A 243,793-nucleotide genomic window follows, 5' to 3' on the forward strand; every position below is an offset into this window, starting at 1 on the left:
AAGGAGTAATCTCCGAGGATGACCTACTAGACACATCTGACACAGAGCTGGTGGGGGGCCTCTCTAGCCAAAGAGTTGTCGCTGCACGACGAATCACAATTCGTCGTGATGGCACAGAACACAAGACAAAGCACATAGTCCTAACATTTGAGTCCACCACACTTCCAGAGGCCGTGAAAGCTGGCTATCTCCACTGCAAGGTTCGGCCCTATGTGCCTAATCCTCGAATGTGTTTCAAATGCCAGAGGTTTGGTTATAGTTCCCAGCAATGCCGTGGAAAAGCCACTTGTCCAAAATGTGCCAAGAATGACCACCTCACAGACACTTGCACCAACGACGTACACTGTATGAACTGCGGTGATCCCCACCCTGCATATTCTCGATCCTGCAGAACGTGGAAGGAGGAGAAGGAGATACACTCAAAGTTAAGGAAAACCTTTTCTACCCAAAGGCACGCCGTCGCTTTGGATTCCTACGTACAGGCAGTTTTGCGCAGGTGGTGCAGTGGGGACCTGCACCACTGATGGTAGCAGCGGCCACCCAGACATCCTTTCTGGACTATGGGAGGCCACGGCAGTCCCCAACGCCCCAGCCGAAGATTCAGCTTCCGGGGCATGCAATTTCGGCTGGGCGGTCCACCGACCCTCCTAGCCAGAGTGCGGACCTTCGCACTCCAACGGGCCAACAGCCTTAATTCTCTCAGGTTGTTTCCCAGACCCAGGTGGGCCGGTGGCTACCGCAACCGTCCCTCCTCCGCAGTCTCCTTCCAGGGAGAAGGGTCGACGCTCTCGCACACATTCCCTGGAGAGAGCATCATCAAAGGAGCGGCATGGCTCTCGTGCCGCTCCTGCAGCGCCTAAGGGGCAGGAACGGGTGAACCTGGGTGACGCCTAGCCCAGCACTTCCTCTGCCCCTTTGGCTGGTCGTGGGCGGGGCATGGCGCCCCGTTCCCCAAATCCAAACAAACCTAGCGGAAAAGCCTCGCCTCGGGAAACTGAGGCCATGGATGAGTGTAGAAAAGTCTCCACTCATGCGCCTGACCAGGACGACATGGAGTGGCAGATTTCTAGGAGTAAACACAAAAGCAAAAAACGTGTGATTCCTCCAACGTGACATTGTAAATTAATCTTTGCCACGTGCGGCAGCTTTAGAGCTCTTATTTATTTTCCCAGTGTTTATTCTTTATTCATATTTTAACTCCTTTTTAAAACGATGACCAATTTCCATTTTATGCAGTGGAACTGCCGGGGCCTAATCAGAAATATAGATGATGTAAATTATTTTATGGACGAGCTGAGACCCATTGCACTCAGCCTGCAAGAAACACATTTAAATAACACACATACACAGATTTTACGTCGGCACCTAGTTTTTAGAAAAGATAGACTTTCCCCTAATATATCTGGAGGATTGGCACTAGTGGTGCAGAGTGGTGTTGCTTGCTCGGAGGTCCCCCTTTCTACCAGTCTTGGGTAGGTAACGCGTTACTAGTAACGCGTTACTGTAACTTTGTTACTTTTTGGTAACTTGTAACTGCAACGAGTTATTTTTTAAAAATGTAACTTGTAACTGTAGTTCTATTACTTTTTCTGAAGTAACGATGAGAGTAATGACGTTACTTTTGTCGTTACTTTCCAGTATTTTATAAATAATATATCACTGAACGAGGGGGGGGGGGGTACAATTGAGCCATTCTTTGCGCTTACCAAATTGTCCATTCCGACATTTTGAGAATCAAGTTATTTTTTGCACAAACTTGTGACTACGTTCTTTCTCGCCAGTCACGACCCGAATATAGCCACGTGTAGATTTGGTGAAAAAAAAAAAAAACAAACCATGTAGTGATTTTTAGCACGCGCTGGTACTTTGTGACTGAACACTTGCATCTTAGTATATTGAAGAACTATCTCTTTTGCGGTTTTTCTTTTTTCTGCGCAAACGCTTTTTAATCGGGTGAATCAAACGTGAAACAACAATACACGCGGAGGGCACTGCGAATGTTTCGTATCTTGATTAGCGCCCCCACTCCGCACTGCGCATGTTTCGTATTTTGATTTGCGCTACTACTCCGGTGTAGCGTCAACAGTCGAGGCAAAATTTACTGCTGTTTGCGCGACGTTTGTTTCTGGCTTGCCGGGTACGAAATGAAATATGTCCAAGGACTCTATGAATCCAGCGCAACCGTCTACGAGCCAGCAATGTGCTAGTGCTACCAAGAATATGAATGTTGATAAGAACATAGGAGAGCTACCATGGCCGGCGTACATAGAGTATTTTACTGTGGTGAAGGTGGTTACTAATAACTTGACCGCAGAAAATGGCACTCTGTTGCCTCAACGCCTACCCGGCAATCAAAAACCTGTTCCGGCGAAACAACACAGCCATCCCATCCAGCGCGTTAGGCGAGCGCCTGTTCAGCAAGGGCAGGGACGTGTTCGATATCAACCAAGGGAAACTTCCAGACTCTAATTTCGAGAAGCAACTGCTGCTAAGTTACAATATGAAGTAAAAAGCGCACTTTTTAATTTTATGCAAATAAACTTTCTGAAAAGCGTTTTCTAGTTTTTCCTACATTTTTTTTTGTTACAGAAAAGTAACTCAAAAGGAACGCCGTTACTTTTTAAAAGTAACTGTAACTGTAACTTGTTACTTTTTTGTTTCGGTAACTGTAACGGTAAGTTCCCTACTTTTTTCTGAAAGTAACTGTAACTGTAACGAATTACTTTTTAAAAGTTACTTACCCAAGGCTGCTTTCTACGCCTTTAGAGGCTGTAGCGGTGCGCCCTCTTGTTGACCGTTTGATCACTGTAGTTTCTTTTTATTTGCCACCTAACTCTCCACTGCATAGCAGTGAACTTGAGTTACTTGTAAAACAATTACCTCAAACTTTTTTTTAATTTTAGGCGATTTTAATGCCCACCATCCTTTGTGGCGTAGTTCTCGCCAGGATTCACGCGGAGGTGTCATAGAGTGGTTTTTATCATCATCTGGATTGTGTCTTTTTAATGGGAGGGAACCCACACTTTTTTAGTGCAGGTCATCAATCATTTACATCTACTGACCTTTCTATATCATCACCAATTTTACTTCCATGCCTTTCATGGAAGGTTTTAAATAACCCTTTTGGGAGTGATCATTTCCCTATTGTTATAGAAACCACAATGCCAATTCCTTCTATTCTGACACGACTTCCAAGGTGGAAATTGAAAAAGGCTGATTGGTCTCTTTTTTTGTTTGGAGGCTTTTATTGATTCATCCGTTCTTGTAAATATGAGCCCCGAAGATGCCACGCAGTATGTTACTGAACCGATTATAGATTCCGCATCACGTAGCATTCCCCAGATCTCTGGACGACTCCCCAAAAAGTGCAAGCCATGGTGGAACAATGTCTGCACCACAACACGGAAATCACAAAACAAGGCGTGGTGCACCTTTAGACGATATCCCACTCGACAGAATCTGTTTGAATTCAAGAAAAGCAGAGCCAAAGCTCGCTGGGTGCGAGGGCAAGCTAAAGGCAGTTCTTGGAAAAAGTATGTCACATCTCTGAGTAGTTTTGTTTCATCAAAGGAAGTGTGGGATCGTCTTAGGAAGATCAGGGGAGACTAGCGGTCTTTCAGGATACCCCTTTTCCCATCAGCAACATCCCTTAAGGAACAAGCAAATGTTCTTGGTGAACACTTCCAGGAAGTCTCTAACTCAGCCAACTACAGTGAATCCTTTAAGAGGCATAGAGCAACAGCAGAAAAACAAGCCATTTGTTTTTCTGCTGTTGCTGTTTTCTACAAGGCACACATAATCCCTCTACTAAAATCTGCCAAAGACCCCTCCTTACCGACAAGCTACCGCCCAATTGCACTGACAAGATGCCTGGAAAAGAACTACGAGAGACTCATTAATCGCCGTCTTGTACATTTTTAAGAGGCAGAGGGTGTATTTGATAGAAATCAGTGCGGATTCCAGCGGGCCGCTCCACGATAGATCACCTTGTCCGCTTGGAAACTTCTATTCGGGAAGCATTCGTCCATCGCCAGCACTCTGTTTCTGTCTTCTTTGATCTACAAAAGGCTTATGATACGACTTGGAAATATGGAATCCTTCGAGACTTGTATTCATATGGTGTTCGAGGTCGCATGCTTCGTTGTATTCAAAGTTTCTTGACGGGTTGGACCTTCCAAGTGCGATTCGCTCCATCCTTTCGGATGTTTTTCTCCAGGAGAACGGCGTCCCTCAGGGTGGAGTACTAAGCGTTACACCTTTTGCCGCGAAGATTAATAGTTTGGCTTAGGTTATATTACCATCTGTATCCTATTCAATATATGTGGACGATGCGCAGATATAATTTTCCTCTTGTAACCTGTCCAGCTGTGAACGGCAATTGTAGTTCACAATCAATAAGATGAGCAAGTGGGCTGATCAAAATGGCTTCAGATTCTCTCCTGAAAAGGTTCCCTTTTCACTTTGCCGTGGCCTGTCTCCAGATCCAGTGTTGCACTTAAATGATGTGGCTATTTATGTAAAGGAGGCGCATAAGTTTCTAGGAATAATATTTGATAAAAGGCTCACTTTTATACCCTACTTGAAAGAGTTAAAACATAAATGCCTACATTCATCAAACATCCTCAAAGTATTGTCGCACACGTCTTTGGCGTCTGACAGACGGTGCCTCCTGCGACTTTATAACTCCTTAGTGCGGTCCCGCCTAGACTATGGCGCGATTGTTTATGGTTCGGCGCGTCCGTCTGCCCTAAAAATGTTGGACCCCATCCATCATCTGGGGCTCAGACTTGCCACGGGAGCGTTTCGAACATCACCTGTACTTAGCTTGTATGCTGATACACATCAAATGTCCTTGGAAAGACGAAGGCAATATTTGAGTCTTTGTTATGCTTACAAGATATACAGCTATCCTCAACATCCCACTTCCGACGCCCTTCAACCTTCTACATCGTTCCGACTATATAAAAAAGAGCCAAGTATTGTTCGGCCCCTGAGTTTCAGAGTAAAGAGCATGGCAACATCGCTCCATCTCCCCTTTAGTGAGGCTGCTTTGCTGAGGAGCAATGAGAGAGTTTCGCCTTGGGACCTTCTGCCAGTCTCTTGTGACTGGTCACTGTCCAAGTACAGAAAGAGAGCTACTTCTTCACTCGTTCTTCAGCGGGAGTTTGCCGAATTGGAACAGAAATACAAGGACTACTCACACTTTTACACTAATGGATCAAAAACATCAACTTTCGTCGGGTGTGCGGTTTACTCCACTACCTTCAGGAAAGTTCGACAACTCCACACTTATGCAAATATTTTTACTGCTAAATTGTACGGTATTTTAATGGCTGTTGAATACTTATTAGAGATCAATATTATGAAAGCAATTCTGTTTGTCGACTACCAGAGCGTTCTTCTAGCCGTTTCGTCCTTAGCAGACAGCAAGAACCTTCTCGTGCAAAGTCTTCCGGTACGACTAAACCGAGCACTTCAACTAGGACACCAGATCAAATTCTGCTGGGTCCCGAGCCACGTGGGCATTTCTGGCAATGAGAAGGCAGACTTGCTTGCTGCCTCTGCAAAGGAACCCCCAAAACTGCCTATTGGCCGGCAGTGCCGCACCAATACCTGAAACCGATCATACAGAAATCGATTATCAACTCATGGCAGTTGGATTGTCATTTGGAAAAAGAGAACAAGCTTCACAATATCAAGCCCTAACTGGGAGTATGGGAGAGTTCGTTCCATAAAGTCCGTCGGGTTGAGGTTCTTCTTCGCCGCTAAGAATTGGTCATACCCGTTTGACTCATTTGCACCTGCTCTGTAGTGAGGATATTAAATTTTGCGACAACTGTGGGAAAGCTATGACTGTTTTGCACAACCTGTGGCATTGCAAAGCTTTAAACCAGGAGCGCTGATCATGTTTTCCAGAACTCTTTCGGGATCACCTTCCCTTTACTCCATATTTTCTGCTTGGCGATCAACTATTTATACCATTCGATCGAGTTTTAAAGTTCCTTCATAACACTGGCCTTTTACACCAGCTGTAGCGTGCAGTTATTTTAGGTTACACCTCTAAGCCCCTTGGAGAAACCTTTGTTTGGCGCAATATGGCCTTAGTTGCTCTTGCGCCATAAAACCCCATTCATCATCATCACCCTAATATTTTGCTCCATTCGTCATGCAGTGTCACTACCAAAATGGCGTCTACTCCTTTTGCCATTGGTACCGCATGTTCATGGAGCTAGACTGCAAATGCCTTTCTTATTGGTTAAACTGATGAAAAATAAACAAATCATTATACTTTTTTGACGATATCACGGTATGGTATACATGTAGACGGTTCTATGAACAGAAAAGCGATTCACCGAAACAGTGCTTCCCAAACTGTAATACCCTGCGACACACCAATAATATAAGTATTGTGTCGCGACCCCAAGAGGATTTTCAATTAAATGGCGCACGCAAAATAGGTGCTGATTTTTTTTACGGCTAATTGACTACGAGTGTAGGAACATGTGCTAGAAAAACCACCACAAAAAAAAAAAGAAAACAACAAAGACGCAGGCCAGCAAGTACGAATTTCCCAAAAACACTAAAAGATTATTTGTTGGGTCTATTCCTAATGGTTAAGGTGAGCTGGTTTGCTGGAGCATACTTCGTCAAAACGAAGGTGGAATTTTAACAGCGCAAAATTTAGGTTTTGGCTAGAACTTGAGTTGCGACATGTAGTGTTTTCGTCGATGCAACCGCAAAGATGACAGGTTGAATTAATTTTTGTCACGTTCCCTAGGCGCCCCCTCCCCTCCCCTCCCCCGGCCTCCCACACACATCTCCCTGCTGAAACTGTCGCGTGACTCACAGTTTGTGAAACGCTGCACAAAAATTATTTTTAAAACCTTGCTAACATCATTTCAGCCAAGTGTTATCTGCAAATGTAGTGTTTCGTTAGTACGACTTTGGAGCACGACTAGACATAGGCCACTCGCATCTGGGATCGGAGAACAACATCCGCTGGTTTCGACATTGAAACGGTCTTTATATCGTTTTATGTGAGCTGAGCCACAAATAACATCCGGTAAAACTACAGCCCCTGTCGAGCAGCTGTCGAGAACAGAAAACAAATATTTATGAGGCTAGGGTCGTTCATTAAAGCGAAACGGGCCGATTTCTTTTTATTTGATCCTCAAAGTTTTGTACTGCATTTCTGTGTTTTGTTAAAACACAAAAATTCCCTTAATAATATTTCAGATTGTTGGCCGGGAATAGGAAGAAGCGTCAGGAAAATTTTCATATAGGGCTTAAAAATGATTAAAGAATGCGTGATTATTGCATGATTATATATATCAACACTATGTGCATAAAAAGGTGTTTGTGTAGATAATCTGCACAGAAATAATACAGAGTTTCTTAGTATTTGTTTAACAAGGATTGACATCGTCTGCGGTCATTTTCGTATGTTCCGTTTTTCTGTGTTTGTTTTGTGTTATTGTTGTTGTTGCGGGGATTCAGTTTCCAACAAAATTTTTTTGTCAGTCAGCGGTGGTACTGTTACTCTTGTTTATTCTTTTACTGTGTTTATGCGTTGTTCTGCTATCGTTAGTCATTAAAAATATGGCACCCTTACGGTAAATCAATTGTTTTTTTTTTGTCTGACGTCTATAGCTTGTTTCATCCGTAATTTCTCTTTTTATGTGTTTTGAGTGTGCGCTTTGCCCGACCTGAGCGGCATAATCGCTTTGATACGGGAGGCAGCAAAGATGTGCGTGGCAACGGATCCGAACCGTCCTTCGGAGGGCAGCAATAGCTACGCTGCTCTGCTCTCTGTGGTGCGCCGTTTCACAATAAGTGCATCGAGGTCGTGGGAGGCAACTGGGAGCATTTTATTGTAAACGACTCAAGTACGTAGACTCTCCAAGAACATTGAAGCGTTATTTGATGACGCGGTTTAGGCGGTGGCGCTAAACACATTCTGCCCAGAAGCACTTTATTTTTTAGAGAGAGAATAGAACAAATGTTCCTGTTTTTCCTTAAATCGGGAAAGTTAGGTTCGGTCAAAGCGTATTTTGCACGGCCGCCCAAGTCTGCCTCGTCAAATGGGTCTTTCGTGTTGTTGGAGAATGTACAAGCATAGGAATTGCACGAAAGGTAATGGCGCTCAAGGCCTTACCGTTTAAATTATATGTCGAGGATATCTTTCCTCTCTGCGTGACAGCGTAAATCAAAGTTCTCCTGTGGTCGTAAACTACGACGGTTGTTAATGAGTTGAGAGAGTCTCGAATGTTGCGCAAAAGTTTACCCCGCCATGAAAGACGTTACGTCTGTCAAAGCCGGTACTACATCTTTTTAGAGTCCCTAACACACGGCGATGCTGCGTCGTCTAGCTACTCAAAATGTGACGCAAGTGCAAACACCGTCGCGGGATTCCCACCACAACCGTGGACCGGCAATTTCCTATTGTCACGGATGACAAGGTGAAAGAAAGAATGACTGGGGAAACTGAAACGTTTAATGGGGCGAACTTGTGCCCAAAAATAAAAAGGAACAAAAGAAAGCAGAGTCGAACGCTGGGCAAAACTGACTCGGCTTGCCAGGTGGAGCCACTTTTGTACACGAGTGGGGTTCTGGAACATTCGGCGTAGAAGGTTCGGGGCGTAGAACATTCTAAATTCGAATTAGCCCAAGACAGTTCTCAAATTTACCAGAACATCACATTACAGCGTCAACAAAAATATGCAGACGCGGCCAGGAATCGAACCCTGGCCTTTTGCGTAAAAGGCAGGCGCGATAATTGCTAGGCCGCGGGCGCGCCGCCTACTTGGTCAGCTGCGCGCGCGGTATTATTCCCCCCTTTAAAAAAATGCATCGTCCCGATGCAGCACAAAACGAAAAAAAGACACACAAATCTACAACCAAAAGGACAGCAGAATCGCGAGCCACAGTTCACAATTCACAGTTCACAGATCACAGATCACAGATTACAGTTCACAGTTCACTCGTTGACGAGAGTGCAAAGCTCTATCGTTCGTAATACGGCTTCAGCCGGACGACCTGCACCACCCCGGATCGCGGCTGACGTCTTGTCGATGGTCGTGTTTCGTCGGGAAGAACTTCGTAGTTTAGATCTCCGAGGCGTCGAATGATTTTGTAAGGCCCAAGGTAGCGCTTCAGCAGTTTTTCGCTGAGACCGCGGCGACGAATGGGCGTCCACACCCACACTCTGTCTCCGGGCTGCAAGTGGACGGTGCGGCGACGAATATCGTACCGGTGAGCGTCGACACGCTGTTGATCGTGGATTCTATAGCGGGCTAGCTGGCGAGCCTCTTCTGCTCTCTGACTGACCGCATGGACATGGTGGCATCCGTCATCCACTGGCTCATAAGGCAGCATCGCGTCCAGCATGGTCGTCACTTTTCTGCCATTCACCAGCTCGAATGGTGTAAACCCGGTTGTTTCCTCAGCTGCAGTGTTGTAGGCAAACGTGACGTATGGTAATACCTCGTCCCGCGTCTTGTGCTCTACGTCGACGTACATGGAGATCATGTCCGCGATCGTCTTGCTGAGCCGCTCCGTTAGCCCGTTGGTCTGCGGATTGTACGCGGTGGTCCGACGATGGCTGGTGTGGCTGAGTCGAGGGATCTCTTGCGTGAGCTGAGCCAAGAACGATGACCCTCCGTTGGTTGTCAAGACTTCGGGCGCGCCATATCGAAAGAGAATAGATTGTACGAAAAACTTCGCGACTTCCACCGCTGTTCCCGACGGAAGCGCCTTCGTCTCGGCGTATCGTGTAAGATAATCGGTCGCGACGATAATCCAACGGTTTCCTTGCGTCGATGTTGGGAACGGCCCAAGTAAATCCATTCCGACCTGCTGGAAGGGCGTAGTCGGGGCGGAAATCGGCTGCAGGAGTCCTGCTGACTTCGTCGGAGGCTTGTCATTGGCACTCATGGCACGACCTTGTATACAAATGGACGGCTTTCGGGAGTCTCTCCAATAGTGCTTCTCACGAATCCGGGTGAGCGTCCTGCTGTAGCCAAGGTGTCTAGCCGTCGGGTTGTCGTGGCATGCATGAAAGATTTCTTCTCGCAGGCTGGCAGGAACAACCAGCAGCAAGGCAGGGTTGCTGGTTCCGAAGTTCTTTTTAAAGAGCGTGCCTCGCCGCAGAACGAAGCTTGACAAGTCTCGGGACAAGAATCGCGGAACGGAACTTCCCTGACCTTCGAAGTGGTCAATCACGGTGCGAAGTCCGGGGTCGTCTCGTTTATGTACTCCCATGTCGGTATCTGCAATTGCTCCGAGAAAACGGGCGTCATCGTCGTTGTCGGTACTGTCGAGAGGAGATTCGACTGGGGCCTTAGACAAACAATCGGCGTCATTACGCTTTCGGCCAGACTTGTGCACAATGGTCGCATCGAATTCTTGCAGTCGAAGGCTCCAGCGAGCGAGGCGTCCTGACGGGTCCTGGTCCGTGACAACGCGGAACGGGATCCCTTACAGGTGCGGGCGGAACTTGGTGCGGGCGGAACCTAACCCAGACGACAGCGAGACATTCCTTGTCGGTTGTTGAGTAATTTTCCTGTGCCTTGGACAGTGCCCGGCTTGCGGAAGCGATCACCCTCTTTGCTCCGTCTTGTCTTTGTACGGGCACCGCGCCTAGCCCGGCGTTGCTTTACTGGCGTCTGTGTGAAGTTGCGTTTCCGCTGATGGATCGAAGTGTCCGAGAATAGGGGGCGACTGAAGTCTTTTCTTCAGTTCGTTGAACGCTTTTATTTCTCTCCCCCCCCCCCCCTCCCTGGGAAAGCATGAGTGGTGCAGAAATCTTGGCAAAATCGCGAACGAAATGTCTGTAGTAAGCGCACAGCTCAAGAAATCTTAGTACGGCTTTCTTGTCTGATGGCTTCGGAAATTCAGCGACAACGGATGTCTTTGCGGGGTCAGGACTTAAACCTTGAGCACTCACGACATGGCCCAGGAATTTGAGCTCGCCGTAAGCGAACCGACATTTTGACGGTTTCAATGGGAGTCCGTCATTCTGGATAGCCTGTAGCACGGCTTGCAAACGTGTCAGGTGCTCGTCGAAGTCGCTTGCGGATACCACGACGTCGTCAAAATAGACGTGACAGCTTTTCCATTTGAAGCCGGAAAGAACGGTGTCCATTACGCGCTGGAACGTCGCCGGTGCTGTGCACAGTCCGAACGGCATCCCTTTAAATTCGTTCAGCCCGTCCGGCGTGACGAAGGCAGTCCTTTCACGATCTCGTTCGTCGACCTCGATCTGCCAGTACCCACTCTTCAGGTCCATCGACGAAAAGTATCGGGCGTGGCGCAGCCGGTCTAGGGTGTCGTCGATGCGTCGCAGCGGGTAGACGTCCTTTTTGTTACGGCGTTCAGTCGGCGATAGTCCACGCAGAACTGAAGAGTCCCGCCTTCCTTTTTCACCAGGAATACCGGTGAAGCGCACGGACTGCTTGAGGGCTGGAGAATGTCGTCATCGAGCATTTCTTGGACCTGCTTCTGGATGACTTCTCTCTCTTTCACAGAGACACGATACGGCGACCGATGAACAGGAAGCGCGTTGTCTTCAGTGACAATTCGATGTTTTGCAACGGTCGTTTGGCGTACCTTTGACGACGTGGAGAAGCACTCATTGAACTCGGCGAGAAGGTCACCGAGTTGTCGTCGTTGTGGGTTAGGCAGGGTTGGGTCGATGTCAAGCTGCGAAGGCGGCCTACTCCACACTCCGCCGGAACCCCTGGTTGCGCTAAAACGTGCGATGGTAACCGCTCGACTGCGCGGTGTACATTTGCAATCCATGGCCCCGTCGCGTCCGTGCGCGTGCGCAGACATTTGTCAAATTTTCGCCGAATCTTTGCCGAACTTTCTTTCAAATTTTCGGCATGTGCGGAATTTCGCCATATCTGAAGGTCGGCAGATTCGGTTTATCACTAACTTTTACGGCGGGTGTGTGTGTATAGGTGTTTTAAAATAGGGATGGGGGAGGAGAAAAAAATTGCGCTATGGGGATATTTATACAGCGCGTAGTTGGTCAGCCGTTAAAGTTGCGACACGCTGTAGATGAGCAATTTGGCCAGTGCAGTACAACCGCTAGCCTGGGGTCTTTAACGTGCACCACGCAGTAGTGATACACGACCGCACACCGGTACGATGCTCATCCAGATCGAAACGGGCAGGGGTGGGCTCGAGCCCAGGATCCCTGGGTTCTGCACCGCGAGCTTTCGCTCCACGCGCGTCGAGCTGGGTGTGCGCTTTAGCCCACTCGGCCACCGATCCCCCCCGGGGAAGGAGAGGGCCAGCTGGTGTATGCGCACCGGGCGCTTTGGTCACTGGTCCTTTTACGGCTCAAGCGATAGACCCCCCGCAACGACGCTCACGCCGGATTGGCTGCTCGGCAACGCGCGGGAACTTAAACTTCGAATTCGGACGGCGCGTGTATCACTCGAAGCGCGCTAACCCACGCCCGCGCGTGCGTTCACGCTGCTTCGCGGCGACAGTGTGCGCCTGCTAATTACAAAACTATTAACCCACTTAGCTGCCCCCCTCCCCCTCCCCTCCCCCCCCCCCCCCCCCCCCCCCGTACACGCCGCTTTGCGGCGTCCAGTCGGCAACCCAAGCCCCACTGTCCCCCATGCACTTCCGTAAATAGATTCCCATACGATTTAGTTCAGCGATGTTTCATCAACCACATTAGTTTTTTTTTTTCAGTGTTAATCGTAAAAAAAAGAAATGTCGTAAATATCGCCGATTGCCTCGACAAAACAAAATGTTCGAGGAAAAAAAAACAGAAGTAAGCCCACACCATGGATAGAATCCGGGTCTGATACGTATGAGGCAGACAACTTACCACTAAGTTACGCTTCCGCTTTGGAAACTCGCATTATATCCGCTGCCTATGTTGACGGCGGCAGCTCCTATCTCCAGGAACCACCCAATCCGGCGTGAGCGCCGTTGCTAGGGTATGTATCGCCTGCGCGCTAAAAATATGCCCGCGCGGGTCGGGGGGCGGTGCCCTTGGTATTCCTTGCGCGTCGCCGCTCAGTGTTTGCCCTGCCCAGTGGCGGCCGTTTCTGGGGGGGGGGGGGGGGGGGGGGGGGGAGGGCAAAACACATTCCTTGCCCCCCCACTCTAAGGACTGGTACACCCATGGCTGGTTGACAAATGTCGTCTTCAGCTGGCTCTTGAAGACGTCCCACGATGTAAAAGAAGACTCGTGATTTTTGTACCAGTACCTGGCAATCCCCTCGAGCGACAAATACATGTTTTGCAGCCGTTGCTCGTTGGTGCAGCCATTGTGGCGGGCGATGCGTTCCTACTGGCCGATCCGATCTTCGACGTCTTCCTGGAGTACACCGTGGAAAGCAGTCTAAGAAAAAATTAACGAAAAAGGTAGCAACAGGCGTGTCTTCCTCCCTTCTAGTGACGCGCCCCAAGCGGACACGAGAAGGGGGGAGGAACGAGACGTTTTCCTCCTTCTCCAGGCAGACGGGAGAAAGCTTTCGCCCTCCCGACTCATCTTCTTTCGGTTTCGTTTTTCGAGCACGTCGCGCACGTCCTTTAATAAATGTTGTTGAGTTGATTGAGCTTCAGTGTCAGCGAAGGCCGCTTGTAATTCCGTCTTCTAGTCCAGATGTGCAGAACAATTTGGTTGCATAGATGTTTTTACCAATAATTTTATCAAACGAGTAAACGAGGCCGCTAGAAACAGTGAAGCTGCGGAGCAGTGCCAGCAGCGCTACGTACACTGGGTAAGATGGCCGCCTCTGGATTGTGGGGATTGCGGGACCAACAGTAGCGGAACCACGCGGAACTGCGTCGACGTTTTCGACGTTATGGAAATCGCAGGAACTGCGTCCAAGGCAGGCAGGTTTTCCTGCCGGCTGCGTGGGTGCCTTCCGTGCTGAGTTCGGTTCTGTTTTCCCGTGCCGAGTGCCAACCGGCGTTCAACGTGGTTCTGTATTTCTGCGTGTCAGCAACATAGGAGCAACATCGTGATGGCAGTGTTGTGCATAGTGAACAGAAGGCTGGAATTGTCGCCGATGTGACCGTGTGTTCGCGTATCAGTGGTGTAACAACAAGATGAGGCGACGTAAACTGGTCGGCCATTGATGCCGCTGGTCGGGCCGTGATCGGAGGGGGCGGGGGGTCGCAGGTTGACATTCCGCTTTACATTAAAGAGTTTAAGACCACTTGAGGGAATAGGTGCAGTCGATCGACGTGCGGAAAGTCATGTTGAAACTCTGGTGTGAACGGTAAGCTCCTATCGTACAGTGGTCAATGTGACTGTCGGTCCCCGAGAGCGATTGCGCTATGGGGAAAAGACTGAACAGTGCGAAATTATGACGGAAAGTACGTATATTTACAATAGAATTTTAGCATTAAAAGAAAACAGGTAAAATGAAAAAAAAAAACGCTATCCTTTATTTTTCTGTTCAAAGATACTACGGTTCCTGAAGAAACTGCTCTCCAAGTGGCGCGCTGGAATGAGCACTAGACGTTTTTGAACTCGCCACGGCCTACCTCCGTACACTTAACACCTGCCGCAAGGCCAGTTTCACGGCCTTCAAGTTGATCGAAAAACGATTTCTCTGCCCGTGAAGCATCACTTCTTGCTGTGTGAATATCCCCTCTACATAGATTAATTCAAGACCGCAATTGCAGCCGCGCGAACAGCACAAATAGAAAGAAGAAACACTACAATAAAAATACAGGCTACGACGTGCCGTGTCGGGAAACAAATTCATGGCTTCGAACCGCATTGGAGCAACTTGATTTATTGGCTTTCAGATAGTTACGGGATGATCAAGCGTTTTCTTTTTAATAATAGGTTTATCCCCTGAGCCCTTAAAAATACTCTCAGATGTATGACATTGCTGAAAAAAATCAGCATCCTGGGAATATTTTTTATTGCTTAGGGAGACACCGAGAAATTCCGTACATTCAAGACGCCCAGTATAAAAGACGGAAGCGCAGAGCTCGGGAATAGTGATCGGGTTAGTGTGCTGTTGAATTGATGTGTGTACGTGCGATGCATGTGAAGGCACTCAATGTCTGTTCAGGTGATGCTTGTAGTATGCGGAATGTGTCTACATGTGTGCATAATGGAGGTTCCCGAAAATCCCGAAGCGCAATGGTGGCGTCAGAAAGTAAAAATATTTTTTGTAGAATGAATTGGGCGGTACCTAGCGCCACCTAGCCTAGCTACTTGCGATTACCCTGCTTGTCCCTGCCATCTGGTGGCAAGCGATTTAACATCTTTTTACGCTATGCGGCTACGCCATAATTTCGTGTTACCGTGCTGAAATGAGCCAATAGGCTGCTTCGGATTTGCTTTTTTGAGAGCGGTTTTTGGTCTTGCGGGCGAATGGTTCTCCGCTCCTCCGGGATGTGCGGTTGACGCAACAGTTGACGAAGGAATTGTGGCTCGAGGAATAGCAAAGGTAAGATATAAAGTGCGCAAACTGGGTGCCGGTTGTCTCCGTTTAACATCGAAGTGCTGACGATGAGAACACTGAGTGACTGCATGCTTTCGAAACGTAAGTTTCTTTACCTGCATGGGGAAGCCGGCTTCGGGAAGAAATACAGTTCGCGGAAAGCTCGTTTTACGTTTTATTTGCTGGTCCTCTCGCTCCGTATATCACACTAAACTTTTTTACACCCCTTAGGGGTGTAAAGCACTTGTCCCGGGACGAGCACCCTTTGAGGGTGCAAACTAGCACCCCTGTGCCAAAGCACCCTATACACGAACTCAACTCTCCTACGTCACTCCGCGGTGGTGGCGCGTCGGGCGCACTTCCGGTCTGGGGTGGTGGGCAGAAGTCACGGTGCGAGACATGCATTCCTGCGTTCTTCTGGGAGAAACCAGACAAAAAACTTGCCTTCTCGTCAACATGCAGCGACGGGGCTGTACCAAGAGAGTCTGGAAAGGTTTGAAGATCAGTTTTCATGTGTTTCTGCACCTCGGTTCGTCCGAGAACGTGGATAGTAGCCGTGACAAGGGCAAACCAGACGCTGTCGAACTACGATTGCTTGTGCGGGCAACACTTTGTGCTCGACAGATGTAGTTGTGTTCCAACATGAACGAGAGAAAACCGCCAAGTTGTCCGGACCACCCGCGGGTTCAGTGAGTCTTTAAATTCACACGGCCGCCTGATCGTTCGAACTTTCGCCTGCTCTTTCGAACTTGTCTGCTTTTTGTCGTCTGCTCGTTCAAACAAAAGCGGCCCGTAGACCCAACTTTGACCCGGAGATTGCCGAAAGAAGTAATCGCAGGCCTCAAAAGGCTTAAGTTGGCTCGGTGAAAACAGTAGATACAAGATGTTGATCATTGGCACCAGTGGCCAACACCGACTAGTTACGCTTGGTGTGTTCCAGCTTCCGATTTTCAGTTTCGACGTCGATCATCGCCGCTACCTTCTACACTTTGGCAGCTCGAACGACGTTGCGACCGAAAATAGCTAGAAGAATCTCACATGGTTTTGGCGTGCATTCTGCGGCGTTCATGCGAATGAATCGCCGCACGTCAAATTATTTATGCAAAGTTTAGCGGCGTAACGAACCTTGATAATTTCGCTCAGGCGATTGAAGTGGTAAGACGTTGCTATGAGGACGTATAATCGACAATTCCAACGCGAAAAAGATTATGCAGACTCACGCAGACGCCGACAACGTGACATTCCAATGGTTTGTTAAAGCGGGACGCGGTGCTTCTTGCCCGCACTCCATTCCGCATCCGTTCGAACTGTCGTCTGCTCTTTCAAACTTGTCTGCTTTTTGTCGTCAGCGCGTTGAAACGACAGCGGCCCGTAAACCAAATGTCGACCCGGTAATTACGATAAGGCCTCAAAACACTTTTGAAGTTTGGTTGGGGTAAGTAGGCTAAGTGTAAACAATAGATACAAGAAAATGTTGATCATTGCTACCAGTGGCCGTCAACGACTTGTAATGCCCGATTCTACTTGCTGTTTTCAGTATCGACGTCCACTATCTCAGCTACGGTCCACCCTTTTGCAGCCCGAGCGACGCCTCGACTGACAATAGCGAGGTGAATCTCATCGTGGGAGTCAGGCTTTGGCGCCCATTTTGCGGCGTCCACGTGAAATGAATCGCCGCACGTCACATGATTCACGCAACGTTTTGCGGTATAACGAGCCTCGTTAATGTTGATGAAGCCGCTCAAGTAGTTAGACATTGTTAGGAGGACGTAAAATAAACAATTCCAACGCGAAAAAGAGCACGGGGACTCACACCGACGCCGACAACAACGCAATTCAATGGCTTGTTTATGGAAGACGGCGAGCTTCTTGCCCACCGTCCACCGCGCATGCGCGGCGCCGGTGGCGTCCGCTAGGGGCGCTCCGTTTTTTTGTAAACATGAGTTGGTGTATAGGGGTGTGAAGTAGTATAGGGTGCACTGTGCAATGCACCCGAATCCAAGGGAGCTGATGCTGATTTTAATGGGTGCTCGAGGGTGATTCATTCTAATCGAAATAGACTTTTATAAAACAAAACTTATCTTATTTACACAGATGATCTCGTAACAGATGAGCACTTAGCCAAGCCGACACTTTGTACTGGCAGGCTGGCACTAAAAGTGGACTATTCTATAAAATTAGTTGATTAAATTTTTCAATTACTGGTTCAACAGCTGTTGGGATATTGAAGACAATCACCTCCTTAAACAAGTCAATTTTTTTATAAATCCTAAAATAAGCACACAGGCGAAAAAAAAAAAAAAAGAGAAAATGTCATTCCACCAAAGGCAGCGGTATTGTAGCAGTCCAGAAAGTTTTGTATCCCACAACCAGTGTTGTACGGAACGGCGTTCCAAGGAACGGCGTTCCTGGAACGCATTCCTTTTAGGAGGAACGAAGGAACGCCGCCGTTCCATTTTGCATCTCTGGAACTGGAACGCGTTACATTTTTACTGGAACGGAAAGAGTAACGGCGTTCCTTTTTTCGCCCAGTGGGGTAATTTTTATTTTATTTCTAACGAAAATTTTGAAAGTACAAGAACAATATCTTTACGAAGTGCCGCATCTCATCAAAGTTTTGGCTACTAATATTATGAATTATTTTGTGTGGTCATCGCTTGCTAACAGTTTCGGATGCAAAAGAGCTGGGGGACATTGATTCTTTTTTGAGTGCCCGAAACTGCGGTAGAAAAAGCAAAACTTTTAGTCATAGGAAAAAACAAAGAGGGTCTTTTCAAACTCAGCTACTTTCTTTGGTTCCACGAATCCTCATACACCCAAAAATCTAAGGCCGACTTCAACCATTTCTGAACTTCATAACGAGACTTACAGTTACAACAAAAACACATGTTGCTAGATATCGAACGCACCCTTGTATCCCGAACATTGGTCACTTAAAAAACACACACACACACAAAAAAAAACTTTATTCCTCCTCTTGTCCCCCACCTTTAAACTGAACAAGTTCCACCTTCACAAAGAAGTATTTGTAGTTTTCAAGACTGACCTTCCAAAAGCTTCACACTCTCCTTCACTCGCACGTCTTGCGGACAGCAACATCGAGAAGAAACTCTCGTTAAGTTCTATCAAGGGACTTTGTTAAATTGAAACATTTGAGGTTGTTGTAAAATGCTCGTGCCATGCGGTGTAAAGGTACATTCGGCTCGTCTGAATCGTCCCCTACAAACATGAATATGGTTAAGAGCTGAGATCTTGAACTTAAATATATCAAGAAATGAAACCCTGCTTCAGCTTGTTTTCTTCTTCTGGTGCCTTTCCATCACGACGTACAAACTCGTATGAACAGGATAGATTAAAAAAGAAAAACTGCTTGATTTGAATAAATATGGTAATCAGCAAAATACAAATGTAACGTATATGTAACGTTACGTTCCATTCTTTTAACTGTAACGGGAACGAGTTCCTTTTTCAGCGATGGAACTTGTAACGGGGACGCGTTCCAAAAATCAGAAGGAACGAGGTACGAGCTTTCGTTCCTTTTTTTGAGAAACGTGTACAACACTGCCCACAACCCGTTTTCTGCGTAAGAATCTTTCTCAATCGTTTTCTTCTGAGGTTAGTGCTCATTTCACGAAAAATAAGCTGGTCTAAGAAGATGACTGCCTCCATTTTCACAATATATGCTGGTGCCATCAAACCAGTAACTAAAAAGCTAATTCGTGGATTTTATGCAATAAGTCCACTTTTAGCTGCCTCTTGTCTGTATAAAGTGTCTGTGAGGACAACTCTAACTCAGCTGTAAAAAGATAATTTGCATAAAACAGAAGTTTTATTTTAGAAGAATTTGTTCCAATGAGAATGAATCACCCTGTATCTCAGCATCTGTCGAACTGGGTTCAGTATACCAGGTATGGCAACCAGAAAACTACAAAGTATGCAGCCCAGATAAGTGAAGAAATAAGGGGATGCAAAAGTACAGTGCCAGCATAGGACCTTGTTACAAAAATTGGATTCATTATTTGTTATGTGTGCAATGCATCGGCACACGTGCTACTTGAAGCAGCTGTGCATAGAGGCATTGTCCGATAATGAAGGCAAAATGTGCATGGCAGAAAAGGTAATATTTCAATGTGTAGCTTAACTTATGTGCAAACGGAAGTTACAGGAAAAGCTTGCGTGATTTTAAATTTTACCACCCACAAAATATGTAAGGAAAAAAATATATCGCGGAATTTGTTCTATGCCTAAAGCTTCTGAATTCATTAATTGATCGATGGTCTTAATACTGGTATACTAGAATAGATTAGTGGGAGACATTCTTAAACATCATTTTAAAGGAGTCTGTCACCAATCTCAATCTGTCATTAAAAGTGTCCAATTGTCAAAACGCCAATAATGAGTACTTGTTCATGCAAACATACGGTATGCCGTAGTACCTTTACACTTTCGCCCAAGGCATGGCCAGTGGCATCAGCTGCATACAAACAGCATGCATTTAAGCTGCAAGTAAATAAAGTTGTTATAAAATGAAAAAAAAAACTCAAAGGAAAACTAAATTAATAACTACTTATTGAGCTATTATGTGACCACAAAAAATAATGAGGTATGTCCTCCACAGACATATCAAAATACAATACTTGACGCATTCTATTAAGTATCACAGCATATATAGGCCTAGATGCAACTAAAAATTGAGAAACAAAGGGGGGGGGGGGGTTGAGTCAATAAAAGCCAAACAATCTGAATAACCAGGTATTGAACTATTATGTGAGCACGACAAAATAACCAGGTATGTCCTCCATAAATATAACAAAATATTTTTTTTAATATCACAGCGTAAGCTTAAGATGCCAGTAAAAATAAGAAAAAAACAAAAATCAATACAGATTACCTCAGTACATCACAATGGCTCTTGATAAAATGACCAGAACAGAAGAACAATTTAGATGCCTTCCATTTCGACTGAATACTTTTAGTTCCATTGCACATGCGACTTTCATTTAGGACCCTAAAGTTGCATGAAAATCAAGCTACGCTTCTTTTAGTCTAGGGCTTAAAACATTAAAACAAGCTACCATATTTTCCACACTATAGTCCACAATCCGGTTTATAATGCGCAAGGGTAAATTTCGACTATAAATAGAAAGTATTTGCCTAGACAGTTCGCACTCGGTGTATAGTCCTCAGGGAAAACTTCAGGCTGAAGAACTCCACAAAAGGGATATTTGCCGATGAATGTCCGGGGGCTTTCTGTGATCCGCTTGTCAGCCAATCGCGGAGCTCCTCAAGATTAAGCTTGACCCAAGTTGGTTGCTTGCGGGCTCCCAAGCAAACATGTCAGATGCGAGGTATCGAAAGCCTGGGAAACAGACTGACGGTAATAGGTTGTCTTGGTTATTTATCCCAGCGTAAAATATCCAAAACACGGCACTCTGGCCTAACCAGTTTTGTAATAATGAACAATCTTGAAACAAAAATTGTAGAGTCCACACCTGCAGATAGTCCGCACGGTGTAAAATATCAGCTTTTAGACATGTATACTTCGTGCACTATAGTCTGGAAAGTATGGTACATTCATTTCAGTTTAGAGTTAGAAAGTTAAAAGTTAAATGGGTGCTGGTACTGAAATTTGACTTCACAAAACAAGGCACCAGAAGCACACAGAGGGATGCTACAGACCACAAAACATCACTCATGTAGCAGCATCTCAACTGGATGGCCATATTTTCGGAAAAGAAGGGAAGAGGAGAATACAGATGTCGCAAGCTTTGTTCAATCATGCTCATATTTTCCAAAAAGTACTGCCATCCGTAAAAGATACCGTCATATGAGTTATGTTCTAAGGTTTGCAGCATCCCACCTAGTGCTCCTGCCTGGTTTCGTGCCATCCAAATCTTGGTTCAGCATCCCTTTGGTACTAGAACGGTTGTTTGTCGGCCTCATTGATTTTACTCTCTTGCGACCTTGTTCAGGAATTTCGTCACAACTGGCCTCTTAGTAGTGCTGCTGAGGCCGACAAACAACCGTTCTAGTACAGCAATTGTGTTTGTCGCCTTTTTCGAGTACTTTATATTAAAAAGCCAGTAAGCCACCATGGTGACAGCGATGCCGTCCTCTGCATCCTTCATGGACAGAAACCGCTGCCTATCGACAGCGAGGTACAAAAAGAGAGCCCCCTCGGTGTCATTGCCAGAGTACACGACGCACGGCATGCCCGGGATGTCTTGCTCCTGTGTTAGCAAACAAAATCAATGTAATGTAATGTAGAAACCATGTGTGATAGTCTTCTATAAATCATCACAGTTAACATATCACTATTCTACCAGCGAGCTGGTCCAGTGTTATTTGCTATAGTTACTTGATCTATGTGAAATGTGTAATGCCCCCACCCCCTGCAGCCCTGATTATAATTGTACAGAATGCAACTTAGACAAATGGCAGTAAATAATGCTTTGCCAGCACTGAAAAATATGCAAGATCATCAGTGTAACAGGCGTTATCTCTGCGATTAGTGAAATTTCGGCAATGCTAGCCAGAAGTCTGGTTCCACAAAGAGACGTAAACATTGCTTTGGCTTGCTCATTGCAAATAAGGCCAGAATCAGTCAAAAGGAGGCCACATTCTCCCTGTGTGATCTCCTGATCTGCAATTACATCACCTCCTATGTACATATGGGCCGAAATATTTTGCTTTAGATGGTTAGAAATCTTGTGGAAACTACTTTTGGCCATGATATTCCCAACCATCAGTCTGTCAGGAAAGACAGCCAATGGGTCTTTTGTACCTTTCTAGAAAAGTGTGCCATGGAGTGAATAGAAAGCTTGCTAGTCGAAGTTGTAGTCAACCATGTGAAGCAGTGCCATCGGCACCGTAGTGGCTCTCTTGAGACTATGCGACTCCTAAACATCACCTCCAATTGCATAACTTTGCTAAAATCTGATCTAGATGTAGGTTAAACTAGGTACAAGCATGGAACATGGCTCTATCTGTTGTGCAAGAAAGGTGCTAGTTTGTAATTTACCACATGCTTGGCTGCCATTAAACAAAAAGAAAATGAAAAAATGCAATAAGATGGATACATTCACAATTGCATATGTCCACCAATGTTGCCTAAACATATGGTTAGAAAGATTGTGTGCAAGAGAATTCATAAAAGTGTTAGGTTACATTCTGCAACCTATGCTAGGAAAGATAGTTGAGAGCTTACCTAATCTCCAACAAACAGATGTGACAGTGCCATGGTTTTCTTGACATTGTAAACAACGATCATCGTGGCCGCTACTGCCAAGATGTCTGCAAAATGGTAGCACCGTTCCAGTATAAGGTTAGTACAAATTCTCTGCAGTTTTCATGCCCTTGGCGCCGTGGAGGGCTCGCCCTCCACTGCGTTTGTCAACATGATTTGGCAAGGTTCATCAAAGTTGGAGCTTCGGGTACTAAAATGAGTGTGGAGCTGATTGTAGTGCCGTACAAGCATACTTCTTGTAAGCGCCTAAAATGCACTGGCAAAGCCTCTTGGCTCCAACCGGTATCTGGGGCAGCAGAAGACGACCAAGACCACGCTAGTGTTCCGAGCACGCCTACTGACAGCGCCCGGCGATCGAAGGCACAGATTGCCGAGCATTTGTTGCAGTTAGTCCCATAACCACCTGTTGCACAAAATTAAGGAGCTTGGTTCTAAGCAATGTTTCCTGCAATCATACAGGTGTAATTGCAGCCACTACACAGCTGTGACAACTGCTCAAGAGTGCTTTTACTGCTGAGAGCTACTGCCACCAGCCGTGCACTGGTGCGCCCCCTGTTCCACCGCTTCATGGCGGGTGTGTTGATGATGTGATGTTTTCGTTGCTTAATGATTCCATACTTTATAATTATAACTTCAGATGTTCCTTGTTTATCTGCGATATTAAATAAAAACTACCTTAATAAATAACTGGTGCAGCTCCCTGATTATAATATTCATTTTGCTTTAAAAAAGACTTAGCGGGTCTGACCCATCGCAGTTGCTTCATGAGGCATCGCCAATGCGTCGCAAGTGACGTGCATTCGGCATCATGTGACGCCACTGCGCAGCACAAGCTGTTTCTGCCTTGTTCAATTAAAACATAATGCACTAGTAACATAATTCTCTCCTTATTGCCTAGGTTTCCCAAACCACCAATAAAGGAATTCTAAGGGTTTCTTTTATGTGAAGCTAAAATGAAAGGTCATAAAATGCAAAAAAAAGGCTCCTTCATTGTCTTTTACCCAGTACAATCTGACATCTCTAGCTAATTGCTTCAGGGAGCTCAACGAAGTCACGATGCACAAAATGAAGGCAACTGCATAGCAACTCGATGGGTAGTGGATTATTCTGTCCGTCCTGCTTTTCTGTATTATTCTGCTGTGTGTGCATTCAATTTTGTTATCCTCAGCCTGCATTCCTCCAGGGCAGTTTCTTGGCCACTAATACATATTATAGCTTTTTGGATCCAATTAATTTGAAGGATATGAACGTCAGCTTTACCGGTGGCACAGAGACATTGCCAGAGCCTGTCCTACTCAAAAGATAACGAAAGCCCATCCCCCTCGCCGCTTCCCCCCCCCCCCCCCAAAGTCTTCCATTTTGCTGGGGCCTCCTCTCCCCCTCTCCCTCATACAGCATTTTGTCATGGGAGCGCCGAATCAAACTTTTTGGCTACGTGCCTGGCTTGCACCCATTTTTTTTTGTATGTTCATTACTGTAGGATTCAACTGCAAGCACAGTGTTAATGCAGAGTAAAAAATAGCAGCATACTCTTGTTGGCTACTGCTGATGATTGGACCAGTTGATAGACAATTATTAAAAAGAAATTGTGAAGAATATGGGAACAGAGCATACGGACACGACACAGCACTGTGTTCATCCCCTCCTCCTTGTCTGTGCGACTCCCATTCTTTGTTTTTAATAATAATTCATTTTTAATGATTTTCTGTTTGGTATCATCTGTATGGGGGTTCACCCTAACGACCCACCAGCCATTGCGTTCACTTTGGGGGCAGCTCCCCCTTCCTTATGGTGCCATCGTTGATAAAGTGCAGGATGGGCGTCACTCTCACTCTTGTGGTGCAGTTCCCCACGCTCCCATAGGTTGAAAGCTGTCAGACAAACTGAGTCAGGCCTGCCAGCCCTGCGGGAAATGTCAATTCCACTCCTTTAGATGTAGACATCCACGCTTTGCGTGTAGCTGAAAAAAAAAACTCTAACAGAGATGAAACGCAATAATTGGCCATTTTTTTAATGCATATTTTTCTTTTGCCGGAAAGATACACAAATGTCACAAGCTATTGTGAGCATTTTTTTATATAACTTCAACCATTTAGAGAAAATAGTCCTAGACAATATAATGCGTCGGACATAAATTGTTCTTGTGAACTATCCTAGACATTTACACATTACCTGATATCGTGAAAGCAACAGAGCATGGAAGGCTGTACTGCACGAATTACAAATTTATAACCAATTGAAAGTTGGCATTTATTTCGTTTATTACTATTCGCTATTATTTTTTGACAGAAAGAATAACTAGGTGAGTCGGTACGTTGGTAGTCTTTCAACACCATCGAATATTCAGGATCTTTTCGCATTTTTTCATAGTTTTGCTTTTTCTAGCTGCTCTGCTGTTTGTAGGGCCTTTCGCTGCCACTAAAAAACGTGACATTCTTTATTTACATCACACAATCGTAGACTTCGAGAGGGTGCCGCTTCGGCATACGCGAAGAGACCGCGCTTCTCTGCGGCACAGGCATAAGCATAGGCAAGAAATCATGCTGCTCGCTCTTGGAACGTTTTTTCTCGCTCCCGCTTTACGAAACAAATGGGTGGCGAGCGGCTGTTGAGACCACACGGCAGAACTAGCATGACCTGTGATTACTTGAACTGCCGTCAGACTGCACTTGAACGCTCCGCAAAAGCGTCGTCGGACGAACGTCGTAGAACGGCGCCCAGAACAGTCACTCGGCTCCGCCGCACACGAATCTTTCTCGCCATGCGCTGCGAGCCATAGGTTTTGAACAACGTACGCTCTTTTCAAATAACGAAATATCACCGGCCAGAAGCATTGTTAGAATCAAGCATAGTTTAGCAAGCACATGGTACACGACAAAGTTTGAAACAGCGACGCACGTCGCAGAAACAAAATAGCTCACCGGCGCTTGTAGCAGTGTTGATGGACTGTCCGCAACTTGTGTTGGTAAGACGCAGCGTCTCCCAGCTCTCAGTCGTCGCTTGCTATTCCTGAACATGGCATTCGTAAGGAAGATATCTAAAACGTAAAAAAGGAAGCGATTCTCGAAGCCGGCGTAACCCCTACGGTCAGTGCCAACGGCAAACGGAAGCCGATTGCAATAGCGATGGTCGTTGCGCAATCTTTAAAAGGCTACAATAGTTGGGGTGCAGGCGAGCTGGTGGATGTTAACCGTGCTGAATATACCTGAGACTGGGGTAAAAAAGAACATAAAAGTCGAAATTTGAAAAGTTTTTATTTGAAAAGTCGTCGTCCTGTCCCGTTCTGTTTCTTCGACTTTTATGTTCTTTTCTACGCCAGTCTCAGGTATATTCAACATGTTTAAAAGACTCTTCTTTTTTTAACAATATATAGCGAATTAATGTTATATTACTATTAATAGTGTCACTATAATGTTGTAAAAGTTAACAACAATTTAGTCTATTTTAGGTTTTATCTAAAGTTTTTTTTTTTTGTTTCTTTTTCAATACGAAACCGAAACTATGGCTCAAGCACGTTTCGTTCTTCGTTTTCGTTTCCGTGCGCGTGTGCGTGCATGCGCCCGTGTTCGTGTGCGCGTGCGGATACGTCCGCGTGGTTTTTTGCGCGTGCGTCTACGTCTGCGTGCGTTTGCGCGTGTGCATGCTTGCGTTTGTGCGCGCGTGTATGTGTGTGTCTGCGCGCGTGCAAGCATATCTGTTTATGCGTTCTATTGAACTACGCCAGCAAGAAGACCTATTGAATGTCCCTGGACACTAAAAAAACACTAAATGATTTTATTATTATTGTTATTATTGAAGTTTACCAGCGCGAAGTCCAGTGGTTCTTCCTTAACTCTGCAGTAAACACTAGTTGATTGATTGATTGAGCTTTATTTTTGCTGGTCGTAATTTGAGACAGATGCCAATCGGCCACTTCCGCGAATCGGGCGAAAATCCGTGGCCCTTCTGAATATTGCGCTTCAAACGTACCTCGATAAGTCTGACGCCTTGATTGCCGCCCTTTCAGCAGTTTGATTACCAATATGATCAGTTCACTTACTCTGTGTACAGTTCAAATTCTGCTACAACCAGATAATTTTTTTTTAAATAGGGTATGACGACGATTTGCGCCCGTATAGCAGGCGACATACAACTTATGTGATTTTCGATAAAAAATCTTTTGCACTTAAAGTGGAAAGCTGAAGTACTGTTTTAGACAGAGGAGGGACCCGTACATGAGTCCAAATCTTTAGCAAATTGGTACATATTGAAAAACAAACGCTTACTTCTTTTCTGGAGTGTTTCTCCGTAACTCACCATATAGGTAAAGCAAAGTCGCATATTTATAAAAAAAAAAAAAAAGACTGCGAAACGTTTAAGTGGAACAGGCTTTTAGTAATTGGAACAAATTTAGGCGGAACAGGTGATCAGCCGGCTCTGAATGCACGTGTTCCATTAAAAAAAAATGAATCGTAAAAAAAAAAGCGTTCCACTTAAAACCCTTTGATTCGCTAAAGATTTGCCAGGACTTAGTAAAAATTAGTGGAACGCCAGCCTGATGCAAAATTTAACTGAAACTTAAGTGGAACAAGATTAAAAATGTATAGATGCGCCTCACGCTTTGAAGGAGCGTTGAATACACTTCCGTGTAACCGGGAGTGCGCCTCTTCTATAATCCTACATAATACTAATGGCGCGCCTAAATTATACTTGAAGTGTCTACGGTTGCTTAAAGCGTGCTTAGAGTAGGCTCGTAGTTATATGATCTAAACATTCTTGGGAAGTATACTTGGATCATGGAACGGCTCCCGCATGCCATATACTGCTACTCTACTATTTGCAATATTCTATTACACTCCCTGCCATACAGTGCGCTACAAGTATGTCGAGTATACTTTTATTCCGCTGTTTTTCACTAAGAGGGTGACGGTAAGACAGAAACGACTACGTAACATATATAAGCACAACATCAGACGCTCCACTTTTTAAATTGTGATGGAAAGGCCGATGGCTATCTCAAAACTTGTTGCATTTTCACGCAGTGTTTGAAATGAGTTAGACTTTAAGAATGGCTCCATTTGAAGCTGCAATTGCAATATCGGCCATTAAACTAATAAAAAATAACAAATTTGGGTTAATTAGTCATAAATAAAAATAAAATAAAATAAAAATATAATAAAAAAAATATACTGTAACGTTTATCAATTCATCTAATGTACGCTGAGCGCACTTATATACACTGAAGACGACATACAGATATCTATCGCTTCCTTTTTTTCCAAATTATGCTGTAAATAATAAAGAACACCCTTGTCCGAATAACTGAGCACCCCTCCAACACCCTTCCAGCACTCAGCACCCCTTGCAATGTATCGGAAGGGTGCTCGCGCCCATGCACCCTCGCGCTCGTCGTGAGGGGTGCTAACCCTGCATAAAAAAGGTTGCTGGACGGCTAAGTGAAGGGTGCAAACCCCCTGCAGCACCCCTAAAGGGTGCTGTAGCACCCTTAAAGGGTGTAAAAAAGTTTAGTGTGTACAATAGACTTCGTGTTCTCGTTAAGCCTTATTGAGCTCGATTTGCTCGATTCGTGGCCGCCAAAATGAGGTGCAGGCGACGGAAAGGGAGGACTATACTGACCTTTTTTTCTAAGAGTGCGGAACAGCCGTCCGTGGTGCGACGGGCAGGTAGATGACGGCAGAAGCGGCCTGCGTCTCCGACTGGTTGGCCATCGTCGTCTTCTTCGGCTTGGGCTTGTCCGGCAGCAAACCCAATTCAGGAGACTGACCTCTAATACGACGGCTTCTCCAGGCTTCGGTGTCTTCGGCGAAAGGCAGCCTTCCGGGACTGAGCACGTCGCTTGGCCGGGATGTCTTTAGAGAAGTACGCTCCACGGGCATAGAATGCGATACCCAGTACCTCCCCCAAAATATCACGAATGACAAGGTGAAACAAAGAATAACTGGGGAAACTGAGACGTTTAATAGGGTGAAATTCTGCCCTAAAATGAAAAGGAGCAGACGAAAGCAGACCGTCGCGGGCGTCGAAGTCGGTGTGACAGCAGAGTCGAACGCCGAGGCGAAACTGACTTGGCTTGCCAGGCGGAGCCCCTTTTTGTACAGCCGTGGGCTTCTGGAACATTCGGCGTAGAAGGTTCGGTGCGTAGGACATTCTAACCTTGAATTAGCCAAGACGGTTCTCGAATTCACCAGAACATCACATTACAGCGTCAACAAAAATGCGCAGACGTGGTCAGGAATCGAACCCTGGTCTTCTGCGTGGAAGCCAAGCGCGATAACCGTTAGGCCGCGGGCGCTTTATTTTTTCTTTATTGCCTGTTTTGACAATCGCACTAATTACACTCATGATAATGTTAAAAGAGAAACCGACAAACCTCCGCTAGACCAGCGCGGTTACATCTAAAATCGTTTAAGGCACACCAGCTTTTTTCAGAAGCGGCAATCAGTCAGGGGGTTCAGGCTGTGCCGTAAGAACTGTTCGAATGTATGCCACGCTCTCTATGAAGTTTTCTCGCACTGACCGTACATCCACGTCCGCATGGCACCACAGCCATTCTCGTTTTCCAAATACTATGAAGACCGAGTACCATAATCATGTCGTACGGTACCCCACCTCCATTTTCGATGGGCAAAAACCGAATACCAAACGGAGTTAAAGGAAGGTCCTTTTTTAGTGTGCGCTGGAGAATATACCAGTAGAAAACCGCGTCCCAGCATTCGATGAAGACATGTTCTATGGTCTCTGGTCTTTTACGCAGCAGGCAGTTGGTTGTCCATGGAACAAATATCCCCCACTCTCGAACCACGACTTCACAGGGAGTGTGCCGCTGTGTAGTCCAAAGAAAAAGGATTTAACCGCTGGTTTTATCGGCATTCTTTTAACTCTTTTTAGTACATCCTGACTCGTTACCTGCGAATACAGAGATCTGTAAAGTGGTACGGGCAATAAGACATCAACTAAATCTTCATACAACCTCTTTCGCGTAACATTACTCAGGTATTCTAAAGAAAAGCGCACCTTCAACATCTTAAGTTAGGCCGCAGGCACGCGGCCTACTTGGTCAGCTGCACTCGCGGCAATATAGCAGCTTAACAAAGGCGGTGCGTGACTAATTATCTTTACGCTTCCTGCTTACTGGTTTGTTCTTCGACGTTCTTATTGCACCATGCCTCAATCTCTTTGTTTGCATATCGATAATGAAATGACTTATCACGCCGTGCGTTTCTCAGGCTGGCAGTGACAACCCAGACAGCACAAATGGACCGGCTCAAGTTTGAGTTAGTTCAACTTTGAGCTAGGTTGGCCAGCGGGGGATGCCGGGCTGGGATGCCCAACCCGGCATCCCAGTCTGGCAGTTCACTGGAGTTCCTTGTATAGCCAACAATTGGCTCTCAACTGTAAACACAACCTTAGTCAAGATGGCATCGGAGTGGTCAACCAAGCTGGGCTGTACGGCGGAATACAACCCGGACCAGCGGGGAACTTCACTGTTCATCCAAGCTTGACCATACGGTCAAATGCCATCCACTGCCATGGATGCGCCTTTTTACACCCTTTGTCACATATATTACACCCCAAAACTTCAATTCGACGTACAGCGCCCTGCAGTCGAACAGACGGCCCCACATTTTACGAGAGGCTTGATAGCCGTGTGGTACAACTTATTAAAATAGCTCATGTACGTGTTACTGACTACAGAAAAAAAAAATAATAATCAAGGTTTTTTGGCACTGTTGTAAAAACTCAGTGTTTCCTTTATTTGGTCTTTTATACGTACTTTAGCTATATAAAAAGTTATATCGCACCGTTATCAAGCCCCTCGTAAAATTTGGAGCCGTCTGTTCAACTGTAGGGCGCTGTGCGTCGAATTGAGGCTTTTGGTGTATTATATGGGACAAAGGGTGTAACGATACACCCTTCTTTTAGAGTGTAGGCTATGGCGCCATACTCCCTCTCATCCGCTTCACAGCATGCATGACAATGTAACGTCACCAGAGTCGGATCGCGCTAACTCGGCTATTGGGCCCGAGCCCGACCTTTGACGCGCAGATTGGACACAAGCCCGAGACGAACACTGACACAGAACTCGTGCCCAGTCTCGGGCCTTGACCGACCTGACTGCGATGACGGTGCGGATTCCTTCTGTCTAGGTGGTGTTGGCTTAGCCCGGATTGTAAACTAGTGCTGCGTCCGCGTTCGGCGAGGATTCAGATTAAATCACAAACTTCGTGTCCAAGCAACGGCGACTGTCTATGCTGCTTGATGCGCTTTTAAAAAGTGTTTTGTAAGGCTGCAGAGGCTTTGTCAAATCAACCATCTTGACTTTTTGCTTCTGCAACCCACATCCGTGTCTTATGCCTGATATGTAATGCATCTCGAATTACGGTTTAAAAGTAATATAACCGCATTCGATTGATTTGTTTTTTCTTTATATTCACGCACATCTGCTCTCCTCCAACCCTTTTTAGAACACGATACTGTCTGTACGTTGTAGAAGAAACTTCTCTTTAATTGTGTCTTTTCTTTAGTTTTATTCAGCTTGGGATATTTCGTGAGCTCAGCATCAGACTGAGCACGCGTCGGGACCCTACCGAAAAATCCGGTATAACTTTTCGCTATCTGGATTATGAAACCCGAAATCTATCTGGATTCTATCTGGACTCTATCTGGAATTTAGGTTTTCAGAAATTATTCCTTTGTCTGCAATCTGGATTTCGGGTTTCCAGTACCAAATTTCCGGTTCCATAATCCGGATAGTGAAAAGTTATACCGGATTTTTCGGTAGGGGAGCTTTTCTTCATGGCCAATCAGAAACTTCTTATGTGTTGAATGGAATATGGTTGTAATTGTACAATAGTCGTTGGGCAATAAATGTTCATTCGCTCGATATTACACCTTCACCTTGTTTTTTGGGCCCACATTTAGCCCCCCCCCCCCCCCCCCAAGGTCGAATAGGCCCAATTGGAAAGCCTTAATCGGGAAGCCGAAAGGATTATTACCGTCCTTCCCCCAGCTAACACCGATACCTACACTTCAGGCTGATACGCTTTTGAACGCATCGGACGAACCGATACCTGACCGACGTCAAGCCCTGACCCTGAAGCCTGGTGTAGTTCCAGCGGTGGATGCGTTGGCACATTATAAAAAATAATCTTTACCTTTAGTCGACTTCCTCGATACACCGCTACACGCTTGGCGCCACTTTCAAGCGATTGAAAACAAGCCATGGCTTCCGGTAGACTCATCAAAGTTTTCTTTCTACTGGCGCCACTATGCTTCGTCCTGCCTCATCAGTGTCCGAGATCCTGAAATGGTAGCGTTTGTGTTCTGAACTGAATGAATCACTGCTTCATATCCATACGAGCCACGCTTGCCCCTCAGCGAAAAGTCGTTCAAAATCAGTACACTCGAAGTGTACTGAAGTATACTAAAAGTATACTTTGAGTGTGGTCTTCGTACTGAACGTATACTTTAAGTGCACTTAAAGTCCACGTACAGTAAAAGTGGCAGTGGACTAAAAGTATACTTGTTCGTACAAAACTAGTACATGTAGTAGAATTGTAGTGCCCGCGGTAAAAAGTAGTTCAAAACCAGTATACAGGAAGTGCACTTAAGTATACTAAAGGTGTACTTTCAGTGCTTGCAGTCGGCGTACTCAAATTTTAATAACGGGTATATATATACATATATAAATATATATATATATATATATATATATATAGTGCGATTTTTTTAACATTAACACATTAAAACGCAATCGATAGGCCGATGTCGTTTTCGCAAAATATTTGTGGGGCTCGGCGGACATTAGATGAGTAAATAAACGTCACAGTACGTTGTCTAATTAGCTTTCGTAATTGACAGTGTAATTGATCATGTTAAATTTTCAATTTTAAAGGGGCTATGAATAAACTCTAGCCCAACTGAAACAATTTGCGAAAAGGTGACGAGTTTTGGGTTATTCATAGCTAAAACTCTGCCTTTCGTCGCCTGATTAAAAACAGCGCGCTGGACAGAGCTTGTGTTTCATGGTGTTTTTATGGTGTAGACTTATATTTCAAAACTCTCACACATCTCAATTCACGTGAAAAGAGATTGACAATTGCAACAACGAACAACACCGTCGATCGAGAGTTCCACGCTGTAAAAAATCGCTGTAAATTTAACGTGTCTTTCCGTCGTCAAAAAAGACGGGCACGCTCATTGTTTCAAAACACGAGGCTGCCCTCATTATTTATGTGCCGCTAAAGCCGATCCTTCCAGATAAGCCGAAATACCAGCGGTGCAAGCATGCGCAGATGAATCAAAATAACCTTGACGACAAGGGTGAAATTGCTTGAGATAGTTTCGGTTTTACACTGAAAAAGAAAACTGGGAGTTTAGATAAAACCTCAGATAGACAAAACGTTTTGTTAATTTTTTACGAATATAATAAAGTAACATTATTATTATTAATATATTGATTTACTTAGTTTTGTCTTCAAAAAAACAAAGAACAAAAAGAAGAAACTTTTGAAAACTGCGCAAGACCATCGCTATTGCTATCAGCTTCCGTTCGGCCGCCGTTGGAGTTCCGGAGGGTATGAGCGTCGCTTCCTTTTTACGTTTTAGCCGTTTTAGCGGAGATTTTAGATAGCTTACTTACGAATACCGTGTTCAATAATAGCAAGCGATCACTGCGAGCTGTGAGACGCAGCGTCGCAAGTGGCGGACAGTCATGGCCGAATGGTGCAAGCGAAGGTGAGGAAGTTTCTTCTGTTCTGCGAAGTGCGCCGCAGTTTCAAACTTTGTCTTGTACCGTGTGCTTGCTAAGCTATGCTTGACTCTCACTATGCTCTATCCGGTTTTATTTTGTTATTTGAGAAGAACGTATTTTCAAAATTTATGGCTCTCTCCGCAGAGTGAGAAAGATTCGCGTGCGGCGGAACCGAGGGCCAGCCGGGGGCCTGTCCTGGGCGCCGTCCCTACGACGGTTGCCCGACGATGCTTTTGTGGAGCGATCAAGTACAGTCTGGCGGCAGTTCAAGCAATCACAGGTCATGCTAGTTCTGACTTGTGGTCCCAACAGTCTCTCGCCAACGATTTGTTTCATAAAGCGGGAGCGAGAAAAACGTTACAAGAGCGAGCAGCATGATTTCTTGCCCGTGCTGATGCCTGTGCCGTAGAGACGGACGATCTCTTTGCGTATGCCGAAGCGGCACGCTTTCCAAGTTTGCGATTGTGTGTTTTGAATAAAGTGAGTTTGGATGTCACGTTTTTTAGTGGTGGCGAAAGCAGCTACAAAAGGCAGAGCAGTTAGAAAAAGCAAAAGCATGAAAAAAATGTTAAAAGGACCTGAATATTCGATGGAGTTGAAAGACCACCAACGTATCAACTCGCCCAGTTATTCTTTGTCAAAGAATAACTGGGCGACTAATACTAATAAATTAAATAAATGCCAACTTTTAAATGGTTAGAAATTTATAATTGATGCAGTACAGCCCTAAACTTCTCTAGTGCTTTTTATGATATCAGATAATGTGTAAATATCTAGGATAGTTCATAGCAACCATTTATGTCCGACCCATTATATTGAATCTTTTCTCCAAAAGCTCGAAGTTATATAAAAAAAGTGCTTATCATAAATTAAGCCGCACCACTGAATGTGTAATAGCGTATGACTTGTATGTGTGTTCTCAGCAAAAGAAAAGGAGGCATTAAAAAAAGGCCAATCATTTTGATTGGTCTGTGTTAGAGCTTCTTTCAGGTACACGCAAAATATGGATGTCTACATCTAAAAAAGTGTAATTGACATTCCCCGCAGGGCTACAGGCCTGACCCAGTTGGGCTAGCAGGTTGTATGTAACCTAAAGGAACCTGCAGGGACCTGCATCACAAGAGTAAAAGTGGCGTCCGCCCACTGATCTCTATTATGGGTGGCTGGATGATGCATCGAGCAGACAGGTACGAAGCCACCATAAGTAAGCGGCCTGTCCCGATAGCGAGCGCTTGACAGACTTTTCAACTCTCCCGAGTGCTGGTTCGAACAGCGTTCAGGGCGCTGGGTTTTTTCTTGTCATCCCAAGAGAGCCTGCTTGTTGCGGAGTAACAGTGCTTCCGGAATCGAGAAGTCTCCTGGGAAGCCATTTGACGTGAACATTTTTAGATTCTATTTCATTAAAAAGTGTGTATGCCCCCCATTCTTGGGATTTCGTCCAGAACTAATTTCTGCAGCGCACTGGCACATGCGGAGAAGCGCACTGAATAAAGCAAATCTATCGCAATGGTGACTCTGCGAGCGCTTTGAAAGGTTTGAATGGCATAAACGACTTTGTTTGCGCGAGCTCAATATTTCATTCATTTTATGAAGTGTTAGTGTTGAGAATACTTTCCAGGTACAAAATTTTGCAATCAGGAGTAATGTTCAATGCATTCGTATCCATGGGGTTACTTTTTTGCATGACCAATTTTGAGCAATTTCGATAAACTCGCAAAAACTAAGCCTTCGCGAAAATTAGGTCGTTTACAGTAGTACAATTATTCATGAAACCAATATCGAATACCGTATTATACTAAACTTCTAAAATACAATTTTATTATTGACACACACAGCCGTGAAATTGGCCATTCTCAGATGTTTTCGTTGTGGCCTTCATCAATCCATGTGCTTAAAATGTAGAAGCTGCAACCTTGAATCTTTTTTTTTTTATGGTGCCTAAGATTGGAGGTAATAAATGTTGTGCCCTGCAATGAACATTATTACCTGTAGCATAGCCCTGGGCATGCAAAGAAGGCACACCACCAATGTCTGACATATCAGGCTTTCAGAAACGATATTGTCCGATTTTCCTCACCCTTTTGTCAGGATGAAGTTGTTACTATCTTGTCTTCCTCACACAGTGGTCCTTTGAGCGAATTATGTGATGTTATATCATAGAGTGGCACAGGGTAATTTTCTCTTCTCTTTTTACGCAGGATATAATGGCATACCATCATCACAAAGGAGAGTGTACAGTGAGGCAGGCTCGGAAACTTGAATAAAGTGATAAGTAGGATTTCAATTTCTGTCTTATCAATTACGCGAATAACACTGATCATAATGTTTGTATGCTGCACATACATAATTTCAGCTGAAAAATGCGATGCACCTCTTCTTTATGGCTTTTCTAATACAGTTTCAGAAGACGCCAGTACGTCATTCTCACGAGGAATAGAGCTGCCAAAGATTTCCTCATTAATTTCCTGACTTATTTTTAAGAGTGCATCTCCCGATGGTGGCGCCTCTGCATTATCATCATCAATTGAGTTGTCAACGGCGTTTCTTAACATTTCACGAGAATGGAGCTATATGACATGAAATTTCACAGGTTGGAATACAGCCGTATAAAGAAAAACCTTTGAAAAGTCAGCTTTTTAAATGCAGGCGCCCATTTTTCTTGCCAATTTGAGACCGTTCTTTTCATTCAGAACGCCCGACATATACGGCGTCCCAGATAACTTGCACTATACTTAAAAAAACACCGGAGGGCTCTGCAGGAGTGAAATCTACTGTCGTTAGCAAGCGTCTTGAGAAAGTGCACAGATTTTTTTAATGCGCCTGGTTATGTAAATAACTAAGATTAATAATCGAACCTTTCAAATATTCTTTTAAGGGCCAAGATGTCAATTGTAAAGTTGAAAAGCGCATTGAGAAACACCCAATTAAAGTGTTTGAAATATAATACGTTTTCGTGCTTTTTTTCGGCCTTCAAAGAACGCACATTCGTGGCGCGCTCGCATGCCGTGATTGGGGAAGCGAGTTGTCACGCGGTATTTTTTTTTTGTATTTCGCGGGCGTTTTTTTGAAGGAGCGTGCAAAGTGCACCTTGTTGAAAATGGTTTAATTGGGTGTTTCTTAATGCGCTCTACAACTTTCCATTTCACACCTCGGCTTTTAAACGAAGATTTCAAAAGTTAGCTTGTTACTCTTAATTAAATAAATAGGCGCACTAAAACAATTTCGTGCACTTTCGCAAGAGACTTTCTTACAGCGTACAGTTGGTTCCACTCCCACAAAACGCTGAGTTTTTTTTTGTTTTCTTTAAGTTTGGTGCAAGTTATCTGGGACACTCCGCATAGTGTACATTTAGTACACTAAAAGCATACATGTACTGCGCTAAACGTGCACTTATAGTATGCTAAAAGTACGCTCGAGGTGCACTTAAGGTATACTACATATCTACTTGGAGTGTACTAAAGGTATACTATTTTGTTTCATAAAAGTGTGAAACTAGTACGATTTCAGTACATACCCTAAGTTCACTATTAGTATACTTTCAGTATACTGATTTTGAACGACTTTTCGCTAATTAAAGGATCGATCAGACCAAGGGCCATAAACTCTGCCAGCATCGAGGCTTTCCAGGAGGTACAATCACAACCGACTCACTGTCGAGATGGGGGCCTCCATCTCGACAGTGAGTCGGTCGTGATTGTACCTCCTGGAAAGCCTCGATGCTGGCAGAGTTTATGGCCCTTGGTCTGATCGATCCTTCAATTAGCGAAAAGTCGTTCAAAATCAGTATACTGAAAGTATACTAATAGTGAACTTGGGGTATGTACTGAAATCGTAATAGTTTCACACTTTTATGAAACAAAGTACACCCCAAGTACATATGTAGTATACCATAAGTACTCTACATGTATGCTTTTAGTGCGCTAAATGTACACTACCAGTATATATATGCGGAGTGTCCCAGATAACTTGCACCAAACTTTAAAAAAAAAACAAAAAAACTGAGCGTTCTAAGGGAGTGAAACCAACTGTACGCTGTTAGAAAGTCTCTTGCGAAAGTGCACGAAATTGTTTTAGTGCGCCTATTTATTTAATTAAGAGTAACAAGCTCACTTTTGAAATCTTCGTTTAAAAGCCGAGGTGTGAAATGGGGAGTTGTAGAGTACATTAAGAAACACCCAATTAAACCATTTTCAACAAGGTGCACTTTGCATGCTCCTTTTTCCTAGCCTTCAAAAAAACGCCGCGAAATACAAAAAAATACCGCGTGACAACTCGCTTTTCCAATCACGGCGTGCGAGCGCGCCGTGAATGTGCGTTCTTTGAAGGCCGGAAAAAAGGACGAAAACGTATTATGTTTCAAACACTTTAATTGGGCGTTTCTCAACGCGCCCTGCAACTTTACAATTGATATCTTGGCCTTTAAAATAATATTTAAAAGGTTAGTTTATTAGTCTTAGTTATTTACAAAACCGGGCGCATTAAAAAAATCTGTGCACTTTCTCAAGACGCTTTCTAACGAGTTAATTTCACTCCTGCAGAGCCCTCCGGTGTTTTTATAAGTATGGTGCAAGTTATCTTAGACGCCGTGTATGTCGGGCGTTCTGAAAGGAAAGAACGGTCCCAAATAGGCCACAAAAATCGGCGCCTGCATTTAAAAAGCTGACTTTTCAAAGGTGTTTTTTTGAACCGCTGTATTCCAATCTGTGAAATTTCATGTCATATAGCTCCATTCTCGTGAAATGTTAAGAAACGCCGTTGACAACTCAATTGATGATGATAATGCAGAGGCCCCACCATCGGGAGATGCACTCTTAAAAATGAGTCAGGAAATTAACGAGGAAATCTTTGGCAGCTCCATTTCTCATGAGAATGACGTACCGGCGTCTTCTGAAAATCTGTGAGAAAAGCCGTAAAGAGGTGCATTGCATTTTTCAACTGAAAGTATGTATGTGTAGCATACAAACATTATGACCAGTGTTCTTCGCGTAATTGATAAGACAGAAATTGAAATCCTACCTATCACTTTATTCAAGTTTCCGAGCCTGCCTCACTGTACACACTTCTTTGTGATGATGGGGTACGTGTGCCATTACATCCTGCGTAAAAAGAGAAGAGAAAATTACCCTATGCCACTCTATGATATAACACCACATAATTCGCTCAAAGGATCCCTATGTGAGGAAGGCCAGATAGTAACAACTTCATCCTGACAAAAGGGTGAGGAAAATAGGACAATATCGTTTCTGCAAGCCTGATATGTCAGACATTGGTGGTGTGCCTTCTTTGCATGCCCAGGGCTATGCTACAGGTAATAGTGTTCATTGCAGGGCACAACATTTATTACCTCAAATCCTATAGGCACCATGAAGAAAAAAAGAAAAGATTCAAGGTTGCAGCTTCTACATTTAAAGCACATGGATTGATGAAGGCCACAACGAAAACATCTGGGAATGGCCAATTTCAGGGCTGTGTGTGCTAATAATAAAATTGTATTTTAGAAGTTTAGTGTAATACGGTATTCGATATTGGTTTCAAGTTTAATTGTACTACTGTAAACGACCTAAATTTCGCAAAGGCTTAGTTTTTGCGACTTTATCGAAATTAGTCAAAATTGGTCATGCAAAAAAGTAACCCCATGGATACGAATGCATTGAACATTACTCCTGATTGCAAAATGTTGTACCTGGAAAGTATTCTCAACACTAACACTTCATAAAACGAATGAAATATTGAGCTCGCACAAACAAAGTCGTTTATGCCATTCAAACCTTTCAAAGCGCTCGCAGAGTCACCATTGCGATAGATTTGCTTTGTTCAGTGCGCTTCTCCGCATGCGCCAGTGCGCTGCAGAAATTAGTTCGGGATGAAATCCCAAGAATAGGGGGACATACACACTTTTTGATAAAATAGACTCTAAAAATGTTCACGTCGAATGGCTTCCCATGAGACTTCTCGGGTCCGGATGCAGTGTTACTCCGCAACAAGCAGGCTCTCTTGGGATGACAAGAAAAAACCCAGCGCCCTGAACGCTGTTCGAACCAGCACTCGGGAGAGTTGAAAAGTCTGTCAAGCGCTCGCTATCGGGACAGGCCGCTTACTTATGGTGGCTTCGTACCTGTCTGCTCGATGTTTTATCCAGCCACCCATAATAGAGATCAGTGGGCGGACGTCACTTTTACTCTTGTGATGCAGGTCCCTGCAGGTTTGCATAGGCTGCAACCTGCTCGCCCAACTAAGTCAGGCCTGCAGCCCTGCGGGGAATGACAGTTACACTTTTTTAGAAGTAGACACCCACATTTTGCGTGTACCTGAAAGAAGCTCTAACACAGAGCAAACAAAATGATTGGCCTTTTTTTAATGCCTCCTCCTTTTTTGCTGAGAACACACATACAAGTCATACGCTATTACACATTCAGTGGTGCGGCTTAATTTATGATAAGCACTTTTTTTTATATAACTTCGAGCTTTTAGAGAAAAGATAATTGGTCGGACATAAATGGTTGCTATGAACTATCCTATATATTTACACATTATCTGATATCATAAAAGCACTAGAGTAGGATAGGGCTGTACTGCATCAATTATAAATTTCTAACCAAATAAAAGTTGGAATTTATATAACTTAATAGTATTGGCTATTATTCTTTGACAAAGAATAACTGGGCGAGTTGGTACGTTGGTAGTCTTTCACCTCCATCGAATATTCAGGTCCTTTTATCATTTCCTCATGCTTTTGCTTTTTCTAACTGCTCTGCCTTTTGTAGCGGCTTTCGCCACCACTAAAAAACGTGACATCCAAACTCACTTTATTCACAACACACAATCGCAAAATTGGAAAGCGTGCCGCTTCGGCATACGCTAAGAGATCGTCCGTCTCTACGGCACAGGCATCAGCACGGGCAAGAAATCATGCTGCTCGCTCTTGTAACGTTTCTCTCGCTCCCGCTTTATGAAACTAATCGTTGGCGAGAGACTGTTGGGACCACAAGTCAGAACTAGCATGACCTGTGATTGCTTGAACTGCCGTCAGTCTGTACTTGAACGCTCCGCAAAAGCGTCGTCGGGCGACCGTCGTAGGAACGGCGCCCAGGACAGGCCCTCAGCTGGCCCTCGGTTCCGCCGCACGCGAATCTTTCTCACCCTGCGGAGAGAGCCATAAATTTTGAAAATACGCTCTTCTCAAATAACGAAATAAAACCGGGTAGAGCATAGTGAGAGTCAAGCATAGCTTAGCAAGCACACGGTACAAGACAAAGTTTGAAACAGCGGCGCACTTCGCAGAAACAAAAGAAACTTCCTCACCTTCGCTTGCGCCAGTCGGCCATTACTGTCGGCCACTTGCTACGCTGTGTCTCACAGCTCTCAGTAATCGCTTGCTATTATTGAGCACGGTATTCATAAGTAAGCTATCTAAAATAACCGCTAAAACGGCTAAAACATAGAAGGAAGCGATGCTCGAACCCTCCGGAGCTCCAACGGCGGCCGAACGGAAGCTGATTGCTACAGCGACGGTCTTGCGCAGTTTTCAAAAGTCTCTACTTTTTGTTCTTTGTTTTTATTTGTTTTTTTTTAAGACTAAACTAAGCAAATCAATATCTTAATAATAATAATGCCACTTTATTATATTGGTAAAAAAATTAAGAAAACGTTCAGTCTATCTTTGGTTTTATCTAAACTTTCGGTTTTCTTTTTCAGTGTAAAACCGAAACTATCTCAAGCAATTTCTCCCTTGTCGCCAAGGCTATTTTGATTCATCAGCGCATGCTTGCACCGCTGAGATTTCGGCTTTTCTGGAAGGATCGGCTCTCGCGGCACATAAGTAATGAGGGCAACCTCGTGTTTTGAAACAATGAGCGTGCCCGTCTTTTTTGACGAGGGAAAGACACGTTAAATTTCCGTCGATTTTTTACAGCGTGGAGCTCTCGATCGACGGTGTTGTTCGTTGTTGCAATTGTCAATCTCTTTTCACGTGAATTGAGATGTCTTAGAGTTTTGCAAGATAAAGCTACACCATGAAACACTTTCGGTAAAAGCTTGAGGTTGTCACATGAAGGCGCCGATTTCTCCAGCCAATTTCAGAGCGAGCTTCCATTCATAACAGCACTTCGCTTACGTTGTTCAGAAGTTGATTTGCGCTGCATGCGACTATGCAAGGTGGAGCATCTTATGTCCTCATTACTAGCCGTGGTTTCTTTTGCCTCCTGTCCTTTTGATTACTGTGGATGCAGATATCTGAAACAGGGTGTATTGCGCTGAGACCTGCATTACAAAAACACCGGATTATCCTGCAAACGTAATTTGTCTACTAGCCTATGAGGCAGCACGCATGTGGCGGTGCACTTTGAAAACAAAGTCATGTGCATGCTTTTTCATCACCAGCATTAAACACTTGGTGCGATTGCCCTCGATCGCCTAGCTTCCGAACAGTGCTAACAGTTTTTTTATAGTAAAATTTTATTCTTCAATCAAGGTAAGAAATACAGCCCAGGGAAAATAAAAGCTATCTTTGCAGTAAAAGTAGACTTTTCAATTGCTAAATTTATAGAAATGACTAGCTAAAATAATTATTGACAAGTTAGATAACGCTACTTTCCGTGGCGCACAATGTAGCTAATTTTTCTATTTGTGCTTTTTTTAGGCGTAAGTCCATGATGCATTTGCGACGTAAGTATGCTATGACAGTGCCGGTCGTTTCCCCGGAGAATTTTTGGACCACGTGGTCTGCAGTGAAATAAAAAATGAAGCATCGCTTTGCCACATTATGTGAGCTATACCTGGTGATATTTTTAATCAGCTGGTCTCAGGAAAATTGGGGACTCACTGTCATGTTGATGCACTCTTCAGGTGTGTCGTGCGACTCGGCGGACATTGCATGGGTGAATAACCGTGGCAACATTTTTTTTAAAGTAATTAAAATCCGTAAAGTTACTTTTTTTATTATTTCTGTTTTAGAGGCAGTAGTTATTAGAGCCTAACCCAATCAAAACTATTCACAAAACAGCAAGGGGCTTTGAGATATTTATTTATCAAATTTCGCACTTTTTGCCTCGATTTAAGAACCACGCGCGGCAGGGGCGGGCCAAGTGGAGAGTGACTTAGCGGTTTTGACATGGCATATCGGTGATGGCATGTTTGTTTGTCTCAGCGAGAACTTCTCATACTGGAGTTATATGCATTATTTAATTTTCTAGTGAAGTTACAACCCTCATGAAGTGCTGTCGCATTCAGCATGAACGAAGTTGCACACTTTTGACAGCCTGCCCTTGGTGGATGCTCCAGCATCATACTTCCAACGGTTCGACTGAAGGGAATACGTAAGAATAGCATCCTGCGCTCTGTCCAGCGCGCTGTTTTTAATCAGCCGACGAAAGGCAGAGTTTTAGCTATGAATAACCCAAAACTCGTCACCTTTTCGCAAATTGTTTCAGTTGGGCTAGAGTTTTTTCATAGCCCCTTTAAAGTTGAAAATTCAACATGGTCAATTACACTGTCAACTAAAAAAGCTAATTGGACAGCGTACTGTGACGTTTATTTACTCATATAATGTCCGCCGAGCCCCACAAATATTCTGCGAAAACGGCATCGGCCTATCTATCGCGTTTTTAGTGTGCTGATGTTAAAAATCGCACTATATATATATATATATATATATATATATATATATATATATATATATATATATATATATATATATATATATATATATATATATTTATATATATATATATATACCCGTTATTATAATTTGAGTACACCAACTGCAAGCACTGAAAGTAGACCTTTAGTATACTTAAGCGCACTTTCTGTATGCTGATTTTGAACTACTTTTTACCGCGGGCACTACGATTCTACTACATGTACTAGTTTTGTACGGACGAGTATACTTTCAGTCCACCGCCATTTTTACTGGAAGTATTCTTTAAGTACACTTAAAGTATACAATCAGTACAAAGACCGCGTTGAAAGTATACTTTTAGTATACTTCAGTACACTTCGAGTGTACTGATTTTGAACGACTTTTCGCTAAGGGTTGGCCTCTTATTGCAATTCCCCCCCTCTTCCCCCTCTTGCCCTCTTCGAGTTATTTTTAAAAACGAATCGATGCAGGCTGTCTAAGCCCCATGTGTTCACCGCCACTTCAGTGTGGCGACGGACTTTCACCTGGTTTTGGCAAAGTGCCTCTGCCTAGTCCGAGCCTGGAGGATTCGCGCTCTAATGTTCCCACTCATGCAGCGCAGACGCTGCCTGTCACCCCCAAACGGTATAGTCAACTCGTTACCTCTTCTTAAGTTGCCTGCCACTGATAGTGTGTCAATCACAAGACTCTGCGGTGCACCACCCGAGCTCTTCTTCCTTTATCTATTTTTTCACCTTCCTGGCGGTCTTACCGGCCTAGAAGTTTCACTCCGAAAAGTTCATGCGAATAAGGCGATCACGCTGGCTGTTCGCACCAGATGAGGTCACACCATTGCATCTACCTACCGTCCCTTCTGTCCCACCCCAGCCCTGGCGGCGGATCTCGAGCACCTTCTCCGGACGTGCTCGGGTTTTCAAGCGACCCGCTGGCGTCATCTTAGCAGAATGGTCTTTCACCGTAACCGGAAGCCAGACTTTCAACGTTGGACACATGCCCACCCTGCTCCCCTCTGGACTTCTTTCAGAAAACACTAATGGATTTTACCTTTGAATGCATGCCGCATGGCAGACTGAAGTAATTACAAAAAAGTGCGCTGCAGTGTATTAGGGGGCAGTCTAGATAAGGACATTTATGACATTATGCCGGAAACAAAGATTTCCCAGGAATACTACTTTTTAACTGCGTACCAGTGTCGCGAAGAAAGGCTCAATTAACCCAACAGCTGCCGATATCCACAAAGGGCCGTACATCAATGGCAGCGTCCAGGCGTTTCGTCGTAGCCTCGCCTAGATTCAGTCGTAATATTTTGTCAAGTTCGGAGGTATGGCGGTTGAGCCCAATTTTGTTTTTTATTTACTATGGACGTTCGGATGTCACGGACTGTGCTAAGAATGACTTCTTACTTTTAGTACATCTTCGGTCCACTCATTTGAGAGACATATTTTATACATATCTTTATCGTCCAAAAGCGCCCGCTGTTTTGCGCCCAGAAGTTTGAAAATAACATTTTTGTTTTTGCTACGTGTGATCTATTTTAGGTTCTACCCATAATTCTAAAAGCGTAGATGCGTTTCATTTTTTTTCTTTAGTTCGCGAACATATATTTTTAGCGACAGCTGGTGTGCAAAAGAGTACGGTTAAGGAAAACCTCTATGTATGCTTTTTTTCTTCTAACGTCGGTTAATTGCTGGTGCGCGCTCGCGATGTCAGTGTAGGTATGGTGACCTCGACTCGGTTCAGGCGAAAATACGCCAACACCTCTACTGGATTCAAGTTGTAATATTCTAGCATTTATGGTACGGTACAGCCTAGAAACTGTAGGGGAACCTCCGCCACTGAATTTTCAAAACAAAACGGCGTCACTACGCCACTCAGTGCGATTGCGCACATTTGTTTCTAAAAGTAATGAAAGGTCGGCCAAATCATCCCTGCACAAAACGCTCATCACAAAAAAAAAAAATGTTGTGGCATGCTAGAAAAGGCCTATTGAAACAAATTATTATTGACCGCGATTTTCAGCTCATTAATTAAAATAGGGTGACTTACATCTTAGTTTTTATATTTAAGGAAATATGAAATCATTTTTGGGCTCCGATTTCTTATTTTAGATTGGGACTTTACTAATCGCCAATAAGCCAATAAATAAACAGTACAGGAGTGTAGATATCCTAAATTCCGCTTTTCGACACGAAAATCTGAACATAACGCGGATTATTTCCTGCCTATTTTTCTTCGGAACCTCTCCGCTTTTTCGAGAATTTGCGACTCCCAAGCATGTCAGCCAAATCCAGATCACGCTTCAAACATGAGGTACCGCGTCATTCGGACGATTGCGCTCGTCAACAATGAATACCACTACGAATATTCAAATTCACGTTCGTGGCCAATTAGTGCCGTGACGGCACTTATGATCCCTTGCGAATGACGCTTGCTCCATGGTGTGCTTAAAAAGGAACCTTGGAAGCTTGGAGTAATCGCATCCGGTACCCAGGCCTGTCACAAACACCTCATTTTCGGTCAGAACTTCAGCTTGGGCGAGATCTGGGTGAAGCATTATCACCTCATTTTCATTTCGCTTTGAAGTTGAGGAGGAAAACTAAGGAGGAGGAAGTTGGAAAATAATTTTTTGTTCTTTTCAAGGTGTGGGTTTAGCTGCCAACTTACCAGGCATGTGCGAAAATAAAGAAATTATTTTAGAAAGATTAAAGGCATATCTAAGCATGTTACGGCGTTCAAAAAAAATATTTCTTTTTTTACGCGTTTCTAGGTTTCAGTTTCCTATCAAATGGCATCGTTCCTTTAGCAGTGCCCATATTTTTGGTGGTCGTTTCAACGGTCACTTAAGTTCGAGAAATACCAAATTAACAAAATCCGCAAGTAGTTTCCCGAGCCAACGAATATTGACAGGATTGACGAGAACATTAAGGATAATAAACTTTCTATGAGGCGAAATTCATCCCTCTAAGTATTGAATTACCGGAATGTGTGACGAAATGCATATTTGAGCAATTTGTCGCAACTTTGTGCGCCTCAAAAAGGGTCTATAAGTTCAATTTCCTGTATAACATAAAGACATCTAGTTACGGCAAACATTAAAAAGATCACAACGAATGAACGAATGACAAAGCTCAAAATACAAGTACACTCACGCCTACAAAAAAGCACACACACACGCACACACGCACATACGCACACACAAAATTGTTATTTTTCACTTTGTTTTTTTATCTCTAAGTACGTTCTAAGCTCTGTCATTTTCTAGCATCCTTCTATGCTTTGCTATGTATTATTTTCAACCTAAGTAGTGTCCCTGTGCACACCAGACTTATTTAGGTCTTATGATATTCTAAGTGTTGCCATTCTCTAGCATCCCACTATTCTTCGTTCTGTAGAAAAGTAAACCCACAGACCTTAGCGTGAAAGTAGAAACGTTTCGTGACTCAGAACTTTGGTGCTCAACGCCGGTCATTTCAAAAGTCATTGAAGACATTACGTAACAATGTCTTGTGCGCCTTGCTCGATTTTTGCGTATGAAGTGTGCGCCTCTCATAGGGTCTCCTGGGCTATAAAAAAAATCAGATATCCCGAACCTGTAGGATTTCATAGTTAGGAGGGGCATGTTGTTCTAGTTTCAAGGCAGACAAGTATCGAAGAAAAACGGTGATTCATAGATAATAAAACAAGTGCGCCCTGTTTCCCTTAGGGCTTAGGCGTTCTCAAGAATTGAACAACCGTCATAACGCGAGCGTAATGCAATATACGCGCGCGCGATAGTTGTCGCCTGCTTGAGTGCGAAGTGGGCTTATCGTCTTTATTTCAGGTGTGGTGATATTCGCATCTTAACGAAGGTTCAGATCAGTATTCACCGGACTAAAATGTTCTTAAAAACAATTCAATCACGGCACACGCGAATGCCTGAGATGAACAAAGGGACTGCTTCCGCTAAAGTGTTACAAATAATTGCCCTTTGTAGGGATCTATCTGTTGCGCATGACAAACCACACACCCTGAAGGGCGTACTTTGACTCATAGAAAAATTTCGTGCTTTTCGATTATTTTTTCATCCAGGTAACGTCATGTTCTTAAAATTCACGTTCTAGCCCATCCGCCAGCGTAACATTTACACAGAGTTCGAGCTTTCTACGAAGCAGTATTCATTTTCTCTGGTCGACAAGCACGGTTTTCTTTTCTATGGAACGCCCCGTACATCTAGCGTGCATTCACCTTACAAAATCGTGCAGTATGTCGAGTAAATGATATATTTAAAAAGGAAAAATTCTCTCCTCACTTCAATTTATTATTTTACTTTTGAATCGCTGTTTTTTGCAAAGTACAGCAGGCACCTGTTATGTACGGCCAATTAAAGCGAGTTTTAAAGCACTGAAAGGAACAACCTTTTTAATGATAGTTGCTCTGACGTTTCCTCGTACTGATGAGCAGGTGTTTGTCTGCTCAGCAACAGTACGAGGAAGAAACGAACCGCAGTACAATTTAAGTATTGGAAAAGACGTACGCTTCGTTTCGACAAAGGAAAATGTGGCAAGTTGCAGAATGGCTTTGCTAAATGACGTGCATAGGAACGCCAATGAGAGGGCTGCTCTGCAAATGTCCCATATTTCCGAATCAGCCGAGATCAGAGTAGATAGGAATGCAATTGCAGTTAACAGTTACCACTGGCTTGCTAGGCTCAAAGCGTACGCCTGGGTTTTACTTTTGCTCTACAGTTACTTCTGGATCATAGCGGCATATTCGCTGCTTCAACCGTTCTTTCCGGCACTGGTAAGTTGCTTGACGACCCCTCTCTTTCTCGGTGTCAACATTGTTATGTTTCCTTAATATGAACTTTGTTAAAGTTGACCCTCCGCAGTATGAGCAACATGATGGGGGTGCACTGGATAAATGCATGCGTTTTTGTCTCGTTATTATAAACGGCTCGCACTATGGACGATTGGGGGGAGGGGGGGGGGGGGGGGGGAGGGAAGGCTCATATTAACGGAACATTACGCTGCACGCTTATAGTGTTGTTTTTCATATGAGCCAGACTCTGCGACCCTCACACCCCGCGTACGTAAAGACAACTTAAATCTACTTATCCAGAGGATCCTCAGTGTGTATCGATTTCTTTGTGGAGTGTAACAACTGTACTTTCTTGACTTTAAGGGCTCAGTCAACCAGATTGTTCTAAGCCAAAAAGCCGGTGTAGGAAGGGTAGATTGGGAGAGGATTATTACGATATACGCGCTGAACAGTCAACAATCAGTGCGGCGCTCTAAAGTATATATTGCCCCGCGCAGACTTGCAGAAGTTTCTCGTTTATTCTTGCTGCGAACATAACTTCTATCGTTTATCCATGCTTTTGTTGTTCTAGAAAGTGCGTGTTCATTCTCGCCCCGAGTGCGCTACGCTCAAACCTTCCCCGCCGAATCTTCGAGATAGTGACTCACTCTAGATAAGAGGCCGCCCGCGACCTTGTCGAGTCAGTCTCGCCTTAGCGTTCGATCCTGCTGTTTCGCCGCCATCGACGCCTGCGACGCTATCCTTTTTCTGTTCTGTTATATGGGCATAAGTTCCCCTCATTAAACGTTTAGTTCCTTGAGTTATTCTTCGCCTCATCATTTGTCATTCGTGAAATTTTTGTGGAGGTGCGGGGTACCGCATGTCCGTGCAGCGTAGCCCCCCGAGTTCCCGCAGTACAAGTCCGACCCCAAGCTCCCGAGGACCCGACGCACACCAGATCGAGACTGGATCAAGTCGCCGCACCCAGGGGCTACACCCGGAATACGGACTTCTACCACCCAGGACCAGGCAGCCGACGATGGCCAACCAGGCGCAGGCCCCGGCCGCTTCTGCCGTCAAATACCTGCCCGTTGCACCCAAAACTCCGACGTCTTTCCACGGAGATGCACACGAGGACATCGAGGACTGGCTGCAACACTATGAGCGTGTGGCCCGCCGTAACGGGTGGTCAGCTGAACACTGCTTGCAGAACCTTTACTTTTCGCTGGAAGGAACTGCGAGGCACTGGTTGGAAAACCACGAGGCTTTTTTGACGTCGTGAGAGGTGTGCAAGCAAGAATTGAAGAAGACGTTTGCCTGCCAACACCGACGTGAGAGGGCTGAAGATCTCCTGCGAACAAGAACCCAAGGCCTAAATGAGAGCATCACCAGCTTCGTCGAGGATGTTCTCCGCCTGAGCGCCCGCGGTATGAGCCCTCGCAAACCACGTGAACCTACCGCCGCGGTGAAGTGTTTTCGTACCCGTCGGGGTCGATGAGACTTTCTGCGGCGACGCTTTGCTCAAAGGAAGCCTCCAGTTGCTTCTAGGAAGAGGGATCGGCATCGCAAGAGGCGCCGCGGAGCTCCAAGACGGACACACTGTCGCACTCGTAACGAACTTCCGACAGGAGGCCCAGCACCTTACGAAAGGCACCGCCGTGGGTCACGCCGAGGAACTCCCGGACTCAGCCGCAATCGCCGGAATATCAGAAAACCTCTCTTCGTGGCCACCCAGGACAACGCCGCCTTCGCAGTTTGACATCGACCCAACCCTGCCTAACCCACAACGACGACAACTCAGTGACCTTCTCGCCGGGTTCAATGAGTGCTTCTCCACGTCGTCAAAGGTGCGCCAAACAACTGTTGCGAAACACCGAATTGTCACTGAAGACAACGCGCTTCCTGTACATCGGTCGCCGTACCGTGTCTCAATCAAAGAAAGAGAAGTCATTCAGAAGCAGGTCCAAGAAATGCTCGATGACGACATTGTTCAGCCCTCAAGCAGTCCGTGGGCTTCACCGGTAGTCCTGGTGAAAAAGAAAGACGGGACTCTTCGGTTCCGCGTGGATTTTCGCCGACTAAATGCCGTAACGAAAAAGGACGTCTACCCACTGCCACGCATCGACGACACTCTGGACCGGCTACGCCACGCCCGATACTTTTCTTCGATGGACTTGAAGAGTGGGTACTGGCAGATAGAGGTTGACGAACGGGATCGTGAGAAAACTGCGTTCGTCACGCCGGACGGACTGTACGAATTTAAAGTGATGTCGTTCGGACTCTGCACTGCACCGGCGACGTTCCAGCGCGTAATGGACACCGTTCTTTCCGGCTTGAAATGGCAAAGCTGCCTCGTCTATCTCGACGACGTCGTGGTATTCGCTAGCGACTTCGACGAGCATCTGAGACGTTTGCGAGCCGTGCTACAGGCTATCCAGAACGCTGGACTGACACTAAAGCCGTCAAAATGTCGGTTCGCTTACGGCGAGCTCAAATTCCTGGTCCATGTCGTGAGGGCTCGGGGTGTAAGCCCTGATCCTGCCAAGACATCCGCTGTTGCCGAATTTCCGAAGCCATCAGACAAGAAAGCCGTAAAAAGATTTCTTGGACTGTGCGCTTACTACAGACGTTTCGTTCGCGATTTTGAAAAGATTTCGGCACCGCTCACGCATCTGACCAGGGACGACGTGAACTTCCATTGGGGGGAGGAACAAGAACAAGCGTTCAACGAACAGAAGGAAAGACTCCAGTCGCCACCCCATCCTCGGACACTTCGATCCATCAGCGGAAACGGAAGTTCCCACGGATGCCAGCAACGCCGGGCTCGGCGCGGTACTCGTCCAAAGACAAGACGGAGCAGAGAGGGTGATCGCTTACGCAAGCCGGGCACTGTCCAAGGCAGAGAAAAATTACTCGACGACCGACAAGGAATGTCTCGGTCATCTGGGCGCTAACAAAGTTCCACCCGTACCTGTACGGGATCCCGTTTCGCGTTGTCAAGGACCACCAAGCTCTCTGTTGGCTCGCCAACCTCAAGGACCCGTCAAGACGCCTCGCTCGCTGAAGTCTGCGACTGCAAGAATTCGACGTGACCATTGTCCATACGTCTGGCCGCAAGCATAACGACGCCGACTGTTTTTCTAGGGCCCCAGTTGAATCTCCTCCCGAAAGCACTGACGACGACGATGACGCCCGTTTCCTCGGCCCAGTGACAGATGCCAACATGGGAGCACTTCAACGAGACGACCCGGAACTTTGCGCCGTGATCGAACACTTCGAAGGTCAAGGAAGTTTAGTTCCGCGAGTCCTGGCCCGAGACTTGTCAAGCTTCATTCTGCGGCGAAGCGTACTCTTCGAAGCGTACTCTTCAAGAGAACTTTGGAACGAGTAACCCTGCCTGGCTGCTGGTTGTTCCGGCCAGCCTGCGAGAAGAAATCTTTCAAGCATGCCACGACGACCCGTCGGCTGGACACCTTGGCTACAGCAGGACGCTCGCCCGGATTTGTGACAAGTACTACTGGCCGAGACTCCCGAAAACCGTCCATCTTTACACACCGTCGTGCCATGAGTGCCAACGACGTAAAAAGCCTCCGACAAAGCCAGCAGGACTCCTGCATCCGATATCTGCCCCGACTATGCCCTTCCAGCAGGTCGGAATGGATTTGCTTGGGCCGTTTCCAACATCGACGCAAGGAAACCGGTGGATTATTGTCGCGACCGATTATGTTACACGATACGCCGAGACGAAAGCCCTACCATCGAGAACAGCGCTGGAAGTCGCCAAGCTTTTCGTCGAGTCCATCCTCCTTCGACACGGCGCACCTGAAGTGCTGATCACAGATCTAAGGTCATCTTTCCTGGCACAGCTGACTCAGGAGGTACTTCGGCTCAGTCACACCAGCCTTCGACGAACCACCGCTTATCACCCGCAGACCAACGGGCTAACAGAGCGGCTGAACAAGACCATCGCCGACATGGTCTCCGTGTACGTCGACGTGGAGCACAAGGCGTGGTACGAGGTGTTGCCGTACGTTACATTTGCGTACAACACAGCGGTACGAGAAGCCACAGGAATGACGCCGTTCCAACTGGTACACCACGGCGTTCCAACTGGTACACCACGGTTACATTTGCGTACAACACAGCGGTACGAGAAGCCACAGGAATGACGACGTTCCAACTGGTACGTGCCAACCGATGATGGCTACGACGACGCTCAACTGATCTCTCAACGCGAGGAGGAAGCTCGTCAACTGGCAAGAATCAAGATTCAAGAGCAACAGCGAGTCGACGCACGCCGGTATAACCTTCGTCGCCGAGACATCCACTTTCAAACCGGAGACCGGGTGTGGGTGTGGACACCGATCCGCCGCTGTGGTCTCAGCGAGAAACTACTGAAGCGCTACTTTGGACCCTACAAAGTGCTTCGTCGACTCGGGGATCTGAACTACGAGGTGATGCCCGATGGAACACGGACTTCATCACGCCGCCCTCCACGACCAGAAGTCGTCCACGTCGTGCGCGTGAAGCCGTACTACGCTCGATAGGACTGTGGACCTCATGTGTTCCAAATGACTCTTTACCATTATTTCTGTTTGCATTGTTTTCGGTTTGTGCTGCATCGGGACGATGCGCTTTTAAAGGGGGGGGATAATGCTGCGCGCAGACTTGCAGAAGGTTCACGTTTATTCTTGCTGCGAACATAACTTCTAACGTTTATCCCTGTTTTTGTTGTTCTAGAACGTGCGTGTTCATTCTCGCCCCGAGCGCGCTACGCTCGAACCTTCACCGCAGAATCTTCGATATAGTGACTCACTCTAGATAAGAGGCCGCCCGCGACCTTGTCGAGTCAGTCTCGCCTTAGCGTTTGATCCTGCTGTTCGCCATCGACGCCTGCGACGCTATCCTTTTTCTGTTCTGTTATTTGGGCACAAGTTCGCCTCAATAAACGTTTAGTTTCTTTAGTTATTCTTCGCCTCAACATTTGTCATTCGTGACAATATAGCGTAGCGTCAGCATTACTGTTCACGCATCACTTCAAACATTTAAAAGAAAAAACTGCATTGAGGGCGTCTTCTTTAAAAAGATGTCGCACCTAGTTGACGACTGGTACAAAAGCGTCCGTAGGGACTTCAGCAAGATCGTATCAGTCAAGAAGGAGTTAGATGAGAAAGAAGTAGTACTCTTAGAAACCGATAAGTCGGGTGTGTTTTCAGTGTTACCAGTGTTGGAGTTCCGAAGGAAATCAGACGAAGCCATGGCGGGGTTGTTTAGACCTTTTGACGGTTGTTTGAAAAAGTCCAAAAAAGAAATTGTGAGGGTTTGTAAGGACGCCGATCTAGCCGCTTTGACCACCAGAATTAATAATGTCTCTAAAGACACGTTTGACATTAACTTTTTTCTTAAAGACCATAAGGTGGATCTTCCTCTTAGAGTAGTCATAAACGAGAATGGCACATGGCAGAAAATAGTGTCCTCATTTCTTCAGAAGACTCTCACGGTCTTAAATACAAGATCCCCGTTGTCGCTGCGATGTTCCGATGATTTAGTAGCTGACTTGCAACCTTTCCACGGAAAGAGGTGCACGATTTTTTTCGCTTGAGATAAAAGATCTGTACTATTCTTTAGAACCTAAGACTTTATTGGCTAGGGTGAACAGCTTTTTGGAAGAACATTTGGTCAGTGTCCAGTCGCAGTCGGGGATATCTGTTAAGGATGTTCTTAGGATTTTAGAGGTGTACCCAGGTTCTACGGTGGTGCCATATAACGGTCAAAGATACATCCAGCAACAGGGTGTGTGTATTGGATCGGCGGTAGCCCCAGCTCTTTCTGATATGTATCTAAGAGACCTAGAGCTGCGCCTTCTAGAGTCTTTTAGACATAAGTCCCCTAAGGAAATTCTGGTGAGGAAGTACGTAGAGGATATTTTGGTTTGTTCTACAGATGTCTCCTTAGCGGATTCTTTGGAGAAAGTAGTGTTCGAAGCAGCGCCCGAATTAAAGTTCTCGCTAGAGAGACCGAATGACGACCGTTTACAATATCTCGATCTTCAACTTAGGACTAGTTCAGGCTTATGCTGGGAGTACGGAAAGTTCGTAGCAAAACCTCTTCTTCCCTATGGAAAAAAACACCAGGGATTTCAAGCTGGGCAAGCTAGTTTAGCTGGTTTTTAAGCTGGTTCGAGCTGGTTCGTGCTGGTTCAAGCTGGTTCGAGCTGGTCTAGGTAGTAATCAAGCTGGTTCAAGCTGGTTCAAGCTGGTTCGAGCTGGCACTGTAGCTGGGCAAGCTGGTTCGAGCTGGTACTGAAGCTGGTTCAAGCTTGTCAAGCTGGTTTAAGCTGGTTCGAGCTGACACCGCGGATGGGCAAGCTGGTACTTGAGCAGGTTCAAGCCTGTCATGCTGGTTTAAAATGGTTCTGAACCTGGCTCAAGCTGGTTCAAGCCGGTCTTGCTGGGAGCGCGCACGCCAAGGTCGGCGAGAGTTTGTCGAACTGGCATTGTCGGGAGCGCGTGCGCCAAGGTCTCCAGGGGTGTGGACGATGCCACGTCCTGTTCTTTGTCCTCTCGTTTTTGGTGGACGACCGGGCGCTTCAGGCACGCTGCGAGCTTCCTTTGTGTGCGAGAAAAGAGAGAGAGTGAGTGGTAGGAACGGAGAATTCGAGACACGTTTGGCTATCTTGGACAGATTTTCGAAAGGACGGCTGTGTGCGCGTTGTTTGGCGACTACTTGAACGGCGGCGCAAGCGAAGCATTATTTAGGGAGGCGGCGAGAGCAGTCCGTTCAGCGCGGGAAGAAATCGGATGCCCCGACGGAGGCGTCGTTTCGTGTCTTCGAACATCCGCGTGCTCGTGAATACGGTGGTGCCGAGGAGTTTCGCCAATGCCATCCAAGCCGCACGGATTTCCTCGCCTCTGCCGACTACGCAAGAGAACGCTTCGCACCCATTACGGGCGGGACCCAGGTTCGCTTTTCTCATCCGTGTAGTATTTTTTATTGTTATTGCCTGTTTTTGGCGTGTGTCTAGTATTTTTCGCGTTGAGAGATAAGCAATCTAGTTTTAATTGCAATGTTTGTTTTGCACCAAGAACCGCTATCTGTGCGCCAGTTAGTACTGTGTCAGCGCAGTGGCTGTATAGCATCTGAGCTCATGTGCAGACCGCAAATACGAAAATAATAAATGGGATGCCGAGCTGGCTTTTCTGAAGAGTTTGGCTTGTTTATCGTGTGTATTCATTTAAACTGGTTAAAATGGGGGGGGGGGGGGCAAGTACGGCAGCCTAACCAGCATGGGCAGTTCACCCAGCATGACCCAGCATGACCCAGCATTTGCCCAGCATTCACGCAGCACGACCCAGCATCCAACCAGCTCGACCAGCACGGCAAGCTGGGCATGCTGAAGCAATAACCCAGCATGAAGCTGGGATGCTAGGACCAGCATGAGGCAGGGATGCTGGGACCAGCTTGTGCTGGAACCAGCACGAAAAGCTGGGCATGCTGGGGCAATAACCCAGCATGAAGCTGGGATGCTGGGACCACCATGAGGCTTGGATGCTGGGACCAGCACGACAAGCTGGGCATGCTGGGGCAATAACCCAGCCTGAAGCTGGGATGCTGGGACCAGCTTGTGCTGGTTTTTTCAATAGGGTTCCTTTCAATAGCTGCCATTCTAAACATGTCAAACTGGGGATAATTCGGAATCTCGTCGATTCAACAGTACATAAGTCATGCTCAAATTTTATTGGCTCTTCTCTTCATCGTCTAACAGAACGTTTCGAGGTTGCTGGATATCCTCAGGAACATATTTTAGGGCAGTTGGTGTATATGATATTTCCAAAGAAGTCAATTCAGAAAAATCCTAGACCCTCAAAGCGAGTAGTCCTTCCATATTTTCATAAAATTTCTCACAGCATCAAAGCGTTAGCCAGCAGGTTGAATGTAGGCACTGCCTTTCCTACAGATTATAGATTGAGCCGTTTGACACCTTTTGCCTCTACTGTTTCAGCTTGCGCTATCAAACACAGGGAAAGGGATGTGGAATGTTCGTCTGGTGTCATTTACAAGATACCCTTTGATTGTGGCCTTTGTTATATCGGGCAAACTAAACGGTGTATAAATGAGCGGTTGGCTGAACACAAACGTTGTATATAGAAAAAAGACCCGTACTCCGAAGTGTCAAAACATCTGATCGAATGTAGGAACTGTGCACCGTTGTGGCGTATAACTTCAGTAGAGTTGCGGGGAAAAGATGACCATAAGCGGTTGATAAAGAGTCATTAACAATATTAGGTCATGGGAACGCAGTTAATGAGCCCTCGTTTGGGTTGGACAATGAACTGCGGCGTTTTCTTAGGCTGTGAAAAGTTCTGACCTTCAAGGTTCATGTCCGTAGGTTTTCGGGTAGAGGGAACGATGGGACGTTCTTTTCTTTTTGTATATGTGTTACTGGGCTTGGAGTTACCAGTGTGTTTGGCGGTCGGGAAGCGTGGGGTCAAAATATAAGAGAAGGGCATGACGCAGTCTGTTGTTCTTGTTGTTTAGTCAGAGGTTACATTGGTGGAAAGTGGCATTCTTTGGTGTACTCACCCTCTCCCTTTTTTTCTTTTGTATCGAAGTGCCTCTATAACCAGGTTTGGAAATAAAAATTTCAGCTGTGTTAGAGACTTTGTAGTGTTGTGTCCTTTACCCGCAGTTTCGGGTTTTTTTCAACCATAAGCAATCTTGTTGCAAATTGAAAACAAAAATTCTAAGGTGATTCACGAAGATCTCATGTTTGTTAAAAGTGAGAAACACACTAAACTTGATACAAAATAATATTTGATTTGTGAGCGGGCTCACCGCTAGCGTCACTAACCGGCGCCTAGTTTTGTTGCTTAAGGCTAAGTGACTTTTTTTTTTTTTTTGCTCTCGCGCGGTGCCCACGCTGATTTGGTGTCGTAGGAACCTCAGTCAAAAGTATCGTGTTACTTACTCAGATAATTTATTTTTGATTGTTAAATCGCCCGTCTCTCCGCCCTTAAGGCGCTGAGGGTCAGCGCCCGACTCCGAGAGCTCAAAGCTGTCAGTTCGCGAAGGAGCAATAATAGTTGAAGTTTATTGTGAATAGTGGTGGGGACGGATTTGTTAAAAGAATAATTACCGGTTTTACCCCATTCTTTTGTATTTTCAGTCCTCTTCAAAATGTCTGAGTGCTTGGAAATATGGCTTCGTGTTTTCGACGTACGAAATTTTTATGCTACTTGGTAGTGTGTTCACGGACAGACTGGTGAGATGCTTGAAAATTTTCTGTTTTTCTAACAATCATTTATGGCTTAAATATGCGAAGAAGTGTTGCACTAAATCCAACTCTGGCTATGGATGATTTCAGCAAAGATCGACGAAAGGGTAACTGGTCGACACTTTTAAATCAACTGACGTTTTTGTATGCCATTGTCTAGTGTCTGGTATAAACTAATGCGCACATAGTTTTGAGCAGAAAAAATACATTGGGGACAGGAAACGTCATAAGGCATGAAGAGGTGGACAGGACAGGGGCACGTTTGAAAGGGAAAAATGAAACGATAAACTCAGAAGAATTCTAATACTTCTTCGAAACAAACTATGGGTACAGCTTGCTTGTTACACGTGGCTAATATTTAATATATATATTAAATATCTTAGTGATACGGTAGCCGTAATATATTTTGGGAAAGCACGGGGAAAAGATTAAACAATGAAAAATTGCGATGCGAATAAAAATAATAAAAAAACCTTAGATTTTTTTAAATGTGGCTACCCTGTTATACTCTATTTCGGCATTCACTTTTATCAAAACATGTCGTATTATATGATTGAGAAAGAGGACATAACTTAACAAGGTAGGGTCCTTTTTCAAAGCCTACACTTTGTAGTGCCCTATACGAGAAGTGGCTCTGAGTTCCAGTTTCATGAAACTATCACGCATCTTTTATACCTTTTGTTCTGATGAGGTCATTGATAGCTATAGCTATCGCTCACACAATAAAAGTGAGGAGAAATCACTGCGCGCAAAGAGGTATCATATTACGGACTGATGATCCGAGGAAATATCATGAAGTCATCGGCCACTGACAACTTTTTTTTTTTTACTTTATTGTCCTGCGACACTCTATGCTCCTCTCTCTCTCTCTTCTCTTATATCTCTCTCTCTCTCTCCATATGATCCCTGACCTATATCTATAATAAAAACATATTCATGAAAACAAATTCTGCGCGATAGTCTTCTGTGGCTAGCAACAATCATTTCGTCTTGATCACGATTATGGCGCAATAGTTGCCGGAAGTAGCAGACGACACTCCTCGCTACTTTTCACAAAACGGCCGATACAATTGTTTTTTTTTTCGCATTTTCCCACTGGCTGTCAAGGATAAGAATGCACGTTTCAACCAGCAACGTATGGCCGCCGATGCCCGTTTACTCAGCAGTCATGCCTGTCGCGATCCCACTCGCTGGTGTCACAGCGATAATATCAGGCACAAAGGGGCACACCGAGAGACAGCAGAATTTCGAAATAATCGAGCGCGCGTAAATACAATAGAGCGTAAACACTGTCGCCGTGTTAACCTAGTAAGTGCCCCCCTCCCCCCCCCCCCCCCTTCACCCCTACGGGGAACTGCAGTGTGCGACAGCGTACTAATATAACGGCGACGATATCGACATTTCGCCTGGCATGTTCGCAACAGGGTAAAGGGTTGTCGTGTGCTTGAAAGCGGCCAATTCTCATGGTTCTACTCGATGGTGAGCCAGTGACAATCCGCGCTGTGCGCGCACGCTGTTGGCTGTCATTTTCCCTATAATCTTCTTCACAACGCCTACACACACACGCATTTCTCCTTACGCTTCCCGGTATTGCGTATGCCCGTCTGGAAGGATTTCAGACGCGTATTCAAGATAAGACGGTTCTCCGCGGCAAAAGAAAGCCATGTCATTAAAGGCGGCGGCGACGCGCGTGCAATGAACGCTTGTAGTTTTGGTGTTGACAGGGTGGGTGTGTTTTTGTTGTTGACACCAGCCGGCGATAAGGCATTACAGCTGGTAGCTCAGGACAGCAAAAGCTAATCCGAGGGTCCATCAACATAATCCCACAGCCAACCCTCCGGGAACCAGGTGACGGCATGGCTGAGGGTGTGGCATGAACCACGTAGTAGAAGCTAGGGTGCCTTTATATGAGAGCGTCGATAGGTGTGGTGGTAAAATTGAGGAAAGCCATTTCCAAAGGATGCTGACAAGCATATTCTGTCTAGAGACTTTCCCTTTTTCGTCCTTTGACGTGGATCGAGCTCTGCTGACTGCCTCAGTTGTGACCTCTCTTTTGAAATGTATGTTTGTAGTGAGTGAGCTCGTCAGCCTCGGACAATTGTCACTTGTGCACCCTATTCAGTAATTGTTTTACTTGGCAATTATATGCGATCACTTCGAGTTTAAATTATATTATTTATGGGTCCGTTATAGCTCCGAAACAGCGTTTTGTGCAGATTACTTTTGCAAGCACAGAAACAGTATACCAAGGAAGCGTAATGTTTGAAGTTTTGGTGAGCTGTACCTAAACTCTTTGAAGCAAATTCCTCCACCCGACCGTTTCACCAAGTGAGTGCGACGGACTACCTGTGCTACAATTGTTTCATCACATCACTAAGAAGATCTCGATGCAAACTTCAGAGCCGTGCTCTGATATGGTTGTGCCAGCTAAAGAGGCAATTGAAGCTCTAAATCGCAGCATATTACCTATAGATGAGTCGCCACTCAGACAACCAAGCGTCGTAAGAAAGCGGCACAAGCCTGCATATGTCGAAAGAAAGCAGACAGAACTGGAGTAGGTTGCTGTCCTGAAAGTACATTCAATGCTACGTACTGCGTACCACAGAGACGCACAATCGGGGTCGTCCGAACCAACAGGCTTCACATGCACTGAGTGGGTGGACAACTTTTGGCATGCCTTTGAAACCACCACATCTCCCCGGGAACGTTTTCGACTGCTTACGCTCCTGCCGCCAACACTGACGAAGATTGAACTCCAGAAGATGATTGCACAGGCATCAACGTAGCTCATTAGTAAATCCCACAAACTCAAGAGAAAGCTAGGCGTGAGGTATGAGCCGGATCCTTACACAAGGTGCAAGGTGAGCCCTGAGACTGTGTCCTCTGCCCTAGAGTGCTTCACGAAAGACACAGTGTTTGTGCCAAAGTCCTAACCAGAAGGACGTCACCTCTAATGTGCTCGACGGGGAGAAAACGTTGGTGCCAAAACGCTTCATGCCACGCTAAGTCCGAGAGGCCATTCATGTATACAAACACAAGCATCCTGTCACCGGCGTCGGGCTAACGAAATTTTATTAGCCCCTACTTGGGTCAAATATCACCAGGAAATGTGCGTTTGTGTGAGCTCCGCCATGTATTCCCTTTTATTAGAACTCTAGAGAACGTAGTAGGCTCAACATTAAAAACTGGTGAAAGGAACTTCGCGTTTTTGTGTTACCCACTAACAGGTCTGTGTCTTCGAGGAGACTGTGATCACTGCCAGAAAAGCCAGCCTCTTACACTCGATGAACTTCATATCCCAGAGGATGAAGAGATTGTGCTTGCAACATGGGGGTCCGGTGACCTTGTGAAAAAAAAAAAAAAAATTTGATCCTGAGATTTTCTTAAAAGTCATTCAAGTGACGGTTGGACGTTGGATATTTCCCAACCATATCCGGCAAAGGCAAGGTAAAGAGATCTACGAAGAAAAACAGTGCATGCTACGCGGGAGCATTGTCTTTCATTTGGACTTTGCTGAAAACTGGGCCGTCGTGCTTCCTGACAAAGTTCAAGCATACGACTAGAAATAAAAACAAGTTTCGATATTTATATGTGAAGTGACGACAAGAAAATCCACTAACAGCTTTGCCATCATCAGTGAGGACCTGTGTCACGACGCCGCTGACGTATGCTGGGCTCTAGGAAAACTGAAATGGTGCGTTGAAGACAACGTTGCAGTATACTCGCACGTGACCTACATAAGTGACGGGGCCGCCAGTCACTTTAAGAATCGCCTACCAGCTTCACCAGTTTGCACAAAACGATTGCCCACAAGCCCAGTGCATATTTTCTGCATCTGACATGGGAATAATGCATGTGACGGAGTTGGCGGCGGGTGAGGCACTAGGCCACGCTGAACAACCTAAGAGAACGTTCAATAAACGTAATTCAGACAGCCTCGATAATTGTGAGCGTTCTATCCGAGGAACTGAAAGGCGTGCATCTTGTGTATCTGGACAAAAATGAGGTTGTTCAGTATCGTGAAAAACCAAAAGAAGAGTGGATGACGGTGCGCGCCTTCCCTGGCATTCAGTCTGGGCGCGCGTGGCGGCTGTACAAGTCATCAGCAGAAGGGACCTGTGACGTATATGTAGCAGGGACAGTCAGATCCGTTTGGAAGAAACTTTATTAAATGGGTACAGCGAGGAAAGCCTTAGCTTAAAGTGCCGTATTTGATTCCCCAAGGACTGCTCATTTCGAATGCAGGAGCATCTTATTTATTACACTTTTCTTCGCGGGGTATTCAACCTACTGTTTTAGTTGATGATTGCTTATAATCTTTATCTCATCACCATACGAGAATCACGAAACGTTATCTTCGCGCAGGAGAAAATATATTGGCTTGCCACAATCCATTCATACACCGAGAGCATCGTAGCTGCTCCAGTCAGGCACAGTGGCAACCCTCACGTGAAATTGCTCGTACCCGGAAATACATAGCCAACCTAACTATTTTAGTGTTCGATCTTTATTTTGATTGTAGAAGTAAAGTTATTCCTTTCACTCCAAATACGAAATATACCGGAAAGTAAAATTTCACATTGAATCATCTTTTCTCGAAGTCTGTAATATGATATCTCTTCTCAAGTTGTATGTAAAATGCTGTATATAGATTTTCCTCACTTTTACTTTGTGATCAATTGCTCTAGTTATCAGCCGCCTCGGTGGCTCCGAGTCGAGAGCACTTACCTACGGATCCCCATGTGGCGGGTTCAAATCCCGGCCGAGGTGCCCGCAATCTCATGGAGGCTTAGATTCCAAACGAACGTGCCAAACCAACGACGACAAATTAATCCTCAGTCCAACGCCACGGCTCGCCAGATGCCCGTCGTTGGTTTGGCAGTAAAACTCCCAAATTTGATTTTGCTCCAGTTATCAGTGACCTCATCTAAATAAAGTTGTTAAAAAAAAACGTGTGGTAGTTTTATGAACATGGAACTTGCAGTCACTACTTTGGGGAATTATGTCTTATTTCTCAATGATATAATGCAACATGCTTTTAATACAAATGAATGCCGAAATAAAATATGAGAGGCTACCCAAATAAAAACAAAAATTGAAGGGAGTGTTTTTGTTCGCATCGGAATATTTCGTTGTTTGATTTTTTTCCTATGTTTCCCTAAATATATAAATGACTACCCTGTTCCTGAGATAGCAAGTATATATATTAAATGATAGCGATTTATAATTAAATTAGTCTCTGAAAAGTATGTGATGGCGATTAAATTATTTCATGAGATACAGGTCTCCGAATGTTGTCATTTGTCGTTCGAGCTGGCATGTTTGGCAATTTAAAAAAAAAAGAAATGTAACGTAAAAAAATAAAATAGCTATATAGTATAAGCAAGCTAGACCCGTACTTTGTTTTTAAATCTATTATAATTCTCCTAAATGTATCGTTTTAGTTATTCGCTTTCTAACGTGCCCCCTCCATCAGTGCGCGTTAAAGCAACCGTCTATCTCTTCAGGCCTTACGACTTTTCGTGTCACCGTATATTTTTTCTGGTCAAAACGAAGTATGGATTTGTTTATATTAGACACTAGACAATGACATATATAAACATCAGATGATTTCAAAATGTCGACCAGCCACCCTTCGGTCGACCTTTTCTAAAATAAACCAGCTTTTTTGAACCGTGGCATAGATGGGTTGTTCCCTAAACAACGTGAGATATCATAATGTAAATTCCGGCAGGTCGTCATCACTAGGCGCAGCACCACTGACTTACACGGAGCATGTCGTTGCCTTTCTGTGATGCCACGGTACTCCCGAGTCAATATAGATGATTATTACTATTGCTAGTATGATGAACTTTCAAGAACAAACAAGCAACCCCCGAAACCCGCGCACACGCACACGTATAGGTCTAATGTCAATTTGGAGGCTTGCAGTTCACTCAGTAGTACTTTGCCTTTGTGCTTTATGGAAAACACATCATGCCTGATGAAGAAAACACCATCTTGCGTGGGGAAAAATAAAAATATCAAGTCAGCAGTAAAACTGAGCTGTCTAAATTTCTTCTCCGCTACGATAATTAAATACCAACGCAGATTATCAAAACAGATTGATCTCTAGCAATAAAAATCAATCAAAGGAAATGGAGTTGTTTATGAACGGGCTATCTTACAGTCCATATATGCCGCAGCTTTGCTGTCATACGTGTTTCGCTTTTGTGCTTATTTGTTCTGCCGCGTGAACTCTTGAAAAAATACGAGTGAAGTCCCGACATGTGCGTCATAGATGAAAGCAGCACACCACCTCCGTCAGTTCTAATACAGAAGGTCTTGTAACACCTTCTTAATAGGGTATAGTACCTCCAAACGCAATAGAGAATACATGACGATTTTTGCCGTTTTCAAAATATTCCTGCATGAGAACCGCTCATGTTATTTGCTTGAAGCCTTTACGATTAATAGATTAACACTTAATTGGTGCATTAGTTCAAATTATATTTTTCAGTATTTAGTTCATATAATTTTTGTAATCGTAAAATCGACTGAAAATGGTTGTTTTGACACTTTTGGGTTCAATGACGTTTTACATAATCTACTAATTAAAAAAAAAATATTTGTGTACCCTCCAATGCCTTTAAAAATAATACAGAATCGATTTGTATAAAAATAATTAGTGTAGGTTAATCCGTTTCGGTACCAGAGCGATTTTCCTGAAAGCAAGAGCTCAACTGTTTTTGATGTGTTTTGTGTATTTTGTTCTCTTCCCGCTAGATTTTTATTTAATTTATTTACATATACTGCAGGCAGCGGCGCTGCCCAAGCACGGTAGGGTTACAAAGGGAGTTTAGTCAATAAATGTTCGAATTGGTTGACATCAGTACATTCCACAAGCAATGACGGCAAACAGTTTCATTGTTTAATTGTGTTAGGGAAAAATGACTTCTGAAAAAGGTTAGTTCTGGCATAGTATGGGCATATCACTTTGGAGTGATTTAGTCGAGCTGACCTTTGTGGCACAGGGCGAAGATAAGTGTCACTTGATAGACCAGATGAATTGTTATAAAGTAAGTAAAGAAACTTCAGCCTAGAAATTTGTCGGCGAAGGTGGAGCAGTTTGAGGTCAAGCTGCTTTAACAAGTTAGTAACTGATGATGAAGTGCGGTAGTCATATAGGATGAATCTTGCAGCAAGACGTTGGATCCGCTCCACCTCCGCAATGACTTTCACAAAATACGGGTCCCACACAATAGAGGCGTACTCTAGAACTGGGCGAACCAGAGAACGATAAGCTACAAGTTTCACAGCCGAGTGACACCCCTTGAGTTTTCTTTGAAGAAAGCATAGCTTTCTGAACGTTTTGGCAGATATGTTTTTGATGGGCTGGTCCCATTTTAGGTTGTTTTTAATTGTTAGACCTAAGTATTTTACAGAGAAAACTTCTTGAATGCACTGGTTGCCAATATGGTAATTGTAAGAAAGGGGCTTTTTTTTTTGGTAGTCAGTGTCATTGAGACGGTTTTAGAGAAGTTAATTTTCATCTTCTGGAGGTCGCACCAGTCCGCAAGTTTACAAAGGTTTTCATTCAATGTAGTCCGTCAGGAAGAGCTTTTGACAAGGTTATACATTGTGCAGTCATCCGCGAACAATTTTACACTAACACATTCATCAATATTTTTGGAAATGTTTTTAATATAAATAAAAAAAAGTAACGGTGCGAGCATGGAGCCCACTGGTACACCAGACAAGACCTGTAGATTATCAGATTTAGAGCCATCACGTTCAACGAATTGAGAGCGGTTTTGTAGGTAGGCCTGTATCCAACGAACCAGCCTATCAGGAAGTCCTGCCTCTTTCAATCTATCAATGAGCAGATTGTGAGGCACGCGATCGAACGCCTTAGATAGATCTAAAAAATGGAGTCGATTTGGTGACGATTGTCCATCGCGGCTGCAAAATCGTGGACTACAGATATTAGCTGAGTCGTTGTGGAAACGTTTCTACGAAATCCGTGTTCGTTCTTGTCAAAAAAATTGGTCGACTCTAGGTAACGAGATATATGGTGAGCGATTATGTGCTCAAGTAACTTGCAACATGTGCTTATTAAAGAAATAGGCCTGTAATTTCCGGCGTCTAATCTGTCACCTGATTTTAATACTGGAACTACTCTAGCCGTTAGCCAATCTGCTGGTAAGGAACACTGATTAAGTGAGGCACTGAAAAGCACGTAAAGGTACTCGGAGACTATTTCCGAGTAGCGGTGAAGAAAGGAATTGGGTATAGCATCAGCACCGCGTGATTTCTTTACATTGATATTCAACAAAAGCGAAAATATACCCTCATGACTGAGCACCACATCTGGCATATTAACCGAAGCGGATGAAGAGGCATAATTGTCATTCTCATTCAAAAGGGAATCGGGTGTAGTAAACGTTCAATGAAAACTGACATTGAACTCATTTGCAATTTCTTAACCGTAAGTTGACATAATACCGTTAATTCTTAGTTGTTCGACTCGTTCACTAGTATCAGATAGAAGACGCCAAAACTTTTGAGGTGATTCTAATAAAAAGGAAGTAAGAGTTTGCCCATAAAATTTATCACGTGCGATGCGTATTTTACTGAGTAATTCATCATTGAGGACGTTCAGCTCCGAGCTATTTTTAATTTTTGCCTTTCGTTTGCATTTGACACGCCTCTTAAGGTGAATAATCTCACGGTTAATCCATGGATTGTGTCTTCTGATTGATTTTCGACCGATCGGAACAAACTGATTTATGCAGGACGTGACAAGGCTTTTGAACGTTTCCCATAAAAGAGAGACGTCATCAATACGCTCAAAATTCGTAAAAGAAAAATGTAAACAATCAAGAACTGATTCATCGTCTGCAGCTGAAAAATCAATGAAAGTCTTAAGGGGGGGGGGGGGCGTTGTTTTTTTTTGTTTTTTTTTTATAAGCAAATTTAGATTTACCAGTTTGTGATCGGCGATTCCATCTGCGGTAGAGACTGTACAGTCACCGGGAAAATCTTTGATAAAAATAAGGTCTAGGATTGACTGAGTTGTCTCTGTGACTCGAGTGGGAACAGTGACTATCTGTTGAAGACCGTGGAAAATGACAGAATCAAGAAGCAGGCGTGCGCTCTCGACGTCATGATAGCCCGAGATAGCTAGCGCATTCCAGTCAATCCCAGGTAGGTTAAAGTCGCCAGTGAGCACACATTTTTTATTAGGCGTGATCATGCGATTAAGATAGTTTGCCAACAGTTCAATATATAATACAGGAGTATTGGGCGGTCTGTAAACGACGCCAAATAAAGTAGAAATATTTCGATAACGGATTTCGCACCAAATGCTTTCGTGTTCCGGAATGTTTTGAAGCCTAATGATATCACCTTCTTTCTTTGCTATTATAGCTACGCCTCCACCACGTCCCTCATGATCCCGTCTTACTATTTTATGTGAGGGGGGTATAATTTCGAAATCAGTCATATTTGGTGACAGCCATGTCTCTTTAACCGCCAGTAGGTGAGGGTCGTAGAGCAGGAGAACTTCTTCCAATTGTTGGGATTTGTTAGCAATACTTCTTCCGTTCAGCACACTTATCCGAAGCGTTTTAAACTCGTTTCAAGAAGATGCCTGAGCAGAGTTGGATTGGCGAACTTGTTTCGGACGGAAATTGGTAGAGTGAACATGTTTTGGGCACGCGTTAACATCGTCCCAAATATAAACCGTGTCGTCCACCCGAAGGCGGTCGTAGTCCAGAGTCACTTTGCGGCCCTGGGCTTTGAACTATTTGCCATGTTGCCACAAGTTTGACCGCTTGTTAAGTGTAGCTCTGCTGTAATCGTGACTAATTGATATATTTGAACCTTTTAGATTAGGACAACTCTGCAAAACATGCATTTTCTCGTTGTAGTAAAAAAAATGTAGCATGACGGGTCTTGCCTTATCGGCTCTTTTTACGCCGATCCTGTGCACTCTTTCTACTGATTGTACTGTAACACCCAATTTAGTACAAAAAAATATCTTCCAACACATGCTGCTTTAAACGAGCAGGGATTTCGCCTTCCATTTCAGGGAGGCCAAAGATTACTAGGTTTCGGCGGCGATTTCTATCTTCAAAATCTTCTATTTTCTACTTTTGTTCAGTAATTATTTTCTTAAGAGACGAGACTTCTGATTTTAAGTGATTAATTTCTACGGTATGCTGGGTTAAGCCTTTAAGCGAGTCGTTTAACTCAGCAAACCTAGTTTTTATTGTTTCTTCCATTGTGGACTGTTGCAAAGAAACTTTGTCAATTAAAGCCTGTAGAGCTGAACGCATTTCCTGAAGAAGTTGCTTAACCTCAGGACCGGAATTTCGCTCGACGTCACTTGCAAGTAGAATCTGAACACTTAGAGCTTCATCAATCAGCGAAAAACACTTTGCCAGGCACGGCAGGACAATAATACTCCTATTATTACTACGAAAACACTTTCCATAGTTTCTACGAACCTGTGCGAGTAATAAGAAGGGGCTCATTGATGCGTCCGTGGTGGTCCCTCCGTGCCCTCTGAAGCCTTGAAGACCGTGCATGGCTACATGCCCCGTTGAAGATGGCGCTGCTGTCGAAGCTTGGAAGGGTGGATGAGTCACCAAGCCACATCCCACTTCTGTTTCCACGTGGTCTTGCTCGGTGATGAACGCAGCGAACTTGCTTGGCGCATTGCACCGTGATGCACAATCAAGTGCAGTCCACAGCGTGACCTGTGCGAGTAATAAGAAGGGGTTCATTGATGCGTCCGTGGTGGTCCCGTCGTGCCCTCTGTATCTGTCGACAAGCACGAGAAATCAAGCAGTTTCGCCGTGTAGCTCGGTGCACACCTTTTTCTTGTATTAAGACGCGATTGTCTTTCGCGCTGGCGAGAGCGAGAGCGGGTGGCGGGCCAGTTCAACGCAGCTGCGTTTCGCGTTTGGTGCGACCGAATTTGTGTCGCTCGGAAGTGTTGCGTTCGCCTCTGACGTCATGGGTCGAAAGTAGAGCACTGCATGGGCCGAAATTTTTAGGCCAGGCCCGACCCGGCCCTGTAGAGGCACGACCCGGGCCCGGCCCGAGCCCGACAGAATATTTAATTTCTAGGCCCGGCCCGACCGGGCCCGGTAAAGACACTGTCCGGGATCTATGTCACGCAGCGGATAACGCGGGCCTTTTCACACTTCGATTCCGGCGCCATCTAGAAGTCGTGCCAGAAACCACGTAACGAGCCGCGCGCCATCTGGTGTCTGAAATGGACGAATAAATAGAGGTACCGCGCCGTCTTAATGCCCACTTTAAGGTTTTGGGCTTTTTCTTTGTAAAAAACAATTCATATTCGAGGCTTTCCCCATCTCTAAAAACATAATTTCGGGTGTCAATTTTTCGCGGTTTCCTGGTATGAACCGAAGACACACAATCCCAGCTTTAGACCGCTTTTTACAAACGAGCTCGTGTTTTCCCACACAAGGTGTGGGCATGCGCGTGAGCAGAAATAAATTTGCGTGAAGCGCACGCGCATGCGCAGTGCCACCGCACCAACGTGACGTCACAGCTGCGTGTTGGGGTATACAGTATCTAGAATGTTCTACTCCCTTGGTACAGCTTGAAACGTAAACGTTTATAACGTACAAAAGGGCGATAACACTATGAGAGGTTTATGACCTATTTTTAATGATGCTCGAGGCCTTAATTCGCGATTTAATTTATATAGAAATGTATTTATCCATGAAAGTCAAAAATGGAGAAAAGCAACAGCAACCCCATATCGGGCTTTAACTGACATAGCCTCTGGTGCTATTCGGTATTTTCTCCATTATATTTGTACTCAGACGTAAGTAGAGTCAATCATTGTGTCTTTGTTAAGAGCCTTACTAAGGAAGCATTATCAATTCAGGTGAAATTAGGGTCTCCCAGATCATGCTACTTCTTCAGCCAAAGTGGATTTTTTCTCTTCACCGTATGTATGGGGTGAGTATGCACCTCGATAAAAGTTCATTTTAAGTTATTGAACAGCTCACGTTTTGTTTATCATATGGCAGAAGTAAACCAGTGACTCGCGTAAACATCCTGCATAACAATTCCTACGGCCCTTGAAACAGAGCTCAAAGTGTTCTTATCTTCTTTCGGTTTCTGAACTAGCTAGCTCTACAAGCGAAGTTTCGGTTAATAACCAAGGGACTGATTTTTATGACTTCGAATATGACCGTGCCACGTAGACCTCACACAATATTAACCAGGAGGCAGTTGTATTGGTAGTTAAAAACTTGAAAGGGGACCTTATGGAAGCCTGAGGTGGACAGCAAATGTTTCATAAAATGAATTCTCCTGGCCCCTCTCCAGGACAGCCTGCTTATTTGGAGCACCTAATAAGTTTTACATGTGCCTCTATGCGCCACAAAACTCGAAACGATTAATCCCTGTTATTGGGGAGGAGGAGCGACCGTGATCCCCCAAGCGGTTAACTTTAGAACTACACGGATGGGGACAACAAGTACAATGACTCAGCGCTCGGCTGACTTAATGGAACGCGGCGTCAGCGTTCGGCTGCAGTTCGTATTCTCCGGTGAGGGGGAGAAGGGGATCTTTTGTTTCCAGTCCGGACTCCATGAACAATGCAGCATGCACGGTCCCAGCTCAGCACAAAAGCCGAAGTGGGTCAAGCTCGCATTCTCTGAGGATAGATCCGGTACTTAACGTCGCTTCGTCGATTGTTAGTATATTTTACAATAAACGGTGCCCGCGCTCTATTGTAGAAGATAACATGGACTTGCCCATAAGGCGTGTGGCCATGTGCACGCGCCTTCTGTTGAGGAAACACCGAGTGTGGGGAAAACAAACGGGTCAGAGCGCCCCCTATAGTTTGATCTCCTGCCCAATAGTACATAAAACTTGGAAAGCGAAGGGCGAGACCTATATTGTATTAGCGTCTTGCATCATGATTGCTTTCTTGCTTTTCTTATTTGTTATTACAACGATCTCAATGACTGCAGAACAATATTACGATACTCGGAGTTCACCATGCCCTGTGTTTCTCAGGGTGTCGGTGACTGTAACGGGATTTTCGGTGTTTTTTTATGTTACATTTTTTCGGGTTAACGCTCTTTTCAGGAGTGCGTTCTGGATTTCTAGCGGAACCGCCTTCTTTTGGATAAGCATCGTGCTGTCCGCAACCGGAAGCTCCACGGAAGCAATCTTTACGGTTATGTTGTACACCGATGTCACAAATCGTTACAAGGAGGAGAGTGGCCTGACGATTGTGAGTACCATTCTTGTACGGATTCCGCGGGGCTTTCTTCAAAAATTTTATACGAGTAACTTTTAGCTCTCCTGATTATGTTATAGAGGCAAGAACAAACATTGAGACCCGATTGCACATTTTGTGTTTCATTAGCACCGAGCTCTTGGAATCTCTTGTGATTAGAGTTTACAGGGTGCCTGGCGATCGGGAAAACCGGGAAAACCGGGAATTGCCAGGAAAATTTTAAATACCGGGAAAAATAAGGGAATTCTCAGGGGTATTTTCAAAAAGCGAGCCAAGTCAGGGAAAATGAGCCGGAAATGCCATCAAGTGCCCTGAGAAAAAACTTGAGGACATAGGGGCAGAAAAATAGGCAATAAATTCTGCTTAGAGCGGAGCGCAGGCTCTGTTCTCCCGAAGCAGAGTGTGCTACCCGATGCAAAGGGTACAACCGACAAATCCAGTCCAAGCCTTGGATTAGATTAAATTCAAGGCGCGACACTAGGCTAGATCTAGTGAGAGCTACTAGATTTAGTAAGAAATGGAAAAGCCGTAAACCTTAATCCAATCCGAGCCTTAGGCCGAAAGTACCCGTAAGTGTGCATCCGGTGGGCATGCTGCCATTCGGTTATTGCATGACGCCTGTGGTTGAGCGTCGTGTTTTCAACGTGTTTCCGGAATTCGCCCCTTCACTGACAATGTCGGCGGCAAGAAAGTGCTCGTTTAATCCGGACTGAACGAATCCGAATATTTTAGACTATGCAAGTTGGATTAAGCCCCTGCAAAATTATCCTCACAGTGCTCAATGCTCAATGCCTTGTGTAGTAATGGTCTTGCATATTCAACCGCCTCTACAGTGGTCAGGAAATTTCCCCTAAAATTGTCAGGGAAAACTTTGAAGAGTCAGGGAATTTCAAAATAATAATTTGCTAGACACCCTGAAAGAGCACGCTGGCACGCTGGCGCCATCTATAAGGTGACCCTGAGAGTGCTTTAAACTGGAGCCAAGACTGGCGCCTTCTCGAGATGAAATAATCGTACTATCTATAAAATATAATCGTTTATGACATTATAACAAGTTTTTCTTTTTCAAAAAAAAATAATGAGCGAAATGAAAAAAATATATAAGAAAACTGGGAGTGTTCTACACCTAACAGAGAGATATTGTCAGTGTATTCTGACATCGAAGAAACTTTGAGATTTTAAGGCGCAATGTCTTAAGCAGTCAGAAGTTTGTGAACCAGCCTTCAAGGCGCGTTTACTCTTGCGGATTGGCGGGCGAATCCGCGCAGGCGGAAAGTGGATTTTGTAGCCGGGTGGCGAAATCGACTCATTACTGGCGGAAAATCCTGGATATGGGTCCCGGATTAACTAAGATTTCCCACCAGCAACGAGTCGCTTTTGTCACCCGACTCCAAAATCTACTTCCAGCCCACGCGGATCCGCCCGAGAATCTGCAAGAGTAAACTCGCCATGATAAAATGGCGCCTCGAACGCGTCTCCGACTGGTGGGTTCGCTACGTCCGGAAAAGGGATCCCTGGATTTCCGCCTGATGACGTCACAGTAGTGCCATGCTGTCGACGGCCGCGATCCTGGTGGCGTCCCAGCAGGGGTGGTTGATGTGGTAGAAGCTTGTTGTATTGGAGGTCGCTGGAGGTTGTGCAGGCAGCCAGAAGTTGGGACGCCATGACGAAAGCAACAGTCGCGTTCGCTTGTTAGTTTTTACCAGCATTTGTACGACCAACCACCAGGATCCCGACATCCGACTCCACGAAACTCCGACTTCTGTGACGCCATTTGTTGCCACTTCGGGACCCCTTTTGATGTACGGGAAGGACTCTAATCACACCAATCGGAGACGCGCTCCAAGCGTCATATTTATACAACAAGCAAAATGTCGATTCTGATGGATGTTATGCTTTTTACACTCACTTAGAGTTGGTCTTCGTGCGAATTTTTGTTTCAGTGTTTGTAGTGTCACACTTTTCTATATGAAGGCTTTTTTGGGGGGCGTTTGGTTTCAGGTAAGGGCCTATACTCTCCTATATCTGCACCTTGCAGGGGTCTTAGGGAAGTACGCCTTAACATGAGTTCTTACCGAGCACGCGCGCCTTCTTAAATAAAATATTTCGTTCGATCTGTAACGGCTAAAAATTAGATGAGGCTGTTGTGTCGACAGTTTTGCGTCAGTTAGTACTTTTTCTTATTACAACAAACGTCAAGTATTATCGGGGCTCCTTTGGTCGCCACTTCTTCATTAAAACGTATTTGAAAATTACTTATAACTATCCAGATAGACAACGATAATTCTAAAAATTAGACATCAGTTCCCAACCGTTAGCGCTGCACGGGGGCGGATAAGTAGCATATGGAAATGGGTAATTTATATTTGGGGTGAAAAAAAAAGCGTTTTATTTCCTTAACACACCCGGATATACTCCTTATCTAATATCCTTAAAAACGCGTCAGGTAAAATAAATGACAAAAAATAACTAGCGAGGAAGACCAAACTTAGACATAAGCATGTATATTATCTTTGGGACTGGGAAGAGCGTAGCAGCCACACAAATGTTCCTCCAACCAATTGTCTTGATAATATTTAGAAATATCATTTCAACCTCTCAAAATAAATGCTGCGAGTAGTTGACTGCAAACCATTCCCGAGTCAAAACAATTAATTTATTAAAGTAACGTGTAATATTAGATGTAAAAAATGATGACATATAGCTGAGACATCACCAACTCCGACCGTTTTTTTTTTCTATTTACAGAGAAAATTTATTTAGTCTAGCTCTTTAAATAAGGACAGAAACTAATTAAGAGTATCCCCGTGCCTTGGATGCATATCAACCCTAATTTCTAATTTTAGAATCCCAATCATTTATATGCTTCAAACCGGAGACTATGCACTACTAAGGGGACAAGAGAAACACACACAGACGCCTCAATCCATTCGGACTAATGAACTGAATTGTCGTTAGGCAACTTAGTATAAAAGTAGATATATCCGCCACGAGCAATTATGATTAACCGCAACCCTAAGTTGCAAGAAGGCCTTATGATATTTTAGAAAAAAAAACAAAAAAAAAACGTTACCGAAACCTTTACTTCGTTACTTGCCGATCTTTCGGTAAATCTTTTTTTTTTTTTTAAGGTCATACGCCTCTGCTGCACTTAGGGTGGTGGTGAAGGAGAATGGTTTCTGGCAGAAAGTTGTAGCTACCTTTCTCCAAGGTTGCCTGTCGACAATTGTGTTGAATAGTCCGATTAGCTAGAGACATATGTGTTTATACCTTGTTCCCTTTGTCGGCCGCAGCCTCCTGTTAAGATCATGTGCAACGCAAACCAGATCACCTGTTTATTAATCGTGTCTTTCATTTATATGGATTTTTGTCATTTTGCTTCTATCAATTAAGATTTCACGTAGCTCGTTGTTCAACCAGGCATGCCTTCGCTTCTTCTTTGCAGTCTTTTGTAAAATTAGTGGAACATTGCGCAAGCCTGTTTGGGGTCAGCCTGGGCGGGCTTTTGGTTGACGTAAGTATATTTAATTTTCTAGCTGGCATGCTTTCAGTGCAGCTGTAGCTCCGCCAATCATGCATTTGTCTTGTTCCAGTGGTGGGCCTACCCGTTGCCGTTCTACCTCTATGGCGCTGCCCTTGCGCTTTCATTTCCTTTCATCGTGAAATGTTTGCCAAAAGCTGACCCTATAGACGGTAACTACCAGAATACAAAAAGATATTGAATCTTCTAGTTCAATTTAGGTGTTTCTATATTTTGCTCTTGCGCTGATCCTCCGCATCTTAAACATACTTTCGGTTTGAACGCCATTTATAAATTACCTTCTAGCAGGGGTACTAAGCGAGGCTTCTACATTCACCTCAACTTCTTTAGTGAGGAATGGACGCATTTATTTATTTGTGACTAGCTCCTTTTTTATAGCTTTCACAATTACAAATTTAGAGTTGCGTTAACTAATTAGCCTCTTATGTTGGAAGAAAACGATATATATATTACTTATTAAGGGTTTTAAATAATAAAATGGCCATTTCATTGAGTCTCTCGTTGTATGAATTGGTGAGTATATTTATCAATAAAAAAAAAAATTTTTTTTCATATTACTTGAAGGCGGTAGATTTTTCGATTTGTTTCCGATCATTTCCAACCACAAAGTTTCTATATACGAGATGTTGAACTAAAAACATGCAAGACATTACTGCCCGGATCAGGAGGGAGACAAAACAAAAATGGTTAAAACTAGGGCTTGCAATTGATCAATTAACGTTCCCATTAATCGATTAGCACTTAAATCGCGATTAATTTTCTTAATTGGTCGATCTGTGTGCTAGAAATGTCTGGGTGAAGGTAAAAATGTTTTACATGATGTAGAATACAGCTCAGAAAACGTTGACCATGAAGAAGGACAAACACAACAGGAGAATGCTTTGCTACTTTGATCACATTTTTGTGTATTTTAGGAGACAGCACTGTTGAATGCGGCGGTGAACCGCCTTAGCATTCAATATATTCTAAAGCTTTGTTGCTTTTAAATAGTTTTTCTATGTTTTTCTTTCTTTTTTTAAGGGCAGTACAGCGTCAGTTTGAATTGAGGCTGTGCTTTCGCCCGTAAATGGCATTATAATAGCCAAAAAAATGTAGTTTTTACACACGTTTCTAAATATTAGGCATAAAAATCAGCGCAACCGAATAATCAATTAATTAGTCGGTGAAACGGTATCAATTAATTGAATTAAATATTTTAATCGACGTCCAGTGCTAGTTAAAACACGAACCCCATGTAGTGGCGTGGCGTCGGCAAAACAATCTTTTTCCCCATACCAGATGGTATGCGTTCAAGATGGCGGCAGTCATGTAAAAAAAAAGTCTATGATCACTAAGATATTAAGAAACGTATGGCGTGGCTTATTTTGTTCAGGCATCTTACTTCGCGATTCTTTCTTATGCGTTCTTATTGTTAATCTTAGTTGCTGCAGAACGATAATAGGGTGCTCGGGGCGCGTTGCGGCCTGCGTTTGCTAGGCCATCGGTAACTGTCAGTGAAGAAGAGCATGTAGATTTAACGTATTATGTAGAGTTGTGCTGCATTATGACAACAAGGAGAAATTAGTCACAGGCGATACAATAAATTCTGTCGATACGTAGGTAGACTAAAAAAACGGTCATGTCAATAGTTTCAGTAATGTGTGTAGTTCTAATTATTTTCAGATGAAAGCAGCCCAATTATATCTGGAGGAAAAGGGTGCACAACCTGCTGGAAACTTTTGTGTGACCCATTATTCATCGCAGACATGGTGACGCTCATGATGTATTGGTCCATTATGGGTTTCAACGCGACTACTTTGGAGCCCAGTCTTCGTGTGGTTGGGACACTTAACATGTTTAAAACGTTAATGACTAGGGGTGTGCGAATTGTGGTTATGGAAACCGAATCGAATACGAATACAAATCGAAAAATTCTCGAATAATTTTAGAATAGTAAGTAGACTGCTACTAAAGAACACTACAGGATTAAAAAAGATAGTTTATTGTAGAAAAATGTTTCTTAAAATCATTGTGACAACGCGACTAGACGATAATGATTAGAGTTCAACGATATGTAATTAAATATAGACAAAAGCTACTACATTGTTAGCATGCTAACCCTAATATCAAGGTTCCTGCGGAAGCAGAACATAACATCACAGTTTGCGCGGAACTAAAAAAGAGGAATCTTACACCTTATCAGATTTCTTTTCACTAGCCGTATATGAATGAGGTGACACAGTATACTAGACATCTTATTTCCGCAGATCATGAAATGAGAAGGCTTGTTATGTCAGCTTAAAGTACTTATAGTTCCCATGCAAAAAAAAAAGACCGCATCTCCACGTTGTGAATGGTGTTGATTGGGGCGAAGCTCTGGTGGTGCTGATGATACTGATTTTATTGTTTATAGGTAGTGCTGATGGTGCTGATATTTTTTTATTGCTCATATGCAGTGCTGAGTTCCGGGTGGCGTTTCGACTTCATTATTGCTGCTTTATGGTCGGTGAAATGCAGAGCCAGTGGTTCTGCTAGAGGATCAGCTTGGATCCGCTAGATGCCGTGGGAACGCATCTCCATCGCTTAAGTCAACGGTTGATGTCAGAAAGCAAATGTGTGGTATGGAACATGGTTATATAGGCATTTGAGCATTTGACCGCAGCACCCTCTCGTCTATAAACGTTGAGCCAATGCATGCAAAGTTTAAAGCGATTATATACGCATTTGACCGCAGCGCCCTCTCCTGTATAGACGTTGAGCGGCTACATGCAACATTTCATCCATGACAGAAACCCCAGCTCTTGAGTTACTACCACATCTCAGAGCCCCCTACTCGTCCCGCAGTCGTGGCCGAGTGGTTAAGGCGATGGACTAGAAATCCATCGGGGTCTCCCCGCACAGGTTCGAATCCTGTCGACTGCGCAAACATTTGTTTTTATGTGAGCACGGACGCCGGCCGGCTGGACGGACGGACGGAACAAGGCTAGACCCTAAAGAGCTTCACCCCCCCCCCAAAAAAAAAAAAAAAAAAAAAGAAAGAAAGAAAAGCTTTTTTACATGTTTTGCAGCAAGAGATCCTCGTCGGCTTGTCATAGTGTTCGAGCAGGTTGAGAACAGTCTCTCGCTTGCAACCTAGGTTGCGGGAATTGCCAGGTATTGTCGCGCCACACATGCAAGGGACATATACTTTTTTTTCCCTACAGTTTGCCGCCAGTGAAATGGGCTGTCGGTACGTGGCAAAACTGGAGACTGAAGGTAGTCGTAGACCTCTTGCACTAGACAGCTTTGTGCATAATTCTTATTTGAAAATGCCAAGCTGCTCAATATCTTCAACACTGAAGGTTACTCACTGGTTTGATATTGCTGTTCGGCACAACTTTCATCGGGCGTGAGCTGTGTTGAGTGTGGTACATCCTGAAGCATTGCACTTAGTTGGAACTCTACATTCTCTTTGTCTAGATTTTTGTAGCAGATGTCTTTAAATCGAGGCTCAAGGAAGATGGCAAGGGCATAAGGTGCCTGTGTACTTACATCCCGGAACCTTGTTCGCACTGATCTGAAAAGATTCTGGGAAAACGCCTTGTCTTGAGATCCACCTGCGCCCTCAGAAAGCAACATCTTCACACAGTGAACAAGTGGAACAACCATAGAAAGTGTTTGGAAAGACTCGGAACAAGCAGCTGTTGTAGCTTCTTTAATTGGTTGCAGCACTGACACCATGGTCGTTACAAGACACCATTCGTCCGTGGTCAAGTTCACAACGGTATCGGTTTCTGCCAGATCTAAGGCAACAACGGCCTTGAGCTTCAGCAGCCGTGGCAGCATGGCGTACTCACTATTATATCCTCGTGGATACATATCGTACCAGCTCAGGAGGAAGTTCTATGCCCATCCTTTTTTGCATATCTTGCAGTCTTGCCCTTGCACTGCTGCTCCGTTTGTAGTGCCCCAATATGGCTTGAGCTTTGGTGCACACATTTGCGAACTACTTGGTTTTATTCTTGGCATCTTGAACGCAAAGCTGCCAGGTATGTGCAAAACATGCAGTGCACACCCACGGCGTTCGGGCAATTGCAGAAACGAATTTCCGAGCTTTATCAGTGACCACAAAGCAAGAAAGCGTCAGAGCTATGCCCCACTTCTCAAAGACGTCCTCGATCAGAAAACGCAGATTTTCCGCAGTGTGGCGTTCACGCATGCCGTGGCACGCAAGCACTAAACTGTACGGCATGAAGTCCTCTCTCAGCACATGGCACGTCACTGACACATAACTGTCGCCAGCTCGTGACATCCAGCCGTCAGTGGTGATGGCGATGATACACCCCACGTCTTTCCTCAGGACGATGTGCAGCAAAGTGTGGAGACCTTACTTAGCAGCATCGTACATTTCCGGCACGACAGTCCTCGAGAACGTCGTTCGAGAGGGAACGCTGTACTCAGGTACTGCACATGTCATCAGCTCCAGAAAAGCTGTTAATACTGCAGATTGGGCGATTGCCTGCAGATTGCGCTGGTTGGAATGATGCAAGAAAAGCTGGTTCCTCTACGACTGTGTAGCTGTGCAAGTCAGTTGCGATGAAGGAGCCAATTTCCTTTGTTAGTGCCCTGTCGCAAACGCTCTGATATTTCAGTGGGGACTTGAAAGCCGGCATCATATTTGTGTCCTTGGACTGTGGAGCATTACGTTGCTTCGCCGCAGCAGCTGCGCTTCCATGCTCTCTGCGGGCCCCTGGATGACGCTTCAGGTGATTCAACAAAAGTCGTCGTCGTGTTTGTTTGTGTTTTAAGGATGGCGTCACACACAAGGTACCTCGACGAAGCTGCACAGGAGCGATCGAAGAACTTCCAGACTCCACTGCGCTTTCTCTTGGAAGAACTTCCAGGTGCAACCACCTCTACATCGCTCATACTGAGCGGCGGCACCGTTGCAGCCAGTTTTGAAGCGTTTCCACGGCACGCTTTACGAAAGCGTGCACGATCAGCCTCGCGCAAAAGTGGAGGCAACAGCAACTTACGAATAGAGAGGAAAAAAGCAAGTCCGGAGACTTGTGTTTAAACTGATGCTTCTCCTAGGCGATCATTGCCTAGTAGAAGAGTGTGCGTATTGCCATCTTGCGACACGTATGGCAGGCGCGACGCCGGGTTGTGGGACGTCTGGAATAGAATCTTGCTGCGCGACACCATAACCACTATTCGGAAATTATTTGAAAAATATTTAAAACTTTTGAAAATTATTATTCCATTCGATTAACGAATCGAATAGGGTAATATTCGATTTGTTATTCGAAAATTGCGAATATTCGCACACGCCTATTATTGACCAATAGCATTGCTATGTGTGAATATTTGTTTCAGCTCCACTTCAGCAATAGCGATGTTGGCAATGTCTTTGCTCTTCAATATCTATGTTCTATACTTGGGAGCGTCGTCGCTGGCGCCTTCTGCCACTTCCAGGTACTAATTTCTTGCATAGAACGGCGAACCTGAATTATCGTAATAGAGCGTCGTGAAAAATACAAGCAGGCATCTCTCACCACTACTGAACCTCTCGAGCTTGCTTCGATGAGACCGACTAAAATGTTTAACTGCGAAAGTTCACCTATTACGGCTCTAATATATTGAGAGCAATACCGAATGGGCATGACAAAACAATGATAGGTTTTTTTAGTTTTTTTTAGATATGGGTCTAACTTCTGGTCAGATTTCTTCTACGCGAGGTTCAAGTAACGTCTTGGACTAAACACGTAATAGCCAGTTCCACACTTTTTCCTGCAAGGAGTGCACACTTCGGTAGAGGAATATCTTTTTTTTTTTTTATTTGCAGAGTCACAAATATGAGAGGGCGAAAAATGTTCAATCGGTATTTTTTTGTATGACTGAGCTATCATGCCCCTGAGAGTAAAGCAGAGTCAAATGTCGAGAAAAAAAAACATGCAAACAGTGAATGATCATCGTTTTCAAATGAAGGTACTACTAAAAGAACCGATATTTTTTTTTTTTTTTTTTTGCATGAAATATAAACCCGTTAGGGGCAATGGTTTTTTTGCTAGGAAACCAAACTACAGCATTCTGTCATCATGCGCACTAATCTTTCTTGAATGTGAATCGCATTACTTCTTTGTTCGCACATTGGAGATGGAAGCGTTTTATGGCTTCGTCGGACAAATCTTTGCCACGCTTGCATATCTAATTCTGGGACCCGCACCATTCATCCCTCACGAACGGTAAGAAAATATTTGTTACCACTACGTATCGCTGTTTATTACTCTTCTACTCCTAATGTGAAGAAAAAGAAAAAAAAATGTCATGCTTTTTTTTTCATTGCGAAGAACCTTGTGGATGATTTACCTGGCACAAGTCTTCATTGGGCTCGCCATGTCAGCGATGTTTGGTTGCGCATACAGTCACGCACTGAAGGTTGCGAAGTGAGTAGTTCAGAAAAAGAAAGTATTACATTGTCATTTTAAGTGGGCGCCTATACAGCCCGCATCTAACGCTTATGTTTTAACCTGTCTATTGCTATTCGGAATTAAAATATATTTCGCATCTTGCACAAAAAAATATAATTCATTTTATTTAGGTGGCGTGGCTACCCTGACAACGTCCAAACGAAAGTTTTTGTGTCCAGCAGCGTCCAAGCAAGCATGGTCATTGGGTGAGCGCCTTACTTTTGGTAGTTACCTTTGGAGCAAGCACCCTTAGAAAAAAGGATATCTTTAGTCCTTCATTGAGGGAGGAACGCGTTTGTAACCTATGCTTCTTTAGAAAGGGAGAAACTTTCGTCCTGCAAGCAGGGTAGCAAAGTTCATCCGTCGCCTGCATTTCATTATGGCAGCCCCGAATCGAGCAATTCGAGCTCAATAAGGCTTAACGAGGACAATACGTCTATTTTACGGGGTCGAGAGGAGCAGAAAATAAAAGCGGAACACGAGTTTTCCGAGATCTATATTTATTTCCAAGGCCAGCTTCCCCCCGCAGGTAAAACAAACAAACAAAAAAACTTGTTTTTTGAAAGCAGTTACTCAGTCTTCTCGTCGTCAGCACTGCGATGTTAAACAGAGACAACCGACAACCAGTTACTTCGTGCACTCTACGTCTTACCTTTGCTATTCCTCAAGTCACAATTCCTTCGTCAACCACACTTCACAGAGAAGTGGTAAACCATTTGCGAAACCAAATCCGCTCTCAAAAGACCAAATTCGAAGCAGCTGTTGCACGGTAACCCGAAATTATCGCGATAAGTAAAAAAAAGGTTAAATCGCTTGCAACCAGATAACAGGGTCAAGCAGAGTAATTTTAAATGGCTAGTAGGCGGCTCTAGGTACCGCCCGATTAATGTTCTCCAAATTATCTTTATTTGCTCACACCACCATTGCGCTTCGATACCTTCGGAAACCTTTATTATACACACATGTAGATTCATTACGCATACCACTAGCAGCAGCTTAATATATACATAGAGCGAACACACATACACGTCAAATACAAAATCAATACAACAACACATTAACCCGATCACAACAATAGTGCTATGCGTTTACGGCTTTTATATTGGTCGTTTAGAAGGTATGGATTTTCTCGTTGACCGCCTAAGAAATTAAAATATTCCCAGCGTGTTTATTTTCTCAGTAATGTCACACCTCTTAGAGTATTTTGCACAGCACAAGGGATGAATCTCTCAGTAAAACGAAAACGCTCATGCCGTAATCATTTAAAATCCAATAAATCAAGCCGCTGCAATGCGGCTCCAAGCCATGTGTTTGCTTCCCCGCACGCCACGTCGTAGCCAGTAATTCTATTGTAGTGTTTGTTTTCCTCTATGTACTTTTTGCGTGCGGCTGCAATCGTCGTCTTGAATTAATCTGTGTAGAGGGGCATTCATTTAGGCGGAAGCGAATTGCTTCACGGGCAGAGAAATCGCTGTTTACTCAACTTGAATGCAGTCAAAACCGCGACTTGCGGCACGTGTTAAGTGTACGCACCTACGCTGGGGCGAGCTCGAAAATGTCTCGGTCTCATTCCAGCGCGGCACTTGGAAGGCAGTTTCTCCAGGATCCGTAATATATTGAAACAGGAAAAAAAAAGAGCGTTTTTTAAAATCTACCATTCTTTCTTAATGATAAAATTCCATCTTGTAAATATACGTGCATTCCGTCATATTTCCACACTGTTCACTCATTTCCCCAGAGAGCAATCGCTCTCGTGGAGGAGACAACAGGACATCGCAGACGAGTCACACTGGCCACTGTGCGATAGTAGCTACGGTTCAGACCAGCGTTACAACATTGCTACCGGCAGGTTGATAGATTGCATCGTAACCCCTCAAGCAGTCTTAATCTCTTTAACGTAAACCGAAATGTCAACCTGGGACACCTCCCCCCTCCTCCCCCCTCCTCCCCCCCTGATCTCGGCCCGACTGGCGGCATCAATGCCCGACAGTTTACATCATCTCATCTTGTTGTTAAACCACAGATACGCGAACATACGATCACATTGGTGATAATTCCAGTCTTCTGTTCACAACGCACAACACTGCCATCGCGATGTTGCTTCTATGTTGCTGACACGCATAAGTACAGAGCTAGGTTGATTGCCGGCTGGCACTCGGCATCGGAAAACAGAACCGAACTCAGCACTGAAGGCACTTAGGCACCCGGCAGCAAAACCTGCCTATCTTGGACGTTTTTTCCGCGATTTCCATAACGTCATCAACGTCGACACATCCACCGTAGATCGTGCTGTGGACACATCGTTCCGCATGGTCCGCATGGCTCCGCGTGGATTCCGCAATCCCGAGGCTGCCATCTTAGCAAAGTGTACGTAGCGCTGTTGACACTGCTCCGGAACTTCGCTGTCTCTAGCGTCTTCGCTTGCTCGTTCTATAAAAAACGCGGTATAGCGTCAATGCAATCGAAATGTTCTATATGTTTTGACTTGGAGACGAAATGACAGGCGACCTTCGCTGCTGCTTAAGCTCAATCAGCTCAACAACATTCATTAAACAGCGTGCGAGACGTGCACGACGTGCTCGAAAAACGAAACCGAAAGAAGATGAACTGAGTCGGCGGAAGCTTTCTCCCGTCTGCATGGAGAAGCAGAAAAACGTCTCGCTCCTCCCTTCTTCTCGTGTCCGCTTGGGGGCGCGTCACTAGAAAGGAAGAAAACGCGTGCTACCTTTTTTCTCCATTTTTTCTTAGAGTGAGGCATCATTTTAAAGGAGAAGTTGCAACTCGGAGCTAGTTAACACCCGTAAACGTGCTCATAATAAAATTTACTCTTCCTTTGGTTTCCCGAAGGAAAAATTCATCAATTTAACCCTGTTTGGCAGTCAATGTTTTCTAGTGGACCGCTGACTGTGCCTGACTGTACGTCAAGCATGTCTGATAGGCCAACAAGTTACTCTGACCGACAGTCAAACTCCAGTCAGACTCCGCTTGTCGGCTTTCTGATGGTTTTCTGGTGGCAGTCGGCCGCCGCGAAATGCCATTAGGATGTCTTGGTGGCGATTCTGACTGTACATCGATTGTCTCTGACTGTACGTCAAAAAGCTTTGACGTGCAGACAGACGTACGGTCAAAGGACGTAAAGTTCGTTCGGATACCACAATTTCGTCAAATCTATGAATACGAAAAGTAGTCTATGCACGAGAAAACGATTTCGGGACGTGAGCCCATAAAACCGCTGACGTTAGAGATATGACACGCAACCGACCGACAACCTTGATCAGAAGCCCGCCGAAGCGGCGAACACGACACTTCGCTGACTTCGCTTCGCCCATTGAGACTTCGCCGAGCTTTCATGAGCGATCGCTCTCGACTCGTTTTGTTTGCCCGCTTGCTCCAACCTGTCGATCCTGCCCGGGCTCTACAATGTCTTATGTATTAGTAGAAGTTCTACTCGACAAGACCCAGCCTGTTGTGAGTTCCGACGACGTAAGCGACTTTAGCGGTGTAGTTGAAGACGACAAGGTGTACCAGGTCTACTGGGCCGGAGACGCGCGAACAAAAGGATCGTTCTACGGCGCGAAAGTACTCTACATGGCAGGTGAGTAGAACTGAAGTACGGCGAGTGATGTGCGAGTGCTTCGCATAGCATGCTGAAAACTTAACTGCATTTGCAGCCGAAGCCTCTCGAATAAAAGGGATGGTCAAATCGAGTGTCTTAAGCGGTGGCATGGCATAGGGGTTAAGGTGTCTGATTTGTACGCAAATGGTCGCGGGTTCGATCCTGCTTTTTTTTTTTTTTTTTTTTCTCGAACATTGTTTTATTGAGGCATTTGGCGATATTTATGAGTGCGTATAGCTTTACTCTTATAAATGCTGCCCTTGTCGATGAAATTCCCTTGGCAGTGGCAGTCAGACGCCATCTGATGGACCATCAGTTGACGTCTGATGGTCCATCACGTTCCACCAAGGCTGCTGACTGGCAGTCAGTGTCCCAAATTACGTATCTTGATGGAATTTTCAATAGGGTTTGTACGCACTTTACAAGGACGTACGTAGCTGCCACCTAGGGGATGACAAGTCAACTAATGTAAGGGGCAGGTATTACAGGCCTCTCCTTGCAACGGACATGCAATATAATTTCTGGAGGATAAAAAAAGGTTATTCAAACAAATTAACAACAAAAAATGGTTATCAACGTTCTTGCGCGGCTCCATGATCGTACTAAACGGTGAGGAGCATATTGAACTTTTGATATTTTCGTCTGAAAGTCAAACGTTAGGCTACCAGAAAGAGAGGAGCTACAAATGCGTGAGGATAGTCGGTTGACTGTTTCAAGTTTGCGTGCTGTGTGGTCCGCGGAAAAGTTCTTGTTGATTCAATAAAGCCTTTTTTTTTTCTATACACGTGTCGTGTGAGACCGAGTATCGAGACCTTAATAAGCTGGAAATACCGGACATATTGATATAGACTATTCCAATATTTGCCTTCTGCACGCCGTCATCTTTGCCTTACTAGGCTGTGAAGGGCGTTTTGGGCGTGCTCGATATATTTCACCAGCGGAATGTCACACGCCTTTCCTGCGTCAACACACAGCCCAGTAACTCGGCATTTTTTCGTGTCTAGTGACATACAAGAAATATCTTTTAGGTGCAGCCTGGGCTTCACGCCCGTATTTCCGATTATATTACTAACAAAAGAAACTATCGTTTTAGTCAGAACTATTTTTGATGAAGCACAGCGCCCCTGATATTTGATAGGAAGTCTAATAGTTGGTCTAACTCAAGAAGTTCATTCATAAACTCTGGCGTGCCCTATCTACGCACGACACATATGCGACTCTGTGCGCGGCGAATGCTTTTGATATGTGCGAAAGTATTTATAGTGTTCGAGATTACGTGTTAGATTTTGTGTATAAGCTAAAAGAAGGCATAAATAAGTTTCATTTGCTCTCTGGCAAGCCTCACTTCCCATCGTGTAGAAGGGAGGTAATTCTTTTTGAAACCACAGAAAAAACAAAACGAGGCATCCTTACGATATCGCTTGTTTGATGCTAGACGATGCACGCGGAATGCCACTCCTCGAACTTTATTGAGTCGTGTGATAAAATAGGTAGGACCATTGTTATGAAGCTTCAATTTTATCTAGCCTCCCAGTGACAATATCTTCCACCACTTTTAAAGCTGAGCCAACAGGTCTATTGGACTGTATTTAAGAAACATTAATATCAGGTGTTAAGCTTGTAGTCAATTGGATACCCGGAAATATCGCCACACTAGTGTTCAATATCGTTAACATAAGACAGGTAAATTCCTAGTTGTGAAAAAATGGCGAGATTTCTATTTCATATTAGCTGACAAGACTGAAATTTCGTGTAAACGTTTTGGGCCGAAGCGCCTCTTTACAATTAGCAACTAAAACACGTATTTAAAGGTCTCTCTATTTTGTCGACTCAGATGCGCTTAAAGGGTATGTCTTCTTTGGAGTATATATTCGACTGCTGAGTGACCCAGGAAGGCACGTGGAGTGTTGTTCGTGCGCCTTTGTATAATTTGTTTAATAGGGCGACTGGTTCATCTTGCAAAACTAACAGATATTTCAGCACGTTGTGCAAAAATTCAACGGTTGCGGTTTAACGTGTGTTTGATAAAAGAGCAATACAGAAGTGTTTTTTTTTATAGTTACACTGCCCAGCACTGCACATAAAAAAAAACACTCATTCCTTTTCTTTTGTCAGCGCTGCTAATGAGATGGGCGAATTGTGCGGCGGACTCATTCTCACGTATTCTCATTGTCATGAGCATCGCAAAACCGCTTTGCGAGTCAATCTGTTCAATATTTGAGCATTTCATCGATAGTCGTTCTAGTTAGTTAATTTGGTGAAACGTAGGTGAATGAGTGAAGTTCTGAGCGCAGCCCATACTCCAGTATTCCCGATATATTACGCTTCGCAATATTATCGGCATTGAACAACTCGGAACGCATGTTTCACCTCCAATATATTTAACCCCTAACCAAGCTAAAAATACAAGCCAATTTTATTTTTCCCGTTTTATTTTAATCTTATTATCCAGCTTTACAATAGCGTTCGCAAAAGCCTCGCGTACGCAAATAGACAGAGTCGCCGCCAGTTCCCACGCGCCAGGCTTAAAGCGCGTTTTGGATTAGCACATGGGAACGACGTTGTTCCTCTGAGTACGCAAAGCTTTTGCTCGCGTTAATATGAAACTCGCTAATATGAACGATTCAGTACCGCTTTGTCTCTTTCATTCAGCGGCTTAATTACACCACCCTTGGCCGGTTACGTCGTCCAGGAAATGGGTTACAGAAACGGAACAGTGATCATGTTCGGACTATTGGCCGCATGGGTAAGAGTGTTTTTAACTATTTTACGCCCATAAACTTATGTCCGCTTTGAGAGCTATATTTTCCGCCAAATTACGGCGTTAGTTTACGTAGTTAATGCGACTTGATTGTACGATATGCCGCCGGTCTAGCCCATTCGGTTGAGCCCTGTTTAATTGAAAGGTCGGCCTATTTGTAGCCCCTTTATACGGATAAGTAGCAACATCCGTCTAAGAATGCCACCTGCGACCTTGGGCCGATCCAGGCGGCGCTACAGTCCACGCGCGAGCGCGAAAGAGTAAAATATAACCATTAGAGTGTACATGACGGTCGAGGAGGGAGAAGGAATGCCTATGCTGTCGGCGTGCAGTGCATGCTATGAGCTCATATCGCTAATCAAATAACGCCGACTGTGTAACGTCACGGCTTTCATCGTCTTTCTTTGAGCACATCTTTCGCGGCTGGTAGACCGTGACAGTGCGCTTTTAGCCTGTATGTATGTATTTGTGTGTCTTTCAGCCTTTGACTGCGCTCCGACTCAAGTATAGGAAGGCCTTTAGCTATCTTGGGCCGATCCAGGTGGCGCTGCAGTCGACACGTGGGTGTTAAAAAAGCAAAGCATAAAGACAAAAGGTGTGCGCATCAGAGGAGCGGGTAGACGATATCGCTACCTTTCTTATTCAGGAGCGTTGAGGCCTATTAGGTACACTCGCTCAGAGATTAATTGAGAGACACCAGGCGTGGCTTGTCACATTCACGCTCGTTCCTTCATGATTCGGCCTGCGTCGTTCTTATCGGGTAGGGCCTTCAATCCAGGGACTCAAACCGTAACTGTAACCGAAACCAAAAACCGTGTAGGAACGATTTTTTTTTTTTGTAATCGGAACCGGAACGAAACTCTTGTCTGAAATTTATAAAAACCGTAACCGTAACCGTAAATCATTTAGCGGTAACCAATATTGACCGATATTAACCGAAAATTAAAAATAATAGTTTTCCTCAAGAATGACTTCGAGGAGGGATCTTGAAATGGCGTGGACATTTCACAGAGTTACGGTCAGCGAGTGGTGTGTCTGGTAATAGATTTCCGCTGAATCTAACTGTAGGCTTAAAACTACTTAGTTGGAATTAGTGGCCGAGCATATAATAAAACGTCTCTCTTTTTCAATCTGCCACACTCCTACAATCGCTACATGTATTCAGTACGTGACGTCTTTAGGGGTATTAACTTATTAGTTAAAATATTGAGATGTCCATCCAAATCGGTTCTATCTAAACCACCGATGTTCCTAACCTGCAGTAGCCAGTACGAAGAAACAAGGTAAATTGACCATCATGCAGAGCTGGCGGAAAACAAAACCTGGTAATCCTTTCGTCTGAAACGTGTCACGAGTGACGGTTTTAGAAGAACACAGAAAGAAAAAAGATGTCAAATTGTTTTTCATCGATGTTTTGTACAAAGTCACTGTAACCAACCTACTTTTCGCGGAGACCTAACAATTCCGGTAAAATATTAACACATTGAAATCTATATTGAGATATCACCGTGCCAAGAAAATTAGATCCGAATTACTCCAAAATTTCACTTTGACCTAAATCTCGAATTATTAAGCCTGCGAAAATAAGTCGTTTACACCGTAGTTTACGACAAAATATGCGAAAATATGTCGTTTACGACATAAGTCGTGTTGGGCGCAGCATATAGCAAGTGGAGCGGTTGGCAGTGCGGCAAAGTCGGCCGAACGCGCAGAAAAAAAAGGAAGTCAACTGGGTGAAAGAGGAATTTTATTTTCAACTGTGTCAAATAGGGGACGAAGAAGTAAAACGCCAAGTAGCCCGCCGCCCGTATAATAAGCCTGATATAATATAACATATAATATAAAAATATAACATAAATATATAATATAATATAAGCACACTAGACCCGACATTGGAGGCCCAGTGTTCAAATCATGGCTCCGCCATTTTTTTTTTTTTTTAGCTTTTGGCGGTTTTGTAAAACAATGATTTATTCGATCAAGTACAGTTAATTCTTCTGCATATTTTCGATTACACACACACACACACACACACACACACACACACACACACACACACACATATATATATATATAATAAAGTGCATTCTCTTTTTTTTTATTGTTTCTTATATATAAATGCACAATGTTTCTAAATCAAACATTCGAACAGCGGGAGACGTGCTCATCTATAACCACATGGCGTAGGTGGAACATTGCACAACAATGAGGAGTAGGGAAAGAAACGAAGAACACAGGACATATTTTTTGCAGCCATCTGTTTTGTTCGTTCCTCTCATTAGTCTTCCTCGTTTTGCGCTATTGAATTTAAATTGTTGGACTTTAACCAACTACCCCAGCTCTCACTTTTATTACTTTATTCCACTTTGCCGTATCTACTAGAGGAGGGCTATAGTTCTGCTCCTCCCTGCAGTGTGGGCGAAGACTTTTTTGCATATCTTAGGTTTCAATGAACTATAGCGACGAGAACCTGCGAATGGTTCTCCAGTACCCGGTGGGAACTTTCAGAGGGCTGTTTATAAACGCTGCCGAATAACGAAGTAGCGACACTTATTAACATTTTTTCTATATAGAATGCGATAAGATCCCCGAGTAGCGGAAGTAACATTTATGCTCGGGTATCAAACTATATGCGCTCTAAGAAATGCCTGACCTTTTACTTACCCGCAAAACACTCGAAGAGCCAACCTCTGCGATCTACGAAATCGGCTCAGCGAGGGGTGAGGCGGTACATCGGTTTAGACCTCAAAATTAAGTCCGCTCTGTGGCATTACGCAATGCAAAGCAACATGGTTGCATTGCGTAAGGCCACAGCGCAAACTTCATTTTTAGGTCTAAACGGATGTTCCGCCTCATCATTCGCTGAGCCCATTTCGTAGATCGCAGAGATTAGCTCTTTGAGTGTTTTGCGGGTAAGTAGACGCGCAGGGATTTCACAGAGTGTAGTGCCATAGCCTCCCTATGGTAGTGCAAGTATATGTAGTGAACAAGGGTTGGAGCTAGAAACATGTGGAACTTTTGACCAATTTGAAGTACTAAGACGTTTTTGAGCTCCTTGAATTTCTCTTTGTCGTATATCTGGGACTACTTTAAACCGTCTATTATAAAACAGCCTTCTAGCATTTCAATAAAAAAAAATTGTAGGAGAAACCGAAATAAACCGGTTTTTAGGATCGTGTAACCGGTAACCGAAACCGTAAAAATCAAAACCGTAGAAATATCGAAACAAAACCGATGTCATCAGTAGACGATAACCGTAAACGTAACCGAAACAGAATATTTTTCGGTTTGAGTCCCTGCCTCTGTCTCGTTGGGTGCGAAGTGATTATAAGATGTTTGAGGCGTGCCACGACCCGCGTCTCTGAAGCTTTCATTGCCTCTTTACCTTTCCAATAATCGCCTTCTGCTCGCTGCCACCTTTTTCTACCGGGCTGTAGAATGCATACTGGGCATGCGCTGTAGTTTTTATTCATAAAATGCGATACGCCGCGCATACCTTCGCAGCCCAGCGACAAGGTATTGTTCGCCCGAGTGATGCGTGCTGCAAAGGTCTAAAGACACGGTTTTGTTCATCTTTCCAGATACCTGTGACGTTTGCACTGTGGATGCACACTCTGTTCTGGCCTGGAACACCTGGGATTTGTTCAGTCGGATCGCCTTTCTGAATACGCGGCGGTGCCTAATATTCTGGCTAATCTATCTTGAGTTTAGTAAAATTTCCGCGGTTTTTCTATACATAATAAACACTTTCTGTTCTTCTGATTACACGAACAATTTCTGTTCAGGTTAATCTGGCCCTAATAAAGGCTAAGTAATTATTTGAAAAAAAAGATTGATTTTTGTTGCTGCTTTTATGTATAATTCATGTATTCGCAATTATATTTATATTTCACACTGAATTCAATATGTACATTTTGAAAGTGCTTGGAGTTTCTCCGGATAGCATTTTTTTTACAAACAGCGCACGTTGGTTTCTTAATAATTTAACCTATAGGTTATACATAATGAAACGGCTTAAATTAAATATACATTCTTATTTAATAGATTAGGTAACTACCTAAATGAACAAACACTTTACATTGCATTAGATATTTGTTAATACAAAGAACTCAGTTTTTTTTAAGCTAAAAAAACCTCGCCGAAGAAAAAAGTTTATTAGGTTTTCAAGCGTTGTGCTTATTTATTAAGATAAAAGTATATTTTGAAATTTGTTAATGAAAATCGCCAAACATCACATGATCCGCACTTTGCTATTAGTCACAGTAGCTTCGGTAAGTTTTCACGGGATAATAAAGTTTTTGCATTTTTGATTCGCGAAACCAGATTAAAAATTTGTAAACACTTACGCAACCCGTAAGGTGAAACACAGCAATAGCTGAGGTGTAACGTCGGTGCCGCTATGTCGTTTCGGAGCAGATGTACTGAGTGAACGGTAAATATGCGAGGGCGCACCATAGAGTCCGCATACGCGTTTCGTATTAAACCGAGTTACACACTGGACGAAGATTTCAGTGCGTTTTGGAATGAATGGGGGTGTATTAAGTAGAGATCACTTCAGCGGTTTGCGTAAAAGGGGATCCTGTTTTCGTACGTCGCGTCGGTACAAATAGTCACATGTGCTAAACGAAAAGCGCCGAGTAAACAGGTACAATGAAGTAGAGAAGACGAAGCGCACTCTCAAATGAAGCTTTATTGAACCAAACACATACTATTAATACTATCCTTCTGGCTATTCGTCTAGGGAATAAAACTCTGTATCTGTCAGGCGCATTGACGGAGCTCTAACGCACACGCTTTTCACTTGCATTCTGATACATAATGCATCCTAAGGTTCTGAGGCAGTTGTATCTGCATATATTCCGAGAATTGTTGTTTGTGCTGATTCTGGGCCACGTGGGCACCTATCCAAGTGTACTGCAAGATTGCCTGGCGGGGACTGTTTTACTGACCATGGATGTTATCTTGCTACCATAAATGGCCCTGCATGTTATCGTGCTTTCTTGTTATCTTGTTCTGAACGGCAAGCGGAAAGTTGTGGAGGAGTGCCAAAAATGGCCCACGTCGATATGCAGCGCGGTAGACGACGCGAAACCGCGAAGTGTCCCACTATTAGCTATTCCAGTAAAATTCACCTAACGGAAGCAAAAGCACAGTAGCTAGGCACCCGAAATCCAAACAAAGCATGGCTACCCATAATCTCGACAGATATATATTGCCGGCTTGTTATATCTCGTAAACACTCTGAACTAAAATGTATACCCTGTAGCAAATTAAATATCTTGAATTCTTCATATCAATGCAACAAATATGGTATTCGGAAAGGCTTCTCATACACGACTACAGTAAACTGCTTTCTCATTTCGGCGGGCGTACCAAATTCACCTTTTCGGACACCCCCGAGCAGTGTCCGAATATCAACGGGCTCAGCGGCATTTTGAGCCCCAAAATAGGGCTCCCTTATTTCTGAACTTAGTTTGCACTAAAGATTCGGTGTTTATCGACGTAAATTTTCGGGGTCGAACAAAAATAATTTGGCGTTTACCGGGGTTTTAGGATCAAGAATATGCCAAGAGTCAATGAAATTCTCCAGAGAACGTGACCCGTATACTTGGAAAACGTCCCGGTACCAAAGCGAAGCGCAAGTTCGTCTGCTTCTTTTGAAGGGATTATGGTGACGTCAGAATGCCAAGCTCTGGTTGGTACTGAATGAAGGATAATGGGTAGTCCTCAATTCTAGCTGCTTTTAGCTCAAGCCACTGTCAATTCATTCCAAGCCAATCAAAGCTCGGCGTTGTGACGTCAGTGGAAACCCTTCCCGTGAAGAAGACGAACCTGCCCTCCGCGCATAGAAGGAAACATATAAGGGGTGTGGTTTCAAACCAAAAAGCAGGCTTGCGGGCAGTTCAGCGAAACTTCTATCCCGTGATAACACAAGAAAGAAAATTGTAGATGAAAATTTGTTTCCGTAAAACATGAGTGTTCATTCTTCAAGAGCTCTAATTCGGGGATGTTGCGGTTTTCCCCAATTTTGTAAACAACAACAACGTGTTGGAGTTAATTTTCGGAATTTATCAGTATTTACCAAAAACACGGAACCCAAGTCATAAAGAACGAACTTTTGGGAGTGTTAGATTATAAGATCAGGGAAGGTACGATCTCTATTCGCGTCAGGTAAATTTCTTACGTAGATAGTAAAGACGGACAATTATTTTTCTTGTGAAGAATTAGAAACTGGAACAGGGGTCTAAAGAGGGTGATATTGTTGTGGCCAAATAAAATATCGCTGATTCGAGAAAGCTATTCCGATGAACGACAAGTGTAAGGTTAAAGTTTTTGTAGTTACGAAACAAATGGCATGCTAAAGTACATACTAGATGTCAATGATTGACTCTCCGAATATTGAGCGTAAATGTATATATGCGTATGAATTTTAAGAAGTACGATATTATGCAAGCCTAAATTTGAATTGTCGTTCTACTACTTTCACAACCTTTTTTTTTTTCTCGCTGTTTACTTCAAATGTAACTTTTAACCTATTGCTGAAATTTGGTGAAGTTCTGGAAATAAAACTTGATCCAGGAGTGTCACAAATGAATCTACAGGCACACAATTTTGTCAGCAAGGTACTTCACCTCGGTAATTTTCGCCAGCTTTTTCGGGACCAGCCCTGTATCATGACTAATATTCGACCATTAGCAGAGAGACGAGTGGGGGGCTTTAGAAAGACCAGTTGAAAGAAGTGTAGTGATTCGGAAGTGGCTATTTACAAATTCATTTTTTATTGTAAGCACTTATTATTTATTTTGACCTTGTATTATGTTGTATTACACACATTGTGTTATATTACTGTAGATAAATGTGAATTGCTTATTGTTTATTTCCTAAATAGAGTAGCCTACTTCAGCTAAGGGTTACTCTTAAACGAGTAGTAGTACTCTTCTATTTTGGTATTTTATCAGCTTTAACGTTTTTCTATATCTTGAACTTTTTTGACAGCATATTTAATGCTCTACATAGGCCCTTAAGGTAGAATTATAAATTAATGCATGCTCATACACAGTTAATAATTGTGCGCTATATAACTTTGTAGTAATTTTATTCTCATTGGCCTAAAGCTCCCAAAGGACATGGTCGGAGAAGGGTGGTCACCGTACACAATCATATTACAAGAAATCCTTTATGCTTAACTTCAATCATCGTACCAGTGTAGTGATTACCTTTCAGACTAAACAAACCTTAAATATGTGGATTCGTTTAACAAAAAAAAAAAACTTAATGTTACTAATATTTGGAAAGATATGTTTAAAAAAAAATATTAGAGGAAGGGGAACACGTCAGACCCACGTTCCCCTTTTGGTGCCCTTACTGCATTTCATGTTAAATTACACTTTTTTCACCTCGTTCTTGGGGGTTTAATAACATTATTAACTTCCGCGCACTACACACTCATTTTGTACAAATATAAAAATACGACAACGACGCATATTCACGTGGTACGTTTACGGCGCCGGATTGGCTTAGGCGGCTCGTAGCTTCACGTGCGTTCTATACATGGGTTGCACTGACGCCACATCGCATACTTTTGACCACAATGTAAGAGGAGGAGAGGGAAGCTGCTTTTGTAAGAATTTTGAGAGGCGGGTTAATCTTCTATAATCAACTGAGAGGAGAATAGCAACGCCTGTGCAAATCAGGGAGACACGAGAGAGGGTCCCCACAAGAGGGAAGCTCCTTCTTGCCCTAGTCTCTGGTGGTCATCGGAGCCCTCTTTGAATGACGTCACGTGCAACCCATGTATAGACCGACACGCGGAGCGGCTCTGTTTACCAACACGGCCGGAAGGCCGCGCGTGCGCGGAAGCTATGTGGGCAAAAGCGGCGCGGCTCTCCGTGTTTTCGTCATGGCGTTGTGTGGCGTCCGCTCGTTGCTGACGTTGCAGGGACGCTTCTAGCTTTATTTCTGCGTCGTACTTCCTGACAACGTATGTCGTGTGCTATGCCCGACTATTTGAGCTCGCTACCCGAGCCTGAATGGCAGTAGTATCGAGAAAAACTGTCTGTGGACGGCGTTGCCTTCGAGGACCCGTACGCAGCAAACAAGGCCTGCTGGACTTCTGACATGACGTTGCTGCCACCGAAGTCGACGGCTCATGTCGTCGTTTATTTAGCTTTTTCGCCATGCTAGTTCACGGCCGACATGGCGCACAAGCCTCTCGAAGCCTACGATTACTTCGAGTCTGTTTCCGCACTGCCGGCGGGATCAGCAGACTATAAGTCTGCAGAAGTGTATTTATTAATTGATTAAATGCACACAGCATCCCCAAGTCAAGGTGGGATACTTTTTCTACTCTCATGACCACAAAGCGTGACAAGCAATAACGCTTTGTCCGTTCTGCATTCTTGGCGTTAGCATGTTACCAGTAACGGCGTTACCAGGAACGCGTTACTTTTTTCAGTAACGTAGTAACCTACTCGTAAGTTTTTCGATACAGTAACGGGTGTCGTACTTACGTTACTATTTCAAGTAACGTAATTACGTTACTCGTTACTACTTCCCAATTATCAAAAAAAATTACTCTTCAATTTTTTCTGTGTTCTTAGGCGTTAGGTCATGTGAATTTCTAAAAGAGATTAAAAGAGAAAAAGTAATTATGTTGTTTCTGCATGAACATTTTGTTTCTTTATATATGACCTTATGCATACCTGTATCGTCAAAAGAGTAAAACGTGTTGAATCATGATTTAAAAAGTATTGCAGAAAGTAACGTGCGTCACTTTTTATCGGTAGCGGTAACGCGTTTTTTTTTTTCATTTTTAGGTGACGTATCTCGATAACGCGTACGTTTTATATGCAAGTAAGTAACGAGCAAGGTATTTCATCACTCTTTTTCGGTAATGCCTACAACACTGCCGTTCTTTCGACGATCCCCTTCTGCTTGGTTGCACGGGCGTAGCGAGGCACCGACGAGCGCTTAGCCGGTGCTTTGCGCGCGAACACCGTGGGAACGAAATCCCGGTGGTCTCGATCGGACGACGGTTTCCCTGCACATAAGCAGGCCTCGGGACGGAGATCGAAACGGAAGCCGCACTTGCCCTCAAGAAAGCGCTTGCCGCACAAATTTGTTCGAGCGAGGCGACCATTTTTTTCGATCAGCGGATATTATTCACCTTCTGTGCCTCTCAGGGTCTGCCGGGAACTTGTGCAAACTCAATCCGCTACTTTTTTTCTACCTTTCGGTGCAATTAACGGCAACACAGCTCCGCGGCATGCTGAACTGCTATGACGCCAATGCGAAACGTGCGCCCTTTTGCCCACACCACCCGGCTCCGGCGCGATCGCAGCGCCGCCGCAGCTCCGTGACGTCAATCCCGCCTGTCGGTTTATAGTAAGGGGACGCGGATTATAGTAATTGCAAAGAGGAAAGGAGCTTAACGTGTAGCAGTGTTCCGAGAGCCGTTTCAGAGGTGGTTGACAGAGCGAATCGTTGACACGTCTGAACGGCTTCAAGTCCCAACAAAAAGACACGGAGAGCGGCTTTCTCTTTCTCTCTTTCTTTCTCTTACCTAGCAGCGAAGGCAAACTGTTCACCGGTTCGCCACGCCTCTGTTCGGTGCAAGCAGGTCCGCATATCACTACGCTGAATCAGGATATCGGTTTCATTAAACCTGTGAACAGCTTGACCCATTTTTGTGCCAACTACCCAAGAAAAGTATTTTAGATAAGAATGTAAATGCATAAATTAAACGTATTATAGAGTAGTATTAAAGTTACTTTTAGTACAAACTATCTTGAGTCGAGTACAAATACTTTGAAAGGTAATTGAATTACAATCGCAGATACTTGGCAAGTGTTCCAAGCTAGAAATACAAGAATAAAAAGTCAGAAAGGGGTCTTCTATTTGTGAAGACTCCTCCGAAAATCACATTTTTTCCGGGGTAATTTTTATGACCTTTAAGAAGCGGCTTGGCTGCTGCAATTGACGTTTACTCTGGAATATTTCGGAATATGCAACTTGATGCGTGCCCAAACATTTTAGAAACCAACGGGAATCGTGTACTGCAGACATGACGCCTGCCATGCTTTGGTTTCACGGCATGATCGGCTGATTACGCATTCCGCACTCAGTTCTCAATATTGTAACGCGTGTCCGCGAGCGCTCGCGCTCGTGGCCGAGTAATTACCGCGCTTAGCTCTGGTCCGGAGACTCAGGGTTGGATTCCTGGGAGTTACCCGAACTTTATTTATTCTTTCAAATTACTGTCCTGGTGATTTCGAGAACATTGTTGTCTATGCTGTGTCAGAATGTTCTACGCGTCAAACCTTTACGCCGATTATTCTAGAAGCCCATGCGTGTACATGAGGGGCTTCGCGTCGCGAGCCAAAGTCAGTTTCGCCCCAGTGCTCGATCCTGCTGTTTCGCCGACATAGACGCATGCGACGCTAACGTTCTTCTATCTTATTTTGGGCACAAGTTCGCCCCATTAACTTTTGGTTTCTCCAGTTAACTCAACGCCTCATCCTTTGTTATTCGAGGCAACATATAGTCCGGTATTGCACATTCGTAACAGCCGAACTATAAATCAGACAGCCCGGCTTGTTAATCACACGACTGAAGACACATGTGCACGCTCAGGATATAGTCCTTTGTCACTTTAGTCAAAAGCGAGAAGGAGCACTTCATACTTTCAAACTGTAAAAAAAACTATATTAGGAAGGAGAGGAGAAAAACACAGGAAACATAGGAGAATGTCCGCAAAACCACTTATAAGCCCCCTTCACCTGTCAATTTATTCATGAGTTCAAACCATATTCGATACACTGAGGTCAAGATGGTCAAGATTCCACTATCAGAATTCGCTATAAATGACTCCTCCTGGTGAAAAATTGATTTCCAGGATTTTGAGGACCAAACAAAGCGCTCATTTGGAAGGTGATGAAAGAAACGCGTTTGAACGAGCTTCGGAGCAAAAGTTAAGCCGCAATAGGCACACAAGGAGCTTTGGGAAAGCTCAATCAAAGTCTCTGCAGCTCAATAGAGGCAGCAGGGACTAGCTTCTTTGACCGGCGGAGTGCCTGTGCTGGCATGAAACTTGTTCGCACATTTTGATACTGGAAGCCCCTGAACCCGCGATTTGAAAATTTTGTCATTATGATTGTTTTGAGCGTTGGCGCCTCAATCCTCCGCTGACAGAACTATCCCAGCTCCAGACGAAAATTATGGTCCGAGTGTAAAATCCGGATGATGCCATGAGCACTTTGCTAGCTCCAAGCGTGATGTTCCGTCCTAAAATCGCTTTTGTTGGCATTTGGAGAGTGCGTTTGGCTCGTTCATTGTTTCCTGTTCTGTGTTCGGCCGCTTTTCCTGGCAGACAAATAGGGAATTTAAAATCGGGTCACCTTTGCCCTGAAGTCTGACGATTCCTTGTTCTGTACATTGTTCCAGCGAAAATTGTTTTTCAAAGTTGCCAAATGTACATAAGATACCGAGTACAAGAAAGTGACAAATGTAATTAAGGCAGAGTAGCAAATACTCTACACTAAATGTATTTTCTATATATAGAAACACTACCAAAAGTATTTGAAACACAGTATCTAAAGTAGAATATTTAAGATAGGCACAAGACTTATTTGACCAAACTGGTGAACAGTTTGATCGAACCGATTAGTAGTTTGGTTACAGCGGTAAGCTAATGTTCGGACCTGATAGCGGTATGGTTGCACGGGTATCAAAATGGACCTGATAAAAAACTGGCTTCTTTTGTAGGGTAGTGGAATTCGCTTAGCAGTGGAGCAACACTGTCTTGCCTGTAGCGAAGTGGCAACCGAATCGCCGGGGTGGAAATTTATTGAGCTCTCACGGTGGAGCCTGGATATAAGAACGTATGCAATCCATGATGGCGGACCGAATCTGGATACTCGTGCCCTGAGAACCTGATGACCGAACGTTGTCGTCATTTTTCTTTTAGACCCAGTTTATAACATTGCCATGGTGAAGTCACACAGTTTTTGACACTAACGACAGCTCTATATATTGTATAGCTAAAAATGTTTTGGCTTGTTTTTATTAACTAGACAGTCTTCAAAGAACCTTATAAATTCTCGGCCGCATTAATATTTATAAAAATATTTCTATGCTGCCCAAATCGTATGTTCACTAATTCAAATGCTTATTACCTCAACTAAAGTACTGTAGTTTTTTTCTCATTTGAGTTGAACTTTGGCGAAAGATAAGAATATCAAAAAGCTAAAAACACCTTTTTTTGGGGGGCGGGGGGGGGGGCGCGGTTTTTTTTGCGTCAATGACTTTTTAAGTAGCGCAGGAAGTGCCGAATCCTTATAAAAATGTTATACTGTTGCAGGTGATGGGATTCCGTCATCAAGCTTCAAGACCCAAGTACTATAGTACTTGGGCCTTAAATCCCCAAGCCTAGCTTTATGATTATAATCATAAAGCTAGAAGCATGAACATAAGCTAGAAGCATAAAGCTATACTTGGGGCTTAAAGCCCCAGGTCTAGCTTTATGATTATAATCATAAAGCTAGAAACATGAACATACACATCCACGCTCTGTTTTTCTTACGTTGTTATCGTCCATATAATTTTTTTGAGAACGTATAAGCTCTATAAAACAGCTAAGAAAGGGTAAAAGCACAGGCGATCTGGTGAAGAACTTCCATCGTAAACCGGAGACACGGAAAAATAAAAAAACGGACAAAACAACAACACGTCTCAAACACAGCTTCTAGTTTATTTGAACACCTCCGCTCTTATATATACACAACAACCCTCCTCTCCAAAGGTCGACACACCTCCTCTCCACTCCATCAACGACATCTCAAACTGAACCTATGACACATGCTACCTCCCTTCTTTTCATACCAACCAAAAGCTGACCCCTTTCCAATCCAAGAAACAGGCACTCAAACCCTGCTAACAATGAAAACACCCCCCCCCCCCCCACAAAAAAAAAAAAAGATAGGTTTTACGGAACCGACCAGCCACAACTGATAACAGGCCTATCGAACAGACACGGTGTTAGCATTCAACCACCCCTCAAAAAAAAAAAAAAATTAAAGACATAGAAAGCGTTTCAGTTCACTTCCGAAACCCAAGGACGGTGTGCTGACACAATTGCCACGCTCCAAAATACATAAAGTCTCCCTCACAACTCTCCTACCATTTTCTTTCTCTTTATGCAATACCTGGGTATCCCCCCACTCAGGCTGACAGTGATTGCAGTCTACAACATGTTTAGCTATTTCTGAATTCTGCGCATTGTCTTTTACCGCCCTTTTATGTTCCAGCAACCTATCATTCAAACAGCGACCAGTTTGGCCTACATAAGACAATCCACACCGCAACGGAATGTCGTATACAACTCCTACTTGACAAGTTAAATCAGGGTTTTGGTGTTTCTTTAGGCAACCCTGACGACCACCCGAAAAGGGGGTTAAGCTTTCCAATTTATGTTGTGCCTTGAAAACTAAATTTACTCCGAACCTCTTGGCCACTGACTTCAAATTGTGAGATATTCCATGATAGTAAGGCACACAGACCACATTTTTCACAACCGGTTTTTCTACCGGAGCCGAACTGAACTTTCTTAACACCTTGAGCATAACGCTAGAAATCACATCCTGGTGATGGCCCGCTTCCACAAGACGCAACTTTTGCAACCCTATTGCCTCTCCAACGTGATGTACACATGACTTTTTACACGCGTTATCTACCACAGACGCGATTACACCCCTCTTGACTAATTTCGAGTGGCAGCTGTCAGCAGCCAACAAGGGTTTTGCCGATTCCTTACCAAACCTCCAACACAAGCCCTTTTGTGTGTGTAGTAGGATTTAACTTGTCAAGTAGGAGTTGTATACGACATTCCGTTGCGGTGTGGATTGTCTTATGTAGGCCAAACTGGTCGCTGTTTGAATGATAGGTTGCTGGAACATAAAAGGGCGGTAAAAGACAATGCGCAGAATTCAGAAATAGCTAAACATGTTGTAGACTGCAATCACTGTCAGCCTGAGTGGGGGGATACCCAGGTATTGCATAAAGAGAAAGAAAATGGTAGGAGAGTTGTGAGGGAGACTTTATGTATTTTGGAGCGTGGCAATTGTGTCAGCACACCGTCCTTGGGTTTCGGAAGTGAACTGAAACGCTTTCTATGTCTTTATTTTTTTTTTTTTTTTTTGAGGGGTGGTTGAATGCTAACACCGTGTCTGTTCGATAGGCCTGTTATCAGTTGTGGCTGGTCGGTTCCGTAAAACCTATCTCTTTTTTTTTTTTTTTTTGGGGGGGGGGGGTGTTTTCATTGTTAGCAGGGTTTGAGTGCCTGTTTCTTGGATTGGAAAGGGGTCAGTTTTTGGTTGGTATGAAAAGAAGGGAGGTAGCATGTGTCATAGGTTCAGTTTGAGATGTCGTTGATGGAGTGGAGAGGAGGTGTGTCGACCTTTGGAGAGGAGGGTTGTTGTGTATATATAAGAGCGGAGGTGTTCAAATAAACTAGAAGCTGTGTTTGAGACGTGTTGTTGTTTTGTCCGTTTTTTATTTTTCCGTGTCTCTGGTTTACGATGGAAATAAAACAGCTGTTTTCGGTAGCATCGAACCAGTTGCCCCATCGTCGTTGTCATAGCGTGTACATCGTCGCTCTCTTTTTGTTTCAGGCGCCGTGTTGCTTTACTAAACGTCTTTTTTTTACATATGTCCCCACTTATTCGCTAAAACTGAATTGAATTAAATTTTTGTTTATTAAGAGGAGGATAGCGTTCTGGCCTAGAAGTGGGACAAGGTTAAAAAAAAACAAAAGAACAAAAAACGTCACATTCGAAGGTCGATGCTTGCGTCGCGTGACAATTCCTAGAGGGAAATCCGCATGCCAGGGGCCCGATCGTCGTTAGCAGGAGTGGTCCATTCTTGCAGGATTGTAATGTGAGGTAACGATTTCTGGGGTCATGAAAGCTAGGACATGACCATAGCATATGTTAGATGGTCGGCCGAGCCTCTGTCGTGCAAGTCGAGCACGCGACTGTTCAGGTGGCTTCGGCTCGCTCTTCGCTTTGCTGTCGAACGAGGTTCGATGTGTCTTCTGCCCTCTTCGGTGTTTCGCCGGCGTAGCTCATGGCCCTCGTTGCATGCATCGATGAAGGCTTCTCTTCGCTTTCATACGTGACAGAATTGCGAGCGTTGTGCCTCGAAGAATATATAAAATAAATAAAAAAATGATTTTAGAAGGAAATAGTTGCAACTTTTATTCCTAATAGTACTTAAGACATTGACTACCGTAATAACTACCGTGATCAATTAAGTAGCGTATATTTAAAGTTGTTTAGGAGACATTTAGCAGCCATTTTGGGGAAAGAAAGACATAGGGTTTAATCATTTGTTCACTACATTTAGCGGGGAAGTGGATGACACATAAATTTATTGTATAAGGTAACGTCATCGTGACGTGACACTGTGACGTGACGGTTTCATTTGATATGTTGTCTCATTACGTCAGGTAACGTGACTTCAATAGTCTAGCTAAATTTAGCGACGAAATTGATGTCATAGTTTCAAGTTGTGGCGTCATGTTACACCATGACACCACGTGAGCTAGCTGAGGTCAAATTACGTGGTAACCTGAGGTAACGGCATCACGTCACTTGACGCCACATGCAGTCACATCAGGTGACATTGATTTACATGCTAAAGGTAGCGGAATAATGGATGTCACGGTGTCAAGTTCTGGCGCCACGTGGTATCATTTTGTCACGTAACGCCAATTACCTTGCTAAAAATAAAGAGAAAACGCAGGAACGGACAAGTGGACGTACGGACAATACTCGGGGATTAAGGTGTTCCGTCAAAAAGCCTTCCCTGCTTTAAAGCGCATTTCAGCAACATTAAAAGATGGAAGTCATATTCTAAATATACCTCCAGCGTAGATTTCGCTCGTAAAAAAGCGCAGTATGCAGAGCAAATATGATTATGTTTAGAATAAAAGTTTTATAAATAGGACGCGTGCTCTAACTTTTTTTTTTTTTTTTTGCTTTTGACGGCTCTTTTTTGCTTGGGTTAACAGGCACATTTTTTTAAAGGGGAGATAAAAACTGAGCTTTAACACACATTGAAAGGAACAAGCTGTCCATCACAGCTGTTCTGCCGCTGCATCGCGCTGATAAGCATAGTATCAGGTCTTCGTATACTCGGCGACGCCACGAGATGGAATTAAACAGCTGTAAAAGTGAGGTTTTTTTTAAAATGACCCACGCTTCGCATGAACGTCCGTAGTGGAAGGGCAAGTTGCAGAACAGCTTTGCTAAATTAGGCGCACACGAACGCCATTGAGTAGGCATCTCTGAAAATGCCCCAGATTTTCGAATCAGCAGACACCGGAGATGAAAGGAATGAAGTTGCACTTAATAGTTACCACTGGCTGGCTAGGCTCAAAGCGGTCATCTGGGCTTTTCCCTTGCTCTACAGTTACTTCTGGATCACAGCCGTATATTCGCTGCTTCAACCCTTCCTTCCGGCATTGGTGAGTCGCTTGACGATTCCGCTTCTTTTCCGTGTTCGATAAGCAGGCATTCGTAATTATTATGAACTCCGACATAATGGACATCCCGTTATGTACACTACATTTTCGGGGGGTAAGCACAGGCTTTTTTTCCCTCTATCATAAACGGCCTATATTATGGACGTTTTTTTGGGGCAGCGGAGGTATATGACTATACACGATTTTCTTTGGTGTGTCAGATAAGGCAGGCTCCGTGACGCGCATCCCGTTTATGTGAAGGCGACTTCAATCAACTTTTCCAATAGATTCCTGTGTTCACAACAGATTGTGCTTTTTCGATTATCAAGGGTAAACAACCCAAGCCGTTTCGAGCCAAAGAATCGGGTTGTTTCGGGGAAGGGAGTCTGACAGAGGATTATTAGTTTTTACTCGCTTAGACGACAACAATACAGCGCTCTTAAGTCTACTCCGTAGTATCAGCACTGCTGCTCATGCATGGTTTCCAACCTTTAGAAGGGAGAGTGTAGAGGGAAAAAACAATCTTACCCTGTTAATAACTTCTTCTGGAAGCACAATATAAGTTGCCTCTGCATTATCGCAAGCCTCTTGTTCTCCTTTACCACATTCCCCAATCCCTAGTATCGATACGTCGAAATGGTGCAGCATACACAATAGGCCATGGAGAATACTGGACACTTCCTCTTTGCAGGAGACGGAAATATTAGTTAAGCATCACCGAGTAATGTCACAAGCTTCAGCGACATATCCTTGCGGCTTATGCAGCTGGCATTGCTTGTGGTTAATTGTATTTTCTTGATATTGAACAAAATGTGTAAGAAACTATATACGTTTGCCAAGACATATGGGCTCAAAGGCTGTAAGGCTCTAAGCATGTTCATTGGCGCCTTCTCTCGGCGTGGCGTCTGCTAGGTCCACCTATCACGTCCAGAAGCTTTGTGTTCGGGCAGAGTGACCGGTCTTATTCCTGGGAATTTAGACTCGTCAAATACAAAGATAGAGCAGAAGTTTACGGAGCACGGCGATTCGACTCTCAATATGATAACCCAGGGTTTTGTTGCCGAAGTTGAGCCGGCGCACTCCACGAACTTTTGGCTCCAACGTTGTCTTTGTCTAGTCTGGAGCCACTGGTCCGCGAATGACATGTGGTTAAACGCGCGTCGACTTACGACAGAGGCTGTATCTAGTGAATTCTGAGTCAAGTGATATCCCCAAATAGCTAAACTGTATTGTAACCTACAAAAACAAACTCAAACCATCTTTAAAAAAAACTCACATCAAATTGTTTTTTAATGCCAAACGCACGCGGTTGCATATTATGTAGTGATTTGTAACATGAAGTTGCAATAAGTATAGCTTATCTAATTAGCCAGTTGGGCCAGTTGTGAGTTCAAAGAATGTGAGAGTTAATATCAAAAGGGGACTAGAGCCCACAAGTACAAACATGTCCAGGACGGGCATGTATATACAAGCCAGTACATGTCGGTGCTCGGCACGTAAGGCGTTTAGATCATTTCGCGTCTGCCCATGTCAAGCACTGCTTTTATCTTTCGATTCTTTAGCAATTAAGTGAACACGCTTGTCAACATTTTCACGTGATTTACAGATTGTCAGTGTATAAGTGCAAACATTTGATTCACTATATTAGTCGCCGAACATTAGATGTAAAGTGGAAGTATCATTGAACGTGTTGTCTGAGGAAAAAGATAGGCGAAGCTCTCCGAAGCAGCAGAGTGGTTTGTCAAACATAGGAAATAAATAACAAAAGCATAAAAGAGGAGCAAATTAAAAAAAAAAAGCCCCTAAAGATACGGCTAGAAGAGTATGCACAATCTCCGGTCGCAGAATTACTATGCGCACGCCAGTTTATTACGGGACAAGACAAGTCCAGGTTTTGGATATTACAAGCTTCATATTGTCACGAATGACAAGTGATGAGGCGATAATAACTGGAGAAACTAAGCGTTTAATGGGGCGAACTTCTGCCCAAAAATAAAAAGGGAACAGAATAAAGCAGAGCGTCGCGGGCGTCGAAGTCGGCGCGACAGCAGGATCGAACGCTGGGGCGAAACTGACTCCGGTTCGCCACGCGGAGCCCCTTATGCACATGCGTAAGCTTCTGGAATAATCAGCGTAGAATGTTCGACGCGAAGAACATTCGGACCTCAAACACGCCAACAGGATTCTCGAATTTTCCAGAAAACTAAATTGCAGGAATAACAAAAGAGCCGTCGCTCCCGGGAATCGAACCCTGGCTTTTCGCGTAGGAGGCAGGGACGATAACCGTTAGGCCACGCGCGCGCTGCCTACTTGGTCAGCTGCGCGCGCGGCAATATTAAGCATGTCCAGGCGAACTCAGATCTGTAGATTGCCAGGTACTCATGATGTTATGTTTTTATGCCGCCGGCCGCTTAAATCTTTTTTCAAACCAACAGTCAAAGCCTTCATAAAACATTTCTTCAATATATTAGCAAGTCAGCTCGCGATGTCGTGCCCCTTGCTCATGAAATGCTCACGAATTGTCGTTTTGACGGCACCATTGTCTCCATTCACCAATATATACTTTAAAGAAGATTGTTGTGATGCTTTGTATTGCTCTAATAAATGACACATCACAAAGATGTACCAAAGACGACGGACAAAACAACACACAGAGACTTTGTGCGTTGTGTTGTACGTCGTGCTTTCCCCAGTCTCGGAGGTTGGTTTAAAATTGTGTTAAACCCTTTCCCAGCTCGTCTGCACCCTAACGTTTTGTACCTATAACGGTTTTTGTCTAAAGAAGGTCTTGTGAAATCACAAATTCTAAAGCGTAAAGAATGATCTCATGGTTGTCAAGAACGCGAAACAAGATAAATTCTTCCTTTTCTCAGTGCATAAGAAATGCTTATTTGCCGGTCGAAAAACACTAGTACCGCGGTTAAATTTAAACGAATATCGTGGAGATTCATTTGTCAAAAACCTTTCTCTTTTACCGCTTCTTGCTTTACACCTTCCATTTTTATTTGCAGTCTTCTTCAAAAGGTCTGTGCGCCTGGAAGTATGGCTTCGTGTTTTCGACGTACGAGATTTTTACGGTACTTGGTTCTGTGTTCACAGACAGACTGGTAAGAGACCTGAAACTTTCCTGTTTTCTCACGTCATCATTCATTCCAGAAACGTGTGAAGAATTGTTACTCGCTTTTAATCCACTTTTGATCATATTTTTTTCTTAAAAATCTCTCGGACACATTTTGTTTTGGAATTCACGAGCTACATTTTATAAGCCATGGTGGGGATGAGTTCCCCTCAAAACAATGTCAGGTATCAAATACAGTTAGCGGTTTTGCGATAATCAAAAGACCCTGTCTTCATTCTTTAGCTATCATGAAATTATCACCAACATTAATTAATCAATCAGTCATATTTTTATTTGCGTCTGTACACTAATAGAGGCACTGGCTTGACGAGGTTCACGCCCCCTTTTTTAGCAAACGGCAAGCAATCGAAAGAAAAAGAAAAAAAAGTCAGATTCTTAAAAAAAATCACCGTAGCTATAGTCAAAATACACGTTTAAAATTGGGGTATAGATTACAATGTCAAGGAAAAAATACACTTATATGCTACGACATAAATATTCCTAGAAACATCAATTTTAGAAGACATGATTAAAAAAGCGCAAACATGACAAGGACAAAGAAGGCACACGTACAACAGGTCTGGCGCTTACTTCCAACTAAGTTTATTTCATCATCAACCAAGCAATATATACCATCGCCAGCCAGCATAAAAACCCAAAAACGCACAAAAAAATTATACTTTAAGATTATATGCCTACCACGCGCCGTTCTTTAGATAAAACCATCAAGAAAAAATATTTTTTTGTCAATGAGACACACCGAGGGCATGCTGACGCATTTGTCTCCCGCTTTTTGGATAAAAAACGCCTCTATAATTTCTCTCTCTGTCTTGTCCTTTGCTTTCTTTAGGAACTTCGTCATATTCAAAAGTGGTTTACACCCACATCGCCAGTCCTGTTGTACGTGTGCCTTCTTTGTCCTTGTCAAGTTTGCGCTTTTTTAATCATGTCTAGTAAGAACCAACTAGCCCAAACAAAAGTCGTTTTACATCCGTTTTAGGGAATGAGATGTTAAATGTTCGATGATAATGTTATTTTCAATTAAATGGTTTAGTAAAAAAGGGAGGCGATGTTTTAGCATTTGAGTTCCATAGGTGGTTCGACCTGAATGGTATCCTCCATACTTCTTCGTGACGTACGTTATAAGGTCTAATATTTATTGTTATTTCCGCTATGTTACTAATGTCAGGCGTCTTTTGTTTAATACTTGCTATATATCGAATAAGTAAAGTGTACTCGTACAGTTTGTTTTAGGATAGGACGTTCATTGATTTAGGCAATGGTTTTGTATGGGTTGGTTGTGGTACATTGATTATAGCTGGGATTGCCTTCTTTTGAAGGATAGTTAACTTGTCCAAGTTAGTTGTAGTTGATGTGCCCCAGACCAAGTGACAATAATTCAAATGTGACATGAATAAAGAATTGTAAATGAGAAGCTTAATTTTTACTGGCAAACTTGAAGGGAACTCGTTCAGAATGCCAACAACACTTGAATTTTTTTATTACACCTTGAATGTTGGTGTCCCCATGACATGTTTTCATTAAACATTACACCTAAGGTTTTAACTGTCGAGACGACTTCAATGATAGAGGGGCCAAGTTTAAGCTGAAAGTCTATATTTACCAATTTATTATGCGGCTTAAATATAATAGCTTTTGTTTTAGATGGTATTAACTACTAGAGTGTTTGCTTCACTCCATTTATGTCAATATTCCAGCGTGATAGTCGTTTCTGCAAGTGTGTCGATATTTTTAGCTGCAAAAAAGTAGTGTTGCGTCATCAGCATAAATGATAAAAATAGTGTTTGGGGTAATCGTTACAATATCGTTTATATAAATGTTAAACAGAAGTGGGCCTAATGTACTTCCTTGAGGGACACCTGTTTTTAACGCTTGAATGTCTGAAGAATAGTTGTTTATAAAAAACAGATTGTTTACGAAATTCTAAATATGATGTTAACAGGTTTAGGGTTAGTCCACGGAAACCATTAAATTGAAGTTTATTAATTAAGGTGGTATGATTCATGCGATCAAAGGCTTTAGAGAAATCAACAAAGACACCAAGAGTTAAAAGTCTTTGTTCGAATGATTTTAAGATGAATTCTCTTTGATTTAGTAGCGCGAGTTCAGTTGATCTACCCTTTTTGAAACCATAGTGTGATGAGGTTATGAGCGAGAAACTGTCACAAAAAAGAAGTCATACGACGATGAATAATTTTCTCTAGGCACTTTGAAAACACAGAAATAATGGAAATCGGTCTGTAGTTTGAATTATCGTTTTTGTCTCCGCCTTTGAAAATAACTATGACTTTCGTAATTTGCATTTTGTTAGGAAAGATTCTGGGTAATTATGGGTGTTAGTATGTCCAGTACATATTTCACAGGCTTGATTTGAATGTTGTTAATATCAGTACATTTGCTATTTCGAATTGTGTTAAACATATGATAAACCTCGTGTTCTTCAGTGGGGGCGAGGAAAGCGCTGCTCTCATTCGGTGTTCCTAAATAACTTGGTGCATCGATGTTTTGTGTGCCCTGTACTAGGTTTGCAAAATAATCGTTAAATGAATCAGCTAGGGCATTTTCTCGTAAGGTTGATCCTCCGACCTTTATCTCGGTGACATTTTTTAACTGTGCTGACAGGTTCTATAATTTATTAATTGTTTTCCATGTCTGGTTTGGCCGGGACATTGAGTGGCCATTAAATAAGCATAGAAGATAGCTGTCTTCCAACTTTCTCAGAAGCTTTGTTAGCCGATTTCTGTAGGCTTTAAAGCAGCATTAATCATCAGGATCTCTGGTGTATAAAAATTTTCCTCTAACATGTTCTTTTTCCTTATCATTTTTAAGCATTCTCTGATTATCCAAGGTTTGTGTCGTGAACTTTTTGGATGAATTGGCTGGTATTTAAATTCTATATTGTATATAAACGTAAATTTTGTTAAGAAGGTATCGTATGCGTCATCAGGATTACCCAAGTTATAAATTTCACCCCAGTCTGTGGTGCTTACTAAGGAGCTAAATTTTTCGAGGGTGGTTGCGTTTACATTTTGGAACGTTGGTAGATTTTCAATCTTATTTTCTTTGTTCGGAGTGGCGTGGTTTGTAAACATGTACAGTGACAGATGGTCGCTTAGCTGTGCGTTGATAACTCCGCCAGACGTGTTGCGTGTACCAGTGTTAGTAACGAACAAATCTATCAGTGCTGATGAGGAGCTTGTTATGCGGTATCGCGGATTTTTATGGAACAGGATGCTTTCCTTATGTGTGCAGAGACTCTCCTGATCCAGTAGAAATGACGATTACACTTTCTACTATGTCATACTTCAAGGAGAAATCAACTTCCCCCCCCCCTTCACCTCGTAAATACACGCACACATAGAGGCATAACCTTCACCCTGTGTCACTTTGAATTTGTGCCTAGTGAAGAAGAGATCATATTGCGTAGTTTACGTTAAGAGCCCTATGTTTTCAGTCGAACCGAACTGTCTGTAATGCTCATTTGATGTACTGTACAATTATCACCCTTTCCTCCAAGAGCACAACTATACAAATCGACCGAGAAGACGTAGTAATTTATACAGAGTTCATCTTCAAGTTCATAGATTTCGCTGCCTTGCTGCTGCCTTTGTTTAGTTCTTTTTATTTTTTGTTATTAGCTGCGTGACTGTCTGATATATTATGTGTGACGTAATGTTACGCGCTTCATAAAGCAAAGCAGAACTCGACCCTTAGTCACTTCAGCTACTGAAGGTCCTTTAATACCTGCTTGATCCACAATATACAAGTCTTGGTAGGTTTCTCTTCCGAAAACAGCTCTCATTCTGGGTTTTCTCGGTTTTCACCGATCCTGATAAAACTGGCTCGCGGTTTACCGGTATGCATAGTAAACACGTAGGCCTAGCTACAAACCAATATTGTCTATTCACTTGCTGAGTCATCACCCACAAACATGGCCGCCGAGCGATAAAGCGGAACTTTTATTGGTGAGCTTGGTGAAAAATAAAAGAAGGCAAAGCAAACTCGCCTATCGGCAAACCGCTATGGCCTTCGGCGGCCATGCTTGTGTGTAGTGACTCGACATTAAAAGGCGGTCTGACGTCATGTGAATAGACTCTATACGATGTTTACAAAGAAGCTGTGTTTAACCCGACCAGCTGTGGGTGTTGCGCGTGAGCAGAAACCAGGTGGCCGTGAGGTTAAGCTCCCACGGATGTCCCGTGAAGCAGCAGCGACACTGCCACGGCACGACGTCAGAGCTACGTGTGGCCTGTAGAAGAGCTAGGATGTTTTACCTTCTTGGTAAACATTAAAACGTAACAGACTCCATCGTACAGGAGGACAGTTAAACTATAGTGTGTTGATAACTTTATTTTGTTATAAGTCTCTGGTCCTTAGTTACTTCGTTAATCTATATACTGTGTAGACCAATCTTCTCCTTAAGAAAAATTAAAAAAAAAAAAATCGCTAATAGCACCAGAGGCTTTAACTGAGATATCCCGTGGTGCTGTTTTGGGTTATCTCCACTACACTTCCTTGTGCTGTAGATAAAGCTCAACCTTTTTTTTATTTTGTTGTGAACCTCACTAAGAAAGTATTATCAATTTAGATGAAATTAGGTTCACCCAGGTTGTGCTACTTCCTCAGCCAAACTGGATTTTTGCTCTTCACCATGTGTATGGGGTAAGTAAAAGACTCAATATAAGTAGGGGGTTTTGTTTTTGGTTTTTATTTTATATTTTCTTGAAGGTGACCTCATTTCCTGGACGCGGGTGTTTTTCCTTTTCATTTTAACGTCTCTCTACCAAAGCATTTTTTTTCTCATCAAACTGTTTTAGTCTTCGACCGTAAAAAGCAAAAAAACACACACACACACACACACACACACACACACACACACACACACACACACACACACACACAAAAGATAATCAAGCCTAAGCCGGGCGGCACAAAAAGGAAATTGAGCGAACACCCATTGAAGACTTCGGGAGCTTTGAACCCCTTAACTACGGCGTCCAAAAGGGGAAGGGCAACCCTGAGCGAGGACACACGGAGGGCAATGGGGACACAACCATCGGAATAAGAGAAAACTTAGTGGAGGTTAAAATAGTCGTTGAGAAAAATAAGACACGAGAACGAAGAATCCCAAATATAAGCCAAAAATGTATTTCAATTAACAGCTTACATTACATTGAACGAAATTTGAAATAAATTCGTGTTCCCTCAAAATATTTATTTTGTAATGCATAGAACCTTTTTATAGAATGTTCACAGTTCCATGTCTCCCTTTCGGTTTTTGAACTATCTCTCGAAAGGCCGCTGCCGTTCGTAACCTAAGTGCTTGTTTCAATATCATCTGATATAGCCGTACGTGTATTCCTCACACAATTTCAGGCAGTCAAAGGGAGGTGAAAGGGAATTGAAGCGGAATCCCCTTCAAGCCCTAGTTAGGCAACCGAAGATTCGCAAAATTAATCCTCCACACTTTTTTTTTATATAAACTGTCATATTCCTCGAGACTGCGAATAATTTTAACTGCCTCTTAGCACCCCAAAGATAGAACGGCTAATCAATGCAAAAGTTACCGACACCTTAAAAAACGCCGGACGTGTTTGATCATCATCTCACTTTTTGCTTTGTGGTTTGATCATTTGTGGCTTTATTATACAGCATGTAAACTAACGCTTCTAAGGCACTTTAGACGACCCGCGAAAATCTATCTCTCATAAATTATAGCGCAGCAATTTATTACAGAGGTGCAAGCTGTTGGGGGTTGTTTGCGGTGAAACAGTAAAAAATAAGTTACCTCATTAAAAAAAGTAAAATAAAACCCGTCTTGGGTAAAATACGCTTCGCAGATAATGCACGTGTAAGGAGAAGTGCAGCCGACAGATGGCGTACGCCGCGTCTAGAGAGCGCCGCGCGATTCGGACGATCACGCAAAAGAACCCGAATCGGCCGGCGCTCCCACGACGCGTCGTGCGCCATCTGTAGGTAGCACATCTCTTGATTCTTTACGCGTGCATTGTGGGCGAAGTGGCAGCGTAAATTGCCAAAAACACGCTTTTTTTCATTTAAGCGTTGCAAGTTTATTTTTGTGATTTTTGTTTATCGTAGACTTCCATCACCAGCCTGCACTTCTGTAGTAAATTGCAGCGTGATACATCAAGAAACCGATTTTTGCGGGTCGTCTTAAATGCTTTCGAAGCGTCAGTTTCTATGCTGTATTATGAGCTAATCTCTTTGGCTCCGGAAAAAAAATGAAAAATGCTGGGAACACACTGTGTGTGTGTGTGTGTTTTTTTTCACTCTGGGGGGAGCTGTTAGTGACAATAACGCCGTTTGACGCTTCTTTTTTCTGAAACATTTTCTCCGGAAAACGGTTTTTGTGTTTCAGAAGTGCGTACTGGAGTTCTAACGGGACCACCTTCTTTTGGATATGTATTGTGTTGTCCGCTGCCGGAAGTTTCACGGAAGCAATATTTACGGTTATGTTGTACGCCGACATCACCAATCGTTTCAAGAAGGAAAGTGGCTTGATGATTGTAAGTGTTTTATTTTATTTTTTTAGATCTTGCAATGTTCTCCTAAGAAATCCTGCTTGAGGCGCGCTTAAAGATTTTGATTATGCTATACGCACTGCATAGAACACACATTATACGACCTACAAAATCTCCGTTTTAGATTATCTGCGTGGGTATTCGTGTTCGAGTGTTTGTAGTGAGTAGTTTCTTTTTTTTTTTTTGTATAGTATACGAGTATATATATATTTTTAGTCGCCGTATATTTCAAGTGCAGCCGGATTTTTTCTTATTTCTGAATTCTGCATGAATTTTATGGAAGTTGGGCTTAAATTTATTTGCGACAGAGTATCCGCCTTGTGAAAAATGCATTTCGTTCAACGTGCGGGGCCTAAAAAGTTTATCAGGGTGGCGTGTCGGCAGTTTAGCCTCAGTGCGTTCTTTGCTGATTACAACACACATCTAGTTGTATTCGCGGGCTCTGATGGTCGCCATTTATTTAATAAAACTACCTGAAAATTGTGTACAACCTTTAGAATAATTAACGATAAGTTCTCAACCTTTGGCATCTGATCCCAAACAGCCAGCACAACTTTTTGACGGAGAGTGAGCATATGGGGATGCGTAAATTATTGTCGTCATGATAATATCACGGCTCTAGTTTTTCCTCAAATACCCAGTATTATACTCCTTATGTAATGTCACTGACGTAACCTTAAATTAAAATAAATTGCAAACATAAAAGTTCCAAGAATAAGCAGCTCGCTACATACATTTCTACAATCTTGGGGACCAGAAAAAACGAAGCTGGCTCAAAAAGGTTCCTACATCTGTGTTCCTCAACAATATTAAAAAAAAGAAATTGTTTCGAGTATTTCACCTATAAATATTCCTGAAGTGCAAACAAACTATTTAATGGAACAACCTTCCATGATCAATGGGGTATATTACCACATAGATTTAAAGTTAACATGTTTGACATAACTCTGTCTGGTTGGGATGAAATTATCCAGCATCTCTACCTTTCGAACGCACCTCGATATTAAAAAAGCCTGCCGAAACTTCCATGTGGTTTTCCGAATCCTTTGTCTCAAACATGTCGTCCAAACACCAGAGGGACACAACATCTTTGAATTGGCAGAGCACGAATTCATGAATGCCATGCCACTGTACGGCAAAAGGAACAGGACCTGTTTTTCACACGTCGACAGCTCGAACACCGCATCCCAAACGTGCTGCCATCTTTGCTATTCTTCACCGAAAGCTTCGCCTCCACTCCTTCAAACACCATGAATCTCAGAAAAATCTTTCGAAGCCGAGGGGCAAATGTGAAGGAAGATACGGCGCCAACAGTAGTGAGGCTTATGTTTTAGCGAAGGTCCACGGCTTCAACGTGACAACAAGGAGGCCAGCTCTATTAAAAATAGTTGCTTCCATAGATGACATCGCGTGCCGGGATCCAAGCAACCAGAAAAGTGATCGGACTACTATATCATTATTTACAACATCAGCGACAAAACCTGTAAAAAGGAGAAGGAACAACACTCGGAGATCTCCAGGGTGGTGCCAGAAATGTGCTTCTGCCAGCGAAAAAGAGGCAACTAGATCATCGTGTTAGATCAAGATGCCTACAAACAGAAAGTCCGGGGTATTCTTAGGAGCTCTGCTTGCGTAAACCGCAATGGGTGCATCCTTCTCCGTTACCATGTTAGTCCTGACGATGAAATGTATCGAACAAAATGCATTGCAATCTTTCGACACAAGCCCCAAATTGTTCTTACGATACGTGGACGACTGCTCCTGGAATCTAGAGAAGTCGGAAGCCGACTAGTTCCTCACGCATTTTAACTCTATCGAGCCCGCGATCCAGCTTACCATGGAACGCGAAGGGGACCTTACCGATTTTCGATGAACTGGTGAAAAGGCCAGAAGAAGATGTGACATTTACAGTACACAGGATGCCAACTAACACTAGAGGCTATCTTCGTCTTGACTCTTAGCAAACTATATGTCACGAAGCGTCGGTGTTTCAGACGCTTCATTCCAAAGTGAAGACGATTGTACATCTGATGCTGACAAACGAACGAAGGAGCAAACTATTAATGCTTATCTTAAGAGTGGATGTGGGGCTTTAGAGTAATGTTCTTAATTATGAAAGAATACTTATATTATACGTTGATATAACACATCTCACACCGAATTCAAATATGCAATCAGATATTGAATATCTTTAGTAAAACCCGAGTTACAGGAGATCGGTCTAATTTGATTAGGTCATTCGTTACGTGTTGTTAAAGAGACAATATTCGTAAATTATCCAAATTTTTAATGCAACTGCATTCACAAAGGTGTAATTTGTGCGGTGATGCTATTTTAGATCCCGCCTGACAGGGTTTTGTTCCTAAACAATATTGAAGTCGTAGTGTAAAACACACGCTTTCTCGTTATATAAAAAAGTCATTAATCGGATAGAACTAAGTTAGAAGACTATAAAGTAGCATCACCGCACAGCTCATTCTTTCGGATTAAAATGGCACCAAACGTGTTAATATTGTCGAAGACAGACTTCATAAAACGCCTGTAAGGAATCGGTACCTATGAAACAAGTGTGAAGAGAGAAGAAAGCACCTGAAGTGTGTGTATTCCTACTGAATGTTCGTAGAAACTTAAGCTTCATTTTCGTCATATCTTAAAATTATATAGATCAATATTATTTGGTACACAGCTTAGTGGGAATGCCTAAATATCGTGCAAAAATGCTCCAAAAGCCGGGTGAATTCATGATTGAAAAGATTTACTCCGACTTACCATAGCAAATTAAATACAAAAAGGTATATTCATCTCAAAGGATCTATCATATATGTATATTTTGCTGTTCTTGTTTAGAATTGAAAATATGTACTGCGCTTTAAACATGTTTCAGTGTAAAATGCTCTGCAAATTCAACCTGCAGCTGAAAAAAAAGAAAAGAAACAAGCTGATTGTTTCGGTAAAGTATACTGCACCACATTGCCGTGCTTTTTATTAAATTGTGTGTTGCTTTAATTTGTCCCATTCGAAAACACAGCGCTTCAAATTGTACTATGTATACCCTTCAGATCAACATTTTTGTCAACAGCTGCCGCGGCCTCCATTACTTCTACGTTCTCTAAAACGTACTTATAATTTTATACTTTAATTTGTGGCCAAGTTCAAGTTTGAGATATATGACTCTATAAACACTTCTATTAAACAGTAGTTCAAAGCTTCAACCGTGTCCTTCCTGTGACGAGCCCGCCCCTCGTGCTTATTTCAAATGTCGCTGCTCAATATATGAGCGAAGTGAAACACAACTCCCCAAAAAGAAACGAACACAACTCCTCGGTTTGCGCCCTCGGGGTAGTATACCGAACGCAATACCTCAGCGCTTCGAGCATGCAGCACCCGGACATTTTCCTTGGCCTCGCTCGAGTCAGCTTTCGCCGCTTGTTGCAAGGCAAGGAGGGTTAGAGGTAAGTAAAGTGCGCAACTCTTCGTTAAACGTTCTCCAAGTTGAAAGAGCGAGTCCCGCGCGATTGGACAACTGGAGGTACATATCATGGAGTGACGAGGTCTGAAATGAGTGCATGCGAAACCCAAAATGCAAACGAGCGTGACGAGCGCAGTTTGGAGGGACTAATCGCTTTTACTCGCTGCTGACGCAGGAAATAGAGATTGACTTTGGTGGCAAAACTAATGCCGTAGATTTTAAAAGCCCTGTGGCAGGTGCACAGAAGCCTTATTGAACGCAAACCCGGGAGACGAAGGCTCCGATGTCTAAACAAAATCTGATGCCCGTGAAGTCGTAGCGTGCGGCGCTGGTCACCGGATAACGCTGTCTTCAGCGACGCCCGTCTGAAGAGCGCCGATAGAACTTTATCTGACGGCGGCTAAGGGCGCACTATCCCTGCATAAATAAATGTTATTCTCTTAGCGCGTGTGTGTGGTCTAGTGTACCAACCTTACACCCTGGCTCAAGTAAAAATAAAAGCAAAGCGTGTAGAATTGTGTGCAACGTGATTCTTGGTTGTGTTTCAACTCCCGCTTCCTTGGGCTCATTGAAAGAGAGAGAGAGGGGGTTGAGTGAGATAAGACGTTCAGCGTTCAGTGCGGACGTAACTTTAGCCACCGCGTAAAGAGAGACATGGTGTGAGTTCTTCAATTTAGAACTGCACCATCCACAAACCTTGTTTAGTTTCATCGTCGCACAACGCTCATCAGCTATCGCAGCGACTTACAGCGTCGACAGAGTTTTTTATGTTGATTACCTCAGTAAACACAATAAAAAATTTACAAAGCAGAGGAATTTCCGCAGCGTGCAAGATCTTGGTGTGAGCCCCCTAAAGAAGATTTTGCACCAGGAGACATCTGCAGATGTAAAGGAAACAGACTGCCTCTGCCAGAACTGTTTCCAGCACTTTAACCGTGAAATAAAGCATGTGCAAGAAACCTTTGACGGTGTGGAGGACGCGTTTCTCCGAGATATTGAGGCCGTCGCGAAGCGGAAATGTTACCTACTGCCCACAGAGGTGTCACCACTGAATCCATGAAGTCAAATAAGAAGCCTTTGCAGAGAATGCTACGGAAAAAGAAACCAAGCCGAAATATAAAATGCCATAATCACCGATGTTCGTACGGGGACTCGAGCGACATATGGCCCATCCGACGTCTCAGGACGATCGCGAGGGCGCTGCAACAGGTGCAGAGAGTGGACGCAGAAATTTCCACTCACATACGCTGCATTTGCTACCCACTAAAACGCTGCCGGCTGCGGACGCTCCTTCCCCCATCTGTGACGAGGAAAGAGATTGAAAGTATTGCGCCGGACACAACTCGGTACATCATCGACAATTCACGGAAACTGAGAGATAACCATGATGTGTGGTCGATACCGGATCCTTACTCAAGAGGAAAGGTGCGCGAAGAAGAGTTTTTCTTGCTCTTGAGTTTTACACTAAGGACGAACCGGGCTGCTGGAAACAAAATCCTAACTTGAAAGACGTCGTTTCTGTGTTGACCCAAGTGTTTAATGACAAGGTCAATTCGTGAGGGGTTTTGTCTGTTTAGAAGCGCACACATTACAAATGGCATCACTGGATGGATGGATGGATGGATGAATACGGCTGAGCCCTTTGGATCGGGCGGTAGCTTACGCCACCTAAGGTTCGCTCCTTGCGACCCTGGCGGGTCAAGTGTGCAACCAAGAAATAAATTTTCGTATATATATATTGCGGAGATTTCAAGCTTTACATTGCAGCTTTTGAAAGCGTCACCAGCAAGAACGTCAACAACGAGGACCTGGACTCCAAGTACATTTCTACTCTGCCAAACAATGAATGCCGACTGGGTAACTGCGTGAGATGTGGTAAGGATCGCCATTTTACGCTTTAATGACTTGACATTACAGAAGAAGCAAAGGTTCTGGCTTCGGTGCGGGAATCTGGCAATCTGATTAAAAAAACGTTGGACTCAGTGGCATTTATAGAAGAACTCCAGACACTGGTAGGTAGGTGGATCCTTCATAATCATATCAGGCAAGTTCAAGGGAAAGCCATATACGTGAAAAAGCGGTGCAAACAAAAAGGAAGCTTCGTGCTACATTTCGATTTCGCGGAGAATCAGACTGTTCTGCTGCCAGATGAAGCCCGGGCCTACCGGTGGCACAAAAACAAGTTTCAGTATTTACATGCGTTGTAACTACTCGAAAATCGCACGAGTCTTCGCCGTCATCAGCGACTATGTCTGTCACAACTCTGCCTACGCCTGCTTTGCATTCATGAAAGTCAGGTTGGCTTGTTGACAACGCTCCTGTTCACTCGCAATTGACTTGAGTCAGCGATGGAGCAGCGAGCAATTTTAAAAACGGATATCAACTGCACGATTTTAGGAAACTAAAATGTCCTCTAGCCCGGTGGCTGTTTTCTGCGAGAGGAGACGGCAAAAAGTCGTGCGATGGTGGAGGAATTGTAAAACATCAAGCCACTCTACACAACCTGCGACAGCCAGCAAGCATGGTGATACGAAACGCCCAAGACATGTCAAGTGTATTGTCTCAGCGGCTCTAGGGAGTCAAGCTGATTTACTCAGAAGCAGGCCAGCTAATGGAGTTTTGAAAACGGAAAAAGGAAGGATGGAGAAACGTGCGCACCGTCGTTGGAATGCCAAAGTGGCATGTATGGCAAAGTCACACAGTGGGGCTGAACTTGGAACTCACTGGCTGTCGCACCGCAGAGAGCATAATGGCGATCATCTTTTTTACAGTGCCCATTACATAGTGTAGGCGTGGTTTCCGGGTTTTTTGTTAACGGAAGTGAAGTGTTAATTGTATGACCCAACCGAAGCGCTATATGTCAGGTTCCGACCTCGACGGCGCCAACCGAGGTTTTGGGCTTGTAATTTGTGTTTTATTTAAAATTGACATGTATTGCAAATTTGCACAACAGGACTGAACTTAAAACTGACTTTTTCTCGGACCGTACAGCACCTAATTAGCGGTGATGTCAAATACTGCTCGAACATGCTGAGTGCTCACCGCGTTTAGTATTGTGCATTTGTTAGGGAGTGAAGTATTGACTTTTGGTTCCAATAAGTTGTTTTCGGTTCCTACCTCTAGAGTGCAAGCCGGGCTGTTGTGTTTCTTTGTTTCTGGGAAGTTGTGTTTGAGGCCACGCGTATACCGAACAGTGACATTTGAAATAAGCACCAGGGGCGGATGAAGTTAAAGCATTGAACTCCTGCTTCGTAGATGTGTTTATAGGGTCATATCTCGCAAAATTGAACTTGGCCACAAATTAAACAAAATATAAAATGATCATAAGTTTTATTTTGCAGAACGCCGGAGTAATTGAGGCCGCGGCAGATATTGAAGAACATGTTGATCTGGAGGGTATACATAGTACAATTCGAAGCTCTGTGTTTTTGACCGGGACAAAATAAAGTAACATGTGTTTAATAAGGAAAAAGGGCGATATAATGTAAAATGCTTCGCCAAAGTTTTAAAAAAATTGAGTTTTTTTTTTAGTAGCACGTTGAACTTGTGGTACTTTTTGTTTTCAGCTATGTTTAGAGCACTGTAAATCATTTTCTTATACGTCAGAGCGACACCTTATATGTGGAAAAAAAAGCTTATGTGAAGAACCTGTGAAAAAAATTTAAACGATATATCTTATAAACTTTGCGAGACAACATATCACAAACATAAGGTAAAAACGTCAATGTAGCCATGTTTGGGCATTCTTTACGCACGAAATAGAATTTTTAGAAAAGTATAAATTGTTTTATGCATTGCCACTTTAGGCTACTATTTGAGCGGACTTCCTGAGTATTTTATTGTTTGTTTTTTGCCTATTGCGTGCCGTCAAACTGGTAGAATTAACAAAACGCAAAAACGGGTTTGCTGCCTGTATGTAGACTTGTTTTGTTTTCTCGAGAAATAAAATGTTTCTCGCAAGACGTCTTGTGATTCCTTTCCCTCCACACATTGGGGAGTAACATATTAAATTCGAAGAAAACAAAAATTTCAACTGGACACACGTGCATGATCTTTTCTAAACACCAATCTGCATGATATGTATGTTTTTTTTCGCTTCTATCAATTGTACATGTAAGTTGTTGGTTGACCGTGTATTCTTTTATTTTTAGTCATTACTGCAATTATTGGATCATTGCGGAAACCTGGTTGGCGTCAGCCTAGGCGGAATTTTGGTTGACGTAAGTGAATTTGCCATTCGTGCGTCTACGCTCCTTAAAAAGCCTGTCGCTATCAAAACTGTGAATTTGTCTTGTTCCAGTTTTGGTCCTACCCAATGCCATTTTACGTCTTTGGGGCTGCCCTCACACTTTCATCTCCTTTCATCGTGAAATTTCTACCTAAAGGTAACAATATGAATGGTGGCTCACAGTGCAAAAAGTATTTTCGCATATTAACACCTGTAACCCCGTCTCTCCATGTTCCCCACATTCCCTGCATCTTCAAGAGCATTGCAGTTCAAAAGTAATTAAAACTGCCACTCGACAGTTGTATTGCACGTGACTTATGCATGTACTACATCAGATGCTTTATTTGAAAAAGAAAGTTGTATCAAAGCATGAAATGCTTTTTCACGGATCCCCCTAATCCCAACATTTTCTCCGACGGTTCATTCTTTCGTTGGTGCGTTGTCCGCTAAATTTAGTTCGGAAATTATCGTAACGTGACCTATACTATACATCGATTTGGTTTCAACGCAAAATTTGACTGGGACATTGATGTCACGTGACCTGACGTCACGTGACCTATTACACCAATTTAGTTTCTTACTAAACTTATTGGGTGAATTGACGTCGCGTGATTTTGTAACTGAGCCAGTTTCCCTCTTAAATATAATGGAAAATTATTAAAAGCCCGGGTTCTTCACTGTTTGTAGGAACTGTCAAATGTCTTCGAAACGAATTCACATGATCACTTCTTTAATATTGCGTTTCATTAATTATACGTAGAACTCTCAAGCTAAAGGTCGCGATGTATTTTTTTTTTTAATTCATAAAATTGTCAGTGTGTTTTTTATAGCTTTCACAATTCCGAGTTCAGTGTTTCGGAAACTAATTAGTTTCTTCATTTCGATGGCCATAAGATAATTAAAACTTCAAGGTACGGTGTTAATAAAGTAGCTGTCTGATTAAGATGGATGTAATTAAGCATATACTAGGATGGACTAGTAAGTATACAAATAAATAAATATATAAATATTATGCGTCAAATTACGGGACGACTGGAGCGAGCTTTTTCACTTACAATCGTTTCCAGCCTTGTAGTTCCTGTATCCAGTGTGTGGGACGAAGCAAAATGACACAATTAATCCCAGGAATATTTTAAATATATAGAGAAGTCAAAACCAAAATGGTTGAAACATGACCACACCCGGTGTGGGCAAACGCAAACTGGTTTGTAAACAGCGTGTCGGTCTATAACGTAATTTTGGATTGTTCCAGAGCAGTAACATGATGCTATATACTACGCCCTGTATGTATTAAGGTGTCGGTTACTGTCACTGAAAAGAAACACGTAGGCTTAACATGTCAAGTAATGTGATTCGGCGTTATGAACAGAAGACGAAAGTAATAACATGCAATACTGTAAATTAGGTAAGTCAATAAGTAAGTCAAGCAAACAAAAAAAAACAATAAAATGTCAATAATTGTGCTTCGGTGTGTGGTTTTAATTACTTTCAGATGCAAGTTCCCCAAGTATAGAGGAAGAAAAATCCAGCACAATCCTTTGGAAACTTTTGTGTGACCCTTTATTCCTTGTAGACATGGTGACGATCACGATGTATTGGTCAATTACCGGTTTCAACTCAACAACACTGGAGCCCAGTCTTCGACTGGTTGGGGCATATAACATATTGAAACTGTAATAACCGTTAAGTTTTGTTTTTGATGATGTTTTCCTTTTTTCAGTTCCACTACAGCAATAGCAAAGTTGGCAATGTCTTCGCTCTTCAGTTTTTATCTTCTATAATTGGAAATATCATTGCCGGTGCCTTCTGCCACTTTAAGGTACATCAGCTTGCTGAATAGAACGAAGAATCTTCATAACCCGCAATATATAATGTCAAATGTGCATGCAGGTATCATTCACTCATAATACCGCGTTTGAGTTTGCCTCGGTGAGAATACTCAAATTTTTCAAGAGCGTGTGAGACCTATAGGGGCTATCATTATTACACGCGCTCTGTCAATTCTGCGTAATAAACCGTTGAGATTTCTCTTTTAACGGATGGGGCTGCATTCTTGTCAGCGTTCTTCTATACAAGATGTATATAATTTCTGCTAAATAAGACTTCATATCTTCCGCGGCACGGCCTGTACATTTCACGAACCAATAATTAATATGAAGCCAGCGGCTTCTAGCGACCTACTGCCCCAAAACCATCCGCATCAGTGAATTTTGGTAACTATGTCCCATTTTGTCTTACGAGAACTGTGTTCTTCGGTTGTGGTATATCAGTTTTGGATGCGCAGGACCAAAAATGCAAGCGAAATGACCAATGTTTAATTATTATTTTAATTGTACTTGAATAGGCACCTGAACTAGCGTAGTTTTTTTTTTTTCAGACAAATAAATTTTATGTACAAGTAGAATCTCAAGTAGAAGTTGAGCAAGATACGGTGAATAATAAACCCCCATACGGTTTTACGTATAAATATTTTCCTTGTGCAGGCGCTATTAAAACTTCCGATTAAAAGCAAACATATTTGTAAGCAAACACTAACTAGTTGGCCAATTAAAATCTGTCTTTGATGTTTGATATGAATCACATAATGTTTTGCTTCGGGCATTTAAGATGGAGGCATTCTATGGCTTCATTGGACAAATCTTTGCCACGCTTGCTTTTCTAATTCTGGGACCCGCGCCATTTATTCCTTACGAACGGTAAGAATGGTTTCTGAACACGCCCGGACCATTGCTTCTTAGTTTCTTACTCGCTATGTAAAAAAAGGAAGCAAAACATAATATTTTTTTTTTATCGTCCAGAGCTCTGTGGATGATCTACCTGGCGCAAATCTTCACTGGACTCGCCACATCGGCGATGTTTGCTTGCGCATACAGTCAAGCACTGAGGGTTGCAAAGTACGTACCACGAAAGAAAGAAGAATTATATGGTTGTGTCACATTGCCGCATATACACACGGTTACTAAATTGTTTCCTTTCATGAGTGTGTTTGGTGTTTTTTTGTTTTTTTTTTTTGCCGGAATATATTCCATACTTTGCAAGGAAACATATTTCGTTTTGTTTAGGTGGCGTGGCTACTCTGACAACATTCAAACAAACGGTTTTGTGTCCATTAGCGTCCAAGCAAGCATGGTCATTGGGTGAGCACCCTAGTGTTTCGAGTTTTCTTTCGAGCAGGGCCTCGTTTTTTACAAAAAGGTTTTTACTTCGACTTAGCATATCAACCAGGGACTCAAACCAAAAAATATAACATTTCGTATTAGGGTTACGGTTAACGTTTCCTGTTTATATCAGTTTCGTTTCGTTTTTTTGCGGTTTTAATTTTTACAGTTTCGGTCACCGGTTACACGCTCCTAAAAACCGGTGTATTTCGGTTTCTCCAATAACTTGCTTTAATGAAATGCTAGACAGCTGTTTTATAACAAACGGGTTAAAGTAGTCCCACATATTCAACGACTGGAAATTCAGGGAACTCAGAAACGTCTTAGTCTTCTATTTGTATAAAAGCGGCAGACGTTTCTAGCTCCAACGCTTGTTCATTACATCTCCTTGCATTATATGGTATGATACCCGAGCATACACGTTACTTCCGCTACTCTGGGATCATCGCACTCCATAGAACTAAAATTAAAATAAACATCGCTACTCTTTTGTTTGGCAGCGTTTGTAAACAACCTTCTAAAAGTCCCCTCTCGGTGCTGGAGAACCATGTGCACCTTCTCGTCGCTATAGCCTATTTGGAACCTAAGATATGCAGAAGAGTCTTCGCCCACACTGAAGGGAGGAGCAGAACTATTCGCGATTCCATTTCACTATAGGTGGCGCCGCTCGTTTTCTAAAATGCGGTTATAGTGATGGTCGCAGATGCCTGCCGGTATACCAGTTGCTGATCCTGACTACTGTGCTGGCTTCATTCAGTGACACAAATTATTCCTGCTTATACGAGGAAGCTAGGGTGTTTTGAGCGCAGGTCAGCTCTTTATCCTGAAAACGAGAAGGGTGTTTAGCGTAATATTTACGCCAGAAGGCACGTTTTAATTCTGGTTGCAAACCGAAACTATCCTCTATTTTTTCTTTCACACGCCCAGATGTGTCTAACAGCGCAAATATTGAGCTAAAAAAGTTGTTGGCGGAAAATTTATTTTGTGGGATACGTGTTTTATCCAGGCATTTCAAAATATTTTGGAGATCTCAGTATCCCTCTAAAGACAGGGTCTTTAATACACCTTAAATATAACAATATATCCTATTTGTTGAAAAAAGCAGTGCTGATATTTGTGTGTTCTTGCTGTCTTTTCTCGCTCAGATAAATGCCACGTGAAAGAATGAACTGTGTGCCTTTTAATGGGTTTTGGGGCAATTATATGATTAATTGCTTTAACATTATCCTCAGCACAACAATAACAGAATCAATCTAAATTTTACAAAAATATCGCCGCGGGTTTTGAGTTTAGAATATGTTCACAAAACATATAAATTAAGAAACGCTGTTCTTACTACAAAAAACACAAGACTGAATCCGAGTCAGGCAGCAGAAGTTCGTGTGTTTTTTATATCATCGTTTGACGGGTATAACTGTCTATTACATCCAGTGTTTGACTCTTTGTCTATCTTGATAACGATCTCAGAGTTTTTCATAAGCTAAAAAGAAAACAAAATGAGACCTTTCTAAAAATATGATGGTTAAATGGCGTATTTTTGTGGTTGTGGAGTTCATTGGGGGTCTACGTTGCCGCAATTTGTATTAATACTAATATTCATACAATTAAAAAATTTTATTACGCGTTTTTTCAAGCTGTAATATAATTGGTTGCTTATGATCTTATGATTATGATCAAATTAGCGACTTTTGACAATTGGCAATCCTTCCAAAGTCGCCGGCCGCCAATCCTTCCGGACCAAACGCCCCGAAATAAAAAGAAAAGGAAAGAAAACAGAATCTGTTCTTAATATTTTTTAATGCCAATCGTTCCGGAACATTTGGTTTCATTAATTTGAAGCGCCGTCGTTTTGCCAATCTCAGCTTTCCAGTTCGAAGAACGCCTACCCGCTTGCACGCCTGCTCAATGCAGCACGTTTCGTTGCCGTCGGAAACCGTTGAAGCAGTAGTGAGTTTTAATATTGCGTATACGAGCGAACGCAACCGTGCACTGTGTATTAGAGTTAGCGTTGCGTGATCGACACCGCGCGTGCGCGAAGCCTGAAATAGCGGTATTGGATTAGAGCTTGGCGACGACACGCAAGCGCAAAGTGGAGCACGCGACTCTAACGCAAACACACAGCGCTTGCGTCTGCTTCTATACGCTATACTAAAAAATACAATCTCATACCGGTTGTAGTAGCACTTCATTGGGACATTGAAGAGTGTTGTTTGCATTCGACAACGACATTTCGCGAGCCACGATCACGAGCAGTCGCTCCGCTCACCAGTGTGCTTCCCGTTTCCGCCGCGGGAGAAGGAGCAGCGAGCTGGAAAAGCAAATACCCCTCTTGTAATAAAATACTGCTCAGTGGAATAAAGTAATAAAATTGAGATCTGGGATTGCTTTTTAAATTCAAACATAATGTAAATGCAATAGCGGAAAACAAGAAAAACTAAGGACACGAACGAACAACACAGAAAGCTGTAAAAATATGTCCCGTGTTTTTCGTTCCTTTCCCTAGCCTTCGTTGTTGTGCGATGTTACACCTACGTCACGTTTGCTATTTCCAAGCAACTGCATGCGGTTACAGATGCGCTCGTCTTTCGCTGTCCGAATCTTGGACGCTAGAAATATTGTGCATATATATATAAGAAAAAAAGTGGGGACGCATTTCATACTATAATAATAATAATAATTCTTTATTTTCTGTGCCCAGAAACAACTTTTCAGTCTCCACTGTGGTGCACAAAATAATAAAATACAAATACCGCAAAAACTAAAATACTTAATACAATACCACAAAAAAAAAAAAATCTCATTCTGGCGAATGACAATCATTCACGAACAAGCAAGGTAAATTCCCGAAGACACATGAAAATATCCAGGTGATGTTCCTTATTCAAGGCCAATTGAATCCGTGACAAATGGGATACAGGGGACAAGCAAGATGGATAAAACGTTAATGCATTCCGGCTGGCTCTTGATGTAATATGGAAGTCAATGGATCGTAGTACATCCATTGACCTGACGTGACCATGAACAACTTTATGAAGAAAAACAAAGTCTCTGGACTGCCTCCTCATGGCAAGTTGATATTATGCAAAACGGTGAAGTAGCGTTTCATAATGATACAAAGACCTCCTTCCAATATAGCTGTCATACACAATTCTTATCAGCCGCTTTTGTACATTTTCGATTTCAGTTGCCTGACCAAGAGATAATGAATTGCAAATTACCGAGCCAAATTCTAACCGTGATCTAACTAGTGACTTAAACAAATGCAACAACCAAGACGGTGATGAGAACCGCCGACATAACCGAGAAATAATGCCTAACACTCTTAACGCAGCATTAACAGTCATAGACACATGTTCTTTGAAAAAAAGTGAGCTGTCAATACGGACTCCAAGATTCCTCACAAAAGGCACCCGGGGTATCAAGGCGCCTTCAATGCTGTAAGAAAAAGAAATGGATTCACGCTTTCTAGATACTGCAATATGTTTAGTTTTCTCGGGATTAAACGACAAGTGGTTTTTGAAGCACCAATTTGAAACATGTCTTATGTCAGGTTGAAGACGAGCGCAATCCAATACTGACCTCACACTTAAAAATAGTTTCACATCATCGGCAAAGAGAAGACTTTTTGCGTCACCAACACATGAAAAAATATCATTTATGAACAAAATAAACGAAAGCGGTCCCAGGATGGACCCCTGGGGCACCCCGGATTTACAAACAAACTTATCGGAGTAGCATTCTTCAACACGATCAGAGTTTCGACGACCTTTTATATAACTAGAAAACCATGTGCACAGATGTGGGCTGAAACCATGCAGAGCTAGTTTTTGTAGAAGTAAATTGACTAACACGGTCGAACGCTTTCGACATGTCAAAATAAATTGCATCCACCTGTCCCCTACTGGACACAATCGGCGTTGAGAAATTTACAAATGAGCATAAGTTCGATTCTACCGATCTCACCTTTAAAAATCCGTGCTGAGCTTCAGTTATCATCGGGCTCAGATAAAAGTAAAGATGCTTATGGACTACTTTTTCAAATAGTTTTGCAAATCCACATAACTGTGGCACCGGCCGGTAATTATTAACCAATGTAGAATTGCCGCATTTAAAAATAGGCACATCTGCGGAGAATTTCCAAAGTTCGGGGAAATAACCCTGTGCAAGAGACAAGTTGAAAATATGCGATAAAACTCGAGCGAAAATAGAACAACAACCTTTTATAATAAAACTGGGTATGCCATCAATGCCGGTTGATAGTTTGGGTTTCAGTTCTTTTATAGGCAACCTGCAATGCTGTTTGGTTTGGCGCCATCTAGCGACTGAAGCAAGAAATATTGGGTACCCCTGGGAGTGGCGCCTGCATTGTTCAAACGTGAGCTATTACTCTGGTGGCGCCGCTGAGCCTAGTGTCTGAAGCAAGAAATACTGGGTATCCCAGGAAGCCGTGATCGCGTAACGTGCCAGTACAGCGGAAGCTACGGCTCTAGCGGGCCAATCGGAACGTGACTGCGTATCACCGGAGCGCGCCTCAACTCCGAAGAAGTATCAGGCTTTTCGCTGCGTCATGCTCCAATATGTGTGCGTTGCGCTCGTATACGTCGCGCATTTCGAAGCCTTCGGCACGCAATGTGGGGCTTATCGTTCGCCGTTTGCCAAGTTACAACGAGATAGGATGTAACCGTGCGCTGTCACCCTGCTGGCGCCGCCTGGCCGTTGCCGGCTGCCTATAGCTTCTAAAATGTCTTCAATGCAAACAGTGAATGTAGACAGATAATCGGAGCACTCAACATCAACACAAATAAAAGAGCAGCTCGCGGGAAAAGAAGAATACCAGGAACTGAAATACTCAGCAAAACGAGTTGCAATATCGGCCCGGGAACACAGATAACCATTATCGTCTCGGAGGCAAATATTTGACTTATTTTCACGGAAATGTTGCTTCATAAAGCGACAAAGTTTTTTGGGATTTTTCTTTAGGTTATACTCGATGTCATGTAGGTACAAGTGGTTATCTTGTTCGTACATTGTTTTGACCAAACCGCGATAAATGCTGAACTTCTGATACCACACATCAAATCCCATTTTCTTTATACAAACGATGACAGTGCAGCTTCTTTCGTAAGGCGATTTTTAACTCTCTTGAAAACCAGCAAGGGTAATGGGAAGAGCGCGTAAACCGTTTCGGTATAAAAATATTCACTGCATTTTTGACAAGAGATGTCAAGGTGTCTGTAGCTGAATCAGCTATATGGTTATTTGACAGATCCGGCCAGTCATACTGCTCGATATATTTGTACAAGCCAAGATAATTACGTCGAGAATGGCAATACGCTGCAGAACTTCTATTAATACGAGGCCTGCATGTCAAGCAGAATTTTGTTTTGAAAGGCGGGTGTTAAGCATCTACTGGCACTAACGGATTTGCAGCCGGAATCGTAGGATCAAGCGGAGCATTTGATCAACATAAATCTAGCACGTTTCCATGACTATTCGCAACTGCATTATACTGATGAAAATAAAAAAAAAGTGTATGAACGAAAGTTACCATGTGGCTTTCTTAGAAATCACACTTGATAAACAAGAAGCAGCACCGGTTGACCAATCCATTCCGGGCAATTTAAAGTCATCGTACATCAGAACACAAAATTTAGAAAAGGTCAACTTTTTTCTGAACGGTTTCAAAATGTTCTACAAATTTTACATCATCAAAAAGAGGACGGAAATAATAGTTACCAACTAAAAAGTTAAAGCCATTACTGGTGGGTATTTCTACCCAGACATACTTGGCATAAGTTTCCAAATCCTTCCTCCGGCTGCACTGAACTGAAGACTTAACGGCCACCAGTACTCTTCCCCCAAATTTCATGCCCGTGTTAGCATAAACCCTGCCTCGTCGAAACACATTATAAGTTGGAGGAAAATAGCTGCTATCGGAAATGCCGGCACATAGCCATGTCTCGGTTAAACATATGACGTCAAAACAACTCAGTAAATTATTCGACATGAACTCACTGGACTTGGAACGGAAGCCCCGTGTTGTGGAAGAAGCGCTAAGTAGATTCACTCACCCTCAAACTCACACTCACACTCACACCAGAAAAACGGTCATTCACGTCGCGCTGACTTTCAACTCAAATTGTATTTTCGTCTTCTTTCGTTTTTCTTTTACCCGTTTTAAAATTGTCATCTCACTTCGTTCTCTTCTGTGCAAAACAATTAGCAATGTTTATCGCACATTACCTTCGAGAATCAAGAAAAAACAATTCTTTTTCCGTTAGCGTTATGGATGGACTGCTAACACAGGTGTCACTTCTTTTTATGATGTGAGCTGCCTCTATTATCTCACGTGTTAACTGATGATGGTTCTTTGCGATTATGGTGCTATTTTCGAAGTCCGCGGCGCACCCACAGTCACGGCAGTGAATGCCCAAAAGTCCTGAGTTAGCTAATCGGGTGTTGTTGTTGTGTTCCCTTAATCTGTCGTTAATACATCTTCCAGTTTGTCCTATGTACTGTTTGCCGCATGATAGGGGAAAAGAATAAATCACTCCTTCTGAGCAAGGTATGTATGGGGTTTTATGCTTTTTAGTGCAGACGGTATTAGTTTTTGGTGTGGCGTTAACTTTTTTACAAAGACCTGATAGTTTGATGGGGGCGGAAAAGACTACGTCGATGTTTGCGCGATTCCCAATCTTCTTCAGGTTATGAGAAATGTTATGAATGTAGGGGATGACTACCGGTCTCTGGTTACTGAATCTTTCGCGTGGCTTGCGGGATGTGATTTGACCTTTTTTAATCTGTTTAAGGAGACTTTCGGCGACTGAAGTTAATATATGCGAAGGATATCCCGCACTTACTATCCTAGATACTTGTCCTGTGAAGCTTGTTAGGCCTGAATGTGGGCAGGACTTGAAAATAGAGTTTTTGAAGCACTGATTAACTATGCCTCTCTTTACCAATTTGGAATGCGCCGAATTATAATTGAGGAGTGGTTGGTAATAGGTAAAATATTGGTAAAATATTTTACCAATATTGGTAAAATTGGTAAAATATTGGTAAAAGGCAAATTGGTAAAATTTATTGGTAAAATTGGTAAATATTGGTAAAAGGCAAATTGGTAAAGAGAGGCATAGTTAATCAGTGCTTCAAAAACTCTATTTTCAAGTCCTGCCCACATTCAGGCCTAACAAGCTTCACAGGACAAGTATCTAGGATAGTAAGTGCGGGATATCCTTCGCATATATTAACTTCAGTCGCCGAAAGTCTCCTTGAACAGATTAAAAAAGGTCAAATCACATCCCGCAAGGCACGCGAAAGATTCAGTAACCAGAGACCGGTTGTCATCCCCTACATTCATAACATTTCTCATAACCTGAAGAAGATTGGGAATCGCGCAAACATCGACGTAGTCTTTTCCGCCCCCATCAAACTATCAGGTCTTTGTAAAAAAGTTAACGCCACACCAAAAACTAATACCGTCTGCACTAAAAAGCATAAAACCCCATACATACCTTGCTCAGAAGGAGTGATTTATTCTTTTCTCCTATCATGCGGCAAACAGTACATAGGACAAACTGGAAGATGTATTAACGACAGATTAAGGGAACACAACAACAACACCCTATTAGCTAACTCAGGACTTTTGGGAATTCACTGCCGTGACTGTGAGTGCGCCGCGGACTTCGAAAATAGCACCATAATCGCAAAGAACCATCATCAGTTAACACGTGAGATAATAGAGGCAGCTCACATCATAAAAAGAAGTGACACCTGTGTTAGCAGTCCATCCATAACGCTAACGGAAAAAGAATTGTTTTTTCTTGATTCTCGAAGGTAATGTGCGATAGACATTGCTAATTGTTTTGCACAGAAGAGAACGAAGTGAGATGACAATTTTAAAACGGGTAAAAGAAAAACGAAAGAAGACGAAAATACAATTTGAGTTGAAAGTCAGCGCGACGTGAATGACCGTTTTTCTGGTGTGAGTGTGAGTGTGAGTTTGAGGGTGAGTGAATCTACTTAGCGCCTCTCCCACAATATGAATTCCCAACTCGCCCGAGCATCCATTCTAAGAAGCCCCGTGTGTTTTGGTAATATGCCTCCAGTGACCTAAGCATTCACAGCAGTTTCAGATTCTACCGCATAAGTTCGCGAACTGTCCAGTTTGCCGAAAATGTGATAGAAGATCGATTCCTCTGGCCAAAGTTCTGATTTGTTAACTATTTCGAAATCAGATTGATTACATGCGATATGGAGCAATGAATAGGAATGGTGTTTTGGCTTTACTTAGTGACGCTAACAGATTTACGTTCAAGAAAAGGGGTTATCAGATCCTCAATATCCGACACAAATGTGTTCGGATGTAACGTGGACACAAAGAGCGCCTTCATGGGCGGTTGGCGAGGCAACGCTTGAACCTTCTCAGACTTGGCTGTGCCGGTCGATGTCGGTGAACGTCCTTTCCGCATCACAGGAATGAAGCCGTCTTCGTCGGGCACAGTAGCAGTAGAACGAGCATCGCGTTGAAGATCAGGAACTTGAAAAGCAGCAGCGGGAACATCGCCATCCGCCAAGCTATCGTTAGGCTCGAGCGTGGCACCCTCACCCAAGGATGGCCCGTTGTACCGCCGCCTCGTTCAGTGGAGGCCGTCTTGCCAATGACTCGGATGAACGCACGGCCGCCGCAAAAGATGCGTGAGGTCTTGCAGCCAGAGGCAGTCGCTCGAGCACCCTCTTGTTCAGCAAGCCAATTTCCGAGCGTAAAAAGGTGTTTTCTGACTTGAGGTTCTTTACCTCAGCCGTCAGGACTTCCCGTTTGTAGACATGTTGTGCAGTAGACGAACCAGGTCAGCCGTTTCCCAAGGAGCCGATCCATTAGCAGTGCTCTCCGAAGGAGCACTCAATCGTGACACATTCGCCCGGTCATGCCGGTCATCGTCGGTGTCCGGACTGTCATTCGACGAAGTTCGGCGCCACCTGGTACACTCGGTGCATTTATAGGCGCTCAAACCGCTTTGCATTAGCACTTCGTATTCTGCTGGCCTACGCCGATACATTTTCAATGATATCGTCGACTGCAAGGACCCCAACAAGCCAAATACTGTTGCTTGGCGTAAAAGCGAACGGAGGACTCACCGCACACGTCCGCCGGCATCGCTGTCATTTGCCAGAATGACAGCGATGTCATCGAAAATATACAGATGAATGACCGTCCTTTAACGGATGAATCAATGTTTTACGAAATCGCCCTAACGGCGGAGCCAAGATTTGAGCTCTAGGCCTCCCAATGTCCGGTCGAGTGTGCTTATATTATGTTATTTTACATATTTATATTATATTTGATATATTATAATATGTTATATTATATTATATTCATTATACGGGCGGCGGGATACTTGGCGTTTCACTTTTCTCTCAATGGCTCCGGGTTTTTGTCTTCTAAGTCCCCTGTTTGAAATAGTTTCAGACCAAATTCCTCTTTCACCCAATTGGCTTTCCTTTCTTCGGCGTGTTTGGACGACATTGCCACACTGCCAACCACCCTAGCTTCTCCCGCTACCCAACAGCGCATGGGAACATGCCACCGGAGGCGGTTTTGGCGTAGTTGCCGGGGAGTGTGTGCAGGCAATCATAGCCCCTCTGCCGAGGTCAACATGCCTCCGGGAAGGACTTGCCGGGTTGTGGTGCGCGTGCATTGGTGAGTAAGACAACAGAGCTTTGGCTCTCGCTCTGCGCCGCGGTCATAGAGGAGCTTTGCCTTGGGCTATTGCCAGTGCCGTTGTTTTCCTTTTAGAGCGCAGCTCTTAGGGGCCCGTTCCCGGCTTGAGCGGCGTCGGCGTCGCCGTCGGCGTCGGCGTAACCAAGGTCACTCCAAGGTCACGTGACCCCCCAAGGTCATCTCAAGGTCACCCCAAGGTCACGTGACCCCCGCCGAAGTCACGTGACCTCCCGATGACGTCATCGTCACTGATGACGTCACCGGCACCCGCATCCGCATCATCATCATCACTGATGACGTCACCACTGACGTCACTGATGACCTCACCCGCATCCGCATCGTCATCGCCATCATCACTGATGACGTCACCGGCATCTGCATCGTCATCGCCATCATCACGGATGACGTCATCAGTGACGTCACTGACATCCGCATCGTCATCATCGCTGATGACGTCATCAGTGACGTCACTGAGGAAGTCATCGGAATCCGCATCGTCATCGTCACTGATGACGTCATCAGTGACGATGACGTCATCAGTGACGATCATCAGTGACGTCACTGATGGCATCATCGGCATCGTCACGTGACCCCCCCAGGTCACTCCACCCCCCCCCCCCCCCCAGTACACTTCCCTCCTCCTCAAGAGGTGCGCTCTAATTCGGTGTTACAGGGAGTTGTAAACGGCTTTCACTTCTTCTTAATGAAGATATGTCAATAAAATGTGTACCAAAAGATATTAACCCCACCGACCTGACGTCGCGCGTTTGACACGCGATGGTGAGCCGGCGGGCCATCGAGTGCTTGCGTTCTCGGCGCGAGACATCTTTTTCTTTTCGTGATGAGAGTGGCGGAAAAAGCGAGTAAACGTCCGAAAGGTTTCCCGAGTTTTTCAATAAATGTAGAAGTATAAATGTCAATAAATAAATAAATGCCAATTATTAGATTTATTTATGCAATACCCACAGTGCCAAATCAGGCATTAGAGTGGGGGGATATACATACAAAAAACAAATAATAAATAAATAATTGTCAATAAATCAATAAGTGAAGAACAACGGCACTGGCAATAGCCCAAGGCAAAGCTCGTCCATGGCCGCGGCGCAGCGATAGAGTCAAAGCTCTGTGCTCCATGTGTAGGAGAGTTCTTTTCTGGGCGATGCACGCGCACCACAACACGGCGAGTCCTTCACGGAAGTATATTAGCCTCGGCAGATGGGCGATGATTGCCTGCGCTCAGTCCCCCACAACTACGCCAAAACCTAAAGCCCCTTCATGTTTTAAAAGTAGCGCAAAGTGCGTCGATGCAAGAGGCACGTGGAACGTGCTGCCCTTAAGAAGATCATGCGGTTTTAGCGCAGCACTGAGCAAGATCAAACCTCATGTTCTTCCCAGAAGTGGCGCGCGGCACGTCTCTCGAGCATTTCCACAACAATGAATGGCGCCACTTTTCCCAGGATATGAGGGTCTTTAGCCAAAACCGAATCCCGAAGCATCTGCCCATGCGTTGTTGGATCGCGGGGGAACGTGGAGCGGTAGGCAGTGCGGCTAAGTCGGTCGAACACGCAGAAGAAACGGAAGCAAATTGAGTGAAAGAGGAATTTGGTCTAAAACTCTGTCAAAAAGGAGACGAAGTAGAAAAAAACTCAGATCCATAGAGAGAAGAGTAAAATGCCAAGTAGCCCGCCGCCCGCTGGAGCGCTTTGAGGGGAAGCGGAAGCTCCAGCGAGCAAAAGCACGAGGAATGGCGCGGAACCGCGCTGGCGTGAGCAAGATGGTGTCATCGGCTGTGTCAAGCCTAAACCCAGGAAAATCCGTGCGTCGCGTGGGCTCTAGGCTCGTGACGCATAGGTTTAAGCGAAATTCCGACCGCAACAAGTCCTTTATGAGGAGGCGCACCGTAGACGCCAACTTGTCTGGGTCATGGATTGGTACCAAAGAAGTCTATGTGAGACCAAGCCCAGGGTCCACGAGCGCGCATTTCCCTGGCAATGGCTGTGGCCAAGAGCTGCATGTAAAAGAGTGCCGGGCGTATCTTGAAGGGCATACGGCAAAAACGGTTGTAACGGCGGCCTACTCTAAATCTGGTCAGGCTGCAGGAGAAGGGATGAGCCGTAATATGGTAAAAGGCATCGCCAAGGTCGAGCTTCACCACATATGCTTGGGCCGGGTGGGGGTTTGCTTTGATGGCCTGAGTTAACGGATTAAGGCGGGACGGAAGTGCCGGGAGGGAAGGAGTAAGTGCGGCGCAGCCTGAAACAAACGGGACTCGGTGGTTTACTTCGGTACAAGAAAAACGGGATTGAGGTACTAACCACGTGAGGGGTGTTAGATGATGGCCGCCGCAACATGTTCGTTACGGCGGCACTGATGGTGGAGACCTTGTCAGGGGGAGAGGGGAAGGCCGTGAAGCAGCAATCCTTCGTGCAGCGATTGCGAGGCGCGCCCATGTCGGTCGGACCATGAAGACTGAATGCCTCACTAAACACTGCCCAGTCGACTCGAGATGCCTGCTGGGTAGGGCGGACTGGCGGCGGGGGTCCCGTCGCTCTCGACTTGTAGGCAGTGCTACCCAGGTCCGACTCGGAGCCTTCGACATAGCTTTGTTTGTTTGTAGTGTGCTCGTTTCTGTTTGTGTGGTTTTCCTTCTCGCCATTGTAGGTGTCGAAGGGGCCGTCATCGGTGTGAAGCTCTATGACACTGTCGGTCCTGCTGAGGCCAGGATTGGCTTGGTGGTGGTGGCCGTTGAGTCCGGATCCAATGGGTCGTTTTCTTCTGTCCAAGGCCAAGCATGGGCAAGGTCGGCCGAGACGCGCAAGCCTCGCAAAATCCTTGACCAAGACGCCAGCCTCGCAAAATACGCGGGCGAGAACGTCCTCGATTGGGAAAACATTCAGGAGCGTTGAGAAGACGACAGTGCCGTCAATGACGACACTGGTCGGCACTGTTGTGTCTAGAAGACCCAGTGTCGCTGCCGGACTCAGTTGGGATTAGGGGGCCTCTTTTACTTGGTACCTTGGTGGTATCTGGTGTTCGCGGGGGCACGATACGTGCCGCGTCCGCGTCGAGGCTGGTTGAGTAGCTGGTAGGGCAGCTCTCTGAAAACCTTGAACTAGAGCATAGACGTCTGGGATTAGATAGCCGTCCTCCAGTCCCTTCTCGCGACTACGTGGAAGAGTTCCAGTCGATTGAAAATGAGGTGCTATTTTTCATGGAGCATGACGTCCCAGTAGAACTGATACGGGTGAAGATTCTTTATTCATTCTTTATTCATGAAAAACCCGCAGCGCCTATACAGGCATTCTTGCAGGGGGGCACAATGCTTTAAGAAAGAGATCCACAGTCTCGCGGCACAGCACTTCCGCCGGATGTTGGATCTCGTGGACGTCTCCCGTGAATTCGGGTGTTCTGGGCGAGGTCGCTCAGAATGTCCTAGGCCTGACGAGCCCTCGCTCCGGGGATGGGCGGTGGGAGCTCCACCGCAGGTAGTTGGATCGCGTTGGTGAATCCGGTAGGAATGATCCCCGTAGAAGCCATATCTCCAGCGGTAGTAGGGAGAGGGCGCCGGCGATGCTGGAAGCGGTCTCGTGGCGTGTCTGCGGATATTCGAGTGCGCCGTGTTTACGTTCAAGTAGCTCGCGTTCCAAGTTTTCCAACAGGGACTGTAGAGATTGCTGGCCGTGTGGGGCGAGACCGGCTAGGGCGTCGGCGATTTGAAGCAGAGCTGCTCCCAAGGTTTCGGCGAAGGAGCCAACAATTGGCTCCGCTGTCCGTTGAACGAGGGGGGCCACGTCATTGGCAACCCAGTGTGTTGGCGCGTTCGACGATGCGGCATCGTTCTCCTTGCCTTTTTCTCTTTTCAAGTTGAGATTCGTGGCAGTGTCGGGTGGCTGCCAATTGCTTCAAAAAAGGGTGTAGTCATCAATGCCTTTAGTTCCTAACCAAATTAACTATTTATTTACATATGTACAAGATTACTTAAGATGAGGGCCAGTTCATGGAGCGCCGGGCCATAGCTGCTGATGCTGTTCGTCATATTCGTTATCTGTGCGCGTGTCGCGCCGCTCGTTCATCGTGGATCCTGCCTCGCTCCTTGATGCACGAGCAACCTCGCGGTCGGGGCGGCGCCCTATGCGCGGACTGTGCGCCTCGCGCTCCCTCTCTCTCTCTCTCTCTCTCTCTATATATATATATATATATATATATATATATATATATATATATATTTATTTATTTATTTATATAAATATATATATATATATATCCTCCTCGGAGACCACGTACGATGGTGTGAAGTGCTCGTGTTGTATACTCAATAACGTGGCTCTTGATTCTCGCAGATGATGATGATACCGTGTCTCTAAAGCTCATAAACAAAGACTACTACATGTACACGGGGCGAGACAAACAGTGGGAGGATTTTTGGAGCACAAACGAGCACGTACCACGTGACACTAAGCGTCGTACCGCGTTCCACGCGGCGGCGCGTGTTTCCAGAACGCCTCCGATTGGATACATTTCGTTTCTTGTGCATTAATAAGGCAGGTAGGAAACGCCAGAAAGCCAAGGTGGAGTGGTGTAGTGAAATAAAGAAAAGAAAAAAAAAAAGGAGTGGTGTAGGGGTTAGCACACCCGACCGGACCTTGGGAGGCCCAGAGTTCAAATCCTGGCTCCGCCAATTTTTGGCTTTCGGCGGGTTCCGGCTTTGATTCATTGGATTAAGTACGGTTCATTCATCTGCACATATTCGTTCATATATATATATTGTAACAGCGCAACTTCATCACCATCAACATCCACACTATCATTACCATCTACAACAGCGCACCGCCTGCACGGGAGCTGTGTGTCTTATGCAGGAGCTCGCGGGGCAGAATTGCTCCAGGGCTCGGCCAGTAAAGCCGGTCTTTTTTATCTCCACTTTGTCTTTCTTACAATATATATATATATATATATATATATATATATATATATATAGGTCAAAGATGCGTACTCTCGGAGTTACTAATTCGAAGTTTATTACGACGTTTCGAGCGGGGAGCGGTCCCCGCTCGTAACGTCGTAATATACTTCGGGTTAGTAACTCCGACAGTACGCATCTTTGACTGATTAACTTTTCCCGGTCCATTGTTTTCATATTTACCTTACTTCACACAGACACACACACACACACACACACAGACATATCTATCTATCTCTCTCTCTCTCTCTCTATATATATATATATATATATATATATTAAATCCGTCAGTGACATTATACAAAACGTCAGTGAAAAACCTTCTACATTTTTTTCTTTCTGTGTTCCACAATCGCCCCTAGCGACACGTTTCAGATAAAACTAATACCGGGTTTGGTTTCCCCCAAGCTCTCTACATGATCGTCAATTTACCTCATTTCTTCATACTGGCTACTGCAGGTCAGGACCGCCGGCGGTTTTGAAAAATCGAGTTGGATGGACATCTCAGAATTCTACCTTATTAGTTAATACCTCGAAGGCGACACGTACTGAATACATGTAGTAATTGTAGGGCTGTGGCAGGTTTAGAAATATAGACTTTTCATTATAAGCTCGACCAGTGATTTCAACGAAGTATTCTTAATCCTAAAGTTAGATTAAACTGAAATGTATTGCCAGAGGCACCACTCGCCGAAGGTAACTCTGTCGAATGGCCACGACATTTCAAGATCCTCCTCGAGGTTAAAGCTAATATTTTTATTTTTCGGGTAATATCGGGTAATATTGGTTGCCGGTAAATAATCTGCGGTTACAGTTTCGGTTTTTATCAATTTCAAATCACGGTTTTGTTCGGGTTACGGTTACTGAACAAATTTCGTTCCTAAACGGTTTTCGGTTTCGGTTACGGTTACGGTTTGAGTCCCCGATGTCATCACGTAAATCCCGTTGATATACATTTGCCCGCTACATCTGTTTTATGCGCACTCTACAAGAACGTACTAAACTGGCGCCTAGCTGATGACAAGTGAACTAATCTCAAGGGAGGGACTGACAGGCGTCTGCTTGCAATGAACGTGCATTTTTTTTTTCAAATAATAAAAATGCTGAATTAAACAAAAAATAAAGTTGACAAACACCTTTGAGCGGCGGATTGATAAAATTGCTCGGGATGAGCGCATTAAAGGAATACTAAACCGAAATTTCGAGCTCACAAGACAGGGCTCGAGCGATAGGCGGGACGCAGCAGTAACCGAAGACACGACTCATGCAGCGATATCTCTAACGGATGGCCGTATTTCAGAAAAAGAAATGCGCGAAAGAATGGCCGTATTTCAGAAAAAGAAATGCGAAAGAAAGGCCGACGAGACATGTGACGTCGCGATTTTCATTCTCTCACCTCCTCGTTTCTTCTTGTCAATCAGTCCACGCGTGATCGCGTCATTCTTTTCCAAAAATACGGCCATCCGTCTTAGACATCGATGTATGAGTGAGGTCTTGGAGTTGCTAGCGTCCCGTCCAATTGTACTGTGGCCTTATCTTGCGAAACCCGAATTTCGGTTCAGTATTCATATAAGCTTCTAGTATTTTTGGAAAGAAAATTAAGGGAAAGAGACGTTACTTTACGATTAGGCGAGTACTTTTCCGCATACTGTTCTAGTTCTGCACATTGTGGGTTGAGGGAAACACCACGAAATCGTTCAATAAAACGCTTTGAATTTCCTTTACACGAGGCGTGTGAAGCCCAGTACAGACATTTACAACGCGTATTACTCGGGGAAAAATGCTCAGCCACTGATCTCTGGGCGCGTGCCCAGCGTCTGATATAACACGAAACAGAACAACAGCGCATTCCCACAAGGCTGGCACAGCCCAGCTGACAATGATGGCAGCGCGCATAAGGCGATTTTTTTAAAGGGTTCATTGGCGAGGAGATCAACCTATAGGCGGCGCTACGTTCAGCTTGTTTTCCCCAGATTTTTCTGTTTACTAACACAAGGCACGTGCAATGGATTCCTTACTTCATCGTTCTAAATTGAGCACGGGGAAAAGATCGGGCCCGGCTTATGCCCAATTTTCTCCCGCGTCCACGTTTGCCTTCACTGATTCAACAAGAGCCCCAGCCAAACGCTGCACCCGCGTTCGGCTTGGTGTGTCAAGCGCTGCGTCAATACACAAATAATATATGTTGTTGTTGTCCTCATCGGCGTAATTTTCCATTTATCCCACTTGGGGCACGGCGGTTGGATCTGCTACCTTTTTTTGCGGTTTCCATGTCTCTTAGGGTTCGGGCAAGCAAGCGGGCACGGAGAGAGTAACTAAATATCAGTGCGTCATATTTTAGCCTGACGACACTGAAACCTCCTCCACCGACGAGGGCGACCCGCAGTACCAAAAGCGAGCAAAATGGGACGTCTTTGGTCCTGGGCTTACTACTGGTCAGAGCCGCTAACACCTTCTTTTTAGTCGAAATACAAAATATAAGCGGCGTGACCGTTTCAATTATTTATAAAAGTAGATTTTGTTCAGTATTTTAGATCAGAAAAGCAACGAATGCAGTTTATAAAGTACGGAAACAAGAAATGACCCGTCGAAATACCAACCACCAAGCGGTGAAAAAGGCGGCGCATACTAGAAATGAGTAGAGGGATCAGGCGCGACGCGGAAAGGTCTCGGATGTACGCGGCGGCGCTGCGGTCGTATGGACAGGAGGATTCGACCGGCTCCGAGCGTTCCGAAGGCCTTCTGCGATTTGGCCGTTTCGCGGTAAGGCAGTGCGAAGTGGCTCCGATTCTGAAGTAATCTTTATCCCGTGTTTGCTGTCGTTTGTGGCCAATGAAGTGTCATGCGGAATTAGTGTTTAATTGCACGCACAGCAAATGCAATGAGAGCCGCTCTTGCCGCCCGCTGCATACAGCCTATCCAGAACATGCTTTAGTGGCGCCCTCTTGCGCCGTCGACAAGGAGTGCGGCAGTCATGAGCGCTCGATGAGCTCACTACCCCTCCTCTAGTTCACGGCCACTCAAGCAACCAAGGACGTCATGAGGGACGTTACTTTTTGGTTGTTTTTGTAATATTAATTTTCCTATAACTTTTAAAACAAAGCGAGTTTCGGGAGAAAAGTTTCATTAGGTTACTACGTTCAGTGCGCTCAGGTTCGGTGCAAATTAAAAACCAGTAAAAAAAGTCTTTGCAGGGCCCCTTTAACAATAAATACCTTAATAAACATGAAATACCGGACCGATTCGTTTAGACTCTTTCAATTATGCACTTCTGTACGCTGCCATCTTTGTCTTACCGGACTGCGAAGGGCGCTTTAAGTATGTTGTCCATAGCTTTCATAAGCGGTATGCCACACGTCGCGCCTGCGTTCGCAGCCCTGTATATTAACATTTCTCGCCTGCATGATAAACGAAAGAAAGGTCTTAAAGGGGTCATGAAACGATTTTCCTACTTCTTCCTCCTTAGCTTTAATCCTCAACTCAAATGCGAATTGTGAAATCATGTGGTCGTGACATTCCTTCGGCACCGGTGCGATGACTCCTAGCTTCCACCGTGCTTTTTATGGACACCATAGAACTTGTCATTCCCTAGTGACAATAAGTTTCGTTAGGGCACTCATTGGCCACGAACGCGAATCCAAATATTCGTCGACGGATTGATTGTTGACGAGCGCATACGTCCGAGTGACGCAGTTCTGGTGTCCAATCCGTGAGCTGGGCTCTGCTGACGTCAGTTTGGCGCCGGTGACGCGCTTTTGGAACCGCGGATGTATCATAGTGAAAAGGCGGAGAGCTTTCGAAGGCAAGAACGTACAAAATAGTCCGCTATATTTTCAAATGTTCGTACCGAAAAGCTGGCTTTTGACTTTCTAGCATCTTTCTTTTGGCCAACTAAACGATATACGATTAGTAAAGTCCCAATTTAAAATCATTCATCTCAATCCAAAATTTGTTTCATGGCCCCTTTAAGCTGCGATCTGGGTTTTATCGCTTGAATTTCTTATTATAAAAAAAGGTCAAAGTCGCATGTTTTGTTTGAAGAACAGCGCGCCTTTAATTCGATGTGTGCTCATATTGGTACCAACTCATAATTTAAACAAACAACCCTATCAATCTGATTGAAAAAAAACTCACCGGGTGTGAGTCAGCGCGTTTTTCAAAAAGAAGAAAAAAGAGCGATTGTATACAACAACACAAGCCTTTTTTTACACTGCTTCGCTATGGACAGGAGATACCAATAGTTCTTTTTTGTTAAGTCAGCTCAGAAAATGAGAGGGGGGTACGTCGTCGCGCCTGATGAAAGGCATCTTGATGGTCACGCATTCTCTGGGTCAAGAAAATCGCCAACCTCTTTTTCCAATGATACTGCGCTATTATTGCAGCCTAAATTTGATCGCCCTTCTAGTGAATTGAACCTATTGATAGCAGTCCCATGATTGAGTTTTGAGCGCACCGTACGGTTCAGTCTGCCTATAATATTGAGCTTGGATATAATGGCGCAAACAAACAAATCGTAACACATGGTTCACCACTAGTATCTTTTACCGTAGGATCCTGATTAATATCGCTTTTTTTTGTTTCGTGTTATTTACCGGTATTAGTGAGTGCTATATTAACGCGCGCAAAAGCCTTGCGTACACATAAGATGCGTCGCCACCACCGTGCATCAGAAAAGCCAGAACCGTATTTCGGATGGCACATTGCGACGACTCTATGTTTTTGCGCAGGCAAAACTTTTGTGTCAGCTGTTCTCAAACTCGCTATTATTAACTATTCTATATTGTTTTGCCTTTTGCGTTTAGCGGCTTAATTACACCACCCTTGGCCGGTTACGTCGTCCAGGAAATTGGATACAGAAATGGAACCGCGATCATGTTCGTACTGTACGCCGCGTGGGTAAGTTTTTTAAAATTATTTTTGTATCTCCTTTGTGCACATTTTTTATGTTCAGTATGAGTGGTGTTTGTTTACGAATTATGGCGTAAGTTTCCATGGTCATTCAAATTTGATTCGACCATATATCGTGTCAATAACCCGTTCGGGTTAACCCTCTTTAATAGACACTTTCAGAAATTCAGTCGGGCCACATCATTACCTATCAACACCTAAGTGCGTATCATTTGTACATGCTGATGGCTGTCTGTTTATGGTTTATAAAGTAAGAGTTTGAAGACAGACACCATGCGGAGCGTGAAATCGCCAGACATTAGACCACTGTATTGTTGTTCAACGTTAGTGTGACTGGACTTGTAAGCTCTTGTGCGCCACCCATCTGAGGATGCATTTTGTGAATCCTTGGAATACCCGGCTTCGGCATGCGCCACAGTCCAGAAAGCCCATGCCAATAAAATGTGAATATTATCAAGAGGTCTACTCAAGTAGGCGCCTCGAGCGGAGTGGTGATTTCTTGACAACATTCAAATTCACACCAATATAGAAAGAATTGTACAGCGAACAATTCCCTAACTTTGGTACGTCTGCTGTTGCCGAAGAAATACTAGATTTTAACCGCCATTTGCGTACACACAATTATAAAGATATCTAAGGCACTCTATGTCACTAAATTTCTTAAACGGTCTCTTGAGAGGACGCACAGACCATATGCAAAACGATGTGCTATCTAGTGTGCTTAGTGTCAATGACGAAGTTTCCGCCATATCAAAGAGTTATCGTACTGATCGTTTCGACCGAGAGACATTAGTCGTGGCAAAACGGAAGTTGTAGGGTCAAAATATTATATCATACTTTCAATCTAGTACGACCTCTTTACACAGAGTATTCCATGAAGACTGTTCACTTACCAGGATGTCCCATTTGATAACTTTGGTGGCGAGTTTTGCCATCTACCTGAAGGTAGATGGCAAAACATGTTTATTTGTTTCACGAGTGTATTAACTGCATGCCATCGTTTAACATAGTCCAGCCATTTTCTCTGTGGCAATTTTTATTTCTGTACCGCATTCTAAAACCTATTTTGTGATTAACTCCAATATTCGCCGCTGTGACCACGGATCCAAATAAGTGTTTTACGTTTGTATTAAATTTTCCGAAAGCATTAATAAACCTGAATCTGAATTTGAATAAGGCGGTTCTAAGTAGCATGATGATCATAGCTGGCATGTATTTGGCATGAGGCCTGTTAGACACCTTGGTTTATATTTTCAGATACCTGTGACATTTGGGCTGTGGATGCACTCTCTATTCTCGCTTGAATCATCTGGAGAGTTTTAAATAATTTTTTTTTTCTGAAAACGCACCAGCTGATATTCACGTTAAGCTATCCTGGTGTTAGTTCGATTTCTGCATTTGTTTTGTAAAAAGCTGCGTGGTTTCGTTTACAATAGCTGTTGTATTCGATCTCGCGCTAATAAAATCTTGCCAATAATAAAAACTTGAACCAATGTTTCGTGTCGATCGTCAATATATATTCGAAATACGAAACTGCATTTGTAAAAGGGATGTGACTTATTGATTGAAACTTTTTTCGCTGCAGATACCAGTCACTGGGAGGTCTGTACATATACATACTTTCTTAATTGATTTCTTCTGGAGCCGGGTACCCTTGCAGAATCTGTGTGGCAGCCCTTCAGTGCCCCGCGGGAACCACGTTTTGGAGGAGCGTCGCACCCACGTCTGGACACCTTCTTCATGCGTATCAATGACCGCGAAATGGCGTCCTGGCAGGGGTTTCTTCATGCCGCTCAAACGAGGATAACCACAGGGGGCCCAGTCAGGCTATACCTATGCACGGCCTAACGTTCGGCTAGTCGTACGACGTGTCAGAAAGACGACCGAACCTTATCAGGTGCCGGTCAATCACAGCGTCGTGTGAATTCACGTGATCCCCCCTATTGGCCGCCGCCAAATCGGACACCGCCGTCTTTCTGACGCACCGTATGACCAGTCGGACGTTTGATTATGCATGGGTGAGCCCTGACTTGGCCCCCAGTGGTCATCATGTGCTAAATGACATTAAAAAAAAAAAATTGAGACCGCCAATTTGAGGTTATTTATAAGCTCAAAGCACCTCTCCAGGCGTGGGTCTGAAGGTCTTCCAAAAAGTAGTTCCAGCACTGCGTCCCAACTTTCCAATCCCTTTGTTTTTGTTTAGGCAAACATCACTGTTTTCAATTCTTTTCTTTTTTTTTTTTGCTTTTGTGATGGATGTACTTTGTATTATTGTATAATTTTTTATTTTTTTTATTTCCTTATCCCTGCTTTTTACTTGAGGGGGCTGAGGACCAGTCAAGGTGCTTGGACAATTTTGTCTCCTCAGCTTTTGCCATCTTTACATGGTAAATAAAATTATTATTAATAATATTATTAACAATATTATCATTATATAAAAAATACTAGTGCAACGTTTTCGGGCAAAGCCCGATAAAATGACTCATCAGCTTCTCCCCTCCCAAACTCAAATATAGCGTCTGCGTCCCCACCAAAATTAACGGTTTGAAACCAATTTGTAAAACTAAATTCGGTTTAAAATCAATCCGGAGGCAGTTCGGAAAAAGACCCTTCTGTTAGCACAAACCGGTATTTTTCGACTCGGTTGTAAAGTCCGAACAGAGAAAATCCGGATAGACAATCTCCGGTTTGCACAAACCGGAATTTTTCGACTCCGGCTTAATGTCAAACCGGAGGAAATCCACTTAGACAATATCCGGCTTTCACGAACCGGGATTTTTTGACTCCGGTTTAAAGTCAAGATCTGCAGAGACGATCTCCGGTTTGTACAAAGCGGACATCGAAATCTCCTGTTAAAGACCAAACCGGAGAAATTCCAGACAGACAATCTCCGGTTTGCACGAACCGGAGTCAACAACTCAAATTCAAAAGCAATCTGGAGATTGTCTGGACTGAAAATCTCCAGTTTCCACAAACGGTACTTTCTCAAATTCAGTTGAAAAAAAAAAATGTTTGGGCAAGTCTGAACAGGTAACCTTCGGTTCGCACAAGCCAAACATTGACAAGTCTGGTTAAAATAAAGTTGGAAATAATCCAACTTGGGGAGAACTGTCTCAGGGTGCAGGTAAGTAATGCAAACTGATAAGCGGTACCGAAGCGGAATATGATGGTGTTATCATCCTTCTTTCGTTCCGCAAGTTATTGGAAAAAAAGTGACTATACTGTATGTTTGCCGCGTTTCGTTCCGATTCCCTAAACGATGCGTGCTAAATGTTTCTTACAGACAGATGAAGCTATACGAACTGCAGATTTAGAAAAATTAGAAGGTCAACACCTTTTTAAATAGGAGGTTGGTGCGCCGTTGAAATATGCCAATACACATATGGTTCATATAGAACATAAGCAAGTTCTGTAGAATTGCTGTTAGCCTGAAACTTTTAATTAATTTACATTAAATTGCCACATGGCACTAATACACTCATTAAATCGAGAGGAAGCAAATTTATTGTCATGTGCTAAATGAACTTCCCTAACAGCATAAAGATTGTCATGTCCTAAATGAACTTCACTAAAATCATAAAGATTGTCATGTCCTAAATAAATTCACAAACAGCATCAACACATTAAAATAATAATGCATTATTGCGTTCGTCACACTTCCTTGATTCATTTTTTACTAACAGGTTAAAAAGCCTTAAAAGAGCCGACATACTTAAGGAAGCATAAATAGAGGGGCTGCAGTATGACCTGAAAAAGCTACCAATTGCAGGCAGCCAGCTCGCATTTTAATCAAGTTTCCAAAGCATGCAGCCGCGTCTGAGAAATTAGAACATTCCTGTGAACTTTAGCCGCCGACAAAGATAACTTGGTGTACCGATCAAAGTGGGACCATGTTTCTTTAGTCTTGGAAAATTATTTTCGGACGAAACTGATATATTTCTCAGACATCCAACTTAGGTAAAAATAGTCAGTGTCGGAAAAACACCAGACCATTTGCTGCATGTGTTGTGTAACCTTGGCTGTGTGATACAATTATCTATTCCACGTCTAAAGGATGTGTCCACACTAGAATTACAACATGTATAAAAGTACAGTACATTATTCAATTTAATTATGCGACAATGTTACGCTTACCGTTTTTTCTCAATATTTTCGGATGGCAGAATGGTTTTAGCCCAGGTTACATAACACATCATCGTTGTACATCAATGGGGTTATGAAAATTTAAAAAAATTTGTAGCTCGAAATTAATGCTATAATCAAAGACTCACATACTGTCACAATTTAGGGGAAAATAGCATAATGCAATGCTTCCTTTTCTGACGGAATTTTAGGACAATACTCTAAATAAAACTTTGGAGCTTGTTCCTTTAAAATAATTTACTAATAAAATACCGTAAGCTGGGTGTAAATTAAAAGTAATCTCCACGAAAAGTAAAGAAAATATCCTGATGGGTTGAAACAGGAAATCCACTCCCTACTCTAGTGCACCCGAAACAGATGGCATGTTTGTTGTAGTTATGATTTACACATTTATTTATTATGCCTATACAGCACGGGTGGCCAGGCTGACCCGGCCTAAGAGTTCCGAACTAAACCACAAAACTTCCAAGAGCCGCGCGGGGGGGGGGGGGGGGGGGGGGGGGGGACTTTTGTTTTGAGCAAGAAACGAAACTCGAGCTACATTCAATACATCCGAGTCAAAAGCAGTCGAACTGTACGTAAGGTACGTTTCATAGTAGCACAAGACAATGAAACAGCAACCTATCTTTCCATTTGAAACTAGTTTCATTTATATCTTTGGGGAAGTGCTCGTGTGACCGGGAGGGAAGCGGCAGTGTGTGTGGCGGGGGGGGGGGGGGGGGGGGGGTTAAGGCCGGGAGCCGCGAGCCGCACTTTAACATGCGAAGAGCCACGTGCGGCTTGCGAGCTGCAGCTTGCCCACCCTTGCTATACACCTTTCCAAGAAACACTCGACCACAGGAACAGCAAACCGTTTTCGAGCGCATTTACTGGGTTCGAGGCTAGACTGTAACCCTAATGGAGTGGACAGTGATTTCGATAAGCGCAACCTCAGTAGGCGCAGTTTCAAACACTGCTGGCGGCTAAATTTTCGTATTTTCCCACTGTATTTTGTGTTTCGTTGTGCATGTATTTTCCCGAGTTCTTTGAGAAAGCAATGTACCACTATTGAAAAGAACAAACAGCACTAAAAAAACCTATAAACTATTTTTGTTGGGTACGCGCGCGACAGACCGAATGCGACTGAAATGTATAGTTCTTTTTTGTTTTTTTTACGATAAGTTTTGACGGCGCCGCGCGATTCGCCGTCAAACGACAAAGCGCTTAGCTGCCGAAAATAATTTACAAAAGAAGTTAGCCGAATGGCATTAGCATTTTTCACGCTCAAAAATAACATGTTTACCGATGGACAGGACACGGACATACAATTTAGCAAGTGTTAACATTCAAACAATTATTGTACGTACCGCACAATGCAGTGTTATCTGAAAAGAATAAATTTGAGAAAGAACTCAAATAACACAGTCACAGTCGACGACGGTCACAACTTGACGATCGGACGGAATCCAAGATGACTTCGTTTTGGGCCACATATTTGGGGAGAGCTTTCTTTTTTCACAACAGCACCGAGGCAAAGGAACGAACGTGACTGACCCGTTTCCCACACCAACCCGGACTACTATTTTTGGAGATGACTGAGGATTCTATGCAGATTATCTCTGGGAAGGGGGAGAACAATGTCCGCAAAATCGCGTCGACGGCCGTTCAACGTCCTTCACCTCCTTCGTTTCCCGTGAATGTCCAACAGAAAAGCTTGAATGGCAGGTACTTACCAGCCTTATTTCTCACAATGGAAGATAACACAGAAAGGGTACGCAGCACACATAAAAATAAAATTAAGTGAAAACTTTGAAGAGGGACCAGAAAACGTCGAATGCAAAGCCGCGAAAACATAGTTAGAGAACCGCGCTGAGCGGGTCTTCACAGCCCGAGAGAGTGGCAGAAACTTTCTAGCTGACAGAGGGCGTGAGAGTCGCAACAGCCGCATCAGCATCAGCAACATGGCGGCGGCCTAGGAGCGTTTTTTTGGAAAGGTGTATAACAAGAATTGTATTCATCCTATTTTATTTCTAAGTTTCTAAAGACATTGTTACGGTACCCCTCTATCGCGATTCGGTCAGTTGCAGTTTCGATTTTATAAAGAGCTCGCAGATCCCCATCTCTAGCGACACCAGTTTCTTCTCCTTTTTCATTTACCGACCTGGTTTCGTCGTGTTTCAGGTGCGTTTGTTTCGAGGGAAGGAAATGCTTTTAGACATGAAAATGTCTAATCCGATAACAAAAAAAGCAAACAGCCTCTTGAGGTTTTTTTGTCGGAATTACCAGCACCGTCCTGAGGACGCCACAGGATTTGGCACGCCGGTCCCATAGGCCTGCTGTGCTGTTTGGTTCGGCGCTATCTAGCGACTGAAGCAAGAAATATTGGGTATCCCTGAGAGTAGCGGGTGCATTGTTCAAACGTGAGCGTTCACTCTGATGGTGCCGCTTAGCCTAGTGTCTAAAGCAAGAAATACTGGGTATCCCAAGAAGCTGTGATCGCGTAACATGCCAGTACAGCGGCCGCTACGGCCCTGACGGGCCAATGGGAACGTGACTGCGTATTACCGGAGCGCGCCTCTAATCCAAAGAAGTATTAGACATTTTTCTGCGTCAAGCTCCAATATGTGTGCGTTGCGCTCGTATACGTCGCGCATTTCGAAGCCGTCGCCACGCAGTGTGGTTCTTATTGTTTACCCTTTGCCAAGTAACACCGCGATGGAGTGTAACCGTCGGCTCTCACTGGAGCTGGCGCCGCCTGGCTGTTGCCGGATGGTTATAGCGAGTATACGCTCGAGCTGAATGATCTGGATTTCTAAGCGTTGCTATGGGCGATGCATTTCGCGTCGCCATTTCTGGGTAAATGTTGAAGTGTGGAGGATAACGTTGCGCAATCCATTGATCAAAAGTTTAAGGATGCGCCCAGAGTTTTTTTTTTCTGATTTGGCTAAGCGTGACCTTTCTACATTTCGGGGTCAGCGCGTAATTCTTTGTAAAAGCCCAGCGAATTTTGTGAATAGGCGCCATCAGGTGTTCAAACTGTGAAAAGGTCCTCGTTAAATTTGTTGGCATCTGGTTTTAAAAGCTTCGACCCGCTAAATGCGGGCGTCATGTGACGGTTCCTTAGCGCCAGCTGGGTCCCGCTAAATTGGGGGTGGGGTGACGGTAAAACTTTGAAGCTCGCGGACCGTGCTAAATCTTTTCCCAGCGTAAAACTTTCAAGCGGCCCTGCTAAATTTGGGGGCCCAACACAAAGTTCTGAAGCTCACAGACCGTGCTGAATTTAGTGATTTTTTCGATAGACGCCATCTAGTGTTTGAACTTCGGAGTGCTCCTCGCTAAATTTGGTAAAATCTGGTGGTTAAAGCTTCTACCCGCTGAATTTCGACGTCATCTGGCGGTCACTTAGCATCAGTTGGGTATCCCTAAATTTTAGCGGGGGAACGGTAAAACTTTGAAGCTCACAGGCCGTACTAAATTTTGGCTCAGTGCTTTGAAGTGGTCCTGCTAAATGAAGTAAACTCTGAAGAAAGGAGCCATGGGCAGCGTGTCTGGTTTGCCAATAGACTGAGCGTTTATTCGACGCTGCCGATTGCTTTCATGGGCTCGTACGATCTTGATAGATCGGCCGTGCAAAGTAAATAAAGAAAACAAAAATGCTTCGCCAGCCGTAGGAGCCGCAGTGCATTCACACCGTGTGCAGCGTTTACTCGCTCCCCAACACTCCTCTACCCTTGTAGAAGAGACGTGTTGGGGGCAGGTGACTTCACGTTGATCGTCGTGGAGTTTGGGGCACTGCAGCCGGTGCATCAGATGCTGGTAAGGCCTCGGCTGGGGCAGCCTCGGAAGCGAGTGCTGGGGCGGACGGCTCAGGAGCTGTGTCACCGGGCTCACGACGGCGGAGATGGTCGGCGTGGCGCCGGTGGTCCATGACATCGTTCGGGGACTGCACATGTACCAGGCGGGAACCACTGGTCGACTTGACGATTCCGGGGCTCCACTTGTCAACAGGACTGTAGTTTCGGAACCACACTGGTTGTCCTGGACGAAAAGGATTAGTTTCCCGTTGACTGCAAGGGGTCGGTAATGGAGGCAAGGCGGCGTCTAGACGAGAACGTATATCGTAGCCGAGTAAGCGCCGAGATGGAGAACGACCGTCTTTGCCAGGCGTGCGACGATACTCATGCAGGAAGCGCGCTAGTCGAGTCACCATGCTGCCCTTGCTCAGCCGTTGGAGCCCTTCTTTTACCGTGCGGACACCACGCTTGGTGAGACCGTTTGATTGGGGAAAATAGGGAGGTGAGGAGAGGTGTCGAATATTGTTCCGCTCGCAGAATCGTTGGAACTCTGCGGTTACGAACTGGGGACCGTGATCCGAAATAATAGTACGTGTTATTCCGAACTGGATGAATACTGACCGTAACGTGGACGTGGTACGTGGCTTCCCCTGACGTGCACTTAAGTGGAACTGCTTCGGTCCACTTGCTGTGGGAGTCTACGACAACCAACAACATGAACCCGTCTACTCGGCCCGCGAAGTCCACGTGTACACTGGACCATTTCTCTTTTGTCTCCGGCCACGGAACAGGATCTCTTGCCGGTGTGACCGGCGCAACTTGAGTACATTTCGGGCATTGCCTGACCATACGCTCCAAATGTTGGTCAATTCCAGAGCACCATAGAATGGACCGAGCTAACGCCTTCAGGGCGGATGCGGCGCGGTGGATTTCATGCAGGAGAGCAAGTACAGTCTTCCGAGCTCTTTGTGGTCTCACAACTCGCAACCCCCAATACACCAACCCGTGCGAGGTGGTTAGTTCGCTTCGCCTTTCCAAGTATAGCCTCAGGGTTACCTCCCCGTCATGATTCTTCGAAGGTCAGAAGCCGCTCTGAATCCATGTCGGGATTTGTCTTAAGTCGTTGTCCTCAGTTGTCAGCTCCTGCAGGTCCGCCATCGAAACGAAGTTTTCTTGAAGCTGCTCCATCAGAAGGACGTACTCTGGCAGCTCCTCGGTTATCAAGTCCTCTTCTGCTGGGCACGGCAGCCGACTGAGAGCGTCCGCATTCAGGTTCTCGGTCCCTTTTCGACACACGAGATCATAAGAAAAAGCTCTTAGTAACAACGACCATCGTTGTATGCGGGCGGCGGCCATTGATGGAATTGGCTGATCTGGACGAAAAAGGCCAATCAACGGCTTGTGATCGGTGACTAAAGTGAAATGGCGCCCCAGCAAGTACTTTCGAAACTTCGTCACCCCAAAAGCAAGAGCCAGCGCATCTCTTTCAAGGTGAGCATAATTCCGCTCGGCTACGGATAAGGTACGCGAACGAAACTCGTTCGGTCGATATTTGCTTCCGACCTTTATTGACAGTACCGCCCCAATGCCGTATGGCGATGCGTCGCACTCTACCCTAAGAGGCTTGCTGGGATCAAAGTGAGCAAGCAAATTCGCGTTTTTCAAAGCTGTTTTCCTACTTTCGAAAGCCTTGTTGGCGGCGCTAGACCAGTCCCACTTCATGCTTTTCACCAGCAATGCATACAGCGGAGCTAACAGGGTCAACATGTTCGGAAGGAACTTGCTGTAATATGTTATGAGACCGAGATAGGAATTAGTTCCGAAACATTTTGTGGTCTAGGAGGTCGCATGACCGCTTCCAGATTCTCTTCCTTCGAATGAAGCCCCGATGCATCTATTTTGTATCCCAGATAGTTGACGTCTTTCTGCCGGAACTTACATTTGCATTTGTTCAGATTGACCCCGTGCTCCCGCAGCGTCTGTAGCACTTGCCGCAGCGTTGAATCTTCTTGCTTCTCGGCCACCAGCACGTCGTCCAGGTAGACTAACCCCCTTAAGATCTTTCAAAATGGACTCAATCCTGCGCTCGAAAACGGCCGGTGCGGATGCATTTCCGAACGGTAATCTATGGTAACAAAACAAGCCTTTGTGCGTGTTAATCACTGCCAAATGTCTTGAGTCTTCGTCAAGGCAAAGCTGATGATACGCGTTTTTCAGATCCAACGTGCTGTAGACCTCACCACCACAAAAAGACGCAAATATGTCCTCAATAACGGGTCACGGGTACTATTCAGTATGGCATGCTGAATTTACTGTGAGCTTAAAATTCCCACAGATTCTGATATCACCACCCTTCTTAGCCACCAGCACTATCGGGGCAGCCCAAGCAGAGTGGTGCACCGCAAACAACACACCCTCGGCCACTAATCGATCCAACTCGCTGGATACGTTATCGAGTAGCGCGTAGGGTACTGGCCTTGCTCTAGCGAACTTGGGTTGAGCGTCTTTGCGTGCGATCAGACTCACCGGTGGGCCGTGCACTGTCCCAAGTCCGGGCTTGAACAAATCACCGAACTCCTCCGAGTAGCTGTTGTAGGTTCTGATCGTCTGTTGGTGTGGCAGTACCTGCGGCTGGAGCCTGGGTTCTGACGGCTGAAAGACTGAAGACAGGAACTCCGCGAGCGTTCATGTCTCTAATCAGGTCCCGGCCACACAAAGCAGGGCCCGTGCAGCCATGAACAAAAAGACTGCCCTCTGTAATCTTGTCTTGGTACTTCACGCGCATGTTCAACTCTCCCAACACGGGCAATGTTCCAAGGAACCACGACAACCGCAACGATATCTTCTGAAGCTTCGGCCACGAGTTTCGGTACTTGTGATAGGTGTCTTGTGGTACTGCGCTCACGGGAGATCCTGTGTCTACCAACATCTTGTGTTCCAAACCCAAACAGACTTCCGCCAAAACAAACTTCCGTATTACCGGTTCCACTAAACCAACCAAAGTGTCTGACCTGGCGTGGGAGCCTTGGAGCGTAAACAAACATCCTTCCTCGGCTGATAAGCTATCGCTTCCTTCGATAACGTTCATCCCAGCTTCATGGTTTTTCTGAAGGTCGCGCCCCTGTTTCTTGCGAGTTATCCGGTCTCGACAGCATCGGGCAATATGCCCAATCCGCCCACAGTGATTACACGCGTCGTGCGACGAGTTCCCACAGCGTGAGCATACGAAAGTAGTGTTCTTGCGGGAGCTTCGAATAAGTGGCGCTCGGCCATGTGGGACATCGGACTCCGGCGTCGCCTTCAATGACATCGGACTCCGGCGTCGGCTCCATGGCCTCGATGTTTACAGTCGCGGCTTCCGTAGCGAGCGCGATGTCTTCGGCCGCTTGTAGGGTTAAGTCTCTTTTAGTGAGCAACAGTTTCCTGACGCCTCGGTTTGTGATGCTGCAGACAATGCGATCACGGAGTAGACATTCGCAAGTGTCGCCGAAGTTGCCGGTTTCTGCTAGGCGGCGAAGCCTAACGCAATATTCCTGTACTGACCCATCCGGATTCTGATCCTTTTTGAAAAACTTCAAGCTCTCGGTGATTTCGTTCAGTTTTGGTGCGTAGGAAATACCCAACTGCTCCACGACTTCGGCATACGTGAGCTTATTGACCGCTGTCGATGAACTGCATGCTTCCAAAACTTCAATTGTCTTAGTGCTCAGTGCTGACACTAGCAACGCTCGTTTCTTCGCCACGTCGGTCACCGCATTTCCATCGAAGAACGCTTCCAAGCGCGTCATATAGGTGGTCCACTTATCTGTACTTTAGTTTAACTGAGGAACGGCTAAGGCCATGGTGCGTGTGGTGCGGGGTGAGTTGACCGGTTTCAGGCGCTGGGTTTGGTCTTCTCGTCGCCATTGAAGTAAACTCTGAAGAAAGGAGCCATGGGCAGCGTGTCTGGTTTGCCAACAGACTGAACGTTTATTCGACGCTGCCGATTGCTTTTATCGGCTCGGATAATCTTGATAAATCGGCCGTGGAAAGTAAATAAGGAAAACAAAAATGCTTCGTCAGCCGCTGGAGCCGCAGTACAGTTGCACCGTGTGCAGCGTCACTCGCTCCCCAACACTAAATATTAAAGCTCAGCGCAAATGTTGAAGCCAAAAACCGTGCTGGACCCAATGAAGTTTGGGATAGGCGCTATCTAGTGTTTGAACTTTGAAGTGTTCCGATTTGTTGACATCTGGTAGCAAAAGCTTAGACCAGCTAAATTTGGGCGTCATGTGACCGGCCCTTAGCACACATGGCTAGGTCGGTCCATCTAAATTTGGGGGGTAGGCTGACGGTAAAACTTTAAGGCTCACAGATTGTGCTAAGTTGTGACCCAGGGTAAAGGTTTGAAGTGGCACTGCCATATTTTGGAGGCTGGACCCAGCGCATAAAGCTCTGAGGTGGCCCTGATAAAATTTCGGGCCCAGAGCGTAAAACTTTGTAGAGGCCCAGTGTTAAAATATTAAAATGGTTCTCAACATATTTGGTGACATCTGATGGTAAAAGCCTCGACCCACTAAATTTGGGTGTCATCTAATGATCCCTTAGCACGGAAGTGCCCTGCGTTTATGTGCATCGCCATCTGCAGGTAAAACGTTCAAATATCCGCCCAGGGATGTGTTTTCGTGGTTGACTAAAAAGGATAAGCTTGGGGTATATGTCAAATATTGTGCTTGACGCCATCCGTTGATAAAACAAAGTTCAAGTATCCGTCCCATGGATAGTTTTTCTTAGCTGACTCCAAAGTACAAAAATGGAGTTGTTTGTGTGTGTACGATTGAGACTGCCACTATCCCTTGATATAAAGTTCGAGTTTCCGCCCAGGGCAGTTTTTTTCTTAGATGACTAGAATGATAAGTGTGGAGGTGATATATTCAGAAAATTTCACGTACGGGGAAAGGATGCATCCATACGTTACTCATATAGTGTCAAAAATGAAGCTTCGATATTTTATTTCAGATATTTTCTACACTCTTATAAACCAAAATATGTCTAAGCAAACCTTCAAAGACATGCGTGTCAATTTCAAATCCAATTTGAAAGACTCGCAAAGCGTTAAATGTTTTGTTGTACAACACACAAGAATAGATATAAAGAGTCGCCAAACAGGGTCAAGAAAAAAGTTGCGTTCAAGATTGATAACATAAAACTGCATATTATCAAATCAATCATATACAAACATCAGAAGATAAGACATTTAGCAACAATAACTTCAAAATTAATTAAATATTTACAAACATGTTGAGAAACTTGTCTGGTATGCAACATGTAACAACATAAATAAAAAGTCCCGAAACAGGGTCAATAAAAAGTTTGGTTCACGCTTAATAACATAGGACTGCATATTAACAAAGCAACTATTTACAAACATCACAACATAAGGCATTTAGCAACACTTAAAAATAAAATTAAATATTTAGAAACCTTTTGAGACATGCGTTTAATTCACGAGGAAAACCACCGCAGGGGGTACATTTTGGTCTAATGATTGGGAATCAAGCTATCTAAGTAGTTCAGCTTATGTTTTACCGTAGTGATCACACAGCGTCCCATCATATAACGTGCTCTTTCCGCGACATAATCGACGAGACTGTCTTAAGTACTCGTAGTAGGAATCTTCCATGGTAAAGACCGTGGAACCATAGTGATATTCCAGCATATACAATAAATCATCCAGTAGATTGCACAGCTCCTCGGGGAAGTGATCATTGTAAGTAGATTTCACTATTTTGATGGATTCTTGCACTTGCTTCAGGCTCCCGATCCCCTTGGAATGCGGTAGCATCGTTATGAAGCTAACCGCAGAGCACTCAAGCTTATCCAAGGGTTCGCGACGGCACTGCGCTAGATTCACGATGCATTGATGATAGGAACCAGGTTTGCAAATATTTTAGAATGGATTAGACAACCTTTTGGTGTCCATAAGGAAGGATTGTTACACCGTCTTAACAAAGGAAAGAAATCATACAAGATTTTAATGAGCTTGAATATAACTTTATGTTCTAATAAATATATAGTGTTTGTGGTTGGGGGTATATTTCCTTGTCCTCATCTAACTTGATGAGCACCAGAATCCATGTTCCCATCCCAGCTAACTCCTTGACAAAGTCCCCTCACAAATATTTTACAAAAAAAGGGACCATAAGATAAAAAGAAAGAAATCCTCTAAATCTCGTACAGGAAGCAATGAAAGACATCTTACCTATTTCTTGTGAAAAACAAGGCGACTACGCAGGTTTCCACTTGTCCTTTTTAGAATAACTTCGTTGGTTTCAACCTCAAAACTTTCAGAAGTCGAGTACAGCCTGTTAGGAACAGGTTGGGCTGCAAGATTTATATTCCAGACTAGTTTCTTTAACTATCTCAGCACTGCAGAAGTGCAGAAATAATGTAGCTACTGTTACAAAAAGTGATTCACGATAGGTCTGCTTTTCTCTTCGGCGTCAACCACAACTACAAAGCCAAAATAGTAATACTCTTTAATTTTTAACACATTTTCGGCAAAGAAAAATCTAGAGTATTAAAAAAAAATATTTTACCCTAGGTACTAATTCGGAAACGAGCCAAGGTATCAATAATTTATAGCTTAGACTGAAATACTTCTTTACTTTTTAATGAACAGGTTCCTAAACTAATTATAATTCAGCATTTTTTCTAAAAATGCCATGCAGTTAAATTCAACAATTATCGTGGCTGTTAACATAAATTATATTATGAGCTTGGAAGAAGTTGCGTTGCTTGGTGAACTTTTCGTGGACCTTTTTCATGCTCGGAGGAATATACTTGCTTCCCAAAAATGTACCCACCGTTCATTGTTTAAGTTTCTGTTATAAAAAGTTCTAAAAAAATTCAGGTTACTAGCTGACAACCTTCGAGGCAGAAAGACGAATTTTTGCCTTGCGAAAACCATGTGTGCGGGAGATAAGCATTTGAAAAATTGTACAAAGGTTGACACAATCGATAGTCCTTTCGAAGAGGCGGGGAATCAACCCTCGGCATTTATACCAAGAAATTTACGAAATGACGACTCGCTGTGAAATCAGCATGTGCGTGTCTAATGTATATATTATAGAAAAAAAAATCAGAAAAAAAAAGCGAGCGAGCGGACTTGACCTTAGTGAAATCGGTATACTTGACGCTCTGCTCCGCTCTGCTCCGCTCTGCTCCGCTCTGCTCCGCTCTGCTCCGCTCGCTTGCTTTTTTTTAGTCTCGTTTCTGTTATTTTTCAGATGTGTACATTAATTAGTGACGCACGTGCTGATGTCACAGCGAGTTCGAGGACGCATACCTGGTAGCTTATGTGGTTGCTGGACTAACTGAATCACGGCTCCATTCAGGTCTCGTTTCCTCGTCCATCTTGAATGTAAATCAAACGTGCTCGAACAGTGGCGTAGCTAGGGGGATGTTTATGGAGCTTTAGCCTCCCTCCCCCTCCCCGAAATCCAGCCAAACCTATAATATGGACATGCATTTTGAGCCCCCGTTCTTTTCTCCGCATCCCTAGTCAGGGACATCCAAGTAACCTCAGCGCCCCCCCCCCCCCCCCCCCCCCCCGAAGAAAAAAGAAAATATTCCTGCTTACGCCACTGCTTCTCGACACCCCTCTGCTTTCGCTGCTGGCAGAGTTGGCGGCCCGTTGGTGGCGACCTGAAGTGAACACACTTTTGCCTCCTATTTTTATGAAATCAAATCAAATCAAACAATTTATTCTTATCTGAAAGTACAGACACCGGAGTCACGGACGAAAAAGGTAATCTTTCTTGGCTTGACTAGGTGCGGGCCACGAGAGCTTGGCAGATGGGGACAGAGATGCAGGAAAAAACAGTCAGGATATCAAATATGCAAAAAAGACGCGTTAGGGGATAGTTTAACATAACTAAATACATATTATACAAAATGTAGATAGAGTGATTTACGATATAAACTATAAATGTTAAGATTACCTATAAAATAATTATCGAGGTATGTGGGTAGGATATAATGAAGGGACTGTAAGCCGTAATTTGTACGATAACGATAGACCCTCCATTCCTCCGAGCAGTAGGTCCGGATGGTGGCTATATTTCTGTTTAAATTTGATGTATGCCTAAAAAAAAAACAATCCCTTCTGGTAATGCAAAACAAAATGACCTAGTCAGAAGGTATGAATACAATCGATATATATATATATATATTCATAATTTTGTAATTTTCAAGTAAAGATTCTTTGTGGAATAAATAATGAACATTTACAAAAAAAAAACCTAACACTCACTTTTGAAGCAATAGTATTTTATATAGATTTGATTCTGTCGTCGCATTCATACAAAATAACAATATGTTATTTAGGATTTCAATAATTCATGATACATTCGTAATTTTATAATTTCTGGGATAATAAAACTACGTAGAGCAATAATACCGACGATTTTGCATAATTTACTAGTAATATGATTTGTATGTTCATCCCAAGACAAGTTTTCTGAAAATTAAACACCCAGTGTTTTATGACTTTTCACTAGACCAACTGGCTTAGAAGGAAACTAGAGAGTTTTGATTAGAGCTGCATGTTTATCGATTAATCTAAAAAAAAATTGCTCTAGTTTCTGTTTCATATATATAAGCCCCTTTGAGCTTGACCACAATGCAAATCTGGAGAGCATGACATTTCCTTTGATTATTAAGTTATCCACATCCGCGTCAGAGAGGAACAGACTGGTGTCGTCGGCATACATTATGAAATGAGTGTCCTCGCCAGTATTCATAATAATATTTATATAAATATTAAAGAGTAAGGGCCCCAATATGGCTACCTTGTGGGGCACCATATCTGATCGCCATAAAATATGATAAATGTCCATCAATGCACACACACTGCATACGATCTTCTAGATATGATCAAAAAGTGAAAGTGAAGAACTACGAATGCCATACTCGTATAATTTGTCAACAGGTTTTTTTGGGATTAATACAATGAAAAGCTTTTCTAACATCTATAAATATGCCTAACGTCAAAAGTTTGTTTTCAGTGTAATGAAGAATAATTTCCTTTTGCAAGAGGAGTGCAGATTTCGTGACTTTTCCTTTCTAAAACTGAACTGAGACTCAGAAAGTACTGATTGTTTGACAAAAACAAAACTATCTGAACGACAAAAGTAATCTTTTCGAGCCCTTTAGGAAAAATAGGCAGGACCGATATAGGTCTAAAATTACCCAAATAATTCTTTTCCCCACCCTTATACAGCAATGAAACATTTGCACGTTTCATCTTCCTAGGGAAATCTCCACATGAGAAGCACAAATTGATGATGTGTACAAGATGTGGCGCAATAATGTGAAGAATATATTTAATGGGTTTAATTTGAGGTCATCAATATCCCATGTTTTACTATTTTTAAAGCCCATAAATGTTTTAAACACTTCATTATAAGTAGTAAGATCAAGAAAGATAGATTCACTGATTTTTCGTAAAATGCCGTCAACAGCTGTTTCGGTGTATGAGCTCAACGCAAGATTTACGAAATGGGAATTAAAACATTCAGCCAGCGTGGTCACGGACACCAATCTGCCATCTATGCTAAGTTCTCCTATTTAACTTTGTGACATACACCAACTCATGCTTACAAACAAACCGGAGCGCCCCTAGCGGACGCCACCGGCGCCGCGCATGCGCGATGGAGTGTGGGCAAAAAGCTCGCTTTCGTGCATAAACAAACCATTGAAATGCGATGTTGTCGGCGTCGGTGTAAGTCCCCCTGCCCTTTTTCGCGTTCGAATTTTTGATTCTACGTCTTCCTGGAAATGTCTGACTACTTCAGCGGCCTCAGCGAAATTACCGAGGCTCGTTACACCGCAAATCTTCGCGTGAATAATGTGACATGCGGTGATTCATTCCGCGTGGACGCTGCAGAATGGACGCTAAAGCCCGGTTCGCATGATGAGATTTCGCTCGCAAATTTCAGTCGCGACGCCACTCGGGCTGCAAAAGCATGAACCGTAGCTGAGATGGTCGACGTCGATACTGAAAATCGCTACCAGAATCGGACGGACCAACTGAATCAGACAAAACAAGTCGGTGCGCATGATGGCCACTGGAAACAATGATTAACATCTCTTTGCATCTCCTGCTTACATCGAGCCTGCTTACCAACCTTAAAATTAAGTCTTTTGAGGCCTGCACATACTTGTTATCGCAAGTGCCGGGCCAACATTTAATATACGGGCCAGTTTCGTCTAAAAGAGCAGACGACAGTTCGAAATATGAGGCGGCCGTCTGAACTTGAAGACGCACTAAACGTAGTCTGCAGGTGGTCCGTACAACTTGACGGTTTTCGTGCGTTCATGTTAAAACAAAGCAAATAAATCTGATTACATAAGTATCTGTGAATTCAACCCTAAGTGCTTCCCGCACAAGCAATAGTGGTCCCACGGCGTCTGGTTTTCCCTTTTCCCGGCACATATCCAGATTTTCGGACGAACCGAGCATATGAAAACTGACCTTCAAACCTTTCTCAACTTTTTTGGTACAGCCCCAATAGTGGCGTTTTGACGAGAATGCAGGTTTTTTTCTGGTTCCTTTCAAAACAACGCACAAATACACGTCTCAAATGGGGACATCCGCCCACAGCCCTAGACCGGAAGTGCGCCCGACGCGCCACCACCGCGCCGTGACGTAACAGAGTTGAGTTCGTGTATACCGCGCTGTAAGATTTCATTTACTGATTTCCAAACGTAATCTGGACGTTTCCTTGAAGGCTCACCGAACAGTTTATTATAGTATTCACGCTTTGCCCTCCTTATATCTGCTGTTAAGGTATTGCGATATTTCTTGAAGACACATCATTTATTTAGGTCTTTCGTAGTGATATAATCTCTGCACAACCAAGTTTTGTGCCTTGTCATTTTGATGTGAAGAGGTGTAATCCAAGGCTTATGACTTTTTTATGAGGTAATTGTCTTATATAGGAAACATCTATTATAGACAGTTTTTAATTTATCAAGAACGTTTTCGTGCGCATCGTTGACGTTAAGCCATGACAGTATCGACGGCCAATATAGATGAAGTTTCATTTCTAAAATCCAATAGGTTTTGATCTGATATATACTGGTAAGAACAAGGCTATCTTTAGACCTTAGTTATTGGGTCTCAGCAATGAAAGGAAATAAAAGTCGAAATATGATCACTAATGGCACAACAAATAGTGCACGCTTCATTAATCTTGGTGCTCATATTTGTAATGAAGGGGTCGATGACACTTGATGAACATTCTGTGTCTCTTGTGGATGACATGATTAGGTTTTGAAAGCCATAGGAAGCGAGGGTATTATTCAATTGCGAAGATAGACTGGTATTGTTTTGCACATTCACGTTAAAATCTTCTCCCCTGATAACTAAATAATTATTTCCAGACGAAAATTTTAAATTGCTGTTCAAAAGAGACAGATAAACAACAGAAAAAAGTGATTTTTGCATCATACGCTCTTTGCCTTCCGAATAATTTTTTACACCGACTTGATGCAGGCTGTCTGCGCCCTACGTCGTGTTTATCGCCTCTTCAATGTGTCGATGGTCTTTCATCGGTTTGTGGCTGAGTGACCCTGCCCAGTCTGAGTCTGCTAGATTCGCCACTCTAGTGTTCCTGCTCGTGACGCGGAATACGCTGTCTGTTATTCTCAAATCGTAGTATACCCGCTTACTATTCTTTAGTCGCCTACCACGAACAGTTTGGTCATTCCGAAGATATGCGGCGAACCACATGAGATCTTATTCCTCCGTGTTTTTTCAACCTCCCTGGCGGTCTTAACTGCCTAGAAGAGGTTTAACTGCGAAGAGTTCGTGCGAATAAGGCGATCACGCGGGCTGCCCACGCAAGGTGGGGTCAAATCAAAACGGCCACCTGCTGTACCTTCTGTCCTGCCCCAGCCCGGAAGGAGGATCTTGATTCTCGAGCACCACTTGCGGACGTTCCCGGGCTTTGAAGCGACCCGTCGGCGTCATTTTAGCAGGGTAAAAAGTCAAATTTGGCGGTTCTACGTGCGAAACCAACGACGGGACTCTGGCACGCCCCAGCGGAGGACTGAGGATTAATTTGGACCACCTGGGGATCTTTTGACGTGCAACCGAAAGCTCGGTTACACGGCGCCTCCTCCGCAATAAGCCTCCGTCAGATTGCGGGCTTAGCAGGGTAGGGTAGACCGTCATCTTAACCGGGTGCCAGAATTTCAACGTTGGACACATGGCCTACCCACCGCTCCTCTCTGGACTTAATTTCGGAAACAATAATGCATTTTTACGTCTGCATGTATGCCGCATGGCAGACTAACGTAATTACAATGAAAACGTGCGTTGCAGTGCATTTTGGGGCAACGTATATAAGTACATTTATGACATAATCACGGGGGAAAAATGCCAGGAATACTACTTCCAGCTGCATACCAGTGTCCGGAAGAAAGGCTGGAGTTAACGCCACATCCGTCGATATTCAAAAATGGCCGTACATCAGTGCCCGCCTCCAGTCGTCGCCCAGAATCCATAGTCAAGATTTTTTTGCCAAGTTAGAAAGTTTTGCGCTTGAGCTCAATTTTGTTTCTTTGTCTACTCTGGACGTTCGGACGTCGCGGCTCCTGTTGATAATGCCTTTGTTGCTTTTACTACATATTCCATCTGCTCGTTTCATAGACAGACTGTACTTGAAACATATTTTTACCCTCAAAAGTCCACGCTGTTTTGCGCCAAAAACTTCTAAAAAAAACTTTTTTTTTTCTTTTTTTTTTTTTTGCCACGTGTGATTTATTTTAGGTTCTACCCGCAAGTCTTCAACCGTTAGACGCGTTTAATTGTTTTCTCTGGTTCGTGACTGCATTTTTTTAGCAACAGCTCTGTGCGAGGGTATGTGGTTAGGAAAACAAGTGTGTATGTTTCTTTTTTCCCTGACGTCACTTAATTGCTGGTGCGCTAACTCTGTTATTGCAGGCGGGTGTGCTCAGATAAGGACGGTCATGGTGGTCTCATGCCTATTTTTTGTTTTCAATAAAATTTTTATATGAAGTAGCGAAACCTGTCCACACAACGGGACAGACCTTAGTTTTGCAAGATACTTCTAGTATTCGTGAAAAAAATTGCATTCGAAAGGAGGTTGAAAAACGATTTTCCCAACTGCGCGATGACGCAACTTTGCAGGCCGGAGGAATAAAGAATACAGCTTTCTACACCGTCAATATTTTTACGTTTAATTCAAGCATACTTTTCGATCAGAATTAGTTAAGGTTAACTTATTTGAGCATATATTAACGAGTACCACTAGTCTTAACGACTAGTGGTACACGAGCTCGACGTATGCCACAGTATTCGTACTTGGTCATATTAATGGCCAGGCGTCATGAAGCACTATAATAATAGCACGTAAACTTGGTTTCATTGCTGATATGGCTGCTATTGCCAATGAAAACCGAACGTTGCGGCGCGTATACGATCCTATTAAGGTGTTATAATACTTGGCTGGTTAGATGTTCATTGTGCTACCATTTAAAGTTAGTACTTTAATATTAGTACCTGACTGACAAAATAATTTGATTCGTGTTTATAGGCACCGCTCGAAAGCTTGCTGTCAAATTTGTTTAAGTCATTTCTCTATATCATTTAAACGAGCGACATTGCGGAAACTTCTGCCCCGACCGATGGCGCGCATGGCTAGGGCGGAACGAAAACAGTATGTCTTTGAAAACAATGGCGAATGAGTGGAAATCAAGGTTGAGTTAGGGTAGATATAGGTAGCGTAAGCGGTTCAATGTCGGAGGCAACAGCCAAGTGTGCGCTCGGGCGCTACTCAAGTCGGTCCAACAGGATCTCCTGCGACGTCTCATCCGCAATCAGAAAAGTCATGATCTGTGACTGGCTTGAGGGGGGCAAGAAGGTTATTGATCTGGGGAAATATTTTTTTAGAAAATTCCGAGAAAGTCATAGAGTGCAAAAACCTGCAGGTGTTTATTCGTAATTTGAACGTTCTTTGTGAGAATCAGCCAGCGCCGCCATTAAGTGCCGTAAGCCGTCACACGCGCACAAGTTCCTGGTCCACTATAAACAGAAAAGGAAGAAAGATCTGCTGGCGACACCGCCGGCCTACAACACGGTGAGGCCTTCCCAATGAAGAGGACGTAACACAAGTTTTTAAACAACGGGAGTTTAATTAAAGCGATCATTTATTTAGAAAGATAAATAATATAATGGGGTTCACAAGTCTCGAAACGTGGCAATAAATAGTATTAGCACTTTACCCAGCCGGTGCGCGGGTGGAAAAATACAAATTTACCTAGCAAATACACAGAAGGAAAACATTTACTAGACAATTGAAAGCTGAACTCCTAAAATCCTGAATTACTACCAACCAGATTGCAATACTGAGGAGCTAGCGGGTGGAGGGAGTGTCTAATCTGTCATTGTCCGGGAGTGACGGCCTCTTCCCTTGCATTGTCCGAAGGGGGTGGTACCGGTGGATTCCACGGTGTGGTAGTGGGCAGCTCGATGAAGCCTACCAAATACTCTCTCACACACACGCACACAAACACACAGACACACACGCACCCACGCACGCACGCACGCGCACACACACACACACGCACACATACAAACACACACACACACACTTCTGTCGAAGGCTTCCCCAGCACAGACCTGGCCATCCACCTCGCTTTTCGCCGGCTCGATCCGCTTTTTCGTAGATCGAATCTCACGGCTCCAAGTCCTGAGCAGACTTCGTGTTCACACAGGTCGCATTTCGTACGAGACGAAAAGAGCGTGGTTGGAAGCGCGATATGTCAAACCAGCTGCAGGGAAGCTTTTGAACCGTTTGTCCCGCGGGGTCTTGTTTATATTGAAGGACATAGGAATTTGAAAACTATGGTGTACGCCTGGGGGTCGGTCTCCGGTAAATTTGACGAGAGGAGTCTCTAATCTATCCGGGCGCAGGCACATTTGGTGAAATAAATAACCTACTAGAACACGTTCAGACTCAAGGCTTCCTCCACTCAAAGTCCGCGCTGCGTGCCACGTGCAAGAAATTCTCCTAATCTGATCTTTCATATTTCCACATGTGAAGCGAATGGATTCTAGGCGCCCTCTTGGCGTCCTTCTACTCCAGTTCTTTCCGCTCTCGAAATGCCTCAAGCTCACCATCCACGTAGAGCAAAGAGACGTTTTTTCATTTTCATTTCAGTGCCCGTACAAACCCACTCGCACCTTTTATGGCGTCGGTGGCAGGCGCCTGCAAATTTTGCAAGGTGACTTGGTGTTTTACAAGTCCCCTTTCCCCGTCGCATGCATTCTTGCTTTGCCCTGCTGCCGAAAAGATCCACTTCGTCGTCTGGAGCTCACTGCACTGCAACTCGTGAAATTGGTACCCGCCTTTAAAATAAGCGGCCGCTTCATCGCTAACATAAGTGAGGCGAAAGTAGATTGATGCGTTGTCCTCGAGGTGTGCCATAATTTTTGACAAGGCTAAGTATGCATGCGCCTTATCATGAGTTAGATTGTCGCAAATTGTTGTTTTGGACAAGAGGCGGAAAATCCTCAATGTGCTCTGGAGCGGACATATCTACAGAGCCATGCATCAAACATGTTTCGGACATGTCTGCTAGCACCGGCAAAACTCTCCAGGAATACTTGCCCCCGCCCCCCCCCCCCCCCCCCCCTCCCCTCTTCCGTTCCCTTTGTTTGTTCTTCCGTGGGGAGGGGCTGCTCTGCCACCGCACGAAGAATGACTTGGGTGTTTCTTTCCCATCGCCACGAGCCCAGCCGGTTACGTTACACCGCGCATGGACGCCGCCGGTGTCGCGTATCGCCGCCAAGAGTCGGAGAGAGGCGATCGCCTTTGCGCGTCGCGTGCGGGTGTAACCTTCGGCCTCCTTTTCTGCCATGGGGGAAGGGGGGGCATTACTTATTTTTTGGCAAGTCTGCCTCAAGAAACACTTGTTTTCCTCCGGCGCCGCCGTCTTCGATTATGCTCCGGCTTGGAGTCCAGTTACGCCATACGTAAAGATGCCCTAATATACCGACGGCTTAACCTTCCGTTCAGGCCACACCCTCCATCGGTCGGGCCAAAAGCTCCTGTAACACCGCTTAGTCCTAACGGTGCCTAGAACGACGAATCAAATTATTTGTGAGCCAAGTACTGATATTATATGACTAATTTGAAAAGGTAGCACAATGAACATCTAACCAGCCATGTATTATAACACCTTAATAAGGGTCATTTACGCGCCGCAACGTTCAGTTTTCATTGGCAATAGCAGCCATATCAGCAATGAAACCAAGTTTACGTGCTATTATCATAGTGCTTCATGACGCCTGGGCATTAATATGACCAAGTACGAATACTGTGACATGCGTCGCTCGTGTACCACTAGTCGTTAAGACAGAAACGCCCCAGCTGTAATTGATGCGACCACGACCTGGTTACACGTTTATTTTATTGTTTTAAAACAAAATAATGCAACATGTTTTTGCAGATCTGTAATTACCGGTCATCAAGGGCCCATCGGGTAAAAATTAAAGAAAATCAAGAATGATCTTTTTTTTTTAATTGCCGCTCAAAAATCGCAAAATTTTGCCTTTTTCCGTTTTGACGAAATTTTCGCGCGCAATGCAGAAAACACTTTCAACTGCATAACGCTAATTAATTTCTTAAAAGTTCACAAAGCATATAACACTCGACACAAAAAGTTTCAGCTTTAGAACATAGATTTAAAGCGACTTAAAAATTCGCCGAAAAATGCCTCATTATGTGAAATTTGTTCCAGAAGCCAAGTTTGACATTTTATTTGGCTTGAAATATATGCTCAAATAAGTTAACTTTAACTAATTCTGATAGACTACTATGCATGAATTAAACGTAAAAATGTTGACGGTGTAGAAAGCTGTATTCTTTATTCCTCCGGCCTTCAAATTTGCGTCATCGCGCAGTTGGGAAAATCGTTTTTTCAACCTCCTTTCGAATGCGATTTTTTTCACGAATACTATGAAGTATCTTGCAAAACTAAGGTCTGTCCTGTTGTGTGGACAGGTTTCGCTACTTCATATAAAAGTTTCATTGAAAACAAAAAATAGGCATAACACCACCATGACCGTCCTTATCTGAACAGGTAGGCTTACCCTGACTCGGCCCAGGTGAAAATACGCCAACGCGTCTAGAGTATTTATATTCTAACATTCCAGCGCCTATGGTACGGTACAGCGTAGAAACCGAAGGCGAAGCTCTGCCACTGAATTTTTAAAGCGAAAAGTCGTCACTAGATCAGTCAGTGCGATTGTGCATAATTTTTTTCCAGAAGGAATAAAACGCCAATCAAACAGGTTTTGAAAAAAAAAAAAAAAACGCATTACACACGAAAAAGAATTTATGTTGTTGTGGCATACGACATAAGGTCTATTCAAAGAAATTATGTTAGCTGATTATCACGATAATCAGCTAACTAATTATTATGGGGTGATTTTGTTTGTTGAGATTTTACATTTAAATTCACTATAAAATTCATTCTAAGCTAAGATAAATATTTTAGATTAGAATTTTACCAATCGCACATCGTTTAATGGTCCAAACGAAATTTAGTATACGTGAGTCCGTAGCCAAAAACCTGATTTTCGGTATCAAAATTTGAAAATGAAGCAGACTCTTTCTTACCTTTGTTTCTTCGGAGGCTATGGTGATGTAACGCATTCGCCGTTCCCAAGCACATCTCCCGAATCCAGCTCCCACATTGGACACGAGCATTGCGTCCCCCGGACCTGTGCGCTCCAAAACATCCCTCAACGAACATTTGAATTCGCGTTCGTCGCGAGAGAGTTCAGTGACGGCACTTATCATCCCTTGGGAATGGCTCGTTTTCCTCTGTGCGTTTAAAACGCTTAGGGGAAGCTTGCGTGTTATCGCATCATGTGCCCAAGCACGTCACGACCATGTGATTTCTCGATTTTCTTTTGCATTAAGGCTGATTGATGAGGATGAAGAAGTTTAAAAATTATTTCATAGTACATTTAAAAGTGTGCTTAAAGTTGCAAAGTTGTGGCATTGACGAACATGACTAAATCGACTCGCTTTAGAGAGATATAAGTCATTTACAGTAATTTACGCACTTCCAAATAAACAGCAAAACATTGTTTCCTCGAACGCGTTTCTAGCTTTCGATTTCCCACCAAAGCGCATGTTGCTCCCGTAGTGCCGATTTCCTTGGTGGATATTTCAAGGGCCACCAAAGTTCAAAATATACCAAATTACCAATATCCAGAAGTAATTTCGCGGGCGAGGCAATATTGACCGGATTGCCGAGAAAACCAACGACAATAGACGTTCTATGAGGCAATCTAGCTTTCTCTAAGTATTGGATAACCGGAATCGTGGTCGAAATACCTATTTGAGTTCTTGCTCGCAACTTCGTGCGCTCTAAAAAGGGTCTTTAAGTTCACTCTCCTGGAGAAAAGAGAGACAGCCAATTACGGCACAGAATTTAAGGGTAGGGATACTACAACGAAATTTCGGCGCTCATTTTTTTGGTCTATATGTGTTCAAAAGAGCAGCATCACATGGAACGTACCAATATCTTGTTAAAAAAGTCTCGAAAAGGAATTTTAAAACGAATTAAACGATTAGCAAAGAGCACCTGGTGGATGTCGCTAACGCGTCATTTGTAATGCTCGTCTAGGAACCTTGACAGCTAGTGACGGAGGTTGTCTCGTCTCCGGCCACGACGAGAGAAGGGGAGAAGGAGGAACTCCCCTCTTCCCGAGAATCCCTTTTGTGTGTCGCAGAAGTCGCTATTGTCCCCCTAGAAGATTATAGAAGATTAACCCGTCACTCAAAATTCGTACAAAAGCAGCCGCTTCGGTGGCTGGAACGAGTAGGCCATCCTCTCGACGTCAGGCTCGCCGTAGCTTTGCTCGTCTTGAGACGACCTACGTCACGATTGCGTTGGATGTCACGTGCTCTAAGCTGGGCCTTCTCCGAGCGCTTGCCAGAGTGGGCCGTTTATAACGAAAAATACAGCCACCAGGACCAAAATACAAACGTGCGATTGTCATTTACGGATATTGTGGATCATATTCAGCCTATTTTTGAACACGACGGGAATATTTCAAATTTCGTTGAAGTATCCCTATAAGGGTCTCAACAAATGACAAAGCTGAAAAAAAGCTTACTCACACTCCTACAAAAAACAAAGACAGCGTCCATGTGTACTTTGTTTTAGAGCGCAGCTCTTAGGCACCCGTTTGTGGGTTAAAGGGGCACTGACACATCAAAATCGTAATTTATTTTATTATCCGAAACGATTGAAAATGATGCCGGGACATTACCCTCGAAATTAGAAACTTGGGAATTTGAAGTTCCCGCGCTATCCGCGCCAACGCAGTGAGTCAAATTTTGCGGTCTCCTGCGTCTCGCCTTTCTATCGGACCTCCGCACCACGCTGTGAAGCAAAGCGCCGTTGCTACCGCGGCCCGAAGAGAGGAGGGAGTGAGCAGTCGGGATAGAAAGGAGCCGACGCGCGGAAAAAACGGTTTCTTCCCCGACTCGGCGATAAGCCTCTGCTCGAGCGCCGCCAAGGTTTCCGAGGGAGAACACAAATTCAGGAAGCGACATCACACCGAAATCTGATTTTTGGCATTTCAAAAAGAGGGGCCGTAGTGCGTTTGCAATTGCGTTAAAAAACATGTTTTACGATTGCCGTTATTAAATGTTATAGAAAGGTCGCCTACAAAGCTTCTAAATTTCCTGATTTTTGACGTCACCGATCAAAAGAAGCAAGGAGGTGAGCGCGGGAAATATAAACGCCAAAAATAAAAAGGCGCGCGCGCGCAAAGGGAAATTTTTTTTCGCGATGCGTTTTTTTTTTTTTTTTTTGCGTGTCTATGACTACAATTTGCATCGTTTTAGACAATAAAAAAGAATACGACCTTTGGGGTGTCAGTGCCCCTTTAAGCGGCGGCGCCGTTGCCGTAACCACGCGTTGGACTATGGGACGTTTCCCATAATGACGTCACGAGAGTAAAACTTTTCTGCTAAATTTTCCGCAGAAATGTCTCGCCAAATTTAGCTGGAAATGTTACACACGTGTCGTCACACGTGATGCCACTCAACCCGTGATAATTTTTCAGCTAAATTTAGCTTGAAAATTTTTCAGCCAAATATACCGGGAAAATTTTGGCCTCGTGACGTCACGTGAATCAATGTGAGGTCACGTGAAATTTAGCAAAAAAACGTCGTCGCTAAATTTAAGGGAAAATTAAAAATTTCCCCCTATATTTATCGGGGAAATTTCCATCACGTGACCTCAACACCAGTTCAATTTCCCCGTTAAATTTAGCGGGAAAGCTTCCCCTTTAAATTTTGCGTAAAAAAATTTCCCGCCAAATTTAGCTGGAAAATTTTACCCCCGTGACGTCACGCGAAATTTAGCAGATTTTTCAAAATCGTGAGTATTCGCGTCTCCAGCTCGACGCTCGCCCTCCCGCGCCGGAAACGGGAAGCGCTCTAGTGAGGGTCCCCCGATTCTCCTGCTCATCGGGCACGGCGGAACTGCTCACGATCATGGCCCGCGGAATGTCATTTCCGGACGCAAACAACGCTCTTCACTGCCCCAACGTAGTGCTGCAGCCGGTATGGGATTGTACCTTACTGGAGAGTTTTAGTATTGCGCATAGAAGCAAACAAAAGCGCTGTGCGTTTGCGTTAGAGTTGCGTGCCCCACGTTGTGCATGCGCCTCATCGCCATCCGCCATCCAAGACCGCAATTTTGGGCTCCGCGCACGCGCAATGTGGAACACGCAAAGCTAACGCAAACACACGGCGCATGCGTTCGCTCGAATACGCAATACTAAAACTCACTACTGTTTCACCGGCTTCCAACGCCAATTAAATGTGCTGTAGTGAGCAGACGTGTATGCAGCTAGACGTTCTTTCTAACTGGAAAGGCTGATACTGGCAAAACGACGGAGCGTAAAAATGAAAGTAACTAAATGTTATGAAAAGATCAATAAATAAAAAGTATATGTTCTTTTTTTTTTTTCTTTTTTTGCTTTTGGGCATTTGGTTTGGAATGATATTGGCAGCGACTTTAGACGTTTTGTCGATTGTGAAATGTCGCGACTTCGATAGCAAAATATACTTCACACACAATTAATGTAACTTTACATGAATTTCTCACATTAGCTAAAATGTTTTTATTGATTTTAGACTTTTTATTTTATTACTTGGTAATTGAAATGCTGCAATTGGCACCAGTGATGATAATTAGCACACTTTTGATTGTCATATTTGTTCGCGCGTTTGAAATTAGATCATAAGCAACAAATTATATTAGAGCTTGAAAAATTACGTATTAAAATATTTGAACTTTGTATTAATATTATTAATACAAGTCGCGGCAATGTAGGCCCCCAATTAACGCCAAGATCACGAAAATACGCTATTTAACCATAATAGTCTTTCCAAGAAGGTATAATTTTGTTTTCGTTTTAGCGTATGAAAAACTCTGACGTCGTTATCAAGATAGACAAAGAGTCACACAGTGGATGTAATATAAAGTCCTATGCGTCACGCGTTTCTATAAAACGCACACACACACACACACTTTAGCTGTCTGACTCGGATTCCGTCTTTGGGTTGTAACAACCAGGGTTGTAAAAGTTACTTCAAAAATGTACTAAGATACAGTTACAGTTACTCATACGAAAAGGTACCTAGGTACGTAACTAGGTACTGGCTTAAAAAAGTACCTAGGTACAGGTACAGTTACTTTAAAAAAAACTTACTTTATTTTCCCCGAATTCGTGAATATATTGGAAGTGAAGCTTTTTATACTAAGGATAAACACAAAAACGAGTTCGATAAAAGTGCTTTATTGGTGTCAATGCGAGAAATCAGGAAAACCGTATTTACATGAGCCAGCGCTGACGTCGAAGGGCCCAGAATACGTCGGCCGCATGAAGAAACGCATGAGTCGAGAGCATATGCACCTAATCTTAGCGACATCGAGCGAAAGGCTTCAAGCTTCCTCGTTTTTTTTTTTTTCTTCTTTCGCTAGCTTGAAGAAAGATAAGCTTTTTTTTTTTTCGTAACTTTCTCCGTTTCGATAACCGCCATATTTGAGTCCGATTTATTGAGTGGAAACTGTATTATATACGCCATGTTACGTTTCTTTACGGTTGTAATTATAATTCATTTTCAATTATATTTTATATTGTATTTCTGGCAGAAGAGAACCACCACCAGGACAAGATACAATGAACAGAATCTGTGCACATCTTTCTAGTTATTTTTTCTCTTGTATAGTTGTCAGAGGAGCTTCAAAAACGCAATCAAGTCGATTTTGGTTTGAGATGAAGGAAGCAGGTCGCTTTTTTCCCTAAAGGTAGTTCCGAAGCGACTCGATAAATTGGTGTCGCTTGAATTAAACAGCATCGCTAATCCACCGTTCGCTCAAATGAACACCGCCATTCGCTAAAGCGTCGTTCGATGAAACATCATGGCCGGGGCTTCGTTCGCTAAAACGTCGTTCGATCAAGTCAGTGCCTCCCAGGTCGTACCCAACTCAACATTTATCACGGCACATGGTAGTGTGTTGGATTTATAGCTTCTACCATTTTGATGAAGTTATAAATCCTGGATTTCAGGATTTATAGCTTCTATCATTTTGATGAAGTGAATAAAAAAGTATATGTAAAAAGTAACTTCACTTAGTTACAAGTTACTGGAAAATGTACCTAAGACACAGTTACAGATACCGAGAAATGAAAGTACCTAGGTTTGTACCCCAGGTACAACAAAAGTACCTAGATACTGATTTCCATTTACTTGTACCTAGGTACATTACAACCCTGGTAACAACCCAAAGACGCAATCCGAGTGAGAACAGCATTTATTATTTATACGTTTCGTGGACATATTGTAAAAATTGGAATTATTCTCTTATGCGTGTGCTGGGAATAATATTAAACCAATTATTCATCTAAATACACAAAAAAACATTAAAGGCTCGCAGTTCATCATTTCCCATGACAATTATCTGAGCGAGAAAAGGCAGCGAGAACGCACAAATATCAGCCTGGATCGAACATGTATGTTACAAAATAAAGTTTCCGAGAGCAACTTCTTAAACTAACTAATTACGATGTGAGACACATCTTGAGTTATGAAAGAATCCGAAGTTAAGACCTATATCGAGAAATTAAATCTAAAATAGAGGTCAGTTTCGGTTTCGCTCCAGAATTAAAACACACATCCCTGCGTAAATATTACGCAAAACACCGTTCTTGTTTTTAGCATAAAGTGGCGAACTGCGCTCATAACACCCTAGCTTCCTCGTATTACCCGAAATAATTTGTGTCGCACAGTGAAGCCAACACACTAGGCAGGCTCAACAGCCGGCACGCATCTCCGACCCTCACTATAACCGCCATTTTGGAAAATAAGTGGCGCCACCTATAGTTAGTTGGAGTCGCGAATATCCTCTCTAAAACGAAAAGAACCGCCAAAAAATAAAGACAGTTTTAATCATATTGAGCAACGTCCCCCCCTCCCCCCTCTTCTTTTTCCCCCCGAAAAAAACAAAGAAAAATTCCAACGTAGGTAGGCAGGAAGGAACGTTTATTTCCCTTTTTTTTTTTGCATTAGGAAATGCTGCGGTGAAAGGGTTTAAGGCACAGGAGCGGGGGACAGGGGGCCTCAATTTTTATTTGTTGGCCCGGTTGGTGCGACCGCGTCAGAGGATAGATGTGCGGTAGGTTTAGGCTTGGTCTTTTGTCTGGGCTCCGTGGTGGAGAGCTGAGTGCCTTGAAGCCGCGTGCCGATAGAAGGAGCCGGAGGGTCCTGGATGTAGGCGAGCAGCGACCGACAGAGCTCGATAGCGGTCACTTTGAAGAAGGAGGGGTCCGGGCAGGCCCAGGCATGCAGCGAGGCTCAAAGGGGGACATATAAAGAAATACCAGTGCAGGGCGCGCTGACTAAAAACCTGCACTGACACCACCGGCATTGTAACTAACGGACTCAAGGCCGCTTGTCAATCATGTTGGGGTTTCATTTTATATCGTGATCTTTTTCTTTTTTTTTTCTTTTTTTTTTCCAGGCTAGAGTTTATGGTCTAGCCGCTTTGGGCTTAGCGGAGCAGGAGTAGGGGACGAGGAGGGAGGGAAAGGAAGAAACAGGCAACTGTGGGAATGGAAGAATTATGGAGAGGAGGAAGCGATGGAAAAGTGGAAAGCGTGAAATGGTCGTCGGCCTTTAAAGGACACGATGATGTGCCTCCATAATTTACAATTGTAGGTTTTCAGTAGCTGCTGATACCACCTGCGAAGTTGCAGCGGTATTTACGGTAGTTCAACTAAATTTCCGAAAACCTCTACATTTGCTTTTGTATGTTGACATGAAATTACAGGAACAGGATTTCTCAGTCTACGAGAGGATTTTCCATTGTTCAATGAAAAATGAAGAACATTTGCCCATATAATCCCTCTTACAGGCAAGTAAAATACCCAGGTTTGTTTAATTGGTTTACATTAGTTGCCGGTATCGCATCAGGATTTTGTTTTATTCCAGTTGTCATTTTGCTTGCTTTGCGCGAGGATACTCAAGGCAGTGCGAATGAGTGGAGGAGCGGGGCCGGAAGACTTCCAGGTTCAAGCATGAGGAGAAAGAAGTTTTACCACATTAGCTGTTTTCCTGTCGTTTCACTGGAGACGTCCTCGTTTTATGGGTGGATGGACTTGTAGCGGTTGTGAGGTTCTGTTAGCCTAATTTCTGGCTGGTGAAAATGTTTTATATATTTTCAAGTATTAAATATAAATAGCCTAAGTCTTGCGTTAAGCATTCGGAAGGAGAAGTGATGCCAATGTAGCGGTAGTAGTGTAGTCTTGCAGGGGGCGAGATTTCTATCGATTTCTCGACTGCTGCACCTGTGGTTTTGTCACGCCGCTAAAATAAAGGCAGTGGCGTCACTAGGAAAGCGTGGGGTGACCGCCCCGGGCGCAGCGTTCAAGAGGTGAAATTGGCCAGTCAAAAGAGGGAGGGGATGGCTGACGCGGTTGGCCACCGCCCGTCCGGGTGCCGCTGACACTTGCGACGTCACTCAATAAAGGTACGAGAGCTCGCAATCACTCGTCAATTAGGCGCAGTGCTGTGTTGCGCCCAGTTCCAGCTAACTGCGTGCAGTTACGTCCAGGTATTCGCGAGACATTTAGCGTGTTGTCGATGTCACGTCTAGCTCTATTGTACAGTCGGTCTTTGTTCCAAACATTCTATACTTCACGACTTGTTGGACAATTCGCTACTTTAGAAGGTAAATAGTTTCATTCACGCTGCTCGCGCCGTGCAAACGAAGTGTTTTGTCTAGCATTACTGTCTACCGTGCATACCGGGAAGCATTTTTGCTAAGTTAATATATGAAAATCTAGGAAAAACGTCGCGCCTCTGTGAAATAATTTATTTGAAAGGTTTCAAAGCGCAGCTCTTAGGCGCCCGTTTCGGCTTAATCGGCGTCGTCCGCGTCGTCGTCGACGTCGGCGTAACCGGGTGTTGCACTATGGGACGTTTCCGATAATGACGCCACATGTGACGTTACCCTCACGAGATTTACGAGGGTTACCCTCACGAGGGTAACGTCACAAAGTTACCTTCGTGACGTCATTATAAAAAGCACGTGATGTATGACATCACGTCTGATGTCACGTGACGTCACACGCATCTACCATTGCCGATAATTCCGTTACTCTTTCCGGGGAAATTTTTCCTCCAATTTTAGGTGGACAAATATTCCCGGTATATTTACCCTAGTTACGTCACGTAATTCAAGGTGCAGGACCATCTACAAGGGGCCGTTAAGCTGTGCATTCCCCCATTCCGCATCGCTGGAGAAAAGCAGGTGAGTCGCAGCGAAGTTGCACGTAAAGTGGCACGGAAAAACGGTATATGTGGAAAAAGAAATACGGCTCATAAAAGAGTTCCGTTATCAAATTTTACAGCTCCCCTCATCCTGGAGAGGTAGTTCAATAACCTCGTAACATCAGCTAGAGTAGTGGGTGTGAGATGTGTGTTTTTTGTATAGGATAAGATAATAAACAAATCGATTGCAGTTTCCTTGTTTGCATTCATGTGTTTGAGAAACTTTCAGGGATAGAACAGAGCGCTAGAAATGTAGTATTTTCAGTCCTCACTTCCGTTTTCTGATGCACAGTTTTAGGGTATCCGGATCACTGCCACACAAGGCACAAAGACTCTGAGCACTCTTTATTAGTACAATTTTAAAATGGAAGAAAAGAAGAGTGCTCGATGAAACTATCAGGGCAAACAATTTTATTCGGCTTAAAGGTAAACGTAAATTGCCGACAGGACCGGAACAACGCAAATATCTATTTTAACGTGATAGTAATTTGAAAGGATGTTATTTAGGCATCGGCTTCGGCAGGAACTCTGGAATGCGAGTTGATAGAGGACGCTTTATGCTTGCCTGGCCAATACAAAGAATGCGCCCACAGTGCAAAGGTCACAGGTATCTGGAAGACGACAAAAATATCTGTATTAAACCCTTTTGTTTTAAATTAAGCGAATTTAATTTGGCAATATCTCGAAATCTGTGTTAAAAGTTGTAAATCTTCTGAAAAATATCTGTATCTACTATAATATTAGCTTAATTAGTTCCCTGGTGTATTAATAGAGCAACAATAGTGAGGATGGGAAATGCAGGGAGATAACTAAACAATACGAGAAATGCAACCAAAGTAGCGCCTCCAAACACTATATTTAAGAAGTGCAGTATTTACAATAGTAAACACTGGACATCACGTACTTATTCAAAATAGATGACCTCATCCTTATTATTCCATGGTGTGAAAAATGGCAGATGTCGCTCAACTCTCAAAATTGCAGGCTCGTTTCCTTTACTTGTCGCTCTAAACGTTATATTTCTTTGTATTCATTTTAATGCAGGCTTAACTGGTTCTTTAAAAAATGACTTAGAGGTAAATTTCACCGTATTTTTTTGTCATCTGAATACGAATATCACAAGCATTTGCCCCAAATGCATCAATCGACGCGAGAAAAAAAAAAACGCTGTGTGCGACGTTATGCGTAGAGGTTTCAGCTGCCCATGCGCGATCAGCGCTTTTGACTGCTAGGGTAAGGCTAGCGGAATGAGCGGGAATGTTGAGATCTCTGTATAATACGTCATGATTCTCTCCTTACGCCGAACTCGAAGGGAAGGAGGGGCTTCAGCCCTCTTTTGAACGTCTCATTGTGGCTACTTGGCGCATTAATCTTAAATATAATTTTATATCTGTAATCTTGGAGGCCGAATAAAACCATATATGTTTTTTTTCTTAAATACATAACTATTTTACTTTGCCTTTATGCTACGTGAAGCGTTCTTGATTTTGCGCTGTTAACCTCCAGGCATTTCTTCTCGAGCTGTGCCTCTGCAGGTTTCCCCACTCATCTCCACCCACTCCCTTCCACCCCATTGACTCCTTTCCATCCCATACACTCAATAGGGAGTTTTTGTATATCGTTTCCGCTCTCCCGCAACGTTCACCCCAACCCGCTACTGAACCGCGACTCCGCAGACAAGGCTAGCGCCGCGCAGGCGCAGTAGTGGTGCCTTCGTCCGGACAGCGTAGCGGAGGTAGAAAAACGGCCCACGAAAACTCCCTAATGACCCACTGACTTTTCCCACAGAATGACGAAATGACGGGTAGTCCGTAAGCTGAATTAAAGTATAGGTTACGTGGCGTCAATTTTATCGTTGAGTCTAGCAGGGAATCTGAATTTACACATAGGCCACGTGACGTCATGACATCTGACGTCAATTTGTTCACTAAATTTAGCGGAGGAACTAAATTTGTGTGTAGGTGACGCGGCATGAAGTCACGTGACATCATTTTCGCCGCTAAATTTCGCGGCGAAAAACTGTTTGTTTTGAGGTCACGTGACGTGACTTTTGCCGTTAAATCTGTCTGGGAAAATGAATTTGTGTATAGCTCACGTGGCACGAGGTCATGTGACGTCATATTCTCGGCTAAATTTAGCGGAAAGACTTGAATGTTGTAGATGTCACGTGACATTAATTTTCTTGCTAAGTCTAGCCGGGAAACTGTTTTTGTGCAAAATAACGTGACCATGTCGCCTTACAACACTTCTTGCGCAAAAGCTATCGGGGAAACTGATTTTTCGTAGAGGTCACGTTACACTAAGCCATGCAATATCATTTTTCTCGCTAAGTTTAGCGGTATTTACGGTTACGCTGTTTTACGCTCCACTTTATTTATTTATTTATTTTCATACTCTCAAGGCTCGGAGGGTCTACTGAGAGGAGCGGGTGATACAGATGAAATCGTTGATAAACTTCTTGAAGAATGTGGTGTCCTGGGGGCACACGATGGAGACCTGAAAAAGTAGCCTGTAAACGTTTCACGTTAAAATTTCTCTAAGTATCGCAGAGTCCACCCCTCATCTGGTCTTTCCTGGGTTTTTCATATCAGCCATATCATCTCTTCTGCTATCGTTGTTTAGGGCTTTTATAGCGCAACTTGAAACTCACCCCACCATACCTAAAACTGCTTGCTTGATCTTTCCTTGACACTTAGAAACTGGAATACGCATTTGCCTTTTGGGAACCAGATGGAGCCTGCCCTATCAACAATACTGAATCACTTCGAAATGTCTGGCATAACGGTTTTGTTTTTGTTTTTGTTTTTTTACGAGTAGTTTTATTTTTTCACCAGCGTCACCTGTTTTCGAATCCGTGCCAATGCCCTCCCCTCCCCCCCTCCCCCGGTTCTGAACGTCACAATCTTTGTAAACCCCCTCAGTTTCACATTGTTTTCTACTGAACATGCTTACGTCATGATATATCGTCTCTTCAGAACGCCGCCAAGATCGTACGCGCTATAACCTCGTAGTGAGACGCCCGAAGGCAAGAACCGTCACGTTGCGGAGCTTCTATTGTCACTTACTGTCACTGATTAAAACCCACAACAGAACTGTCGTCCCCAGAACTGAATTCAAGAAACTATTTTGTAATCTCGCATAATGTAGTAATTTTTTTTTTTACAATTACCATCTTGGTGTTTTTGTTTTATTTCTGAAAGCGTACTTACTTTTGTGGCATTTTTCTTTTTGTTTCTTTGCTACCCACCTAGATGTATTATTAATGTTATTTTTTATAATTCAAAAATGCTGCAAGCCCTACAAAGCCCACACTAAAAGCAGCGGGCGATATTTTTTAAATTTTTTTACATAAAGAATATTGTGGCTCACGCCTGTGAGCAAAGGCAGGGGTGGTTACATAGAACAGTGACATATTTCGCTCAATAACACTAACTCGTGGCAGAAGTATTTGCATTACCAAACACGCCCAATGACGGAAGGGTTACAAATCTTCGTTGGGTAAAGAGTTCCATTCGTTGATTGCCCGAAAAATAGAGGATACATATATCGTCTCTCAAATTATATTGTTTAATAGCCCTTGTATGATTTATTCTAGACGATGTTCTGTTTGAAAAATGTATATATGTTGCACTATTAACATTAAATAACACATTTATCAAAGAGTTTTAAGTTGCGTAATTCTACGTAATCTGTATATTCTCGCTTTAGTCTTCAGTGAGTGGATGACAGCTTGCTCCAGTAAACCTGACGTCGAAACACTATACCTATATTATTGAATAGGAATCTCCCACCCAGTTTTTACGCTCGTTCAATTTTGTTAATTTCACTTGCAGTGTAAGGATATCCAACTGTGTTAGCATATTGTAGAATAGGTCGAAATAGAGTTTGGTATGCAGTTTTTCTTTGTTTCCCAATCAGCGAATTTGAAGGTGCGTCTAAGTGTAAAACGTTTTCCTCTTGCTTTTTAAGAACGTCATCTACGTACTGGTTCTAAAGATGTTTGCTACTTATGGTTACTCCAAGATATTTAGAGTGGCCAACAAAATTAATGCGGTTCGCATTTATTGAATAACCATACTTTAAAGGATTTCTTTTCATGTTAATTATTATCATTGCTACAGTTGTATCGCAGTATATTTCCAAGTGACAAATATTTGTTCATTCTTCAATCCGTATTAAAGCATTGTTAAGAGTTACCTGATCCTGGGCCGATTTTGCTACATAATAAATAACGCAATCTGCAAATAACCTAACGGGTTTTTGAATCTTTTTACTAATGTCATTGATAAAAACCAAGGACCAAAGAGGCCCGCGGACTGAAACCTGCCGTACACTTGACGTTACTGGAAGAGGACTGGAAGGGGAGTAGAAGTGTGACCTTTAAAATATACACACTGCATTTTAATTAAATAAGTAGAACGATATCCGGTTAACAAAGTGATCCTTTTTAAAAATAGTGCAACGTTTTAAGAAAAGCTTATGGTGCGATACTCGGTCGAACGCTTTCGAAAGGTCAAGAAAAATTAAGTCTGTTTGGCCCCTGTCATTGATTATATCCGAAAGTTCATGAACTAGCTGAATTAACTGAGTACTCCGCGATAACTATCTACCAAAACCGTGCTGATGGGGGGAAAATAATACTATGCATGGTCATCAATATATTTCTTCATATGGGAAAGCATCATCTGTTCCAGAAGCTTACACACGTACTAGTTAGACAAGTTTACAGCTAGATGGTTTGTTTCCGTCCCCTGACTTATAAATCGGAAGTATCTTTCCTACTTTCTACGAAGTAGGTACAACCAATTTGTCATTTTCAGTAAGGCCCCTTTTATTGTGTGCACATATTTTGCACCACTGAGTAAAACGCGTAATTCTAGTCTACAAAAGGATTTTCATTCGACTCAGCAAATAACTAGGTACACTACCGACCTGTTGTCGCCCAAACAATAGCGGTGGCTATGGACATCAGACTAGTCGCCCTTACAATTTTTCAAGTTTTTTCACATCTATGTTTTATCCGCTATAATAAAGACTCACCAGGAATGATATTTTAGGGTACTTTAAAGATTTGGGGAGTTTGCACGTCGCTTTACAACCCAGGGACTATCTTTCAGATTTAGCTTACTTAAATGGCTGAACAAACTTAGGACTGAGGAATATTATATAGATAAGGATAAAGGTGCTCACATAGTAGACTTCTGGGAAGGGTCAACGATCTTGTAAAAATGAGCCGCATTGAACTACGCACGCTTGTTTTGCTGGCGGCACGAAAAAAAAAATCTGCAGCGAGCACCTGTTTCTCTGGCGGCTGGCAAAATCCAGCTAATCTAGCTTTCCAATGTTGAGATCGTTATGACGGCGTTTGTCCTTTAGCACCATAGTGGAGCCGTGTGCTCAGCAAGTTGAATATTAATAATGACCGAAGCACACGTTTGTGTCCACCATCTCTTGTTTTGAATGGCAAAATATACCATCTCGTTCTAGTTACTTTGCGCACCTCAAGATTTGGTACTGGGTATAATATTGGTTTTAGTGTTTATGAACAATATTTATGTCACCGTACTGAGTGCTTGCAGATGCTTGTTACGTCTACGAACATATTTAAAAAAAGAGGTTTAGGCTGCTGCGTGCTAACCCAAATGAATTAAAACAGTGGTTCATTGAGTGGGAGATGCCCTCAACGTTAAATATTATTGTTAGCGTGAACTTCAGATTTAATAATATCTCATACTTAGTGTTATTTGCAAAATAAGGTAGTAGCGAGTTCAGCCAAATTAAGATAAATTGGTATTACATTTTTGTTTGATTTAACATTGGGTTCTCAAGTTAACAATGCCGTGATGAGGGCGAGGTCCGCACGCTACGAAGCAAATAAAAAGACTCGAGTACCACGACTGCGTAAGGCTTGTCCCAGATCATGATTGTATTGCATATGACGTTTAAAAAAATTATATTCACAGCATTAGTTTTTTTTTATAAATATTGTGTGTTTTTTCAAAACGCACCGTACAAGCGTCGAGGAATTTTCATGAATAAAAAATAAAGATCTTTTAACAACATATACCAGCCATCCTGTTATAATTGGGTCAGCCTGCGACGAGGAAAAGAAATTCAATGTGTGTGCGTATGTGCGTATGTCTCTGTGTTTATGTGCGTACGCGCGTGTGGATGTGTGTGCTTTGTGGGTGTGCGTGTATGTGTATGTGAGTATGCGTTTGTGTGTATGTAATGTTTGTGCGTTTTGCTTTGATTTTTTGGGTTGGTAGTAATTTTATAATTCAGAAGGGAATGTGACTTCATCTAGCCCATTTAACTTCATTTGTGAGAAGCTGAACAACTTATAGAATAGCTGATCCGGCGGTACCTGTAGCGAGTGATAGTTGCTCTGGCTTTGACTTTGTGACTACTGATTGGATCGCAATGAACATTTAAATAACAAGTTGGACGCTTTCAATAAAGATTCTCATCGGCGTTGGTTTTCGCAAACAAAACTATTGTCAATCTGTTTTTCTAGTAGTGCGATTAGGAATGAAAAGGTACTTCTAATTCTATTTGGCTGGGCGCGACAATTTTGTTTAGTTGTGATGGCTGCTACAGTCCTGAATGTCATCTTAGAATTGAAATCCGAGGGGACCCTTCCGTCATATTTGATCCGTTTCGTTTTTTGAAACGTTAAAAGAAGTAAATGACAAGATACACACTTTGACGACTCTTTGTTAAAAATCGGACGGCGGCGGCATATCGAGTGAAGAGCGTTTATTCCTTATAGTAATTATAAGTAAGCGAAATCAGAAATATTGTAATGGAGTTTGGCGGATTCATGATGGCCGCGATAGCTACAATGGTCACTGACCATTCGCAGTTACCTTCGAGATTGCAAAGTAATGTAGGTGCTTACGTAAACTTTATAAAAAGAAAAACTGGTAACAATGCATTAGAATCACTTTATGAAGAAAGAAGATGTATGCAGAGGCGCAACTTTCCTACCTCCCGTCGTACACAGAGAAACCCTGACTTCCCTGAGAGTCTGCGTTTTGACAGAACAACAGCATCTTACCCAGCCGACAAAAAGACCGAAAAGGGCCATTGTTCCGGTTCTGTACCCCACTTGCTCGACGATGTAACCGGCAAGAGGTGGCAAAACCAAGCCGCTGTTTACACACAAAAAAAAAAAAAAAAAAAACATAAATCTTTTTTGGAAGCTAGACTACTTCACGGTACAAATGTTAACGGGCCATTGATGAACTCGACTTACCGAGATTTGTTCAAATCAGAATTTTACTCCCGGAATTAGTAACGGGTGCTAGACATGTCTGACGATTAAAAAACCGCAGTTAGCACTTTGAGCAATGTGGCGAATTTTTAGCTTCTCTCAGAAGACGGGAACCCTCACTGGAATTCTAACAAGCATCGCATATTATATGCACAAACTTTAGAATATCTAGTTATGCGTCTAACATTCTGACAGAGGTATGAGCAGTAAGGCAGCATATTTGTCACACTAACGTACCTATATAAACAATTGCACGGCACAAAAAATGATCACAACTAGCCGGTGTTTCATCGGCAATTAGACGATACTACTACTCCAAAAAGTCGCCTCCTATGTTTGCTCGTGTACAAAGGAAATATGATTATCTCCTTCTATTGATTCGAAACGCCACCGTCTGCGGTATTGAAAAAAACGTCCTCGGGAACAGCTAGGTTTGTATTCCAACATTGATCGAGTCGAGCTTCCCTTAACGAACACACGGCAAGCGATAGCCCTGAAAGCAGGCTGCCAAACTGCAGGCAGTCGTGGATAGACGGAAGGTATGTATACACTGAACAGAAAAGTGACCGTGTGCCAACTGTACCTCTCAACACTTTCAAGTGGTATCATTAGGATGTACGCAAATAAGCTAAGGAAATAGTTCAAGGCCGAATAGGCTTTAATTCTGACCTAAATAGATTGCATGGGAGTTTTAACACTAAGAGTTATCTACCAAAAAACTCAGTATATATTTTCACTATCTGAATTATGGAACTGAAAACCTAACTGGAATTGTCTCTGGAAAAATGAAGTTCAGACTGCAGTCAAAGAAATCATTCTTGGAAACTTGAAATCCGGATATATTCCAGAAAGTTTTCCAGTTCCATAATCCAGATAGCGAAAAGTTGTACTCTGTTTTTGGGTAGCGGGATGTCTGATAGGGCTTATGAAATGGTTAGTGTCATGGAAAAGACTGTTTCGTGTTAAGAGTATCTCGGGCCTCCAATATGTGAGCAAAAAACTTCTCTTTGCGAAACGCTGAAAGCAATGAAACATACGGCACCATACCCTATCATCATGGCTACCATGAGGCTGCTGCTCACAAATCCCTTGGTTTGAATGGTATCCGGGCAGCCTCGCAACCTAAAGACAAAGTGTGTGTTCAACACTCCGCTTATACCTGCACTGTACATAGAACATATTCGTAGTAATATAAATGTGGCGTTTGCGTGTGCATATCCATACAGCATCTACCTTAAAGTTTTTGTTGTTTCATTTTCACAGTACTCACGTGACTACTTTGCGTGTGTGGCAATACGCGCAAGTCATTATCAGTGACATCGCCAGTCCAATGAAGGCTTGTGCCAGGTAGACCATCCAAAGTGCCCTTTGACAGAAAACAATCCTTACCGGGGTTTAAAAACCAACTCGCGCGATGATTTATACAAGAAAACAAAATAGTGGTTACCGTTCATAGGGGATGAATGGCGCAGGCCCCACCAAAAGGTACGCAAGCGCTGCAAAAATTTGTCCGACGAAACAAAAAAATGTCTCCACCTGAAATTCATAAATTCAAAATAATTGCTTCTTTTACAGCTGCAAAGCACCACCACGATTTTCATACTCTATGTTTTCATACGCAGTCTCAGACGTCCTTCTGTGTGTGCATTGAGTACTGAAAATGAATATTGACCGTCCATGTGGTCACTAGACTATTCAATTTCTGGAAAGTTTACCATCATTATTTTTTGAATAAAACGAAGGCGTAAAATAATGTCACGAGAAAAGGAACTGCACGCTGTCTTTAGGTTACCTAGTAAGTGATCCAACTTACTTTTTACAATATCAGGTCAGTTCGTTACGGGTTGTTTGAAAACAATTCCGAACTAGTATATTTAAAATCTAGCTCATATCATTATTGTAAAATTATCGACCAATAATATATCCACCTATTAAAAGCGTTTGAGGCTACCGTAACAATATATACTGGCACAGGCACAAAAAAAACGTGCTATGTTCGCATTTTCCCGCCTTCTCCTATAGACCGACACGCGGAGCGGCTCTGTTTACCAACACGGCCGGAAGACGCGCATGCGCGGTAGCTGTGTGGGCAAAAGCGGCCCGGCTCTCTGTGTTTTGGCCATTGCGTTCTATGGCGTGCGCTCGTGGTTGACGTTGGAGGGACGCTTCTAGCTTTATTTGTGCGTCGTATTTCCTGACAACGTATGTCGTATGCTAAGCCCGACTATTCGAGCTCGCTACCCGAGCCCGAAGAGCAGCGGTACCGAAACAAACTGTGCGTAGACAGCGTTGCCTACGAGAATCCGTACGCCGTAAACAAGGTCTGCTGGACATCCCACGTGAAGTTGCTGCCACCGAAGTCGACGGCTCACGTCGTCGTCTATTTAGTTTTTTTTCGCCAAGCCAGTACACGGCCGGCACGGTGCAGCCGTACAAGTCTATCGGAGCCTACGATTGCTTCGAGTCGGTTTCCGCACTGCCGGCGGGATCAGCAGAGTTTGGGTCAACGGAAGTGTATTTAATAATTGATTAAATACACACAGCGGCTTGAACTCAAGGTCTGATATTTTTCCTACGCTCATGACCACAAGGCATGACAAGCCGTAACGCTTTGCCCGTTCAGCAGTCTTGGCGGTAACACCTTTCAAGTAACGGCGCTACCAGGAACGCGTTAGTCTTTTCATGAACGTAGTAACCTACTTTTTACTTTCCGAAACAGTAACGGATAACGTAATTACGTTACTCCTTACTACTTCCCAAGTCTTAAAGAAATTACACTTCGATTTTTTTTGTGTTCTAAGCCGTCAAGTCATGTTTTTCTTTTTTCGTTTTTCTCGTGAGTATTTAGGTGAAACCACAAAAAATATGAAGTAATTATGTTCACTTTCTGGATGAACATAAAGTTTCTTGACATATGAGTTTATGCATACCTGTATCGTCGAAACCGTAAGACGTATTAAATCTTAATTTAAAAAGTAACGCAGAAGTAACGTGCGTTACTTTTTATCGGTAGCGGTAACGCGTTTCTTTTATTTTTAGGTAACGTAGCTCGGTAACGCGTACCTTTTCTTTGCAAGTAACGAGAAACTTATTTCGTTACTTTTTTTCGATAACGCCTACCACACAGCCCTTCTGTCGCCGATCCCCTTCTGCTGGGTAGCACGGGTGTAGTGAGCCTCCGACGAGCGCTTGGCCGGTGCTTTGTACACGAACACCGTGGGAACGAAATCCGTGTGGTGTCGATCAGACGACGGTTTCCCTGCACGTAAGCAAGCCTCGGGACGGAGATTGAAATGGAAGCCGCACTTGCCTTCAAGAAAGTGCTTGCTGCACAAACGGTCGTTCGCGCGAGGCGACCATACTTTTCGATCCACGGGTATTATCCACCTTCTATATATGCCTTTCAGAGTCTGCCGGCAACTTGTGGAAACTCTCTCCGCTACTTTTCTTGTACATTTCGGTGCAATTAACGGCAAAACAGATCCGCGCCATTCTGAAAAGCTGTGAAGCCCATGCGCAACGTGCGCCCTTTTGCCTACACCAGCCGGCTCCGGCGCGATCGCAGTGCTGCCGCAGCTCCGTGACATCAATCCCGCGTGTCGGTCTATATACCCGCTGGTCAAGAAACATTTGTTTTGTTTGCTTTTTGTTCCTTTTATTCCCAGTTTGGTTTTCCCTTTTTTGTTATTGATACCATTGTTGACGGCATGAATACAACTTAGATCAATTTCGACTCGGCTGCGCACTTAAACATCCCTCGAGGAAGTAAATATAACACCATACTTTTACTTATGACGCACCCAGAGCGAGGAAGAAACAAAACTACCTGCAGTCCTACACCGAAAAAAGAGTACCTTAAAATAGCAAGAGATTCCAGCCACGACGCTTCTAATCATAGAAGACGCATATTGCACCGCGTACAGCTTTCCAATTTCAGTACGGCTCAACCCAAACTGAAACAATGTATTAAAAAGAATGTATTATCCACACATTTATTATGCATAAAAATATCGTGTTATTCGGATTGTGAACTGAAGGGGATAATTTTATTGAACAGTGGTCACGTGGAACGATCCCCTTGATTATGTCACGGCATCTCACTTACCTTGTGGTGTCACGTGACACACAGTAGTTGCGATTCATATTTAATACTGTGACGTCAATTTACGCGGTTTCATGACACTCTGATGCCAGGATACGTGATAACGTGTCGTCAAATTACGTAGTCAGTGAAACTTTAACATCAAGTTACGGAGTCAAGTTACACCGTGACGTCAGGTAATGTGCTCACGTTCTACTCCGTAGCTAACTTACGTCGTCACGTGAATCGTGACGTCACATCACGAGACACCGTAGTTCATAGTGGCCACAACTCCGTCACTGTCGTAAGCCCATGTTACCATGTTTGTTTTAGAACTCTTCGTTATGCTCTAGATCAGTGGTTCTCCAAGGGGGGTCCGCGGAGTCTTTGTGGTCCGCGAAGGCATCCTAGGGGTCCCCGAAGCCCTACAGTTAAAGTTGTCTTTTTTCAGAGTGAGAGGAAACATTTCAATTATTGGGTGAGTTTTCTCATGTGTAAGTCGATGAGCGAAGTCTGCTTCACACTAGTGCTTATAGTTATATCTGTTTATTAAATCGTTATCATAATGAACCCATACCTTTCCCTTCCCCTCAGCATGAACGGGGTCCTTCATGATCTCCGTCAATCCACAAGGGGCCCGCGAAACATTAATGGTTGAGAACGACTGCTCTAGATCTAGAAATCAAGCAGTAAAAGCACTCGTCCTTAAAATAATAACATTAATAAAATTTCGCATGCAACATCAGGCGCTCAAACCGTTCGAAGACTGGGCTCCAAGGTTGTTTCGCTGAAACCCGTGATAGCCCAACACATCATAATCGTCACCAGATCGGGTAGGAAAAGGCGGTCAAGGAGAAGTTTCCAGCAACTAGTAGACGGACTTTCCTCTGTGTTGGCTACGTTGGAGGTTTCTGCAACAATTGAGACAAGAACAAAAAGTGCGTTATACGAGTTTGGTTTTATATCGAAATATTTATTGCGCTTATTTGGGACACTTTAGACTACTTAATATTGCGCGCTTTTATTCGTTCCTAGAATCTATCTATTTCCGACTAAACAAATGAACAATCAATTTTGTTGAAGTAACTTGAAATGGAGCCTCCTTAACAGCAGGGTGGCAGCCGACATTTTTCTAAAGTATTTGTGGAATTAAACGAGGCTCTTAGTAAAATATCGATCGCCGCTACATGGCCTCAAGAAGGTTTGTTTACAGCTTACGATTCTTGGTCTCATTCGCGTAGAATCAGGAAAGATATGTTGAACTATCCGCAGGATTTCGACGGTGTTATGGCAAACTCCCCTGACTTGTATATGTATTAACGTGCATGCGGTTGCAACCGCTGCACGTGAATACATATAGAACGCACTGGCACACTGGCGCTCTCCAGAAGTTAGTCCCAGTAGCCTCCCGATACGCGTATGACTTGAATGAAAGTTCCAAACTATTTGCGAGATCAAATCTGTGCACGATCTATGAGGAATGGCACCATTTAGTATTGTCATAGTTAGTTTTAAGCACGCGGTAAAATAATGATGCGCAAATCATACGCATATTTGAAGCCTTCAACGGCTGCCCGGAATGCAGTCCCTATTGAAAAAGGCCAATATGAAGTCGGCTTATTAGAAATATTGTATTCCAATGAAGATGGTGGAAACCAATAAAAACGTATTGTTATCCGATTAACCCAATAAGCACGGTGGGAATTCATATCGGAGCACAATATCCCGATATAGTATGCGGTTATTGGTATACAACAGGATATTGGAGCACAATACCCCGATATAATACACGGTTATTGGAATAGAATACGACATCGCGTGCATATTGGTGACCGACATGGACATATTACGGCCACACGATATACAAATATCTGTCGTCGATCATGGGACCAAAGGAGAATACAATATGATATCGCGCGCATAAATCTCAGAACGCGGATACCAAGTTACCAACATGAATTACGTTGGCATATCCACACGGCAATACGCGAGAAATATATTGGGTGTGGATACACACATAGTATAAACGTTCTGCGTTACGAACACATTAACATTCATCGACAGTGCAAGTATGTACAGCTGTTAGTACGGCACACAGTACACACAGCCTCGCGCTTTTGAAACTAGACAACAAACAAACCTTTCAGAATAACTATAGCCGGAACACCCGCCGCGACTACCTTTTAATGACAAAGCCCAATAACGACGTGCTCATTGGCGTGATTGTTTTCCAACAAATGTTTATTGCAGTTGTAATGCAACAAAAGTTGATCGCCAAACGATAAACCCAACGCACCGGGATACAATTCGATGTTGCAACACAACATCGCAATACAACAAGAAACCATCGGTGTTGAGACACAACCACCAGACCGAATACGATATCAATACGAAGTTACCGACGGCGAGAAACAACATCAAACACGATATGCTATTCGAAGTTACCGGTGTTGGGACCGAAATCGAACACGATACGTGGCAATGTCGGTTCGCACGATAAAATAATGAGGGTGAATAGGTTTTGACAGGTCACGTGCATGTAGTTGCTTCTTGAGCGCACATTTATCGATATTGACCCACCTTTCTGGGTAATCCTACGTGGTACACAAAATCCACGACGACATGCGAGCACATTTCACCCACCACTTTTCCTCGCCTGTTTCGCGAGATTCACACACTGTACAAAAAACGACGTGAAAAATACGTGCATTTGCGCCATCAAACGATACGTTACAGCCTCGTTTTTCGAGAAAATAGTTTCCATTGCCAACCCGCGCGCGCGCGCGCAAGCTCGCGCAAGCTCGCGCTTTGGAAGCAGTTTGAACTTCGAACTGTTCGAACTTCGAAGGGAGCGAGCCGGGCGAGCCCGCGATGCCCGCGAGTCGGTGTGCTGCCGAGCCAGCAGAGTGGCCGAGAGAGCTGAGAGAGCCGAGAAGCCGAGCATGCGCAGTGCGCAGCGGGCGGGCGTCGGTTGCGCGACCCGGCTGACCCGGCGACCCAGCCAGCCGGCGCCGTCGCGCTGCCGGCGGGATCGGCGTTGGTCGCACTCTGTGCTCGTGGGCATCGAGCGAAACCTACACACTTTCAATTGCTTCGAAAGGTACATATACACGACTTTATTACTTGCAGCATTGAGTGCTTTGGTGTACGCGGATCAAAGTAAACACCGAAGGACAGAAAGGAGACGAAGTTTTTAAATCGCGGCCTTTCTGAACGCATGCGTCCCCTGTTGAAAACCTCTAGCTGTGCTCTGTTGCAGGCGTCATTCCGACTGCGTGTGCTCCAATGTAACGTCAGTCACTGTTCACACTCGGCTAGCTTTGCCAGTTTGTTATCTCATGTGCGAAATAGACGTAGAAACCAGCGCCGCGTCTCTTTCGGATACTCAGTCTCCAGCCCCCTTCCTTCCGGCGTGCTTTCTGCCGCGACCGTTCGACGCATTGGATTCGCGGGCGCGTCAGGCTCGTTCGAAGCTGGTTCGAAGAGGCGTTGTTTGAAGCTGACGAGTCGCCGAAGTGTTACCGGAGCTTCTCTTTAGGAAAGTCGCAATCGACGCTCGGCGGCTCGGCTCTGAGCTCGTACTTTTCTCCTCCAGGGTAGACCATGAGTGCCGATGAACGAATTTAAAAAACGCTAGCGAGTGACTTTGTGATGCCGCCCAACTGTGCTTCTATCAACGGCGCAAAGCAAATAATGTACAGAAAAAAACCAAAAAAAAAACGCGTTTTTTATATTTTGTTTGCCATGTTTCACCTCAACGCAAAGTGAATAGCGGCTGAACGTCGGGTGACTCATTACTGTGCCTAGATTGTAACGGAACCTTTTTGGTGTGATCTTATTCTGATATCGTTATATCTCGCCTTTTCATCTGGGCTGCACATTTCTAGACGACATTCTACACATTGCACTCCTTGTCGACATGTCGCTGGTGCTTGAGACTAATTGGAAGTCACTGTTTGCTCACTCCTTGGTGCACATATTTTATGTTCAACATCAGTTATCTGAAGGAGGCTCCATGAAACCCTGGAATTTGTTTAGAGGTACCTCTACATACTGTATTAGAGTGCTGTTTTGTGTGTTGTAGGTTCGTACAAAACCAAATTGCACTTTGTAATATACCTTATGACTGTTTACTACACTTAAAGTTGCAATGAAGCATTGGCCACGAGGGGTAACTCGGCCAACGTGGCCGACAAATTCCTCGCATAATTTTCTCCGTGGGTCATTTTGGATGTTGACAAATTTTCTTGTGAATAATGAGTGTTATGCACATATGTTTCTTCTACTTTTCAGACAGGTACATCAGTTAGATAAACCCCAGAAAAGGCAGCAAGAGAGTCTCATAGGGTCACAGCAAGGATAACGGCATTCTTGTCCGAGTCCTGGGTCTTCTCACCGAACTTCACTGAACATAATGGTACATTTCCTTTCCTTAACTTTCTGAAAGCCAAAGGGTGAAAGACTAGGCAGAGGACATGACAGGCGGTCGGCGGAGAAGTCACGAGTTGGCGCGAGACAGTGCGTGCTGAGCGAGGCTGGAGCTGGGCAGGAACATCGGAGCCGGGCTGCCTGGCCTGGCCCATGCCGAACCCCGGAGCGGTCCACCAGCGAGGTTCGAAGTCCGGCCCGTTAGAAACGGCGAGTCCTGGCCATCTAGCCTAGGCCATGACGATCCCGGGGTGATTCCACAGCGAGACTCGGGCAGTGATAGCCCGGGACAGCCTGTCTACGCAGCGCTGGCGTGGCAAGGACGATCCGCAGGCCTGTACACTGACTCCGACTGTGAGCTCTGATCGACGGGCGACAACAAGGGTCGGCGTGCCTGGAGTGCCGGCTCCGAACGACGGGCAACCGTGAGGTACAGTCAACTTATTCGCTGTCTTCTCGTTGCTGTATGTCACTCGCTGGGTGACAGGCGGAGCGCATACCAATTGGGCGGTGATTATTAGTAGCTAAGTGAACTCCATAAAGAAACCAACATTAAAATAGAAAATCCAACGTGGGGCTCGTTTGGTATGCCTCTGCTTCTAGCCGTCCCCAGAAAGTCTCACGGATTCGTTAAGCGGGTTGTTCACTAACGCTAACGATGCCCGTTGAGACAAATATGTTGGAATTTTGGCGACTTGTCTCACGGCAGAGCTCAGCAGGTGTCTCCTCGAATCGAGTACCTAAAGGGCTCAAAGAACGAGGTTGCAGACCCGCTTTCTCGCTTACCCCAGATTAGTGGTTGGCAAGAGACGGGGAGCGCGTTTAAGATGTAAGAAAGTTGTCTTCAGAGGCAGAGGAGAGTCACGGCATGTTCGCTGGATGGCAGGATAACGAGTGGCAGGAGGGGAATTAGCCAGGACTCATTGCAGATTTAGGATTTAGGCTTGGGGTGATGCGGTAGGCAAGTAAGCGCTTGTCGAGGCCTGGAGTACAGATGGGTTTTTGTCAGTGGGTGTTGGAAAGATTGCAGAAATGGCAGTTGACACCGGGAACACTGGCAGACAAGATTCTCAGCGGGTGACGGGTAAACTGGCGGAAATTGCGGTTGGCACCTGGAATGCTGGCAGGCGAGTTAATGAGCACTATTATTTGTAACTGCTGGGCCAAAACGGCTAGTTGCTTTGTGTCAGTCCAAAAATCGACGAACGGCGGAGGGACGACTCTCCCTTGAGGGGGGTCGTTCCAAGACAGCTACGAAATGATTTATATGATTCTTTCTCGACTTTACTCTGGCCGGTCGTGGCAGTGACAGCAAGACTTTTAATAAGTTATGTCGCGTCACGACCTGGCCGGGGATGCGGCGGTAGACATTTAGGTGGCTTGTAGCTGTCCAGCTTGCCTTGAGGTGTGAACGGTTGAAGCAGGCTTGCTCGCTGAGCGTGGACGGTGGAAGCGAGCCTAAGGCCCACTTCAGACGGGGCAATTTCCCCCAGCAACTTAACGTCGCTACACCAGCAACACGGGCCGCCTGCGTTCACACGCTGCAACCGACTTGCCATCATCATGAATTTATATTTTTCTTGCACTATATAGACGCACAACTACGTGCGGAAAACGTGTTTTTATATCTTTGAGTGGCGTTGAGAATACTCACTCATGTTTCTGAAAAAGTTTATTTCCAAAATGATCCATTTCAAACCAGGACCAAGTCTTCAGCTGTCATCCTCACCACCACAGGGGTGTCACGTGAAAATATTGCGTCCCTGATTGGCTGCTGCCGCTTCAAACTTCTCCAGTTTCTTAGAGTTGCTTGTCTGTTTTGAGCCAAACCTGATCTCAGAAATTCGTGCTGATCTGGGAAAAACTAGGGAACAACCCACCAGCAACCTCGAAATTGCTAGAAACGTTGCCCCGTCTGAACCCTATTGAAAAAGGCCAATATGAACTCGGCTTATTGGAAATATTGTATTCCAATGAAGTTGATGGAAACCAATAAAAACTTATTTTTATCCGATTAACCCAATACGCACGATGGGAATTCATATCGGAGCACAATATCCCGATATAGTATGCGGTTATTGGTATACAACAGGATATTGGAGCACAATATCCCGATATAACTTGCGGTTATTGGTATACAACACGATATCGAAGCACAATATCCCGACAGAACTTACGGTTATTGGAATAGAATACGACACCGCGTGCACATTGGTGACCGACATGGACATACTGTGCCGCCACACGATATATAAATATCGGTCGTCGATCACGGGCCCAAAGGAGAATACAATATCGCGTGGATAAATCTCAGAACGAATTCCAAGTTGCCAACATGAATTACGTCGGCATATACCGCGGACTAAGAGGATACGCAACACAGTATTGATCGCCCGTGAAGCAAAGTGGATATCGGCACGCCCACATATACGACATCGCGTGAATGATATCGTAGAACAGCAGGAGTTACCATACGGGAATACGAGAGAGAACGATATTGAAGGTGGATACACACAGAACACAAACGTTCCGCGTTGCAAACACATTCACATTGATCGAAAGCGCAAGTGTACGTACGGCACACAGTACACACAGCCTCGAGCGCTTGAAATGCTAGACAACCACCAAACCATTCAGAATAACTAGCTGGGACACCTGCAACCTACCTTTCAATGAGAAAGCCCAATAACGACCTGCTCATTGGAGTGATCGTTTTCAAACAAATGTTTATTGCAGTTTTAATGCAACAAAAGTTAGGTTACCGATGTTGGAACCCAAATCGAACGCGATACGTGACAATGTCAGTTCACACGATAAAATAATGAGGATTAATGGGCTTGACAGGTCACGTGCTTCTTACCCGCACATTTATCGATATTGACCCGCCTTTCTGGGTAATCCTACGTCGTAAACAAAATCCGCAACCACACACGAGCACATTTCACCCACCACTCTTCGTCGCCTGTTTCGCAAGATTCACACACTGTAAAAAACGACGGGAAAAATACGTGCATTTGCGCCATCAAACGATACGTTACAGACTCGTTTTATGAGAACAATTTCCATCGTCAACCCGCGCGCGCGAAAGCTCGAGCGCTCGAGCTTCGGAGGCAGTTCGAACTCCGAAGGGAGGCGAGCCGAGCGAGCCGCGAGTAGCCCATCGAGCCATCGAGCCAGACGAGCCATAGAGATCATACATAAGACGAGCAGCTGAGCGAGCCGCCGAGTGGCCGAATCCGCCGATCCAGCCAAGCCTAGCCGAGCCGCCGAGATTGCGCGATTGCGCCATTGCGCGGCGACCGCGACCGCGCCAACCCGGCGAGACGGCGGCAATGGCGGGACCGACGGATAACATCTAGTCAAGTTCGTCGCGCACTTTGCTTGTGGGTTACAAGTGAAACCAAAGCATTTTCAATCGCTTCGAAAGGTACGTATATACGACTTTATTACTTGCAGCATTGAGTGCTTTGGTATACACAGATCAAAGTGAGCACTGGAATACAGAAGGGAGACATCATGTTTTGAAATCGCAGCTTATTTGAACGCATGCGTCCCCTGCTGAAAGCGTCTGGCTGTGCTCTGTTGCAGACGTCATTTCGACTGCGTCTACTGCGATGTAACCTCAGTCAGTGTTTACACTCGGATAGCTTCGCTATCTTGTTATCTCATGTGCGAAATAGACGTAGAAACCAGCGCGTCGTCTCTTTCGGATATTCAACCTCCAGCCCCCTGGCTCCCAGCGTGCTTACCGGCGCAAAACGTTCGACGTGTTGGATTCGTGGGCTTGTTCGAAGAGGCGTTCTTTAACGCTCGCGAGTCGCCGAAGTGTTACCGGAGCTTCTCTTTACGAAAGTCGCGATCGACGCTGGGCTCTGAGCTCGTACTTTTTTCTTCCCTGGTAGACTACGAGTGCCGACCATTCATCTGTGGTGCCGACTGGCGCCGTACGAAGTTGAGAAAAGCTAGCGAGTCTGTCAGATTTTCGTGACGCCGGCCAACTGCTCTGCTACCGGCTGCGCTCAACAAATTAAAAAAAACGCGTTTTCTAATTTTTTAATTTTTTTTTTGCCATGTTTTATTTTAGTCGCCACAAAGTAAATCGCGGCCGTACGTCGGTTGACTCCCGATTACTGTCTCTACATCGTAGATTGTCTCACCACAATGGTGCCTCGTTGGTGTGATCTTATTCTGATATCGTTACATCTTGCTTTTTCATCTTGGCACACTTCTAGACGACCTTCTACACGTTGCACTCCTTGTCGACATGTCGCTGGTGTTAGAGACAAATCTGAAGTCGCTGTTTGCTCACTCCTTGGTGCACATATTTCATGTTCAACATCAGGTATCTGAAGGAGGCGCCATAAAACCCTGGAGTTTGTTTAGAGGTACCTCAACATATTGTATTCAAGTGTCGTTTTGTGTGTTAGGTTCCTACAAAACCAAATTGCACTTTCTTCGTAATATACCCTATAACTGTTCACTACAATTAAAGTTGCTATGAAACATTGGCCACGAGAGGTGACTCGGCCAACGCAGCCTGAAAATTCCTCGCATAATTTTCTTCATGGGTCATTTTGGACATTGACAAATTTTCTTGTGAATAATGAGTGTTATGCACATGTGTTCTACTTTTCGTACAGGTACTTCAGTTAGATAAACCCCAGCAAAGGCAGCAAGACAGTCTCATGGGGTCACACCAAGGACAACTGCATTCCGGCTCGAGTCTTGTCACCAAACTTCACTGAACATAACGGTACATTCTGTTTCCTTAACTTTTTCTTCTGAAATGTGTTTTTTTATTGTTGCTTTTTTCTATTGAAAAAAGGGTAGTGCAACGTTTAAACACCCAATGTTTTTTTTTTTCTTTTTGTAAAATGTGTAGTACATCGTTTAAACACCCAAGCGTTCATAAATGGTCTCTGTACCAGACAATAGGGTGTCTTATACTCTGTTTCATACTTAGCGTGCGACGCTGTCAAAGGTACTAAAGTGGTGCGCATGAAAAAATAGAAAAAGTGTTACTCTGCGCGTTTCGTGGACGAGTGGTAGAAGGCGCTGCTCTGGCGATATTGACGTCTCGGTGGCCGTGGTTCGAACCCATTTTATGCGCATGGTTTTTAGTGTTTTTTTTTCTTTTTTAGACATACGTTTTGTGCAAGATTGTGCGCATTGACGAAGTGCATATTTCAGTTCCTCCTTCTTGATTTTTATTTATAAGTCGCCGACAGGCCAGGTTTCTACCATCTGGTCTGCCGCTTTGCAAGTGTTATTTGCCTCCAGCACCGAGTTATATTTTTTTTTCGTGCAGCGTGGAATGAGGAATTGTCCTGATAGCGGCCTTGTCCCTAAATTTTTAAATAAAACGTTAATCGACAATAGTTGTGGCCTGTACAGTTTATTTTGAAATAGCTGTCAAGGGTAGGAATCTCCCTCTTGGAGCACTTGCGATGCACCTTCAGGCGAATGGCGTTCTGTGTGAACTCGTCATGCTTTACGGTCCCCGTGCTCAAAACTTTCACGTTGCGAGGTCTTTGCTTCGGGGACGCCACCTTACCAGATAGGCACTGCGCCTTGCACTTCGCGACAGTACAGGGCACACTCCAGTGTCGTTACTGCCCGTCTCCAGGACTTCACGACCGAATTCTCCGGGGAATGTGTTCTTATACTCCCGTACACATTGGCGATCATCTGGTTGCACTCTTTCAGATTTTCGCACAACGAATCTTCGAAAACATCCGAGCAGGAGAGGTACTTCAGCTTGCTGCGTAAGACGCCATCTTCTCAAAACCAGCCAGTGCCACACAACCCGAAAACCCACAGCGGCTGCCACACGGATGAACACGAAAACAATTTAAGGTGGCTTACATTCTCTTTTCCTTTTTCTTGAAAAACATTTGTGCTCCGTTGAAATCATAACGCCACTATCAGTTACTAGCCCCAAGAAGGCACATTTTCCGACTTTTTAAAATTTTTTTGCAGGGGACGCACTATCTTATGGGGCGAACATAGGCACGGTCAGCAATGCAAACGGGTGCGCTAGCTTTGACTGCGTTGCACTCTATGTATGAAACAGAGTATAGGATCGCTTCAGACGGGGCAACCTTTCCAGCAATTTTGGGGCTGCTGGCGGGTTGTTCCCTAGTTTTCCCTAGATCGACACGAATTGCTGAGATTGGGTCCGGCTCGAAGCGGACGAGCAACTCTGACTACTTGGAGATGTTTGAAGCCGCAGCAGCCAATCAGGAATGCAATATTTTCACGTGACACCCCTGTGGTCGTGATGATGAGAACTGAGGACTTAGTTCTGGTTTGAAATGGATCATTTTTGAAAATGAACTGTTTCAAAAAGAAGTTAGTATTCTCAGCGCAATTTAAACATATAAAAACATGTTTTTAAGATATAACTGTGCGTCTAAATACTGTAAGAATAATAAGATTTTATGATGATGATGTCAAGTCGTAGCAATTCGGTTGCTGCATGTGAACGCGGGCGGCGCGTGTCGCTGGTGTTGCGACATGAAGTTGCTGGGCGAAATTGTTCCGTCTGAAGCGGGCTTTAGGGAACTGAATTCAAGGGCCGTGGGCTCTGGGTGCAAGCCCACCTGGAAACATTTTTTTTCTTTTTTGCCTTTTTTAGTATTTAAATAGATATATATATATATATATACATATATACTTTTTTTTAAGTTTTAACATATAGATGCATAATTTACACACTAATTCATTTTCAGAAACGCTTTTATTCACACTCTGTGGCTTTCTAGTGCTTGCAATAGCTTCTCGGTGAGCTAATGCCAGCTCTGCAAAGGGAGAGGGATCTTCCCAGGCTTTGCAGGCTGTAAAGCTGAGGCTTGCACAGCTCTAGTGTGTCACACCTCGCTCACTGGCTCCATCGCGAAGCATAGGTGCTTCATGAGTCGCGCCACACGTAAGCCCAAAAAACGGTCGGGTGACAAACCTGGGACCATTTGTCACTGTACTCGGCTATGGTATGGTGGCATGGTCGGGGCATGAAGCAGGGGTACAGCTTGGAAATGCTGATCTTCATGACATTTTAAACACATTTTTCATTACTTTTGTGTCGAGTTGTCAGCATTCTAAAGGTGAGAAAGCAAGCAGCAGCGACAGCAAGAAAAGAAAAATTTAAGACCGCTTTCACCAAGAATCAATTACGAGCACTAGAAAGGCATGGAGTGTAATTAAAACGCTTCTAAAGGTGAATTAGCGTATAAATTAAGTACTTGTGCCTCAAAAATGCAGAAAAACAATGTAAATATAGTTATAAGGATAAAAATATACACCAGGAGGACTTAAACCGAAACTACAGTCTGTAAGTTTGAAATTTCACACCTTAAACCACTTGGCCACCACCCAATTTTATTTCCAGGTCGTTCATCAAGGTATATGAATTTTGTTTGCAGCTGTCGGCTGCAAGAGAGATTGCCTTATTTTCATTTGCTTTACTATTCCCACCAAATAAGACAAGTGATAAAGAATAGAACCTCATTTGGTTGGCCGAGGCACTGTGCTTGCATCAAGGCAAACTAGCCTGTCTTGCTGGGTTCGTATTTTGTTTCATCACCTGTTTAGGATTATGTTGTCGCTCATCAAAAGAAGAAGAAAAAAAAAACAACTGACTAATTCTGACTTATTCTGGTGTGCAGGTACCCTTGGCAGCAAACTCTGCTAAATGGGGCAAAATATAGATACTTTTTTTAGCAAATATGCATCGTTTTAGCAAGATGAGCTACACTATTTGACTAACGTGAAACAGAACGAGCCTCTCCGCTTGGGTCTTTTTTCATCTCTCGCAGACACTATTTCCTGCTTTTTGTGGTTTGTATCAGACTTTTGTATTCTGTCCGGCCAAAGCATCTGTGTTACACTAAGACTGGGTTCTTTAGGATATCTACAGGTATTCTTCGCAGCAGATGGCTTCCAATCAGGAACACGAGTTTGTTCTCGGCCACCGAGAGCAAGTATTTTCAAGGTGAGCTATTGCCCGCCTATATGAGTTTTGTATTTCATTCCTCTTGAATGCCATAACCTATGTGTAGTGGTCTTGCATTAGTATTTTGTTGTCTCTCTTCTGCAAAAACACCCAAGTTTGACTAAGACCGGGTTCTTTCTTATACATGCAGGTCTTGGTGGCAAGCACCAGCCAAACAAGGCCAGAATTTTGCTCTTTGCCGCGCCTGGCAAGTGTTTTCAAGGTGAGTGATTGATGCCTATCTGAGTTGTTTGTTTCATTCCTCACAGACACTCTATTTCCTGTCTGTATAGTGGCCCTGTTTCAGGCTTTTGTGTCTCTGTCTGGCCAAAGCATCTGTGTTAGACTAATCTTTAGGATATGTGCAGCAATTCTTGGCAGCAAGTGGCTGCCAATCAGGAACACGAGTTTGTTCTCGGCCACCAAAAGCAAGTATTTTCAAGGCGAGCTATTGCCCCCCTATATGAGTTTCAGCATTCATCAAGGAGCGCAAAATCAAAGCCCGGGGGTTGGCCATTGCAAAAATGTTGACTCGGAAGCGCATAGGGAGGAAGCTTTATAAAAGTATCCATCTGCTTCTACAAGACAACCCAAAACTAAAAATGTGGGTTCCATTTGAAAAAAAAACAAAAAAAAAAAAACATTGTCAGCCCGAATTAACTCGGGGGCGGCACGGAGCAAACAAGCCACGGTACGAGTATGCTTGGTTCAGGCGTTTGTAGGGGTGGTAGGTGACTCGGTGTTTTCTAAAAAAAAAATATTTTTTTTTCTAAAAGTGTGGTGGTCGAATATTCAGGGATGGGCATTGAGTCGGGATGTTAAGGTAAAAATTTCATCCACATGCCGGGATTCATGTGCCTTGTCCCCCTAGCGAGGGGGACAAGGCCTTCAAAATTTTGGGTTCGCAAAAGGGGTGCGTCAGTATTGACGTCTCATTTTACATCATGCGTCTCAATTTAAAACGCACTATAAATGATATGCCTGAGATTCGTTTGGGTGTACTTCCTCTCAGCAAGTATATGGTTCTGTCTCAAAAAGGTCTAATCTGATGTTGACCGCTCCTCAGGTCTCCACCGACGATTCATCAGGACGAGACCCAACCGGGACACTAGGGAGGAACGGCTTAAGCAAGGGAGGCTACATATACGACAGCTTCTTGCGGACAAGAAACGAAAATAGATAGACGGTGGGTGTTTCATTTGTTATGCCTTTTGGCGTGCACATTATGTTTGTAATGTTTCAAGATTCCTGCAGAGTTTGGTTTCAACTATTGTAAAATACTGAGCATGCGGCCAGGTCGCAGAAGCGCCTACCCTCTGATTCGGAACGATCCGCAAATAAGCAAATGGCATACCAGACACCCATCCACCTGTTTTGAGCCGGGCTCAAAATACTGAAAGAGCACATCAAGCGCCAGGTGCTGTGGCGTCTTTGCCACAATAACGCCAGTCGCAGAGCTGACAGATGCGTGACTGGCGCAAGCCATGGCATGGCCTTTGGGAACCGGGGAATCGAGATTAAAGAAGTAGCGCAGAAATTGGAGGCGAGTGGTGAAGGTGAGCAGAGTTAACAGAAAACAAGGACGAAGGGAGTTCCGTCGCATGAGGCATCTATGTCCCGTGCATGTAATTTTGAGTGTGGTGTAGGTGGCTGCCCAAAAAAATTGTTACTTGGACGTAACTAATCGCAAACCTCTCTTGCAGTTTCCATGGCCCACAAGCCAGCCGGCGCCAGTTCGTTCTCCTTCAAAGGTGAGGATTCTAGATTTTCTAGATTGCTCTGACGCAGCAATGCTGAAGCCAGACAAGCGGTACGGCACATTTAATTGACAGAACTACTCGGGACGCTTTCACTGAAGCTTGTTTTGCTGCAATACACGTGTGTATTGCAGCAAAACAAGCTTCAGTGAAAGCGTTTCTACTCGTCCTGAGCTTCGTCAATTAAAGGTGCCGTACCGCTTGTCTGTCTGGCTTCAGTGTTGCTGTAGGCGACAAAACGTGTGCCCAGTTTTGTCACAAGAGACGTATTATGTCACGCACATGTAATTTTGAATTTATCCGGCTTAGTGTGCTGTAGGTGGCTAGTCAAAGAAATTGATACTTAGACGCAGCTAATCGCAAATCTTTCTGGCAGTTTCCACAGCCTAAGAGCCAGCAGGTCCCAGTTTGCTTTTCTTCAAAAGTGAGAATTCCAGATTCCCGAAGCAGGAATACTGAAGCCATACGACCGGTACAGCATTTTTAATTGACGGAGCTCAGAACGACTGGGAGCTCCTGCATAGAAGCTTATTTTTCCGTAATACAAGCGGGCGACATTGAAACGTGCCCAGTTACGTCGCAAGAGGATATCTATGTCCCGCGCATGTAATTATGAATCTTTCAGACTGTGTGTACTTTATGTGGCTACTCAAAGTAACTGCTACTTGGAAGCAACTAACCGCAAATCTCTCTTCCAGTTTCCACGGCCTACAAGCAAGCAAGCACCAGTTCGTTTTTCCTCAAAGGTGAGCATTCCAGATACTCTAGTTAGGTGCGAAGCAGGAATAGTGAAGCCAGACGAGCGGATACGTATATTTATTTGACCGAGCTCAGAATGACCTGTGGCAGTGGCATTGAAGCTTATTTTTCCACAATCAAACGCAGACATAATTTTGAATCTATCCGGCTTGGTGAAGGATTGCTACTTGTCACGAACTAATCACAAATTTTTATTTTTGCAGTTTTTATATGGCTACAGCTAGCAGGTGCTGTTTTCATTAAGGTGGGGATTTCACATTCTGTTTTCAAACATCAAGTTTTCGAATGAGAGTATTAAACAATTAACTTTCTTTTGCAGTAAATGCCAGATCCTCCAGTTCAGGAATATGTTAAATATATTTGGTATGGATAAGTCCAGTGTTTTGCTTCTTTATTCACAATTTCACAAGAGCAACATTTTTTTTTTAATTTATCACTCGGAAATACACACAAGAAGAGACTGCGTTGCAGAGAAATGTTGCACTGAACGCGATATTCCAACTCGTATATAGTTTTATTGGTAGCCGATATAATATATTGGATTTCAATATCCATAATACGCTGAGTATATTGGAATCGTAAACCCTTATTGGATCCCTATACGACACATGGGGATCCAATAAGGGTTTATACGGTATTGGATTCCAATATTTTCAGCGTATTAGGGATATTGGAATCCCATAACAAATCCTTGCTGTAATACAATACAATAAATGCAATGTTTTCCAATACACTGTCTATATTGTATTGCAATACAATAAAAAGATATTGTTTACCAATATCCATAATACGTTGTTCATATTGGGGTTTTCCAATAGGGAAGTGGTCCTTAGGGAACTGAAATCAAGGGCAGTGGAGCTCTGGGTTCAAACCCACCTGGAGACGTTTCTTTTCTTTTTGCCTTTTTTTAGTATACTGTTAACGACTTCATTTTCGCGGGCTCAAAATTTTGCGAATCGGGCCAAAGCTGAAAATTTGAAATTATTCGCGGGTTCTAATTTTCGCGAACCGAGCTTAGCTTCCGTAGTGTTCACATATTGCCCGAGTTGTTCGCGGGACGTATTTTTCGCGTTTGTAGGTGATTCGCGAAATTCGCGAAAATTAGTTCCTCGCGAAAATTTAGTCGTTTACAGTATATATATATATATATATATATATATATATTTATATTTATAAATAATACTTTTTTTAAGTTTTAACGTATGGACGCATAATTTACACACTAATTCACATTCAGAAGTGCTTTTATTCACGCACTGGCTCCCTAGTGCTTGCAATAGCTTCTTGCTGAGCTATTGCAAACTCTGCAAGGGAAAGGGCACCTTCCCACCCTTTGCAGGCTGTAAAGCTGTGGCTTGCACAGCTCAAGCAGGTCGCACCTCGCACACTGGCGTCATCATCAAGCATAGGGGCTGCATGAGTTGTGCCAGAGCGTAAGGCTATATACGGTTGGGTCACAGCACCTGGGACCATTCGTCGCTGTGCTCAGCTATGGTATGGTAGCATGGTCAGGGCATGAAGCAGGGGTACAACTTGGAAATGCTCATCTTCATCACATTTGAAGCACATTTTTTTATTACTTTTGTGTCAAGTTGTCAGCATTTTAAGGGTGAGGAAGCAAGCAGCAGCGAGAGCAAGAAAAAAATTGAAAGCCGCTCTTCAGGAGAAATTATTACGAGCACTATTAGGCCGTGGAGTAATCTTAAAACGCTTCTAAAGTTGAATTAGCATATAAATTATGTGCTAGTGCCTCAAAAAAAAATTAAATAAAATTAATAAGGATAAAAATATACACCAGGAGGACTTAAACCAGAACTACACAGTCTGTAAATTTGAAATTTGACACCATAAACCACTTGGCCACCACCCAATTTTATTTTTAGGTCGTTTATCGAGGTATATGAATTTCGTTTGCAGCTGTCGGCTGCAAGAGAGATAGCCTTATTTTCATTTACTTTACTATTCCCATCAAATATGACAAGTGACCAAGAATAGAAACTCATTTGACGGTCGAGGCACTGTACTTGCATCAAGGCAAACTAGTCTGGCTTGGTAGGCTTATCTTCTGTGTCATCACCCGTTTAGGATTCTGTTGTCGCGCATCAAAAGAAAAAAAACTGACTAAGTCTGACTTATTCTGGTTTGCAGGTACCCTTGGCAGTAAACTCTGCTAAGTGGGGCAACATATATATTATACATTTTTTAGGACATATGCATTGTTTTATCAAAATGAGCTACACTTTTTGACTAAGGTGAAACAGAACGAGCCTCTCCACCTCGGTCTGTTTTCATCTCTCGCAGACACTATTTCCTGCTTTTTGTGGTTTCTATCAGACTTTTGTGTCTCTGTCCGGCCAAAGCATCTGTGTTAGACTTAGACTGGTTTCTTTAGGATATGCGCAGGTACTCTTCGCAGCAAATGGCTGCCAATCAGGAACACAAGTTTGTTCTCGGCCACCAAGAGCAAGTATTTTCAAGGTGAGCTATTACCCGCCTGTATGAGTTTTGTGTTTCATTCCTCTTGGATGCCATTTCCTATGTGTTCTGGTCTTGCATTAGTATTTTGTTGTGTCTCTTCTGCAAAAACACTTAAGTTTGACTAAGACCGAGTCATTCTTATACATGGAGGTCTTGGTGGCGAGCACCAGCCAATCAACGCCAGAAGTTTGCTCTTTGCCGCTCATGGCAAATGTTTTGAAGGTGAGTGATTGATGCCTATCTGAGTTGTGTGTTTTATTCCTCACAGACACTTTATTTCCTGTCTTTATAATGGTCTTGTGTCAGGCTTTTGCGTCTCTGTCTGGCCAAAGCATCTGTGTTAGACAAAGACTGGGTTCTTTAGGATATGTGCAGGTATTCTTCGCAGCAAATGGCTGCCAATCAGGAACACGAGTTTGTTCTCGGCCACCAAGAGCAAGTATTTTCAAGGCGAGCTATTGCCCGCCTATATCAGTGATGTGATGGCTGCGCCAATTGCGCCAAACTGCGCCAAGGGGCTAACCCTGCTACATCCTGCTACATTTTGCCAAAATATGGGTAATCTGCGCCAAAGGGCCAATTTTGGTCGCCTTTCAAAACTGAAACTAAACTAAGTACCGTAACTGAGCATGCATGAGCTAGGCGGCGCAAACGGCCGCCCGACACAAAATACCCTGCATCAATCGTGCATGGTTTTTTGCATGGTTTTTTCCTCCATGCCGTCTCTCCTTTCATGTCTCGTCGTCTCGTAAGCGTAAGTCTCGTCTCGCTTTTTTTTTTACGATAGTTGCCGGCGTGTGTGTGTGTGCTGCGACGCTAGCGTGCTGGGTACCAGCCATGACGTGACGCTGTGAAACGAAACTATGTTTCGGCGCGCCGGGAGTCACTTTTTGAGCTGAAGCTCTCGCTCCTGAAATCAACGGCCGCAAGACGTTGGAGATATGGAGCTTCCTAAACTGAAGCATAAGGACCGCCGCATGTTCATCAACATTCATGTTCTTGTTCAAAACATACGCTGCTACAAAATCCCTCTCTAGCTCAAAGACTGCTGTGTCGAAGTATTGATTACCTAGGTTTCTCTTGGTGGGCTTTCTTTTGAGAGGGACCCCGGTACGTGAAAAATGTGTCGCGAAGAAAAAATGAAGTGAGCTGAAGCAAAGAAGGGAATGTCTGCACGCTGAACCCACAGAGCGCGCTTGTTTGTCTCGAGTTCAGTCGTTGCACAAAGCGACCCTGGCTCGCGATGTCTTGCATCAATGGGTTCAGGTTCTTTTTTTCTGTGTTTATCTCATACCTCACCTGCCGGCCTTGCAAGCACGCGGCGCTGGACTCTTTTTTGTCGCATGCTGGGCAGTTACATTTTGCATAGACTTTTGGCAACCAGTTGGCGGCAGAGCGGAGAGGCATGGTTTCGGTTTCGATCGAACCGCCGTTTCGCTCGCGCGACGAAGCACGTGACCTGCAAGCCTGCAGGAGTTGCCCTCACGTGCATGTGAACCAACGATGCGAACATAATTGCTCAACAGAGGCACCAGCCGGGACGCTTGCAGTTCATTGTTTTACATTTAATTAGTTTTGACGAAAATCTGGCACGTCGGCAACCAGTAAAACGGTGGCAAGCAGTTTTTCGGAATCGCTTGGCAATGCCTACAGCACTGTACACTTGTGGGATGTCGCAATATTTCTTTGGAGACATTGAAATTGGACATTCATTACTACCCTAAGCTAAAGCAAAGCTTGCTCCAGCCTTGCAGAATGTTTCGAAAAGCAAAAAGAAATGTGTCATGTCATTGGCATTTCAGTTACATCTTGAAAGACTCCCAGGTGGCCGAACTTCACCATAATTGGTTTATTTCGGCGAGCATGATTCTCTTCGCGTGTCCAGCATTTAAAACAAATATTTTTATTTTTATTAGAATATATGCTTTAAAAGCTACTTTTGCTGCTCTAAAACACTGTTTTGGCTGCTCCAAAGGCCACTTTTTCTGCTCGAAAACGGCTTAGGCCAATCACATCACTGCTATATGAGTTTCAGCATTTGTCAAGGAGCGCAAAAATCACAGCTCGGGGGTTGGCCATTGCAAAAATGTTGACTCAGAAGCGCATAGGGAGGAAGCTTTACAAAAGCATCCACCTGCCTCTAAAACTGAAACCAAAACTAAGAATCTGGGTTCCATTTGAAAAAAAAATTGTCAGCCCGAATTAACTCAAGGCGGCATGGAGCAAACAAGCCATGGTACGAGTAGGCTTGGTTCAGGCTTTTGTAGGGGTGGTCGATGACTTGATGTTTTCTAAAAAGTTATCTTTTTCTAAAAGTGTGGTGGTCGAATATTCGGGGATGGGAATTGAGTCAGGATCTTAAGGTAAAAATTTCATCCACATGCCGGGATTCATGTGCCTTGTCCCCCTAGCAAGGCCTTCAAAATTTTAGGTTTGCAAAAGGGGTGCGTCAGTATTGACGTCTCATTTTACGTCAGGCCTTTCATTTTAAAACTCCCTGTGAATGACATGGCTAAAATTCGTTTGGGTGTACTTCCTCCCAGCAAGTATAAGGTTCTGTCTCAAAAGGTCTAATCTGATGTTGACTGCACCTCAGGTCTCCACCGACGATTCATCAGGACGAGACCCAACCAGGACACTAGGGAGGAGCGGCTTAAGCAAGGGAGGCTACATATACGACAGCAGCTTCTTGCGGACAAGAAACGAAAATAGATAGATGTGGGTGTTTCAATTGCTAAGCCTTTTGGCATGCACATTCTGTTTGTTATGATTGAAGATTCCTGCAGAGTTCAATTTCAACTATTGTTAAATACCGAGCATGCGCTCAGATCGCAGAAGCGTCTACCCTCTGATTCGAAACGATCCACAACTAATTAAAGGGCATGCCAGACACCCATCCACCTGTTTTCAGCAGTGCTCAAAATATTAAAAGAGCACATCAAGCGCCAGGTGCTTTGGCGTCTTTGCCACAATGGCGCCAGTTGGAGAGCTGACAGACCTGTGACTGGCACAAGCCATGGCATGGCCTTTGGGAACCAGGGAATCGAGATTAAAGAAGTAGCGCAGAAATTGGAGGCGGGTGGTGAAGGTGAGCAGAGTTAATGGAAAACAAGGATGAAGGGGGTCCGTCGCATGAGGCATCTATGTCCCGTGCATGTAATTTGAATGTGCTGTAGGCAGCTACTCGAAAAAAATTGTTACTTGTACGTAACTAATCAAAAATCTCTCTTGCAGTTTCCACGGCCCACAAGCCAGCAGGTGCCAGTTCGCTCTCGTTCAAAGGTGAGGATTCCAGATTTTCTAGTTTGCTCTGAAGCAGCAATACTGAAGCCAAACAAGGGGTACGGCATATTTAATTGACGGAACTTAGAACGACTGGGGACGCTTTCACTGAAGCTTCTTTTGCTTGAGATTTTCAATGGAGAAATAAGACCCGTTTTCTGAAGCTGGCATCATTCTTCTCCTTGCATTTGTGGGCTTCATCGGCCTTCATTTGCTTACTGAAAATTTCCGACAATTGTTTATAACGTTTGAATCAGTTAACGGCAAGCTCTGAAACGATTCGGCATCAGGTTCCGGACCACTAGCGAAAATTCGGGTCAAGAATGAGCGACGGTTAAGAGTACTTGGTGGTATGCAGTTTATTTATGAGGGTGAGAAAAAGCGGCTGTACTTTTGTTGTTGTTTTTAGGGGAGGAGGAGGGGTGTGTGTGTTTGTGTGTGTGCGTATGTGTGTGGGGGGGGGGGGTGCGACACCCAGCATTGCGCTTAGACAGGGCGACAAGGCGTGCTGCGCATGTGCTTAGAGGCTCAGCGCGCTTATCATTGTTTCAATAATTAAGCAAGATTTCTTGTGTTTTGCTCAGGGTGCCTTTATACACACGCGCTTGTGTAGAGTGGTGTAACCGCGGCCGTTGTGTCACCCAATCTGATGTCCCTGGTTTTACATGAACAATTAAAGATTCGGCTGTCCTAAACTTGCAGATAATAATAACAATAAATAATAATAATAATAATAATAACAATAGAATTAATAATAAAAATAAAATCATCATTATACTCATAATTTTTTATTTCAAGTGCCTTGGAATGCGCGAATAGTGATTCAAATCGAATAGCGCAGCGTCATTCCCAACGTCTACACTGCAAGAAGAACCGGTAGGTCCCGGTTTCCTCTAGGGTAGTTAAAGCTATAAATGTCGCAGCGCTATTCGATTCGAACCATCACTCGCACACCCCTAGATGTGCCCAAAAACAGCCATATTACTCTTGTTTGGTGCACCTCTTCAAGAGCCCTGTACGCAAACTTCACGGGGTCTCTTACGTTGTCCCTAAGACGACTTGAAGGCGAAAGCCCAAGCGCCGATGTAAACGTGATAGCGAACCTCCGAAGACAGCGTGCTCTTTGACGACGCACTTTTGGCGCTGTTTCGTTGGTACCTTTCGTTTTGGTAACTTCCATGTCACCGACGTGCTTTCGCTCAAGGACTTTGAAGGTGGACTCAACGATGAGACATACGGTATAAAGCTTTCGCCTTAATAAGAGACAAAATAGGCATGATCACACTAGAGACATATTAATACAAAAATAATGCCGAACTACTCAAAAAGGCGGAAGAACATACAGGCCGCGATACACATATGTCGAGATTTCGAGTGGCGACACTGTGCTCAAGCGGTTGTATCCAAGAAAGGGGTGAAATGTGACATGGTGAACCAATATGAAAATATTTTTAAAAAACGTTCGGTACATCAAAGATGGCCGTGAAAATTAACTTTACGGAGGAACTAATGCTAGTCAATAAAACTATCTTCAATTTTGTGTAAAAGACCTAATTCATGAACCTCACTTCTTTTGACATAAGTGAAAGATGTCCTTTTTTTGCTGGATATTCACAGTCATAATATAAGCGCCGTTCTAAATAGCTGCCATAAACTGTACGATTCATTTTTCTGAACGTGTTTAATATTTATTGTTGGCGCGTTTCACGGCGAATTTTACAGCACGGGCTGTGATGCAAAGACCCCAGGCTAGCGGTTGTACCGCACTGGCTAAATTTCTCAGCTACAGCTGGGAGACTCGTCGCGCCTGCGAGGCAGACCAAGTTCTAGGCTGTATAAACATACACAGCATACACGCAACCCAATCTTTTTTACAGCACGGGCGTAAATTCCAGTCGCAACATTTCTAATGAAGTGACGTACAAAACTTGACAAATTTGAATCCGATAATGAACTGAAGCAGAGATTTTTAAATCAATGTAATCAGCCATTTCTCATCAGTGTCCAAATGTTTCCAAAAATACTGAGACCCCCATACCTTTCTGGGTAAAATATTTTTATTTAGCGGACTAAGGCAGCAATGAACGGAGAAACATAACATCATGTACGGCACTGGGTAACACACGTGCAGCCGTTTGAATGACTGAGAGAAATTCCTGATTTCGTGAGAAATTTCTTTAGAATTTCGCTTAAAACATTACAGGTGAAGAAGCTAGCACGGGCAGCGCAAACTGACGTTTACTGCTTGGTCCTTCATTATATCCAATTCTTCAGCAAAAATTTATAAGCTGACACTTTAGCTTTCGGTTCCACGTGAGCACTCGGTCGTGCATGAAGCAGGGTGTAGTCACTGGACGCCATACTTGAGGGCGATATTTAGAGCGCATGCTCGGAATGAGCTCACATTATTAGCCTGTGAAGGCCGGCAATCTTGATGGTGCGGTATGCACGTTTAAAAAACTCCGAAATCTCACCTTCAGCACGCACTCAGCAGCCGCGCGCACAGTTATGGCCGCCAGTAAGTACTGGCGGCCATAACTGTGTCCGCGGCTGCTAAGCGCGTGCTGACGGCGAGCTTCCAGCTTGGCGCCAACTCTGCGCCACGCTCTGCGCCAATGAGTAAGGCGAATGAAAAAGCTGATACAATATTGTAAAGAAAGGAAGTGTGAGAAAAAAAATATCCCTTGCCTCGACTGTGCCAGCTCTGAGCCAATGTGCGAGGCGAGTGAGCACGATAACCTCATGATATCCTATTCCTCTCACAAGTGGTGCCTCTAGAAACGTGACGGCAACCATCCTATAGCTATCGCTCTTGGTCTCGCTCTCTTAAGATAGCTTCTACCTCTCATATCCCAGACCGGGGGGTGCAGACTTACACTGAGAGCAGCGTTCTCGCCAGTGGGGCTACAAAAGTGGACTATACTCTTTTTCACCTCAACTTGTGCACCGGCGAATTCTCCTCAAAGAGAATTGTATCAGTGCGCCAACCAACCAGAGTGCCGGGTGTCCTCACCCGCACTCCCACTGGGAGGAGTCAGAGTGCATGTTGACAGTTGATTCAGCCAGCGGGTTGCAAGCAGGTTTGTGGCGTGCGTATTCGTAGCGGTCGCTCAGGTCGCTCGCGAAAGAGCGGGAGTCTGTGCTATCAAACCGCACTGGCCGGCATCTCAACAGTTGCAAGGAAATGTGATGCATAGAAAACATGATTTGCAGCTATCGTCGCGCTTCGTCGCCATCGCTTTCAATCGGGCATGCGGACCGCGTTTGCAACTTCGCTGCCGCGCAACATTCGCGCTTTTTATGTTGCCTGGTATGTGACATGCCCTTACGTTACGGTCGCGGTTTTGTTGAAAAAGTTTATATTGTTTGCTTCTTGAACTGGTAGCTTGCGATTTCAGTCTCTCCAGCGTCAAATACCACGCCCGCGAACGGCTCTCTGCTGCACCGCGATAGGCATGCGAGATGTCCGACAGCATTTGGAAATGACTGGTAAAGTGCCAGATTGCTGTAACAGGCGGATTACTCAGCAGATTCTCAAAATAGTGTAAAACGTGTTTTCTGCAGCTGAAGTCGACTGCATCAAAGCCGGGAATGTGTAGTGGTGAGAATTGTGGTCTAATATGAGCAGTTATACAATATTGTTGGTCTAATATGAGCAGTTATAGTAATATAATCAGTCAACAAGAAAACTGCAAGTATATCTACAAGGTTTATTGTTGGTAACAAGGAGCATACCACATTCATAGTAGCTCTGGTTCATGTTCTGTGTTCATTGCAGGCCACTGTCCACAGCTCCTCTAGCCCCTGCTTTTTTGCTGCGATGACATGTAGCATTCGAAGTCGAAAAATTGTATGACCAAATGGTGGATATAGACAGCATTGGTTGTTCTCTTTCCCCCCTCCCCCATGGTAAAACCCCCTAAAACGAACAATTTCGGTATTGTACTGTACTGCCCAAAACAGTTTCCTGTTACAATGCTTGCATTGTTTGTTCCCAGTTCTCTTACCTTCGAGAAAACAGATGCAGCTGTACTACATCTGGGCACTATAACTGACCGCCCCACATCCACTTATTTTAGTACGGAACTATGTCACTTCATTGCAGGTCTAATCCTTTGAATCACTATAAAATATTTCTGGGACAGCACCAGCATGCATTTGTGTATAGCGAATGTACTTGTGGCAGCTTTTGTTTGCAGTGCCACAGCCCTGCATCTTTGCGACTCATAACCTTCTTGAAGTTCGTATTTTGTACATCCCTAGGATGAACACAGGACAAACACTAAAAGGCCCTTTCGTGTTTGTCCTGTGTCCTAGGTTTACAATGTGATGTAAGCTCATGAGCCAAAAACTGGTAACACAAGCAAATTCTGTAGACCTGCACTGTTCAATTAGACCTCGGGCACTTCCTGTGTACTCTGCATTCAACGAACTGCATTTCTGGCGTCTTTGGGGCCAGGGGTGTTCTAAAATTGAATTCTGCTGTGCAAGTCTATTCTGTAACCTTTGCTGTACCCTTATTATGCTGTTATATTGTGTACGACAAGTGTGTATGATGTTTGTGATTGGGAGGGGGAGCGGGGGGGGAGGGGGGGCGGCGCCTCGTGAGGCAATTCTGTTTGCCTTTTGTGTCAGCTCTTGGGCAACGACTGTTTGTATGTTGTTGCCTAAATAAAGATTCAATCTAAGAGGAACTAGCAGATGCGTGCACACAAGCCGGTGTAAGCTGAAGACATGCTAAATCCCGCAATATTAGCCTGGGAGACGAGAAGGGAATGGAACGACGTCTTGAACATGGCTCGGTGTTTAATATTTCTGTGCAACATAACGGAGCCGACTCGTCGTGTTGCTGCAACAGTTCTCGAAGTGGCAGGGCTTCAATCAAGATGACGAGAGTTAGTCCACACAGGCAGGCCGCCTTGTTTTCAGAGAACGCTTCACGTAGGCTTCCGAAGCCGCCTCGTCGTGTTGCTGCAGCCGTTCTCGGAGAGGCAGGGTTGCATACCAGATGTCGGGAGTCAGCCCACACAGACAAGGCCGCCTTGCTTTCAGAGAAGGCTTCACGTAGGCTTCCGAAGCCGCCTCGTCGTGTTGCTGCAGCCGTTCTCGGAGAGGCAGGGTTGCATACCAGATGTCGGGAGTCAGCCCACACAGACAGGCCGCCTTGCTTTCAGAGAAGGCTTCACGTAGGCTTCCGAAGCCGTCTCGTCGTGTTGCTGCAGCCGTTCTCGGAGAGGCAGGGTTGCATACAGATGTCGAGAGTCAGCCCACACAGACAGGCCGCCTTGCTTTCAGAGAAGGCTTCACATAGGCTTCCGAAGCCGCCTCGTCGTGTTGCTGCAGCCGTTCTCGGAGAGGCAGGGTTGCACACCAGATGTCGAGAGTCAGCCCACACAGACAGGCCGCCTTGCTTTCAGAGAAGGCTTCACGTAGGCTTCCGAAGCCGTCTCGTCGTGTTGCTGCAGCCGTTCTCGGAGAGGCAGGGTTGCATACAGATGTCGAGAGTCAGCCCACACAGACAGGCCGCCTTGCTTTCAGAGAAGGCTTCACATAGGCTTCCGAAGCCGCCTCGTCGTGTTGCTGCAGCCGTTCTCGGAGAAGCAGGGTTGCATACCAGATGTCGAGAGTCAGCCCACACAGGCAGGCCGCCTTGCTTTCAGAGAAGGCTTCACGTAGGCTTCCGAAGCCGCCTCGTCGTGTTGCTGCAGCCGCTCTCGGAGAGGCAGGGTTGCATACCGGATGTCGAGAGTCAGCCCACACAGGCAGGCTGCCTTGCTTTCAGAGAAGGCTTCACGTAGGCTTCCGAAGCCGTCTCGTCGTGTTGCTGCAGCCGTTCTCGGAGAGGCAGGGTTGCATACAGATGTCGAGAGTCAGCCCACACAGGCAGGCCGCCTTGTTTTTGGAGAACTCTTCAAGTGGGCCTCCGAAGCCGCCTCGTCGTGTTGCTGCAGCCGTTCTCGGAGAGGCAGGGTTGCATACCAGATGTCGAGAGTCAGCCCACACAGGCAGGCCGCCTTGCTTTCAGAGAAGGCTTCACGTAGGCTTCCGAAGCCGCCTCGTCGTGTTGCTGCAGCCGCTCTCGGAGAAGCAGGGTTGCATACCAGATGTCGAGAGTCAGCCCACACAGGCAGGCAGCCTTGCTTTCAGAGAAGGCTTCACGTAGGCTTCCGAAGCCGCCTCGTCGTGTTGCTGCAGCCGTTCTCGGAGAAGCAGGGTTGCATACCAGATGTCGAGAGTCAGCCCACACAGGCAGGCCGCCTTGCTTTCAGAGAAGGCTTCACGTAGGCTTCCGAAGCCGCCTCGTCGTGTTGCTGCAGCCGCTCTCGGAGAGGCAGGGTTGCATACCAGATGTCGAGAGTCAGCCCACACAGACAGGCCGCCTTGCTTTCAGAGAAGGCTTCACATAGGCTTCCGAAGCAGCCTCGTCGTGTTGCTGCAGCCGTTCTCGGAGAGGCAGGGTTGCATACCAGATGTCAAGAGTCAGCCCACACAGGCAGGCCGCCTTGCTTTCAGAGAAGGTTTCACGTAGGCTTCCGAAGCCGCCTCGTCGTGTTGCTGCAGCCGCTCTCGGAGAGGCAGGGTTGCATACCAGATGTCGAGAGTCAGCCCACACAGGCAGGCCGCCTTGCTTTCAGAGAACGCTTCAAGTGGGCCTCCGAAGCCGCCTCGTCGTGTTGCTGCAGCAGTTCTCGGAGAGGCAGGGTTGCATACCAGATGTCGAGAGTCAGCCCACACAGGCAGGCCGCCTTGCTTTCAGAGAAGGCTTCACGTAGGCTTCCGAAGCCGCCTCGTCGTGTTGCTGCAGCCGCTCTCGGAGAGGCAGGGTTGCATACCAGATGTCGAGAGTCAGCCAACACAGGCAGGCCGCCTTGTTTTCAGAGAACGCTTCAAGTGGGCCTCCGAAGCCGCCTCGTCGTGTTGCTGCAGCCGTTCTCGGAGAGGCAGGGTTGCATACCAGATGTCAAGAGTCAGCCCACACAGGCAGGCCGCCTTGCTTTCAGAGAAGGTTTCACGTAGGCTTCCGAAGCCGCCTCGTCGTGTTGCTGCAGCCGCTCTCGGAGAGGCAGGGTTGCATACCAGATGTCGAGAGTCAGCCCACACAGGCAGGCCGCCTTGCTTTCAGAGAAGGTTTCACGTAGGCTTCCGAAGCCGCCTCGTCGTGTTGCTGCAGCCGTTCTCGGAGAGGCAGGGTTGCATACCAGATGTCGAGAGTCAGCCCACACAGGCAGGCCGCCTTGCTTTCAGAGAAGGCTTCACGTAGGCTTCCGAAGCCGCCTCGTCGTGTTGCTGCAGCCGTTCTCGGAGAGGCAGGGTTGCATACTAGATGTCGAGAGTCAGCCCACACAGGCAGGCCGCCTTGCTTTCAGAGAAGGCTTCACGTAGGCTTCCGAAGCCGCCTCGTCGTGTTGCTGCAGCCGTTCTCGGAGAGGCAGGGTTGCATACCAGATGTCGAGAGTCAGCCCACACAGACAGGCCGCCTTGCTTTCAGAGAAGGCTTCACATAGGCTTCCGAAGCAGCCTCGTCGTGTTGCTGCAGCCGTTCTCGGAGAGGCAGGGTTGCATACCAGATGTCAAGAGTCAGCCCACACAGGCAGGCCGCCTTGTTTTCGGAGAACTCTTCAAGTGGGCCTCCGAAGCCGCCTCGTCGTGTTGCTGCAGCAGTTCTCGGAGAGGCAGGGTTGCATACCAGATGTTGAGAGTCAGCCCACACAGGCAGGCCGCCTTGCTTTCAGAGAACTCTTCAAGTGGGCCTCCGAAGCCGCCTCGTCGTGTTGCTGCAGCCGTTCTCGGAGAGGCAGGGTTGCATACCAGATGTCGAGAGTCAGCCAACACAGGCAGGCCGCCTTGTTTTCGGAGAACTCTTCAAGTGGGCCTCCGAAGCCACCTCGTCGTGTTGCTGCAGCAGTTCTCGGAGAGGCAGGGTTGCATACCAGATGTCGAGTGTCAGCCCATACAGGCAGGCCGCCTTGTTTTCAGAGAACGCTTCAAGTGGGCTTCCGAAGCCGCCTCGTCGTGTTGCTGCAGCCGTTTTCGGAGAGGCAGGGTTGCATACCAGATCTCGGGAGTCAGCCCACACAGGCAGGCCGCCTTATACGCAGAGAAGGCTTCACGTGGGCCTCCAGCAGTTCCCGGAGAGCACAATGGAAGAAATACTTTGCCACACTGCTTACATATTAAGTGGCTCCACACCTGGAATGTGTGGCTGGCCTGATCCAGAGACAACTTCATCGCAGCTTTCATCTTCATAGGAGTCGTCGCTGACATCTCCGGCATTGATTTCGATGATGATTGGTGCAACCTCTCTGTCCGACAGGCTGTCATTCTCCCAGAACTGCTTTTCCATCTTCTTAACATGCTGTATAGCAGCGGTCCAGTTGTCTTTCGTTACATTCTTGATTGCCTGCTCTAGAAGCACCTTCACATCTTTTAGTTTGAAAGACGAGTTGCTTCGTGCAACCTCATTCTTCACTTGCCCCCAGATAAGCTCAATGGGATTCAGCTCACAATGATAAGGGGGCAGCCTAAGAACCGTGCACCCAACAGTTTCAGCACGTGTGTCCACTCGGTAGCTGAGGAACTTGTGTCGCACTTGGGAGACTAAAGAAATTAGTTCCACCTTGAGCATGTCTTTGTCCCAGTCAATTCCCTTTGAGCTTAGCCATTCTTGGATGACACTCTTGGTTGAAGATTTCGTGGGGACACACTCCACGCGTCTTGAGTGGTAGGAAGCGTTATCCATTACAATAACGCTTCCTGGCTCTACCTTGGTCAGGAACAAGTCAAACCAATGTTCAAACCTGTTGCCATCCATCTCGTCGTGGTAATCGCCCGACTTCACTCCATGAAAAATGTCGAGGCAACCTTCCACAAAGCCTTGGTCACCCCCAACGTGAGTGACAATCAGTCTGCTGCCTTTGCCAGATGGATTTTTGAGACCGGTGCTGAGGCCGCGATTTCCTGCGTCTCTGGCAGAACGCACCGTCGTGTCGACCCAGATCTTGTTGACGGTGTGTGCGGCGTTGACCCACGTTTCGTCGAGATAATAGATCGCCTTACCCTCTGCTCGAAACTTCAGGATTGAGCGGAGGTACTTCGCACGCCACACAAGGATGTCGTCCTTCTCAATGAGAAGAGAGTTGCGACTCCTCTTCTGCAGCTCGAACCCAATGTCATGCAAAAGACGGTACACAGTCGATGGACTCGGTTCCACGGCGACCTCATCATCCTTCAGCGCTTCAATGAGGGCTTCGCGTATCTTCGTGACGGTCGGGGTTTCGTTCCTTCGAAAGAAGCCGTGCACGCAGGACCGCAACGCAGACAGCACAAAAGAGTCGTACTGGACCAGGCGACGACGGGTGCCAACCGACTTTGGGCGCTTACCAGTTGGAGTTCGAAGGAGCCCGGAATTCGTGATGGCTTCCTTCTTTATGGCAACAACTGTCCGTGCTCCGACGCCAGTATACTCAGACGTCAGCTGGTATAAGTCGTTCCTCAACCTGTCCGGGTATTGTTCTCGCAGCTTGGCGTACACGGAAAGAACCATCTGCTTGCAATCGCTCGAGAGCTTGCGTCCTTGCCGATGCTTCTTCCACAAATTTATAGGTGTCGTGGCGGCTGGCTTACGTCTCGACGGCGGTGGAGATGGAGCCATGGACACTACCTCAACGATATCCACAAAGGAAATACGCTGAATAATAAAACAGAACGATAAAGTTGTAAAAAATATCTGAACACGCAGAAGAAGAACGCAATCGGGCCGAGCGCGTCGAGCATTCGATTCCCCGACTACAACAACAACATGACGTCACCGAGTTAACCGGACGCGTTCGTAAATTCAACAGAAGTAAAGAAATAGACACTCAGGCTGCAAGTCTTGCGCCGTTTAAGTGGACAGTTTGACGGTACAATTGTTTTATTTGAGAGAAGATGTTAGCCAAGTCGGGAGTGCTGTATTTATTAAGAAAGCAATTCTGTTTGTGAACGACTCACTCTTCCGTGAACAAACGAACGCAGTCAGTAGGGCCTCAGTCACCACGCAGCGACTGCGTGCGATTCGTATTTTAAAAAGAATCACACCAATAAATTTGGACATATGAAAAATTATAGCTCAAAACGTGCTACATAATAAGCCCTATTTAAGATGATTGGATTATCACGATTACGACGCTCGTATAGAACTTTTTCTTTGTAGACACTTTTTTGTTTATATTTGATTCAAAAATGGCGGAGGAGCGCTTCGTGGTGGTGCGACGGTGACTGGCCAATGCGCGGCCTGTAGAGGTGGAGCCTCCGGTGCACAAGTTGGGGTGAAAAAGAGTATAGCAAAGAGCGTCCGCCGACAGAAGCTGCCAAGACTCGCCGCTGCTGCAACAGCCCAAGGATTTTAAAGCTGACACTACCAAGGTGTGTGAGTTCAGACTGCTCATGATCCAGACATAATGTATCGTTCAGGACAACCTCCACCTTTAGCACCAGAGGTGACCTTAGGTTACCTCTGGCGACCCAAGGGAACCTCTGGGGTCGTCAAATCCCCTCCGGAACTCAAATGTCTGAGGACTCCCGCCGCCAGGCGCAAGTATTCTTTTTGGCGGACGAGCATATAGAGCGTAGTAGAATGCGAGCAATGTGGCGATTTGTAGTCCTTTTTTGCGAATAGATCGATCTCTCCAGCCAGTTTCGCTACGTATCCGCTGCCGTGATACATCGAGGAAATCATACAAAAGACATCTGCGGACACTGTCTGAGCGTCCGTAGACATGTTGGACAAACACTCTCTGCAGACATGTTGGAAGTACACACATGTAGCAAGCAAACATGATTCTAACATGGTTGACACGCGCAAGCAGATATTTATATCCCCACGTTTGCAGCGGACACGATGTCTTTTGTATGGCCGGTGCACCAGCAGCGGGACCGCGGCTGTACTCCTTTTACACTTGCGACAACCATGCTGTAGCTATGCGCGAGCCAAGTATGAGACAGCACGAGCAGTCAAGTGCACTAGAGCCGCCGGCCCACTGTGGACTAAAGTTATGACGGCGTAACGCACGCTCCGATACGCTCGGTGAGATAGGTCCATTGGCCTATCCTCAGTAAATCATTCCTGTGGAATAACCTTATCGACCAAGGTCAAGGCACGAGTAAAATGCACTTACAATTAGTGGCTTAGTTAACGTAAATTGATAAAGGTTCCTCGCGCGCACGCCGTGTCCTTCGCATACTTTATTTTTAATCGATGCAGTTTTTTCGGGCATCGTCACAAGCGGCGTACGGAACGTTGATTTCTATCTGCAAAAGCGTTACCGCAAAGTCGTCGTCTTCTTTATATACTTAGTGGGACTTGACTGACCATTGCCCTTCGTGTTTTTGTTGACTTCTTCTCCAACTTTCCAGAATGAAGGCAATCAGGATCCTGTGTTAAGTCGCAATCGTCGTCTCAGCGGGGTCGGCCTCTCACGTGTCAAGCCCTAACGCGGCGCCATGCTGGGACCGTAATCTCGTGGACTTATCGTATCCGTTCAACAACGAGACAATCTACTGGACAGAACGACAAACATTTCGTTTTCAATGCCACCGTCGCCGCGGAAAACGAGGAATGGTAAATCACACCTTTCGGTTTATGCACCAGCACGCGACTCTCACTCCACATCGCTGCGGTGTGAAGTGTTGCGGTGTGAAGTTCACACTTCGAGTAAATTTGGTTTCTCTGCACGCGCGTCGCCTGGTGTGGCCAAGCACTTACTTGTCTGAGCGGGCAGGGCTAATAGGCGTTTTTGAGTACGCATTCTGGGCATCGCAGTTTTACGTGCAGCTGACGTGTGCGGACAACACCACCTGCGATGCAACTGAAGCCCGCGCACTAAAATTTTGACATGATCCCGGTGAGACCGAGCGAAGACGTGAATATTGGACGCGAGTGCTGCGTCAGCATTCGGCAGGGCCTCATGTCCAATCAACGCGTCGAAGGACGCAACGGCATCCGGCTCGGGCCCAATTATTGCCGAGTTGACGCCATCCGACCGTGATGTCGTTGCACGGAGGAAGTGGTGGGTGTCTGTAAAGTCTGCGCATGCGCACACTCTCCCCATACGCCTATTTTGCCGCTGTCGCCATTTTCGCGGGGCACCGTCCCGCGCAACCAATGTTGCTAGCATCTATCGTCGCGCGTATTTAATCTAACTCGACGCTTCTTTCTTTTAGATATCGATAGTATGGGATATAAAAAGCACCGACACAACGGCACGATGCAAATGTGTTTTGACAGGCGGAGGCATGTTGGGCTGCGCTTCAGTTGTAGTTCGCAGACAACTCCGGTTTTTCCTCTCTATGGTTGCGGGGGGGGGGGGGGGGGGGGGGACCTTTCCCTCCCTCTTTTCTTTCCGTGCAGACGACGCCATCATTGAACGTGCGCGCCGCCTCGCTTCGCTTGGGGTAGCGTGCGCTAGCCAGTGGCGTCACTAGGGCCAGCGGCACCCGAAGCGATAACCCGCCGCAACCCCCCCCTCCTCTCCCTCTTCTCTCATGGTCCACCACAACCCCCCCCCCCCCAGAGCTCTGCAGCCGGGGTAGTCCGCCCCCCCCCCCCCCCACCCTGACGCTAGATTTATGAAGATTCGTTTTTTAGTACTACCGTATTTTTTCACACGTGATAAATCTCCCGCTCACGTATCTCTCAGGTATCTTCATTTAATCTAAGAAAGGTTTCAGCAGTAGTTTCGGAAGAATAATTGTATCGCAAGCGGGAATAGCATCGGGTTCAGAGAGAAGTGTTCGTGACGGACCCGCGGTAACATACTTTATTTAGAAGGAATCGCAATTGCTTGCGGGCTAATTTGTGACGTCGACATGTGTGAGAAAAGAAAAAAAAAGCCGCTTACAACTCCCTGTAACGCTGAATTAGAGCGCAGCTCTTGAGGAGGAGGAGGGAAGGGCGCCGGCATCCGCATCGTCATCATCACTGATGACGTCACCGGCATCCACATCGTCATCGTCATCATCACTGATGACGTCACCGCCATCCACATCGTCATCGTCATCATCACTGATAACGTCACCGGCATCCGCATCGTCATCTTCATCATCACTGATGACGTCATCATCACTGATGACGTCACCGGCATCCACATCGTCATCATCACTGATGACGTCACCGGCATCCACATCGTCATCGTCACAGATGACGTCATCATCACTGATGACGTCACCGGCATCCACATCGTCATCGTCATCATCACTGATGACGTCACCGGCATCCACATCGTCATCGTCATCATCACTGATGACGTCACCGGCATCCGCATCGTCATCGTCATCATCACTGATGATGACGTCATCAGTGATGATGACGATGGCGATGTGGATGCCGGTGACGTCATCAGTGTCGATGACGTCATCGGGGGGTCACGCGACATCGGCGGGGGTCAGGTGACCTCGGGGGGTCACGTGACCTCGAGGAGGGGGTCACGTGACCCCGGTGGGGGGCTCGCGCGGTGCATTATGGGACATTTCCCATGATGCACCGCGCGGTTACGCCGACGGCGACGCCGACGCCGCTCAAGCCGGAAACGGGCCCCTAAGAGCTGCGCTCTAAAAAAGAAAAGTTTGCAGATCTCTGTAAATGCGAAATTAGAGTGCAGCTCTTGAACAAGAGGAGAGAAGGGTATGCCCCTCCTTCCCCGAACCCTCTCCTCCCCCCCTCCTCTTCCCTCCTCATTTCCTCCTGTCCTCCTCCTACGTACGCTCCCCTCCTCCTCCCGCGTACCCTCCCATTTTCCTCCTTTTAGAGGCGCCCGTTTCCGGCATGAGCGGCGTCGGCGTCGCCGTCGGCGTAACCGCGCGGTGCATTAGGGGTAAAGTTCCCCGCTAAATCTAGCGGAAAAATTTCCCCGCCAAATCTAGCGGAAAAATTTCCCCGCTAAATCTAGCAGAAAAATTCCCCCGCTAAATCTAGTGGAGAAATTTTCCCGATAAATCTAGGTGAAAAATTTCCCCGCTAGATTTAGCGGAAAAATTTTCCCGCTAAATCTAGCGAAAAACGTTCCCCGCTAAATCTAGCGGAAAAATTTCCCCGCTAAATCTAGCGTAAAATTTTCTCTGGTAGTCACGTGACCTGGGGATCATGTGACCCCCACCACCGAGGTCACGTGACCTCGGGGGGGGGGGGGGTCAGGTGACCCCTTCCCAGGTCACGTGACCCCCCTCCGAGAACACGTTACCCTCACTACCCTTTCCTCCTCCTCCTCAAGAGCTGCGCTCTAATTCGGCGTTACAGGGAGTTGTAAACGGCTTTCATTTTTACCCTACCATCCACTTCCTTACCCACCCCTCCTTCCACAGTTTCCCCGCTAAATGTAGCTGAAAAATTGACACCACGCGACCTCAACACCAATTCGATTCCCCACTAAATTTTGCGGGGAATCGAATTGGTGGGAAGGTCACGTGACGTCAATTTTCCCGCTAAACCTAGCGGAGCAACTAAATTTGTCCGCTAAATCTATCTGAGAAATTGAATTTCCTCGCTATATTTAGCGGGGAATTGTATTGGTGTTGAGGTCACGTGATGTCAATTTTCACGCAAAAATGAGCGCGGTTACGCCGACGCCGACGCCGCAAAACCCGGAAACGGGCGCCTAAGGGCTGCGCCTAAAATCACGCGGAATTTCCAGCTACGACAATCACGTTAAGCACTAAATTAAATTTAGACCGTTGGATGCGGCGATACTCGCGTTATTCGCAATAATGACGACGAAAAGACCGTGTGCATACGAGCGGAATGAAGAGCATTTACTCTCCTATACATTCCTATATATTTAGCATTTTTAAGAAGCTGTCAAGCGTTTTTATAGCTACTCAAACACCGGCTTATACACTCATTTTTCCTAGCCTGCGTGGGGCAGTCTTCCCTTGTATCGAAAATCCTTTCGGCCGATGCAATGAAGCTCGTTTCTTATCGCAACACACTTGTTGGCCCCGTTCACTACACAACATGCCGGCATCGCTAAGCCACGGCAGCGATGTCGAACTCAAAACACCAACATATCACCTCATCCCAAGCGTTGGCTGCACGGGAAACGAAACTAAGCACGCACTCAACGGAGCACGCACTCGACGATTCATCGTCCCGGAAGCGAGCGCTTGACAGGCTTTTCAACTCTTTCGAGCGTTCGTTCAAACAGTGTTCAGGCGACTTTTTATTATTATTTTTTGTTGTTATTTCAGGACAGCATGTTTGTTGTGGAGTAACAGGGCATGTACACCCGAGAACTCTCCTGGGCCCGTTTTCTCGAAGCGCACACCGTGGCTAATTTAGCCGCAGTACCTCGGAGAAGGATTTTGAAATCTCCTGACTGGGGGCTCGTTAGGGATGCGGGGAAACATGGCGTCGCCCCGGTGAGTGAGTGCCGCTCGCTTTGGAACTAATATGTCGTTGTAGCTGCAATATCGGGCGCGTTAGTCAGCAAAGAATGGTCCAGGAGGCTTTCGCTTTGCTTTACCTCACGCTAATCGCAAAGCATGAGCAATGACCTCGCTGCATTTTTTAGATAGTCTTTCGATTCTGGCCATTCCTAAGCCTAAATGAACGCGATAATTGTTGGCATAGCAACGTCTTTGGAAAGTGGATTGCCTTGACTCAATCGGCCGGGTATTGATAGCACACAAAGAGCGTCCCAATAAACCTTTTTCTAAATTTTCCAAGCACCGAGGTGCATGCTAACAAGTGTAGTTACACGCGTTGTACGTGCTGGCGTCTGCAGTATATATATAGTAATTGTTCTAATGCAAAAAGGCTAAAACAAATTTTGCCTTGCACGCGCGTTCGTCAAAGCCTTATTATGATTATTTACTTTGAATCTTTTATAAGAGGAAGGCCAGCGCGTGCGGACCGTAGAATTACACTTCCAGTGTTCTCCTCGATGCTTGGGTAATTTAGAAAAAGGTCTAATGGGACATTGTCTGCTTTTGTGTGCTATCAATACCCGGCCGATTGAGTCAAGGGAATCCGCTTTTTGAAGACGTTGCAATGCCGACAATTATCGCGTCCATTTAGGCTTAGAAATGGCCAGAATCGAAAAACTATCTAAAAAATGCAGCGAGGTCATTGCTCATGCTTTGCGATTTAAGTGAGTTAAGGCAAAGCAAAAGCTTCCTGCACCATTCGTTGTTGACTAACGCGCCCGATATTGCAGCTACAACGGCATATTAGTTTTAAAGCGAGCGGCGCTCACTCACCGGGGCACCACTATGTTTCCCCGCATCCCTACAGAGCCAGTCACGTGATTTCAAAATTCCTCTCCTAGGTACAGCGGCTAACTTTAGCCGCGGTTAGCGCTTCGAGCAAACGAACCCTAGGAAGCCAATCGATGTGAACATTTTGAGGTTCAAGTTGATCAAGTGCGCATATGTCCCACGTTCAAATGCCTTGTTCTCGGGATTTAATTCAAAACTAGATTATTAAAACCCACTCTAAGACACAAAAAAGAACGAACCAACATGTCGACTGAGCTCACTACAAAGCCCAGCAGACGCCCGACTTCCGCGACAAGCATCGAACTTCCGTTGACTTCTCTTGCGCCAGGCTCGGAGATTAGGAGCCCTATTCTGGACACTTTGCTAAAAAGTCGGCGAGAAATTCGGCGGCTCTGATTGGCCGGCGCCAAGGTCAATTGCGGAGTTGGCCAATCACCGCTGCCAGACTTCTCGCAGACTTTTTTTGCCAAATGTCCAGATTAGGGCCACAGCTGACCCTCATCCAGGCCCCTATAGTATTGAGATCAGTGTGCCAGACTTGCGTCCGAACAAAGAATGTTTTCCATTCACGGTGGCCAGCCCAGTTTTTGAAGCGTGGCGGCCTACAAACGTCCACTTTCAGATATACAGGTTAAGAATTGGCCAGAAACTCCTTCCCTCTCTCCTTACCGCCAGGCACAGCTCTTCCGCGATGCGCAAGTAGTTCGCAACCGCGGCGCACGTCGCACAAACGTAACTTAGCTCATCATCGCTACTTCCTTTTCTGCTTGGAACGCGGAGGGATTCGATCCCGTGACTGGTACGTGCTGGTGTTTATTTGGTGCATTGTTAACTTGGATCCGACCGTACGACTTTCCAGCGCTTACCGTCTTTTGAAGTAAAAGCTGCGTCACTGGGCTGTCGACACACGCCTGGCGTCTGCTATTTTTCCGACAAGAGTTGCTCTTTACGGATGCTCAGAACTCGCATGCTCAGAACTCGTTCCACCGCTCAGCACATCAAGATGGCAGAGCGTGGAAGGCCATTTTTGAAATACTCTAAACTAATTTTCAATTCAGAAACCATAAAAAAAAAAAAAAGTTTTGCATTAGGCGGGGTATTACTGATTCCCCTTTGACGTGGAGAATAAGGATATGTGAAGGTGCATTTTAGATTAGATATATCTTATCTTACCAAGACGTACACGTTTCGAACGCCAATAGCATCACTTCTTCCTCAGACAACAAAATCTTGTAAGAACTACTTCGCGCTGCGTATGAACAAGGCACCTCGAAATCGTTGCAGGGTTGTCGTCTTGGAAAGGCGTAAAAATACATTCGTTTAGCGCTCCGGATCTACCTGCATAGAAACGCATCTGGAATAAAATATGTAGCTCAACCCATGTAAATGCATCGGCAGTGTCAGCTGTCGGCTCCGAGCAGTGGCAAGGAGAAGTGAGAGGGTAAACAGTACGCGAGACTTTCGTGTGGTGGAGGCGGCTAGGCGTTCAGCACAAACCTGTCGCGTACTGAAGCCAACCATCTCATCCGCAGGAGACTCCGTGCTGTTACACTAACCGCTCCGAGAGCAAGGGATTGTAACGTCCTTGACTGACTGTCTAAAGCTCGAGACCAGGTCGCGGTTTTGTGCGGAATATCATTTCTTATATTTCTTTACCGTTCACCCGCAAACAAATCGGCACCGACAATTTCTGAGCGCGTGATTCACAGTAACCGCGGTACAGGGTTAAGCAGAAATACTCTCAAAAGTATTTGGACATACAAATACTGGAACATACGGCGAAAACAGCTAAAATGCTGATACTGAACTAATTTAGACTTGGACTTGACCCTTTGTGTGAAGCTTAAACATTATTTTTAAATTATAGCAAAATACACCGAACGTGATTTTATCGCGATATCAGGAATACACAAGAAAATGTATTTCGATACAGAAATACAAGATACAGTCAGGCCGGCGTAGCCGTAACCTTGGCATTTGTAACGCGCTTCAGGCGTCCGAGCGACCGAAGAGCGAAAAAAAAAGAGAAAAGTAGGGTGACGTCACGACGACGTCAAATATGTTAAAACCCACTCCGGCAACTAGGACGGGTACAGTGGTTAACATCCATGTTTCCTCGCGGCGCTCTTTGCGCGCTCAAGCGTAGGGTTCTTGTTTCCGCCGCCTCAAAACATGGCGTTACAATCGCCGCCTCTACTGCTGCCGGGACTTGCCCCTAGATGGCACAAGTTGTCCTGTCGCATCCTAGGCGGCCGCTTCGCCGCCGCTCGTTTCGCCCCCCCCCCCCCCCCTCCCTGTTTGCTTGCCTGATGTTATATTTCCTCGATTTCCTTCTCGTCCTTCTAGGGCTTTTATTCTATACTTTTTTTTTATAAGTCACTGCAGAGCAACTTCAGAGAAGAGGCTCCTCAAGTGGGTAGGAGGCAAGGAGCACACATTTACTTTCCCTACATTTTTTATTATTTACACAGATCTCGTACATAAAATGGAAGATATATAATATAATAAATTTTACGGAACAATATAACGGACAGCACGAGAAACACGTAAGAGCACAATGAAAGAAATATACATTTATAAAAGATATCGCACCACCACAGTTTTGATCAGCATAAACTTGAGTGTTTTCTGCAGACAAAAAATAGAATTTTGTTTTTGTACTCAGCTAATAGATGATTTGCTTCACTGCTTTTGTGCTTTCCTATCAGCTGCAGACCTTTTAAAATTAGGTTTTGGCATATCTCTTCCTTTAAAAGGCGTAAATTCCCCAGGGTTCATAGCAGAACAACTGGAGGAACTTTTTTAGCAGAATGTTGGACACAGAAGGTTCTCCGACGTTTCTGTCGTGAAAGCACAAAGATTCTTCATCACATCATCCTTGTACACCAGATTGAGAATGCACGCCAGAAAGCACTCAAGCTGCCCACAAAGGTAAGGCAAGCGTCTGTGGGTACAAAGAGAGCACCAACAATGCATGTGTCGTCCTGTGCGCTTAGCACGGGGTACGGTTCGATCTGCTTGCAAATTTCGGGTGCAACGTCGCTCATACATAAACAAAAACGAACACAAACGTGGGCGGCAGCATAAGTGCTGTGTTCACGGGGTTTCTGCCGCACGAGACTGAAAATCGCAGCGATCGCACCACAGAAAATGGGCTTGAAACGAAACCGACGAAAAATGACACTTTACCTCTCGCTTCGGAACTCCTTTGGGAATACAAAGAACGACAAGCAGTGGCGTACCAACTTGTCTTTGAGGTGGGGGGGCGCAAACCAGACCCCCCCCCCCCCCCTCTGGTCGGGGGGTGGTTCCCATGATATCTCTTGGCCGCCGACGGACAGTGTCTGCCCTGCCCAGTGGCGGCTGTTTCAGGGGGGGGGGGGGGGGGGGGCGAGGCGAAGCAGATGTCTTGCCCCCCCCCCCCCCCCCCCCGAAGCATCATATTCCGAAAGCACCAGAACTTTCGAAGTCAAATTAAAGCGGATCGAGCGAACACCACGTTTCCCGCATGCACTCGGAGCAGACGATCACGCTCATCGGATGTCGGCGACCGTTGCGCCGTTGCCACGGTTGCCAAAGACGACGGCGGCTCGGCCGTAGTATGGAGCATAGGTGGCAGTGTCAATCGTAACGCCATGTTTTGATGCGGTGGAAACAAGAACTCTACGCTTGAGCGCAGAAAGAGCGCCCCAAAATAACCCGGATGTTAACCGCTGTACCCGTCCTAATGGCCGGAGTGGGTTATTAACATATTTTACGTCATCGTGACGTCACCCTGACTCTTGGCGGTCTCACCGAGGTTTTCTTGAGCGCCGCTAGCTGCGTTAGCCTGATACATTGGAAAGAAGGTATCACATTACAGAAATATAAAGACATAATGTATTTCTGAAATACTACCGCGACATATTTATGTCGCGATACTGTCCAACCTTGCCGCAAAAGCCCCAAATTGCCGACGGAAGCAGACGGTTAAAAACGATGCCGCGTTCTCCGCTTTCGCGCTGTATAAGCGCCTGTTGGCCGTGCTTACTTTGGTTTCGGTAATTTCGGTCATTTTTCTCGCTGAAAATCTTTTGAATCAAGATGGTCCATTAAAAAAAGTGGGTTCCGTATGTTGGTGTATACCCTATATATGATATATTTTCAATAAGAATGTAAATACTACATGCTACAAAAAACAAGAAAAGAAGAATACGCACTGCCGCTTGGCGGCGCCACTTAGGCGCTCGTGCATGTTGTAAAGTGGTGCATCGGGCCTGTACATCTAGTGGAGAGGAGCCGACAGGCATAGCGCAACTTATATGAGGCACTGGTTGTGTAATATTAACTGCTGTAGTACATTACGTTGCCAGTTGTTTTGTGGACTCTCGGAACGAGTTGTAGCCCGGCACGCCGTGCTCCCGGGCCCGCTGCAGGTTGATGGAGATGAGGTCCTTGCCGAACGGCTCTTCCGGGTTCTGGAACAGGTGGTTGGTCACCTGCGCCATCCACCCCTGCGGGAGAAAAAGAAAAAAACAAACGCGTTCTGAAACGTCACTCGCAGGCGTCCACGTATAGGTCCACGGATGCACAGAAACAAAAGAAGTTGGTGCTTCAAAATATGTTTTTTAGATTTTTTGTGTTTTTCTAGGTGGGTGCTACAGAAGGTCATTGCCATACCACTGCGCGAATGTTTCACAAAACAGTATTGTACGACCCTTTTTAGCATATTTAAATATGTTTAACTATAACGGGTCTTTTTGTCATTTCTGTTAACTCAACTATTTTGACACCATATCATCATCGGCTGAAAGAAGTTGGCAATCTTAAGCATAAAACGCTCGTTTTTTTTTTCGTTTGAACATAAATAAATAATACATTGATAAACAAATTTACAGGGTATCTTATGTTATCTCTAATACGACTTGAAGGCGAAAGCCCAAGCGCCGATGCATTAAAGACAGACATATGATTTACGTAATTTACTTGGACTGCTCTTAATTCGCTTTGTCTTCCGTCTTAATTTTATTGCCTCTAACTCGCCTGAGTGGTCACGTAAACAGCGCGCTCTCTGACGACGCACTTTTGGCGCCGCTTCATTGGCTCATTCGGATGGTGGCGTTGGCTGTGGTTCCGGTGATAGCGAACCTTCGAAGACAGCTATACTTCGTTTCAGCTTCGGTCCGAGCGTGGCCGACGTTTTGAGCCGAAGGGCCAATCAAACAGCGAAAGAGGCACAACGTCATGGCGTGCTCTCTGCAGTTAATAGGACCAGCCGGTATACGCCATCTCTCCGTGCGCGCTCCTCCGCCGGCTAGTCCTATCAAGCGCAGAGAGCACGCCATGACGCTGTGCTTTTTGCGCTGTTTCATTGACCCTTCGGCTCATAACATCGGCCGCGCTCGGACCGAAGCTGAAACGAAGTATGGCGCCCTTTTTGACGACGCACTTTTGGCGCCGTTAATCTCATGGCATTTAACATTGAAACATTGAAACATTGAAACATTTCTTTATTTCCATCAACGATGGGGGAAAACCAAAGGAAAAAAGCTGCTATTTGCAGCTTGACCGGCCCTTTGGTACCCCTACAAGGCAAGCAACACTAACACAGAAAAAACAAACAAAAAAAAACAATAGAAGGTATGTTTTAAGTATTATACAATGCAAGAGATATCATTTCTGCCCACTGACATAACATCAATTCCTAATGATGCGATATGATTTAGTAGCTCGGGAAGTGCATGTTTAATTCTTTGACGTCCAAAGTTAGTTCGTGATTGTGGTATATGCCATGGATGTATCTGACGTGTTTGACGAATGGAATCGTGCAAATGAAGGTCCGCAATAGCGAGAAAAGTATCATATTTACCTTTCATGGCAGACTGGAATGTTAATATTAATCGTTGTGGATACATTTTTGAAACGTCAAGTATGGAGTACTTCTCAAACAGTGGCAAGGATGGAGAGGTTGAAGAGACATTAGCTATGGCTCGTAGAGCTTTTTTTTGCAATATTCGAAGCAAGTTTAAGTTCGTTGTGCCGGTAGACCCCCACACTAGGTGCGCGTAGCATAAGATGGGATAGAATAGTGATTTAAAAAGTTGAATTTTGACACTTGTGGGTAAAATGTTTCTATATTTATTTAACACACCCACTATTCTAGAAAGTTTAGTGCGAACGTGTCTAATATGGTCGTTCCAAGACATGTTATAAGAAAAAAATACACCAAGAGTTTTTACATTTTCAACATATTGAATAATATCAGTGCCATATTTCAGAAGAGAGGATGAGGTTGCTTGAGTTCTGGAATGTAGTTGGAATATTATAGCCTTGCTCTTGCTAGCATTTATATGAAGGGAATTGTTTATGCACCAGGTTTTTAATTTTGAAAGGACATTATTTGTTTTGCTGATAAGACGTTCACTATTTGAATCAGAAATGATCATACTTGTATCATCTGCATAAATAATAAAATCTACATCAGAGTCAATAGCAACTATATCGTTTATATAAAAAAGAAATAAAAGGGGACCTAGAATGCTTCCTTGGGGAACGCCGCAATTAATGTTAAGCAAAGAGGACCTATGCTCGTTTATGGAAACATATTGGCAACGGTTCTCAAAATATGACCTTAACAATGAAAATGAAACTCCCCGAAAGCCATACGAAAATAGCTTGTCTAAAAGTATACCATGGTTGATGCAATCAAACGCTTTACTAAAGTCAAGGAAAACGCCAATCGTTGTTAACTTTTTTTCTAAAGTATCTAAAATAATTTCTTTTTGGTGCAAAAGGGCAGACTCGGTAGACCTAAATTTTCTAAACCCAAACTGAGATTCTATTAATACATTATGATGATCTGAGAAATTTGTGATCCTTGAGTGCATAAGCTTTTCTAAGGCTTTTGAAAAAATAGGAAGAATGGATATTGGACGATAGTTCCCCATACTATTTCTATCTCCTGCCTTAAACAGTACTGTTACTTTTGCTGTTTTCATGCCTGTGGGAAACACACCCGACGAAAGAGCAAGGTTATAAATATGTGTTAAACAAGGCACAATGAGGTCGACAACAAATTTCACGGGTTTAATGTTTATACTATCAGCATCGCAACTGTGATTGTTGCGTAAATTATTTATCGTCGAAAAAACTTCATATTCATCGGTAGGATAAAAAAAATATAGTATCACAAACTCTAGGTATATTTTGTGCTGCATCACTGCAGTAGGTACTAGACCCAACGTTCACAAAATAACGATTAAAAGCATCTGATAGTTCAGAACCGCACTTTTCCATCCCATCAATAACTAATTCTTCTATTCTATCATTGTTAGTATTTTTGCCCAAGAGAGCATTAAGTCTTTTCCAAAGCAAGTCAGGATGCTTCATACATTCAAAATCAAAAAGTTGGTTATAATAGTTTCGCTTTGCACGCCTCAAATCTGCGTTCAGGTGGTTTCTCAGTAACTTAAATTCTGCTAGTTTGACCAAGTCTTGCGATTTTAAAAATGCTTTATATAAGCGATCTTTGGCACGCATTGATTTTAAGTGATCTTTAGTAACCCAGGGTTTCCGGGCACGTCTATCGGTTCTAACCAATCTTAATGGAAATGAGGACGTATAAATACTTTTAAAAACCTCAATAAATTTGTCGTAAGCTTTATTTATATCCTTTATGCCTATTATACTGCTCCAGTTCGCGCTCTCAACGTTTCTTCTAAACGCCTGCAACGTTTTATCGTTAATGCTTCTAATGTATCTGGTGGGTTGAAGTTTATTGACCTTCGTTTTAGCTGTAGCGTTATGTTTATGAATCAGCATGAATATGGGCAAATGATCACTCAAATCTAAACACATTACTCCAGCAGTAATATTTGAGCTATCGTGATTGGTAATAAACATGTCAAGCAAGGAGGAACATGACGCTGTTATACGCGTGGGAAGAGATATGACATTCTGAAGATTATGTGCAGACAGTAATAAAGATAACTCCGACTGATTACGTGATAGATCAAGAAAATCAATATTTAGGTCGCCTCCAAGGATGAAATTGCATTTAACTTCAGTCATAGAGCTAAACAACTTTTCTAGAAATTCAAAGAACTGGGACACATTTCCATTTGGTGGGCGGTAAACAACACAATACACTTCAAGGTTTTTACGTATGCATAGTACTTCATAATGATCTGTAATGGCTGAGTATTCGGATACAATCTCAAAACCTGTGTTTGATATCAAGATGGATACACCACCACCACGGTTTTGTTTGCGGTTCAGATAAAAGTGTTCATATCCCGGTAAAAGAAAAACATCGCTGTCATCGCTGTACCAGGTTTCAGTGAGCATGATGATATCGAACATTGGTTCAAACGTGTTAAAAAGTAAAAAGAGGTCATCGGTTTTAGATCGCGCTGACCTAACGTTAAGGTGAAAAAATTTGAGACATTTCTTATCAGTTTTTCCAAACAACGCATTCACTTCGTGAGGGTGGTAAAAGCAATTTTGCACCGCCATCGAGAATTATGAAGTTATACAAAAATACAGCAGTCATCGAAATATTCTACGCTAATTCCTAATTTTTTCAACATCACCCAGGCAAGTAATTTTAAGTACATCTGACGTCGTATCTTTACGCGCAAATATTTTGCCACCAGAGCACCACACAAACTTCCACCCAACCCTTCTTTTCTGCGCGATAGCCGTTCCCAGCAGTTATTTGTTCAAGCCTGTCAAGTGTTCGTTTACATAAACCGGTGACTCGGCTCCGCCAAACTCGAGGGATGCAGTATTGATCCGTTTTTTTTTTGGCCTTTTCCAAAATTGTGTTCCTTTTTGAGCGCTGGACGAAGCGAACAATTATGTTCTTTTGATCTGGCATAAAAGTGGCGACGCGGTGGCAGATGTCAATGTCCGCATCCGCCACTGGTTCATCAAGAAGGGCGCCGATTCTCTTGATAACATCAGTCACATCGCCCTCGCTTGGTACCCCCTTGATTTCGAGATTGTTCGATCTTTGGTACTGCTCTAATTCTTCTACTCTGGCGCCTAGCCTGCAGTTTTCAGCATCGAGTTCCTGGTTCCGTTTCGTAAGGTCTAGTATTTCTTTACGCAGTTCTTTCATGTCGTCCCTTATGACCTTCACTCCATCGCACGTGTCACTACAGAACTTCACGCTTTCTTTCAAACTGCGCAAGTCTGCACGCAGCTCGCGGCGAAGATCCTCCAGCGCCTTAGCTAGTTCTTTGGTTTCGTTGCCCATGTCGGGCCGAGCAAAAAATCGGTAGAGCGCAACGGAAAACACACAGAGGAAAAACAAGAAATAAGTTAGTCCGTAAAAAAAAATGCAAACAAAAACGATTTACAGGCAGCAGCAACGGCGTTTTGGCGTAATTTTGATTGATTAACAAAAAGGAATGAGCGCAAACCTGTAATATATGAAGGTACGAAGAATAAGCGATGGGCCGATGTGGTGCCGCGCTGCTGCCAAGTGCCGCTGACTTGAGATGGCCCGCTCTTCTAAATGCTGGTCCCTGGCGACGAACAGAGGCAGGACCAGTCACCAGCCGGAAAGGTGATGACGTATCTGAAGCAGGGGCACGTGCGGTTGAATAGCTGAGTCGTCGAAGAGCAGGGCCCGACGGCGATGAAACTGTAATATATGAAGGTACGAAGAATAAGCGATGGGCCGATGTGGTGCCGCGCTGCTGCCAAGTGCCGCTGACTTGAGATGGCCCGCTCTTCTAAATGCTGGTCCCTGGCGACGAACAGAGGCAGGACCAGTCACCAGCCGGAAAGGTGGTGACGTGTCTGAAGCAGGGGCACGTGCGGTTGAATAGCTGAGTCGTCGAAGAGCAGGGCCCGACGGCGATGAAACTGTAATATATGAAGGTACGAAGAATAAGCGATGGGCCGATGTGGTGCCGCGCTGCTGCCAAGTGCTGCTGACTTGAGATGGCCCGCTCTTCTAAATGCTGGTCCCTGGCGACGAACAGAGGCAGGACCAGTCACCAGCCGGAAAGGTGATGACGTATCTGAAGCAGGGGCACGTGCGGTTGAATAGCTGAGTCGTCGAAGAGCAGGGCCCGACGGCGATGAAACTGTAATATATGAAGGTACGAAGAATAAGCGATGGGCCGATGTGGTGCCGCGCTGCTGCCAAGTGCCGCTGACTTGAGATGGCCCGCTCTTCTAAATGCTGGTCCCTGGCGACGAACAGAGGCACGACCAGTCACCAGCCGGAAAGGTGGTGACGTATCTGAAGCAGGGGCACGTGCGGTTGAATAGCTGAGTCGTCGAAGAGCAGGGCCCGACGGCGATGAAACTGTAATATATGAAGGTACGAAAGGAGGACTCCCTCGCTGAGAGAGCGAGGGAGTCCTCCTTTCCCGCTGGGTTTGCGCCGCGTGCACGCGCCTCCGGAGATTCTGGCATAAGTAACGCCATCTCGTGGTCCAGTGGAGAACCGTGGGTTTTGGTACTTTTAGTGTCTCCGACATGTTTTCGCTCAAGCATTGGAACACCAAATCTTCTGCTCCCGATCTGTGAGTCAATTTTTTGGGATCAGCGAACGTTCTCATCTTCGCGACAACGGTGGCTCCGTTAAATCTCGTACAGCAAGCCTGCACCCCGCCCAGCGTGGCTATCTTCAATGACGGACGCCACGTCGGCGGCACCAACACAGCCACCCCCTGTCCCACCACTCTCCAACCAATACCCAGACGCCGAGAACATTGAGGTCGACTGGCTGTCGGATCCCTCCATGGAATGTCTCCAACTAGATACGAATCAAGGATGGATAACGCCTGGAAAACATCGAAAACAGCGCCTTGAACCACGTCCACAACATGAACTTCACACCGTCGTGGTGCGAGTTCCTCACACCCTTTGCTTTGAACACATCAAACCGTATGATCTCCTATCTGCCTTCACTTCAGCTGCAGCACTTCCCTCCCGAGCACGCCAGGATCTCACCATACACATTCGCTTGCTGCAAAGAGTCATCCTCCTCAAAACCGCCTATGAAAGCACGGCACAGAGACTGGCCCAAGTCTGCGACATCAGAATCAACAACAAGCTTCACCATGTCACAACCTATTTTGCTGCACCGCTCAACTCGTGCAAGGGCGTTATGCATGGTGTCAAAGCTGGCCTCTCCACCGATGAATTGATGACATCATTGGAAAGCTATCAAGCCACCATCATTACCGCTAGAATGATGGGGGCCAGCGAGTCCGTCCTCATAATCTTCGAAGGCACCAGTGTCCCCTACACTGTCCTCTTCGAACGAGTCGAGTACAGGTGCCGCCCTCATCAACCAAAAGCAGCAAAATGCGAACGCTGCAAAGCCTACGGACACCGCGCAATCAATTGTTTTGAAGCGCCGACTCTCTGGCGATGCCCCACGTGTGCCACCCCTCTACAACAACAGCAGGCCCCCCATCCATGCACCCCTTGGTGCTATCATTGTGGCGGTGAGCACCCCTCTTTTGATCCAGCATGTCAAGTACAGCAACAGAAAGACAAAGCAAGCATCAAAGCAGCATATGACCAGCGACTCCACCTCCGCAACACCTTGCCGCGGGTTACACCACGACCAACATCGTCCCACCAGCGAGATTATCATAGGCAGCGAGCGGCAGCTACGCGCACAGCACAACCCACGCCAACGGACATGAACCAACATGCGCCCTCACCTCTGCAACACTACCGGCAGCCCCAGCAAACCATAAAACAACAAGCGTCGACTCCCGAGTCAACATCATTCCTTCCCCGAACGGCGGAATGGGGACGCCAATCTCCACCACCTGGTTCGCCGACACATCAAACAAGTCAGCCCACGATTCAACGGCCGCTTCTCCGACCGGCCGTTCTACCTCCTCGAGCCACGACACTCATGGAACCCACTCCGGGGACCAGAATCCCTACCACGAACCCTACAAATGAGGCTCCGTCATCGTCGCTAGAGCCAGAGTTAACGCCAGCTAGCCCTTCGAGGATAGGTCCATCGTCGACGCCACCAGGTACTCCCGAACTCCCCACCACTCTCCGTTCCGCCTCTCAACCGCCCGTTACCCCTTCCACCCCCATCTCCACGTCTTCACAATATCACCAACATATGAACGAGCGATTTAATTTGATCCAGGAACGCTTGGCCCCATGTGAACAACAGATCGCTCAACTCACCGACCGCATGATGAGCCTAGAAAACATGATGTCTAACATCTTAAGCGTAGTTGACCCCCTAGTTTCTCGGATAACTGAACTTACCAATGTGGTAACTTCTTTAGAAAAGACAATTGTTGCGCTTACATCACCCACGCCTATGGAAGCCGTGTCCCAATCTCTTAAAAGACCCCGACCCCCCCCCCCCCCCCCCCACCCACAGAACAAAGCGCCCCTCCCTCGGAACCACCCCCTCACACCCCCGCCCCAACCACAAGGTAATGGCCAAAGCTATTTCATTTCTGGTTATACAATGGAACTACCGGAGCATCAAAACCAATCGCACTCCCCTTCATCAATGGCTTCTCACCCTCGATATACAACCCCAGATCTTACTTCTCCAGGAAACGCGACACCCGGCAAATATTCCAAGCTACCGAGTAGTACATGCCGACCCTAACGAATCCCCCCTAGTGTCCACGTACATTCGGCGAGATCTCCAGTACGAACCGCTGGACGTCCCCTCGTCTCTTGCACATAATCTAGTGGCATGCGCTTATTACCCCTCCCCCCAACACAAACCGATCTGCTTTCTCAACTTTTATAACCCCCCTAAAGAGCATCGTCTATTCAAGGCCCTCTTCGACTTTACTGCGGAGTTAACATCCACATACGAGGTCCTCCTGGGTGGAGATTTCAACGCACCGAATGTCATCTGGGGCTATCGGTCTACTCTCCGCCCAGGAAGAATTTTACATTCTTACATTTCACAACACCATTTCACTCTTTTGAACAACCCCAACGTCCCGACAAGAGAGGGCACTGGTAGGCAGCAATCCACTTCTCCGGACCTTACACTGTTTCAGGGCCGAATTGAAAGCACTTGGACCCACACCCAGGAAAGACTCTTGAGCGATCATTTCATCCTCTCCATAACACTTAACATTTTCTCACGTCCTCGTAAAGTCTCCATCAAACACACCAACTGGAACACCTTCCGCAGCATCTTGGCCTCTACTAAGCGCCAGTCAGAGTCGTATGAGACCTGGATACACGCGATAAAGCAAGCTCAGACACAGGCAACCAAGCCAGAAAAAACAACAGCTCCATCACCACAGCCCGATCCTTACCTGACGCGCCTCTGGAAACGACGGAAGCGAATCCTCAGACACATAAATCAACAGCCTCTTAATCACCAACTTCGAGAACGATTAGACGATGTCAACAAGGAAATTATTACGCACTGCAACGTCTTAGATATCTCAAACTGGAACAAGATATGTAATGAAATCAACGGTTCTCTCCACCAAAAATCTTCATGGAATCTACTCCGATCCCTGCTAGGACCCCACCCTCCCCCCATACCTACCTTGGCTAAATATCTCACCCTTCAGGGCTCAAGGCAGCTGGCTCAGACACTAGAGGATTTGTACATCCCTGCACCACTTTCGTCGAACTACCCATCCTATACACGCCCGGAGAATTCAGAATTAGACCGCTCCTTCACCTTAGCAGAGCTGGACTGGGCTTTCACACAAAACTTAAAAAAATCTGCACCCGGAGAAGATGCCATTACGTACACGCTACTCCGCAATCTCCCAGAGGAAGACAAAGAGCAGCTCCTGGCTCATATAAATACACACTGGTCGGAGTGTACCTTACCACAAGAGTGGAAATCCTCTATCATCACCATGATACCGAAACAAGGAAAACCCCCCTCTCTCACCAACCTTCGTCCCATTTCGCTTACCTCCTGTGTGGGCAAGACGATGGAAAGGATGGTGCTGGACCGTTTACGGGACCATCTGGAAACCATCTCGTTCTTCCCCCACACACAAATTGGCTTCCGTTCTCACGTATCCACACAAGACCTCTTTCTCCTTCTTCAACACACTTTTCTTTCCCCACCATCTGCTCAAGTCCACGCCCTTGTCACTGTAGACGTTCGTAAAGCATTCGATTACATTGGCCACGACCACATACTCGCCTCAGTCCGAGAAACAGGCTGCGGACACAGGCTTTACACTTACATCCTGAACTTCCTTAATGACCGCACAGCCAGTTTTCGTATTGAGGCTGAGACGTCCCCGCCGATCTCGCTCACACGCGGCACCCCACAAGGGGCGGTGCGGTCTCCTACTCTATTTAATCTCGGCATGGCCCAGCTGGCCTATCGCCTCCAACAAGTCCCCCAACTCTCACACATCTTCTACGCGGACGACCTCACCCTCTGGTGCACTCACGGGTCACCAGGGGAAGTGGAATCGACTCTGCAGCAGGGACTGTACATTATAGCTGAATATCTTGAACAAGCAGGCCTTGAACCTGCCCCAGAAAAATCGGAACTGCTTCTTCTATCACATACTCAATATCAGCGATCTGTTAACCAGCACATATCTTTACACATCGGTCAGCACCCCATCCCGAAAGTCTCTACATGTAAAATTCTGGGCATGCATTTACGGGAAAGATCACATCAAGCCAACGTCGTTTCAGTCGTAAGCACATGCCACTCGGTTACCTCCCTGGTACGCAGAGTGGTCGAAAAGCACGCGGGTCTCCACGAGAAGCAGGCGAGTCACCTAGTTCATGCGTTAGCCCTTAGTAAAATTCTCTATTCTATACCATATGTCACACTGACACAACAACAAATCAACAAACTCTCAGCAGCATTAAACACATTATACAAGGCCTCTTTAAACCTTTCCATCTCCACCTCCAACCAAAAACTATACGAAACAGGCCTCTTTCTCCCCCTCACCTCTCTTTTGCACCTGCATCGAGATCGGCAGATAGCCCGCCTCTCAGGAACACCGCAGGGTAGATGGATCCTGGAGCAGGCAGGACTTTCCCCCATAGACCTTCCCTTACATATACCTACCCCAGCCCTACCGTTAAATCTGCGCTTCGCCCCTGTGCCTCGCCGCATGTCCCCGGGCCTCAACGACGGTCGCAGGAGGGCGCAAGCTGTCCATCACAATCCCCCCTTTCAGACACACACCATAGCATATTCTGATGCATCCATCTCCAACATAGGAGATACAGGAGCTGGGGCATATGCAATCTATACACCACAATCCCCAACCGCCACAGTTCACACCTGCGGTCCATATAGCAACCCTCCAAATATCATCACACTAGAAATAGTTCCCATTATACATGCTATACACACCTTCTCCCAACTACCTTTTACATCAGCTTATACAATCTATACAGACTCCCAGGAAGCCATACGCGCTCTGCAGCAACGCGAAATCCCACCAGATCTCAGATCGGTCCTCGATGAAGCTCTGCGCGCACTAAACCCATCCTCTGTCACCGTTCGTTGGGTCCCTGGTCACAGCGGGATCACAGGTAATGAGTTGGTTCATCAACTCGCTCGCGAAATGCAAATCCGAGCGCCTGTGAACCCGTGGCCTAGCCCCCCGACCAGTGACGATGCCTTAATCTACAAACGCTCAATCAATTTCTATTACTAGCAGCTCCGTAACTCTCAACAACGACTACCTCGACCCCACCCGAATCTCAATGTGGCACAAACTCACGTCCTCCGAAAAATCCAAACGAACACCGTTCTTACTCTCGCTAGGCTTTTTCTTCTTCGACGTCGTTCTGATCCTTCATGCCCTAACTGCCCCTCCCCATACGCCAACCTGGAACACTGTCTCCTACAGTGCCCTATTGCACTATCCACACCGTTCCTCCCTAACCCCCCTCCCCTTTCCTGGAGTGCTTGGCTGGCGTCAGACGAACCGGATGACCAAATGGCCTTGGTGTTACAAGCCATGGATGTTTTGAACACTTAATTTGTGCTCAATATTAAAGTGCATTCTCTCTCTCTCTCAAGCATTGAGCGATATTAGACGTATAAGGCTTTCAGCTCAATGTTTATTGCCCGTCAGGTGTATGACGGAGGAAGACCGAGAAGAAAAGCTGCACAGACGGAGCATGATGAATCCTGACCCCAACCTCCTCAGAAATGGCAGCGGGGCACGCGAATAAAAACACACAAAAAAGGAAAGTAAAATAAAAATTATCACGAAACGCCCGCCTGTGGCGCGCCGTGACAAAGTGATGAGTTGCATCTCCCCATGTTTATTCAGGACCATCTCGGTTGTATAAACCTAACGAAAAAAATAAAAAAATACCAACACTTGAAAACTATTTTATACTCTGAATATATAGTTTTCGTAAAATGGCTGCCACATTTTAATGGGTGATATTTGGGCATAGCGACAATTAACCTGCAAAGCGTTTAGACATAACGAAAATAAATAGCAATAGCCCCTAAGATGCAAAAATAGAGCTAGTGGTAGAAACCCTTCAAATCCTAAACGTCCTCTAATCGGAAAATAAAGGGATCAGGAATGATCGATATGCCCATCATAGTCAACGTTTAAAAAAAGCAATCTAAAAAAAAAATAAAAAAATAACAGTCCATACACATTTGCAACTACGACCCCTGGGCGCTGCCATCTTAATCAAGCCCGGATGGATGAATGCTTGTGCATTTTTCTTTATTTCCGGGAGTAGCTTGCGCCACCTAGGCTAGATATTTTTGTAACCCCCCCCCCCCCCCGCCCCTTTTTGTAATATATTAATACGAGCTTTTGTTCTCCGTTAGAACTCATAACCCATAAAATTTTTGCGCAGTTCCACACTTTCTGTATCTCTTCCCGGATGAATAGATGCTAGTAACTTTTCCACTTATATCGGGCGGTAGCTTGCGCCGCCCAGCCTCTAGAAACCTTTTTGTGCCTCTTTTGAATAATTTGCCCCGATTTTTCTTCCCCCGATTTTGCGCGGTTTCACACTTCACTGTATCTCTTCCACTAATCCGCTAATCTTCTCTTTGTGTTTTTAATGCCGTTATCATTCGTTCTTCCATTCTCGCCTGGAAACCTCAGCGTTTCGGCCAAATCTGTCGCTCCCTCCGAAGGGGCGGAAGCTAGTCCTTTGCATTTTAGTATCGCATGTTCTATACTGTCACATTTTTCCTTTGCGTACGGCACAGCACAGACAGTTTTGCCAGGCTGATGCTCTAGCAAAGCGTTCTGCAGCCACAGTGGCCAGACAATTGTTTGAAGCATGTGTACCTGCAAACTTGTATACCAGGTAACTTTTTGACATTTTGAGTGACTTCATGCGATCCAAACCTTCAAATATCACAGTTCGGGTAATTTGTCTTTTGTCAGTGTCTTCTTCTCATTGCATTGCTGCTGCAACGACTCAAATGCGTGACACTGCCGCGCAGGTATCAGCTGGACAGCATCAGCACCCCGACGCACGGCGGCACGCATCTTGACTCGCCTCTACACTTCAATAAAGCAGGCTGGTCAGTGTCCCAGATCCCTATACAGAGGCTCATGTTCCTGCCCATTGCCCTGCTCGACATCCAAGAACAATCGGCAAGCAATCCGGACTACCAGTTGACCGTTGACGACATCCGACAATGGGAAGACCGGAACGGACGGCTCCCCGACGGCTGCCTGCTCCTTGTACGCTCCGGACGAGCCAAGGTACGGATAGAGTAGCCAACTTCTTACGACTGGTTCACATACTTGCGTTTGGTTGTGACCGAATGTGTTACGCAACAATGTGCTCCCTTGTCATCGCATACGACGAAAGCACCGTCGCGCTGGCGCCATCTGTTAGGCAGCCTTGGAACTGCGTTTAAATAGACACGGTCGGGCCAGTCAGCAAAGAATTTCTTACGGCCTTTGCTTTAGATTAAGAAGCAATGGTAGATTTTTTTCTGCTTGGGGGCCCGACAAAGCCACTCCTCCGAGTACTGCCTGAACCCCCCTGAACAACTGTTCCGACTGCCGTGATTGAAACTGTGTGCCAAGGAACAGTGCTCAACGAAACGAAATGGACGAACGGAACCCGTGGCTTCGCCTATACCCAGTTACATTAGCGATGCCTAGAATAATAGAAGGCGGAGCTACATGATTACTCTAGGCTTATGGTTTACAGGCTAAAACAACTGTATAGGCGATTGCAAGTGGGGCGACTAGCTGCCGCCATGTCTCTGCAAGTGCAAGCAAGTCAGTTCAAACGCAGGCTTGCTAAAGTTACGCTCACGCGTACGCTGCACACGCCTGCACACATGGT

General features: G+C 44.7%; 2 protein-coding genes, 1 non-coding gene and 1 pseudogene across 3 annotated transcripts; 3 read left to right on the plus strand and 1 right to left on the minus strand.

The window, feature by feature from the left end:
- The first annotated feature begins 76,753 nt into the window (after positions 1 to 76,753).
- Trnas-aga lies at positions 76,754 to 76,835 on the plus strand. The gene has a single exon. It is a non-coding gene; the product is annotated as a tRNA-Ser (tRNA).
- A 34,213-nt stretch (positions 76,836 to 111,048) lies between these two features.
- LOC115332852 (MFS-type transporter SLC18B1-like) lies at positions 111,049 to 144,706 on the plus strand. Its single transcript, XM_029995358.3, has 11 exons — positions 111,049 to 111,059; positions 112,777 to 112,924; positions 120,560 to 120,628; positions 120,709 to 120,808; positions 122,129 to 122,283; positions 122,357 to 122,455; positions 123,244 to 123,332; positions 123,435 to 123,530; positions 123,699 to 123,773; positions 143,278 to 143,371; positions 144,641 to 144,706. The coding sequence occupies exons 1-11, from the start codon at positions 111,049 to 111,051 to the stop codon at positions 144,704 to 144,706; spliced, it is 1,002 nt and encodes a 333-aa protein (XP_029851218.3).
- Positions 144,707 to 177,742: 33,036 nt separating this feature from the next.
- Positions 177,743 to 218,030, minus strand: LOC121836460. The gene is made up of 8 exons (XM_042291361.1): positions 217,481 to 218,030; positions 189,353 to 189,507; positions 188,370 to 188,468; positions 185,963 to 186,051; positions 185,786 to 185,881; positions 185,563 to 185,637; positions 184,300 to 184,393; positions 177,743 to 177,850 (listed from the first exon to the last, which is right to left on the minus strand). The coding sequence occupies exons 1-8, from the start codon at positions 218,028 to 218,030 to the stop codon at positions 177,743 to 177,745; spliced, it is 1,266 nt and encodes a 421-aa protein (XP_042147295.1).
- A 2,655-nt stretch (positions 218,031 to 220,685) lies between these two features.
- Positions 220,686 to 243,213, plus strand: LOC115332854 (annotated as a pseudogene).
- Positions 243,214 to 243,793: the final 580 nt, after the last annotated feature.

The sequence above is a fragment of the Ixodes scapularis genome, unplaced genomic scaffold (assembly GCF_016920785.2).
Source record: "Ixodes scapularis isolate PalLabHiFi unplaced genomic scaffold, ASM1692078v2 PGA_scaffold2__306_contigs__length_199485367, whole genome shotgun sequence".
NCBI classification, from domain to species: domain Eukaryota; kingdom Metazoa; phylum Arthropoda; class Arachnida; order Ixodida; family Ixodidae; genus Ixodes; species Ixodes scapularis.

Coding starts and splice junctions, on each gene's coding strand:
- LOC115332852 (XM_029995358.3), top strand. Junction 122,456..123,243: donor GTGCCTTCTGCCACTTTAAG/GTACATCAGCTT, acceptor CGGGCATTTAAG/ATGGAGGCATTCTATGGCTT. Junction 143,372..144,640: donor TCGTACTGTACGCCGCGTGG/GTAAGTTTTTTA, acceptor TTATATTTTCAG/ATACCTGTGACATTTGGGCT.
- LOC121836460 (XM_042291361.1), bottom strand. CDS start 218,030: ATGGATAACGCTTCCTACCACTCAAGACGCGTGGAGTGTGTCCCCACG. Junction 185,882..185,962: donor CCATTCATCCCCTATGAACG/GTAACCACTATT, acceptor TTTCTGTCAAAG/GGCACTTTGGATGGTCTACC. Junction 185,638..185,785: donor CACACACGCAAAGTAGTCAC/GTGAGTACTGTG, acceptor CTTTGTCTTTAG/GTTGCGAGGCTGCCCGGATA.